This window comes from Diceros bicornis, chromosome 38, assembly GCF_020826845.1.
Source record: "Diceros bicornis minor isolate mBicDic1 chromosome 38, mDicBic1.mat.cur, whole genome shotgun sequence".
NCBI lineage: Eukaryota > Metazoa > Chordata > Mammalia > Perissodactyla > Rhinocerotidae > Diceros > Diceros bicornis.
The window spans coordinates 9,415,718-9,704,075 of NC_080777.1; the positions used below are offsets into that span (position 1 = coordinate 9,415,718).

The window sequence follows — 288,358 nt, forward strand, 5'->3', positions numbered from 1 at the left end:
AAATAAAACCACGTTCAAACAACAGCAACCAAAACCTAAGAGGAAAGTGTTACAGGGATCTCTGAGACTCCTCTTTCATCCTAATCCCTTGAGCTGTGGGTGGTGCCAAGAGGTAAGGTGACAGCAGTATAACTAAAAATGGCAAGCTGAGGAGGGAGTGGGAAAGGACGGGAAGAGAAGGAAAGGGAAAGGATGCAGCCAGGGAGGAAGGCAGCTACTCAAACCCACTACAGAGGTCGTCTAGCTCTCATTTAGCTGTAAAGAACCATCGGGCCAGCCCCGTGGCTTGGCGGTTGAGTGTTCGCGCTCTGCTGCTGGCGGCCTGGGTTCGGATCCCGGGGGCGCACCGACACACCGCTTGTCCGGCCATGCTGAGGCCGCGTCCCACATACAGCAACTAGAAGGATGTGCAACTGTGACATACAACTATCTACTGGGGCTTTGGGGGAAAAAATAAATAAACAAAAATTAAAAAAAAAAAAAAAAGAACCGTACCTTAACCCTGCCCCTAAATTGCTTCCTCATTCCTCCAGTCCCCAGTCTTCAGCCCATCGTCCCATTGCTTTAAATTCAACAACTGAGAGCTAAGACACTTGTGCATTTTCAAATCCTAAGACTTTGGGTCTATGTAGCGAGACACTCCTCCCAATCCTCCACTAACTCCTAAAAGGGTGCTACGCTGGCTCTACCCACAGCTGTCTCAAGAAGCTCATGTTATCGAGACCCAGGGAGTGTCCACTCTAGTCTGCCCTCCAACAGCATAAACCCTGGGGGGTGCGGAGGATGAAGAAAGGACACCCTTGCGTTAAGCTGATTCCAGCCTACTTTTTGTCTCTTCAGAAGCAGACAAATATAAGGGAACATATATGATAATAAAGATACCTTCATATTGTTTGACAAAAAAGTAATAAAAATGAGAATAGGTGTGTCTTAATACTAAATTTCTTTGCTCCTTAGTCTTCATCTTTAATACTGGGATTAAAAATGAAGCCCATTGGCAGTGAGGTACAGTATGAGAAGCAGAAACTGACACCAGTGTGCTTTTTCTATCCTAGTTTTTAAAATACAGAAAAGCAAATAAGATAAATTGTGACAAGGAAAGCCTCTAAACTCTAATTTCAATCTAGTCTATGCTAGTGGGTGGAATGAGTGCAGCAACAGGATTTTAGGAAGCCTGCTTTTTCAGGCAGAAGCTAAAATGGCTCCGACTTCTAAACTATTTCAGACATAATAGCAATTTTTTATACAGTTTCTAATTATTAGGAATCTTCTCAGTGACAGAAGTTTAGTTCAGTACAAGTTTTTCCTAATAGTCCTTATGCCTATGTGAAAAATTAAAATTTACCTGGGGAAAAAATAGGAATGGTCTAATTAAGCCTGGATACAAAAATTAAGCCTGACATCTAGATTCTTAAAGGTTTACTCAAATTGTCATCATATATGACAATTTTTTCTCTTCTTCGCCTATTCAATGGGTCTATGATAGGTAAAGGAAAAGGTGGCACGTTTATCTCTAAAACATAACATAATAAATTTAAGTTTAAAATAGGACTGCATAAAGCTTTCAGTGTCTGACAGCCAATCCTTCATATTAATTATTTCCAATCTGTTATAACTGGGAGACTGATACGATTTTACCAGAACAGGCCACTTAGCATGCTGGAGAATCGGCATCACACCTAAATTCCTTACTGCCAAGAAAGATCAGCCCAACTTGGATATAAGTTGTTGAGAGCTGCTGCCAGTGGTCGGATCCACGGGAGACCCGTGAGTGGGACAGTCTCTGGGGTACATGTATTAATACCTATAACAGGCAGTGAGACCTCACAGCTGGATACTAGGGCAGGAAAAGAATGGCAAAGACAGTTTTAAGTTCAATAGCTAAGGAACACCTACTACCATAGAGTAACTCTATTGTAGGTCAGACAGAATGCTGATTCAATGTCATACATTAAAAATCTACACAGCCACGAGAAATTCACATGATCCTCAAAAGCTCTGCAATGTCAATGCAATATCCTATAGTATAGTGATATCTCACCCACCAAAAGCAGGCGCGGCATCCAGGAAAACGCCAAGAGTGCTATAAACTCACCTATAAAGATACATGAAGAAACAGAGCAAATGGAACCCCAGCTTGATCATGGCTTCCTTCATGTGTGACTTCAGCTGCCCTCGATTGTGTATTTCTGTTGGGTCAAACACTCCCATGTTACCACTTGGCACCATAATGTACCTGATAAATTAAAGGATGCACACACATTAGAAGGAAAATCAAATCATCAGTATAAATATTCAAAAATAAGTAACCAATAATAATCAACCTTTAAAAGTGAACCAATCATAGCAGCCTTAAATTCAGACCAAATATGGACAGATTATTACAATGATGTCACCAGCCACCACTTAGTTTTCTTTGAAAGATATACTATTAATTCTTGGTGTAATCTTCTGCCTTCTGAAACAAATTCAGTAACACTCTAGAGAAGGATAATTTAGGCATTGAGACCCTTTCACCCATCTTCTGTAGAAAACTCCTGAACCAGTCATACCTACAGCCGTTTTCCATTAGAACAAGTGAAAGGGACTCCAAAACCAAACCAATTTTATCAAGTTCTTAGAAACTTCTTTATCTAAAATGTTCTAAATTAATTAATGCAATTCCCTTCACCTTCATAACATCTTTATAAGGAAGAGTAGTGTCAAACATAATTATTCCCATTTCACAGACGACAGTAAAAAGAGAGATTCTGTGCCCAGAACAGAACACTCATCTTTGGTGCTCCTGCTGATCAAGAGAGAATACATCTCAATTTCCACAGTTTATAAATGGTATCTACCTTAAAAGAGCAATTTAAAGAAGACAGAACAGAAATTATTTAGAATAAATGCTACTGTGGTAAAATACAACTCCTCTTCAGTTAAGACAGTAAATGGATAGTTCAGACTCAAAATGCAATGTCTAACTTTACATAACTCTTAAAAAATACAGATTAGGGCCAGCCCCGTGGCCTACTGGTCAAGTTTGGCTCGCTCCGCCTCGGCGGCCTGGGTTCATGGGTTCAGATCCCGGGCGCGGACCTACACGACTTGTCAGCCATGCTGTGGTGGCGACCCACATACAAAATAGAGGAAGAGTGGCAGAGATGCTGGCTCAGGGCAAATGTTCCTCACCAAAAAAAAAAAACAAAAACAAAACAGATTAATACTAATACTAAATATTATTAGTAATATTATTTTGACAAACAAGAAACAAACTTTTTATAATGGTGGGGGAATGACCACAGTGGAGAATAGGGAGAATAGGAATAGGGAGAGGGCTACAAGTCAATACGGAAGGTAATGGGCACCAGAAGATGCTCCTGGTTCCAAATCCAGACCAGTTCAACTCAGTGTTCCTGCAGATGCAGAATAGACTCAAACTTTAAAAAAAAATCTTGAAGACAGTGTTATGTTTAACACACTGTGGAATCCTGTGGGCTCTTCAGATAACATATAACATGTCATATTTATTTAATATCACTGGGTATATAACAGTTACACACGACAGTCTTCTTCTTCCCCAAATGATTTCTTTTACAAGTAAGGAAATTGGGTTACTTTGAGCAGATCAATGAGTTTAAGTGTCTGGGCTCCAACATCCAGACTGTACCATTTGTGCTACATATGTGTCCTAACCCAGCACTGCTCATGACCTCTTCCTGCTCTCATGTCCAAGCTTCTTCTAGTCCAACCTTGGGTTCCTCATTCTTGCTACACACTCAGTTTCTCAGCTATGACTTCTGTGAAACGTAAATGCCTCTCTGAGTTCCACAAATCTTAAATTCTCCCCCAAATCCTCGTGGCCCATCTATAGCTGCATAGAGGGTATTTACATTTGAATAACTGGATAACATCTCAACTCAAATAGTCTCAAAGAGTCTTATCCTTCTCTGACTTCCAGATTATCTAACAGTAGTGTCACTATTTTCTTGGTGGTCCTTAAAAACATTTTCTTACTCAGTTCTGACTTCTCTCTTCCTCATCTTTCATAGGCAGTATGTCAAACTCTTGTCCATTCTTCCTTCCTATCACCACTTATATAGCTCTATCTTTTTCATTCTCACTATCACAACACTGTTCCAGCACTATATTATCTCACTCCAGTGTCTAAACTGGTTTCCCTACCTCCCAGCTCTTCTCCATCCAATCAATCCTATAAAATGCTTCCAGAAAAATCTTCCCAAAGAAAAATTTATTTCAAGTCAACTTAGCTACTCAAAAACATGTAGAGCAAAGAAGATCTATGAGTGGCTAATAAACACATTAAGATACTCAATATTGAGCCAGCCCTGACGGCCTAGTGGTTAAAGTTCGGTGCGCTGTGCTTCAGCGGCCTGGGTTTGGTTCCCGGGTCCAGAACCACATCACTCGTCTGTCAGTAGTCATGTGAGGCAGCGGCTCACATAGAAGAACCAGCAGGACTTACAACTAGGATATACAATTATGTACTGGGGCTTTGGGGTGGGGGGAAAAAAAAAGAGGAAGATTTGGCCACAGATATTAGCTCAGCGTGAACCTTTCCCAGCAAAAAGAAAAAAAAAAGAATTAAGAAAAGAAAAGATACTCAATATCATTAGTCATTTGGGAAATGTAAATTGAAACCACAATGAGATACAACTTCACACTCAATAGGATGGCTAAAATGAAAAAGACACACAACAACAAGCGCTGGCAAGGACATGGAAAAATTGGAACCCTCATACAGTTTCTGGGAATGTAAAATAGTGCAGCTGCTTTTGAACACTCACGCAGTTCCTGAAAAGGTTAAACACAGAGTTACTGTATGACCCAGCAATTCCACTCCTAGGAGAAATGAAACCATATGTCCATACAAAAATGTGCACACGAATGTTCATAGGAGAATTATTTATAACAGCCAAAAAGTGGAAACAACTCAAATGCCCATCAATTGCAAATGGATAAACAAAATGTAGTACTTCCATACAATGGAGTTCAATAATAAAAAGGAATGGGGGCTGGCCCAGTGGCACAGTGGTTGAGTTCACGAGCTCCATTTCGGCGGCCCAGGGTTCACAGGTTCAGATCCTGGAGATGGACCTATGCACCACTCATCAAGCTACACTGTGGCGGCGTCCCACACACAAAATGGAGGAAGACTGGCAACAGACATTAGCTCAGAGCAAATACTCCTCCCCCAAAAAATAAAATTAATAATAAGAACCTTATATTCTCAGGCTTTTGATCATTCTTAAAGGAAAGATATTCAAGAAAATGGAAAAACTTTTCACAAGTCTTTAGACATCACAACTAAACACCACGTTTCTAAAATTTACACATGTAAACTTGTGTTTATACTACAAGACTGAGCCATGCAAATTGCTACTTGCCAAGAATACCAAAGCAAACAAAAATTTGTGCTGATTTAATGAAGCATTCTGCTGTCATTTATTTTATGACTGGCCCTTATTTTACTGGAGAAGAGAAAGCTGGTAAAATTTACAAAAAAAATTTTATTTAAACTGGCCTGACACAAAACAGTAAACAAACTATACCCACCGATATATATTCCAAGTGGCCACTGGCAGGTTGAGAAGGAAGATGAACCAGTGCAATGAAACGAGCATTAATACAGTGACAATGGCATGGCCAACCAACTCAGGAATGACCCACTGCAAGGGAAGAACAGAGTATTACATCTCACTGCTGCGTTCTTCCTGAATGTACATGTTATTTGAAGCTAAATCAACAAAGGTACAGAGAATGCCCAAACCAGTATTTCAAGATTAGTTTTAGACCCAGATGTCCCCGATCTGCACACTGCTGTAACTGTTTACCCCATGAAAATACATCAGGGCACAGCTTAAAAATAATGCACTTAAGGGGCCAGCCCCGTGGCTTAGCAGTTAAGGGCACGCGCTCCGCTACTGGCAGCCCAGGTTCGGATCCCAGGCGCGCACCGACGCACCGCTTGCCCAGCCATGCTGAGGCGGCGTCCCACATACAGCAACTAGAAGGATGTGCAACTATGACATACAACTATCTACTGGGGCTTTCAGGGACAAAAAGGAGGAGGATTGGCAATAGATGTTAGCTCAGAGCCGGTCTTCCTCAGCAAAAAGAGGAGGATTAGCACGGATGTTAGCTCAGGGCTGATCTTCCTCACACACACAAAAATATATATATATATTTATATTATTACAATGTAACAGTACATCATAATGATGTAAACACTGAATATCAATTTAATCCAAAAAGGAAAACAGAAAAATGGAAGAGGAGTGTTTAGGGAAAGGAGTACCTAAGAACTAAATCTATCATATTGATTTACAAGTCAACAGATAAAATGTAAAACTGATAAATCAAGAAATAGTAGTACAAGCATATAAAAGAGCAATACGGATATAAATACCAGAAAAAAATTAACAGCTCAAGTGTTGAAATCAGTTGCCCCTAAAAAGCAAGACATAATTTAAAGGGGTCAGGAAGGGACTGCTGTTTTTTACTCTAAGCTCTGTAGTACCTTTGACTTGAGTTGTGTACAAGTATAACTTTTCACAAAAATAAAAATTAACATTAAAAATACTACTTAACTTCAAGCTGAAAAAGTAACTTTCTCAGTAGAAGAATATAAGTAACATTTTCTTTGTTTTTAGATTTTTATTTTATAAAAGAAAACCCACAAAATACCCACCTAAAATATTGAGTAAGCAAGAAATATAAAAAGAAGTACAATCCATCCAATAAAACATATATATATATATATATATATCATTCTTCTAAAGATGAGGAGGCCTGAAACTAATATAATGTTATATGCCAATTATATGTCAAGAAAAGAAAAGAACTCTTAAGGCATAGCAGATAAACACAAAATCTTTTATTTAAATCTATCAATGTATTAAACCATGTTCTGGAAAATTCTAAATAAATAAATAAAGACGAGGAGGAATATAGTTCACTAGAAATTTTAACTTCCAAGGGTAACTTTATTTCCCTTGTAGGCCAGAGAAACTTAAGTAGAGAGAAGATGTGGAAAGACACGTGGTAATCATTTTTAAGTCAAGCCAAAAGCACCTCTCAGCGTCGTGATTTTATATGAACTTTTATCCAGAAAGCTGTCCTATCTGCTCATCTCACAAAATGAATCAGGTCCAACTCATTTCCCTGTATCTAGACAAGCTCTGCAATCCAGAGTATTCTTGCCAATATACTTAAGGTGAAACGGCCTTAACATAAATCAACTGATTAATGCCGATTCTCAGCAAGCCACGAAAAGAAGGTTGTCTTGCATTCCACAAAAGACAGACTGAGCTTTGCTCCGTGAGCAGGGAGGAGGGGGTTTGGACACAGAAGACAAAAACAACTACCCTCATGACGAACCCTCACCTAGTCTGAGGAATGATGGTGTCCACCGTGGACAAAGGGAGAAGGAAGAAGCCGAGTAAAGAAACAAAATTTCAAGTTAGGTCTTCTCTAGTTTCACGATCTTAAATATTGCAAAACACAGCACTTCTACCAACATTCCATGAATAAGAGACAATACGCACTCTGAAATCAAATATACCTATGTCGATTATCTATAATGATCTCTAAACAGAAAATGGAGAACTGCTTTCAATGCCAGAAAATGAGCAAATAAAAGTCTTACCTTGTTTAATTTCGAGCAGCATGATCTAGCATTAATGTAATCACATTCCAAATCAGACAATGTAATTATCTGACGGTCAAGATAAGGAATTATTAGACTTCTTTTATAACAATTAATTGTTTTCAAGTTTCAGAAAGCAATTCCAGTTGCAAGGCAGAATTACATCTGACTTAAAAAAAATTTAGTTATTTCCTTAAAGTTTGCTCAATAGACAACTCAACTTTCTCATTTATGTTCCTTCAACAAATGATTTGCACAAAATAATGCTCTTATTACGCTCAATTCTAATGTGATGCACACCAGAACATTCAATCTGAATTCCTCAAATGTCAACCAGTGGCTATAAGAAACGGAAAATAAGACCTATAAAAGCAATTTAAATGTTAAAAATCTGAATCCCCAATAGTAGAAAAATAGTGTTTATTTCTGATATATCCATAAAATGTGTTTGAAGACTTAAGATATGAATAAAGAAAACAGCATACGAAACTATAAATACAGCATGGTCATATGTTAGCAGTGGTTATATCTCAAAAGTTGGATTACAGATGATTTGTTTTCCTAATCCTTTCTCTATTTCCCAAACTTTCCACAGTAAACATATATTATACTGGAATTAAGCAAAAAATGGTTTTTAGTACAAAATATAAACTCACAAATAAAAATCTGAGAGACAGATAGCCATAATTAGAAAAGTCCTCAACTGAATGACACAGTGCCTGGGATTTACTTTAAAATGCTCTATGACCCCCCACAATAGTTGGGAAGGAGATAAAAAGAAAGGCAATATGTTGAAAACCACTGAAAGTGAGTGAAAGAAACATAGGGTTTATCACACTACCTCTCTACTTTTATGTTTGAAAATGTCCAATAAAACAAATAAAAAGAAATGTTCTCAACTAAATTCTAAACATTTTCATATGGATACTCCCCTTGTCACCTCAACATAGCTCAAGTCAAACTCACCACTCTCTCCACAGATTGTTTCACCTCCCATTTGTTTTTTCTTTCTGTCAGTGACACAAGCATCATTTACCCAGGCTCAAAATATGGAAAGTTATTTCTGCTTTCTGCTCAAATCCCATAATCATTCATTACCAGATCCTATCAATCATTTCTTCCTAATATCACTCACATTAATCTCTCCTTTCACCCTAGCACTATATTTCAAACCCAGATGAACCTATTCCCTAATGCTTTCTTACTTTCCAGTCTTTCCTGTTTCCAACCCACTCTGCAGATTCATCTTCCTAACATATCACTTTCTTGATGCCAAAAATTTTCTTTTTGGGGGCCCGTCTGGTGGTGTAATGGTTAAGTTCTCACGCTCCGCTTTGGCAGCCTGGGGTTCGGATCCTGGGCGCTGACCTACACCACTCATCAAGCCATGCTGTGGTGGCATCCCACATACAAAATAGAGGAAGACTGACACAGATGTTAGATCAGGCCCAATCTTCCACAACCAAAAAGAGGAAGATTGGCAGCGGATGTTAGCTCAGGGCCAAATCTTTTTTTTTCTATGAGGAAGATTTGGCCCTGAGCTAACATCCGCTGCCAATCTTCCTCTTTCTTGTATGTGAGCCGCCACTACAGCATGGCCACTGACAGACGAGCGGTGTAGATCCATGCCGGGAACCAAAGCAGGGTGCGCTGAACTTAACCACTAAGCCACTGGGGCTGGCCCTATGTCAAAAACTTTCGATGGCTCCCTATTGCTTAGGATAAAAGTGAGAGCCCTCCCCCTCACTTAACATTCAAACTCTCCAAAATCTGATCTAATCCAGCCTTTTCAACCTGACCTTCCAATACCCCCCAAATCAACCATGTGCTCCAGAGGATCTATTCCTCAACCTCATCACCTAGAAATGCTGTGAACATACCCAACTCTGCACCTTTGCTCTTGTCTGTGTCTGATTTCGAATATCCACCCCTTTCCTTCTCTGCAGGTTTTCCTCACAGTTCAAAGTCCAGGAAAACTCCTATCTCTACAGAACGTCTACCCCGACCATCTTCCATCTTTTGACTCAAGCTAGTGCAACTATCCAAAAACACAGTAACACAATACACCCAACCTCATCAAAACACATCCTGAATGTACCTTCATGTCTACCTACGTCAAATATTGCACCTAACATTTTTCTATGCACATAAATTGGTTTATATAAACCAGGCTATTTCAAATTATCCAGCCTAGTTTTCCAAACTGCAAAAAGAGAAATCCAAGTTTCATTTCTCTAAGCGTAAACTTCAGTTCCTTACACCACAAGAGGGACACAGGTCATCAAAACTTAGTGATGCTGCCCTTGCAGTCAGTTCACCAAACCTAATAAAACTCAGAGTTCTCCTCATTAGAAACCATCAGTTAGGTAAAAACTGCTGCTCAATGCGGGGGGGTAGGGGGCAGAGCAATATTTACTTAACATTTGCCATGGGGCAGGCTCTGTGCTAGCCACTTAATATGCCTTCTCACTGTACACACACACATCTGGGAAGTAAACATTTTCCCCCCATTTTAAAAAATAAGAAAACTGAGGCTTAGAAAGGTGATGTAAAGTGCATACCAAAAAGCAAAGCAAGGAATCCTGATTCCAGATTCTGTCCCCTTCCACTATAACAGGCTGCCCGCCCATAATAAAGTAAGAAGGCACACTGAAGACATACTCTGTACAACCATCCTAAAGCCAGGATGCTCTGGCAACCAAAAAGTTTAATTCGGTCAGACACTGGCACATGTGATTTCCAAGGAAAGACGAAAAAAGGCAGTGCTTCTCATGTGTTTTTTCCCAGCTTCTGTTTAACTACTTAAAACTGCATTGTGTATTACAACACGGGCGACACTAAAACTGGACGCTCCCTCAAATGTTGGGGAAATTCTAGTTTCAACAACCACTGATGGGCCTGGAAAATACCGTTGCATACTGTAACATGAACAGCTCTATAAAGTACTGACGTTTCAAACGTGCACCGACCCAGGAAAGAAAGTTTTGAAACGACTGGGAACTAAATCACGTGGAAAGTTCCTGCATGCACGGATCCGCGACCGCCAGAAGCAACCCCAATAAGCACTTGCAGATGGTTTTGAAAATACAGCCCTCCCGACGCTCCCTCCAAAGAGGCCTCGTGAAGGAAGCTCTTCCCCCGTTTGTGCAATGAGTCAACTCCCGGAGGCAAAAGGTCCCCCCAAGTTCCAACACCCGCGAGAACAAAGGGGCGGCGGGGGTGTCGCCCGGGGAATGACAAGAGGCGGCAAGTCGCCTCCGCTCGTCCCAGCGCCCGACTGTCCGCCCCCGGACCCCCGACCCCCGCGGGAGCGCCTAGAAAAACGGCCACCCTTGTCTCCCGAGGGCAAAGCGGGGGGAATCGGCGACCCCTGGCCACAAGGGAGGCCGAGAGCCTGCGCGCTCGGGGCAGGGCTGGCCGGGCCGGGCGCGCCGGGCCGGGCGCGCCAGGGGAAAGGCCCGCTCGGCCCCCGGTGAGGGGCGGCCAGCAGCCCGGGCGGGGCAGCGGGCTCTCCTCCCGCCCCTCGCCGACCCGACCAGCGCCCGGGGACGGCGCCGGCCCCCCGCCGCCTCCCTCGCTCCCCCGCACCTGCCCTGGGCCCCACCCGGGCCCACCCTCAGCCCCGGCCCTCGGGCGGCGGGCCCCAGGCCGGCCTCCGCCCGCCTCAGCAAGGATACGAAGTACACCGAGAGGAAGATGAGCGCGCAACAGTCGAGGAGCGAGAAGACGAACACCACCACCTCCATCCTTCTCCGCCTCCTCCCCCTCCTTCCCCGCCGCCGCTCCTTCCGTCAAACCGGCTCCGCGGCCACGACCCGCCCCTGATAGGCCCTTGCCCCCGCTGGCTGGGGCGCCTTGTCCACTCCGCCCGGGCGCGGCATGCCGGGAGTTGTAGTCCACTTTTAAAAACAAAAATCTACTGCCATAATTCTGATGCATGCTGGGAAATGTAGTGCATTAGTACGAATACCTATGAAAGAGGTGGACGGGGCCTCTAACCTAAATCGGACTGATTATTTCCAGAAATTGTGACCAGCAGTTAGTCAATGAGTATTTACTGAACTCTTGTAATCTGTAGGAAAAAAGTAAAATCTTTGCCATGTGCGAAATTTTTAGATTCCGCAGTGGAGCCACTGGATCCCCTGACTTAGGAATGGTAAGAGGTTTTCATCTCAAAACACAAATGTAACCTCAACATACCTGGCTTGACAGTTGAGACTTGCCCTTCCTACTCTCAGTTTCTCCAGAGATTTCACAATCTCTTGCTTATCCTCTGTTACAGCAGTGTTTCTCTCCACTCTAGATTTTGAGATCTTTGAAAAATTGAATACGTTGTCTTACTCATCCGTTAATTTAACAAATATTTACTGACTCCACCCCCACTATGTGCCAAGAACTGCTCTAGAGTCCAGAGATACAGAAGTGAACAAGGCGGACAAAATGCTGTTCTCGTCGGATGGGGAGGAACAGGAAAAAAAGTAGCAACTCAATACAGGAAAAAGATGATTTCAGAGGGTTATAAGCTCTATGAGCAAATTATGTCAAAGCCATACATTCATTCAACCAATATTTTCTGAACAGCTAGTATATGCCAGGTACTGGACCTTAGAGATACATGATGAACAAGAGAGAAAAGGTCCCCACATTCTAGTAGCTTACATTACAGTAGAGGAGACAGACACCAAAAAAAATCTATGCAGGACAGGCAGTTAGAAGTATCTTAAAGAGGTTAGGGGAGGGGAGGACACTTGAAGACTGAGTGATCAGAGAAGACCAGGCTGAGGAACTGATATTTAGGTTGAAATCTATACAAAAGCTACCAGAAGATCTGCAGACAGAGTGTTTCAGACAGTGGGAACAGTGATTGCAAAGGCCCAACTGCTCATAGCAACTTGGTGTGTTTAAAGAACAGAAAAACAGGCCAATTGGCTGAAGCACAATGAATAAGGGTGGGAGACTTTTGAGAGGGGGTCAGAAGTGGGCAGGGCAAGGTCACATGGGCCTTGCGGACCCCTGGCAAATAGTTTAACTTTTACTCTAATATTATGAAAAACCATTGGAGAGTTTTAAGTATGAAAGTACCTTGATCTGATATACACTTTTAAAATACTTACATTTTAAAAAAGAATGAAACTGGACCACTATTTTACACTATACACAAAAAGTAACTCGAAATGGATTAAAAACTTGAACGTAAGACCTGAAACCATAAAACACCTAGAAGAAAATATAGGCGGTAAGCTCCCTCACATAGGTCTTGGTCAGGATTTTTCAAATCTGACACCAAAAGCAAAAGCAAAAATAAACAAGTGGGACTACATCAAACTAAAAAGCTTCTGCACAGCAAAGGAAACAATCAACAGAATGAAAAGACAACCTAACTGCAAAATAAGCAAATAATTGCAAATCATATCTCTGATAAGGGGCTAATATCCAAAATATATAAAGAACTCAAATAACTCAGTAGCAAAAAACAAACAATCTAATTTAAAAATGGGCAGAAGATCTGAATAGATATTTTTCCAAAGAAGACATACAGAGGGCCAACAGGTACATGAAAATATGCTCAACATAATTATTCATCAGGGAGATGCAAACCAAAACCACAATGAGATATCACTTCAGACCTATTAGAATGGCTATCATCAAAAAAACAAGTGTTGGAGAGGATGTGGAGAAAAGGAAACCCCTGTGCACCGTTGGTGGGAATGTAAATTGGTGCAACTGCTATGGAAAACAGTGCAGAGATTCCTCAAAAAATTAAAAATAGAACTACCATATGATCAAGTCCACTTCTGGGTATTTATCTGAAGAAAACAAAAACATTAACTCAAAAAGATATATGCACCCCCATGTTCATTGCAGCATTATTTACAATAGCCAAGATATGGAAACAACCTAAGTGTCCATTGATGGGTGAATGGATAAAGAAATTGTGGTATATACAGTCAGCCTTCCATATCTGTGGTTTCCACATCCATGGATTCAACCGACCACAGATCGAAAGGCCTATGATGGTTGTGCCTGTACTGAACATGTGCAGACTTATTTTTCTTATCATTATTCCCTAAACAATATAGTATAACAACTATTTACATAGCATTTACATTGTACTAGATATTATAAGTAATCTAGAGATGATTTAAAGTACACGGGAGGATGTTTGTAGGTTATATGCAAATATTACACCATTTTATATAAGGGACTTGAGCATTCGCAGATTTTGGTATCCACAGGGGACCCTGGAACCAATCCCTCTTGGATACCAAGGGATGACTGTACATGCATTGCTTAATGAGGTTATGTTCTGAGAAATGCATCTTAGGGGATTTCATTGTTGTGCAAACATCATAGAGTGTACTTACACAAACTTAGATAATATAGCCTACACACACATAGGTTATATGGTACTAATCTTATGGAACCACTCTCGTATATGTGGTCCATCATTGACTGAAATGTCATTATGCGTGCATGACTGTATATACAATAGAATATTATTCAGCCATAAAAAAGAATGAAATCTTGCCATTTGCGACAACATGGATGGATCCCGAGGGATCCATGGTAAGTGAAATATCAGACAGAGAAAAATAAATACAAGATGATCTCTCTCATATGTTGAATCTTAAAAAAAACCCCAAGCTCTGGGCCGGACCCATGGCTTAGCGGTTAAGTGGGCACGCTCCGCTACTGGCGGCCTGGGTTCGCATCCCGGGCACCGATGCACCGCTTCTCCTGCCATGCTGAGGCCGCGTCCCACATACAGCAACTAGAAGGCTGTGCAACTATGACATACAACTACCTACTGGGGCTTTGGGAGGGGGGAAAAAAGGAGAAGGATTGGCAATAGATGTTAGCTCAGGGCCGGTCCTCCTCAGCAAAATGAGGAGGATTAGCATGGATGTTAGCTCAGGGCTGATCTTCCTCAAAAAAATAAATAAATAAATAAATAAAATGGCTCCACTGTAGTCAAAAAAAAAAAAAAACCCAAGCTCATAGATTCAGAAAACAGATTGGTTGTTGTAAGAGGTAGGGAGTGGGTATGGGAGAAATGGGTGAACTGTTTTTGTTTTTTGTTTGGTTTGGTTTAAATAAATTGAATTTAAAAATAAATAAACCCAGAAAAGAAATAAAAATAAAAATATCCTTCTGTTTGGTACACTGAATGTATGAGGGGGGAAGAGTTTGTCTTCATGGAGACCACTTAGGAGAGGAGAGGATGAACAGGGGAATTAGTATGAAGGCAAAACCAACTGGGTTTGCCTCACACGGCGTAGGTTCACAGGATCATAAAGGGTTCATAGGTTAAAGCTAGAGAGTTAACAGATTATTTATAAACCAGCCATCATTACACTCCCTCTGCACCTTGTACATACCTCTATCAGAGCTCTCATAACATTAACTGTCCTCCCTTACAGGCCTAGCCAGCCACACCTTAGATTATAATAAAAGTAACAGATTTTATTAGTTTTCTATCCTCAGTATCTTCTATTCTGTAAATCACAGGAGTTTAATGTTTGCCAAATGAATGACCCATGCTGAATACAAGGAGAGATTTTATTAAAATTAGTCCAGATTTTATTAACAACATAAACCTCGAGGCCAGCCCAGTGGCGTAGTGGTTAAGTTTGTGCACTCTGCTTTGGTGGCCTTGGGTTCACAGGTTCAGATCCCGGGTGCGGACCTATGCACCGCTTATCAAGCCATGCTGTGGCAGGCGTCCCAAATATAAAGTAGAGGAAGATGGGCACGGATGTTCGCGCAGGGCTAGTCTTCCTCAGCAAAAAGAGGAGGATTGGCATGGATGTCAGCTCAGGGCTGATCTTCCTCACCAAAAAAAAAAAATCCTCTCGTTCTTCCAGCAGAGGGAGGCAAAAAACGGCCATCTGAAAAATGCCAGAGCATTCTGTTCTTCTTAACTAGGCCTGCCCTCAGGAGAAACTATTTTATCAGAGCTTGAGGTTTGTCAGAGTCCAAAGGCCAAGGGAAGGGAAATACTCAACTCTAGCCCTCTCCAGTCATCTGTCCCACTGTAGTGGGAGGGGGCGTGGATTCAGAGCTACTTGTGAAGTTTATAGTAAGGCACAGCCTTGCTAAAAGTCTAAGACTTAATCATAAGACTGTAGAACGCTATCCTTCTCTTCACATCTTACCACCACATCACTAAAAGCCTATTTACTGGAGTTCCTTTCACCCAGTACGTAATGTTTGGCTTTCAAAAGAATCACAGGGCTGGCCCGGTGGCGTAGCGGTTGAGCTCACGCTCTGTGCTTCAGGGCCCGGGGTTCACTGGTTCGGCTCCTGGCCGTGGACCTAAGCACTGCTCATCAAGCCATGCTGTGGCAGCAACCCATATATAAAATAGAGGAAGATTGGCAACAGATGTTAGCTCAGGGTCCATCTTCCTCACCAAAAAAATAATAAATCAAAAAAAAAAAAAGAATTACAGGGCATACTTAAGGGCAGAAACACACAGTTTGAAGAGACAGAGCAAGCACTGGATCCAGACTCAGATATGGCAGGGATGTTAGAATTATCAGATCATGAATTTAAAACAAACTATGATTAATATGCTAAGGGCTCTACTGGAAAAAGTAGACTACATGCAAGAACAGATGAATAATGTAAGCAAAGAGATGGAAATTCTAAGAAACTATCAAAAACAAATGCTAGAGATCAAAAACACTGCAACAGAAATGAAGAATGCCTTTCAGGCCCATTCTGAGCCTGAAAGAATCTCTGAGCTTAAGAATAGGTCAATAGAAACTTTCAACACTGAAAAACAAAGAGAAAAAACACTGAAAAACCAATGGAACAGAATATTCAAGAATTGTGGGACAACTACAAAAGGTGTAACATATGCATAACGGGAATACCAGAAGGGGAAGAAAGAGAGAAAAAGACAAGAAATATTTAAAGCAATAATGACTGAGAATTTCCCCCAAATTAATATCAGACATCAAACCACAAATCCAGGAAGCTCAGAGAACACGAGGTATGATAAATGCCGAAGAACTACACATAGGTATAACATATTCAAACTTCATAAAATCAAACGTAAAAAACAAAATTACTGAAAGAAGCCACAGGAAAACAATACCTTATCTACAAAGGAAAAAGATAAGAATTACATCTGACTTCTCCTCAGAAACCACACAAACAAAAAGAGAGTGGAACGAAACAGTTAAAGTGTTGAGAGAAAAAAAAAAAACCCACCAACCTAGAATTCTGTGTCCTCCAAAATTATCCTTCAAAAGAGAAGGAGAAATAAATACAAAGAAAAACAGAGAATTTGTTGCCAGTAGACCTGCTTTGCAAGAAATGTTAAAAGAAATTCTTCAGAGAGAAGGAAATCGATAGAAGTCAGAAACTTGGATCTATATCAAAAAGAAAGAGCTTTAGAGAAGAAATAAGTGAAGGTAAATCAAAGCTTTTATTTTTCTGATTCTTAATTGATCTAACAGATCAGTTTATACACACACACACACACACACACACACACATGCTTATGTATAAGCGAAATGAATGACAGCAATGATACAAAGGATAGGAAGGAGGAATTAGGAATATTTTGCTATTATAAGGTACTTGCCTTAGCCACAAAGTGGTATAGTGTTATTTGAAAGTGGATTTGGATTAATTGTAAATGTATATTGCAAACTCTAGGGCAATTGCTAAAAAAAAAAAAAAAAGTAAAGAAAAGAAATATAATTGATATGCTAAGAAAGAAGAGAAAATGGAATCATATAAAATGCTCAATTAAAACCCCAAATGGTAGAAAAAGAGTGGAAGACAAAACTAGGAACAAAGAATAAGGCAACAAATAGGAAACAGTACAAATATGGTAGATGTTAATACAACTATATCAATAATTACTTTAAGTGTCAATGATCTAAATACATAAATTAAAAGACAGAGACTATCATATCAGATTAAAAAATAAGACCCAACTATATGTTGTCTACAAGAAACCCACTTTAAATATAAAGACATATATAGATTAAAAGTAAAGAGATGGTTGCTATGAGAGTAGAACTTTAATGTTCTCACCAGAACAGCAACAACAAAATGGTAATGATGTAAGGTAAAGGATGTGTTAACTAACCGTATTGTGGTAAACATTTTGCATCAAATCATCACATTGTACACCGTAAACTTACACAATGTTCTATGTCAATTATATCTCAATAAAGCTAGAGAAAAAAAAGTTAAGAGATAGAGATGAAGAAAGATATACCATGCTAACACTAATCAAAAAAAAGCAGGAGAAGCTATATTAGTTTCAGACTGAGCAGACTTCAGAGCAAGAAAAATTATCAGAGTTAAGGAGGAGCATTGCATAACGATAAAAGGTCAATTCTCCAAGAAGACACAACAATCCTTAATGTGTATGTGCCTAACAACAGAGCATCAAAATACATGAGGCAAAAATTGACAGAACAGCAAGGAGAAATAAATGAATCCACTATTATAGTTGGAGACCTCAACAACTCTCTAACAGAAATGGACAGATACAGCAGGCAGAAAAGCAGTAAGGACATAGCTGAACTGAACAACACCATCAATCAGCTGGATATGATTGACATTGATAGACTACTTCATCCAACAGCAGAATACACATTCTTCTCAAATTGAACTGTTTCCTCACTTGCTGGGTGACTTCCTTTAGTAGATTCCAGAGAAAGGATACATGGATGTAAATTTTTGAGACCTAGAATGTCTGAGATTAGCTTTGTTCTACTCCTACCTTGATTGATAGTTCGAAGTGGTATAGAATTATAGGTTGAAAGTTATTTTCTAGAATAATTTTGACAGCATTGCACCACTCTCTTCTAGCTTGTGTTAGTGCACAAGTTGAAAATGTTGTGCCATTCTGAAATTCTTGATCCTATGGATGTATCCTGTTTGTTTTCCCTGGAAGATTTAGGATCTTCCCTTATCCTGACATTCTGAAATTTCATGACATGTCTTCATTGTGCTAGGCACCCAGTGGTCTCCTTCAATATGGAAACTCATGCCTTCCAGTTCTGATAAATTTTCAAGGGTTGCTTCTTTGATTACTTTTTTACTTCTGTTTTCTCCCTTCTTGTTTCATAAAATTTCTTTTAGTTGTACATTAGGACCTCTAGATTGAGACTATTTCCTCTCCTGTTGTAATCCTTGTGTATTTTTTTTTTTAACCTTCTATGGGAATTTCTCAACTTTACCTTACAAACCTTCTAGAGAAGATTATTTACTATTAACTTTTTAATTTACGAGCTCCTTTGTGTCCTCTGATTGTTCTTTTATAGCATCTGATTCTTGTTTCAGGGATGCAGTATCTTCTCATTTCTATGAGGATATAAATTTTGGTATACTTGAAATATTCTTCTGCTCTGTGCATTGTCTCTGTTTCTGCTAATTTCATTTTTTTCCTTTTCTTTGTTTTGGTCTGTATTTCATGTTGGAGATTACCTGCAAACAAACTATGATCCTTGACAGTCTGTTCATACGTTAAATAAAAAAACACTAAAAAGGTAGTTGGGAGCTCGGTATAAACAGGCAGGGAAGGTTGATTAGTGAGTTTCATTATGTGTTGATCAGTAGTGACCTAGTTGATCAGTCTTTGACCTTCGCCTCTTCAAATGTGGATCTTTTCTCTGGGACCCTTCAGTTACTCCAGAAAAGAACCCAAGCTCTTATCTGAAAGAGTATAAACCAGGCTGCCAGTGTTCTGAGAGACAAAAGGGGAAGTGGAACTGGGGTTTCATGTTTGAAGACTTTCACTTAATCTTCCTGTTTTCAGCATTGTGCCTCCTTTTTGTTCTCTGCTATGTTTAGTCGGTAAAATAAGACAAGAAAAAACCATACAGATTGGAAAGGAGAAAATCAATTTTGTCTATGTAGTTTCTCTTAATTAAAAGGTTGGAGGACACGAAGTCAATACACAAAAATCAATTACATTTTTATATACTACCAATTAACAGTTAAAAATCAAAATGTTAAAACAACAGTACCACTTACAATATCATCAAAAAGCATAAAATCTTTAGAGATAAATCTAATAAACTATTTCTAGGATCTGTACGTGATAACTAAAAAACACTGATGAAATAAATCAAAGAAGAACTAAATTATAGAGAGATATACCATGTTCATGGAATAGAAGATTCAATATCATTAAAATGTCACTTCTTCCTAGGTTCAATACAATCGCAATCAAAATCATAACAGGATTTATTCTACAGAAATATCAAGCTTATTCTAAAATTTATATGAAAAGGCAAAGGAATTATAATAGCCAAGATAATCTTGAAAAAGAAAAATAAAGTTGAAGGACTCATACTACCTGATTTCAAGATATACTAAAAGCTACAGCAATCAAGACACTGTGATATTAGTTAAAGTAGAGACACATAGATAAATGGAACAAAATAGAAAGTCCAGAAATAGACCCACACATATATGGTCAATTTATTTTTTTTTATAAAGGTGCAAAGGCAATTCAATAATCTTTTTTTTTGGAGGAAGATTGGTCCTGCGCTAATATCTGTTGCCAATCTTCCTCTTTTTCTTTTTTTATCTCCCCAAAGCCCCAGCACACAGTTGTGTATTATAATTGTAGAGTTGTGGCTCTTCTATATGTGATGCCACCTCAGCGTGGCTTGATGAGTGGTGAGTAGGTCCATGCCCAGGATCTGAACTGATGAACCCTGGGCTGCCGAAGCAGAACATGCAAACTTAACTGCTATGCCACTCTGCCAGCCCCTCAATAATCTTTCCCAGAACAAATTATTCTGTAACTATTGGACATCCCTATGTAAAGAAATGAATCATAACCCACAATCCTAACCTTATTCACAAATTAACTCCAAACAGAGTCAGACCTAAATGTAAAACCTAAAAGTACACAAGGAAAAGACTGTGATCAAACTTTTCATTGGTGACCCTATATGCAGTAAAGCAGGAAAGCAATATCCTCAATATTCTAAGGGAGAAATTCAATCAATATTGATTGAATATTGTGTAAATGAACCAAACAGACACGTAAATTACCTGTCCTCCATCTAGTGTTAAACACAAAGAAATGCCACATAAAATGCAGCATTAAAAAATAAACACTAAGCTCATTAATTAAAAGGTGGGGTTACCTTAGTTTCATAAACCCAAATCAGAGTAGGACAGTGAAACAGGGCAGAAAAGCTCATGAGGGAATTGTAACTATGGATGGATCTCAACCATAGCAAGTTGCGACCTTATTGTCCAAGTAGCGATGTGAACCCATGACCACAACCTCATATGCAGGAGTGGTATGGCATAAATTACAGGAATTCTATGGAGCCTCCCAAATTTACAGCAAGTTTAAGATTAGTAGAGAGATATAATAAGCACATGGAAGTATCAAGGAAGCCTAACTTTGGGTAGAAAAAGAGTCACTCAAAAGAAATCAGAATCCCAAGTCAGAGCCATGCTTACATACATGATCTCACTCACACTCACATTTACACGACACATGTGGAATGGGCTTCTAAGGTCTGAAATTAATGGGAAAAAAACATGTTCTTGAGCAACAGAAACACTGACAGAAGCAAACTATCAATGGAACAAAATAAAGCATAAAGAAAAGAGACTCAGATATCTAAGGTAACATGAAAAAAGGTGCACTTAAAAATAATGGAGGGCTGGCCCCGTGGCTTAGTGGTTAAGTGCACGAGCTCCGCTACTGGCGGCCGGGGTTCAGATCCCAGGTGCACACCGATGCACCGCTTCTCCAGCCATGCTCAGGCCGCGTCCCACATACAGCAACCAGCAGGATGTGAAACTATGACATACAACTATCTACTGGGGCTTTGGGAAAAAAAAAGGAGGAGGATTGGCAATAGATGTTAGCTCAGAGCCGGTCTTCCTCAGCAAAAAGAGGAGGATTAACATGGATGTTAGCTCAGGGCTGATCTTCCTCACAAAAAAAAATAAAATAAAATAATGGAGAGAGCCCAAAACTGGAAATCACTCAACAATTCTGAATAGGCAAATGGGTGAAAAACATTGTGGTATAACCATTCAATGGAATATGACACAGCAATAAAAACAATGAACTACTGGTATATGCAAAACATGGATAAATTTCAAAGACATTACGTTGAACATAAGTCAGAAACAAAAGAGTACATACTATGTGATTCTATTATATAAAACTTGACTAATTAAAATCTAATATATAGTAGCAGAAAACATATCAGTGGTGGTCCTTATCTAGGGAATGGTGGATTTACTGGAAAGTGGCATAAGACAATATTTCAGGCTTGATGGAAATTATCTTTACCTTCGTATTGCTGACATGGGTCCATGTATTATTAAAAGCAATTGAATTGGAGTGACATCAGTGAAGCTGTTGGAGTAGAAACTCCAAAAGTCTCTCCCTCCACAAAAGCGGCAAATAAACTGGCAAAAACTGTCAGAATCAACTTTATCAGAACTTTGAAAACTAATTAAAAGTTTACAGCTCCCAGACATAGGATTAATCAAGAAAAAAAACAGCTGAATCTTGACATTTAAGGAAATCTCTGTTGAATCACTAGCTGATGACTAGGTAAAGGAACAGAGACTTCAGTGGCCACACACAACAAAGAATACAGACTTTATAAAATTAGTTTAGAAAAGTACTAAACAAGCAAATGACCACCACAATAATCAGCAACAATAAAACCAGGGAGGGAGTTGTCATATTACAACTTTCAAAATGTCCAGTTTTCAACAAGAACAACAGCCAAAATGAGGCATGCAAAGAAACAAGAAAGTATGGCCCATGCACAGGATGAAAAGAAATTAATAGAAACTGTCTCTGAGGAAGGCCAGACATTGGATTTACTAAACAAAGACTTTAAATCAACTATTTAAAATATGCTCAAAAACTATGTATAAAGAACTAAAGATGGGCCGACCTGGTGGCACAAGTGGTTAAGTGCACACGCTCCACTGCGGCGGCCCGGGGTTCACCGGTTCGGAGCCTGGGCGTGCACCGACGCACCACTTGGCAAGCCATACTGTGGTGGCATCCCATATAAGCCCAGGGCCAGTCTTCCTTAGCAAAAAAGAGGAGGATTGGCAGATGTTAGCACAGAGCTGATCTTCCTCACACACACACAAAAAAGAACTAAAGAACACTGTGAGAATGATGTCTCACCAAATAGAGAAATTAACAAAGAGAGAGAAATTATGAAAAGGAACCAAATAGAAATTAAGGCATAGAAAAGTAAAATAACTGAAATAAAAAATTCACTAGAGGGTTTCAACAGCAGATTTGAGCAGACAGAAAAAGAATCAGCAAACTTGAAGAAAGGTCAGTTGAAATTACCTAGTCTGAGAAGCAGAAAGAAAAAAGAATGAAGAAAAATGGTCAGACTACATGAAACCTGTGAGACACTATCAAAGGTAGCAACATATGTATAATGGGAGTTCCAGAAGAGGAGCGAGAGAAAGGTACAGGAATAATATTTGCAAAAATAATGACCAATAACTTCCCAAATTTGATGAAGACATGAATCTACACATCCAACAAGCTCAACGAATCCCAAGTAGAATAAGAGATCTACACCAAAACATATTATAATCAAACCATTTGAAGCCAAAGATGGAATTCTGAAAGCAGCAAGAGAGAAGTGACTGGTCATGTACGGGGATCCTCAATAAGACTAACAGCTGATTTCTTATCAGTAACTCTGGTGACCAGAAGACACTGGGATAACATAATCAAAGTGCTGAGAGAAGAAAACAAAACAAAACAAAACTCTAAACTAAGAATTCTATATCCAGCAAAACTATTCTTTAAAAGTAAAGGAAAACATAAAACCTAAAATTATAGAAGTCCTAGAAGAAAACATACAGGAAAGTTTCATGACACTGGATTCAGCAATGATTTCTTGGATACGACACCAAAAGCACAGGCAACAAAAGCAAAAATAGACAAATGGAACTACATCACACTTAAAAACTTTTGTGCCTCAAATGAAACAATCAACAGAGTGAAAAGGCAACCTATGGAATGGGAGAAAATATTTGAAATTATATATCTGATAAAGGATTAACACCAAGAATATATAAAGAACTACTACAACTCAACAACAACAAAAAAATCCAATTACAAAATGGTCAAGGACCGAATAGACATTTCTCCAAAGAAGATATACAAACAGCCAACAAGCATATGAAAGGATGCTCAACATCATTAATCATCAGAGAAAGGCAAATCAAAACCATAATGAGGTATTGCCTCACACCCATTGGGTTGGCAACTATCAAAAGAATAGAAAATAATAAGTGTTGGTGAGGACGTGGAGAAACTGAAACTCTTGTGCACTGTTGGTGGGAATGTAAAATGGTGCAGCCACTATGGAAGACGGCATAAAGGTTCCTCAAAAAATTAAAAATAGAGGGGCCAGCCCCGTGGCGTAGCAGTTAAGGGCCTGTGCTCTGCTTCGGCGGCCCGGGGTTCACAGGTTCAGATCCCAGGCGTGTACTGACGCACCATTTGTCAAGCCATGCTGTGGCGGCATCCCGCATAACATAGAGGAAGATGGGCATGGATGTTAGCCCAATCTTCCTTGGCAAAATGAGGAGGATGGGCATCCTCCTCAGGACTGATCTTCCTCACACACACAAAAATAAAAATAAAAAAATAGAATTATCATATGATCCAACAATCCCACTCCTGGATATATAACCAAAAGAATTGAAAGCAAGATCTCAAAGAGATTTTGCACACCTATGTTCACTGCAGTGTTATTTACAGTAGCAAAGTGGTGGTAGCAACCCAAATGTCCAATGATGGATAAATGGACAAAGAAAATGTGGTGTATAAATACAATGGAGATTCTGGAAATCAAGATGCGGGCGTAGGCAGACTCTGAACTCGCCTCCTCCCACGGACACAGCAAATTTACAACTACTCGTAGAAAAATTACCCCTGAGACAGAACTGAAAACTGGATAAGAGGAACTTCTGCAACAACGGACAATCCTAACTGAGGTAGAAGAGGCAGAAACTCCCTTCTGGAGAGGAAAAACGCCGCCTTCACAAGCCGCAGCGCGTCATGGCCGCCCAGGAGCAGCCCACAGGTACGCAGCCCTCCCTGGAGGCGCAGGGCCCTGAGCTGGGGAGTGCCCCCGCTGTGGGCATTTTGTGGACCCAGCACAATCGAGATGAGTGGCATAATATCTGACTTTGCCTGCTACTAAAACATTGGGGAGTACCCCCAGAAAAGCTGGTTCACAAAGACATTAAAACCGGCTCTTAAAGGGCCCACGCACAAACTCACCCGTTTCAGAAAGCAACCTAAAATCACCAGAAAGAAAGGTGCACAGTGCTGTGGTGAAAAGAGACTCACCTAATAGGCCCTGTGTGCATCTTGGTGAGAGGTGAGACCTCTCCAGGGACTAGGACATTGGCGGCGGCCATGGTTGTCGCCTGGTGTGGTCGTGCTGACACAGACACCATTGGAGTTCTCCCTGGGGCCTGCTAGCCCAGGTCTGCCCCACCCACTAGAGCACCCATTTAATCCAGCTCAGCCAGGGCCGGGCAGCCCACCCTAGAGACTGGCCCCACGCAACAACAAGCCCTCAGGCAACTTGTGGGCCTGCATAGATTGCTGACTGGATTCTCTGCAGCCTGGCAACTGAGTCGACTTCAGTGGGGCAGGGTGTGCACAAGGAGCGGGTGGAGAGTGGGGGGCAGTGGCAGAGTGTGTGGGGCTCCCGCCGTGGAGAGACTGGGTCTGCTTCGGGAGGTTGGGGCACGCACACGGGGCAGGACTGTGTTGACTGTGTGTGTGGACCTGTGGGCGGCAGGGCTTGTCAACTGCAGAAGACTTGTGCTTCTCAAAGACCCACATGAGGGTTTGCCCCACCTTCCAAAGCCTGAAACAATTGGGTGCTCCCGTGCCTGAGGCCAGCCCCACCCAGCTGCAATCCTCAGAGAACTGACAAGAGAAAGAGACTTAAAGGCTAGAGGCTTATAGCAATTGTAAGGCCCTGAGCCTAACAACCTGCCACGCTGGGAGCCTACACACTTAAAAGAAATACTGCAACACAAATGTGGTATTAGAACTTGCAGCCAACTGTGCTGGGGCTCCCCACACCTGATAAAGAGACTGAAGGGCCCACAACAACTACAAGCAGCTGAGCATTACAACAGCTGGCCAGGAGCATAACTCCGCCTCCCTGGGCGCCTACAGGGAGAGCAAACAGGCCACAACAGAGGGACACACGTAGCCCACATAGGGGTCACCCCTGGAACATTGAGAACTGAGGGACGCACACAGCAGGCCTCCTAAGCCACCGCTTACATAAGATCACCTATCCAAGAGCAGGAGACGTAGCTGACCTACCTAATACTTAGTCAGAAGCACTGGGTAAGAGGCAAAATGAGGAGGCAAAGGAATACATTCCAAGTAAGAGAACAGGACAAACCCCCAGAAAAGGAACTAAGTGAAACAGAAATGAGCAACCTACCTGACAGAGAGTTCAAACAAAGAGTGTTAAGGATGCTCACTGATGTGGGGAGAAGAATAGATGAACTCAGTGAGAATGTCAACAAAGAAATGGAATATATAAAAAAGAACCAATCAGAAATGAAGAATACAATAGTGGAAATGAAAAATTCACTAGAGGGACTCAAAAGCAGAGTAGAGGATACAGAAGAATGGATCTGTGAGCTGGACAAAAGACTAGAAGAAATTACCCAAGCTGAACAGGTAAAAGAGAAAAGAATTAAAAAGAGTGAGGACAGTCTAAGGGACCTCTGGGACAACATCAAGCGCACTAACATCCATGTTATAGGTGTCCCGGAAGGAGAAGAGCAAGACAAAGGGGCAAAGAATCTATTTCAAGAAATAATAGATGAAAACTTCCCTAACCTAAGGAAGGAAACAGACATCCAGATACAGGAATCACAGAGAGCTCCAAACAAGATAAACCCAAAGAGGCCCACATCAAGACACATCATAATCAAAATGTGCAGAATTAAAGATAAAGAGAGAATCCTAAAAGCCACAAGAGAAAGTCAAGTTACATACAAAGGAGACCCCATAAGGCTATCAGCTGACTTCTCAGCAGAAACCTTACAGGCTAGAAGAGAATGGCATGATATATTTAAAGTGCTAAAAGGAAAAAACTTACAGCCAAGAATACTCTACCCAGCAAGGTTATCATTCAAAATGGAAGGAGAGATCAAATATTTCTCAGACAGGCAAAAATTAAAGGAGTTTGTCACCAAGAAACCAGTGCTACAAGAAATGTTAAAGGGACTGATGTAAGGGGAAAAGAGAACACCACAAATAGGAAAAATTACCTATTTCCGTGATAAGAGGGTAATGGATACAAATGCACAAAAAAGAGGTTAGATATGATATCAAAAACATAAAAGGAGGGAGGAGGGGAGTTAAAGAGTAGAGCTTTCAGACAGAGGTCAAACTAAAGAGACCATCAATTCTGTATAGAAGAAGAAAGGAACAGAGGACTACTAAAACACTGAGGAAAAAAATGTTTAAAAATGGCGATAAGTACATACTTATCAATAGCTACTTTAAACGTCAATGGACTAAATGCTCCAATTAAAAGGCATAGGGTGGCTGATTGGATTAAAAAACAAGACCCATATATACGCTGCATACAAGAGACACACTTCAGACCTAAAGACACTCACAAGCTGAAAGTGAAGGGATGGAAAAAGATACTCCACGCAAATGGCAATGAAAAGAAAGCTGGGGTAGCAGTACTCATATCAGACGAAATACACTTTAAAACAAAAACTGTAAAAAGAGACAAAGAAGGGCATTACATAATGATCAAGGGAACAATCCAACAAGAGGATATAACACTTGTAAATATCTATGCACCCAATGTAGGTGCACCTAAATATATAAAGCAATTATTAACAGACATAAAAACAGAAATAGACAGTAACACAATAATAGTAGGGGACTTTAACACTCCACTTACACCAACGGATAGATCATCCAAACAGAAGATCAATAAGGAAACATTGGCCTTAAATGATACACTAGAACAGATGGACCTAGTAAATATATACAGAGCATTCCATCCAAAAACCGAAGAATACACGTTCTTTTCAAATGCACATGGAACATTCTCCAGGATTGATCACATATTAGGCCACAAAACAAGTCTCCATAAATTTAAGAAGATTGAAATAATACCAAGCATCTTTTCTGATCACAATGGTATGAAACTAGAAATCAACTATAGGAAGAAAATCAGAAAAGCCACAAATACGTGGAGATTAAACATAATGCTACTGAACAACGACTGGGTCAACGAAGAAATCAAAGAAGAAATAAAAAAATATCTGGAGACAAATGAAAATGAAAATACGACATGCCAGAATTTATGGGATACAGCAAAAGCAGTTCTAAGAGGGAAGTTTACAGCAATACAGGCCTATCTCAACAAACAAGAAAAATCTCAAATAAACAATCTAACAATGCACCTAAAGGAACTGGAAAAAGAAGAACAAACTAAGCCCAAAATCACTAGAAGAAGGGAAATAATAAAAATCAGAGCAGAAATAAATGAAATAGAAACCAAAAAAACAATAGAAAAAATTAATAAAACCAAGAGCTGGTTCTTTGAAAAGATAAAATTGACAAACCTTTAGCTAGACTCACCAAGAAAAAAAGAGAGAAGGCACAAATAAGTAAAATCAGAAATGGAAGAGGAGAAATTACAACAGACACCTCAGAAATACAAAAGATTATAAGAGAATACTATGAAAAGCTATATGCCAACCAATTCGACAATCTGGAAGAAATGGATAAATTCTTAGAAACATACAACCTTCCGAAACTGGATCAAGAAGAAGTACAGAATTTGAATAGACGAATCACCAGTAAGGAGATTGAAACAGTAATCAAAAACCTCCCCAAAAATAAAAGTCCAGGACCAGACAGCTTCCCTGGTGAATTCTACCAAACATTCAAAGAAGACTTAATACCTATCCTTCTCAAACTCTTCCAAAAAATTGAGGAGAAGGGGAAGCTCCCTAACTCATTCTATGAAGCCGACATTACCCTGATACCAAAACCAGACAAGGACAACACAAAAAAAAGAAAACTACAGGCCAGTATCACTGATGAACATTGATGCAAAAATCCTCAACAAAATACTAGCAAATCGCATACAACAATACGTTAAAAAGATTATAAACCGTGATCAAGTGGGATTTATTCCAGGTATGCAGGGATGGTTTAACATTTGCAAATAAATCAATGTGATACACCACATTAATAAAATGAAGAATAAAAATCACATGATCATCTCAATAGATGCAGAGAAAGCATTTGACAAGATACAGCATCCATTTATGATAAAAACTCTGAATAAAATGGGTATAGAAGGAAAGTACCTCAACATAATAAAGACCATATATGAGAAACCCACAGCTAATATCATCCTCAATGGTGAAAAACTGAAACCTATCCCTCTAAGAACAGGAACCAGACAAGGATGCCCACTCTCACCACTCCTATTTAACATAGTACTGGAAGTCCTAGCCAGAGCAATCAGGCAAGAAAAAGAAATAAAAGGGATTCAAATTGGAAAGGAAGAAGTGAAACTGTCACTATTTGCAGATGACATGATTTTATATATAGAAAACCCTAAAGAATCCACCAGAAAACTTTTAGAAGTAATAAACGAATATGATAAAGTTGCAGGATTCAAAATCAACATACAAAAATCAGTTGCATTTCTATACACTAACAACGAAGTAGCAGAAAGAGAAATTAAGAATACCATCCCATTTACAATTGCAACAAAAAGAATAAAATACCTAGGAATAAACTTAACCAAAGAGGTGAAAGATCTGTACAGCGAAAACTATAAAACATTGCTGAAAGAAATTGAAGAAGACACAAAGAAATGGAAAGATATTCCGTGCTCTTGGATTGGAAGAATTAACATAGTTAAGATGTCCATACTTCCTAAAGCCATCTATAGATTCAATGCAATCCCTATCAAAGTTCCAACAACATTTTTCACAGAAATAGAACAAAGAATCCTAAAATTTATATGGAACAACAAAAGACCCCGAATAGCTAAAGGAATCCTGAGAAAAAAGAACAAAGCTGGAGATATCACACTCCCTGATTTCAAAATATACTACAAAGCTATAGTCACCAAAACAGCATGGTACTGGCACAGAAACAGACACACAGATGAATGGAATAGAATCGAAAGCCCAGAAATAAACCCATCTATGGACAGCTAATCTTTGACAAAGGAGCCAAGAACATACAATGGAGAAAAGATAGTCTCTTCAACAAATGGTGTTGGGAAAACTGGATAGCCAAATGCAAAAAAGTGAAAGTAGACCCTTACCTTACACCATACACAAAAATTAACTCCAAATGGATTAAAGACTTGAATGTAAGACCTGAAACTATGAAACTTCTAGAAGAAAACATAGGCAGTACGCTCTTCGACATTGGTCTTAGCAACATATTTTCAAGCACCATGTCTGACCGGGCAAGAGAAACAAAAGAAAAAATAAACAAATGGGACTAAAGCAAAGGAAACCATCAACAAAATGAAAACACAACCTAACAATTGGAAGAAGATATTTGCAAACCATACATCTGATAAGGACTTAATCTCCAAAATATACAAAGAACTGATGCATCTCAACAACAAAAAAACTAACAACCCAATTAAAAAATGGGCAAAAGACCTGAACAGACATTTCTCCAAAGAAGATATACAGATGGCCAACAGGCACATGAAAAGATGTTCAAAATCTTTAACCATCAGGGAAATGCAAATCAAAACTACAATGAGATATCACCTCATGCCCGTCAGAATGGCTATAATTAACAAGACAGGAAAAAACATGTGTTGGAGAGGATGTGGAGAGAAGGGAGCTCTCATACACTGCTGGTGGGAGTGCAAACTGGTGCAGCCACTATGGAAAACAGTATGGAGATTCCTCAAAAAATCAAGGATAGAACTACCATAGGATCCAGTTATTCCACTGCGGGGTATTTATCCAAAGAACTTGAAAACACCAATGCGTAAAGATACATGCACCCCTGTGTTCATTGCAGCATTATTCACAATAGTCAAGACTTGGAAGCAACCTAAGTGCCCATCAAGGGACGAATGGATAAAGAAGATGTGGTATATATACACAATGGAATACTACTCAGCCATAAGAAACGATGAAATCCAGCCATTTGTGACAACATGGATGGACATTGAGGGTATTATGCAAAGTGAAATAAGTCAGATGGAGAAGGTCAAATACCGTATGATTTCCTTCATTAAGTAGTAGATAACAACAACAATAAACAAACACATAGAGACAGAGATTGGATTGGTGGTTACCAGAGGGGAAGAGGAGAGGCAGGAGGGTGAAAGGGATAATTCGGCACATGTGTGTGGTGATGGGTTGTAATTAGTATTTGGGTGGTGAACATGATGTAATCTATGCAGAAATAGAAGTATAATGATGTACACCTGAAATTTATACAATGTTATAAACCAATGTTACTGCAATAAACAAAAAATTAAAAAAAATACAATGAAATATTATTAAGCCTTTAAAAAGGCTGTTTTGTCACATGATGCAGGAGGCATCACGATTCCTGACTTCAAAACATACTACAAAGCAATAGTAATCAAAACAGCATGGTACTGGTACAAAAACAGACACACAGATCAATGGAACAGAATTGAAAGCCCAGAAATAAAACCACACATATATGGACAGCTAATTTTCGACAAAGGTGCTAAGAACATGCAATGGAGAAAGGAAAGTCTCTTCAATAAATGGTGTTGGGAAAACTGGACAGCCACACGCAAAAGAATGAAAGTGGACCATGTGCTATCGCCATTCACAAAAATTAACTCAAAATGGATCAAAGACCTGAAGGTGAGACCTGAAACTATAAAACTCATAGAAGAAAATATAGGCAACACACTATTTGACATTGGTTTTAAAGGAATCTTTTCAGATGACATGCCTACCCAGACTAGGGAAACTAAAGAAAAAATAAACAAGTGGGACTTTATCAGACTAAAGAGCTTTTATAAGACAAATGAAACCAGAATCGAGATGAACAAACAACCAACCAGCTGGGAGAGAATATTTGCAAAACATACATCTGACAAGGGGTTGATCTCCATAATATATAAAGAACTCACACAATTGAACAACAAGAAAACAAACAACCTGATCAAAAAATGGGCAGAGGAAATGAACAGACACTTCTCCAAGGAAGATATACAGATGGCCAATAGGCACATGAAAAGATGCTCAACATCACTAATCACCAGGGAAATGCAAATCAAAACAACACTAAGATACCACCTCACGCCCGTTAGAATGGCTATAATCACCAAGACAAAAAACAACAAATGTTGGAGAGGATGTGGAGAAACAGGAACCCTCATACACAGCTGGTGGGAATGCAAATTGGTGCAGCCTCTATGGAAAACGGTATGGAGATTCCTCAAAGAATTAAAAATAGAGATGCCCTATGATCCAGCCATCCCCCTACTGGGAATCTATCCAACGCACCTGAAATCAACAATCCAAAGAGGCTTATGCACCCCTATGTTCATTGCAGCATTATTCACCATAGCCAAGAAGTGGAAGCAACCTAAGTGTCCCTCGACTGATGATTGGATTAAGAAAATGTGGTATATATATACAATGGAATACTACTCAGCCATAAAAAAGACAAAATCGTCCCATTTGCAACAACATGGATGGGCCTGGAGCGTATTATGTTAAGTGAAATAAGCCAGAAAGAGAAAGACAAACACTGCATGATCTCACTCATATGTGGAATATAAACCAACACATGGACAGAGAAAACTGGACTGTGGTTACCAGGGCAGTGGGGGTGGGGGGTGGGCACAAGGGGTGAAGGGAGTCATATATGTGGTGATGGACAAAGAAAAATGTACAACCCAAAATTTCACAATGTTAGAAACCATTAAAACATCAATAAAAAAAAATAAATAAAAAAAGACTGTTTTGTCACATGCTACAACATAGATGAACCTTGAAGACATTATGCTAAATTGAAATAAGCCAGCCACAGGAGGCCAGCCCAGTGGCATAGCAGTTAAGGGCGCGTGCTCTGCTTCAGCAGCCGAGGGTTCACAGGTTCGGGTCCTGGGTGTGGACCGACGCACCACTTGTCAAGCCATGCTGTGGTAGTGTCCCATATAAATTAGAGGAAGATGGGCACAGGTGTTAGCCCAGGGCCAATCTTCCTCAGCAAAAAGAGGATTGGCAACAGTTGTTAGCTCAGGGCTAATCTTCCTCACACACACACACAAAAAAGAAGCCAGCCACAAAAAGACAAATACTGTATGATTCCACTTATATGAGGTATCTAGAGTAGTCAAATTCATAGAAACAGAAAGTAGAATGGTGGTTTCCAGGGGCTGAAGGGAGGGGGAACTGGGGACTTTTTCTTCAAAGGGTACAGAGTTTCAGTTTTACAAGATGAAAAAGTTCTAGAGATCTGTTGCCCAACAATGTTAATGTAGTTAACACTCCTGAACTGTACACTTAGAAATGGTTAAGATGGTAAACTCTGTTACACGTTTTTTTTACCACAATTAAAAAATTTTTTTAATGAAGGAAAAATGAAGACGTTCATACATAAAGAAAAATTGAGAGATTTCTTTGCCAGTAGACCTGTCCTACAAGAAAAGGTAAAGAGTGTCAGTTCTTTAGGCAGAAATGAAGGACATTAACTTGAAACCAAATGAGGAAATAAAGAATTCCAGTAAAAGTAACTACATAAGTAATATAAAAGTTAGCATTAATGTAATCTTGGTTTGTAATTCTTCTTTCTTTCCTATATGATTTAAAACACAATTACCTAAAACTATAATTATAAATCTGATGATGGGCACACAATATATAAAGATGTAACATGTGACAATAACAATATAAGGATGGAACAAAGCTATATATATAGTAGCAAAGTTTGTATGCTATTGAGACTAAGTTGCTATTAATTCAAACTAGATTGTTATAAATTAAGATGTTAATTGTACTTCCCAGGGAAACCATTAAGAAATTAACTTTAGGGAAATACAACTCAAAATCATGAGATACCACTTCACATCCATTAGGATGGCTGTAATTACAAAACAAAAAGACAGAAAATAAGTCTTGCGGAGGATATGGAGAAATCGGAAACTTCATACATTGCTGGTGGGAATGTAAGACAGTGCAGCTGCTGTGGAATAGTTTGGTTGTTCTTCAAAAAGTAAACACTGAGGGCCGGCCCGTGGCTTAGCGGTTAAGTGTGCGCGCTCTGCTGCCGGTGGCTCGGGTTCGGAATCCCAAGCGTGCACTGACGCACCGCTTCTCCGGCCATGTTGAGGCCGCGTCCCACGTACAGCAACTAGAAGGATGTGCAGCTATGACATACAACTATCTACTGGGGCTTTGGGGGAAAAATAAATAAATAAAATTATAAAAAAAAAAAAAGTAAACACTGAATTACCATAGGACCCAGCAAGCTTGCTCTTAGGTGTATACTCAAAAGAACTGAAATCAAGTATTCGTAGAAAAACTTGTACACAGATGTTCATAGCAGTGTTATTCTTAAGAGCTAAAAAGAGGAAATAATCCTAATGTCAATCAACTGATGAACTGATAAATAAAAGGTGATATATCTATACAATGAAATATTGTTCAACCATAAAAAGGAATGAAGTACCAATACTTGCTACAACCTGGATAAACCTTGGAAACTATGCTAAGTGAGAAAAGCCAGAAACAAAAACTTACATATCGGATGATTCCACTTATATGAAATATCCATAATAGGCAAATCGAAAGAGACAAAAAGGTAGCTTAGTGGTTTCCAGAGGCTAGGGAGAGGGAGGAATTGGGAGTGATTGCTTAATGGGCGTGAGGTTTCTTTTTGGGTTGATGAAAATGTTCTCGAACTATATAGTGGTGATACTTGCACAACACAGTAAATGTACTAAAAGCCACTGAATTTTATACTGCTAAATAGTTAAAATGGTGAATTTTATATTATGTGAATTTTGCCTCAATTTAAAAAAATAATTGAATTGTACGCTTAAAATGGATGCATTTTATTACAGATAAAAATGATACCTCAATAGATTTTTTTTTAAAAAAGAATAATGATACTGAGTTCTTACTCACTAATCTTTTGGCTTTTCTTGACCATTTGCTCTTTCTCATTTATCTTAGACTCAACTTCTGAAATTCCTCCAAATAACCTATATTCACTCAAGTTAATGTTGAATGTGAATGACAGAATGCTCAAATAATGGTGATTTAAACAAGAAACAAGTTATTCTTCTCTCTTTCTGTTCCTAGAACAGGTCAACTTTTCTGCTTTGGAACCTTTGCATACTCTTTCTACCTGAAACGCTTTTCCTTAGGGTCCTTATAGGTCACATTCTCAGAAAGTCTTCCCCTGATCGCTCAGACTGAGGTAGGCTCCCTTTGTTATTCTCCATCATAGTAGCCTGATTATTTTCTTCACAGTTTTCATTCATTTACTAACAATTATTCACTGAAAACCTTCTACATGAAAGGTACTGTTCCAAGGACTATGAAATCTGCATTATTTCTCATTATTGTAATTATATGTTTATGGTTTTGCCAGTCCCTCTCACTAGAACATAAGTTCCAAGACCACATCTGTTTGATCATCACTGTATCCTCTGACTTCAGCATAGTAACTAGCGTATAGTCAACAACAAACATTTGTAGACTGAATGCAGAAAATGCTAGCTCAAAATAGTATATTCATTCTCTTCAAGATGAGGGACATGAATGAGGCGATCATTTCAAAGGAGGACAAACTTGATTAGAAAACTGAATTATTAGCCTTCACCAAATTAAACAAATATATCAAAGAGTTTTTTAATTTTTCTTTTCTTTTTTTTGTGAGGAAGATTAGCCCTGAGCTAACATCCGTGCCCATCTTCCTCTACTGTATATGGGATGCCGCCACAGCATGGCTTGACAAGCAGTGCGTCAGTGTGTGCCCAGGATCTGAACCTGGGAACCCTGGGCTGCACAGTGGAGCGTGCGCACTTAACCGCTATGCATGGGGCCAGCCCCAAAGGGTTTTTTTTCTTAACCTCAGAAAACATGGATACAGACTCAGTCTGCAGCTCCCAGCAAGCAGACAACCTCCCTTTTGAACCTCCTTGGTAAGGAACCTCTGCCATGCACACTCTCACCTTTTTCTCCATGTTTCTGCTATACATAGGGTGACCATATAATTTATTGTGCAAATTAAAACCCCTTTGAGAGAAAAAGGTGAGAAATTGACCATATGAAGGAACGGCCAGACCATATATAAAAACAGAACTTTGGCTACCATCTGCAGCAACCAGCTCAGAAAGCCAGCCTACCATCTGCAGCCACCAACCCAGGAAGCCAGCCTGATATCTATAAGTCTGACTTGTACAAAGTTAGATCACTGTCTCTAGCAAACAATCCAGGAAGCCAAACAATAAATCCTGTAACAATTGGCCCCAAGTGGCCAAGACTCCATTAATAACTGACAGCTTCTCTGATTTTTCTCACTGCTTCCAACTTAGGACCAACTAGAGAAAGACAAATATGCTCCCTTAACTAGTCACAAAGGATGCCCTGCTTCTAGTTAGCCCACCTACAGCTTCCCCATGCTCATAGTCTTCAGTCAGGGCACATTTGAAGGCTTCCCTTTTTCAGCTATAAACTTTCCCATTCCTCTGCCTGCCTTTGAGTCTCTGCCAAAATGCCAGTGATGGTGACTGACTCCCTTTCTATTAGAAGTTCTGAATAGTCTTTGCCTGCTCTCATTTGGGTGATTTTCACTTATTTCCACAAAGGGAATACTATTAATAATTAAGCTGGATCAACAGGCAAAAATCAGGGTTGTTCTGAGTAAATCAGGACATAGGTCACCCGATTATAAAGCACAATTAGACAAGGGGCTGTTTGCTAGTGAGATACAAAGTTTTGGAGGGCGAAGGTGTGAACAACAGGTGAAATGTGCCACTACCGCTAGGGGGGGTTGCACCACTAAAGAACGGAGGACGGTTCAATTACCGCAGGAAGTTCTTGAGACGTTTATGCACTGAAGTTACTAGTATTCAGTAATCTTTTTGGTTTAGATGTATGCTACTGTGAAATTGTCTTCAGGGCAATAATTGTCGGATATAATCCCAAGGGAAAAGGTTCAAGCACACCATTATTGGTACCTATATTAACTGACTTTCATTTATTGACTACCGCACCTGATGCAGTAAAGAGGTAAAAAACACACTCCTTGCCTTTAAGAAGCTAGCATTCCAGAGTTCTTCAGGTCCATATGGGTCACCTAATTTGCATGGCCCAGTGCAAAATTAAAATAAGGGGCCACTTGTTCAATAAGTATTAACAATTTCAAGATGGCAACAGCAAGAGCATTAAACCATGTGTGGGCCCCTCCTGAGCACAAAGCCCTTCGTGACTGCACAGGTCACACATCCATGAAGCCAACCCTAAACACAGAATACTACTCTGTGACAAATTATAGACCAATAAACTATGCTGCTTGGTATGTGTTGTGCTGCTGCTGAGCTCTTCAGCCTGTTTTGATTCTCTGTGGTACACTTGGCATGCACAGAATTAAATTACTTTAAAAAGTTACTGGGCATTGACTATATTTGTGCTATTTGCTGTAGGGAATCTTTGCTAAAGTTTAATATAATCAAGCACATATTTTATTTTTTTTCTTTTTATTTTTTCCTTTTACTTTTTTGTGAGGAGATCAGCCTTGTGCTAACATCTGCCAATCCTCCTCTTTTTTTTTTGCTGAGGAAGACTGGCCCTGGGCTAACATCCGTGCCCATCTTCCTCCACTTTATATGGGACGCCGCCACAGCATGGCTTGCCAAGTATTGCGTCGGTGCACGCCCAGGATCCAAACTGCCAAACCCCGGGCCGCCACAGCGGAACGTGGGCACTTAACCACCTGCGCCACCAGGCCGGCCCCTAATCAAGCACATAAATACTTGATCTGATGAAAAGAGATGTTATAAAAAGTTACAATTAGGGGCCAGCCCGGTGGTGCAGTGGTTAAGTTTGGCACACTCCACTTCAGCGGCCCAGGATTTACAGATTCAGATCTCAGGTGTGGACCTACACCACTCAATAAGCCATGCTGTGGTGGCGTCCCACATATAAAATAGAGGAAGATAGGCACAGATGTTAGCTCAAGGCCACTCTTCCTCACCAAATAAAAAACAAAGTTAAAATTATAATTCTTTTGCTTTTCCCCACAAGAACTCAAGCGCAGGGCAGGGACTGAAACTGGTAGGCACTCAATAAACACTTGTTGAATGAATGAGAGGAAGGTTCAACGGGTGGAGCTTTTAACAAAGGGAAATATCAGGAAAGGTTGAAAGGGAGATTGTTACCTAGGATTCTGAAGGTCACAGGTTGGCCAGGAAGAGGGCATTGCAGACAGGAAAAAATGTCAAATAAGCAAAGTGCTGTGTATAATTTATTAATTTGTTTATTATCATTATCTTCCAATAGAACTGTAAGCCCCACAGAAGCAGGAATCTTTTGTTTCTTTACAGCTGTACCCAGTGCCTTTGACATAGTAGGCCTTCAACAAACATTCACTGACAATAAATATAGGCAATGGTACTTAGCTAAAAGCAGAGAACATATACAGTGAAAAACTGAAATGAAGTTGGAGCCAAGTTGACCAATGTATTGAACATCAGAGCGAGAATCTATATTTTATTCAGTGTACAGAAAAGAACCATTGAAAAGAGCAGTGATATGATCTGAACTCTTAACGGAAAATAAGTCAGCGGTATCCTGAGTAAGAAGATAAACGGAAAAGTCAGCGGTATCCTGAATAAGAAGAGAAAGTTATCTGTCAACATCTCACCATCTTATCTTAATTCCATCTCCTCTCCTCGCCTCTCCACACCTTCACACACTACTTAGGCTGCACTTAATATTGTCATAAACCAAATAAGACCTCAAATAAGAATACTGAAAACATTAAAACAAGCAAGCAAACAGAAACTAAAGCTGGCAACTTTCTTCTTTTTCGTCTTCTTTTTGGATTAATAATAATTGTCCCTTGATTTGTGTTTCCTTAACTGCACGATCAACTTCTTGGGGCAAATACATACGTTTAATAAAATCCCGGGCAGTTTCCAGACCAAGATGAAGTCTTGCACTGGATGTGCTCAACAAATTTTCTGGCGAAAATAGCATAAGATCAAAGGATTCCCAAATGGAGCTGATGGTTTAGTTATCGGGGTAAACCAGTCCTTCCTCTTCTGACACCCAGCCCCTTTCTCCCGCCTGATAATGTGGGTAATTAGGTGGAAAACCAAGTATCAGGGTGGCAGTGTGTTTTTATCCTGATTTAATCGTCCTGAAGTGGGGCCGCTGAGTCGCGAGCAGAATAAGAATTTTCAGACACAAGCCGCTCCTTCGTTTGCGCACTTTTATTTTGTGTTCAGCATGGGGACAGGACCCGTGGGCAGTAAGGAGCTGCAGCAAGTGTTCCAGCATGGGGACAGGACCCGTGGGCAGTAAGGAGCTGCAGTGCAAGACTCTGTGCAGGGCCTTTATATACCATTTTTACCTATTTTACTATTGTGGAGAAATGTCAAAAGAGAAAGTATTAGGTGGTCTGGTTAGCCTCAAAGATTAGGGCATGGGGACGGATGAATAAGATGTGTCCTCGCATTCCAAAGTAAAGTTTGCCTCAAGGGACACGTAGGCAGGTGATTAAAGTCACTGATCACCTCCTAAAGTAAATTTCTTCGCTCCTAGCCAGAGGCGATTCAGTAATGCAAGACTGAATGAAGTCTCAGGGAAAGAACTGGAAAGTGTAAAACGAGTCACAAACAAGGTTTCCACAACGTCAGTCCCAAATATCTAGCTTTTAATTTTGTTAGGATTCCAGGCCAAGACTAACTTTGTAACCCAACAGGGTGTGGCTGTTACAGCTGGAACACGACGAAGGAAACAAGTTTACCAACAGACACTGGCGACAGAGCCCAGGTGGGAACCTCCCGGCGGCCACCGCGCGCACGTGTCCGCACAGCCGGGAACAATAAAGTTGAGCTTGTTCAAACGGGGCCTTGTCATCCAGGACCTGTCGGACAAGCCTGCAAAATAAGACTCCTAGAAACTCCCTGATGTTTTCAAGACTTCTCCTCTTTCTCGGGTTTTTTTTTTCCTCACTCGCGGGACAAAAGTCCTGAGGGGAGCGGCGTGGGCTAGGCCGGGCGGGGCGCGTTTCGGGTGCAGCGGGCCCGGCGGTCGCCGCGGGCAGCCCCGGGAAGGTCCCCGGTTCACGTGGAGCCGGCCGCGGGGACAGTGTCCGCGATGAAGCCCAGACCTGCAAGGTTCGTGGATAATAAGCTGAAGCAGCGAGTCATCCAGGTGGGTATTCTGCACGGCTGGGGCTCACAGTGCTCCCTCTTCGTGCCCAAGGGCACCGCTGGCCCTTTCCCGGGCTGCTCCCAGGCCGAACTCCGCTAGCCCCTTGCCCCAGTCTGGGTTCGGGCGTGGGTCTGTTGACAGTTCCACTCCTCCGTGAGGCTTGCGCTCTTCACCGTGGGGCGGGGTTTCAAGGAGGAGCCCCGGACCGTGGGAGGGTGCAGCCTGGTGGGCTTGCTCGGCTCTGATCGACCTCAGCCCAGATCCGTAAGGAGGGTGGAGCTAGCCTTTGAGTTAAAATCTTCCTGTCTTGTGAAGTTAGGTCAGAAACGTTTTTCAGACGCCCACATTGTTACGAGGCGCTTTGGGGGCCACAAAGAATACATTAATTTCTGTTTTCAGGAAACTCGGGGTCAGGTTGCGACACAGTAAGAGTAAGTAACACGGATCTGACGTTATAATAGGCACTTTACCTATGGCTTTTTCGTTTTCTTAATTATCAGTAGAAAGCAATGTGTGTTAAATGTCTTGGAATGCCACAGTCAGCAGGCAGTCTTAGAAGGAGGGGGCGATTTTTCTTCACAATAGACTTTGGGAGCTATATACTCTCCTTTTTTTTTCCCCCCACCTCACTATACAGTCTCCTTTTTGCATCCCTTTCTTCCTACCAGTCTCTAAATGTTGGAAGTGCACGGAGCTCCTGTGCTCTTACCTCCTCTTTCTTCATCCTCGTAGCTCTCTCTTATCTATCCACACTTCCAGGTGATCTCATCCAGTCTAATATCTTTAAATACTGTCTATATATTCATGACTCCTAAATTTATATCTCCAGTGCAGATTTTATCTTGAATTCCAGATTGATATATCCAACTGCCTTCTCAACATCTCCTCTTGAACGTCTGACAGATATCTTCAACATAACATATCCGAAGTGAACTTGTGATATTCTCCTCCAAACCTGTCCTTTCTTAAGTGTTTTCTATTTCAGTAAATGACACCACCATCCATCCTGTTAAGGCCAAAAATCTTAAGAATCGTTCTGACTCCTTTCTTTTGCTTCCTATAACCAATTAATCAACAGTTATTTGGCTTTACCTTCAAAATATACTCCAAACCCAACCACTTTTTACCATCTCCTCCTCCAACCATCCTAGTTCAAACTACCATCTCTCTCTCTCTTTTTTTTTTTTTTGTGAGGAAGATCAGCCCTGAGCTAAAATCCATGCTAATCCTCCTCTTTTTGCGGAGGAAGACCGGCTCTGAGCTAACATCTGTTGCCAATCCTCCTCCTTTTTTTTTCCCCCAAAGCCCCAGTAGATAGTTGTATGTCATAGTTGCACATCCTCCTAGTTGCTGTATGTGGGACGCTGCCTCAGCATGGCTGGACAAGCAGTGTGTTGGTGCGTCCCCGGGATGTGAACCCAGGTCGCCAGTAGCGGAGCGCACGCAGTTAACTGCTAAGCCGCGGGGCCGGCCCACTACCATCTCTTTATTAGACTATTGCACTAACCTCCTAGCTGAGCTCTCTGGTTCTAGTTTTACCTAAAGTCTGTTCCCCAGAGAGTTGCCAAGGAGATCCTTTTCTTTTATTTATTTATTTATATATTTATTTATTTTAGAGCTGTAGAAAATATTTTTATTTATTTATTTTTGTTAAATTGTTTTTTTATTGAGGTCATATTGGCTTTGAACGTTGTGTATTTTTCAGGTGTACATTATTATATTTCAGTTTCTGTATAGATTGCATCGTGTTCACCACCGATAGTCTAGTTTTTGTCTGTCACCATACACATGTGCCCCTTTATGCCTTTTGCCCTCCCCCCACCCCCTTTTCCTCTGGTGACCACTAATCTTCTCCTTATCTATGTGTGTGTGTGTGTTTATCTTCCACATATGAGTAAAACCATACAGTATTTGTCTTTCTCTGTCTGACTTATTTCACTTGTTGCAAATGGCACAATTTTGTCTTTTTATGACTGAGTAGGTTTCCATCATTGTTGATGGGTACTTGGATTGCTTCCCTCACCTTGGCCATCGTGAATAATGCTGCAGTGAGCATAGGGGTACATATATCTTTTTGAATTGTTGATTTCATGTTTTTTGGATAAATAACCAGTAGTGGAATAGCTGGATCATATGGTGTTTCTATTTTTAGTTTTTTGAGAAATCTCCGTACGGTTTTCCATAGTGGCTGCACCAGTTTGCACTCCCACCAGCAGTGTATGAGAGTTCCCTTTTCTCCACATCCTCTTCAACACTTGTTATTTCTTGTCTTGGTGATTATAGCCATTCTGATGGGTGTGAGGTGATATCTCATTGTAGTTTTGATTTGCATTTCCCTAACAATTAGGGATGTTGAACATCTTTTCATGTGCCTGTTGGTTATCTGTGTATCTTCTTTGGAAAAATGTCTGTTCATATCCTCTGCCCATTTTTGATCAGGTTGTTCATCTTTTTGTTGTTGAGTTGTATGAGTTCTTTATATATTTTGGAAATAAACCCCTTGTTGGATGTATGATTGGCAGATATTTCAGGAAGATGCTTTTAAAGGGAAAATTGGAGTTTGCCAGGGCCCTGCTCAGCACCCTTCAGTGGACTCGCAGACATCTGGTGTAAAACCCACCCTACAAAGCCCTACATATTCTGACCATGTCTACTTTTTTGTCCTTTTGCTCTCCCCCTTGCTTACACTGTCCCAACCACATGGATCTTCTCAAACATGCCAAGTGCAGGGCTTGTGCTCTTGTATTTCGCTCACTGAATTACTTCTCCTCTGGATGTTCCCACAACTTGCTGCTTCACTTTATTCAGGTGTCTGAGCAGTGACTCCTAGTGGCTGAATCCAGCGGCCTCTTCTCAGTCCTGTCTGCACTTGACGGCGCTTCAGTGTTGGAGATTATCAGTTTCCCTCTATTGCTTTTACTCTGGTTCATTATAAAAGCAGTAGTTCTTATGGTTTAAAATAAAAGAGACAGAAGGGCATAAAATGAAAAGAAAGATTTCCTTTCATCTTTACTACACTTCTCCAGAGGTAACCGAGGGGTTTCTCTTGTATCTTTTTAAAAATTTTGTATGCATATAGGCACTTACGTATGTATTCATTTTTTAAAAAATCACACAAATGGCTCCTCTGCATCTGTTCTACTGCTTGCTTTTTTCACTTAGCTGTACATTTTAGACATCTTCCCACAAGTAGTACATTTGCCTACTTTTAACTAGCATATTAGTTATCTGTTGCTGCGTAACAAATTACCCCAAAACTTAGCAGATTAAAGTGGTTTTATTTCTCTTGCCATCAAGGAGGTTTTTGACTTGTAGTGGGTATGAGATGTACACGCCATGTGTAATTCCAAATTAACTGTAGTAAACGACAGCATGCTCTGGGAGTCCAGAGAAGGGGAGATTAACTAGAACAGTCTAGCTTTGCATACCTAGTCTCTTCTCATTGCAGGCGCTTATGCAGAGACTGTTATCATGTGTTAGGGAGTCTTGAGAAGAATTGCTATATAAGTGGGGGACCTGGACTGGATAACTAGCAAGTATTGAAACATGGAAGTTAATAGTTAGTCCAGGTTTGAAATCTTGCCCTGTAACTTAATGTGTTGCCCAGTAAGTATAGTCGTGCACTGCATAACGATGTTTCGGTCAGTGACGGACCGCATATATGACAGTGGTCCCATAAGATTAGTACCGTATAGTCTAGGTGTGTAGTGGGCTATTGCATCTAGGTTTGTGTAAGTACACTCTACAACGTTCACACAACCACGAAATCGCCTAACAACGCCTTTCTCAGATGTATCCCCATCGTCAAGCAACGCATGGCTGTAGTTAACCTTTTAAAGCCTCATTTAAACTTCCTTCTTATAAAATGGGGAAGACTAACATCTCCCTCATAGGATTGTGAGAACCAAAGGAGATAATGCATAAAAGTCCCCTAGAACAGGTGCATAGGGCCCTAGTTTCTGAATAGTGTTTTCATGGTGATCCTAGGCCAAAAGTAATATTTAATAGGTCTGCTTATTAAGTAGTTAGTTTCAAACAACTTAATAACTATTTAGTCCAAATAACTTAGTAGCTTTTTGAAAAAAATAATATATAAAATTGAAGGAAAATTAATATATTTGTATTTCATTCTTAAATAACCACAATCACTTAAAAGCCACAGTCACTGAGTGGTGGGGTTTGTGTGTCTCTTGGTCACGGTGCGCCTTCTCGCACCTTGCAGTCAGATTGACACTGCCGCTGTCGCTTCCTATTCCACCTTGATGTTTGCATGGTGTTTGTTTTTTATTACAGCAGCTGCTGAAAACCCAGTTTTGCAAAGATATGACGTCATCAGAAAGTGATTTAATATTGAAACCATGAATTGTCTCAGGCTAGTGGTTCCCGCAGTATGGGACACGTATCAAATATGGCTGTGTTCCCTCAAATTTAAAATAGCCTCGGTGCCCTTTTGAGTTTAATGCTTTGTTCTGGGGTGTTTGGGAACCTAGGATATAGGAAGCCTTCACTTACTACCTTAGTTATTGTTATTGCGTTGTCTTAGTGATTAATAATGTCAATTAAATTCTCCGATTCCAGATTTGACTGTTATTTTGTGATTTTTATTTATGTTTCTGATATGCTTTATTAATGAAGCATTTACATTATAGTATGTTTGAATAGCTCAATCTCTTATTCATCGATTAAAATCACTGAGTTTGAAACATTGTTTCATATTTATCCTATTTTCTGTTTTAGTACCTCACCAGTAACAGATGTGGCAAATATGTGGATACTGGTGTCTTAGCATCTGATTTACAAAGAATGTACAGGTAAAGAAATGTAGTCTTCAGATGCGTGCTTTTCTTTTCTGCCGCTTTTTAAAGTTTCCACCCTGCCTAAATTTCCAATTGATGTTAATAACTGGCCTTAGTTCACCAGCCCATAAGCTTGGAATTCAATTCAGTTATACAACCATTTATCAATCACCTGTGATATGCAGGGAGCTATTCTTGTTACCAAGGGGAAGTACTGCTTCTTATCTTTCAGCACTTGACAGTCTGGTCAGGAGGCAGAGATGTTATTATATTACTTCCTTTACTGTTATATTAAAAAATTAAACCCAGGGGGCTGGCCCCATGGCCGAGTGGTTTAAAGTTCCACGCACTCCACTTTGGTGGTCTGGGTTTGTGGGTTCGGATCCCAGGCACAGACCTACTTCACTCATCAGTTATGTTGTGGAGGCATCCCACGTGCAAAACAGAGGAAGATCGGCAAAATTGCTTCCTCAAGCAAAAAAAAGAGGAGGATTGGCAATGGATGTTAGCTCAGGGCGAATCTTCCTCACCAAAAAAAAACCAACAACATTAAAACCATCAAGCGTGATCTCTCTCAGCTTCCTGACTCTATCTAGAAATGTGTCCCTCATTTAGTCTTCCCACTAAACATTAAGTCCTTCTCTTGTGTCTCTAATCCCACCTCTTCTGGTGTCTTGTTCGTTAATTATCCCTGCTTTGTATGTTTCAGCGTCTCTCTTTTCTTCTCCTTGGTCTGTATATTAGTTTGCTGGGGCTGCCATAATCACAGACTGAGTGGCTTAACCAACAAAAATTTAATTCCTCACAGTTGTGGAGGCTAGAAGTCCAAGATCAAGGCATTGGCAGGGTTAGTTTCTGGTGAGGTCTGTCTCCTTGGCTTTCAGATGCTGTCTTCTTCCTGTGTCTGCATGTAGTCTTTCCTCTGTGGGTATGTCTGTATCCTAATCTGTTCCATAAAGACACCAGTCATACTGGATTAGGGCCCACCTATATCACCTCATTTACCTTAGTTACCTGTTTAAAGGCCCTATCTTCAAATGCACTCACATTCTGAGGTACTGAGAGTTAGGGCTTCAGCATATGAATTTTGGAGGAAGACAGTTCAGCTTATAATACTCTGCCCTCTTAACCCTCCAAAATTCATATCTTTCTCACTTGAAAATACAAATACAGTCATTCTATCCCAGCAGCCCCAGGAGTCTTAACCCGTTTCAGTATCAACTCTAAATCCAAAATCGCATCTAAATGTCATCTAAGTCAGGTATGGATGTGACTGGAGGCATGATTGATCTCGAAGCAAAATTCCTCTCCAGCGGTGAGCCTGTGAAACCAGACAACAAGCTGTCTGCTTCCAAAATACAGTGGTAGGACAGGCATGGGGGATAGACATTCTCATTCCAAAAGGGAGAAATAGAGAAGAAGAAAGGGATCATGGTCTCAAGAAGTCCGAAACCTAGCAGGGCAAATTCTACTCGATCTTAAGGATAATCCTCTTTGGCTGAGTTCTCCGTCCTGTGGGCTCATTAGGATGGCTCCCTGCCTTTGGAACCGAAGAGGAGACAGTGCTGCTCCCCAGGCCTGTGTCCCCTGGGCCGGCTGAGGCAGTGACAGCCCTGCCAACCTCAAGCCTCCTTCAGAGTCATTCTTTGCCTTTCTTGAAGGATAACGCATATTCACAGCTGGATAGCTCCTTTGGCCTGTCCTGTAGATTCCCAGAAGTCCAACAGCCTTCCTTCATTTCGTCCCTTCTCTGTCTTTTTCAGTATAAGTTGGCAGTATTCCTGATGCTATACACCATCTCTAATCAAGAAAAATTATAGTAGTAAAAATATAAACTAGAAGTTCTTTGAAAATAGGTTTATGACCAGTGTGAGTACAGTGACATAATTATATGTTAGTGCAAATTTAGGTGATTGATTTAGATTGGGCTTAATGGAATAATACTGATAGAGAACACTGCACTAAACTTCTTCTTACGTTTTTCAGTATAGACTATGGTCGAAGAAAAAGAAATGCTTTTAGGATACAGGTAGAAAAAGGTGAGTCTTTTAGTGTTAGAGCTGAATTATTAATAAAGTTATAGAAAGAAGTGTTTTAGCTCATGACATTTTTCTTTTTGTTTCAGTATTTAACATAATTAGTAGTGAGAAAGAACTTAAGGATATAACAGAATTAGAAGATGAACATCTGGCAAAAAGAGCAAGACAAGGGGAAGACGATAATGAGTAAGGATTGCAAAACGAAGGGTTTTTTCCTAAAACACGGACTTGATTACATTACATTCCTACTTGTAAAACTTTCCATAGCTATTCATTGCCAGTGAGGCAATGCATAAAACTTACCTAACCTCTCCAGGCCTTTACCTCAGACGTACTGAGTGCTCACCATTCCCCAAAGAGGTCAAATTCTTTCTTTGACCGTGCCTTTGTATGGGTGGTTTTCTGTAACTGGAATGTTCATCTCTCCTTCACGAACTCCCACTCAGCCTTCAGGAGTCAGCCTTCACAAGCCTATGTTACTGCCTTTGTCCGGCCTTCTTAGATTCCTTTCTTAGTGTTTCCTTAACTCCTCCTTGTAGATATTTGTTATGACACTTGGAGCATATAGCGTTGAGATTATTTGTTTGCTTGTTTGCATTACCAGCAGAGCTGTCTCGTTAGCTTTGTTTTTCTCTGCCCTAATACAATGCCAGATACATCAAAAGGTGCCAATTAATTTTGTTAAGAAATAATATTACTGAGGTTTTTTTTATAGCTTATTACAGTATAATTGATATACAATAAGCTGTACATTTTTAAAGTGTACATTTTATTGTTTTGACATGAATTTAGTCATTAAACCATCACCATAGGGGCTGGCCCCGGAGCGTAGTGTTTAAGTTTGGTGCGCTCCGCTTCAGTGGCCCAGGTTCATGGGTTCGGATCCCGGGCATGGACATACACCACTCCTCAAGCCATGCTGTGGTGGCGACCCACATAGAAAACATAGAGGAAGATTGGCACAGATGTTAGCTCAGGGCCAATCTTCCTCAAGCAAAAAGAGAGGAAGATTGGCAATGGATGTTATCTTAAGGCCAATCTTCCTCACAAAAAAACAAACAAACAAACAAAAACCCTGACAAAACAAATGAACTTTTAAAAAAAACCATCACCATAAGCAAGATACTGAACATTTGCATCAACCCCACAAGTTTTCTTGTGTGTCTTGGCAATTTATTTCTCCCTCCATCCCCATTCCCAGACAGCCATTGATTTGCTTTCTGTCACTACCTGCATTTTCTAGAATTTTATATAAATGGAATCATACAGTATATACTTTGTAAATCTGGATTCTTTCACTCAGCATAATGATTTTGAGATTTATCAGTGCTGTGTGTGTCAATAGTTCATTGCTTTTTATTGCTGAGTACGTAGGATATGCCAGGATTTTTTTATCTATCTATTGATGGACAGTTGGGTTGTTCCCTCTTTTTGGCTATTGAAAATAAAGCTCTATGAACACTTATGTCGAAGACTCTACGTGGAGAGTGTTTTCATTTCCCTTGGTAAATGCCGAGGAGTGGCATAGCTGAGTCAGATGGTAACTGCATATTTACCTTGATAAGAAACTGCCAGACTGTTTGTATCGTTTTACCTTTGCATCAGCAGTATGTGAGAGTTCCACCCTTTCCATTTTACCAACGCTTGGTATAGTCAGTCTTGAATTTTAAATAATCTCTTACCATAAGTGTGGTGTTAGCTATAGGTTTTTTATAGATGCCCTTTATCAGATTGAGGAAGTTTCCTAATGTTCCTAGTTTGCTGAGAGTTTTTATCATGAATAGGTATTACATTTGTCAAATGCTTTTTATGCCCTTACTGGAAGATTTTATTATGGCTTTCTCCCTTTATTCTATTAATTTGGTGAATTACATTGATTTTTGAGTGTTAAGCCAGTCTTGCATTCCTGGGATAAACCCCATTTGGTCCTGATATATTATCCTTTTTATGTATTGTTGAATTCTATTTGCTAATCTTTTTCTATAGATATTTGCAGCTATATTCATATTGGTCTGAATTTTAATATTAGTTGGAAGTTGTTTTTTTGTGTCTATTTTATGAAAAAGTTTGTGTAATGTTACTATTATTTCTTTCTTGAGTATTAATTAAAATTCACCCAGAATTCATCTAGGCCTCGAGTATTCTTTTTGGAAGGATTTTGGTAACATTTAATTTTGCCAGATATAGGGATATTCCCATTTTCTTTTTCTTCTTATGTCAGTGTTGGTAAATTGTACTTTTAAAGAAATTTGTAAATTTCATCTAAGGTGTGGAATTTGTTGGCATAAAGTTTCAAAATATTCTGTTTTCCTTCTAATGTTTATAGGATCTGTAGTGATAGTTCCTTTTCATTCATTATAGCTGCTTCTTTTTCATTTGGATTTACCATAATTTTCTTAACTAGTTACATATTTGTAGACGTTTGGTTGTTTCCAGTTTTACACTATTTTGTGTGTAATAAATAATCCTTTAGTGCATATCTCTGTACTTATTACTTTGGGGTATTTTTTATGTTAAATTCCTGAAGTGGTATTTCTGGGGTCAAAGAGATTTATATATATTTTTTTTTTTTTTTTTTTTTTTTTGTGAGGAGATCAGCCCTGAGCTAACATCCGCCAATCCTCCTCTTTTTTTTTTGCTGAGGAAGACGGCCCTGGGCTAACATCTGTGCCCATCTTCCTCCACTTTATATGGGACGCCGCCACAGCATGGCTTACCAAGCAGTGCGTCGGTGCGCGCCCGGGATCCGAACCAGCGAACCCCGGGCCGCCGCAGCGGAGCGCGCGCACTTAACCGCTTGCGCCACCGGGCCGGCCCCGAGATTTATATTTTTAAGATTTCTGGTACATTTGGAGTTTCCATCCAAAAAAAGTTGCCTCAGTTTATACTCCCAACAGCTTTGTGTGAAGAGTGCATTTCTCTCCACCCTTGCAATCCTAGTTATACTATTATTTAATCTTTGCTAGTTTTATAGGAAAAAAGTGATCATATTGCTTTTACTTATAATTTTTTTAATAACCAATGAGGTTAAATGTTTTTTTGACTGTTTCTTTTTTTTTTTTTTTTGCTGAGCAAGACCAGCCCTGAGCTAACAGCTATTGCCAATCCTCCTCCTTTTTTTTCCCCCTTTCTCCCCAAAGCCCCAGTAGATAGTTATATGTCATAGTTGCACATCCTTCTAGTTGCTGTATGTGGGATGCTGCCTCAGCATGGCCGGACAAGCAGTGCGTTGGTGCGCGCCCGGGATCTGAACCCTGGCCGCCAGTAGTGGAGTGCGCGCACTTAACCGCTAAGCCACAGGGCTGGCCCCTTTTTTGTTTCTTTTTTTTTGTGAGGAGATCAGCCCTCTGCTAACATCTGCCAATCCTCCTTTTTTTTTTTTTGCTGAGGAAGACTGGCCCTGGGCTAACATCCGTGCCCATCTTCCTCCACTTTATATGGGACGCCGCCACAGCATGGCTTGCCAAGCAGTGCGTCGGTGTGCGCCCGGGATCCGAACTGGCCAACCCTGTGCTGCTGCAGCGGAGTGTGCACACTTAACCGCTTGCGCTACTGGGCTGGCCCCTTTTTGACTGTTCCACATTTCCTTTGTGATTTGCTTGCTTATGGGTTTTGTCTTTCATTTGAGAGGTATTTGAACTTTCCTTAATAGTTGTCAGAGCTCTTTGTATAAAATAGCACTTCTTTTTATATGTTTTACAAATGCTTATCCCATTTTGCCATTTGCCTTTTTATTTTTGTTTATCGTGTCTTTTGATTAGAGAAGTTCAACATCTTTACCTAGTCAGATCTATTAGTCTTTTCCTTTATGGTTTATGCTGATATGCTTAGAAAGACCTCTATCACAAAAGCATATAGAATAATTACCTATACTTCTTACTTGTTCCTTTATGGCATCACACTTAACTCTTTAATCCATTTGTAAGTAATTTTGTTTGTAGGGCATGAATTGTAGGGCAAAACAGTATTTTTCCAGATAGTTAAAATAATCCACCTTCTTCACCTTGATTAGAAACGTCCTGCTATAATTAACAAGACAAGAAATAGCATGTGTTGGAGAGGATGTGGAGAGAAGGGAACTCTCATACACTGCTGGTGGGAATGCAAACTGGTGCAGCCACTATGGAAAACAGTATGGAGATTCCTCAAAAAATTAAGAATAGAACTACCATATGATCCAGCTATTATTGCACTTCTGGGTATTTATCCAAAGAACATGAAAACACGAATGTGAAAAGATTTGTGCACCCCTATGTTCACTGGAGCATTATTCACAACAGCCAAGACTTGGAAACAACCTAAATGCCCATCAATGGATAAATGGATAAAGAAGATGTGGTATATACACAGAATGGAATACTACTCAGCCATAAAAAAGGTGAAATCTTGCCATTTGCAACAACATGGATGAACCTTGAGGGTATTATGCTAAGCGAAATAAGTCAGACAGAGAAAGTCAAATACTGTATGATCTCACTCATAAGTGGAAGATAAAAACAACAATAACAACAACAACAAACAAACAGATAAAGAGACTTGTGGTTACCAGAGGGGAAGGCTGGGGGGAAGGAGGAGGGCAAAAGGAGTGATAGGGCACATGTGTATGGTGACGGATGGTAATTAGTCTTTGGGTGGTAAACGTGATGTAAGCCACACGGAAATCAAAACACAATGATGTAGACTTGAAATTTGTGTAATATTATAAAGCAGTATTACCTCAAGATAAAAAAAAATTTCTAAAAAGAAATGCCCCAAATTCTATTAATTGAATTTGATGAGTAACAAAGGAATTCATGTCTTAATTATGAAGGCCGGTTATACTATTCATGTAAACCTTTTTACTTAGGAACAGTCCTTTTCTCATCTAATTATTTTCTAAAGAAATTATATTATATAGTAGCAGAGTCCTGTAGTTACTTGATGCTATTAGGTATCAACTCAGTTATAATGAACTGAGACTACATTTTCAGTTTGTCCTTGTTAGGATTTATGCTTGTTTTTTTCTGTATTGTATGAAAGGTTCTTTTTACCTTCATTCCTCATGAACAGACTTGGAAAAGTTACATTTGGTCTCATGGCTTGGTCATATTAAACTTGTGAATTTGTTACTCGAAGTGCTTAATTATGGCTTGCTGGAATATTTCTTCTACTGGCATCTGATGTTCCTAAGTGAGACTCTTGGATCTGATGGAAATTTTGTCACTTTTTATTTATTGTCACTTTTATTTATTGCTAGGATAAAGATAACCACAATTTATTAAGCATTTACTGTGTGCTAAGGACTTTGCAGGCTTTCATTTAATCTTCTAATAACCTGGTGAGGTAGACATTATTTGTTATCTCCATTTTATAGATAAGAAAGCTGAGGCTGAGAGAGGTTAAGTGAACTAGTAACTGGTAAAGCTGGGTTTTAAATCCAGATTTCTCTGATTCCAAAGCCTGGACTCTTAATTAACCACCGTAATATTTTGCCTCACTATATTTTTTTGTTTTGGGTGTAGTTTTTTTATGTTGTGGGATAAAAGCCTTTAAAATATTTCTTTTCCTCTTTTCCCTGAGATATACTGAAAGCTATTCTGATGATGATTCAAATATGGAAGATTACCCAGATCTACAGGTAAGCCACATATTTATTGGACCCGCTTTGATTTTTTTTTTAAATCATTATGAACACTTCTTAGAAAAAAATAAAGAATAGAGTAAGAGACTTTGAACATCTTCATCAATAAATAATTGAATAATTCCTGTGTTAATGAACTCTTGGATTAACCATCTGCCCAGTATTTGTCTGTATAGCCTGTTATACAGGCAAAAGGAAGGGGAGAGAATAGCCAGAAATAAGGGCAGACAGGATTAGAAAGGGGAATTAATAGTAAAAGTGGAGAAAAGGATACATTTTCTTCCAGAGAGCTGGCATTGCCAATAAATAGGCTTGGATTAAAGGGAAGTGTGGGACTAATATGTCAAATTATTTATACATTACTCTCTATTTTTTTTCCCATCAGTAATTCAGTTCTTGAATTTAATAACAAAGTCATGATGATACTCAGTTATGTTTGACCCGGTTTTGAATTAATGGGATGGTAATGACTCTCATTGACTACCAGCTCATTTTCATAATTGCTTCTGTTATATGTTTTTATTTAAAGATTTTTATTTATTTATTTTTTTCCCCCAAAGCCCCAATAGATAGTTGTATGTCATAGTTGCACATCCTTCTAGTTGCTGTATGTGGGACACGGCCTCAGCATGGCCGGGGAAGCGGTGCGTTGATGTGCGCCCGGGATCCGAACTCTGCCAGCAGCAGAGGGCGCGCACTTAACCGCTAAGCCACAGGGCGGGCCCTGTTATATGTTTTTAAAGCGACCATACTCATTTGGTTTTATTTGACTGCCAATTATGAATTAGTCCGTTAAGTTGGAGTGGAGGGGGGATACATCTTTTTGAATAGTAAATGTTTGTGAGTCATCTTAGAGTGGATGCCTATATTTTCTGACTGTAAATGTGAGAGAAGTTGTTGAAAGGAGAACGTAGAAAATGCATGACTATAGGTAATCAAACTTCCGTGAGTACCTATTAATTTATGCTAAAATCATGTTTCTGCCAGTCAGCAAATCATATGAACAGTTCCCTGCTCTCCTTATATCGGAAGGGAAATCCTGCTTCTGTTTCAAGTGCTCCTGAGGTGGAGCAAAGAGAAACTACTGTTTCAACACCACGGATAACTTCCAAAACAGGCTCCGTTCCTTCGAAGACCCCTGCCAGTGGTTCTGAAGGAGAATGGTTTATCGACAAAACCCCAAGTGGAGAGAAAGACAGTTTTTTCCTGGACCTGTCAGATGAGAAAAGTAATCGTAAGAAGCCAATATTTGAGATAGAGGTATTTTTATAGTGAGATTTTAGTCCCATGTCGTTGGAGTACATTACAACCTTGTCGTATATCATATCATTTATAATATACCTTGAATATAATATCAAGCAGATTCTTGTGTTTTACGAAAGACAGGAACTTGGAAATAGATCTAGAATTTGATCACTTCCCACTATTGCCATCATTTCCGTCCTAGTCCAAGCCTCTGCTCTTGCTTGCCTTATCTATTGAAAGAACCTTCCAACTGGAGTCTGCTTCCATTCTTGTTCCCCTAGTTTATTCTTCACACACAGTTGTCTTTTTCACAAGTCAAGTCAGATCATTGTCATTCTTGTATTAAAAACCCTAAAATGGTCCAAAATCAAAGATCTTGCAATGGCGGATAAAGCCCCATATGATGTGGCTGTCCTGCTGCCTCTTTCATCTCACCTGCTCCTACCCTCGTCCCCCGTCTGCCGGCTTTGCTTCAGCCAATGCTGAGTTTCTTGCTGTCTCTAGAACACACAAAGCCCTCTCTCACTCGAGGCATTTGCACTTGGACTTTCTCTGGAACACTCTTTCCCCAGGTTTCTGTGGTTCACTCTGTCATCTCTCTTCCCATCTCTTTTCACATGTAATCCTCGCAGAGAGGCCCTTCCTAACGTGTGACACAGTACATCATTGGTAGCTCTGTTTTCTAACCCTGCTTTATTTCTCTAAGTACTTAGAATCACCTGACTTGTGTAATTGTTTAGTTGGGTTTTTTCTTTGTCTCCATCCACTAGAATGTCAGCTCCAGGAGAGCACGGACTTTGTTTTATTTAACAGTGTGTCCCTGGCTACAATATATCTAGCACGAGGTAGTCAGTTTGTTGAGTTAGTGCTTAATGAACTTCTGGACATGCACTTACTAGTGAGCATTAAAGAATAACTGCTTTGGGTATGTGTTATAGAAAGTTGGTACTTGTGGGAAGAAGGGAGGAGAGTTGCTAGAACAGCAGTGTGGTTTATTTTCAGTTTGGGATAATACCTTGAAGGATCTTACATAAGTGGATACACTATGAAAATGGATAGAATGAGTAGACACCCCCTTTTTTTTTCACCTTTTTGAAATGAAGCATACCATACATAAAGGAAAGTAAAGCTTGATGAATTATCACAAAGTGAACACATTGGGCATCATTTTTAGCTGATTCTTTTAATGCCTGCCAGAGGGGAGTTTAAAGTAATTTATCCCATGAACGAGTGGCTGAATGCGCTCCAGGGCTGACTGTCCAGTGTGGTAAGTGCTAGCCACCCGGGGCTGTTGAGCACTTGAAATATGGCTAGTGCGAATGAGGAACTGAATTTTTAATGTTTTTTTTGTTGTTTTTTTGTTGTGAGGAAGATCAGCCCTGAGCTAACATCCATGCCAATCCTCCTCTTTTTTTTTTTTTTTTTTGCTGAGGAAGACTGGCCCTGGGCTAACATCTGTGCCTATCTTCTTCCACTTTATATGGAACACCACCACAGTGTGGCCTGACAAGTGGTGCGTCGGTGTGCACCCGGGATCCGAACCCAGGCTACCAGCAGCGGAGCGCGTGCACTTAACTGCTACGCTACGGGGCTGGCCCCTGAATTTTTAATTTAAATTTATGTTTAAAAACTAATAGTCAATTCATTTATTAGAAAATTTCTAAGTATGTTTGGAACAACTTGGGTGTGTGAATCTCCTTTTTCAGCTGTAAATTTTATGAAATCGAAATACAAATCAAATATTTCCCATGAGAATTTAGTGTTCAAATTGAGATGTGCTGTAAGCATAAAGTACATGTTGGACTTTGAAGACTTACTACAAAACAATATAAAACATCTCAATAATAATTTTTTATACTGACTATATGTTGAAATGATAATGTTTTGAATATATCTGGTTAAATAAAATAGATTATTAAATTAATTTCACTTGTTTCTTTTTTCCTTTTTTAAATGGGGCTACTAGAAAAGTAAAATAACATAAGTGGCTCACATTACATTTTTCTTGGACATTGCTGCCCTAAGTGGTTTCCAAGAACTAAGCCTTTCTATTTGGCAAAACCCTTCCCCTTTTGAATTGTTAATGGGTCTTTTCTAAATCTCTTTAGTTTAATCATTTGTCATTAGAAAACATTGTTATGGTTGGCAGGGAAGGAAAGAACTTGACTCTTGTGTTGAAGTATACTTTTTTGTGGCTGTCTGAGCAGCTCTGTAGTCATAGTTAATTTAGTGATTCATCAGACATCAAATGAACACCAGCTATGTAGGAGGCTCAGTGAGAAATAGAAGATGAACGTTAGTGTCCTAACTCTAGAAGCTCACAATTCAGTGAGAGAGACATAGACAAATAAATCATTCAAATACGAGGCAGACTATGGTAGGCTATAATACAGTTGCAAATTCAGTATTCTGGGAATGTGAGGAAGAGATTAATTCTAACTAGAAGAATCTGAAGAGGAAGTTTTCAAATGTTAGGCTTTAAACTGAGCCTGAAGGCTGTGGAGAAGAAGGACATGCCCAGCAGAGGCCATCCTTGAGCAGAGAGGTTGGGAATAGCTAACGGGGCTGAAAGTGCTAGGGCAGGAGTGGATTTTTTTAATAGTGCCCATCTTTAGAAAAACATTAATGGCATTATAATTTCAAGCATGGCGTATTTAAATTGCCTTTCTTTCCAGGATTCAAAAGATTCTTCTCTTCTGGAGAGTAATAAAAAAAGGAAAGGCAGGCTAAAGAACAAAGGAAGCAAAAGGAAGCAGGAAGATCTTCAGGAAGTAGATGGACAAATAGAAGCTGTCCTGCAAAAGAAAGGTGAGACTGGAGTCTCGTGGGGGGCGCTGGCTGTGTCTGTGTTGAGAGAGGCTTCACTGTTCCAGGCTGTTAGGCTAGGGGGCCTTCCGTGTGCAGACACGTTTATGAGAAAATATTCCAGTATCTAATGGGCCTTTGTTTACTTAAAGATTAATAAGTATAATTCTGAGTTACTACTAAGTCACTAATCTTTTCATCTCCTCCTTTTTTGTTTACCAGCTAATACCAGGGGGCTAGACTTGCAGATCTCCAGCGTGAAGTTTGAAGATGTTGGAGGCAATGATACAACATTAAAAGTTAGTTCAAATTCAGAATTTGACCTTAAATGGGTGTATTGCTAATCAGTTATACAAGCAAAGCCCACCTATTTGTTTCCACTAGGAACTGGGTGTAGAAAAGGAGACTGGGAAGGTGAGACGGGCAGACCTGACTTGTACCCTTCAGGGTATTGAGGAATAAAAGACGCATCCTCTCTTCAGCTTTGTCACTGTTTTAATTAGAGTGTACATGTGTAAGATACATGCTTGATAGGTAATTTTTTTTTTTTTCTGGTGAGGAGTATTGGCACTGAGCTAACATCTGTTGCCAATCTTCCTCTTTTCGCTTGAGGAAGATTGGCCCGGGGCTAACATCCGTGCGCATCTTCCTCTACTTTATATGTGGGAGGCCACAGCATGGCTTGATGAGCCGGGCGTAGGTCCGCACCTGGGATCCGAACCCAGGAACCCTGGGCTGCGGAAGTGGAGCACATGAACTTAACCACTACGCTACTGGGCCAGCCTCTATAAGTAATCATTTTTGTTTTTTTTGTGAGGAAGATTGGCTCTGAGCTAACATCTGCTAGTCCTCCTCTTTTTTTTTGCTGAGGAAGACCGGCCGTGGGCTAACATCCATTCCCATCTTCCTCCACTTTATATGGGACGCCGCCACAGCATGACTTAACAAGTGGTGTGTTGGTGTGCGCCAGGGATCCGAACCGGCGAACCCCGGACCACCGCAGCGGAGTGCGCGCACTTAACCGCTTTCGCCACCAGGCCGGTCCCATAAGTAATATTTTAACTGTAGTAATAATAATGGTTACTATTTATTTTTTAGTATCTGCTCAGTTCCAGTTACCACACTAGTTACTTGTCGTTATATCTGCAGGGTAGATGTTATTGCAGCTTAGGAAATGGAAGCTCAGAGAGATTATTCTGAAGTCACACAATAGATACCAGAGCTGGGATTCAAACTCAGGTGTAACTCTAAAGCCGGTACTCTATCTACTGTATTTTGCTGCTCCAAAGAATACAGTGTTTCATTCCACATTGATTCTTTCTCTCTTGGGCTATGGGGCTATGAAAGACGTCTTTCCTGTTTATTCTCTGCCAGGAAGTCTGCAAGATGCTCATACACATGCGTCACCCGGAGGTGTACCACCACCTGGGCGTTGTACCCCCCCGTGGAGTTCTCCTTCACGGACCGCCAGGCTGTGGGAAGACATTGCTGGCACAGGCAATTGCTGGGGTGAGGTTTGCTGACGTTGTTTCTGCTTTTGTTATTTGTTTGTTTTTGTTTTTTCTCTTTGGTCAACTTGAACCAGACTTGGCATATTCTCAGGAGGACTGATCCCTTCTTCATTGTTTACCTTTTTCGTGCTGCTGTTTTATTTTTAATGTATCCAATTATTTACATGGCGAGGACTGGGTGGGAAGCAAAATAACGTAGCTGGAAAGAACCCTTTTTTTAGCATGTGGTTTATAATTTAGTTACTTCTCTTTCCCTTTAAGCCAGTGGTTCTCAAGAGCAGTATAATAAGAAAACTAAGGATTGTATTGTTTTTCATAGAGCTAAATTTATTCAAATTTCCATTTCCTCATGTTCTTCTACTTTTTAGTGTTAAAATATGCTTTCTAAAGTCATGGAGATGTAATGTACAGCATGGTGACCATAGTTAACGCTGTACTGCGTATTTGAAAGTTGCTGAGAGGGCCGGCCCCGTGGCTTAGCGGTTAAGTGCGCGCGCTCCGCTGCTGACGGCCCGGATTCGGATCCCGGGCGTGCACCGATGCACCGCTTCTCCGGCCATGCTGAGGCCGCGTCCCACATACAGCAACTATAAGGATGTGCAACTATGACATACAACTATCTACTGGGGCTTTGGGGGAAAAATAAATAAATTAAAAAAAAATAATAAAATAAAAAAAAAAGAAAGTTGCTGAGAGAGTAAATCTTAAAAGTTCTCATCACAAGTAAAAAAAATTCTGTAACTATGTACGGTGACAGTTGTTAATTAGACTTACTGTGTTGATCATTTTGCAATATATATAAATATCAAATCATTATGTAGTACACTTGAAACTAATACAGTGTTGTGTGTTGATTATACTTCAATAAAAAAATAAACAAACAAAAAATATATCCTTTCTAAAATTGTGATAATAGATACTTGGCAAAATAAAAAGTTAGCAATCTTATTTTAGTCCCATCAGATTTTTCAGAAACTGTAAAGTATTGGGAGGTAAAATGTAAAATGTCTGAGTAACTTTACTTTGAAGAATAGCATACTATACCAGTCACTAACAGATTAGTGCTCTATGAAAGAAAATCATTCTTATTGGAGAACTTGATTGATTTGCCTCATTTATTCATTTGTTGACTAAATCTGTTGTGTGACTGCCGTATGGTAGACATTGAAATATAGTGATAAATACAGCAAACCCAGTGTTTATCTTTAAGGAGTTTTACAGTCTAATATGAGAGACAGACAGTAAACAGTCATTCATACAAATAAATGTTGTACATAGTTTCAATTGTAATAAGTGGGAGACAGAAGAAGTACAAAATACTGTGTGGTATGTTGTTGGGATACCCAAGTTAAGAGCTGGAGTCAAAGAAAATATGATTGAGGAAGTGAACTTTCAAGGTAGCTGGAAGAGTGAGTAGGACTTAGGCAGGCTTGTTGCCATTCGCATCGGTGGGACGGCCGTGGTTTCTTTTCCTGGACTTAAAGAGCCTGCCTCCTCTGACAGTAACTGGCTACTTCTCTGGGTTTAGGGGTGGAGAAGTGCTAGTGGGGTGTGTGGGAGACAACTAACTATTTCACAACCCCTGCTATTTTGTTTCCCACAGATAAATAACAGATAAAATGGTTTTGGCTCAGCTCTAAGTGGGGGGAAACATATCTCTTGAGATTCAAGACCCTTTATCACAAGAGATAATAGCAGAGTCTTATAGTGATATCCATAAAGTAAAAACAAGTAGAAGGTATCCAGTCGATGTGTTTGAATAAAACCGTAGATTTTTAAAAAATCTTTTTCATTGGACCAACACAAAAAGATGACGTTCCTCAGAAAATTAGTCATTTAAAAAATGTAATTTTGAGAGAGGGACTGAATAAGGAAAAAGGAGGGAAGTTACAATGTGAAAACTTGGTCATTCTTTTATGTATTTGTGCACAGGAACTCGAGATGCCGATTCTGAAAGTAGCTGCTACGGAGATTGTATCGGGAGTATCTGGAGAATCTGAACAGAAGCTGAGAGAACTATTCGATCAAGCTGTGGTGGGTTGGCTAATAACTAATGTCAGGTGGTCAGATGGTATAAGGCTGTATTGAAGATCCTGTTTTCTCTAATGTTAGTATTTGTGTAGCCGAGCGAAAAGGGGCTCATTCTGCTCGCCGCAGTCTGGTGCCAATCAATTGCAAAGAAGCCAGTGGTTGAGAAAGGAAAGTTTATACGATTAGCTAGCATAATCAGAAGATGGCGGACTAGTGTCCTGAAGAACCATCTTAAAAACGTACAGAATCTTGAGGCAGTTATGTAGGGAAGGAGGGGGTTTAGCAATGTCAGCCATCTGGTGTGATAGACTACAAGGCTCCTCATTCTCTCTTTCTTCTGTCATTTGTGACGGGCACCAACGCAGAGTTTTTCTCTCTGGAGGTCATCATGGTCCTGGGGGACTCAGAGAACAAAGACATCATCTTATCACAGCTGGGAGATATACGTAAGCAAGAGTCATAGAACTAGCAGATCGTGTATTTTGCAAAAGTGATAAGTGCTTAATCATCTAGGCTCTGCGCAGGCTAGAGTGCATTCTCAGAGACTAGTGAGTCAGGACCACAGTTACGGTATTGCCTCCTTTCCCTAAGATGGCTTCCCTCAGGCTAACCTAAGATCTAGCTGTTACATTTGTCAACCCACTCACTGGACATTCTGTTGTAAACTTGGTAATTTGCTGCCCTTGATGGCTAAATATTTAAAGTAGATTTACTGATGTGGACTGTTGGCTGAAATAATCTGTTTAATCTGAAATCAAACATAAATATAAGTGGTGAGAAGTTCTGGGCTGTCATCCCCAGTAGTCATATGTTGAAAATAGATTATCCTTGTGATATTTTCTTTGACTTTTACTTTCCTCCTTTTAGGTTTGACCAAGCAACTTGTAGGCAGTGTGAAAATTTTTAGCATTTAGGATTATCACATTATAAAAACAACCATAGGAATGCCAGGATAAACTCTTCCCTATTTGCATAATTGAAGCTGTGCAAAGAAAATTCTGCCACCAGAGAAATTACAGATTGGATTTTATCCTAATTGTAATTCATGTCGTTAAAATTTGAGTGTTTAAGAACTGAGGAAGATGACTTCTGTGTCCAATTAAATTTTTATCTTCATTATAGTGTAATGGTTAAATGCCTGTACTTTCAAGTCAGAAACACGGGTTCAAATCCCTGAACCACCACGTACTGATTATTACTAATTGTTACTAATTGTGTAATCTTGGACAAGAGATTTAACCACTCTAACCCTTAGTTTCCTTACTAGTAAACTGGGTTAATACTACTACTCAAATCTCATGGGGTTGTTGAAAGTATTACGTGAGAGGATTCTTTTTTTTTTTGGTGAGGAGATCAGCCCTGTGCTAACATCTGCCAATCCTCCTCTTTTTTTGCTGAGGAAGACTGGCCCTGGGCTAACATCCGTGCCCATCTTCCTCCACTTTGTATGGGACGCCGCCACAGCATGGCCTGCCAAGCAGTGCATCAGTGTGCGCCTGGGATCTGAACCGGCAAACCCCGGGCCGCCTCCATGGAGTGCGCACACTTAACCGCTTGCGCCACCGGGCCAGCCCCGAGGATTCTTATAAAACCTTTAATGCAGTGCCCAGCGCACAGCAAAAGCCCTGTAAATATTAGCTGTGACATGCACATTTGAGCAGTTGCTAGTCATCACTGTGGTTCAAAACTAAAAAGTGGTGAAAAGTTTAATTTTATGTTATTATTTGCACCCAGAATATATTGGGACTGGTGAACATGGCCAATGCCACTGCTAGAAGCCGATGTGAAATTAGAAGAGAAATTGTATTTTAGCAGTAATTGAGACAATATTCTTAAAAATAGCAAGAATGTAGAAGGCATCTACTTGATTTGATGTATAGACTGACATTGAAAAGGTGTGGATGGTACAGGCAGATGCAGAGAAAGGATGCGAAGGGTACTGTGCAGAGCGAAGCTGAACTCTTTCGGGTGTTACCCGTCTTCCAAAATGAGCTCGAGTTAATTGTTAAATTGGCATGCACAGCCAGAGGACAAGTCGTAAATTTTGTGTTTATGGGAAACACAATGCTGAATGAGGGTAAAAGAGATGAAGGGCATCTTCAGATTGTTACTTCTGTGTTTCTGTCTCTCTCTGGACCAGTTCTGAGCTGGTACGATGCCCAACAGCAGATGCTCAATGAATATATGGTCCAGCACCCCTCTTTCCCAGACCTCCTGTTCCCTAATGAAATTGAGTACAATAAGTATATGGATCAGAGAACAAAAAGGTCAAATCAAGTCAAGTGGTTCTTTGTTGAAAACTGTATGCTTTCTTTAGGCCGAATTCTGATGACCACCACTTAATCTTTCTTCCCTCCCTTGTTTTTGTGAGGAAGGTTAGCCCTGAGCTAACATCTGCCAATCCTCCTCTTTTTGCTGAGGAAGACTGGCCCTGGGCTAACATCCGTGCCCATCTTCCTCTATTTTTTTATGTGGGACACCTGCCACAGCATGGCTCGACAAGCGGTGCATCTGTGCGCGCCCGGGATCCAAACCTGCGAACCCCGAGCCACCAAAGCAGAGCACGCGCACTTAACCGCTACGCCACCGGGCCGGTCCCCGCCTTTTTCTTACTCAGTTTTCCGGGTCAGTGACAAATACTGTCGTGCTTGCTTTCTGAGACCTTCGCTCTCTGTGACTTGACTCTTTTGTAATTGGGTGATTTATCCAGCAGTCACAGGTGCTCCTTTGTGAACGTTGTCATGAGAAGGATTGAGAAGAGAGCCAGCTAGTGATGGGCCAATTTTCTTTCCCTTTAAAATGCAGTGGTCTCCATGGTTTTGAGATGTCTTGGCCAGGCTCAGAGTCTCTTAGCATAATCAGTGTCACTCCTAACCACTGAATAATTAAGAATGAGCTGTGCTTTAGATTGTATATTTAGATGTTTTTATTTAAATTTTTCATTTTAACTGATCCTTATCTCTTTTTGTTTGTTTTTATTGTGATTATGTTTAACTTAAGTTTACTATTTTAAACATTTTTAAGTGTACAGTTCTGTGGCATTAAGTACGCTCATATTGTTCTGTAACCATCACCCCCATCCATCTCCAAAATTGTTCATCTTCCCAAACTGAAGCTCTGTACCCATTAACAACTAACTCCCCCTTTTTCCCCTCCCTCCAGCCCCTACCAACCACTATTCTACTGTCTGCCTCTGTGAATTTGACTACTCCAGGTAGTTGATGCTTATATCTTAATTTATTCTGTCTTAACTCTTATCTAGTTTATGTTTAAAAACAGACTGAAGATGATCATTATCCACACTGATGTAGTCGAACTTTACCATCTTTCCTTATTCAGTGTAGTCTTCAAAATAAGCCTCTGGTTGTTTCAGTATGGGCTGATGAAAAAGTTCTGGAGATGGATAGTGGTGATGGTTGCACAACAATGTGAACATACTTAATACCGCCAAACTGTCCACTTAAAATGGTTAAAATGGTAAATTTTATATATGTTTTATCACAATAAAAAAAAGCAAAGCCTCTGGTGCTGTTGCTTCTTTTTTTGGTGAGGAAGATTGGCCCTGAGCTGACATCTGTTGCCAGTCTTCCTCTTTTTGCTTGAGGAAGATTGACCCTGAGCTAACATCTGTGCCCATCTTCCTCTATTTTGTATGTGGGACGCCGCCACAGCATGGCTTGATGAGTGGTGCGTAGGTCTGTGCCCACGAACCTCGAGCTGCTGAAGTGGAGCGTGCGAACTTAACGACTACGCCACTGGGCCTGCCCCTCTGGTGCTTCTTCAGTTCCTCTTATAGCAGATTCTAGGGAAAAGCTTAGATGTTTTTATGTCGCTAGGAAAACTAGTACAACATTTGTAGTAAACTTAGGTTTTCTAGTTTAATATGCCTAATTTACAAAAGAATTTCACTAGATGTATCATCACAAAACATGGATTGATGAGGAGACTGTGAATGTGTTGTCCTCTGTGCAGTCTCTTACTGTCCTCTTAAGCATCTGGCTTCTCTTAAGTCAGGTAAAAATCAGAAGTAGTCCGCTGTGAACTGCTTTCTTTAGGGTTATTCTTTTGGTGAATGATCCTTGAACTTTAAGATTTTTAAAAATGTATATGCTTAACTATGCTGCAATATAGGGAATATCTTTATGATTGTCTTTTTGTGTTATTCTTATTTCTAGTCAAATGCACCCTGTATCCTTTTTATTGATGAAATAGATGCTATTACCCCCAAAAGAGAAGTTGCTTCAAAAGATATGGAACGAAGAATTGTAGCCCAGCTCCTAACCTGCATGGATGGTCAGTTTAAAATAATGAATTCACTTTAAGATAATAAATTGTTTTTTTTTTAATAGTATAAGTAATATGTGAAGATATGAAACATTCAAATAAAATAAAACTCAGAGTAAAAAAACAAATATTTTTAATTTCATAAAAGATTACATCATTAATTTTTTTGAGTATATCTTACAGTTATCTTTAATGCCTTTGCACACACGAACATATATATATGTACACATTGTTCTGTGACTTGCTGTTTCTATCTTAACAATATGTCTTGGAAATGTTGCCATTTTAATCCGTTTATATTTACCTCTTTATAACTGCTACATAGTATTCTTTAGGATAGATTTATCATATTGTACTTAAGCATTCCCATTTTGATGGATATTTAAGTTTTGTTTTTTGCTTTACAACAAGCTGTAGAGAATATCCTTGAATGAGCCTTTTTTGTGCACACATATTTTTCTAGGATAAATACTAAAAATTGAAGTGATGTTTGTTAAAGATCATACATTTTAAATTTTCATAGGAAATGGCAAATTGCCTTCCAGGAAGACTTTGCAGTTTACATTTCCACCAATACTATATGAGTCACCCTTTTTCCAGATCCTTCACTACACTGAATGTTATCAGTTATTTTAATTTTTGCCAGTCTGATGGGTAAAAATTGATATCTTAGTTTGTTTTATTTATTTATTTTTTTTGTGAGGAAGATCAACCCTGAGCGAACATCCATGCCAATCCTCATCTTTTTGCTGAGGAAGACTGGCCCTGAGCTAACATCCGTGCCGATCCAATCTTCCTTCACTTTACGTGGGCGGCGGCCACACCATGGCCTGACAAGCGGTGTATCAGTGCACGCCCGGCGTCTGGGCCCGGGCCGCCAGCACTGGAGCTCACACACTGAACCGCTACGCCATGGGGCTGCCCTCTCTCGGTTTGTTTTAATTTGCATTTCCCTGCTTACCATTGAGAATGATCTTCTTTCCATATGTTTTTGGCTATTTGTATCATTTCCAAAGTCCCTTTTCTCATCCTTTGCCCATTGTTCTATTGGTTTATTTTTCAAGAATTGATTTGAAGGAATAATATACTTGAATATATTATGGAAACAAACTCTGTGTTAAATATATTGCAGTTATTTCCTCCCGATCTGTAACTTGTTTTTCCATTTTGTTTAATGGTCTTTAGATACAAATTTGGAGGGAAGGATCAGCACAAGTAGAACTTTTGGAATTGGATCTACTTACTGTGAAATAGCATGTATTTTGTGTTCCTTGTGGTGCTAGGTTGTAGGTTGCTTATTCTGCTGTTTTATTTTATTGTTTTTGTGTGAGGAAGATCAGCCCTGAGCTAATATCCTTGCCAATCCTCCTCTTTTCGCTGAGGAAGACCGGCTCTGAGCTAACATCTATTGCCAATCCTCCTCCTTTTTTTTTCCCCAAAGCCCCAGTAGATAGTTGTATCTCATAGTTGCACATCCTTCTAGTTGCTGTATGTGGGACGCGGCCTCAGCATGGCCTGAGAAGCAGTGCGTTGGTGCGCACCCGGGATCCAAACCCGGGCAGCCAGTAGTGGAGCGTGCGCACTTAACCGCTAAGCCACGGGGCCGGGCCCTGCTGTTTTATTTTTATGTAAAATTTTCTTGCTGTGTTTTGAGGCCTATGTTCTAAATTAACATATTTTATTGAACCTAAATTGTTATCAGTTATAAGACACCATTATTTTATGTACCGCTAAGAAGGAAAATGACACCAGCAATCAAACTATGACACAGTGCTTTCTGATCACACTGATAGTAGAAGCATTCTGATTTCAGAGGTATTAAAATATGGAAAAAATGGGGGCCGGCCCGGTGGCGCAAGCAGTTGGGTGCGCGCGCTCCGCTGCGGCGGCCCGGGGTTCGCTGGTTCGGATCCCGGGCGCGCACCGACGCACTGCTTGGTAAGCCATGCTGTGGCGGCGTCCCATATAAAGTGGAGGAAGATAGGCACCGATGTTAGCCCAGGGCCGTCTTCCTCAGCAAAAAAAAAAAAGAGGAGGATTGGCGGATGTTAGCTCAGGGCTGATCTCCTCACAAAAAAAAAAAAAAAAAAAAATATGGAAAAAATGAACAAGCACAAGGATTAAGCAGATTACCCATTCATAGAACGTTACTGAAAGCCCTATTAGTTGGGGTTTTTGATGTGTATCTCTGTGTTGTGGTTTAAGGTTCCCCTTTATAAACCAGACTAGGGAAAACAGTCCCACTTGCACAGTTATCCTACCAAATAGTCTGTGCCGTGTGGTTGTTTTTCCCCACAGTTTGAGAATTTTGTAAAATCTTATTAATTCAGAGTTTACAGATTTGAAATTTTAATAATATGAGACTTTTTAAGTAAGTGAATATGAACAAGATAATGAGATCACTTAACAGAACTGATTGTATCTAATTTCAAAAACTTAAACTCAGATATAATTCTAATTATTAAGAGCTGGAAAGTATCTTAAAATATCATCATCTTGTATATGAGGAAACTGATACGCAGAGAGCTAAGGGCTAAGTTCATTAGGTGAGTCATTGGCAGAGCGTAGGCTAGACTGCAGATGTTTATTTACATGTACACAATTAATGAGCTATCCACAAATGCGTTCATTCTTTATGAGAGCTTTATGCCAGAAACACGTTAATTGTTTCCTTTTACTCTGTGTAGAAAGAAATAAAACTTCATTCCTTTTATGATGTTCTGAGATTGAAATGTTGGCTAACGTAACTTCAGTTTAACATGATCAAATCATACTCTAGAAGAGGGAGAGAAAGAGTGGTATTTGTCTTTTTTTTAAATAATTTTATTTATGTATTTATTTTTCCCCCAAAGCCCCAGTAGATAGTTGTATGTCATAGCTGCACATCCTTCTAGTTGCTGTATGTGGGACGCGGCCTCAGCATGGCCAGAGAAGCAGTGCATCAGTGCGCGCCCGGGATCCGAACCCAGGCCACCAGCAGCGGAGCGCATGCACTTAACCGCTAAGCCACAGGGCTGGCCCGAGTGGTATTTGTCTTGAAGTTACTGGTAGTAGTGAGTGGGTTGCCAATCCTAGCCCAGGTCTGATTTTTATCTTTCAAATGACTCCATTTAGAACAAAGAAGGAAAAAAACAGCATTTGAAATGGCACCCATGTTGCTAAGTATTGTTTTCCTGTGGAAAGATTTTTTCGTTACTGAAGATCTAACAGATTTCTATGATAGTTCTTGTTCAGTTCTGCGTATCAACCCTTGATATGCTCAGCGCATATCGCCAAGACTGTAGTGTCTGAGCGACACGAACTAGAAAAAAGAAGCAAATCCCTACCCTTGGTCATTCTTTTAGCTGTGGAAATTAAAACATACGTGAATCAGCAGTAGAACAACTTGGGCTCTACACCAGCTTTAGCGCAGAGAGGATTCAGAGGAAGAACATCTTCATGTGAATGCAAGTTTGTAGTTCATCATGCTCCCTAAATTATGAGATGTGACCGCGTTTCTTTTTTTTTATTATTTTATTTTCTATTATATTTAATTTAATTTTGATTTAATTTAATTTAATGTAATTTAGTTTAATTTTTTGAGGAAGATCAGCCCTGAGCTAACATCCATTGTCAATCCTCCTCTTTTTGCTGAGGAAGATTGACCCTGGGCTAATATCCCTGCCCATCTTCCCCTACTTTATATGTGGGACGCCTGCCACAGCATGGCTGGACAAGTGGTGCATAGGTCTGCACCCTGGATCTGAACCTGCGAACCTCAGGCCACCAAAGCGGAGCATGCGAACCCAACCACCACGCCACTTGGCGGGCCCCAGGTGTCACCTCATTTCCTGTAGTTTCTTTTGCTTATTGCTTATTCAGTGATCTCCTCGTAGAGTAAGTCTCTTCCTTGGGCTGATTTCTTTTGTTCAGTTTTCAAAAAGTGTTAAAGAGCTTTCCCGTCTCCCTCAAACCTGCCGCCTTATGCCTCTCTTCAGTCCACAGTTTATCAGAAGAATAGTTGCTGTCAACTAAGGATGTTTCTATTTCCATTCTGTTCTGTACCCTCATCCCCTTAGTTGTATACCTGCCTCTACCATTTTACTGAAAATGGCCACAGAAAAGTCGTTGATGATCATCTGTTTGCCACCTCTTTTGGCGTGCTTTTGCCCCTCGTCCCTCTGAACCTCTGTTCTTCAGTGTCTCATCTGAAAACCCGTTTGTCACAGTTGCTGTGAGGGCTGACTGAGGTAGAGGCTGTGACCCAGCGCGGGTGGAGCCTGGCACGTAGTGAGCACTCCCTGCTGGTTGTTGTTGAGGGCCTTCCATAACGTTGACCCCTTGTCCTTGTCCTCGTCAGCACTCTTGTGGAGTCACACGCCCTCTTTCTGTCCTTCTCCTGGGTCTTGGGCAGCTCTTCACCAAGGTCCTTCACTTACTTGCCACCTTTTACCCATCCCTTAAGGCTCTGCACTGGGTCTGCTTTTCTTCTTGCCTCTTACCCATTTCCCAGCCATTCCTGTTCAACTCCTCATTGAACACTCTCCAGTTACATCTCTAACCTGGACCTCTGATGAGCTTCAAACCCACATTCCCAACTGCCTGTCACATACTTGCGTGTGACTGTCGCACAGACACCTCACACTCTGTGTCCAGAGCTAACCTTGCTTTCCCGTTCAGCCTTCGCTGCCTCTGTCGAACCTCCCTCCTGTATTCCTTATTTGAATTAAAAACATCACCTCCCACCTTATCAGGCAAACCTAAGTCGTCTTTGTCTCTTCCTTTTCCCTCACCCTTTACATGGAATCACCTGTTTAGTGCTTTTGATTCTATCTACAACATTGTACTTAAATTGGGCTTTTCCTTTTGTTCTTTTTTTGGAGGAAGATTGGCCCTGTGCTGACATCTGTTGCCAGTCTTCAGGTTATCTGTTCCTTTTTTCTCCCCAGAGCCCCAGTACATAGTTGTGTATCATAGTTGTAGAGTTGTAGCTCTTCTATATGGGACGCCACCTCAGCATGGCTTGATGAGCAGTGAGCACATCCCCACCTAGGATCTGAACCAGTGAACCAAGGGGCCCCAAAGCAAAATGTACGAACTTACCCACTGTGCCACTGGGCCGGCCCCAGGCTTTTCCTTTTTATTTAGTATGTTCCTGCCTTATTTCACCCATCTCTCACCTGCTTATTGTAATCAAATCACCACAAACTCTTTTCACTTTTATTCCTCTTTACTCTCTTCAAAATTATTATTAGAATTCCCTTTCCAAAACACAAATCTCGTCAGAAAAACCTTTCATGGCTTTCCGTTGGCTAAAGAACATATTATAAATTCCTCATGACTTGGCTGTCAGAGTACTTAATTAGCATCTTACTCCCTTCTTATTCCCTGTGAGGGAGTGTAACTCAGATTTGCTGTTTGTTCAACCCTGGTTCTGTTGAGAGAAATCGTACTTATGAGAGATATGCTTTAGGCCCTGCCTTCCATCCATTCCTAAAAATCTGTCTCTAGATGAAGCCAGAGCAACTGAAGACTGTATTGTATCCCCCATCTCACATTAATGCCGTGAGTCTGTTTCAACACATACGTACTCTGTCTTGCCCAGGCTCCCTGCTGTTGGACTGCTCGCCTTGTCTAAACATGTCACACTGTTTGTACCTCTCTGCTCTCACTCATACCATTTCTTCCCTGTAGAATTTCATGAACCTATATCTCTGCTTATTAACGTCCTCTTCACAGGGCTTTCCCGGAATGTTACATCCTCCCTGAACTCTCCCTTATTCCTCAATCAGAATTCATAATATCTTCCATTGTATTGCTGTGGTGCTTTGTTTACACTTATTATTATGCTTCACAAAATTTGTCTTATTTGTTTCTTGGGGCCAGCTCAGTGGCGTTGTGGTTAAGTTCGCACGCTCCACTTCGGCGGCCTGGGGTTCACAGGTTCGGATCCTGGGCTCGGACCTACGTATCACTTATCAAGCCATGCTGTGGCAGGAAGTCACATACAGTGGAGGAAGATGGGCGCGGATGTTAGCCCAGGGCCAATCCTCCTCAGCAAAAAGAGGAGGATTGGCAATGGATGTTAGCTTAGGGCTAATCTTCCTCACACACAAAAAATGGTCTTATCTGTTTCTCACTAGGTTGCAAGCTGCCTGAGGACAAAGTTTGTATTTATCTTCCTGACATCTTTCATGTATTAGACATTTAGTAATTGTAGTTTTATATATATATTGCTGTCAAAATGTGTAATACTTTCCCTCTAACCACTGAAATGACTTGTGTAAGCATTATTGTCCTCGATGTCACATATCTTGTTCACCACTCATCCTGTGTCTGGTTCTTACTAGATCTGAATAACGTGGCAGCTACAGCTCGGGTCCTAGTCATTGGAGCTACTAACCGACCAGACTCGTTAGACCCTGCTCTGAGACGTGCAGGAAGGTTCGACCGAGAAATATGCCTGGGTATCCCAGATGAAGCGTCCAGAGAAAGGTATCCTCTTATAGAATGAAGTTTATGTGCCACCACGTCATCTGAACTGAGTGCTTTGAAAATGAGGGGTGAGAGTACATGTAGCCTTTTCTTTCTCTCGTTCTTTCTTCTTCAGCTGTTGTATTCATAGTGATCTATAGTATGCTAATTGCAATTCCACATATATAGTCTTTATTTTATTTCTTTATTTTTTTATTTTTTGTGAGGATGATTAGCCTTGAGCTAACACCTGTTCCCAATCCTCCTCTTTTTGCTGAGGAAGACTGGCCCTGAGCTAACGTCCATGCCCATCTTCCTCTACTTTATATGTGGGACGCCTGCCACAGCATGGCTTGATTAGTGGTGTGTAGGTCCTCACATCTGGAATCCAAGCCTGTGAACCCGGGGCTGCCAAAGCAGAGTGCGAAAACTTAACCACTGTGCCACTGGGACGGCCCTTGCATTTCCACATGTGTAGTCTTTAAGTAGTTACTCAGCCATTCAGGTTTGTTTACTAACGTGTTTGTGCCTGCAGCAAAATAATATTATTTAATATTTAAGTTGTTTGTGTTTATTCAGCAAATATGTATTGAGCATATAGTATGTGTCTATACCACTGTGGTAGGTAATATGAGGAATACAAAGAATAATAAGTCCTTGCTTTGAAGATGCTTGCAATATAGGTAAAGAGAAATAAGGCATGTATCCTTTATCAAGCCTTGTTTTGATTAAGTGCCAAAGCTGATGGTAGAGACATGGACACAGTAGAGCCCATCATCCCTACTGGATGAAATCCTGCGTCCATACATCCAGTATTCCATCATCAACAAAGTCTTTAAAGGGCTTTTGTAGATGGCCATATGTTTTTTTTTTTTTCTTTTTTTTTGTGAGGTAGATCAGCCCTGAGCTAACATCCATGCCAAGCCTCCTCTTTTTGCTGAGGAAGACTAGCCCTGAGCTAACATCTATTGCCAATCCTCCTCCTTTTTTTCCGTTTTTTCTCCCCAAAGCCCCAGGAGATAGTTGTATGTCGTAGTTGCACATCATGCTAGTTGCTGTATGTGGGACGCGGCCTCAGCATGGCCGGACAAGTGGTGCGTCGGTGCATGCCTGGGATCCGAACCCAGGCCGCCAGTAGCGGAGCGTGCGCACTCAACCGCTAAGCCACCAGGCCGGCCCCTGTAGATGGCCATATTTTGAAAAATTTCATGCCTGCAGAAAAGTTGAAAGAATAACACAATAAATACCTGTATTTAGCCCTGCAGTTAAATTTACCACTTGTTAACATTTTGCCATGTTTACTTTCTTTTTTTTTATAATTTTTTTTTTTTAACTCATTTATTTATTTTTTTTTTGTGAGCAAGATCAGCCCTGAGCTAACATCCATGCTAATCCTCCTCTTTTTGCTGAGGAAGACCGGCTCTGAGCTAACATCTATTGCCAATCCTCCTCCTTTTTTTTTTTCCCCCCAAAGCCCCAGTAGATAGTTGTATATCATAGTTGCACATCCTTCTAGTTGCTGTATGGGGGACGTGGCCTCAGCATGGCCTGACAAGCGGTGCGTCGGTGCGCGCCAGAGATCCAAACCCGGGCTGCCAGTAGCGGAGCACATGCACTTAACCACTAAGCCATGGGGCCAGCCCGACATGGACATTTTTGAAGTGTCTGGGTAAGTCTTTTGTAGAATACTGCACAATTTAAATTTATCTGATTGTTTCCTCATGATTAGGTTCAGGTTAAACATTTTGGGCAAGAATACTACATAGGTGGTGAGGCGTCCTTCTCAGAACATCATTTCAAGAGGTTCATAGTGTCAGTGTGTATCATTATTGGTGATGTTAAGTTTGATCACTTGGTTAAGAAATTTGTCCGAGTTCTCTCCTTTCAAGGTACCCTTCTGGGGCTGGCCCAGTGGCGCAGCGGTTAAGTGCACACACTCTGCTTTGGCAGCCCGGGATTCACAGGTTTGGATCCCGGGCGCGCACCAACGCACCGCTTGTCAAGCCATGCTGTGGCGGCATCCCATATAAAGTGGAGGAAGATGGGCACAGATGTTAGCCCCAGGCCGATCTTCCTCGGCAGAAAGAGGAGGATTGGCGTTGGATGTTAGCTCAGGGCTGATCTTCCTGATAAAAAAAAAAAAAAAAGGCACCTTTCTCTTTTGTACTTAATAAATACAATCTAGATATTTCTGTGTCTACAGTTATTTATGACTGCTTTTTGTCAGTTTGTTCAAACTCCATTTTAGATTCAGAGAGTAAGTTCTATAAGGCATTCACGTTGGTGTTTTTATGTAGGCCGTAATGGTTAGCTAAGCCAAGGATAGCTAGGGCCAGAATTCCATCTGAGGCTAAAGAGGGGTATTAAATGTTAACTGTGTTTGGGCCGGCCCCATGGCTTAGTGGTTAAGTGCTTGCGCTCCACTACTGGCGGCCCCGGTTCAGATCCCGGGCGCACACCGACGCGCCGCTTCTCCGGCCATGCTGAGGCAGCATCCCACATACAGTAACTAGAAGGATGTGCAACTATGACATACAGCTATCTACTGGGGCTTTGGGGGAAAAAAAGGAGGAGGATTGGCAATAGATGTTAGCTAGAGCTGGTCTTCCTCAGCAAAAAGAGGAGGATTGGCATGGATGTTAGCTTAGGGCTGATCTTCCTCACAAAAAAAAATAAATAAAATAAATTATAAAAAAGAAAAATGTTAACTATGTTTAAGGCCAGTTGAGAAGAGCAGAATCAAAGCCTGAAAGAAGATAGTTCTTGAAGATAATTGAGTGAGAATTTTTTAAGGAAGAGTATTTGTGTTTTTTTTTATCATGGTAAAAAATACGTATAAAATTTACCATCTTAACCATTTTTAAGAGCGCAGTTCAGTAGTGTTAAGTATGTTCACATTGCAGCAAATCTCTAGAACGTTTTCATCTTACAAAACTGAAACTCTATACCTATTAAACACTAATTCCCCCTCCTGAGGAAGAGTGATGGTGATCAAGTCTATGACAAAGGCAGGACGCAGTTTTCTTATTTTTATACTTTTGTCTAGCTCTGAATGCAGAAGCAAAATAGTTATATTATTGTATGCAAATGTTAATGAGTTAAATTCTAAGATGGGGAAATTATATAAATAGATTTAAGGTACATTGAAGTTTGTTCCAGATCAGTAATTCTTAGAAAGTCATGCATTAACTGAGGAAACACTTATATATATACTTATATATATATATATATAAACACTTATATACTGTTGTACACCAAGGAGACACAGTGACTGGCACTTCAGTCACTACCTTGAGTCATCAGAATTGCGATGAGTAGACCGAGATGGAGTCTTAGGGAAGATATATCAGCTATGGGGGTTCTTAAAAGCCTCTCTGAGAAAGCTGAGACTTGAAGAATAAATAGCAATTAACTGATCACATGATGGTGAGAGTATTCCAGGTAGGAATGGCGTGTGTGAGGGCCCTGAGGTGAGTGAGCGCTCAGTGTGTCCAGGGAATCTGGAAGAACAGCGTGGTTATTGAAGAAGAGATGGGACGTGGAAAGGCTGGGGAGGTGTGAGAAGCCAGTTCATATCCACCTTGCTAAGGATTTTGGACTTCTGTGAGTGGTGGGAAGGAATTAAAGCAATTAAGTTCAGCAGGATGGTGATGGAAACCTTTTTTGAAAAGATCAGTGTAGCTGCCCTTGAAGAGTGAATGACAGGAGAGCAGGGAAGGGTTCTGTTATCCCGGTGAGGGGGCTCTTGTGATGGGCAGAGGTGATGGCAGCTGGGTTGAAGGAGGTGGGAGTGTGGATAGAAATAACTGGAGTAGCTGGAGACATTTAGGAAGTAGAATCAATAAGCTGTGCTTATCCATAGAATGTGTGTGTGGAGAGGTGGGGGCTGTGAGCAAGAAGCAACTACTCCCAGGTTTCTGACGTCAGCATCTGTGCAGATGGTTTTCTGTTGAGGGGATGGGAAATACTGGAGGATAAGCAGATGTTTAGAGGAGGACTTGGGGATGGATGGGAAGATAAGGTCAGTGGAGTTAGGGGGACTTGCAGGAGGTCCAGGTGGAGAGGTCACGTTGGTTATTGGACAAGTGAGTCTGGAGCTCTGAGGAAGTAAAAATTTGAGAATCATCAATCTATTGATGGCAGTTGAAATTATGAAGATAGATGCGATTGTCCAGAGAGAGTATGAAGAGCGAATGACAGAGGTCCTGGGACAGGCCCAAAGAGGTTAACAGGCTAAGGATAGGAAAAGAGCAGCCAGAAGTATTGGGAAAATGAAAAGAATGTGTAGTGGAAGCCAAGGGAAGTGGATGTTTCCGGAAGGAGGAATGAGAGGTCATGCAAGGGAGGGCTGAAAATTTGTTTTTTGAATTGAGCAACCTAGAGGTCACTAGTGAACATAACCAAAAGCTGTTTGAGTTGAACGATAGGGGCAAAATCCAGGTTGGAATGGCTGGGGAGCAAATGGAAAGTGAAGACATGGGAGCAGCAGACTTCCACAGTCCGTTTAGGGGAAGTTTGGCTGTGCAGGAGAAGAAGGAAGGTGGTAGCTACGTGAGGCGGATAATGAGGTGTCAAAAGAGAAGGTTTTTTTAGCATGGGAGAAACTTGAGTATCTTTAAATGCTGATGGGAAGGAGCAAATGGGAGGAATGGGGGATCAGAGCTTATGTGTAGGTATTGGCCTTAGAATGAGGGATGCTTCCATTGAAACGACAGTAAACAGGAAGAAAGAGTATGAAGGCGAGGAGGCCCATCTGTGGGGTGCTGGCAAATTGAGGGCGTTTCCTCTGTGAATTCAAAGTGAGATCGTCTGATGAAAGTGAGGCACACGGTGGATAGGTTAGAGGACTGAGGAGGATGAAAGCCTGAAATTGCTTTCTTGTATAACCTTAGTTGAGCTGGCTGGGATAACAGGAGGATTTTCAGGCAATGTTAAAGATTGGGATATAGAGCCAGTAGGCTGGTTTTATGATTTTTTCCCCCGAGTTTAAAGGCTTCCTGTAAGGATTGAATTACTGTACCCAGCACGATGTCTGACACATAGGAAGAAACATTTTTTTCGAGGTAGCTCTTGCTGTTTTTCTGAGCTTTAAAAGCATTTTATAATGGAAAATTCCAGTGTACACAAAAGGAGTCTAATATAATTTTTCCAGTTTCTATTGCTGCAGAACAAACCACCCCAAATTTAGTGGCTCACAACAACAACAGTCGTTGTATTGTCTCTCACGGTTTCTGTGGGTCAAGAGTCCAGAAAGGCCTTCGCTAGCTGGTGCCGTCTCAGGCTCTCGTGTGGTTGCCAGGATGGTGGTTGGAGCTGGAACCTTGTGGGGGCTTAGAGCAGCCCAGCTGTCTTATCTGTCTGCCTGCCTGTCGATCTGATCTGGCTTATCTGTCTCTCTTCTATCTGTCATCTGATCTGGTCTGTCCCCTCCTCCTTTTTCTTCTTGTCACCTAAAGGCCTCTCCACGTGGCACCCCTTACGGGATAGTCTGGGCGTCCTCAGAGCTGGGCAGCCCTGGGGTGGTAGGATTCAGACATGGCAGCCTGGGGCTGCAGCATGAGGATTGCAGGGAATGGGCTGAAGTGGCCTTGCCTTTTTGACCTAGCCTTGGAAGTCACATGGTTCCAATTCCACTGTACTGTATCAGTTGATGGGTCACTAGGCTCAGGCCAGATTTAAGGGGAGGAGTCATAGACCCTACCTTCCAGTGAGAGGAGGGTCAGGAATTTGTAGATGTGCTCTAAAACTGTCACAATAATGAACTCCATGTCTTATCACCCAGTTTCAACAGTTATCAACATTTTCAGTCTTGTTTTATTTACCCTTTACTTTTTTTTCCTGGAGTGTTTGAAAGCAAATCCCAGGCATTATATCATTTCAACTATAAGTACTTCAGTATCTAATGGATAAAGACTTTATTAAACATATATGCAATGCCATTGTATAGCTAACAAATAATCTTTAATATATCTAGTATCGAACCATATTCATATATGTAGTATATAGTTGTAGTATGAATTTTGACTATATCCATATTTAGCATTTTCATTTCTCATCTAGATAAATATTGTTCACTGCTGACCCAAGTCATATATTATGATCGCATTTCCTTTCTTCACCTTTTTAACTTTTCTGAAATTCACAGTTGCCATATTTTTTTCATTTGCTAACCCTCTCACAACTTTTTCTGCGTTCTCTGTTTTCTCCACGTCTTTTTTTCCTATGTGTGCGTATTTGTGTTTGTTTGGGCCTGTCTTATACCTTACATTACAGTGAGAGGCAGTGAGAAATAATATGTAAAGTCAGAACAACAGTACCTGGTCTGCAGTAAGTCTTGATAATTGAGAACTGTTATTATTATTTCATGTTGACAGCTTTCCTCAAGCGGCAGTCCTTGGCTGTCCATTCATCTTTTACGAGTGAGACTGGTTAGCTGTCTGCAGTACAGGCTACTTTGTTGAAACATGAGTGCCATGATGAAGCAGGCAGATGACCAGCTAACTTTTTAGCTAGAAAACTCCCAATGTCGCTTTGTGTAGATTGTTTTTGTTGAGTCAGTTCAGATTATTCAGCAAATCTTCAGACAACGCCATGGGGCTCTGCGTGTAGCTGCTGGTCTTCTGACCTGGGCAGGGAAAGGAGCTGAGGGATTGCACATGCTGTACACAGACTTTGGCCCATTTTTCTGACGGAGTTGATCTTAACAGTTGTCCACAAACAGGAGCTTCCCTCCCCTGATTCCGTTTCACCAGAGAGCACATTCCTGGCATCCTGCTGGTTGAGAGGGTGGAGAATACGTGGGGTCTTAAAACTTCTTAGGCAGAGTTTCAGATAATTTCTGTGTTTTCGGCTCCCTGCCGTGGCCCTGATTTCTGTAGTCAGACACTTTGATGCCTCTGGTTCCTGGTGTGTGGAGTTCCACCAGACAAATGTACTTCCTTCTCATTAGTATGCCTCTCTGCAAAGGTTAATTTTGACTTTGTCCCCTCTGCTAGATCATTTACCATTCTCCATCCACTTTCCTCATGAATTGTGGTTTAAGATTACAGATAATCAAATATCTATTAGTCTATACTGATATAAATGATAGAAGAAATAAATAAACGGGTGAGAATAGGTGCAGCAGAATTCCAAATAATTTATGTAGATACACTGCGCTTAAGGAGGTGGCGTATCACTCCCTACTCCTTAAGTGAGAGCTGGGCGTAGCAACTTATTTCCAAAGAGTACAGTACGGGAAGGGAGGGAAGAGTAACTTCAAGCACAAGCCCTTTCAAACACTGTCTCAAACCTGGTGATACATCTACAGTGATAAGTTATGTCGATAGTAGTTATCTTTGATGTGATGTGAAGAGAATGACACTTGACTTCTTTGATCTTCTTCCCAAAAACACGTTACCCTAGTCTAATCATGGTAACAATATCAGACCAATCCCAGTTGAGGGATATTCTACAAAATATTGGGCCAGTAATCCTGCAAATTGTCTTTAATAATAGGAGAGGGGTGTGGGGTATATAGAACTCTGTACTGTCTTTGTAATAATTCTGTAAATCTAAAACTGTTCTAAAATAAAAGTTTTATTTTTTAAAAATGAGTTAACTCATCCTCTTTATAGTCAAATATATCATTAAACCTGGATCGTTTATTCTGGGAACCCCATAATATTTGAATCTTTGTAGGGACTTACAGCCCTTAGGGCGCCAGCTAGAGCTGACGCAAAGAGACCCATGTTGGGTCGCCTTTCTCTTCTTTGGTAGTACAATATGCATCCATCATAACCCCCAGCTATCTGTTTCCTTCAATATCTCATATCAGCATGAATACCTCTCTTTATATAGAGCCACCCTAAAGCCTATAGCCTAAGCCTATTCTGTTCACTTACATGACCCCAAATGAATTTTCTATAACTTATTCTCCATCAGCTTGACATTTGAAAATATTAGTCTCCCTTACAAATTTGGAAATTTCAAAATATATTTCCTTGTCCAAGTTAATTAATATGTCACAATCTGTAAATAACAACAGCTAACACTTCTTGGGCGCTTATGACGGATCAACCACTGTTCTAAGGGCTTTGCATGTATCCATTTACAACAACGTCCCTATGAGTCAGTGCTATACTTACTATACTATATTTTTAACAGATGAGAAAACTGAAGCCCAGAGGAGAAGTAACTGGTCCGGGTTACTCAAAGAGTAGAAGAGCTGGTACCAAACTCAAGGGGTCTAGCTTCAGACCTTCTGTCCTGAATATCTTTACAGCTTTTATTCAATAGGTCTTTACAGAAATTGTTGAAGGTGTGCCTTTAATAATAATAATCTAGGTAGTGTAGTGGTTAAGTTCGCATGCTCTGCTTCAGCAGCCTGGGGTTTGCGGGTTCAGATTCCAGGCGTGGACCTACACACCGCTCATCAAGCCATACTGTGGTGGCGTCCCATGTACAAAATAGAGGAAGACTGGCACAGATGTTAGCTCAGTGACAATCTTCCTCAAGCAAAAAGAGGAAGATTGGCAACAGATGTTAGCTCAGTGACAATCTTCCTCACACAAAAAAAATTATCTAGAAATCCACATTTCATTGACACGTACCACGTTGCCAGTTTAGCTGAGCAGAATTTGTCACACATGCAATATAGGGATAAACAATAGGTAGAGATGAAGATGGGGAAGTAACTGTCCTTATATAAAATTGGATATGAAAGTGTGTATCACCATTACTTTTTGCGATGAATAGAATTAATGTTTTATTTGAGTTTGGAGGCTTTTATTTCTGGTACCTGTCCATTTAGTCTACACTAAAAGTAGAACTTATCTTATATCCTCATAAATTATTTGTCTTATTTCCTCTCTGATATTGTAAAATTCTTAAAGACAGATTATTTTTAAAAAATCTATTTTGTATTCTTCACAGCATTTAATATAGTTCCTAACAAAGCGGATATTTGTACCTTTATCTTTAATGGGATAAGGTGGATTATGCAATAGTGATTCAGCGTTTGTTGAATGAATGAACGATTTGCTCTTATATTGTACCCATTATAATACCATTGACAGAGAAGAAGGATTTCAAATAAATATATTTAGTGACTTATTTTTACTGGTAGGTTAGGAACCTGAATTTTTTTCCCTGTCTTTTCTGCAGAATACTTCAAACTTTGTGCAGAAAACTACGACTTCCCGACAGTTTTCATTTTCGCCATTTAGCACACCTAACGCCAGGCTTTGTTGGCGCTGACCTGATGGCACTCTGCCGTGAGGCAGCTGTGTGTGCAGTCAACAGGGTCTTAAGGAAGCTGGAGGAGTGGCAGAAGAAAGATCCTGAGGTTGGAGGTTTGCCGTCTGAGGGAGGCCGGGAAGAAAGGATTGGAACTGAGCCCACCTCCAAAACACAGGTGCTTTCTGTACAGGGGCCTTAAACTGTCCTCTGAATGTTTTTAGTTTGTGTTACCTTAATGCAAGCAAGTGTTGATATAGTTGAGCTTTATGATTTTCTGTTTTATTGGCATTTTATCTTCAGAATAATTATCAGTTACACCCAGAATGTCTATAATTTCAAGAGTACAATTTGTTTTACTTTTTTAGTTGATTCTGAGTAAATTCATTTTATAGTAGTGATTGTGAAGTTCTAGAGCAGGAGTTGGCAAACTATGGCCCATCTGCCCACTGTCTGTTTTTGTAAATTAAAGTTATATTGGAACACAGCTGTGCTCATTTATTACATATTGTCTATTTCTGCTTTTGCTCTTCACAGCAGAATTCACATAGGAATCCTTATAGCAGAGACCATATGGTCCACAAAGCCTGCAGTGTTTACTGTCTAGCCCTTTACGGAAGAAGTTTGCCAACTCCTGTTAGAGCATTGGACATTTAGTTATATTTCCTGGTTATTTGATTACGGGGACTCGGATAGTCTGCTGACGTAATAACCACGTCCTTGTCCCTAGCTACAGATGGCTCTGGAGAATAGTCCTGTGAATGTGAAAGGGATGTTTATCCATCTAAGATCAGGGTTAAAAATTTAAGTTTTGTGAGTTATGAAAACTCAATATGAATTTATACAGCATTTTATAGTTTGCACAGGGAGCTTCTATAATATAATTTGATCTATATAACTTTGTTAAGTAAATATCATTACTTTCCCCATTTTATAATCAAAGAAACTAAGCTTAAGAGATTATGACTTGACCGAGGCCACACAGCCCCTGCTTTCCAGAGCAGGGACTTAGATCCAAGTCTTTTGTTTTCAAATCATTTCTTTTATAATATTGCATATAAATTAGGATTTTATAAATTGAGTTATAACGTTACTTTTTACACCTGTCCTCTCATATTCTTCACAAAGCAAGAAACCTGCCTTTGAAGTTCCAGATTTCAGTAGGACTAGGAAAATTGCCTGTGTTCTGTTTAGGTGGAGAAACCATCAAGGAACCATATAACTTTTTTTTTTTTTTTTTTTTTTTTAATTGTATTTATTTAATTTTTTCCCCCAAAGCCCCAGTAGATAGTTGTAGGTCATAGCTGCACATCCTTCTAGTTGCTGTATGTGGGACGCGGCCTCAGCATGGCCGGAGAAGTGGTGTGTTGGTGTGCGCCCGGGATCTGAACCCCGGCCACCAGCAGCGGAGCTCGCGATCTTAACCGCTAAGCCACGGGGCTGGCCCAGAGTAACTTTGTTTTAATTTCATGAAAATTCAGCTGCTTCTTGAATATCTATAAATGAAAAATGGAAATATGTGGTTGTTGAAATGGATATTTGCCAACTGCTTTGTTTGCTATGGCTAGCCCTCATATAGCATACAGAAACCAAAATCAGTCCTCTGTGCCTGATTGTAGTCGGTGTATGTTTCCTTGACCAAATCAAATGATCCATTTAGAGTAAAATAAATGACTTAACGTTAATGGAGAAAATTATTAAAATACTTAGAAGTTCACGATAGCTTACAGAAATATTGCAGTAATAATTTTTAAAAGTATAAAAAAGTAACGTTTTCAGCAAACTTTGTGGTTTTTCATTTTTTCCCTCAACTGCTTCCTTTAAGGATGAATTGCAGAGGCTGCTGGGGTTGCTAAGAAACCAAGATCCCCTCTCAGAGGAGCAGCTGCAAGGGCTGTGCATTGAATTGAATGATTTCATTGTTGCTCTCTCCTCGGTCCAACCCTCTGCCAAAAGGGAAGGCTTTGTCACTGTCCCTAACGTGACATGGGCAGATATTGGTGCCCTGGAAGATATTAGAGAGGAGCTCACCATGGCAATATTGGTAGGTGTCTCTGCTGCTAAATATTGTTGGCATATGTGATGGGTAAACAACCATGGGTGTGTACCAGGTTATGTGTCTAAATTGACTGTGTTTTCTTTTATATGTTCTATTGTATTATTATTAAGCCCCCAACAATGGTTTTTCATTCTTTTGAGATCTGTTTTTGATTTATTCTTTTGGTTGTGCTTGATTCTATGAGTTAAAAAAAAAAAATGTAGGTTTCACCAAGACCAAATTGTTTGAGAAATACTTTCTGAACTCAGTCACGCTTGTAAGGGTCAAAGCAGTTTTAATGCCCATGAAACTTTGGATTAATTTTCATTTACTCTTACTTTTCCACTTTACTGATCATTCCATGGTTCATGAATGAAGTGTGATCCATTTAGAGGTCTGGAACTATTGGAAGAGAAAATACATGGAGGTTACAGTGAACGGGTATCTCTGGCTTTGGACTGTGTAGACTACTGCTGCTTCTGATTTCTTAAAGGAGAGCATTGCCTAACATTTTTAAAGCCTAGAAATTTAGAGCAGGGATTTTAAATTTATTACCATACACCTCATGCTTGGAACAGAGGTAAGCACTCTGTGCCAGGCACTGTTCTCGTCTTCCGGCCTCAGGATTGGTGTTGCAAATATGCATCTGGGGGTAATTTGAATATGCAGTATAAGCTGGACATGTGTAATGGGCCGCTGCTGGGGTTGTTCTTCCAGGCACCTGTCCGTAACCCAGAACAGTTCAAAGCTCTTGGATTGGTGACGCCAGCTGGAGTCCTTCTCGCTGGTCCTCCTGGCTGTGGGAAAACTCTGCTGGCAAAGGTATGTATAAGTTCAGCTGCAGGTGTTTATTTCTTACTATCAGGTAGGATAATGTGAATTTAAATTTTACAGTGAGGGGCCGGCCCCGTGGCTTAGCGGTTAAGTGCGCGTGCTCCACTACTGGCGGCCCGGGTTTGGATCCCGGGGACGCACCGATGCACCGCTTCTCTGGCTTTGCTGAGGCCGCGTCCCACATATAGCAACTAGAAGGATGTGCAGCTATGACATACAACTGTCTACTAGGGCTTTGGGGAGAAAAAAGAGGAGGATTGGCAATAGATGTTAGCTCAGAGCCCGTCTCCCTCAGCAAAAAAAAAGAAGAGGATTAGCATGGATGTTACCTCAGGGCTGATCTTCCTCAGGAAAAAAAAAAAATTTACAGTGAGGGATTTTTGCATAATTTCTGTTAGAAGTTCATTTTAGCAAGACTGACAGTTTTCTTTAGGAAAGTTTCCCCCTTTTATTTTAATGACAAAAAGTACCTCATTGAACATTTGGAAAAGAAAAAAGTTTTAAATCAGCCATAACCTCGTCAGTTTCAACACAGCAGTTACCATATTTTCTGTTTATCATGTTTTGGCTTTTTAATGAGTGTTACTGCATAGTTGTGGTTTGTAGCTGACCTTATTTCCTGCTGTGGTTTAGTTATTATTTATAACATAAGTATTTTCCTCTATGTTCCTTACAGTTGTTATTTTAAAAAATTGTTTTTTGGGTTTTTTTTTGTTGCTGTTGAGGAAGATCGGCCCTGAGCTAACATCTGTTGCCAGTCCTCCTCTATCTTGTATGTGGGACGCTGCCACCAGGTGTAGGTCCGCACCTGTGAGCCGAACCCGCGAACCCCGGGCCGCCGAGAGCGGAGTGCACAAGCTTAACCACTACGCCACCAGGCCGGCCCCCAAAAAATTGTTTTTTCGCATTAGATAATATAGATAAGTGAAAGAGAAAAGCATTATTTATAATCCCCTGACTACTACCTACTACTAATCACTGTTTCATTTTGTTGTCAGTCCTTCCGGATATTCTTTTGTACATAGATATCAAGATGATATATATAACTTTTACACATAGTTTTACAAATGGAAGGTTTTTAAACATGCTTTTCTCACTTAGCAATATTTCTTGAACATCTTCACGTCAATATTGTGTATATACATGTCAATATTTTTAATGCCTCCATAGTATTATACCATAAAGATGTTCTATAATTTAGGGAAATGATCCCCTATTAAAACGGCACTGCATTAAATAACCCTGTACTTACATTTTTGTGTTTCAACTGATCATTTTATTAGACTGCATTCCTAAATAATTTTTCAATAAAAGGAATGCATGTTTTTAAAGCTTTTGGTCCATTACCATTTGATCAAAATGATCCATTACCAAATTACATTTGATCTGCTACCAAAGTAACAAGGAAGTGGCAAGTTACCAAGTAACGAGGAAGGCACCAAAGTGCCTTCCAAAAAGTTTGTACCGATTTTGATCCCTATCAATAGGGTACAAGTATCCATTTCTTCACACCCTAAATTAGCAGTAGCCCATTAACCTGGTTTTTAATATTTGACAATCTGATAGGTAAAAGTGGTATCTTATTGTTTTTAAGTTGCATTTTAAAAATTACTAGTGGACTTTTTTTCATATGTATATGTTTATTGGCTATTTTTCTTTATGAATTGTCCCTATCCTTTGCCTGTTTTTCTATTGACATGCGTGTGATTTTCTTTTTTATTTATAATCACTATTCATATGTTAAGCTGTTACATTTGTAAATATGTTTATCAGTTTATTTGGGCCATTTTAATTTTATTGATCATATTTTTGACACATTGCTTTTTTTGTTTTTTTCATATTTATGTGGACACATTTCCCAGTCTTTTTTTGTTTTCCTTTGGAGTCATGGTTATTAGAATCATCTTTGCTATCTGTAAGTTATATTAGTCATCATTTTTAATGTCTTTATAATATCCCATATATAATTAATCCTTACCAACTTTTTAAAATATTTAAATTACCTGTGAATAAGAAATTAAAATTAGTAGCATTTTTAGTAAGTACCACAGCAGCCAAATAATTTGTGACTCCTCGCTAAGTATCAGATATCCAGTGTCATTTGTTCATGTATATATACATATGTACCTGTATATATATACTATATATCTAAATTTTTTAAAACTTATTTTTGCATATATTACTAAATTTCCTTGCTTAACGCTTCCAGTACTCTTACGAGGCATTGCTGTAAAGGAGTTTGGAAACAAAGGAGAGAGAGGAGAACACCACAGTTATTGGTCTACATTTTTCATAACAGTTTTAGAAAGACATAGCCAGAAAGAAGGTCCTGCATGCTAATATGTGAATTCACCAGGTGGATGCAGTTCCCTCAGCTGGGTGCCTTGTAATATTTGTTCTTAATTAGTTATATCTGTTTTTGATTAGTCCTGTTCACAGCACCAAGGAAGTAGTTTGGATAATTTGAAATTCACAGATAATGTTAAAACATCATAGATCAAATTTTTCCTCTTCTCCTCCCACCCTCCAAATTGCCAACAATTTGGTGCCTCTCTGTTCAGTCAGATTTCTGGTATCTGACCATTTGGAGCAGGGAATCTTGCCTAGGACCCCATGGATGACTTCACAGCTCACTGGACCCATGAGCCTAGGCAATATATTATGTATACAGTTACGCATTGCTTACGACAGGGATGCGTTCTGAGAAATGGATCACTAGGTGATTTCGTCATTGTGCGAACATCATAGAGTGTACTTACACAAACCTAGATGATATAGCCTACTACACACCTAGGCTGTGTAGTACTAATCCTATGAGACCACCGTCGTGTATGCTGTCCGTCGTTGACCAAAACATCATTATGCAGCGCATGACTGAATATGTATTTTTTCCAGGGAGGATGTTCACCACTTTCATCAGATTCTCCAAGAGGTGCATGACTACATGCCCAAGAATCTAGAAATAATAGAAAACATCTTTGAATGGCAGAAGCAAAGTGTTACTGTAGTAAAGTCGTGGAACCACTTATCAGTCAGAACCTGGCAACCTAGAATTGGATATAAAATTAAGATTTTGGCTGATCTTGGTTGTTTTGTTTACTCATGGTAACGATAAAATAATACAATTGTCCTAAACACTAGCACATAGTATGTAAATAGCATAAAGTAAAAGCACGCGATTACTGGAGCCAACACACTGAAAATTGACGCCTAATAAGAAGGAAACTGAAAAGAGAATAGTAAAATTCATTTAGTTGTCCAAAACTGTACAACATGGAAGCACACAGCTCCTGATACTGAGTACAAGATTCATGGTGATATTGGTGATATCCATGAAAAAAATTAAATTATCTTCACCGTATTTCATTTAGAAGTCAAGACTTGCAACAATTTCAGAAACTATCCGGGGTTTTAATGGGTTAAATTTAATTTATCTGGCATATGGATGTTGAAAACCTAATGTGGATGGGTCATACTTTATTAGATGTGTATCCTGACTCTCCTTTACTTATCATGTTGAGTGAGAGGTAGGAAATTATGAAAGTGGCGGCAGGAAAGACAGATTGAGAGATTTGGATAATCCACATTTTGAGCAATTTTTGCATCGCAAAGCATGCGTGTTTCCATTTGTTCAGCAAGTATTTACTGAGCTACTTATTTCTTGCCAGATTTTGTTTGAGGTGCTAGGGATAAACTAGTGAACAGGGTACCTACTCTAATGGAATTTATTGTCTGTTTGGAAGAGGCAGGCAGTGAAGAAGTAAAACAGTAAAATTGCAGATCCAGCCAAGTTATGATGGAAATAAACAGATTGTTGTGATAGACTGCTTGGGAGGTGGCTATTTTAGATATGGTGTTTGAGGGATAGTGACATTTAACAGAGTCACATTTAGCTAGCTATGTGAAGAATCTTCCAGACAGTGAGCAGCAAGCAGATGCAGAACCCCTGAAGTGGGAAGGGGCTTGGTGAGTTTGAGAAGCAGAGCCAGAGCCAGTGGCTGGCCTAAGGAGAAACTGTCATGTCCAATTGTCCTTGAAGATAAATAGGAAACCTAGTAAAATGATATGATCCGATTTACATTTTTAAATGAGTGCTCTGACTGCTGCATGGAGAATGAAACGGAGCGGGGCCGGCCCAGTGGCACAAGTGGTTAAGTGCATGTGCTCCGCTTTGGCGGCCCTGGGTTCGCAGGCCCCAATCCCAGGTACACGCTGATGCACCGCTTGTCAAGCCATGCTGTGGCGGCCTCCCATTTAAGTAGAGGAAGATGGGCACAGATGTTAGCCCAGGGCCAGTCTTCCTCAGCAAAAAGAGGAGGATTGGCATGGATGTTAGCTGAGGGCTGATCTTCCTCACAAAAAAAAAAAAAGAATGGAATAGAGCAAAGCAGGAGTGAAAGGAAACCAGTTAGGGTTTTTTTCTTTTGGTTTGGTTTGGTTTTTTTTGCCTGTCCAGGCAGGAAATGATGGTGGTGTGGACGAGGGTGGTGGTATAGTGGAGAAGTAGCATGGCACACTCACCTGTATTTCAGCATTAGAGCTGATAGGACTCGTGCATGGACTGGATGACAAGACAACGGGTCAAGGGAGACACCAAGGGTTTCCCCTAGAAACTCAAAGAGTTTGGGGTGTGGGGTTTGCAGGGAGTTGGGAGAGAATCAGGAGTCCTGCTTTGGAAATGATAGATTTGAAATACCTATAAGAGATGCTGAGGAGTATGTTGAATATGGATCTGGAGCTCAGACATCAGATGCTAAGAATAGGAGCAAACTATCTCTGATCATTTTGAAGTTCTGAGTGATTTTATTCAGGTTTATCTTTGCACTTAGATTCTAATTCTTGGACTCTTCTACACATATAACCGTATGTTTCTCCTTTGTTATTCTCTTTGGCTTTGAACCATGCTGTTTAATCTTTATTTATTAAAAATAATCTGTAAACACTGACCCTTGGTAAAGACTGATACTGATGTTTTTGAATTTTGGTTTATGAAAGAATGATTGCTTTCATTGGACAAGGCAATTTTTGATAAGAGATGATTTCACTAGAATTCCAAGCTAGGGCTACATAAATAAGCATGTTTATGTAAACAAAACATTTTCCTTAATGTTTTGTGCTCTTTCCATCTGATTTCAGTCTGAGTAATTCTTAGAAAGTTTTAGGTTAACATTTGCTTCCTTTGATTTTTTTTTTTAATCCATTTCCCTTTTCCCGTTTGTCTCCTCTCCTTCTAATAGGAAAGAAGCAACTATAAAAGGGGAAATAGAATATAAACCACAAAAAGTCCTTGTGTTGTCACAAATTATTGTTATTATTTCACTGTATGTTCATCTTATTTGTATCTTTTTGTTTCCTCTTACTAGGCTGTTGCAAATGAGTCTGGACTAAATTTTATATCGGTCAAGGGCCCCGAATTACTAAATATGGTAAGTTCTTGTGGCATTTGCCATTATTTTAGATTAGGAAAAGTAATGGTCGTTCAAATCACAGGGTACCTGTTCTCAGATCTGTAAAACAGGCCTGCTACTTTGGTCGGATCACTGCCGTAGGAGTGAAGAGGTTGGGCTCTGCTCTGCTGGACTACTCAGTGTGTGTAAATGCTGCCTTAATGACATCTCTTTACCTCCGAGCCTCAGCTTTCTCACCTGCAAAATGGAAATAATCACAATAGTTAATGTTTAAAAGTATTTACTCCCTGCCATGTGTTTGTCAAGCACTTTACATATCTTATTCTTCACCAACCCTGTGAGATACGAAGTATTGTTTCCTCTGATTCACAGAGAAGAACACTTCAGTTTGAAGGGGTCTTAGAACGTGGCCAGTCTGGATGGCTAGGAAGTCATATAGCTGGGATTTGAATGTGGGTTGTCTGACTTCTTATCTGCTTGCCTTGTCTTGTTGCTCTGTAGCTCAAATGAGTTAAGTATTAGTAAACAATAATGCTGTGGGGTAAAGAAATCCCTGAAGTACTATATAATAACTTCTTTCAGCACTTAAGCAGTTTCTGTCTCACATTTAAGAAACTTTGAATTTCTTTTTTTTGGTTTCATTTTATTGGTTTGGTTTTATTAGATTGGTTTTTTTTTGGTGAGGAAGATTGGCCCTGAGCTAACAACTGTTGCCAATCTTCCTCTTTTTGCTTGAGGAAGATTGTTGCTGAGCTAATGTCTATGCCAGTCCTCCTCCATTTTGTATGTGGGGTGCCACCACAGCCTGGCGTGATGAGTGGTGGGTAGGTCTGCACCCGGTATCCGCATCTGCAAACCAAAGCGGAGCATGCGAACTTAACCACTGTGCCACCAGGCCAGCCCCGAGACTTCGAATTTCTTGTTTCCTGTCCATCCCTGTGGAAAGTAAAAATGCCATTCTGTAATATAAGAGAAGAAATGAAAGCAGTATCATTCGTCCCTTCTCCCATTTTTTATATATTACTTTCCTCCTAAAATAAGAATTTATACGTACTTCCTGTGGCCTTTCTATGTACCTCTTTACTTTTTCTTGTACTTTGTTTTGGCTTTTTCGTGGAGGGGGAATTAGAAGTGAGCCTTGAAGGGGTGGAGGTTGATGGGGGATGAGGCTGGAGAAGGAGATTATAGCCGGACAGAGAAGGGCCTTCATACCAAGCTAGAGTTGGAAGGTTATCTTCAGAATATCATAGAGCTAACGAGGCTTTTAAAGCAAGAATGTACCACTTTTTTAAGACTGTAATATTTTTTATTAACTCATCGGGAAGGTTCCTGAAATCCCATCCTCCTGGCCTCTCACCCTAATGACTAGAGTAGCAGAGGATGGTCCTAGCCACATTTCCATCTATCTTATCGTTATCTCTAATGTCTTGAATAAGGTAGGAGAATCTAACCAACTGTGTGCATTTATTGTGCTCTAACATCATATTGAAAACAAGAAACTATTTTTTTTTTTTTTTGTGAGAAAGATCAGCACTGAGCTAACATCCGTGCTAATCATCCTCTTTTTGCTGAGGAAGACCAGCTCTGAGCTAACATCTATTGCCAATCCTCCTCCTTTTTTCCCCTTTTTCTCCCCAAAGCCCCAGTAGATAGTTGTAGGTCATAGTTGCGCATCCTTCTAGTTGCCGTACGTGGGATGCGGCCTCAGCATGGCTGGAGAAGCCGTGCGTCGGTGCGCGCCCGGGATCCAAACCCAGGCCACCAGTAGCGGAGCACGTGCACTTAACCACTAAGCCATGGGGCCAGCCCAAGAAACTATTTTCTTACACAGAAGCTCTCTCTAGAGGAAGGGAAAATGGAGGACTGACTTGTTGAACATCTGCTGAGAGCAAGTGCTTTTCATATCTAATCTCATGTAATTGTCACAAACACGCTGCGAATTGCAGCTCACGAGCCTCCTTTCACAGATGAGGAAACCGAGGAGGTTAAGCAAGGGCACACAGCCGGTATCGGAGAAGTGGCGTGTGACCCACTGTGAGCCAGTATACTGCCCCAGCCACCAGCTTACCTCTGATGATATGCCCCAGATCTGACATGACGTTTGTTCAGAAATAAAACAGTATTGTGGCAAAAAAAAGAGTGTGATATTTTTAAAATTTTTATTATGAAATATTTCAAGCATATAAGAAGTTATGAATGGGCCGGCCCCGTGGCTTAGCGGTTAAGTGCACGCGCTCTGCTACTGGCGGCCCGGGTTCAGATCCCAGGTGTGCACTAACGCACCACTTGTCCGGCCATGCTGAGGCCGTGTCCCACATACAGCAACTAGAAAGATGTGCAACTATGACATACAACTATCTACTGGGGCTTTGGGGGGCAAAAAAAGGAGGAGGATTGGCAATAGATGTTAGCTCAGAGCCGGTGCTCCTCAGCAAAAAAAGAGGAGGATTAGCACAGATGTTAGCTTAGGGCTGATCTTCCCCACACACACACAAAAAAAAGAAGTTATGAAGAGTAATGTAATGAACCCCATATATCTGTCACCTAGCTTTAAAAAAAAAAAAAACAATATACTTAAGGCCCCTGGCAGACCTTCCCTAATCCCGGCCTCCGTTCTTCTCTCTCTCATAGAATTTGCCATAATCCTGAATTTCGTGTTTATTAATTCTGTGTACTTCTTTCTACATTTACTATGTATTTATCCCTAAACAACATATAGTATTATTTTACGTGTCTCAAATATGTTTATGAGACATTTGGAAATTTGAACAGTTACTGGATATTTGATATTAAGAAAATAACTTTTAAGTGTGATAATGATGTAGTTATGTTAAAATCATTATCTTTTAGAGGTAGTGAAATATTTACAAGTAAAATACGATGTCTGGGCTTTCCTTCAAAATAACAAGGAGAAAGAAAAGTGGATGGGGTAAAGATGCAAAGTTGGTCATGAATTGAGTCGATAATAATTGAAGCTGGGTGATGGGTCTATTTGGGGTTCAGTATACTATTATGTCTACTTTCATTATATGTTTGGAACTCTTTATAAACAGTAAAGCAAAACCAGAAAATATATATATATATAAATGATATGTGTGTTTTGGTAACGTGGTTTTGTTGTTATTTTTGTTCAACATTATGTTTATAATATTTATCTTTGTTAATATGTTTACCTCTAGCTCATTATTTTTTGTGTGGTATTCCATTGAATGAATACAACCACATGTTTAAAAATCAGTTTTTTTCTTGGTGGATGTTTAGGTGGAACATATATATACACATATATCTTTATGCCTATTGGTTATATATATTCCCCCAAGGGTATACACTCAGAAGTAGAATTGCTGTGTCTTACGTAGTATGTGCACTTTCAAAAATATTAAGTATTGCCAACTTTTTTCCCAAAGTGGTTGTTATGGAGTTATACTTTCACCAGCAGTGAATGAGGGTTCCCATTGTTCCCTGTCCTTCCCAGCACAGGTGGTATCAGATTGTTACGTTTTTTGCCAGTCTAATGAGGATGAGGTTTTGTCTCATTCTGATTTATTTTTTAGGGATAGATGTGGAAAGAGAATGACTCTGAGGGATTAGGTAATCTAACAAGGAAGGTAGACATCTTGAGATAAGAAAATGAGTTTGCTCCAGGACATTTAGATTGAAATAACCATTTGGAGATACCGAGCAGACAGGAAGAAATGTGAGTCTGGAGCTCTGAAGAGATTTGAGAGTCAGTGGCACCTCAAACCTCGAGAATGGACGAGGTCTGCTAGTAGGAGTATATTAAGTGAGGGCCACTGACGGAACCTTGGAAGACACCAGCAATTACAAGGGCAAGGAAGGAAATGCTGGCAAAGGAGACTGGTCCAAAGGTGGAGGACGCCCAGGACTTCCTAACCCTGAAAACCAAGGGAAGATAATTTCTTCAACCTTGTCAGCGTAACCAAACAATATAAAAGAAACCGAAAATAGGACTTTGGATTTGGCAATCAGAAGGTCATTAGTGACTTTAGGGAGAGTGTTTTCAATCATTTCGTCTGAAAACCGAAATTTTAGTGATTGAAAACTGAATAACAAGTAAGGAATTAGAAATAATAAGTATAGGATCCTTATTTGAACTATTTCGTAAAGGCCAAGATAGTGGGATTTTCTTTTGTTTGCTTATTTTGAATCATTGTAGCCTTTGTTAAGATTAAGGGATTTTAATCTGTCCTTTTGAAACTTTAGATTTACCTTCTCCTAAATCAAATTTCCTTTTACGTAGTCATTTTGGTTTGCAATATCCCAAGTCCCTTTGCCAGCTAGATTGGTTGTTTTCTTCCCTCCCTGTTTGAAACGTTCTCTCTCCCAACCCACCAATATCTTTTCTATTAAAATATCCACTGAAGATTTTGGTTCAGCATCCCAAATACAATTTTTGCTGAGTTGGATTTTTCAGGAAACTACATCAGTCTACTATATTTGTACACAGGCAGGATGTTATGATCAAAGAAAAACTTGAAATGGTCATGACTTCTGCTTTCCAAAGACTTTATGATATAATATAGTTAAGGTAGAATAGCTCAAAAGTTACAATAGTTGGGCCGGCCCTGTGGCTTAGCGGTTAAGTGTGCGTGCTCCGCTGCTGGCGGCCCGGGTTCGGTTACCTGGCGTGCACCAATGCACCGCTTCTCCGGCCATGCTGAGGCCGCGTCCCACATACAGCAACTAGAAGGATGTGCAGCTATGACATACAACTATCTACTGGGGCTTTGGGGGAAAAAAATAAATAATAAACTTAAAAAAAAAAGGTTATAATAGTAGAAAGTGCTATAAAAGCAAAGAAGAGAGAGTAATGGGAAGAAAGATGAATGGGGATCATTTAGGATGCAAGAGAACTGTCTGGAGGTAGGTTTGAAAAGCAGTTCAAGTGAGGAAAGCAGGATGAGCAAAAGTACAGGACAGGTGTGAGGGAAAGAAAGTTCTATTCAAATGAGAAAATAAAAATACTGTCATTGCTGTCATCTGTGATGTATTCTATGCCTTAATTACTTTATTATGGCCATTTAGTCATAAAGTAACATAAAAAGTATCTTATGATATAATCAGCACTGGAAAGATGTTTTCGGATTCTGTCTTATTTAGTAGTTTTATTACAAAAAAACTGCTTTTCTTAGTTAACTAGTTTGAAATTTTACGAGAACAGTTTCTTAGGCCGAGGTGAAAAGTGAAACCATATTCTTACGTACAACTTTTTATATTAATTAGTCCTAATGTTATAGCTGCTTGTGAGTTGCTGTATTTCTGAACTGATCTTAATGTTTTATATTTTGGTTTGGATTTTGACATACAGTGTGCTGTTAGGAAACCTGTTAGATGCCGAGCTGGCTCAGTTTGCCCCTTCTGATGCTATATGACAAAATAGCTCTTCCTTTTTAGCAAGATGACCTGTGTAGAAATGACAGTGGAACAGTAAATTGTTTGCATTTAAAATACTGTTAAATTAATGAAAATTACTGCTGAGTATTTTATAGGCATAAAGCTTAGGAAATCAGTTCTAAAATGCAATAGAATTATGGGATTTTTTTTTGATCTAGAGAAGACCTTACATTCCATTTAAGTCTTCATTTCATAAATGAGGAAATTGATAAGCTTAAATAATAGCTAATTTTTTTAAGTTGAACCACATACAGTTGGCTCTTTTTACAGGTCAAAAATGGTTACATATCAGCGATTGCATATGGTTCAACCTAATACTTTTTGGATTCTGACATATAAATGTCATTTAAAGCTATTTTTACTATAATTTGGTCCAAACCCCGAAGCTGAACTGTGTCTACACTTTATTTCCTTTCTGTGTATGTTTAGTACGTTGGTGAGAGTGAGCGTGCTGTGCGGCAGGTTTTTCAGCGAGCCAAGAACTCAGCCCCCTGTGTGATATTCTTTGATGAAGTGGATGCCTTATGCCCTCGAAGATCAGATCGAGAGGTAGGTATCATAGATTAGTAATAGACAGATTTTTTTAAGCAACATAAACCTTTTGTAAGTTCTTATAAAATTGTATAAAGTTCAAGTTATTCTTATAAAGTCATTCCTTGAGAGCATTGAGACTCTTTAAGTGAAGAAACCTAGTAATTTGAAGTAAGCACCTAGGGATAACAGTTGTATTTTTATTAGCCTCTGTATCCATTTTTTCTTTTATATGTTATTTTGGTTGCACGTATCTGATTCACACAAACAAATACTTGGGAATGGAATCGATATTCGTTTTGAATAGCCCACCTTGTTATCTTATGATTCTTTTCAGTTACATGGGTTCTTGAGACAAGAAAAAAGGTAATTTAAGACCTCATGCACTCAAAATAGGGTCAGGTATTATGCTTTAAGACTCGGCACCATTACTACTTAGGGAAGATATAAAATTGGTCTGCACTAAATACCACTTGCATTGCTACACTGAGTCACAGTTCTTAGAAATTTCAGCACAGTGAGTGCCTGGAAAGTTGTTATCAGGAGTACCGTTATGTAAGAGTTTGAAGCATAGTTATCGCATAATACTATAAAGAATACCTAACTTTTTTGAAGTAGATAGCAAAGACTATTTAATAAGTACATTTATCACAAGATGACTAAGGAAGTGAGTCTTTTGTGAGTTTTTTTCAAATAGTTATTCTGTGTGTGTGCTGTTAGGTTGTGAAACATTTATTAAATGCTTCATTTCGCTTAAAATCTCCAGAAACATTCAAAAGTTGCAAAAACAAAACCTGACTAATATAAGTGTGCTTCACACCATAGCACTGTTGTTTCCTCATCCGGTAGTCACCAAGAAAGTCCTTCTCACAGTCTTGTCTCTGATAGTGATGTCGTGGCCAGGGCAAAATCCTTCCCAGGTCCCCCTGCTGGCTGTCATATTCCAAATTCTAACGTGGGATCCAGAGCGAAACACTCCACTTTATATTCAGCTGGCTGGGGTGTGGGATGCTCTGGATTGCTCGTTTTTATTCCCTTCTCTTTTGCTGTGAATAAACCCTTCATTTGTCCACAGCCCCTTTCATTGGTTTGCAGCTGTCTGTTATCAACGGGTAATTTAAAGTTGGGGGGCTTCCTTGAGATATATCCAGTCAACTACTTGCCCTCAGAGAAGTTTACAGCCGTATGAACTACATTTCCAGCTTCTAGATTCTTTCTCTCTTGGATATCTACTACCACACATTTCTGTATTCCGATGTATGTGTTTACTGAAGGGGATTCTGAAAATATTTTAAATTTGAATGTATTCTTTTTTTTTATTATACAAGTTACACATGAATATGTACTTGTGAAAAATTCAAATAAATACAAGTTTAAAGAGAGTGAAAGTCTTTCTTCCCACTCTCCCTGTTACTCTTCTTGGAGGTTGCTGCTACTAACAGTTTAGTGTTTAGTATTTGTCATTCTAGAACATTTTCCATAAACTTAAAACATGTGTGATGTAGACTTTTTAAATATATAAATGTGGTCATTCTATCTTGATGATTTTTCCATGTACTTAATACTTCTTTTTTTTTGCTTGAGGAAGGTTAGCCCTGAGCTCACATCTGTGCCAGTCTTCCTCTATTTTGTGTGTGGGTCACCACCACAGCATGCCTGCCAATGAGTGGTAGGTCCACGCCCAGGATCCAAACCCACAAACCTGGGCCGCCGAAGCAGCATGCACGGAACCCAACCACTACTCCACAGGGCCCGCCCCAATAACTTTATCTCTTACAAATAGAACTGTAGTAAACATTCTTACCACATATTTTTGTGCACGTGTGAGAGTTTTAGAAGTAGAATTTGAGGGTAGAAGATGTATGCCTATTATACTTTGCAAGATAATACTAAATCATGCTTCATAAAACTACAAGTTACGTACACCCACCAACAGCGTGTAAAAATAACCATTTCCTACACCTTTGTCAACAATGGACATCTTTTTATTTTTGTCAATTTTATTGGCAAAACATACTAAGTGTTAATATTCATGTCCCTGATTATCAGTGAAGTTAATCGTCTTCGATGAATTTGTATATCATCTATAAATTGCCTGATCATATACTTTGACCCTTTTGCTATTGAAATGTTTTTCTTTTTTTTTTTTATTGATGTATAGGAGCTTTTTATATGTGATGGAAACTAGTCCATTCTCCAGTTACGTGTGTTGGTACTATTTTTCCCAGTCTTATCACTTATCTTTAATTTTTTAAATTATATACAGTGTTATAACTTTAATATAGTAAAATCTGTTAACCTTTTCGTATATTGATTCTGAGGTTTTTGTCTTACTTAGGTAAGACAATGTTTGTTTGTTTTTTACCCAATACTTCTTTATTTTTTTGAGTCTGGATTATAATTCTGTTAGTCTACTAGTCTTATGTCTCCAAGGAATGATAATAAGGTATACCAGATTTTTTTTCTGGAGAAATCAGCAGGTTAAACGCATTACCACATAAAATTTATGTTGAAGAATGGCAATTAATAACAAAAAGAAACACAGCACCACTTTTCTCATTTCCCCCATTATGCATTTTAAAAATTTCGATATCTAAGTGCTTTATCCTTCTATTCACCTACTTCCTGAACCTTTCTCTTGGGTATTTCCCTCAGGTAGCTATACTTTGTACTATATTCTTCAGGGAAAAGAGAAAAAGCATCCCAGCTGAAAGATCTGGAACATCTGATCTCCCAGGGACTCTGAGCTGACATTTAAAAGCCGAGTCTAGATGTGCCCAAAGGGAAATTTATTGTGGCTGTTAGATCTTTGAATAACTTGGAGGCATAAGAGTTAGGAATCATCTGGGCCTGAGATTGAGTGTCATCTCTACCCTGTCTTGCTGTGAGGCCTTGGACAAATAACCTCTCTCAGCCCCAGTTTCCTCATCTGAACTTTGGATAATAACAGGATTGCGGGGAAGCACGCTAGGACTGGATGTAGTGACTCCTCAGAAAATGATAATTGTTATCCCTTTTGACAAAAGCTTTCATTCGTGTTACCAAATGTATTATTTTGTATGGAAAGAAAATTGGTGATGTATGTTCCTTTTTATTGGGAGCTAATGGCACCGTCTGTCTTTCTTTTTAGACAGGGGCAAGTGTCCGGGTGGTGAATCAGCTACTTACAGAGATGGATGGTCTAGAAACACGTCAGCAGGTTTTTATCATGGCAGCCACTAACAGGCCAGGTAAGGAGGAAAAATATAAACCAGATGAGTCTAAAAACTTGCAGCATTTAAAAATAATATAATTTACATACATCCTAGTAAAGGAAGATTAAGTTTGGGTAATCCCTTTTTGGTTCATGAGTTGAAATAAAACCTTAGAAAGCTTGTATGTCAGCTATAGTAAAAAAATGTAGTGTTATTGCCTGGATTCCATGAGATTTTTTTCTGTGTTGCTTCTCAGGAAGTTGTCTTGTTGGCAGAGAACGCTTGCCACGTACACTTTTGACCACAAAAGTATTATCAGAATTTATGTCCTGTGGTTTCTTCAAGCTTATAGGAAACAAGAACCAGACTCTCTTCACTGTATCTGAAAGTTGAAGATCAGTTTTTAAGGATTTGTACTGGACCCGTGTCCCAGACCTGCACTCGACTATTATCTAAAGTTGTTTGGCAGCTCAAGCGCTCTGTGAGGGACTGAGAAAAAGGCCGAAAACGTCACAAGTGCTGACGACGGCGTTTGCTTTGGATCCTAAACTCTCTTCATGCTGTTTCATGCTTTGCCGTCTGCCTGAGCCACTCTAGCTTAGCTGGTCCTGCATCAGTGTTTGTGTTAACTGTGTCTGCTGGCAATGATACGCTCCTTTAATTGCTTAGGTGGATTTGTCAGCTGTCAAGCCGATGTCCGTTTTCATTTCTTGTAAGTTCCTATGGACACTAAAACCCTCATGAACTATATACCATTTCATTTTAAAATGAAAAACTGAAGGTTGTTACGGTTTATACTTTGCCTCTGATGATAATGAAATACTGTCTTGGGAATTAGACAGAACTGGGGGTTTAAGTCCTGACTACAGCACTTCATATCTTAGTAACTGTTCTGTTTCAACCCCAGCTGTTCTCGCACCGACTGAGTAGATTGTAATTCACTTCTGACACCAGCCACCTGGAGTTAGTGTTGGGTCTTGCAAGTTAAGGGGTCAGTCCTCTGCAAGACTGCCCCCACTTCAGAGGCCAGCTGCAAGTGGTATCTCCAGGACAACCCCACTTCTGACCAGCTTGCTACAAATGGGGGGATTCCCATGACCCCCTCAGGTTCAGTAATTCGCTAGAACAACTAGTAGAATGCAGGAAAGCACTATACTTACAATTACAGTTCAAAGGATACCCATAGGGCAGGTCTCGGAGGGGTGCAGAGCTTCCATGCCCTCTCCCCATGGAGTCAGGGCACATGGCCCTCCTGGCCGGTCAGGGTGTTCATCTATCAGGAAGTTCCCTTGGGCTTTGAGTTTTTATTGGAGTTTCGTTATCTAGCCATGATTGATTGAGTCATTAGCCATGGTATTGAACTCAATCCCCAGCCTCCCTCCCCTCCCCAGAGGTCTGGCTCCAAATTCCAACCCTCTAATCACATGGTCTTTCTGGTAACCAGCCTTGTCCTGAAGTTATCTTGGGGCCAACCATGAGTCATCTCATCAGCATAACAAAGATACTGTATCTTGTCACTCAGACAAGGATGTTTAAAGCTCTAAGTCAGGAACCAGGGGCAAAGACCAAATGTATTCCTTTTTTTGTTTTTAATAAGTTTCAGGAGTACAACATTATAATTTGACATCTGTATACACTATAAGGTGATCACCCTCAAAAGTCTAGTTACCATCAATCACTGTATAACTGACTCGCTTCCCCCACCCCCCACCCCTTCCCTCTGGTAACCATGATCTATTCTCTGTATCTATGAGTTTGTTTTTTTATTTCAATTCCACGTATGAGTGAAATCATGTGGTATTTGTCGTTCTCTTTCTCATTTATTTCACTTGGTATAATACCCGCAAGGTCTATCCATGTTGTTGTGAATGGCAAGATGTCATTCTTTTTCATGGCGGAGTAGTATTCCGTTGTATGTATGTGTCACATTTTCTTCATCCATTCATCTGTTGATGGACACTTAGGTTTTTTCCATGTCTTGCCTGTTGTAAATAATGCTGTAATGAACAGGAGGGTGCAGAAATCTTTCAAGTTAGTGTTTTCATTTATTCGGGTAAATACCCAGAAGTGGGAATCCTGGATCATATGGTAGTTCTATTTTTAATTTTTTTGAGGAATCTGCATACTGTTTTCCATAGTGGCTGCACCACCTTATAGTTCCACCAGCAGTGTACAGGGTTCCCTTTTCTCCACATCCTTGCCAACACTTGTTATTTCTTGTCTTTTTTATGATAGCCATTCTAACAGATGTGAGGTGATATCTCATTGTGGTTTTGATTTGCATTTCCCTGATCATTAGTGATGTTGAGCATCTTTTCATCTGCCTGTTGGCCATCTGTATATCTTCTTTGGAAAAATTCTATTCAGATCCTCTGCCCTTTTTTTTTTGTTGTTTTTTTTTTGTGAGGAAGATCAGCCCTGAGCTAACATCTGCCAATCCTCCTCTTTTTGCTGAGGAAGACTGGCCCTGAGCTAACATCCATGCCTATCTTCCTCCACTTTATATGGGATGCCGCCACAGCATGGTTTGCCAAGCGGTGCGTCGGTGTGCGCCCGGGATCCAAACCCAGGCCGCCAGCAGCGGAGTGCGTGCACTTAACCACCAAGCCACAGGGCCAGCCCTAGGTTGCCTTTTTGTTTTGATGATTGTTTCCTTTGCTGTGCAGAAGCTTTTCAGTTTGATGTAGTCCTGTTTGTTTATTTTTGCTTTTGTTTCCCTTGCCTTTGGAGTCAGCCAGATATATTCTTTATTATAGCACATTAACCTTGGGTGTATATTACTTCATCTTACTAACCATCATTTCTTCATCTATAAAATGAGGATACTAATGCCTTGTTGGCAGGGTTGTCACAAAGGTTAAGTCATGTTGCCATTATTATCTACCGTAGTGTGTGGAAAGTAACTGTTTAGTAAATATCACCGTCATGAGCACTTTTTTGGTAATAGCAGTCGGAGCAGTTGTTAGGTCATAAAATCACAGTCATCCTAGAAGAAACCTGGGAAGTGTCTCAAATTTGGACAGAATTACACCCTACCTTTCCTAAGCAGATACAGATCTTTTCTAACAGATTTCAAGAAGACAGTCCTTGGTCTACTATAATAACCTCTTCTATCCTTTAACCGCAGTCACCATTTTTCATGTTTGTTTATTGTAAACACTCTTATCTTTTCGTTTAATCTCTTTAGATTAGAAAATAATAGGTCCTTCAAGTGTCACTAGGTTTGACTTAAATTCTCTGCTTCAGCAACAGTCCAGACGTCTTTCTTTGTGGGATTTTTATTTCCCTGTTCTCTTTATTCATCTTTGAATTCTTTGGATTCTCCAGATTCCCCTTAGCTATAAAACCCAGAACTGAACATAATGGTCTGTGTTGAGTTTAGCCAGCGACAAGGACGACAGGTGCATCCTCGCAGGGTACCTGGGCTTTGCCTTCTCCAGTGTGCTTGGATATTGTTTTCCTCTCACTGCACCCCAGCCGCCTCCTCCCACCATTACAAACCCCATTGCATTAATGGTTACGTAAACTTAAAAATAGATGTTCTAGGGGCCAGCCCAGTGGCATAGCAGTTAAGTTTGCGCACTCCACTTCAGTGGCCCAGGGTTTGCAGGTTCGGAACCCTGGGCTCGGACCTACTCACTGCTTACCAAGCTGTGCTGTGGCAGTGTCCCACATACAAAACAGAGGGAGATGGGCATGGATTTAGCTCAGGGCCAGTCTTCCTCAGCGAAAAGAGGAGGATTGGCAACAGATGTTAGCTCAGGGCTAGTCTTCCTCACCAAAAAAAGGAAAAAAAAATAGATGTTCTAGATCTTTGTCTCTTGTACTCTTGCTTATTTGGCAGTTCTGTTCTGTTGATACTTTGCTGTGACCATCTGGTTTGATTGTTTATACCTTGTTTATAATTTCTTTCCTGTTCCACTTTAAGAAATCCCTTCCTGCCTGATGTTCTGGTTAGCCGTTGTTACATAACAAACTACTGCAATACTTCCTGTCTTAAAATCACCATTTTTGCTTTGCTTGCAATTTTGTAGGTCAGGAATCCAGGAAGGGCTTGTCTGGGTGGTTCATCTCTGATCCACAGGCCATCAGCTGGAGTGGCTGGGCCAGAGGACCCCATTGCAAGGCGGCTTTCCTCACATGTCTGGAGCCTCGGTGCTCCCTGGCGCCGCTCTCTCTCCCATGCTAGCTGTCATTTTCTAAGGCCTCTCCGTGTGGCTTGGGCTTCCATTAGTGTGGTTCTCTGAGCCCTCACGGTTCTTACATGACAGCTGGATGTCAAGAGACGAAGGTGGAAGCCTCTGACAGGCAAGGCCCAGAACAGGCAAACTGTGGATCAGGGCAGTGACAGGAAGGGCCAGATTCAAAAGGAGAGGAAGTAGGAATGTAAAAAAATTTGTGGTTATCTTTAGTAACATATTTTTCTTTCGTCACGTTCTCTGTTTTATTGTGCAAGCTGTACATTTACCTTATGGTTTGGTGTTGTGGATCAGTCACATCAATATAATTTTCTTTAATCTCTCAGAAGATTTACTCCTTCATTCATCAAATATTCGTGGAGTTTTTACTATATGCCTGGTCCTGTTGAGCTTTGGGAATGCAAAGGTTGGCGATTCAGAAAAATTCTTTGCCTGCATATATTCTGATTTGGGGCTGGGGCACAGGGAGTAAATAATAGACAAACAAATAAATAAAACAGGGTAAGAGAATAGAGGCGGACTGGTGGTTGGGAGGCTAATTTAGATATCGTCATCCAGGAAGGCTCCTTCAGAAGAAGTGACATGTGAGCGTGAACCCAAAGGATGTGAAGTGTCAAGCCATGCAGAATCTGGGAGAAGGGCATTCCAGGTAGAGAGCAAAGCATAAGTGCACAGGCCCTGAGGGGAGAACAAGTTTGGCATGTTGGAGAGCTACAAAGCTGTAGTAATCAAAACAGCATGGTACTGACACAAAAACAGACACACAGATCAATGGCACAGAATTGAGAGCCCAAAAACAAACTTTCCCGTCTGTGGACAGCTAATCTTTGACAAAGGAGCCAAGAACATGCAATGGAAAAAGGAAAGTCTCTTCAATAAATGGTGTTGGGAAAACTGGACAGCCACATGCAAAAGAATGAAAGTAGACCCTTACCTTACACCATACACAGAAATTAACTCAAAATGGATTAAAGACTTGAATGTAAGACCTGAAACCATAAAACTCCTAGAAGAAAATATAGGCAGGACAGTCGTTCACGTGGGTCTTAGCAGCATCTTTTCGAATACCATGTCTACTCAGGCAAGGTAAACAAGAAAAAATAAACAAATGGGACTACATCAGAATAAAAAGCATCTGCAAGGCAGAGGAAATCGTGAACAAACAAAAAGACAACCCACCAACTGGGATAAAATATTTGCAAATCTTATATCCGACAAGGCGTTTAATTTCCAAAATGTATAAAGAACTCATACAACTCAACAACAAAAAGACAAACAACTTGGTCAAAAAATGGGCAGAGGATATGAACAGACACTTTTCCAAAGAAGATATACAAATGGCCAACAGGCACATGAAAAGATGTTCAACATCGCTAATCATCAGGAAAAGGCAAAACTATAATGAGATATCACCTCACACCCATCAGAATGACTATAATTAACAAGACGAAATAATAAGTATTGCAAAGGATGTGGAGAAAAAGGACCCCTCATACACTACTGGTGGGAATGCAAACTGGTGCAGCCACTATGGAAAACAGTATGGGGATTTCTCAAAAAATTAAAAATAGAAATACCATATGATCCAGCTGTCCCTCTACTGGGTATTTATCCAAAGAATGTGAAATCAACAATACAAAAAGGTCTGTGCACCTCTATGTTCATTGCAGCGTTATTCACAATAGCCAAAATTTAGAAGTAACCTAAGTGCCCGTCAATGGATGAATGGATAAAGAGGATGTGGTATATATACGCAATGGAATACTACTCAGGCATAAAAAAGAGAAAATCTTGCTATTTGCAACAACATGGATGGTCCTTGGGGGTGTTATGCTAAGGGCGGTAAGTCAGATGGAGAAAGACAATTACTGTATAACTTCACTCATGTGAAAGGTCAACAAACAAACACATAGATACAGAGAACAGATTGGTGGTTACCAGAGGGAAAGGAGTGGTGAGAGGGTGAAAGAGGTAAAGGAGCACATGTGTATGGTGACAGATGTCAACTAGACTTTGGTGGTGAACATGGTGCAGTCTGTACAGAAATCAAAATATAATATGTTATAAACCAATGAGTCCTCGATTAAAAAATTAACTCAGAATAGATCAAAGACCAATGAAGACTCAAAGCTATAAAACAACTAGAAGAAAACAGGATAAAATTTTTTCTGCCTTGGATTCAGCAAAGATCTTAGATATGACACCAAAAGTACAATCTTTTAGAGCCAGTGGATAATTTGAACTGTGCTTCAAAAGATACCACTAAGAGAATACAAAGACAAACCACAGACTGGGAGAAGATATTGGCAAAGTATATATCTGATAAAGGATTTATATCCAGAATATGTAATGAACTCTCAAAGCTCAACAATAACAACAAAAAACATTAAAAACAGGCAAAAGAATGGTACAGACGCTTCACCATAGAAGGTATACAGGTGGCAAATAAACACATGAAAAGGAGCTCAGCATCATTAGTCATTGGGGAAATGCAAATTAAAGCCACAGTGAGATATTACTACAAACCTTGGAGTGAGTGACTAAAATTTAAAAGGCTAACTGTACCAAAATATTGGCAGGGATATAGAGGAACTGGAACTCTCTTACACTGCTGATGGGAATGTACAACTAGTTTGGAAAACAATTTGTCGATTTTTTAATGAGAGAGGTTTTTGCTGAGGAAGATTGGCCCTGAGCTAACATCTGTTGCCAATCTTCCTCCTTTTTTCCCTTTTTCTCCCCAGAGCCCCAGTAGATAGTTGTGTGTCATAATTGCACATCCTTCTGGTTGCTCCATGTGGGACGCCGCCTCAGCATGGCTTGATGAACGGTGCATAGGTCTGCGCCCAGGATCTGAAGCAGCAAACTCCGGGCCGCTGAAGTGGAGCACGCAGACTTAACCACTATGCCAAATTTTTGAAAGTTAAGCATATACCTGCCATGTGATACAGCCATACTGCTTTGCATCCCACACTTAGGTATTTACCAAAGCAAACGAAAGCATATACAAAGACTTTTCTTCATGAGTGTTCATAGCAGCTTTATTTGTAGTAGTCCAAAATTGGAAACAAACCAAATGTTTATCCACAGAAGAATGGAGAAACAAATTGTGGCATATCCATACAGTGTAATACTACTCAGCAATAAGAATGGATTAAGTACTAATACACGTAACAACTCAGATGAATCTCAAAATAATTATGTTGAGTAAAAGTAAGCAGAGTACATATTGTATGGTTCCACTTACTTAAAATTCTAGAAAATACAAAATAATCTATACTGACAGAACAGATCAGTGGCAGCCTAGGGATAAAGCGGGTCAGGAAAGGGCAAGAAAGGTTCCAAAGGGCTCCTCAAGAATTTTTTAAAGTGCGAAGGTTTCCTGAGAGCGGAATGTTTGAGAACATTCGCCCTGTGGAGCCAGAAGATCCTGAGATGGGCTTGTCAGACAGTGCTCTAGCATGATGGTGCAAAGTGTTACACTTGCTTCTGCAGTGCGGAGCGGGAGTTGGGAGAACTGGATGTGTACTTTAGGAAGATAACCCTGGCAGCATTGTAAGGGGCCCCAGAGAGGGGATGTCTAGAAGCAGGTTAGGAGGACATTGTTGGCCTTGACTGAGGCTCCAGGTGATGGGAGACAGACTTGATAGAATTGGTAGGACGTGTCTCTGGTTAGAGGGAAGGGAGAAACCTGCCTGGTATTTGAGGGGCTGCAGGGGTCATTATCTGAGATAGAGAATCCTGGAGGAAAGCAGGTTTGGGGCAGGAAGATAGGGGTGGACTTTCACTTTCTTAAGGACATATTTTGGTGATAAGAAGCTTTTAATTTTAATAAAGTCCAATTTATCAACTTTTTTCTTTAAGAAAAAGTACTCTTCCCATCTCTCATGTTAATTATATTTTTTAAAAGATTCTATTTTAAGGGGATGGGGGAGAGGGTGAAAGGGGTAAAGGGGCACATATGTATGGTGATAGGGATAAAAACTAGACTATTGGTGGTGAACACAATGCAGTCTATACAGAAATTGGTATATAATAATGTACACCTGAAATTAAACAATATTTTAGCCCATATGACCTCAATAAAATAATTAGGTAAATAAATGAAGATTCTATTTTATTTATTTAAGACTTTTTCCTCCCTTCTTCTCTAGATATCATTGACCCTGCAATCCTGCGCCCAGGCCGCTTGGACAAAACACTCTTTGTGGGTTTGCCACCCCCATCAGATCGTCTTGCCATCTTAAAAACTATCACAAGGGTGAGTAAAGGAAATGGTACATTTTTTTGTATGTTTCTCTCATTTTAAATACAGACAAGTATTCATTTAGGATGCCTAATCACTTTTTTCTGTAACTTTAAATATTTGCCACGCCTATATCCCCAAAGAAGAAGGTGAACTGTTTTTTATAATTGAAGAGACCATCCATTCTTTTTTGTTTGCTTAAAAATAGAAGGGATATTTAGAGTTAAATGCTCAACTGATATATTTGAGATGTGACTCTGATCACATTTTCTGTTCTGTTAGATCTTTGATTCTTACTTTAGAGGAATGGTCTTCAGAACATATTTGAAATGGAGTAGAAACTTTTAGAGATGAAAAGTAAATAGATATAGGCTCATTATAAATATCCAAAGAAAAATTGAGTTTTGAAACCACAGTGTTGAATTCTATCCTCCACGTTGGTGTATGCCAACTTCTAAGATGCCTGTACAGTATTGACTTGGCTATTTTTATAAAAATGATAAGCAGTGTATACAGAATACAAAGAAGAAGGCATATCACCCTGAATTGTACCAGCGCAGAATAATCTGCATTGGTGCGGACATCATTCCAAACATCTTTGTGCAGCTTGGGGAGGTGGATGGGTGGATGGTTGAGTGGGTGAGAAGGAGGAGGGGGAATAAACTTAACACATTACTTAAATAAAGTTAAATTTGTTTGAAATTTAAAAGAAAACAAAGCTAAAGGAATTATTAAAGTTCCAGTAAATGTTTCTTTTCCATAAAAGATATTATTTTCTAAAGTATCACTGTAAGAGTTGAGAAAAAAAGATTGGGAAAACCAGTAAGTAGCCTGGTCATTATTTTTCTAAAGTACACATTTTGTTTTAGACGGCATCAGTTTAGTCTCTGCTCTGAAGGTTAGATAATTAGCATCCTTGTCTTCCCCTCCTCCCGCTTCCCAGTTTTTGTTCCCTGTATATTTTCTCTTTGTCCAGTGTCCTCACATTTACATTCTGCTCTGAAGTCACATTCTTAGTTTCATATTTAAATAGATACAATACTCACAACCGGCACGTTGCCACAGCTTTTATATGTTTTCTAGTTTCTTTATTTTGATTCGTCTTTTGGTTAACCATATTTCATCCTCAGGTTTATTCCATTTACTAACGGTTTGTTTATTCAGCTCTATTCCTTGAGTTCTTTTCATGATTAAGAATGTCTGCCTGTTGTCTTTATACTTGAATGACATATTAGCTGGGAATCACTTTTCCTTGGTTGCACAGTCTTTCTTTCTGGTCTTTGTAGAAATTACAACATGATTTTTGGACACTGAATGTGCTGTAAAGATGTGTGAGGCCCGTCTGGTCTTTGTTTTCCCTTTGGTGGGTGACTTGCTTTTTCTGCTTGGATCCCTGAAAAATTCTTTATCTGTGAAGTTTAATAACTGAACTAAGATACATCATTGTCTGTTACTTTTTGTTGTTGTTCCTGCTGGTGGTGGTAATGGGGGTTTGTTTTGAGTGGAGAGGAACTAAAATCTGGTGTACCTTTTTATTCTGTGGGTGCAATTCTTCCTTCATTCCAGGGAAATTTTTCTGTGTTGTATGTCTGAATACTTTTTCTGATTCATTTATTGGATGTACTTCTCCAAGGTCACCAATTATTCTTATATTAGATCCTCTTTTGTCTTCCATATCTTTTGTCTAATTCCTTTAATTTTTGCATTCGCTGTGATTAACTTAAAGTCTTCTTTTTTTTTTTTCTTTTCCCCTTTTCTTTCTTCTTTCCATCCTTCCTTCCTTCCATTTGCCATGCTTCTTTCTCTGCATCTTAATGGTTACTCCATCAGCCCCTCCTCTGGGTCCTAATGTAGAGTGGATGCACTCTCTCATCTGCCTCTCACTCTGCCTGGACCAGTCTTCCTACCCCTCACACGTTAGAATTTGAGGTCTAGTTAATTGCTTTGTATCCCCATTTTTACAGCCTACAGGGAGGAAAGGGAGCTAAGCTTGTACTAAGTTAACCCCTATGGGGAAGCCTGAGCTTATTCTCTTCTGAAAGATGCCCTACGAAGTGTCTTATACCCGGACCTGCTCTGTCCGTGCAGAGCACATCTCATTCCCGTGGGGTTGTGCCCCAGTGCTGCACACCCTGGAGACTGGCATACTGGGCAGGTCTTCCTGATGCTGCTCAGATCCCTTGATGGTATATCTGAGGGTTTCTCTTTAACTTTTCCTAGGGATATCTTCTCCTTAGGCTGCTTCCCTCCAGATTAGAATATTAATGGCCATTCACAAGATTTTGTCAACTTCTTTCCTCAGTGCTGCTTCCAAGGAATGGAGGCCTAATTACTAGCTACTCCAGAATTTTCTTTCCTTGGCACCTGCTTTTCAATGTTTACAATGTGAGAGTTTACTCTTTTCTTTATTTGATTGCCACTGGTAAATTTTTAAACTTTACATTTTTTTAGTATTTTCTTTCTATGTTGGCAAAGGAAGATTCTGTGATCCTACTTCACTGGGCCATCATTACTTAAAACTGCATGTAGCGGTGCTCATAACTGTCTCCCAAAGAGGGAAGAACAGAATGATGATCAGCTTTGTGGGTTAAAAAGACCCCTGACAGCAGTATGGACGATAGTTTGGAGGAAGATGAAACTAAAGGTGGGAAAATTAAGCATGCCAGAACAAAGGCAGTATCAGGGCACTAGCAAAGAGGACATAGATATGGGAACTGTTTTAAGGTTTTAATTAACAGGACATTGGATTAACTGTAGAGTTGAGGGGTAAAGAAAAAGGAAGATGAATTCTCAGCTTGGGCAGCTGAATAGAGAGTGGTATACACCAAGGTAAGGGGTTTGGGAATGAGGAAATGGTGTTATCTGAGTTTCAGGTCCCTGGGCATTATCCAAGCAGAGACGTCCAGCAGGAAGTTGGTTCTGTGGTTGAGAGTTCAGAAGAGTCCTCTAGCTAGGTTATAGTTTTGCCTGTCATCAGCACATAGCTGGTGGTCAAAGCCATGAAAACACATTGCTGTAGTTCAGTGGCTCTTAACTTAGGGCCATTTTACCAACAACAACAACCTACCCCACCCCCACCGCCCAGGGCAGTGTCTGGGACATTTGTTTATCACGAGGCAGGGGAGTAATGGTGTTACTAAACATCCTGCGATGCACAGAACAGCCCCACAATAAAGAATTATCCGACCCAAAATACCAGTAATGCCGAAGTTAAGAAACTCTCCTTTAGTAGTATGTACTTGCTTCTTTGTATCAAGCAAGTTTGATGATGAATTAAACACCGTAGCATTTTTGTTGGCTTTGTCATTAGGAACTATGACAGTGAGACTTGGTTTGCTTTGGTTAATGTATGTGTGTATGTAGGTGTACACAACACAAGCACATACTCATACGTGCAACCCTAATTTGTGTCTTTAAATTTCTTGTAGTCTTGATGACAATGATAATACTTTTACACTTGCCCCTGGGATATCACTGATTAAAGGCAAAGATCAGAGCGATATTCGTTTCTAGACATACATGCCTGACATGAGGTATGTGGTGTTCAGGGCCTTGCAGATCTGGACCCAGAAGAATGATGGGCTCATTCTTCAGACATGTTTCCTCCACTTACGGTACTCAACACCATGGAACAACTTGAGACTTCCTTCATCTAGAATTTCAGCACTATTTGCCAGAATTATTAGCCCTCAGACTAAGGGGCAAATGCTTGAAGTACCCCACTTCAAAGATAAAATTATTAAGAAAATAAGATAATAGAATATTAACCTAAATGAATGATCTTTTTGTCAGTCAACCAGTATTTATTGTAAACTAAATATATCTCTGATTGTGTGTATACTGTGGGGAAACTAAGAAACGTAAGACATAGTCCTCACCTGTGAGGAGCTTGTCTTCCAGATGAAAAGATAATATGCGTGTTTATAAAACAACAACAAGCATGTTAATTATCCCTGAGGATGAGAGAAAAATGAGGGCAACTGAATAGCCTAGAGATTTCAACTGCGTAAAGAAACGGAGAAAAAAAGTCAAGAAGTATATTAAGATATTAATAGTGCTTGCCTCTGGGGGATGGAATTATAGGTTATTTCTTCTGCTTTGTCAATGCCCTCCAGTTGGAGACCACCAGGAACACACCCGTAGTTGAACAAGTTGGGTTATTACTCTTGCGAGGAGGAACCAACAGAATGGAGATCTGTGGGCGTCTCAGTAAGTGGGTGTTAGAAGGACTTCAGTGATTTGTGTTCGTGTTAGATTTGGAAAGAGTTTAAGAGGCTTTGCTCTAAATTGCTTTCAAAAAGCCGCTGTAATTTTGTGCTTGAGTTTCAATAAATCTCATCTGGAAGGAAGGAAATTAGACGCAGGCTACAGCCATGACGGCTCAAGAAGCAGCAGTCACTCACATTAGCCAGGATGGGGGATGTTTAATGGTTTCTGTGGCGTAGACAGTGTTCACATTTTGTCCATGTTCAGATGTGATTATGCAGAGGTCTTGTTTTGGTCTTGATCCATCTGCTCAGAGAGTGGCCTTGTCTGATGTCGATGTTCTGTGAAATTGTTGGTGTTCCGGCAGGGAACACCACCGCCCGGCTGTGTGTCCAGACATCCTGGCCACACCGAGGCCCGCCTGATAGGTATCAGGCCAGTTCCTGCATGCCAGGGGCTGCTTTTCTCTGTCTGAGTTGCCTTATCTTTCCAGATTTTCTGTCGTGAGCATATATGTATATATTTGGGGGGTTTTGTTTTGTTTTTTTTAAAGAATAATTATCTGGCATAAATGCGGAGATTTGGGAGGAAGAATTAGATAGAAAGGCCCTAGAATTAGATAGAAAGACCCTTTGGGCAGCCTCCATGCACAAAGTTGTGAATATGGAAAGAAGGAAAAAACAGAAAAAGACCTTTTGATGGAAAAATCAATTTGATTTTAAAAGCAACTTTGTGTAGGATTGTGGTGTAGACTGTTACATAGTCAGTGCTCAGCATCTGTCCGTGCCAAAGGCAAAGAAGGTCTTTGGGTGGTTTATTCTCTTTGACCTTGGAGTGTTTTTGCTCCGGTTTTGGGTGTGTGGTGTTCTCAGGCGTGGGGTCTCAGGGGAAGAGACCCGCACGGGCCTGGTGACAGGCGCACTTCTTGGTGCCCCGTGAGGAGAGCTGCTTGTGCTGCATTTCACATCCTCATCTTCCCTCTCCCCTCCCAAGGCCTTGACTGTTTTTGTTTCAGGATCTTTGTTGATGGCTAAAGCTAAAGCTGGACAGAGGGAGAGGAAGCAGAATCTCTAATTTCAGGGGAGAGTCCACTAGTCAGACCTCCTGCCCCCATACATTCTCTGTAAATCAGCCCAAACTGAGAACAGTTGGCATTTTAACGTTGACCCTTTCTGTTTCAAAGTTTGCTGGCTTTTTCCTTTAATTCCCCAGATTGTTTTATATACAATTTCCTCTTTTTCCTATTAACACCTGAAATATTATGGGGCGATTACAGTAAAATTCTTTAGTCCTGATCCTAAAAGTCTGAAAAGATTTGTGGGTCAGAGCAACGTCTCAGTATCTTTGGAGTCTAAGTTTCTTCAAAGAAGAATGAGCGATGACAAACTGCTTTTTTATATATCCTATTTGGTATTTCTGGTAATGATGTGGTAACAAGAGGCTTAACACCAAAAAGATCCTTGGACAAGTGGAATTTTTTTTTTCTTGACTTCATTTTCTTCTCTATAAACGTTATTAAAACTTACCCTTGTCTCAGAAAGCCAGAAAGACTGTTTGATGTCTGCCACGTGCTTTGAGATAGTATATAGTCTTTAAAATAGCGACAAAAATCCCACTAAAAGACCCAAACTTCCAATTTATTTTTTAAATGTGTCCCATAAGACTAAAACCTATATTAACTTCTCACCTAGAAATGTTATCTGTTAAAGTTTCATAGACTAAGAATATTGGACCTAATAATAGGTAATATTTATTAAGCATTTACTGTGTTCCGGGTACTTTACATGTATGAATATGCTTCATCTGTGCAACTGCCTTTAGAAATGTTTGAAATTAAATGTTTAAATATTCAAATGAATATTACTTCCATTTTACTGATGAGCAAACCTGTATCTCATAAAAGCAGGATACAGAGATGTGTGTTTCTCTGTATATGTTCAAAGACTGGCAAGAAATTGCCAAATAACAATTGCCGTGTTACGGTGGTATCATTATGTTAATTTTCCTTTCTTTATTTTTTCCAATCAGCTATGAATAAAAATCATTGTTGATTCCAGACTCTGTTCTATGACAAATAGATTTCTGTGACTAAATATAGATATAATTATTGAAATTTTAAAAAGCAATGGTACATCTTAAATTAATTTTTGAACCTGAGTATTCTATAACATATAATGCTTAATCAGAATTATAGGAAATAATGGCGTATATGGGTCATAACTTCCTTTTTAAAAAATTGTCTGTTATTTCAGTCATATGCGGAAGATAAACAGATAAGGAGAATAGATTGGTGGTTACCAGAGGGGAAGGGGGCAGAGGGAGGGAAAAACCGTTAAAGGGGCACATGTGCACAGTGACAGATCGCAACTAGACTTTTGGTGGTGAACACGACACAATCTATACAGAAGCTAAAATATAATAATGTCCACCTGAAATTTACACAATGTTATAAACCAATGTGACCTCGATAAAATAATTTTTAAAAAATTGTCACACTATTGAGTTTAAAACTAACTAAAAACAGTAGCTGCAAAGATAGTTAAGCCAATAACCAAATGTTCTTGTTGCTTTGAAGTTTAATTTGTTTAAATGAATTTTAATTTTTTTTTTTCCGTGAGGAAGATCACCCCTGAGCTAACATCCATGCTAATCCTCCTCTTTTTGCTGAGGAAGACTGGCTCTGAGCTAACATCTATTGCCAATCCTCCTCCTTTTTTTCCCCCAAAGCCCCAGTAGATAGTTGTACGTCATAGTTGCATATCCTTCTAGTTGCTGTATGTGGGACACGGCCTCAGCATGGCCAGAGAAGCGGTGCATAGGTGTGTGCCCGGGATCCGAACCCGGGCTGCCAGTAGCGGAGTGCACGCGCACTTAACCACTAAGCCACGGGGCCAGCCCTGAATTTTAATTTTCTAAATCCACAACTCAGTAAAAAAGTCTTTAAAAAATAAAACGCTGACACTTAGTTGTTTTATATGCAGCTTTGAAGAACCAAAAGTGTCATAAAAACAATTTTTATATTTTGCTTAACTGTATTTTCTCATTTTTTTACAATGTGGTATTACTTGAGGAACTTAAAAAGTTCTAAAATAAAAACAAAAGCAAGTAAAAAAAAATTATGGTAAAACATGTTTAACTTAAATTTACCATTTTACCCATTTGTAAGTGTACAGTTCTTTGGCATTAGTATGTTCACATTGTTGTGCAGCCATCACCACTGCCCATCCCCAGAACTCTTTCATTTTGCAACCTGAAAATCTGTACCCGTTAAACAAGAGCTCCCCATGCTACCCTCCTTCCCGCTCCTGGCAACCACCATTCTACTCTCTATCTCCATGAATTGGACTGCTCTAGGGACCTCATAAAAGTAGGGTCACATAATACTTGTGGGCCGTAACTTCTTAGTCACCAAATTACTTGAGATTTCCCTTAGAGCTAATATATTGAGAGAAAACCAGTAGTGAAGAAAAACCAAGTTAGTATAACAAGCTCTAAATATTTTCTATATTAGTATCATTTCAGTAACTGATTCTCTAAAATATGTATAAATTTTGTTTTATAAGCTTTCTTTTTTTTTGTTTTGTTTTGTTTTGTTTGTGAGGAAGACCAGCCCTGAGTTAACGTCCGACGCCAATCCTCCTCTTTTTTTTGCTGAGGAAGACTGGCCCTGGGCTAACATCCGTGCCCATCTTCCTCTGCATTATATGGGACACCGCCACAGCATGGCTTAACAAGCGGTGCGTCGGTGCGCGCCCAGGATCCGAACTGGCGAACGCTGGGCTGCCGCAGCGGAGCACATGCACTTAACCGCTTGCACCACTGGGCTGGACCCAATAAGCTGTCTAATATGCCAGTAAAAAGTTTCTAATTGCTCCCGCTTGAGAGTACATAGAATTCACCTTTCATTTTACTTCTTACTATGGGTCAGAAACATTGCTGCATTTCAGTTAAGAATAGTTAGATTGTAATGATCCAAAGATTCTTCAGGCCTTTTTTCTAATTGGGAAGTACTGTTGCTGTTGACATTTTTGGACATAGCCTGTGTAGACCACACCCCACGCTCTCAAAAAAAGGCAGTTTGTTACTTTCTTTCAGGTGAGGTTATTTGGGGGATGATTTATTTTTTCTAAAAAATTAATTTCCTAAGAATTAGAAAATTTCTGAGAATCTAAATTTCTAAGAATTAATTATTTTTCTAAAATATTATTTTCAGATAATTATTTATTGTGTTCCTGTATATACTCAGCTTTCACAAGAGATCTCACCTAAACAAAGGGTGCCCTACATGTAGAAAGCCGACAGTTTCTCCCCGGATTGCACATGTGAGAAAACTTTCTCCTCTGGGTCCTCATAAAGAGAATGTTAAGATGTGACGGATCATGTTTTTAACAATATCCATGTCATAAACACAATAATGAGTCTTTCAGGACTGAGGCTGATGGTCTCTTAATGTAAGCCGAGGATGTAACTCAAAGCCAGTGCATTAAAAACAACTTGATAGTTGATAGTTTCTTATAAACATTAAAGAAACTAATAAGGGTTCAGGCCTAATGAGGAGCCCTCCCTCTCCCCTCCCCTCCCTACCTCCTCTAATGATGGGTTGAGAGCCTCAACAAGGCTGTGCTACCAGAGGTATGAGGTGTCCCCCCTCCTCCTCCCAAATATAGCACAAAATTATATCTCCTCATCTGGAGACACAGTGATGATGTTTTTTTTTATTATTGTTATTACCAAAATAAATAATGAAGATTTAGGAACTTCCCAAAGGTCCATTCAGTTGCAGATTTGAATGTTAGAGCTCAGGTTTTCTCATTCCTGGAGGTTTTTTCCACGTTTTAGACCTTTTTATTGAAGTATAATGCACGTACAGAAAAATGGACATATCATTAAATGTCCAGCTTCATGAGTTTTTATAAACAAAACCCAAAACCTCCAGATCAAACTCCATTACCAGTTAAATTCACAGAGACAGAAAGTAGAATGGTGGTTGCCAGGGGCTAGGGGCAGGAGGGAATGGGAGGGTTAATGGTTAATGCAGATAAAGTTTCATTTTGGGAAAATGAAAAAGGTTCTAGAGATGGATGGTTGCATAATAGTGTGAATGTGCTTAATGCCACTAAAATATACACTGAAAAAGGGTTAAAATGATAAATTTTGTTAAGTAAATTGTACTACAATGAAAGAGAGCGAGAGAACTTCCAGAACCACAGAGGCTGCTCTCCTGCTGCCTTCCATCACTACCCACCCCTACCCCGCAAGGTTAACTGACTAAATTGAAAACCTTAACATTAAAAGGATCCTTAGGGATCATGCAGTCTGACCATCTAGGTTTACACACAGCTGGAGGGAAAAAAGAAAACAAGTGCAAAGATTGTTTGCTTGAAGTCACACAGCGTTTATTTTCCCATGATTATGTCCCAGGTCAAAGTGGATTGAATGGGAAACACAACTGCTTCTTGAACCTGTGTTAGATGAACACTTGCACCTTATCAAATAATAGCAGCTAGCAGATGTACAGTTTATTAAGTTTTTGAACATGCCCAGCTGGGAGGAAATGAGAGGACACTGTCTGAGTGTGGGCCAAGAGGCGGGTGACTACGCAGGTGCCAGGTCTTCTGACCCAGCTCTGCTTGGAGCACTTGCTGTGCTAATATTTACACTTACCTTGAAGCTTAATGGCATATGCTTATTCACTTTTGTCTGTGTATTTCTTCTTAAACTATTTCCTAATGTAATATTTGCTACAAAAGAAAGACTATATGCAATGTATATGTAAGTTATGAGTCAGAATAAGAAAGCAAATACTCACGAACCTACCGTCTAACTATCATACATTTTAAATCACTAAAACTGTTTTGTTTGCCTCTGCAGTTTAAATCACTAAAAATGTCATTAAATACGTAGTGTATGCATGCAAGGTACTGTGTTAAGTGTTATTGGGATTCTAAGACTGTTCTGTTACTTGTCCTTTCTCGCATCTCTTGGCATGAGCTGAAGGGGAATTGGCACCAGAGTCAGGGTTGAGTTTTAGATAAAGGGTTAAGAAAGAAGGCAATGAGCACGGGGGGCTTTTGGCTTTTATTGTAGAGGAGTTTACTGCTCTTCTCTCCTGGCCAGGCTCAATATTATTTCTCCCTTCTTAGCCAAGCTCACGTCAACACTGAGCACATACGCACAGCAGAACTAAGCACTACGTATGTATTTGCCATATTTAATCAGGCAAAGGAAATAGGTTTCTTCCACTTTTGGGTTGCAGTGGTGATTTTTCTTGTTGGTGGTATTTTTGCTGCAGTGCACACAAATTCTTCAAACTTCGCCAGCATATATTGTTTGCCTTTAGCTTTGCCGAGTTTGGAATCTGCTTATTAACCTCAGTTCTCAAAATTGAAATTTGTAAAAATCTTATAACACTGGTCTGGGAGTCAATTATATTCATTTAGTCAAGCAGCCATTACTATATATTAAGAACCTATTATGTGGAAGAGTATTGGTCGTTAAAGCCTCGGTGAAAAATAGTTTTTCTCTCTTATTTAGAATGGCACCAAACCCCCACTGGATACAGATGTAAATTTGGAAGCAATTGCTGGTGACCTTCGCTGTGATTGCTATTCGTAAGTATCTCAATCTCAAGTCAGTTAATTCTCTGAGGCTCAGTTCCTCACGTGTAAAATGAGGGAGAATGAGGGGTTGGCCCCGTGGCATAGTTCTGCTTTGGCAGCCCGGGGTTCGTGGGTTCAGATCCTGGGCGCAGCCTACACACTGTTCATCAAGCCATGCTGTGGCAGCAGCCCACACACAAAATAGAGGAAGATGGGCACAGATGTTAGCTCAGGGCCAATCGTCCTCACCAAAAAAAAAAATGAGGGAGAATGATTTCTGACAGGTTGTTGTGAGGATTAGGTATCTGTAAACCATCTAAATGTTTGGTTCTTCCTTCTTAGAGAAGAGACTACCCACTTTGAGGCTCTGAGGAGTTCCTGGGAACGGGAGGAATCCTCTCATATGTTGACTCTTGGTGCTGAGCTACCCTGACCACCACTGCTGCCCTTCACAAACTGTCTCTATTCTTCCAGACATTTGAGCAGAAGTTTCATCACTGGCTGCAAAATTATCCAGGAGCTTCAGCATTTAAAAGACAATAATCTATCAGTGCCACATTTTCCAAGCCTCAGAAGGCATTTTTCACAACACACCTATTAACACCCACACAGCCTATAGTGAAATCAGACATTTCTGTCTTCAGCTTTCATATGTTTGTAGTGGTTGTAGTTTTTGTTGTTTTCTTCCTATGTTTTTAAGTAAATTTGTTTGTTAACTTTCCCAATTTTGGTGCACAGAGAGGAAAATGAGACTCATTTAACAAGAGGGGACATCTTCCCTCTGGCTCATTTTAAAGCCCTCTTGATTGTCCACAATGTACTTGGTGCTCATGATATTCCTCTAGGGCGAGGCCACATAATGTGCTTTCTGAAGCTAAGTCAGTCCAGTGAGGCGATGTTTCACCTCTGGGGTCTTCAGGAGTCTATTATTCAGCAATGTGAACTTATATCCAAAGAACACAGCCACTGGTAGTAATGCAGGCACTTAGTTATTTGCAGTTCTGGTTGAAGAATTTCACGTAACCATCCCTTATCAAGACGATTCTACTTGAAACCACGTGGATCATTTTTAGGGAATGTAGTGAGGATGCAGTTTTATCTCCAGTTTTTTCTTATATGGACATCTAGGGTGGTGAATCTCCATCTCTCTTCTGCCACCCCTATGCACCTGGTCACACTTTGGTCAGTAATCTTGGCTCACTTAAGAAAGCAGTGGATGGGGCCGGCCTGGTGACATAGTGGCTGAGTCTACGCACTCTGCTTCGGTGGCCCGCGGTTCTCGGGTGTGGACCTACACACCACTCATCAAGCCATACTGTGGTGGTATCCCACATACAAAATAGAGGAAGATTGGCACAGCTCTTAGCTCAGGGCCAATCTTCCTCAGCAAAAGGAAAAAAAGCAGTGGTTGTCTCAATGAAGAGGAAGTGATCAGAGTCCCAGACAGTGGTGGTGCGGGGCTTATGTAAAAGCCCCTCCTTCCATTTAAGGAGAATGTCTCTCTCACCCTAGTTCAAAATCAAATCCATACCAGTCTGTAAGTAAACTTACTACTAAGGAAAAGGAGAAAGACTGAAGTGAGTAGTTTACAGCTTTGAGTGCTCAAATCTGAAAAAATTTTCAGTGAGTAACAGAGATGGTTTTGATGGCCGAATTTACCCTGGGCCAAACCTTTTGGATTACCACGTAGGGTGTCAGTTTATAAAGGGGTTAGGGTTAAAGTTGAATGCTGTGCATTTTGGGTTTTAATGCCACTGTCGTAGAGACACTATAATACTGTGGTCTTCCACTATCTGTTTACCGTAGTTAATGGTGTCTCCATGTCAGTGTTAGATTTAACCTTAAGGGAAGGAATGAACACCCCAGCATGTACGTGATTATTAAATAGTGTTATAAACCTAACACTTTACCAACAGAAACATTAGATTCAGTTATTAGTTTAAGCTTTGTGTCTTTATATGTTATATGGATTGTAAGCATTATATATTAAATAAGTTTAATGTCTAGAAATGAGATTTTTATCCCCAAATTCCCCATCAGACTTCTTTCTGGGCTTTTGCAGCATCTAAGAATAAATACATAAGAACACTTCTTGTATCATAGGGGCGCAGATCTCTCTGCCTTGGTACGGGAAGCTTCTCTCTGTGCCCTGAGACAGGAAATGGCAAGACAGAAGAGTGGAAGTGAAAAAGGTATGATCTCTCCAGAATCTCTCAGTTCTAATTAATTATCACTCTGGATACCTAAAACCACTGTGGACCTGGGAAATGACCATTTTCTAACATCTATTATCTGTGATAGTAAAACTGACGTTTTTCTCGTAAGACCTTGAGAAACTGTTCTGGAATATTATGTAACCTCTATGGCCAACAACTGTAATAATAGCAAAGTTATTTGGTGCCTGTCTAACAGGAAGTATTATACCTTTCCTTATCTTTATATCCAAATGCTGAGATTTAAGCAAGTGAGTCCATTCACTGTCTTCATCATGAGTTTGGTCTATTTATCCGTTCTGAGAAACCTTCTCATTCTTTTGCTAAGGTGATATCTACTTTTCTGTTAAAACAGAAAAAAAAGTTGAAGTTATTTCTTAATTGGAGAGCTTAGAATGCACACACACATGAGAAGTGAAAATTGAAGTAACTTTCCATGTACTTAGACTTCCCTTTCAAAATACTACAAAATCATATGTTATTATGTGATGATTTGGGGCCATCTCGGCAGCTTTGCACCATTCTTCACATTTGATAATATCTTTGATTGTACTATTTGAGTGTGTGTGGCCAGAAAAGATTCATTTGTGACTGCTTTCCAACCAAGCCAAGTACAGAAATAGCCTTTACTTTGCTTGGATCCTGTGATGATTGTGTGATCAGTTACAGTTCATGGCCGTCCTCTCCCGTACTGTAGAAAACCTTCTCCAAAAAGAACTGCCTTGGCCCCTAAACTTGTACTTTCATCTGAAGTTCAAGTCTGTATTGATCTTTTATTCACTAGATTTCCAAAAGCGGTCTTTTTTTATTTGTCTTGGTTTTCTTTTTTCCTTTTTTAGTTACCAAGAATCTTAGAGCTAAATTTTGTTTGCAGTTACAGCAGCATATGCTCAGCTTAGATTTGTCAACACACATACATATCTTCACTATGAAGTCCCTGGGTTTTTTTTGTTGTTTAATTTTAAGATTCAGTTATCTGAACTTCTTTTATGGTAAGCTATTTTAAATTTCTTTTGCAAGTAAGTGGGATATAATTAGCAAAATTAGAATATCTTGTAAAAAACATCATGTGGTAGATAGTATGCCACCTGAGAGGTGAATCTGATGACTATCTTGGGATTTGTTTTGTCACTAAAAATTAGCAGGCCTCTGTACATGCACTGGCTGCTACTGATAATTTTATTTGCATGTTATCTTGTGAACATGTATGAAAAATTCTGACATCCCTGCTTTGCTGCAGTTTGCATTTCTAGCTATCTGTCCTTTAGGGATTTTGCATTAATGTGAAACTGAAGTCAGTAATGCCATTCCACTTGCAGTTGATAGATTCAGCTACACATTATAGTTAATTTTTGGGTATATATGCTATCCTAATATCTGTCTAGAAAGTTGACTATTTTAAGTATAAATTGTCATCATGTAAGTCATATTAACATTCTAAACCAAGCTTTGTTTAACATTTAATTACTTGATTTCTCTTGCTTATGTAATGGCAAAACCTCATAAAGAATCAGAACCCCCTTTTTAATATAAAAAGTCTAATCCAGTATTGTGATATTATCTATATATGTTGTATTATGCTATTATAACTCCATAACGTCTAGTTATATGTATGCACACTTAACTACTGTGGAATTCTACTCTCCATTCTCAGTTAAATATATTTGAGTCATCTTAAAAGAGAAGAATTCTGGTTCTTCTTCATAAACATCACCATTAAGTTAAGGTAAACAGGCAAAGAGGGCTTTGGGTTTTTCTGGATTAAAATCTGATGAGCAGAGAGTAGGGGAAATGGGGAGATGTTGGTCAAAGGGTACAAACTTCCAGCCAAAAGATGAATAAGGTGTGGGGATCTAATGTACAGCATGATGACTATAATTAACAGTGTTATATTATATACTTGAAAGCTGTTAACAGAGTAGATCTTAAAAGTTATCACCACACACACGAAAAAGGTACTTAGGTGAGGGGATGGAGATGTTAACTAACCTTATTGTGGTATTCATTTAGCAATATATACATGCATCAAATCATCACATTGTACACCTTAAACGTGCATACGTTATGTGTCAATAATGTCTCAATAAAATGGGAGGAGGGAATAAATAAATAAAACATCATGGACTGGTTTAAAAAAAGATAAGAATTTCTCTATAATTAAAGACAAAGTACCTTTTTTTAAACTGAGATGTAATTGATGTATATACCATTATACTGGTTTCAGATGTACAACATATTGATTTGATATGTGTATATATTGCAAAATGATCACCACAGTAAGTCCAGTTAACATCCATCACCACACATAGTTACAAAAATTTTTTTTCTTATGATGCAAACTTTTAAGATCTACTCTCTGAGTAACTTTCAAGTATACAATACAGTATTATTAACTGTAGTCACCATACTGCACATTACATCCCCAGGACTTATGTATTTTATAGCTGGAAGTTTGTACCTTTTGACCCCCTTCACCCTTTCCACCCACCCACCCCTAACCCCCCACCTCTGGCAACAAGCAGTCTGTTCTCTATCTATGAGTTTGGGTTTTTTGTTTTGTTTAGATTCCACATATAAGTGAGACCATACAGTATGTGTCTTTCTCTATCTGACTTATTTCACTCAGCATAATGCCCTGAAGATGCATCCATTTTGTCTCAAATGGCAGGATTTCCTTCTTTTTTATGGCTGAATAATATTCCATTGTACTTTTTTTTACCGCATTTTCTTTATCCATTCATCCATCCATGGACACTTAGGTTGTTTCCATATCTTGGCTATTGTAAATAATGCTGCAATGAACATAGGGGTGCAGATATCTTTTCAAGTTAGTGATTTCATTTCCTTCAGATAAATACCCAGAAGTGGGACTGCTAGATCGTATAGTAGTTCTGTTTTTAATTTTTTGAAGAACTTGCATACTGTTTTCCATAGTGGCTGCACCAATTTACGTTCCTACCAACAGTGCACGAGAGTTCCTTTTTCTCCACATCCTTGCTGACACTTGTCATTTCTTGTCTTTTTGATAATAGCCATTCTGACAGGTGTGAGGTGATTTGGTGAGGTGATTGTGGTTTTGGTTTGCATTTTCCTGGTGATTAGTGATGTTGAGTGTCTTTTCTTGTACCTGTTGACCATCTGTATGTCGTCTTGGGAAAAATGTCTATTCAGACCCTCTGCACATTTTTTAAGTTTGTTGTTTTTGCTATTGAGTTGTATGAGTTCTTTATACATTTTGGATATTAACCCCTTATCGGATAGATGATTTGCAAATATTTTCTCCCATTCTGTAGGTTGCCTTTTCATTTTGTTGATGGTTTCCTTTGCTGTGCAGAAGCTTTTTAGTTCTATGTAGTCCCACTTGTTTATTTTTGCTTTTGTTGCCTTGCTTTTGGTGTCAAATCCAAAAAATCATTGCCAACACCAATGTCAAGGAGCTTACCGCCTATGTTTTCTTCTAGGAGTTTTATGGTTTTAGGAAAAAGTACTTTTTTATATAAGTTGTCCCAAAATAAACTGTTTTGATTGCTGAAAAAAAAATGCACTAAAATGTGTGATATTATAAAACTTATGCATTTATGTAGAATTAAATATGGTCAGATATATGTAAATTAAATAAAAATGTAAAATTGTCTAAGAAAAATGTGATGAGGAGAATATATCTGGCATGAACACTGTTCTGAAAAAGAATAGAACCAGTGTCATTGCTAATTTTCTTATTGTTCCCCTTGAAGGCTTGGAAGTCTCTTAAGAGAAACTAAGTTATAAATCACAATTAGTCTACTGTACTGAAATATGTGTATTTATGCATTTGCTCCACAGGTGAACTCAAGATTAGTCAGAAGCACTTTGAAGAAGCTTTCAAGAAAGTAAAATCATCTATATCAAAAAAGGTAAGTAATGCTCTTAACGGTTAGAGAAAAGAAACTAGAATTGAGACCAGTAGATATGAATTCATGAAAACAAGCAAAATAATTGCCTTTGTAAGAGTATTCTTGAGAGAGATTAATTTTGCCTGTTCCTAAGAGACAGAAGCACAGTTACTCCTAACTAGATTCTTGAGTAACTTTTATTCAGAGAGAGTATGACCTCTTGTGTCTGTTTCCACAATCTCAGAATTTTTCATCAGTCTCATTTGAGTGTTTGACCTGCTCAACCCTTTTCAACAAATGGTTTCTCGTCTTGTTGGAGCTAGACTGCCCAAACTGAGCCCTAGGGACTCAGTCATATGTTTCAGGAAAGTGAAAACGTCTTCCCCATAAGGTTGGAGAAGCGTGAGAAAAATCACTACGGCTTTTCAGATGTTACACGTTTATTTCTTACTATTTAGAGGTTTTCTGTTTGTAATAAGTTAAAATGGTTGCTATTAAGTGAAGTTGGGTTACTGTGACACAGAGAGGGTTGGTGGGGAAGTATCCAACCCTAAGAAATGTCTGAATTGGGCCGGCCCCGTGGCTTAGCGGTTAAGTGCACGCGCTCCGCTGCTGGCGGCCCGGGTTCGGATCCCGGGCGCACACCGACGCATCGCTTCTCCAGCCATGCTGAGGCCGCGTCCCACATACAGCAACTAGAAGGATGTGCAACTATGACATACAACTATCTACTGGGGCTTTGGGGGAAAATAAATAAATAAATAAATAAATAAATAAATAAATAAATAAATAAAAGAAATGTCTGAATTGGATACTGCTGTAATAAGTTTTGTTCACTTGGATATCTTTTGTTTCCAGACTTGTAGAAGTATAATATGCCTTAGTCACGAGGACCTGTTTATCGACAATACTTATTCCTTTAAATCATTAGCCAGTTATTACCCCAGGCTCAGCCTTTCTCACTATGATTACTGATTGAAAACTCTTAAGTCAGAATCCAAACAGTTGTATGTTCTAAGTTTGTTGACCATCTTATCACTTTTACCTAAAATAACCAGTTAAGGGATTTGGGCTGGCGGTGTATCTTTTAGGCACATGACTGACTTCTTGTTCAGCTAGGGTTATAAAGTAAGAGTCCACTGAACCTGGACTGTCTTTTACCATACTTGGAGAAACAATAGTCTGCCTTGACCTCTCAGGCATTTTTGTGTACTAGAGAAAATGTTCGTATTTTATTGAACATGTTTGAATAAAACACAGTCTTATCAATTAAAATCAGAAACAGTTTTGCAGTTAATATTACTGGCGTTTTTCATTCTGATCAACAAGAGCCTGTGATATAAGTGTCCTCGAAAGACTTAGTCATTAAAAGCATGTTTTAACTGAAATTGTTTCTGACCTACAGTCCGAGTTTGGAGGCTTTGCAAGAATCGGGACATGTTGGCATAGCTCCACATTTGCCACTTTCCTTCTCTAATCTTACTTTTTTAAATAGAAATTTAGTGTACATGCAGTAATGCACAAGCTTACGTGTGCAGTTCTGTGGGGATTTGACAGCTGTAACCAGCACTGCGGTCAAGATGGAGAATGTGTTCATCAGTTCAGAAAGGTCCTATGTCCTTTGTAGTCAGTCCCTTTCCAAACCCCGTCTGCCTTCTGCCACCGTGCTCTAACGTTGCCTGTTTTAGAAGTTGCTGTAAATGGAAACATACGATATATAATCATCTGGGTCTGGCTTCTGTTGCTCAGCGTGGTGTTTTTGAGATTCATCTGTGTTGTGTGTTTCAGTGGTTTGGTCTTTTCTCTTGCTGAGCAGTTTTCATTATATGAGTATACCACAATTTGCTTGTCTTTTCACCTGTTGGTGGACACTTGGGTTGTTTCCAGTTTGGGGCTTTTATGAATAAAGGTGCTCTGAACACAGGTGTGAACATGCGTTTTGATTTGTGTGAACATGTGTTTTGATTTCTCTTGAGTAAATAACCAAAAGAGGAATTGCCGGGTCATATAGTAAGTGTATGTTTAACTTGATGGGAAACTGCCAGCCTTTTTTCCACAGTGGCTGTACCATTTTGCATTTGCACCAACACTTGGGTATTGTCAGTCTTTTAATTTTAGCTGTTCTGCTGGATGAGTATTGTGGTTTAAATTTGCATTTCCCTTATGACTAAAATGTCGAGCATATTTCATATGCTTATTGGTCATTTGGATATCTTGTTTTGTGTCATCTTTTGCTCTTAAAAAATTGAGTTGTTTCTCTCATTATTAAGTTGTACAGATTCTTAGTTTATCTTGGATTGAAGTTTTTTTATCAGATATACATATTGAGGATATTTTCTCGTAATCCGTTTGTAAATTTTTTTTTTAAATTTTGTTTTCTAATTGTTACTAGTATATAGAAGTTCAGTTGGTTTTTACATATTGACCTCGAGTAGCTTCTCACTTGTTACTCTTTTACTTTCTTTATCTCTAAAAAGATCAATTTTCTAGAAACTTGTTTGTTTATATTTGCTCGCTGTAATTTTTAAAAGCTTCCGTGTTTATTGCTGCAGTCATTTTATTACAGATAGCTACAAATGTGACATGCGAAGTTTGAAAATTGCTTAACCTGATTCTTAAATGTGGCCATGTTGTCATCCTTGTAGTTATGATAAGTAAGGATTAAATCTTTATTTTATCACCTTTGCTTCCTTTTTGCATGTAAATTTGAAACGAATGTATGTTATGTTTATGTGGGACTCAGTTCCTTCTTTCTGGTTCTGGTTCTGTTTTGGGGCCTTCACAGTTCAAGACTGCGCTAAAGAACCTCTTCCTTCTGATTTAGGAGAATTCAGTTGAAATTAGAGGAGTTGGCATAGTCAGACAGAATCCATTTCAGAAGTCAAACCAAAAGAAGAAAATATCTAACCAAAAGAAAAGTGTAGCATTTGTTGAGATGCTTTCCTGAATGTAAAATTGACGAGCTTATTTACAAGCCACCTCTTTCTACTTTTACTGTTAGGGTTCTTGTAGTTGTAAATGACAGAAACTCAACTCAAACTAATATAAGTGGGCAAAAGGAGGAATTCATCAGTCCATGTAACAAGGATGTTGAGAGCACGGCTGGCACTAGGCATCGAGATCCAGAAACATTATTGCTTCCTCTCTTGTGGGGAGATGGCTGCCTGCAAGGCCCAGATATACAGGCTGCTTGTTAACCCCCATGGCAAGAGACCTTCTGATAGCTCTGGCAGGAGAGTCTCAGGGAAGCCTGTGATTGGTCCAGATCAGGTTAGGATCCCATCCAGAAACCAATCACTGCGGCCGACTAGGAAATAAGATACTCTGGCCAGGCTGGGTCTCGGGGCGGGGGGGCAGCATAGTTTTATATAGATGATGACTTCAAGCCATAGAATGAAAACCTGTATCTAAGATGTTGGTACTCAAGTTAATTGACTTCTCAGTGTCAGGGTTGGGATTTTGAGTCTTCTTTTTACGCTAAAAGAGAATCACTAGATTTTGTTAAATGTGAAAGGAATACTTATTACATTTTAGCCTTTCACACATTCTTACAGAAATAGCTATTGCTTTGAAGTGAGTTAACAGTAAATGAATGATCAGGAGATGCCTAAAAAAGAAAAAGAAAGAAGAAGGGTGTTGTGCTAGTTCTGTCCCAGGGTCTGCAGAGCTGGTCTTGATAGTTGTGAAATGTTCAGCGTGTTCTTAAGCCATGTAAATCTGTCACACTAGCTGGTACCTTCTCTTTCCTGGGAGCGGTTGCCTCCCTGGTGCCACATGATCCTTAATTTGGGGTTGGACAGTTAGAGCATGTAAAGTGGATTCAGTGTCCAGCAATTGGTTGACATAACTAAAGAGTTTAGTTTAGGGGCCAAATGCAGAAATTTGTCATCTGACCCAGTAAATCCTCCGTCACTAGTGGAGGGTGGGAAGTGGGGACAATGAGCAAACATCCCTTCTCTGGGTCTCTGCCTGTACTCCTCATTCACTGCCACTCTGCTGGTACCAAGCTGTTCGTTAGGCTCCACCTGAAGATTCCGGACCCCTCCTAATTTCCAGCGAGAGGCTATGTCCTATGGTGGTTCCAAGAAGACTTAATAGGCTAGCAATTTGTTGTGACAGATATGCCGGCAATAAGATTGGACTCTTTCTGCCGGTTGCTTCTCAGAATCCAGAGATGTTCATCTCAGCTGTGTCATCCTTTTATTTTATCCCCACAAAGAAGCCAGATTTTCTTGCCCAGTATGTGTCGCTTCACAGGCCACTAAAGCATACCTTATTTTGCTGGTCTGGTTTTTTCAGTATTAACTGCTCACCGGGGACCTGAGGCTAGGTTAGCTATTAATGAATGTTGAGACCCTAAGGTTATGATCTCAAGTTCCAGTCTTTTCACTCTGCGTACTGTGGCATCGTTCCACTGTCAGGAAGGAAACCTCACACAAACATAAATTATAACTTTTTTTTTCTTTCTTCCTCTGTTAAAGCCACGCCATAGAAACTTGTGTTTTAGTAACTTGTTGGTTTCGTGTTTTCCACACCCTCTGGCCGTAGCACTTTGATTCTCTTCTTCACACTCCGGATTATGCAGTTCATCCATTTGTCTGTTTCTGTCACACTGACATTTATGAGAGAAGAACTTCCTAAGTCAGAGTGCCCCTTACCCCTGCTGTGTATTAATGGGCTACCTAAGACCTCATCCTTCCATCCCTGCAGAAACATTGATCGTGCACCTGCTGTGCGTAGGCCAGGCACCGTGCTAGACCACAAGATGCAAAATCACACAAGACATCGTTCCTAATCCTTGTGGGCAATTAAGAGTTGTGCACCGTGGATGCACGCACAGACTGTGTATTAACCTGGTCCCTCACGTCCATTGACGTGAGAAAATGGTTTGCGGGTATCTTTTGCTTAGACGGTATCAACTACATGGCAAAGGCACTGTGACTGATTTTAGTGAAAACATATCTGAACCTGTAATTCCAGACACCATAGAATTTTTTTTATCCTCTTAGGAACATCCCTTGGAAGGCTACGTGTATGTCCTAGTGATGCTCTTTGATTCTAGTATATTCATTTTAATATCTTTGGTGGTCATAATCTTTCAACTCTAAATATTTGATTTCTGGAAACTACCCTAGTGAATAAGAAGCTACAACTTCTCTTTTGGAAATAGGCTTAGTATGAATTTTGAATAAATAAAGCAATTGACCAAGCTGATTATTACTTTGATCTTTTAAAAAATAAGACATCTGGGCTGGCCAGGTGGTGTAGCGGTTAAGTGCGTGTGCTCCGCTTCAGTGGCCAGGGGTTCGCAGGTTCGGATCCCGGGCGCAGACCTACGCACCGCTTGTCAGGCCATGCTGTGGCGGCATCCCATATAAAGTAGAGGAAGATGGGCACGGATGTTAGCTCAGGGCCAGTCTTCCTCAGCAAAGAGAGGAGGATTGGCCACAGATGTTAGCTCAGGCTGGTCTTCCTTGCCAAAAAAAAAAAAGGGCATAACATCAAGGTAAAGAGACTACTTTCCTTGTCTGGCATGTTAACTGGCCCTTAGGAAATAATTACATATGAAACTAATAACATTCATGTGTGGGGAGAGAAGCTGGGTGACCAGAGGACAGAGATGTGACTGGAGAATCGTTTATTCCATTTGAGATTTGAATTGTGAATTATTACCTATTCAAAAAAATTAAATATTTAAAAAACAGTAATTTAAAAGGTCCTGGAAGACCAAAATAGTAACAATAGTTATCCCTGGAAATTAAGGATTAATTTTTATTTTTTTCTGCTGATTTGTATTTTCTAGTATTTCTACAATGTTGTTTTATAATTTTAAAAGTTATTTTATTGTAAAAAAGGAATTGCTTTAATCTGGTAATAAACTGAGCACGCTTAAAATGTCTTTATTTAGCAGTGATGTCAAGATACAGAGACCCTTCTATCCTGTTTCAGAGTGAATTCAGTATTTCACTAATACCTACTTTATGTTTAGCTTTGAAACCATTTGAGAGGTACTTGAAAAATCACTGAAATAAGTATATAGAGTTTTTTTTTTAATCCATCTTCCAAATCAGAGGTAAACATTAAATGCAGTCCAGGAAATGGTTTTCCCTGTTGAATGGTGTATTTGCCCTTCCTCTCTGTTTCAGTGTTCTGATTTGTTAGAGATAACATCTCTTCTGCCTTTATCTGTCCCTGGATTATCGTCAGAGTAAAATACCATGGTGGTAAACTCATTTTTTGAAAGTCAAAAACATTATACATACACTGGTTTTAAACAGTCCACTTCTCCATACCTTCCATCGAGTCTTACTTCCGTCATGCTAGAAGCTGAGAACTCTGTGGTCCGGCTTGTTGGCTGTTCCTTTTGGCAGTACAAGGCAATCTTGTTTATTTGACTTTCCCCAGTCCAGTAGGCAAAGAACTTTCAGTGCTAAGGCCACTTAGTATTGTTCAGAATTGTTATAATGGCTCTCTACTCTTTGGGTGTTTTTTTTTTTTTTTTTTTTTTTTTGGTGAGGAAGATCAGCCCTGAGCTAACATCTGTTGCCAATCCTCCTCTTTTTGCTGAGGAAGATTGGCCCTGGGCTAACATCCGTGCCCATCTTCCTCCACTTTATATGGGACGCCGCCGCAGCATGGCTTGACGAGCAGTACTTAGGTCCACGCCTGGGATCCGAACCTGCGAAACCAGGGCCGTGAAGCGGCACGCGTGAACTTGACCGCTACGCCACCAGGCCAGCCTCTACTCTTTGGTTTCTTATTTTAATTTTTGCTTGTTTTTGGGACCAGACAGGGGTGATCCAAAGTTTATATTGAAAAATAAGCAAACCGGAAGAGCCAGGAAAACGGCAAGAAGCAGGTCAAGCTAGGGGTGGGGCCTAAAACCCAGAAATTAGCCTCGATAGTTAAAGGATTGAGGTAGTGGCACATGAACTGACTGACAGACAAATGGAACAGAAGAGAAAGTTCAGGAATGGACCCTAATAGAACATGTAATTTATAGGAACAATGTTGTAATATATCATTTTCCCCACACCAGTGACAGAAGTGGACTATTCACTGATTAATATTGGGACAACTGGGAACCATCTCAGAAAATTAAAGTCAGACTCATATTTCATACTGTACACCAGGATAAATTCCAAATGATTCAAAGATTTAAATGTAAAAACTAGGGGCCGGCTCGGTAGTGTAGTGGTTAAGTTCACGCACTCTGCTTTGGCAGCCAGGGGTTCATGGGTTCAGATCCCGGGCACGGACCCGCACAGCGCTTGTCAGGCCATGCTGTGGCAGGCGTCCCATATAAAGTGGAGGAAGATGGGCACGGGTGTCAGCCCAGGGCCAATCTGTCTCAGCAAAAAGAGGAGGATTAGCAGCAGATGTTAGCTCAGGGCTGATCTTCCTCACCAAAAAAAATAATAATAAAATAAAATTTAAATAAATAAATGTAAAAACTAAAACCATAAAAGTACTGGAAGAAAATAGGGAGATCTTTCTATAACCTCAAATAGGGAGTGCCTTTTTTACTTTAACACAAAACCCAGCAACCATAAATGAAAAGACTGAAGAATCTAATACATAAGAATGAAAATTTCTGCATTAACAAAAGTTGTCAAAGGACAAATGACCAAGTAGGAAAAATATTTGCAGTTCATATCACAAAGGACCAATCTACTGCACACATAACGAATGACTAGAAATTGCTAAGAAAAAGACCAAAATCCTAGTAGAATGGACAAAGAATATGAACCGACCCTTCACAGAAAGGAAATTAGCTTGTTAAACACATAGAAAAATTCTCAACTTACTGATAATAAACGAAAAGCAGCAGAATACTACTTTTTATCTATCGGTTGGCAAAAATCTCAAAACTTGATCACACGGCTCTGGCCAGGCTCTGAGGAAACAGTTGCTCTCATACACAGCTGCTGGGCTGTCCATCAGTAGAGCCCCTGTCCTGTGATAGGCTACATCATAATCACAATAAAAGTTGACCCAGCAACTCTTGTCTATGAATTTATCCTCAGAAATACACATGTCAGTATAAAGTTATGTATTCTTTTGTGTGTGTGTGTATGTGCGAGGAAGATCAGCCCTGAGCTAACATCCATGCCAATCCTCCTCTTTTTTTTTTTTTCCCTGAGGAAGACTGGCCCTGGGCTAACATCTGTGCCCGTCTTCCTCCACTTTATGTGGGACGCCGCCACAGCATGGCTTTGACAAGCGGTGCGCCAGTGCGCACCCAGGATCCGAACCTGGGCCGCCAACAGCAGAGCGGGCGTGCTTAACCACTACACTACGGGGCCGGCCTCTAAAGTTATTTATTCTTTGGGGCATTGTGTATAATAATAGCTAAAGATTGAAATTCTAAATAATCGTATAATGAATTCTGATGTAACCACTCTAAAAAGACTGAAGAATATTTCCTAAATATATAGTTAAATAAAAAGAGTAGGAATCATGCATAGGATATGCCACCACTTATATAAAAAGAGGGAAAAATAATGAATATTAGTATTTGCTTGTATATGCAGAAGGAAAATCCAAAAGGATATGTTGACATGGGGGCGAGGTAGGACAGAGCCTTTTTTCACCTTATAACTGTTCATATATTTTTGAACCTTGTGAGCATTTTACCTATCCAAAAGAGTAATTTAACAAAATCAGATTTTAAAAAAGATTTTAAAGGACTAGAAAAATAAAAACATGCTTCAAGTATTTCTTTTGGATTTCATTGGAGTGGAATTGCCTCCCAACACTTAAAATGTTAGTGTGACCCCAGTGAGATTCCACTACACTTCCGCCAGAATGACTCGCATTTAAAAGACGGACAGCACCAAATGGTGGCGAGGATGTGAAGCAGCTATAACTCGGATACGCTGTTGAGATGTAAACAGATAGAAATGTAAGGTGATAGAACCGCAATGGAAAGCACCTGGCAGTTTCTCACAAACGTTAATATAGTGCCGGAAGCCTCTGCTTTTGCCTCCCCCTCCCACGTGGACTCAGAATAGTTTAGAATTTTGCTTTCTTCGCTGATTAGATATAGACATAAGGATCTTTGACCCGATTTTTAGGGCAAGCTTGAGTCAACAAGTATGAGAGTCGTGGGCATTCCCTGTAGAAAGGAGTGTGGCTGGAATTCAGATGGAATCTAGGGGATGAGGTCAGCTCTCTTTGTGTATTGGTTTGCTAGGGCGGCCGTAACAGTAGCACAGGCTGGGTGGGTGGCTAAACAACAGAAATGTATTTTCTCACAGTTCTGGAAATTAGAAGTCCAAGATCAGGGTGTTGGCAGGGTTGGTTTCTTCCAAGGCCTCTCTCCTTACAGATGACTGTGTTCTCCCATGTCTTCACACGGTCTTCCCTCTGTGTATGTCTGTGTCTTGATCTCCTCTTCTTGTAAGAACACCAGTCATATTGGACTAGAGCCCACCCCAGTGACCTCGTTTTAACCTAATGCCTCTTTAAAGGCCCCATCTCCAAATACAGGCACTCACTGAGGTACTGGGGATTAGGACTTCAACAGACGAATTTTAGGGGGACACCATTCAGCCTGTAACAAACAGTGATCAGCTCTGTGTTCTGTCTTCTCCCTCCTCCCAGGATCAAATGATGTATGAAGCTCTGCAGCGGTCGCTTAGCCGGTGACTTCTCCAGCCGCGGCCGTGGAGGAGCCCAGTGCCTCGAGCTGCCCGAGAAGCCCAGGCGCTCTGAGTGCCCACTTTCAGCTTGACGCGGACATGGTCTCTGGAAGCCTTTTATTCTCAAGTTAAGGAGGCCAAGTCGGAGCTGAAGAATCTTCCCGTCTGGCCAACCTTGTGTGGAAACACCCTACCTCCTCTTTAAGAAAAAGAAAAATTTCTACCTGCCAAAATAAAATAACTGATACTTTTTTAAAATAAAGTGGTTATTTTGAAACAATCTCGACTGTACTATGGAAAGGTTGCAATTACAGTAAAAAGAAATTCTTTTCCCCTTATCATCTGAGAGTAAGCTGCCAACCTGAATCCCCATCACCCCCCAAATTTTAATGTGTATTTCCTCCACACCAGGATCTTCCCCTACATAACCAACCCTCAGAATCAGGAAGTTAACATGGGTACGTTGCTGCTATCCATTCCTCAGGTTCCGTTCAGGTTTCTCCAGGTGTCCCAATGATGTCCTTTAGAGCAAAAGGATACAGGTTAGAACTAGCTGTTGCCATTCGTTGTTGTGTCTTGAGCTTCGTTAAAGTCGAAAACAGCTCCTCCGTCTTCACTTGGGGCACTTCTGAGGTTACAGCCAGTCGCTGTAGAATGCCCTCTGGATTCGTCTGTGTTTCCTTCTGGTTTGCTGTAGGTTCTGCGTCTTTGGCAGCATCATCACCAAGTGATGCTGTGTCTTTCTCACTGCCTCCTGTCAGGCGGCGTCAACTCCAATTCGCCCGCTTACTGATGATGCTCGCTGTGATCCCTTGACTAAGGTGGTTCTGCCAAGCTTCTTCTAAAGTTACTCTTTTTTCCTTTCTAATTTATATGTATTTTGTGGAGAGGTGCTTGGAAACTATGTAAATATTCCGTTCCTCGTCAGACTCAGGTATTACTGTTTTTTCAGTGTGTTATCCATTACTATCGTTATATGATGTTCAAATTGTCCCAGATCTGGCCAGTTGGGAACCCTTCTCGCCGGCCTCTGTGTACCTTTGACACGTCCCCAACTGATCCTTTCTGAAGGGTTTAATGTGAGTCATGTTTCGTCTCATTCCTCATTTACAGTGATGCTCACAGTGTTTTCTGAGGCTGTATAGGTGGGTTTCATTACCTACTTTTTTTTTTTCTTCCAAAATTTCTACTCCACCTCACTCTACAAAAATTTTTATGCTGCTTTTAAGAATGTAATTGATACAATGGAGAAAATATTAATAGATAAAAGCAGTAAATAAGGTAAATAAAAAAGGTGAAAAAGACACAGTCTGTTTTTTTCGAGGAGTTCACAGAAGGGTACAGACATCTAAACAGAGTCTCGCGGAGCCCAGGAAGGGCCATGAAGAGGAAGGTGCTATAGGACCCCAGAGGAAGGAACACGCACACACACAAGCAAATCAGGGTCATGTCCTGAGACAGATGGTTAAGGGTGAAGGGAAAATTAAATTAGAAGTGTGGGCCAGAAGGTCTTAAACAGTCGTTAAATTTGAGTAGTAGCTTTGACTGTGCTTAAAACAGCCAAATCAAAAGAGAATCACCATCTGGTTTATCATATACGTAGGTTATGAGAAAAAGCAAAGATTTTCTTGACAATCGAATGTTAGGTTAAGTCCCCAGCTTTCTGGCAGTATAGCTTAGCCTAAACATAAAATGTAGAGCGCGTGAGAGATAGACAGAGCTGTGTGTCCATCAGCTCTGCAAATGAGCTCTGTTAGAGGTTGGACCAGGCAGTTATGGGACAGAAAACTAACCAACCAGTGTCACGGCAGATGTTGCCCGTACTTGTCCAAAAGGAGGGAAGGATGATGTGTTCTGAGCACAATCTCTGTGCTAAACACAGTCATACATGCTCTTGAATCCTCCCAACGGGTACTGGGAGCAGACAGCATCCCCATTTTATCAAAAAGGATAAGGGTCAGAGCTTGTTCGGAGTCATCTGCTAATAGAGAACAGTGAATTCTAGTCTACAGCTGTCTGCCTTTTCCTTCTGTTGTGAAAAAGATCCAGTCCTGTGTTCAGAAACATCTGGAATTAATGTCCTCTGTCCTAGCACTTTGGAGGATTCAGCAATTTCATTAAACACTTTGTGCTGAGCACTGATAACATAGTGGTGAACCAACTCAGAACTTACTGCCTAATTTGGTATATGCAGCAGAAATAGCTAGTTGTCCCACAGTATCCATTCCCCCCTTCTTCGGTTTAGTAAGAAGGGCTCTTGCTGCTGGGACAGTGACTAAGTTGTGGCTGGTGTCACACGAACAAAAGTGAAGAGAGCAGCTTCTGGTCACGTCCTTAAAAGGAAGCCACGTGGACTGCATGACCACCATCACCTCTAAGAACTCGTGCATCTTAGCCCACAAGCGAAGACTGGGAGTGTCCTCAAAAAACCACAGCTGGTTTAAAAAAGAAGAAAATGCTGCTTGCCCTCTTAACTCCACTTTTCCCTTCCCAGGGCTGGAATCTGATGAGGTGACGATGAAGCGACTTCGACCGTGTCGATGGAGACAGCATTCTAGCGGGTGACAGAGCAATAAGACCTAAGAAACCAAGGTCCCTGGGCACCTCAGACCCAGTCAGGCCTGGACTTTTCTATGTGGCCTTTATGTTGCTTAAGCCATTTATATTTTGGTCTCTGTTAAAGCAGCCAAACTAATATCCTAATTAACACAGCATTCAGGTAAGTAAAGAGGCAGTTACAAAACAGCATGAGAAGGGCTATGACAGCATAAGAACAGACGCCGTGCGAGGAGCACAGGGGAGGGGCGGCTAGTCCATAATGGGGTCAGGAAAGTTCTCCAGAGAAAACGATGTCTCAGCTGAGTCCTGAAGGTGGGAAGGGAATGAACGATCTGAGCAGAGAACAGAGCCCTGGAGATGAGAGGGGCTGGTGGCTCTGTTCTAACTAACAACCTCAGGTGGCCTCTCACTTTTATACGTAGGTTATTGCTGAAAACACGTCCAAGTAGTGTTTACAGGAGCATCTTCCTTCTGAAAGCTAAAGTAGTTTAGAAAGCACCTCATTACCCTGTACATTCTAGATAAAATCTTAACCATTTACAGGTCTCTCTCTGTTCTCATTGCCTGAACTCAGGAACTGAGTAGATTTGGAATCATTTTTGGGGATGAATCCCTCTCTATTTGAAATTGCACTGCTCACCGTCCAAAGCTGAGAAGCTAAATAGACTTGGGATAAAATGGTTTCCCTCATTATTCAAACTCTATCCTTAACTCCACTGCTTCAGATCTATGAGACCTATGCTTATCACTAGTATCAGCGTTTGTTTTTTTATTTTCAACTTATTTTTACAAAATAAGGACAAACAAAAATATTCATTAAATATGCAAGCATTGCAGTTGTCTGACTTCTACTTGAGGTCTCCTGCCATGTTTCATGAGGACAGGGATCCTGTCATTCTTGTCTCCAAGGCACCTAGCCCAGTGCCTGGCACACAGAAAGCATTAGATAAATGTGAAATGAATTTTCTACTCTTAGACAACAGGCTGTCAAAAGGAGACTGCTGAGAACTTAAAAAGTGTTGATTCATCCGATAATAGAAATCTGACTTTGTCATGTGAAAAATGATAAAGGGACAGGTGAACAGCTTTTTAACCCAACAGTTCCACTCCTACATATCTGTCCAAAGGAAATGCATATGTATGTTCACCAGAATAGCAACAAAATTCAGAACAGACCAAAACTGGAAACAACCCAAATATCCATCAAGAGCAGAGTGGATAAATGTGGTGTTTTCACACACTAGAATACTGCACAGCAGTGGCTAACTATATGCAACCACACAGGTGGTTGTCATAAATACCGAGTGAAAGCAGCCAGACCCGAAATCATCCATGATTCTACTTATTAAAATATAAAGTTCAAGAAGGCAACACTCATCGATGCCGTTAGAAGTCAGGTTGGTGGTCACTATTGGAAGGTAGTGCTCGGAAGGAGCTCAAAGTGAGGCGGCCTTTGGGATGTAGCCACTCTCTCCTTGGTCTGGTGATGGCCACACGGGCGTGTTTTCTTGATGAAGAGTCATCGTGCCATATGCTTCTTTGCTCTTTTCCGTAAGTATGTTCACTTCAGTTAAAAAGTTAAAAAAAAGGTGAAAATATTACCTATAATTCGCGATTCTTCATCTGATTTTATTTATAATAAACATTTTGAAAATCAAAAACAATAGGAGTATCAATATTGAAAATGTGGGTTACGTGAAAGTAAAGACCCACATATAGTTGAGTATGCCGGAGGATGAGTTAGCCACCCTTTCCTCCCTCTTTTTCCCTGAAAACACCACGTACTTTGCTCATACTGTCCTCCCGTCTGGTTAGTGGTGAGATAAATGAGGTAGACGAGGTGGGCAGAGGCTGAATTTGTTGATTCAATTAGCCCGGCACTAATGCCCTTCTCTGCTCCCGGGAGAATACAAGCTTCAAAGATGTACGCAACCGTCAAGGTTATCTGGATAACCGTTGCCTTCTGGAATGTTTCCATGGAGAGCATGTTGACAGTGCAATCTGGTTCCACTGCCAGGTGAGCCTTGCCCGTGAGAGGAGGAGGGAGAGCCTCGACAGAGATTGTTCCCAGGAACTCTTTCTTAGAAGTGGAGGTAAAAAGTCCACATTCTGTCACAGCCAGGGACATTCTGTCTTCCAAGACCACAATAAGTCTCAAGATGGAAAAAGTCAAAGCAGAATCATTAGCTTCCCTTCCCCCCTCCATCCTAACACCTGCTCCTCCTCCCTCAGTCCTCGTCACCCAAGCTAGGCGTCTTGAAGTCATCTTCAGTTCTTCTGATGGGTCATCAGTTATTATTATTTAGAAATGTTCCTGAAATCTGCCCCTTCCATTGTTCTCACCGACACTGACCTAGTTCTGGCCGTCATCACCACCCTTCCTAACATTTACTGTGGCCTCCTAATTAATCTCCTGTTCCAATCTCTTAGACACTAAAACCCGGTTGCCTTTCCAAAATACTAATTAATCTTGTCACTTCTCAGCGTAACATCCTTCCTCGGCCTAAACTCAGCAGTCTTAATTACACTTGGATCTTTGTCATCTGACGTCAACCCACCTTTGGCACCTGTTCCACACCCTTCCCCCGACTGGATTTATTGCCATTCCAGGAAAATGCCATGTTCTTTCACATCTCTCAGCCTTTGCTGACAATGTTCCCGCTACCCGGAAGGCCTCCCCCTACCTAACACAGGGCCCACTACAGGGCTTGGAATACTTTGAGAAGCTTTGCCCAATCTGTCCCTCCACCTTCTGCTCAAACCGCATTTTGTGCTGTCCTGGACTGTGGCTCTTATATTAGATCACCTCTGTAAGTCCCAGACTGAGATCGTCAATGGCAGAGTCTCTACCCCTTTTTGCATCTATAGCACTTGGCACATAATAGGCACAAAGTAACTTTTTTTTTTTTTACTGAGGAAGATTAGCCCTGAGCTAACATCTGGGCCAATCTTCCTCTACTTTATATGTGGGATGCTGCCACGGCATGGCTGAAGAGTGGTGTGTGAGTCCACGCCCAGGATCTGAACCTGAGAACCCCGGGCTGCCAAAGTGGAGCACTCTGAACTTAACCACTACGCCACTGGGCCAGCCCCCAAAGTAACTTTTCTTTTTTTACATTTTTTTATTGATGTCATAATAGTTTATAACATTGTGAAATTTCAGTTGTACATTATTCGTCAGTCACCATATATATGCGCCTTTTACCCCTTATGCTTACCCCCCAACCCCCTCCCCCTCTAGTAACCACTAATCTGTTCTCTTTATCCATATATTTGTTTATCTTACACATATGAGTTAAATCATTACAGTGTTTGTCTTTCTCTGTCTGGCTTATATTACTTAACATAATACCCTCAAGTTCCATCCATGTTGTTGCAAATGGGACGATTTTGTCTTTTTTTATGGCTGAGTAGTATTCCATTGTATATATACCACATCTTCTTTTTCTATTCATCAGTCGATGGGCACTTGGGTTGCTTCCACATCTTGGCTGTTGTGAACAATGCTGCGGTGAACATAGGGGTGCATAAGTCTCCAAAAGTAACTTTTTGTGTGTGTGTGTGAGGAAGACCAGCCCTGAGCTAACATCCAATGCCAATCCTCCTCCTCCTCTTGCAGAAAAAGACCAGCCCCAGGCCAACGTCCGTGCCCATCTTCCTGTACTTTATATGGGACGCCACCACAGCATGGCTTGACAAGCGATGCGTCGGTGCACGCCTGGGATCCGAACCTTCGAACCCCAGGCACCCACAGCGGAGCGCACGCACCCAATCGCCATGCTGCCAGGCCGGCCCCCTCCAAAAGTAGCTTTTTAATTGCACAATTGAATCACTTTATGGCGCAAAGCACAGTTAACCTTGGGGAGATTTGATGGAGATTTTTATGTGGTTTCCACCCCAGGTATCTACCACACTGGGACCTCATGGCTCTCCAAAGAGAAACTAGCAAAGCTTGGCGATGGGGCTCCCTCTGGGGTTTACTTACTGCTGGTCAGAAGCTCTTTAGCCACCCTTCTCTGGCTGAGGAGCCCCGAGTATGGTCGGGCATTCCAGAGAAACGGTTTCTAAGCGCTGGGCCTATCCAAGCATTCTCTGAAACAGAAAGCTTTGAGGAGGAGATTATATATATTTGTTACAACCAAAATTCTACTTACCTTCTTCTTTTACACAGACAGGGAAACCTGCTCTCCCACTCTGGCCACCCACTGACGGAGCCTGCTCAGCGGACAATGGCTCTTCTTTCAAACTCCAGGAAGTTTTGCTGGCTTGAACTTTCTCAAAATTAATATTGTGGAAAGCTAAATGAGTTTGACAATAACTGAGGACTTCAGAAGTGGAGATACTGGGTGAGGGCAATAGCTTAGCTTGGGGAGCTATTTGCAGCGTACAAGGAAATCCATTTTTCAAACAAAAAACCCTGTCTGAAAAGAGGATCAAAAGCAAATTAATTAATTCAGCAGACACCTTTTGAGCACCTCCTTCATGTCTGCTTTTTTCTGTTGCCTCCTTTATTATTCTCAGCTCACTAAGAATTTGGCTTTTTTCTTTTCTTTTTTTTCTTTTTTCTTTTTTTTTGCTGAGGAAGATTGGCCCTGAGCTAACATCTGTTGCCAATCTTCCTCTTTTTGCTCGAGGAAGATTTGCCTTGAGCTAACATCTGTGTCAGTCTTCCTCTATTCTGTATATGTGTTGCCATCACAGCATGGCCGCCGACGAGTAAGTCCATGCCCGGGAACTGAACCCAGGCCGCCAAAGCTGAATGTGCCAAACTTAACCATTAGGCTGCAGGGCCGGCCCAAGAACTTGGAAGTGGAAGTAACAGATTCTCCAACCACTTATTGCCAAACTCAGTTTGTAGTCCAGCTTAGGTGCATTTCCTGAAAATGAAATTATTTGCACCTACTTTAATTTTACATCTTGCATGGCACAGGTTTGGAGCATCTGTGCTTTAACACGAAATGACAGAGTCTTTGTCATTATTTCCTGGTGGCATGAGATGGGGGAAGAAGAGGGAGGTGGGCTTATAAACATTATCTTACTAATGCATCAAAACTGAGACATATAGGGCCAGCCCCGTGGCTTAACGGTTAAGTGCGCGCGCTCCGCTGCTGGCGGCCCGGGTTCGGATCCTGGGCGCGCACCGACGCACCGCTTCTCCAGCCATGCTGAGGCCGCGTCCCACATACAGCAACTAGAAGGATGTGCAGCTATGACATACAACTATCTACTGGGGCTTTGGGGGAAAAAATAAATAAATAAATAAAATTATTAAAAAAAAACTAAGACATATAGTTTCTTCATTTTATATTTGAGGAAATGGAGGAGGCTCAGAGAGGTTAAGCAACTTGCCCTTGATCACACAGCTAATAAGTGGCATCTGGGAATTCTAATTCGAGACTTTCTTAACTCGAAAGCCTTTATACTTCTCCTACATCCTGCTGGCTTCTTTGGCAGGAGGTCGACTTCTGTGTCACGTCTCCTGGGGAGCTACTAAAATGTTCTGCCTTCATTAACTAGCATGACTTGTAATAATAATAATCTTTGTTAAATAGTGGAGAACATTTCTTTGAACTCAAGCAACTATTATCAGAAACCTTTGCACAGTAACCACCCAGTAAACTCTCAAGTTGTGAAAAACAAACAAGCTTTTAAATGGCTCTAGGGTCTTTCTGAGGAGTTAATTGTTGGTCAAGCTCCATATTGTAAGATATAACCACAAAGATAAAAACAAGAACAGTGGGGACATAGCTAAATGCGTGATTTAACTATTTATTACGGAAATTTTCAAATGTATCTTAAAGAAAACAGCATTTGGTTAAACCATATGAAATTACCATTTTTGTAGGTCGAAAACATCAAATAGAGAATGTCATATAACTCACCCAAATGTAATGTGCCCCATCACCCAACTTCACCAATCTATTCCTCCCCTCCCTACTGCCCACCCCGGATTATTTTGAAGCAAATCCAAGACGAAGTATCATTTAATCCATATGTATTTTAAATAAGTGATTTTTAAATGGATTGGATAGAGGCGAAGGAATAGCTATCTTATTGTCCAGTCTTTGGAGTAAACGATTAAGAAAATGGGCAAATGTTTAACTGAGGGACGTTGAAGAATGCTCACATCTCTCCTGGGGCATAATCAGAAGCCAGAGCTTGCATTGTGTTTTTAAATCCTACTGGATTCTAGAGAACAATGGATATTTTCAACACCGCAGCACAGAAGGTCTGAGGTTACCCAACAGCATTGCCATTTGGATTTTATTTTGCAAATTATCACCTGCCATTTAGTCATCTCCTTTTCAGAACTATCGAATCGTGATGCTACAAAAGGCCTTTGAATCATCCGTCAGTGTTTCTCAACTCTGGATGACACAAGAACCAATTGAAGCTTGTCAAAAATGTGCTAGCCGGGCCTCACTGAGACTGTTGAATCAGAGTCCCCGGGTGGGGCTTGGGAGCTGCAGCTCGGTGAATCTCCCAGGTGATTCTGATGCCCCTTGAGCAGGCAGGGTCCTAAGAGCCCCACTCTTGCAGTTTAAGATGGGGAAGGCAGGGCCCGGTAATGAGCTGCCCAGGAGAACACACTAGAGGTGCCAGGGGTGGGCCCAGGTCCCTGCTCCAGGCCAGTGTACTTTTACTAAGACCGCCAAGGCTCGTCCGGGTTTGAGATGAGAGGGAGAATGGTGACCTGGACTCAATGGACGATTGCTTTCGCTTTGGTTTACTCCCAGCAGCAAATGGGCAGCGCCAGGGATGGAAACCAGACGCATCCGACGTGGCTCCCAACGCCTCCCCTAAATCCCACAGAGAAACCAGTCAGCCCTGGAGAGGGAGAGGAAGAGGATGTGGGGGGTGCAGCGATGTGGACTCGCTGCTTCTTGTGCCCCCAGCCTCCCCAGCACCTAGAAACAACTTACATCCCCTTTAAGGCTAAATGCTGCTGCCAGGAGAGCCCCTTCGCCCAGGCCTTATGTCCACATCACAGGCCTTGAAGTTCTGGCTGCACCAGCACAGACACGCCCTCTCTTATCTGTGCCTGCGATGCAGGGCCTGCAAGTTTTCCCCTTACTTCTTCCTGGGGACTTTCCAAGGGCACTCCAGTGCTAGTCTTTCTTCCAGCCTCCATTCTTGACCCTCCTGGTTTTCTGCGACTCCATCCACTTTGATAGTTTCTACTGAGTCCAGGTCAGAACATCCCAGCTGGTGGGCCATCTTCCAGAAGGCCCTCCGAGATGAGTGGTGAGTCTGGGCAAGCTGGACCTCCCAGCTGATTGGCTTCAAGCAGTCTTGTCTATTTCCACGAGGATGCGCTCCACCAAAAATGAGGGAGTAGACCAAGGAAAAAGGAAGACATGGATTGAGGGGCTCTGCACGGGAAGGGGGATGAGGGAGCCCTCAGGAGGATGGCTTTGCTGCAGACCGAGAGGGCAGATATCCAGACTGCAGCAGTGACTCAGAAGACAGACACATTAAGGGTAATGATCACAGAGCAGCCAACCACGCTTTTACAGTCTACTGAACACGAAAACAGAATGCCCAAGCTGGGTCTGCCCCGCTGCCTACTTGTACTTGACTAGCTCTGTCCGTTCGCTGAAGAAGTGAACACTTCGCTTCCCCGAGCTCCGGGGGACGCTGATCTCACCTCAGACACGTCTGCCTCAACTTCCTGCAGCCAGAGTGAGTCTGGAGGCAGAAGAGCCAGAGCAGCCCACTCCCTGCTGCCCATGTCTCTGCTGGACCAGTAGAACCTCATTCACACTGCACCTGCCACACGCCCTCGGAGGGGCCCTGGAGAAACCCAAGGGAAGCTGAATCTCTAATGGGCATTATTGTCCTTGCCCTACAAAGCAAGGTTTGGACTTGCTGCTCAGCATCCAAAACGGAACAATAGGTTTTTTTAGAGATCCACACATAGGTAAGACAAAGAGCAATGCAACGGAGTGATTCACACAGGAGTCAGGAAAATGGGCACCACCAGAAAGGGAGGGGATGTGATGCAGAGGGCTGCCTGGGAGTCCTCTGTGCTGCTTGTTCGGTTGCTTTTTTTTTTTAACCACTTTACTGAATATGATTGACATACAAAAAGCTGTATAATGTATACAACTTGATGCGTCTGGAGATACGTACACACCCGTGAGACGATGACACAATCTGTGCCACAAACTTATCCATCACCTCCAAAAGTTGCCCGCAGCCCTCTTAGTTAATTAATTTTTTATTCATGATAAGAACACTTGACATAGGATCTACCCTCTTAGCAGATTTCTAAGTTTACAGTGCAGTCGTATTGATGATGAGAGGGGAGCGGTAGGACTTACGCTGTACAACCAAGACTTCGCAGCCCTTGACTAAGACCTCCCGGTTCCCCTCCCTTGTTCTGTGTCTACAATGATTCTTTCAACTGTACGTATACATTTTCTGTAGTTATGATATATTTCACAATAAAACATTTTTAAAGAGTCAAGGATTACTTGGGAGAGAAACAACTTTCAGCTGAGATAATTGGCTGAGGTAGACATGACCGGGTTCTGAATGATCAAGATAATTTTATGACTGGGTAAAAAGCCTCAATTAAACAGAAGCAAAAGCATGATCTGTGCACTCTGGCGCCCTGCCACGCCCGGCTCACCGAGCAAATGAATTCGCCGCCGAGAGTACGCGCGGTCCAGGCACGCGCTGGTGCCTACCGCGTTCTCAAGATGAAATCTGCGGCGAGAGTTGTTTCAGATAAACAGACAAAACGACGCGTTTTGTTTTCTACCTCTCCTTTTCCTTCCCCTGCGGCCAGGTCCAATCAGCTGGCTGTTTGGTGAGTTGACACATTAAAATTAAACTTTGCTCCAGCAGAACTTCCCGGGGTCTTTTTTTTTTTTTTCACCAGCAGGAAAGCTGGAGAGAGGCATTTTGAAGTCGAGAGGCAGTCCTGATTGGCCTGGGCAGGGAGCATTGTGTGATCAGTGCAAAGGGGCAAGGGACAGATACCAGGAACCCTTCTTCCCACTGCTTGGCATGGAAGAAGGCTGAAAACGACGGGAGACTTTTGGAATGGCTTTAGGTCTCGAATCTTGAAGGATTCTAAATTTGTTTTCGCTTGGGACCTGTAACGGGTTCAGATGGCAGATTAAAATCAAGCCAAGTTCATTTCTGGTGAATCTAATGATTTTTTAAATGAGCCTGGGGCACAATAGATATAGTAATCTGCAGTCCATAGTCCACTGGTAACTTGAAATTAGAAACCGAAGGGCGGGAATGTAAGTGGGAGGAGAGATTTCATTCATTCTCTTCAACAAATATTTAATGACTGGCAGCGGTGAGCCAGGTTCAGAGCTAGTTGCTGGCAACAGAGCTCTGAGCAAAACCAAAGGGCCCTGCCCCGATGGGCCTTTCCTTCTGTGGGGGCAGGTGGGGTTGGAGAAGACGGGCAGAGTCAGTAAGTCCAAGCACATGTATGCGTATGTACACACACACAGAGCAAATGTGACAAGTGCTAAGTGCTGGGCACAAAAGTAGAGTAAGGGGCTGGGGAGGGCAGGGTGTGTGGTCTGTGGGTCGGGGGTTCTTTTACAGACTGGTCAGGAAAGGAAGTGAGAGTGAGCCCCAAAGCTTTTGGTGGGGAGGGCGTGCTGGGCAGCGGGCACAGCAGGGCTAATTCTGCACGTTCCACAAAGTCAGAGAGTGGGGCACATGAGCCTGCCCGTCCTCAGCAGCTCCTTCCTGTGACCCACATGGGCCACATAACTTAAATGACCTTCAGTCGAAGGAGGAAAAGCACTGGCATTTCCTCCCAGCTTTGCCTCTGTCCCTTAACATTCGTCCCAGCTTCTGCATCAGAACCATAGAAAAAAGAATACCACCTGGCCAGCCTCTGACGTGCAGCTCACTAAAATACTTCCTCGTAACAGGCCAGGGGGTGGTCTTATAATTGCACATCTGCCCTCCTCACTCTACCAGAAGGCTCTGCAGGGCAGGGCATCTCTGTATTGCGCCTGTCACAAGCTCTATACCTGGTAGCGGTGGTCCAGGACCTCTGCGGGGTGGGTGGGGCGTGCAGAGCAGTCAGTGGATCCACACACCTGCTGGTCTCACAGATCATTGCCACAAGGCTGAGGGACAGTGGCTGTGAGCTGCCCGCCATCACGCGTTTTAACTCATTCAATTCTCACAATAACCCTGGAGGGAGGTGTCACAATTATCCTTGGTTTACAGATGAAGAAAGCGACCACAGAGAGTGAAAGGGACTTACCCACAGCTAGAGAGGCAGAGTTGGGCAAGTCTTTTCCACTGAAAATCCCATTCTTTGAGGAAACAAAGCACGATTGTGAAAAGGTTAAAGGTCTAGGGTTTAAATAAAGCCCCAGTGCAGTCATGAGGCAAAGGCGGGTGACTCATGAAAGGGGAAAGGAGTTAAGTAGTCTTAAGTACTGGCTGTGGGTTTGCACAATCAGAAGTACAAGGAGCCAAGGATAGAATGGCCGGCTTAGGTATGGGAGAGCAGTTGGTTAATACACCTGTGGATAATTTTGTTCAATTTGTCTTTCTGTTGCTATAGTCATTCACAGAAATTCACAGAAGGGTAGACGAGTCATACACAATCCCGCTTCTCAGAGACCAGCACTATTAACATTTTTCAAATCTTCACTTCTGAGTCTTTGTCTGGTGGGTGAGTTGGAGTGATTTTTTTCCCTGATCAAATATTAACGTTACTTCCCCATGAAGCAGGTCTTAGGATCTTCCTGTCCTGTCCTTCCAGTCACCCACTTCTTTCCTACAATCAGAGACTAATTCCGAGAGATGAAAGGGCCCTGAGGGGACAGCTGACCCCAAGGCCCTGGGGCCAGAATCCACTTGCCTTATCTCTTTCTTTCCTGTAAGAAACACCTGCTGACAGAGACGCTGGGGGGAAGTTCTCACAGCTTGGAAGGCTAGCTCATGCCTTTCTCAGGCCATTCCGACTGTTGGAAAGCTTGTCCCTCTTAGAGCTTGACCCAAGACTCTAGGTGAGGTCTGATCATTAACAGAGCACGCTGAGCAGGTAACTCAAGCTGCATTGTTTCTTTTTTATTTTTTAAATCATCTTCTTTGCCATCAGTAAAAATATCCAGAACTTTTCCTACCTGGACTGCTTGATATCATTTGTCTTAGTCAGCTCCGCTGCCGTTAAAAAAATAGCACAGACTGGGTGGCTTAAACAATAGAAATTTATTTTTCACACTTCTGGAAGCTGGGAAGTCCAAGATCAAGGTGCCGGCAACGTAGGTTTCATTCTGAGGCCCCTACTGTTGGCTTGCAGTGGCTACCTTGCCCTGTGCTCACCTGACCTCTTCTCTGTGTGGAGAGAGGAAGCTCTGGTGTCTCTTCTTACAAGGGCACTAATCCCATCACGAGGGCCCCACCTTCAGGACCTCATCTAAACTTAATGCCTCCCAAAGGCCCCACCTCCTAATACCATCACATTGCGGGTTATGGCTTCAACACATGAATATTGGGGGGACACAGATATTCAGTCCATAACACCATTCCAGGTCCCCCAACCCTGAATGATTATGTGAAACAACCCTCTTCATCAAGAAAGGTCTATAAAGTGAGGGCTACCAACCAGCTTCTCTGGACTGTATTTTAGGATTGTCTGCCTCATGCCGTGCTCCGCGTATCCCAAAGCCCCTTGGGAGCCAGTTAAAAGTAAAAAAGCATAGGTCTGACCAGGCAATTTATTTATTATTCAGCAAAAGTTTAGTAAACACTGACTATGTGCCAGGCTCTATTGGAGAGCTGGGGACACTGTGGCAAACAGACCAATAAGGTCCCTGCTTGCAGGGATGAATTCATACCTGAACCGAACAAATGTCTGAATAGGATGGTTTCAGATAGAGACATGTGCTATGAAGAAAATAAATCAGGGGAATAGGCAGGGGCAGATCCAAGTTTTGTGGGGCCTGAAGCCTATTTGGGGACCCTGTTTTAGCAAAAGAACACATACAACCACAGGAATACATGGTGTGTTTGTTTCCCAGGGCTGCCATAACAAAGTATCACAAACCGGGCGGCTTAAACAATTCTCTCACGGTTCTGGAGGCCAGACGTCCAGGATCAAGGTGTCAACAGGGTTGGGCCCTTCTGAAGGCTCTGAGGGAGAATCTGTCCCATTCCTCTCTCCCAGCTTCCAGTAGCCCCAGGCACTCCTTGGCTTGTAGATGTATCACTCCAATCCTCTGCCTTCATATGGTGCTCCCAGTGTCTCTGTCTTCCTGTGTCCGTCTTCTTATAAGGACACCAGTCATGTTGGATTAGGGGTCCACTCTACTCTAGCATGACCTTGTCTTCACCAATTACATTCACAATGCTATATGTCCAATAAGGTCCCGTTTGATGTACTGGGGGTTAGGACTTCAATATGTCTTTTTGAGGACTACAATTCAACCCACAGCACATGGCTAGGGCTCCTCCCATGGCCTTGGACGGGGCTGTGCCGGTGAGGGGCTCTGAAACTTAAGCTTCCTGAGCATCATAGAAGCTCAACCCCTGGGATTAGGATAGAGAATGGTCTGGTGAAGGTGAGTGTACCATCCCTAGGGGGCACAGCAGACCTGTCAGTGCCCCTCCCGCCCTCTGCCCACTCTGGAGGTCCCAGTTCCCCTGTGTGCAGAAGCCTTCCTGGGTCTCTTTGCCTAAGGGCTCCCTCTGTCCCCCACCCCCAGCAGACTAGAAGTGTCCCCAGGAGAAACCGTCAACCAAAGTGGGACAGGAGTTGGTGAATGGGCACCTCAGCTTCCTCACCCCTCAGAGGGACTTAAAAAAAAAATCTTTCATTGTAAATGGAGATACAGAGAAAGATGCAGAACAAATGTAGGGCTTCGTGAATTACTCTAAGGCCAATGCCCCTGTGACCATTGGCTGAACTCTTCTGAGGCGTGGTCCACCTGGTCTCTCGGGAGCCACAGTGGCACCCAGTGGTTACCTCTGACTTCTTTCTGCTCTTTCCTTCACCGTGGATCACCTTCCAAATGAGCTACTTGGCCCTAAATTCTTGTCAAAGGGTCAGTTTTTGGTAAAACTCAAAATCAGGCCGTTGGTGAGGAAAGGCTCCTTTAGAGATGGCACTTGAGTTGAGACCCGAGTGCGGAGAAGGAACTGGCCTTGAGGAGATCTGGTCTAGTGTTCCAGACAGAGGGAATGGAGGAGGCCCTGAGGCAGAGTGGTCCCCACTGTGGCTGGAACACAGTGAGCAAGAGGGGGAGCCCTGAGAAATGGCATGGGACAGGCAAGCAGAAGCCAGATCACAGAGGGCCATAGTCCAGTGTACGTGTGCCCGGGCGCACGTCTGTGAGTCGTGTGGGAGGTGAGGGCCACTGAGGGAGAAGACGAGAGGCCTCTCCTTCTTTCTTCACTTTTCACCCACCACCCCCACACACACCTGACACATCCATGCTCTCACACACATTCACAGGAGGCTGAGTTTTGAAAACCTAGTTTCATGTGGCCATTCCAGTTACCACAGGTATCTATTCAAGTCAGGTAGTTAGAAAGCCAAATCATCTCAACATGAGCTACACTAAGGTCGAAGATATGTGAATCACCCGGCTCCAGCTTTAAGATCTTGCAGTGTTGGCTAATAAAGGAAGCACAACTTTGACTGCCCAACTGCGGCCCGGAAGCTCAGATGATGGAGCAGAAAGATAAGGAGACAAGGGCCAGCCCCTTCAGCAGGGTGAGCAACTGTCCCACCCGTCTCTCCAGCTGTGAGCACGGCATGAAACAGGATGTTGAAAATTGTCCCAACCTAAGGCCGGGGAGGGTGTGCTCCTCCCTTACTAAACGTGCCCCTGCTCCTCTAGCATCAACAGGCCTTCTGTAGAATGTTCTTTGTGTGTATTGCAAAGTTAAGAGTTTTGCTGATTTAAAAAAAGAAACACTTGGGCCGGCCCCGTGGCTTAGCGGTTAAGTGTGCGCACTCCGCTGCTGGCGGCCCTGTTTCGGATCCCTAGCGTGCACCCACGCACCGCTTCTCCGGCCATGCTGAGGCCGCGTCCCACATGCAGCAGCTAGAAGGATGTGCAGCAGTGACATACAACTGTCTACTGGGGCTTTGGGGGGAAAAAATAAATTAAAAAAAAATATTTAAAAAAAGAAACGCTCAAGTCAAATTCATGGAAATAGAAAGTAGAACGGTGGTTGCCAGAGGTGGGGGGAGGGGAAATGGGGAATTGTTTAATGGGTATAGACTTTCTGTTTCATAAGATGAAAAGGTTCTAGAGATTGGTTCCAACAACAATGTGAATGTACTTAATGTACACTGAACTGTACACTTAGAATTGGTCAAGAGGGTAAATTTCATTATGTATATTTTACTACAATTTTTTAAAAATTCTAAAAGCAGAAAGACTCAGACAATAGTTTGGGTAGCAGACATTAACAGGGTTGGGAACAATTGTGACATATCCTTTTGTGTCTAGCACTGCCCCAAATGACGATTCCCACACCTTGATGTTCCTGGCGGCAGTAGTAACCATCCCAACCAAAACTCACGCAGTGACAGTGCCTTTAATATACCATCTCCACAAACCATCCCAGCAGCCCGGGGAGGTAGATTGATGGATAAGGTGATCAACTCAGAGAAATTGATTCATTTGCTGCAGGCACGCAGGCACTCAAGATCCTGTTTTTCTTCCCTGTTGCTGTTCTGAGATGCGACGTGGCTTCCTCCAAATGCCACAGAACATTGGTGACCCAGCTGGAATCCCTTCCCAGTGCTTCACTCACAGGCCCAGGCTCTGTCCTGGGCCCTGGAGACTGGATTTTACACCTGAGGCTTATTAAACATCTGCCAATCGTCCTCCTGATCAAGGCGGGGGGTCGGCGAGGTGAGGAGCTCACAGCATCCGGATGTCCACCTGCCTCTCTTGTTGGCAAACGGGGCCTGGGTGTTGCCTGCTTTTCCTAGAATGGAATTGGATTATCTAAACTGGGCTTTGCAGAGTTGAGTTGTTTGGAAAACTGGACGTTTCTGAGTCAGCTCTTAAAAATGTTTGGTTAAATGTGAGCTGCAGGCCACAGGCTCCTGTTCTGACTTTCACTTAAGCACTTTCTGGACCAGTCGAACGTGGAGACAACTTAGGGAGTTTCCAGGCTGTAGACACTCCCCCAAGCCACACTCCCACCCTGCTGGGAGCCATAGCTGGGCCTGCTGCCCAAGCTCCCGAGAGTGGTAGAGCCAATATCATCTTTAGAAAAACTTCACATATAAGGCTAATTAGGAAGAGGGTGCTGAATTCAAGAATAATTTTCATTGTAAAATCCCTTTTAAGAAGTGCAGGGGCCGGCCCCATGGCGTGGCGGTTAAGTGCGTGTGCTCCGCTGCTGGCGGCCCGGGTTCGGATCCCAGGCGCGCACCACGCACCGCTTGTCAGGCCATGCCGTGGTGGCGTCCCATATAAAGTAGAGGAAGATGGGCAGGGATGTTAGCCCAGGGCCAGTCTTCCTCAGCAAAAAGAGGAGGATTGGCATCGGATGCTAGCTCAGAGCTGATCTTCCTCACAAAAAGAAAAAGAAATGCAGATGCCGTGGACTTCGATTTAGACACTGGATTTGAGTTTTGGCTGTGACTTTAGACACGTTTCTTATTCTTTCCTATTGGTTTGTTTCCTTGGCTGCAAAACGAGGATGATACCAATGCGAGGACTAATAGCACGTGAAGAGACTAGCCCACGTGGTAGGAGCCCCATCAATATCGTCAGCGCCCCAGTTAGGATTCCCTGGGAATAAGCAGGCTCATTTGTATACATCGTCCTTTAGTCCTCAGAAATAATTTGGCTTCTTAACATATTATTCTGTGAAGTCGATTAAAGTCCTTCCTACAGCCTTACTTACATTATTAATTTACTCCGCAAACTTTTCCAGAGCCAGAGTAACCTTCAGGACAGCCAGGTCCAAACGGGTCTGGAGCAATGTCACCCTTTTCCCTAGAGGGGCAGCCATGAGCCTGAGCTGGCTGCAGACAGCTCATCGCATCAGTAGCTGCTTCCCCCTGGAACGAGGAAGATGACTGGGGAGGGGATGGGCCCAGCCCTCACCGCAGAACATCCTCCCAATTACTGCCGTCTGTGGCGGAGCGTTCAGAGACCCCAGGATTCCAGACTGACGGCAGTGTAGCCCAACGCACTCATTTCAAACATGGACAAACAGAAGTAATTGAAGGGAGGCGTCCTGGTGGGTGGCAAGGGCTTGGGCTTAGAATGAAGCCCGAGTTCTGGCTCTGCCACTTCTCAGAAACGAAGCTGGCCGCAACCCCAGGCAAGTTGCCTAACTCTGATTCTTGGCTTCCTCCTGCTTTCAGTGAGAAGATTTGCCTACTTTACACTGTGTGATATAAAAGGAGATGATGCTGCACTGCAATAGGACGGTTATTTTCCCAGTACGGGATCGCACTTGTCTCTGATCCTTCAAGGAGACAACAAAGCGATCAGAGGAATGCACGAGGCCACCTGAGCCCACCTGGGAAGTGCCCAGCCTGAGAGCTCCGGAGGGCATCTTGCCCACAGTTGGAGAAATCTCCCCACTCTATAAAGGAAGAGAATTAGGACCCGAGATCAGTTAGCTAAAAGCCAACTCAGTTCCCAAAGGACTAAGGAGGTTTTCAGAATGTGACTTGAGTTCTTTTCTCTGCCCCACCCCTTCCCTCTGGTGGAAACAGACAGTTCCGGTCAAACTGCTTAGACCCGGGAAGGGCTTGTCGAGTGGCATGGGGGCCAGCCCAAGGCCAAGCAAGGCCTCACCCCGGAGAGAATCAAGTGCTCTTAAGGGAGAGAGAAACCTTCAGGAGTTTGTTGAATTCATCACTCAGACTTGATTTTTGGTGAATTCTCTTGCTTTTATTTATCTATTTATTTTTGAGAAGGTAGCAGGAGATGAAAAAATTGCTTTTACAAAATTGAGGGATGGCAGAGTTTGAACTAGAATCCACAGCTGTTCAACTCCAAAAGAGGCCCAGAAGTGGGGTGCAGTGGCGTGAGCTACCAGATTTATTTAGGGTCATGTCTCCGTGAAGTGAAACTATTTCAATGAAGCGTGCTTTTACTGGGATCCTGACCAGGGAGACAGCCTCTGGTTGGGCCTAGAGGAGATTCCCTTGGGAAAGCAAAGGTGTAGGGAAGCCTGCACGGGCGCTGTCCCACGGTGACCCCAATCCAGGAGGCAAAGATAGACATGGCGTGGTGAGAAGGAAGCCGACCCTAGAGGTGGGCATTCTGAGTTCAGTTGGTGCGGCCAGAATGAAGTGGACCACTCAGAGCCCTGAAGCACAGCATGGTGGGCTGGCGCCTTTTTATTGTCAGTGCGGAAGCAGACGTCTGCTCAGAAAATGGAAAGGTGACATGAAAGTGCTTTTACTAAAGATAGCAACAGAAAAGAACCTGCTTTCTAGCATATCTAAGGCCCAGCCTGGAGGGGAAAGCAGATGTCTAGACGTTGGTTATGGTGAAGATGGGAGATGGCCGTTCAGGCTGGGAAGGGAATGGGACTCCCCTTGTACTCCAAAAAATCTCAGCTACTAAATTCGAGGAAAATTTGAGGCTTAAAGCACTAACTGGACAAATGACTGTCTCTTTCCCTTTTTGACAAATGAAGGGTTCCTCTGGGCCTTATTTGACCCTTTCTGAGGGCCTGTTCCAGCAGCCTTCTGTAATAACCTAACAGGGGAGGGAGATTGTACAGGCTGTCCTTGGATTAGCAAATTGCTCGTCTGCAAGGATTCAGAACCCAACACTGAGGCAATTCAGTTCCTCCAGGCCTTTTTCACAAAGCATCTATTCTCTTCCTTTCCCAAGGATTACGAATACAGGGATGTGTACCTGGTAACACATAATCCACTCTTGAGCCTATAAAAATGCTACTTGGTGTTTCTTTGGGTTCTGTCTTTAGAAGAAAATTCTAGGTGCTCCAGATCCAAGAAGGGTACTGTCTGTTCACACTCCCCCATGCAGTCAGGTTACAAGCACCCCCTAGGACATGGTCCTGGACCCCTTGCTGTTGGTCTTGGGTGCCAATTCATACTTGCCTGGGAGAGCAACTACCTTCTGAACCTTGGTGACTCATCTACTTGCCTGCATCTGAAAGCTTCCCCTCAGCTGGGTCCAATTATTACCTTCATGAGCCAGCTGCCAACTCAGACTCAACTTGGCAAACACAAAGCTGTCGTTTTCCACGTGCTGCTCCCCGTTCTTCTTTGTCCTCTACCATGTCATTAACTTTCCAGCCCCGAATACCTGCATGATCTGACCTGCATATCCCTCTGTTGTCAAATCCTGCTCCCTTTCCCAAGTAGGACTCCCCCTGGGTTGTTACCACACCCCTTCTTGCTAACGCCCCAACGCAGATGTGGCCCACAGCCATGCGGATCTCTGGCTTTGATCAGCTCTGCAGGTGACCGCTCCAGATGGCTGCTGACCTCTCTTCCCACCCCCACCCTGCTCTGAGCCTCCCTCACCAGGAGTGCGCGTGCTCATCCTTGTGCTATCTCAGAATTGCATATACCGAGAGAGTCTTAGGGGTTTAGGGCTCTTGGATTTCTGAGGGTACAGTTTCTTCAAGGCTTTCCCAGCCCTAGGTCATCAGACTATCCTTGTCCATTCCAAATGACTAAGGCACCTGGAAGATTTGCATAACAAGAAACAACACATTTCCACGTCCAAACAGAGCTTCCAAGTCAGCCGGGCGAGCGGGATAGCAGAAAGAGCACAGGCTTGGACAGACCCAGCTTCGGGTGCTGGCTCTGCTGCTCACAGTGCACGCCCGCAGGCTAACCTCTCTGAAGCTCCATTTCTTCCCGTGAAAGTGTGGGGGACGTTATCTCCCTCACCAGGCAGATGTGGATTAAATGTAATCTGCATGTACAGTCGGTCTGAGCGCTGACACCCGATCAACGGTAGTTGCTGTGCTCCTTCCACCCGGTTCCAGCCACGTCGTGCCCCTCCTGTGTCCTTCATTACTGAATTCGGACTCCACGCACGTACGCCAGCACGGGAGCATAAGCTTCTTCATTTGGGACCATATTTTGCCTTTGTATCCTCACTGCCTAATCCAATGCCTGGCAAAGTACCTGTAGAATGAATGAATGAATGAATGCATGTTTGTTATGGATTGAAACATTCATGTTTCACATCAGAATTTTAGATTAGTCCTTTCTTCAGCTTCTGCTAAGGTGCTCCGTCCTTCCAAGGAAACTGAGGCCGCACTGGGGTGGGGCCCTCACTTCACATGGTGCCCACCGTGCCCAGCAGCCGCCCACCAGCACTTGCTGGCTCCACAGCCTCCATCTCTGAGCTCGTCTGCATCTCCTTGGCTCTCATCCTGCACGACGACGACGACGAGGTGACAGTCGTGTAGGACAAGAGCAATGCCCTCATTGAAGCAGCTGGTGGAAGTGTTGAACCTTTCTGGCCAGGCTTGTTTGCAAAGGCCCAGGCCAACATCCACATGGGAGCCTCGTCTGTAGCGTCCGGGCTGGTGGCCCTGCCCCCGAAGGAGGTACGGCCCCTCCAGCACTGCTGCCCCAGCCGAGAGGAAAGTGGAAGCAAGAAAAGGAGAATCTGAGTCGTCAGATGATGACATGGGCTTTGGTCTTTTTGACTAAACCTCTTTCGTAACACGTTCAATAAAAAGCTGAACGCTTAAAAAATATATGAAGAATTTTAGATTAAATCAAAAAACCCTGGGGCCGACCCCGTGGCTTAGCGGTTAAGTGCGCGCGCTCCGCTACTGGCCGCCTGGGTTTGGACCCCGGGCGTGCACCGTCGCACCGCTTCTCCGGCCATGCTGAGGCCGCGTCCCACATACAGCAACTAGAAGGATGTGCAGCTGTGACATACAACTATCTACTGGGGCTTTGGGGGGAAAAATAAATAAATAAAGTTAAAAAAAAACAACAAAAAAAACCCCTGAGATCTAGCCAGAACTGCTGGCACACAGCAAGTGGTCGACAAGGCAGTGGAATGAACACATATTTGTAACGCACAGGGACGTGTTTTTTCTTTCCTGTTCTTGTTCCAGGACCAGGCTCCTCGGACAAGCCATGTGGAGCACGGTCAAGAGTTTTGGTTCTGGAGTCACACAGTCTGAATTTCAGATCCTGTCTCTGTAACTGACTGTGACCTTGGGCCAGTCACTCAATCTCTCTCAGTCTGTCTCCTCATCTACAAAATGAAGATATTCCTAGTACTACCTCCATCATAGAAGTGTTGAGAATCAAGTAAGATAATCAATGTAAAAACCTTGGTACATGGCTCAGTGAAAAGTAAGGATTCTCAATAAATGCCCACTGTTTTCAGTACACCACACTTAAAGGTTGTCCACGGTCTGGCCCGGTGGCATAGCGGTTAAGTTCACACGCTCCACTTTGGCGGCCCAGGGTTCACAGGTTCTGCTCCTGGGCGCGGACCTATGCACCACTCATCAAGCCATGCTGTGGTGGCGTCCCACATACAAACTAGAGGAAGAGGGACACAGATGGTAGCTCAGGGACAATCTTCCTCCCAAAAGAAAAAAAAAAAAGGTTATCCAGATGCCCTCCATATTTTGCTTTGTTTCTGTTTTAGATGACAAGCTTCTCAAATTCAAGGATTAGCTCTTGGGGCTTCTCTCCATTTATTAAGCACTTATTTCAGGCCAGGCACTGACTCCACTAGGTTTGGGGAACAGAGAAATAAAAGATCCTTCCCGTCCTTACGGAGTTACAGCCTCAAGGGGAAACAAACTGTGCTTATTTACAACACAGCCTGTGAGGCCAGGAATGAGGTCATCACCGCTGGGGGGCCAAAAAAGTGGAACTTGACCTGCTGGGAGTGGGGATGGGCCAGAGAGGCTGGTGTGAGCCTCGAAGGATGAGCTAACGAGATCAGAAACGGGGAGAGGGTAATCTAGGCAGGAGGAAGTTGTGCAAAGCCATGAGTGATTTCTCAGGATTTCCTTGTGCTTGAAATGCTCTGGGGCTCAGGCTTCCTCCTGCCCTCAGTCGTAGATTTCTTTGGAAAAGTCACTGCCAGTGACGGAGAGAACAGACCGGTTCGGAGACATGCTAGGAGGCAGGAACCTCCATCCAGGCAAGAAGTGGTAATGTCACCGGAAACAGCAGGTACGGGGAAGGACAGGAATGCACAGCTGGCAGGTAATGGAATTCAGAGGGCTGCGCTGACAGCAGACGCGGAGTGTTCAGCACGTGCGTGTTCCACAGGGAAGGGGAGTGGAGGGCTTGGTGAGCGCACACAATCGATTGAACGTCTGGCATCAAATCCACGGTATGCTTCAGATACACTTTCACTGGCTGACCGAGCGTATTTGAGCGTCAAGTTGGTTCTATCATCACTCTGAACTTGAAAGCAATGGTTCTTTGAGCAACAGTTCAAAGATACTAGGAATCTTCCCAGGCAAGAGGATCAGGAAGGGACAGCAATGTGCTTTGGGGATGACATTAGGTCTGTAATGCAGGTTGCCAGTCCTTCTGAGGATGAGGATTCTACTCTTCGCCCTCAGCAGGGTCAAACTGCAGGATAGCTGGTAACTACAACAATGGGAATTTTATTATAACATCTCGTATCAGGGATGCTTGCCTGAGGGTTGGTGTTGTGTATGAACTGCAGGCTATTTGATTTTTCACGCCACATAATATTTTTTAAACAGTTCCCCATGTTACACTAAATTTACTGAAGTGACACATTTCAGGTAACCAGGACTGCCAGCCTAACAGCCCACGATACTGGCTACTTGAGACCAACTCTACCGTCGGACCACAGCCAGTTTCCACTGCCATGAAATGACGGGAAACTCTTTTATCAGCTGAGCTGCTTCCGATTTGGGAGTCAATGCATCTGAAAAAGAAAGCTGAATGTTGGACACGATTAAATTCAATAAGTACTTTATTCATGAATAAGGCTGTGTAGGATTCAGCAGTGTCTAACTTAGGTCCTATGTACAATAGCAAAAATGAAAAATGAGTAATTCAGCTTGCAGTAAAAGATACTTCCAGGCTTTTTTTTTGTTTTGTTTTGTTTTCAAGTCAGCTCACCCCAATACAGGTTTCCCCCACTATCTGAAAGTAGAGGGTCCCTATGAGACCTTTCGTAAACCAAGACGGCGTAAAGCAAAGAAGCACTTACCACTAATCTATACAGGAAAGACTTCTGAGTGTTCCAGACCCCTAAAATAACCTACCGAAATAAATCGAGACAAAGCACAGATGCTCAGAGATGCAGTTCAAAGCTATGGTGGCTGGACGCAGAGATGCTGAGTGTAGTTCCTGATAAAGGAGCTTGGCAGTGCCACCCTGGCTGCTCAGGGTGCTGCTGCCTCGACAACGGCTTGCTGCAAAACAAACGCTGAACACTATTTTCACCTTTTTTCATAAATGCAAAAATCCCCTTTGGATTTCTCTGGGTTAGCGGAAACAGGTACTAACGTAGGTCTTTCATACAGGTCAAGTGGCGTAGAATGAACTTTCGGATAGCCAGGGAAACCTGCACCCTGGTCACCACAGTACATAGCGTAGTCAGTAAAATACAAACATGTGATAAATACTATTTGTTGTGATTAATAGCTCAGTTTATTAACTTTTAATAAAGTAAAACTTGATAGTGAAAATAATGTACTAGAAACAGCTTTTTAAAAGCTTTTTTATGATATGCTTACAAACGGTCAGACACGGGCGAAAACATCCTCCACAATGACAACACAACAAACCCGTCTCCTGTGAGTAAAGCTCAACACTGCGGATAAGCTGTTAAAGCCACGTTAGCTTCTTGACACCACGGGGATCAGACTTGGAAACTGGATGAGGTACTTCTACACCTCCCGGGTCTTGGTTTAATAATGCAGGGACTCCACTTCTCGGCTACTTCGACGCTGCAGAGAGGAGGTCCTCTGACTATAGCGACACTCACTCCAGTTCCACCTTGCCTTTCTGATGCCTCTTCATTCTCGAATAGGGACTTACTGTGTCGTCCATCACAAAGTCATAGAGCACTTTTACCCAGGAATGGTAGTGTGGGAGACTGTCATAGTACTCGGCTGCGATTTTCCTCACCTAGAAGGGAACAAACACAGCAAGATGAATGATGAGTATTCACTGAGTCCTGGGAAAGATGACAGACGAAGGTCTGACACCAACTCGGAGAAGAGAAACCAGGAGACCTTCCTTCCTCCTCCCTCTCCAAAAACAAACTAATAAATAAAAGCAGCAGTTTGGGGACTTCTAAAGAGAAAGCAGTTTGCATTTCAACAGTAAAATATGCTTGATCCTCTAGGACTACTGACTCGTTCCTATCAAGCTCTGAGGCACTAAATATCTGCTGTATTTGTAGAACTTGGCACTTGGATTCTAATGACACATACAACCCAATTGACTTGGTACCTTTCAAGCAAGTACTGCACGGCCAGCATTGTAGGATATTGTAGGATATAAAGATAACAGCTGACCCTTGCCATTAAGGCACCTGCAAATACTAATAAATTGTTGTGGCACGTCAATTAGATAGAGTTAAGCACTTATCGAGTGTGCAATTCTGCTGTCTCAAGTTGAAAACGTCTTTTAAAAAATGACTACTGCGAGTGTGATTAGCAAGCAAAACAAGTTAGTGCTGAGTAATAAGTTCTGCGGTTTCATCAAAATGTACAAAAACTATCCTAAAAAATCCCAAAGGAGGGCCAGCCCAGTGGCTTAGTGGTTAAAGTGCGCGCACTCCGCTGCTGGCGGCCCGGGTTCGGATCCTGGGCGCACCGACGCACTGCTTCTCTGGCCATGCTGAGGCCGCGTCCCACATACAGCAACTAGAAGGACGTGCAGCTATGACATACAACTATCTACTGGGGCTTTGGGGAGAAGAAAATAAATAAATAAAATCTTTAAAACAAAACAAAAAAATCCCAAAGGAAAACAAAAAAGCAGAATCCAACATGGTGAAAACAGACAGCAAGAAAAAGAAAGAAAAGAATGTTCAAGTTTGAATTAGTCCTTGAATTTGGGAAATGTACTATTTTCTAGCTGTGGAGCAGATTAGTATCCAACTCGCAAGGAAGAATTAATGCCAAACAGAGCTTTTCACGTGGGTGTTCACAGTCAGAAAAAACACTGCGTGATGTGATACTTTTGATCAAAACTTCCCCAAATTCTCTCATGAATAAGGATGATCTACAGACCACATACATGCAAATAAACCTGGATCCTAATCCACATTGAACTTATGTCAAAGCCAGTAGCAACCAAGTTATTTTAACAGCTAGAATACAAGACACTACCTTCTGAAAAAATAACATGACAGAGCCAGTTTAGATCCCAAATAAGCATTCTGAGTCAAGACACTCTTTAACACTAAAAACACATTAAAAATCATAAAATGAAAAAGTTTATAATTTGTACATTTTAAAAAATATATAAAGTCAAAAATCAATAAATTCCTTAATACTAGGATTAGAGGGCCGGCCCCGTGGCTTAGCGGTTAAGTGCGTGCGTTCTGCTACTGGCGGCCCGGGTTCGGATCCTGGGCGTGCACCGACGCACCACTTCTCCAGCCATGTGAGGCTGCGTCCCACATACAGCAACTAAACGGATGTGCAACTATGACATACAACTATCTACTGGGGCTTTGAGGGAAAAAAAAAGGAGGATTGGCAATAGATGTTAGCTCAGAGCCGGTCTTCCTCAGCAAAAAGAGGAGGATTAGCACAGATGTTAGCTCAGGGCTGATCTTCCTCCCCCCCGCAAAAAAAAAAAAAAAATTAAAAAATCAAAACCCTGTTATTGTGCTAAAAATGTTCTAAGATTGATTATAGTGATGGTTGCACAACTCCGTAAACAATCTAAAAACCGTTGAATTGTACATTTTAAATGGGTGAATTGTTTATATGAGTTATATCTCCATAAAGCTGTTCAAAAGAACCTTGTTCTACATACCTATTCACAATGTGATAGTTATATGTAAAGTGACTCCTTAATGTAACTACTCAATAAATACCAGGTATTTATTAAGGCAAACAGAACAAGATAGTCCTTGACATACACCACAGAAAAAGCAGGAAAGGGATGACTAGAGACTTTGAGGACATCTGTTAGTTTAGCTAAGGAGTCAAGACAGCATGAAACGGAGGCGAAAATGAACAGTCACTGACGAACCACAGCCTTAAGTCATGTCTGAACTGAACTAAGTTTTCAGTTCGGGGACTGCCCAAGAAAATTACAAGTAATAGCATGTGGTTTATGTTGGAAAAAATTCTTTTGTTCAAAGGGCAACCAGCTTTCTCCATAACCTCTTGAAAAAAATAAGTAAAAATTCACTTTCCTAGTTCGAGAAGAGACAAAGGAAGGCCACATACTGTTCGGGCCAGCACATGGACAGGTGACATAAAACAGCTGTGCTGGCATCATGTTACACTGGTGTCAAAGCTGTCTGCAGACACTGGTGTGGTGTGTTTTTGCCCAAAATTTTATTTTGAAAAATGTAAAACCTACAGAAAAATTGGAAGACTAGGAAAACAAATACCCATATGCCCTTTACCTAGGTCCACCAATTAACACTATGTCACAGTCACCTTCTTTCTCTGTACATAACGTACACCACATACTTTGCTTTCTTTGCTGAATCTTTTGAGAGTAAGCTGCAGACAATATGTGACAACTGACCCCTAATAATTCACCCCTAAATATTCAACATGTATCTTCTGAGAACAGGGACGGACATTCTCCTCAAAATCATTAATACCATTATCACACCCAAGAAATTCAACACTGACACAATATTATCTATTACACGGTCCAGACTCAGAATTTCCCCACTGACCCAATGTCCTCTCTAGATTTTTCTTTCCTCTACTGGGAATCCAATCAATAATCAAATGTTTGGGCCGGCCCCGCGGCTTAGTGGTTAGGTGACGTGCTCCGCTGCTGGCGGCCTGGGTTCGGATCCCGGGTGTGCACCAACGCACCGCTTCTCCGGCCATGCTGAGGCCGCCTCCCACATACAGCAACTAGAAGGATGTGCAGCTAGGACATACAACTATCTACTGGGGCTTTGGGGGGAAAAATAAATAAATAAATAAAATTATTAAAAAAAAATCAAATGTTACATTTAGTATCATGTTGTGTGTGAGTTTTTAAACGGTCAACATTTAAAAACTTAAGAGGAAATCTATAAAATTTGATTGCGTGGATGAGATACATAAAATATCTGGCTAGGGTTCCCTTATAGCTTAAAAAAATCAAGAAAAACTATTATTACACTTCATACTTATTACCGTTTTTAGAATCATGGAAACATTTTTTTGATAAAAGAACTGTAAAAGCTACCCATTTTGAAGATGGGAAGTCTAATAAGAGAATTCACCAGAAAGAAAAGTGAAGTTAGGAAGGTGGTCCCGTTCTGGAAAGGAAGAAAGGATGAGGGTGAAAATGTCTTCTTTCATTTACTCCACAAACAATACACTAAAAGTCTACCGTGAAGGGACACTGACGGTCCCTGCCTGCAGCAAGTCTGTAGTACTGGAAATCGATGTGCCTTTTTTTGCAGATCAATTACACAGGCTATGTGCATTGATTTTGCAGATCAGTTATGTAGGACATCTGTTCTTCACAATAAGCCAATGCATAACTTTTAGCTCAACCTATTCAGTTTAACAGTGATGACAGTTAACATGAACTTCCGCTTACTTCACAGAGGGATTTCGTTTTCCTTTTCTGAATCACTTTCTTTTTTTTTAATTTCAGTTTTTCATTTGTATTACTTTTTTAAAAATTTTTTTTTCACTTTTTTCATTTATTTTTTTTTGGCGAGGAAGATTGGCCCTGAGCTAACATCCGTTGCCAATCTTCCTCTTTTTGATTGAGGAAGATTGTTGCTGAGCTAACATGTATGCCAACCTCCTCCTATTCTGTATGTGGGATGCTGCCACAGCATGGCTTGATGAGTAGTGTAGGTCCATGCCTGGGATCTGAACCCATGAACCCTGGGCCACCAAAGCAGAGCACATGAACTTAACCAATACGCTACCAGGCTGGCCCTGAATCACTTTCTAAGTTAGCAGATTTTGCAGATCCAACACTTCCAAACCCTAGGCTGAGGGATCCAGGAGCGTGAACTCTGTAAAATTAGGCTGGAGGACTCAGGACTTACACTCTTGTTTTCTCTGATGAGTGGCCTAGATGGGCAAAATATACTTGATTCCTTTTTAAATGAGCAAGTCAAGACTAATTTTGATCAGATAACCATCAGAAGTTAGAACACGTATCAAATCCTTTACTTACCAGTGGAAGGCTTTTGCCGGGAATGTTGGGGAAGTCGTGGTGTTCATTATGGTAACCTACATTGAAGGTAAGTAAATTCAGAGGCCCATAATATGAGTAAGTTTCATGTCCCTTTAAGAACATGTAATGTTCAGCTATAAAATGTCCAGAAATTGGGTGCAAACCTAGACCGAGTAAGGATGCTGCCAACATGTAGACTAATGATTTAATTCCAAAAACGTAGTAAATTATAATGTTGAAAGTGATCTGGATCACAGTATTGATAATTTCCAGATAAGAAATTGGTTTGGGGTTGATGAAGAGAGGTCGAAACGCATAAAAGAGAGGTTGAAGAATGACCCATATAAACTTTCTGAAAGTGGTACAGAAGAACCAGCCTTCAAAATCAGTTGGAATATCCACATCGATGCCGTCACCTCCAAGGTACCGATGATGATCCATGTGATACCTCTTAAAGGAAATTGAATATGGAACACCAATAGGAAGATTAGCAAACATTCCAAACCAACGATTCCACATAGCTTTGTAGTGGCCAAAGGCGCTATTGTGGGAAACTTCATGAATAGCCAGAGTCATTGAATGGTTAATGCAACTGCCAAAGGCATACGCCCAAAATATGACCCATTTCCAGTCCAAGTCCTTTACTAAATAAAACGCCACCAACTGAGTGAGAACCATCAAAATTACAATCCATATCAAGTTGGGATCAGGTTTCATCAAGGATTTTATCTCTGGATACTTTGCTGTAAAGAAAAAACAAACAAAAAAATCAGGAACTGAGAAAAGTACATAATAGTTCTGTAACTATAATTAAATTAACACTCACTAAATTAAAATAACACATTAATTCTTTTTCCAAATCATTACATGCCCTCTATTGGAGACTTTATCAAATATTTATCTACTACGGGAAGAAGTATATTCTAATAGTAAACTTACTAAATACCAGGTCACAACAAATTGAGAATAAATTAGCCTCAAAATCTAGACTCTCCACATTAACAGAAACATAGTCACAAATGAGTAAAGATTTCATGTTAGGGGCCAGCCCGGTGGCGCAGTGGTTAAATTCGAGAGCTCCGCTTTGGCGGCCCAGGGTTTGCAGGTTCGGATCCCGGGCATGCACCGATGCACTGCTTGTCAAGCCATGCTGTGGTGACGTCCCATATAAAGTAGAGGAAGATGGGCACGGATGTTAGCTCAGGGCCAATTTTCCTCGGCAAAAAGAGGAGGATTGGCGTCGGATGTTAGCTCAGGGCTGATCTTCCTCACACACACAAAAAAATTCATGTTAGCCAATTCCCTTTTCACCCCTAACAATTCTTTGTATATTAAATTTATAAGTTTTACAAAGTTTCAATCAAAGTCTGGTAAATCCATGTGTCTGACAGAATATATGATATACATACTTATTACCATATACTTATACATACCATATACATGCAATATATTTACATACTTATTATATACAATATATTACACACTTAGAGTCCATAATTTCCTTTATAATGACTAAATCACTTCTAGTTGCTGGTTGTAATTTCCAAGCATTTCCCTATTTTTAGACATTTAGATATATCTAAAATTTTTGCCAGTGTAGACTTTTTCTAGTCATCTGGAAATTAGGATAATTTCCAAAGAATTCTATGGATTTACAATGACACTTTCCCTGTTTATTTTTGTATTCGAATTGTACGGTGCTAATTTGTGTTAGATTCTTATTTTCTTTGTTGAATCTACATGCAAATATCCAAGTATTATGAAAAAGGCCAAGAACAAAAACTTGGTGTTTCAGGCAAGTGTCCCCTAAGAGCAAATGGAGGTTCTTCTCCGTATCCTACCAACCCAGACATCAAAAGCCAGATATAATGAATGCCTCTGGCTTTACGTGTTGTCAGGTACGTTTGACCCAGGATGGCAAAAGGAACAAGGACCTTTTTCTCGGGACAGCTCATTCAGAATGTTCTTGAGGAGACAAAGAATGCCAAAGAGCAGCTTCTTCATCCTCTTTTCTCTAAATGTGAAATGAGGAATACAATAACAGCTTAAAACGTGAGACAGGAAGTTATTTCAGTCCCGTTTTATACATAAGAAATAAGGGTAGCATTAACCCCAGGTGAATAACTCTCTAGTTTCTTTCCCTTCCCCTTTTCTCTCTCTACTCCTGAACATCTAATCTTTGTTAGGATGAGTTCATTTTATCAAATGTTAGGAATTTTCTAGGCAACAGACGAAAAAAAGTAATCCTACAGGCCTAGAAGTGAATTCGTCTAAAATTAATTTTCCTGTTGTAAATGAAAAGTTCAAATAAGTCATTCATGAAAGTATGAGCATTTTTGAACAATTCTCCAACAACCGAATAACAGCTGTTCAGTTTATCGGTGGATAAGTAGTAATTCTTTTGTATAAGAAAACTATAAAACTTGTAAGAAAACAGAAGTAAATCTTTGTGATCTTCGTGGTTTCTTAGTAAAATGACTAAAGAAAAAGTGACAAAAAATAGATAAACTGGACTGAATCAAAAACTTTTATGTTGCAAGGTGTAGCAGTTAGGTCTGCGTGTTCCACTTCAGCGGCCCAGGGTTGGCCAGCTCAGATCCTGGGCACGGACCTACTCATGGCTCATCAAGCCACGCTGAGGCGCTGTCCCACATAGAAGGACCTACAACTACGATATACAACTATGTACTGGGGCTTTGGGGAGGAAAAAAGAAAAAGAGGAAGACTGGCAACAGATGTTAGCTCAGGACCAATCTTCCTCAAAAAAAAAAAGGCCAACTCTGAGGCTTTAAAAAAGCAAAAAACTTTTATGTTGCAAATGATATCATCAAGAAAGTGAAAAGACAATCCACCGAATGGGAGGAAATATTTGCAAATCATACATCTCATAGGTGACTTGTATCTAGAGTACATAAGGAACTCTCACGATTTAAAATTAATAATCTAATTAAAAAGTAAGGCAAGAATCTGAATAGATATTTCTCCAAAACAGATATACAAGCAGCCAATAAGCACATGAAAGATGCTCAACATTATTAGCCTTTAGGAAAATGCAAACTGAAACCAAAATGAGACACCACTCCACACCCACTAGAATGGCTGTAATAAAAAAGACAGGCAATAACAAGGATGTGGAGAAATTGGAACCTGCACACATTGCTGGTGACAACGGAAAATGGTACAGCTGGTGTGGAAAAGTTTGGCAGTTCCTCAAAATGTTAAACATACAGTTACCAACGACCCAGCAATTCTACTCCTACGTTGCTACCCAAGAGAAATGAAAACAGACATCCATACAATAACTTGTTTATGAATGTTCACAGCAGCATTATTCGTAAGAGTCAGTCAAAACGTGAAAACAACCCAAAGTCTACCAACTGATGAGTGGATAGATGAAATGTGGTATATTCATGCAGTGGAAAATTATTCAGCCACAAAAAGAAATGAAGTACTGATATATGTTACAACATGGATGAACCTTGAAACTATGCTAAGTGAAAGAAGCCAGTCACAAAAGACCAAGTATTGTATGATTTCATTTATAAGAAATGTCCAGAACAGACAAATCTATAGAGACAGAAAGTAGATCAGTAGTTGCCTAGGACTGGGTGGGGGTGGGGAGGAGACACAGGGACTGCTAATGAGCACAGGTTTCTCTTTGGGGTGACCAAAATGTTCTAAAAATTAGATTGTAGTGATAGTTACACTACTCTGTGAATACATTAAAAAACACTGAGTTGTACACTTTAAATGGGTGAATTTTATAGTTTGTAAATTATATCTTAATAAAGCTGTTAAAAAATACTGTTTCCCTGTGTAAGCATAGTAGTAAAGGGAGCATTTCTTTTGATTTATTATTTGACCCACTAATAATGGTCTAGTCTAGATATTTATTATTTGGCCTACTAATAATAGTCATTAATTTCAAATAGATGCCTTTTAAATGAACTTTTAATGTAACTCTGAATGTAAACTTAGTGTATAGATATTGCTTATTAAACATTATATCCATGTTCTCTCATGCCTCTCTCCACCAAAAACTTGACAAATTTCGGTATATTTCATTTAAGTATAATTTAAACAAATCTCCAGATTCTTATCTTCCCGGAGGTTATTCCATCTCCGCCTCTGAAATGGAACACTGAGCAGTATTTACACCTGCAGGAAAAATGATTATATTTTCATTGAGAAATATGCAGTCCTTTTCCTTTCCATGTGAAATGGTTCAGTGATAATAAGTTTGTGGAAAAAAAGCTCACTGTTGAGATAAGCATCAATAAGCACCTTCTTACTTCCTTAAATTTGTGAATTTTAAATAGACAACTAAGTGCCAGGATTCAGGAGCCCGGTTTTACAGGGCAGACACCACATTATTCTTATGCAGTATGTTGATAAGACATCGATAAAATGTACCATATGCTATCTCCTATATGTTAAGTGATCTGCAAAATACACATTTTAATTAAAAATAAAAAGAAAGAAAGCATCCGAGAACACAAAGTCTTTTCTTAAAAGGCTACCCTTAATAGCCACCGTAAAGGTTCAAGCTCCCAATTTAAAATCCATTTTAATAGGATCAACTAACTCCTTTTTGTAAAAACATAAAATTTCTAACTTGAGATACTCCAGCAAAAATCAGGGGCCTGCTCTTTCTTTTTACAGGGCAAATGGATGCTGAGAAGAAAAACTAGGGAAATACTGTGTATGAGAAAGAATTCTTCCTACTCAATTTAGCACCCATTCGTTTCCTGGTTTTTGAGGCAACAGCAAAGAGGGTAAGAGCTTCTGCGTTGGAGGCACTCTAACTCAGATTAGAATTTCCCTCTAATATTTGCTTATTCACTCTTACCTCATACTTAAAACAGAGAAAACATCGACGTGGTTACTGGGAGGGGTAAATTGGGTAATGTCTGTAAAGCACTCAACACGTATGCCTAACATATCATCAAGACAACCTGGGAGAGAGGAGAGAATTCTCCACGTAATACACCAGCTCCAAATAGCTGAGCGCCTTACACCTCCAGGGAGTTGCATCAGGCCTAGTCAGCCTGCTGTAAAGGGCCCTAAATTAGCAGTCAGAGGACCAGCAGGCTCATCTTGGCAAGTCTTCCATACTCGGTCTTTTCATCCACCAAACCTGGATGGATGAAAAATACACAGAAATCCGCCCTTCTTGCGCCCCAGCCTCGCTGTGAGAATCAACGCGACACGTGAGCGCCCCAGGACCCATGAAAGCTCCCCCACCCCGTCCGAGGAGCCCCCGCGGTCACCCGCCCCGGGGCCCAGGGCGGCAGGCGGCCTCGCCAGGGTGGCTGGAGGGCGTCTGCGCGAGCGTGGCAGGCGTGCGGCCCCCAGATGCTCGGGGACCACGCCCTGCCTCCACACCCGGGCGCCCGGGAGGAGGGGGAGGAGGAACCGACGCCCAGCCGGGCACGGGGCTCTCCACGCGGGAGCATCTGCCCCAGGGTGGCCTCGCCGGGGGGGGGGGACACCGGGGTCTGCGACCCCCGCCCCAACCGGACGCCCGCGCTCGGGGCCGCGCCCGCGTCTCCGCGGAAGAGCCGGGGCCCCGTCCCTCCCCCCGGGCCTGAGCCCGGGACCGCCCGCCCCGCGCCTCGCCGGGCCTTCCCCGCGCGGCTGGGTGGCCGGGAGCCGGCCTGTAACGGGCCTCGGGCGCCCACGGGCGCGCAGGGCCCGGCGAGGAGAGCGCGCCCCGGCGGCGGGAGGCCGCGCGCACATAACGGGGCGCGGGCCCGGCCCTCACCCAGGATCTCCTGGCGCCGGCTGGCGTGGGGCTGGTCGGTGTAGACCCACTCGAAGTCTTCCCGCGACACGCGGCTCCCCATGGCGGCGGCGGCGGCGGCGCGCGGGCCCGCTCTCGCCTCTCGCTGCGGCCCGGCAGCTCCGACGCTGCGGCGGCGGCGGCTCCCCGCTCGAGTCAGCGGCGGCGGGCGCAGCGGCCGAGCAGGCAGAGGCGGAGGCGGGGCCTCGAGGCTCCGCCCCCCGCTCCGGCCCCGCCCCCGGCCGCCGGCGGGCAACGTGACCCGAAGGCCGCCGCGGGCCGTGGGTGCGCGGCGCTGCGGGTGCCGTGCGGGGCCCCGGGATGCTGCGACCGGGCCGCCGCCTGGGATGCGGGGGCCCTCCCGCCTGTTCTGCCCGGGGCCCGCGCCCGAGCCGGGGAGAAAGGCGAGAAAGGAAGGAAAGGTCTCAAGTTCAGTAAGGCGCCCTTTAGCGCCTCCTGGGAAGGCTGGAGCTGGGTCACGAGGCTCCCTGGTCATTAGTACCTGGCGAGTGGCCCAAGTTTTGTTTGCCTTCGGAAAGCAGATTATTCACTGAGGCATTTTTTTGGCTGCCTCCTTGAAATAACACCCCAGGAAACAATGTGGAGTGTGTGGCAATTAAAAGCTAATTGAGAAAAAAGAAAACACTGTTGTTGAGAGGGAAAAATAAGGAATTTGTGGTTTTGCCTGAATAATTCTAGTGTGACCATTTCTCTCACGACGTGATTGCTCCACCTTATGTCTGTCACAGAACCTCTTCCCGAAAAAGTGGGTGTTTTTTGTTTCAAAATGAGTTACCACTTCTCCATTCAAAAAGAAACTTTGACTAAGATTAGGAAAAGGAAGATAACCAGACATGGTGTGCCTCAAAATAACACTCCGCGTGCGCGCACGCACATGCGCGCGCGTGCACACACACAACCAAATCTGATCAAGTTCCTAGATCCAACTGCTAATGTACGGAAAAATAGAAAGGACAGAGGAACATGTTAAACTACATCACAGAGATGCAATCAGCAAGCTCCCAACTGTGGGAAACTATAGAACAACGTCCTGGGTTCTTAATAAGTAAAATGCAAGGGGAAAAAAAGAAGAGGGGACACCTATAGATTAAAAGGGGCTTAAAAGACATAACCGATTGCAATGTGTTGAGTTTATTTAGATTCTGATTCAAATTGTCAACGTTTTAAAAATTGACGTGAGATAATTCAAATATTGATTGACTATGTGATGATATTAAGAAATTATTGTTCATTTCTTAAGTGTGATAATAGTATTATATTATGTATAGATTTTTATTAAGTCCATATCTTTTAGAGATTCATATTACAAAAAAGAAACCTCCCTAAACAAAAACAAACCAATAAATTACAGAACGTGCAATTAACCATACAATGTTATACTATACTACTGCTAAAAAAAAAATGAGGAAGTTCTTTGTTAATATGAATTGATCTCCAAAATGTACTGGTAAATGCAAAACATGAGGAGTGTATGCATAATACATGTATAATCTATGTTTGCTTGGATGTGCATAAAATATGTTTAGAAAGACACCCAAGAAATGATTACATCGCAGGAGACTAAGTGGGAATCTAGAGGAAAGGGTTGGGAGAGAATGTTTTCACTTAACCCTTTTTTATCTTTTACATTTGAATTGAATGTGGGTTTTGACAATCTAAAGAAAAGGAAAAGAATCTGGCCAAGGGTTGTTGTGGGTATTGGCAAATATTTTAATTACACATAGGCATGTCTTTTTAGTTTGTACTTTTGAAAGTTCCTAATGTGTTATCTAGCTTTCACATCTTTTCCTTACTCTTTCCAGGTGATTTGTCTTAAGGCAATCATACCAGTTATTCTAGAAGGACACTATCCAGTGTGCTGTTAAAAGCCATGGTGACTCCTAATAGTTCCTGATGACATTAGGAAGTTTCAGATGAAGGCCGCCATACTTTTGAAATCAGGGTGTTCTTCCATGTAGATTTTTCATTCTTCCATTCGTTTGATTTTTAAAAAATATTTTATTTATTTATTTATTTATTTATTTATGAGGAAGATTAACCCTGAGCTAACATCCAATGCCAATCCTCCTCTTTTTGCCGAGGAATATTGGCCCTGGGCTAACATCTGTGCCCATCTTCCTCTACTTTACATGGGATGCTGCCACGGCATGGCTTGACAAGCGGTGCGTCAGTGTGTGCCAGGGATATGAACCTGCAAACCCTCGGCCCGAAGCGGAGCGAGCGCACTTAACCGCTGCGCCACTGGGCTGGTTTGTTCGGTTTTTGAATGGGCAATTCATTTGTAAGAGTATTTTGATAATTTCACAGTTGAGATCTAATAATGGTATTAAAAGATACTAGCCTGTGGGTAGCTTTGCCAACTTGAATTCATAGGAGAGTGATTACGGAAGACATTCTTTATTCACTTTGAACGAACCTTAATCATCATAATAACTTTATGTCATCTATTCCTTGACACCAAATAACAAAAACAACTCTTCCGGTCAGTAGTTAATTGCCAATAAATATCTTTTCTTACTTATTTTAAAATGTGTTATTTAATTCGAAAACTAGCACATACAAATGGACGGTTACAACAGTTCACACATCTGTCTATAGCTAAAGCTGACTTAGTGTGGAGGGGACAATGCCACACCTTGCCTCTTCCCTCGTCTGCTCTGTTGGCCTCGCTCAGTGTATCTGGTCCAGTTTGGGGGCATCATGTGCCCCTATTTACTGCTGATATCTTTAGTCCCACAGTGGTCTCTAGTCTCAGAATCTACACACTGGATCTCTCTCCCCTGAACCCCAAGTTTCTTCCAGTCACAGCCTTCTCAAAGCTTCTTGACCTGGCTTCTTTGGAGGGAGGATCTTGCTCAGCTGGTTTCCTCATCCCTGAGGCGTTGGTTGTACAGGATTGTGTTTGTCCTCAAGCCCATCAGATTTAGGCACTTCCCTTAATGATTGCTAATCTGTTTAAGCATCATACTGAAAGCAGGGCCCCTGTGAGACTTCAGTCTCTTTGGTTATGCCAAGAAAGCTAGGCAATCATGCCTTTTGCTCGTCTGCCTCTCAACTTAACTGGAATGTAAGACTGGTAGAAAAGCACATTAAAGAAGGAAATTATATGATCATCTCAAAAGCAGAAAAAAGTTTAATACAATTCAATATCTATTGGCAGTATCTATATAGAAAAACCAATCAAATTGAGTTATTCAAATAAAATAAGAGAATTTAGCAAGGTTGCTAGATGGAAAATCAATGTACAAAAATTTTTTGTATTTTTTTATTGAGGCATAATTGACATATAACATTATGTTAGTTTCAGGCGTACAACATAATGATTCAATATTTGTATACATTGCAAAATGATCACCACAATAAATCTTGTTAACATCCATCACCATACATACATAGTTACAGAATTTTTTTCTTGTGATGAGAACTTTTAAGATTTACTCTCTTAGCAGCTTTCAAGTTTGCAATACAGTGTTATTAACTATAGTTGCCATGCTGTACATTACATCCCCATGACTTATTTATTATAGAACTGGAAGTTTGTACTTTTTGAATCCGTTCAATCTTTTGTATTTTTTTTTTTTTTTTTTTTTTTGTGAGGAGATCAGCCCTGAGCTAACATCCGCCAATCCTCCTCTTTTTTTTTTTTTTTTGCTGAGGAAGACGGCCCTGGGCTAACATCTGTGCCTATCTTCCTCCACTTTATATGGGACGCCGCCACAGCATGGCTTACCAAGCAGTGCGTCGGTGCGCGCCCGGGATCCGAACCAGCGAACCCCGGGCCGCCGCAGCGGAGCGCGCGCACTTAACCGCTTGTGCCACCGGGCCGGCCCCTCAATCTTTTGTATTTTTATACACCAGTAACAACCAGTTACATAATGCATTCAAATACAAAGACAGCATTTATGATAACACAAAAAAGTATGTAGAAACAAATCTAACAAAAGATGAGTAAGATCTGCAAAAGAAAATATTAACACTTTATTGAAAGACATTAAAGACAAATAAATCGTGAAATAGACCATGTTCATAGATTGGAAGACAACATAGCATGAAGATGTCAATTCTCCCCACTCCCCCAATTGATCTTCAAATTCAATGCAATTTTAATCAAAATTCAAATGGCTTTTTGGTGGAAATTGATAAACTGATTTTTAAATTTATATGGAAGAGAGAAAGGATCAAGAATAGCCAAGACATACTTAGAGAGGAACAAGGTAAGGGGGCTTAGTTTGCCAGATAGTAAAAATTCTTAAAAAGCTTTAATATATAATTTAAGATAGCATATTAATAATATTGTATAGTATAATATAGATGGCATAGTGTTAATTCGAGAATAAATAATATAATAATGGGACAGAATAGTGGGTCTAGAAATAAATCCTATCAGTAGGTAGAAGTATAAGATCAGTGAGGAAAAGGAAGATTTTCAATAAAAATGGTGCTGAGACAATTGGTTATCAATATAAGAAAACATGAAATTGAACCTATGTCATATTTTACACTAAAATTAGTTCAAAGTATCTTGTAGACTTAAATGTGGGAGGTTAAACTAAGAAAGTTTTGAATTTAGAAGAATATATTATTTAGGAAAGTTTAGGAAAGGATTTCTAAAAATAAGATACAAAAAGCACAAACCATCAAGAAAATATATATGTGTGTATATATATATATATACATATATATATATATATATATATACTCTTTTTGTGTGAGGAAGATCGGCCCTGGACTAACATCCATGCCAATCCTCCTCTTTTTGACCTGACATCTATTGCCAATCCTCCTCCTTTTTTTCCCCCTTTTTCTCCCCAAAGCCCCAGTAGATAGCTGTATGTCATAGTTGCACCTCCTGCTAGTTGCTGTATGTGGGATGCCGCCTCAGCATGGCCAGACAAGTGGTGCGTCGGTGCGCGCCCAGGATCCGAACCCGGGCCACCAGTAGCGGAGCATGCACACTTAACCGCTAAGCCATGGGGCCGGCCCCCAAGAAAATATATTTTAAAAGTAGACTACTTCATTGACTTTAAGCACTTGTTCATCAAAAGACATCATAAAGAATAGTGAAAAGATGAACCATAAATTGAGAGAGGAGATTTCCAGCACACACAATTAATAAAGGATTAGTATTAAAGTATATGAAGAACTCTTAAGAATCGATAAGAAAAAAGGGGGGAAAACAATAGAAAAAAATGAACAAATGAAATAAAGAATTTAACAGAAGAAGAACCACTAATGGTGTGTCAGTCCGAGTCTAACCTGAAAAACAGACATCATTTCAAATATTTAGAGCAGAGGGAATTTAATGCAGGGCACTAGTTATATAGGTGATGGAGAAGTTGACAGGCAGTGAGGGGGATAGTAAGGACAATGTGGGAAGCCACTCCCATTCCCTCAGCTGGGAGGAGAAAGGTAGGAGAAAGTGTTCTAAGACCCCAAGAGCCAGCATTACCCAAGAAAAGCTGGAACCACAGTGGGTGTGTCTGGCAAGAGCTCAACCCACAACCACAGCAGGCAAAGCCCAGGGTAGAGAAGGGAGGGGAGAAATCCCAGGCTTCACCCTCCTGCCTTCCAGTGTCCCCCCATTGTCTCCTGTTAGCTGCACTTAGCTAGAATACAGCTGACATGGGAGTCTGGGAAACACAGCCTGTAGAGGTGAGTCCCTCTGCAGTGCAGTGCAGGAAAATATGAGGAACGGATCTGAGGGCAAAGAGGCATAAACTGGCACAAATGACCCAGGATGATGTGAAAAATGTTCAATGTTATTACTTATCAAGGACATGCAATTAAAATCCACAATAAGATACAATTTTAGAAGCTCTCACTTCCAGCAAAACAAACATAACTGGTAAAAATTTTAGAAAACAACAGTAACTACTTAAAATCTCTGGAAATTGTTGTAAGGGCATACAGCAAATGAAGAAATACTTATTCAAGAAAATCTTTTTTTTTTTTTTTGTGAGGAAGATCAGCCCTGAGCTAACATCTGCCAATCCTCCTCTTTTTGCTAAGGAAGACCGGCCCTGGGCCAACATCCTTGCCCATCTTCCTCCACTTTATATGGGACGCTGCCACAGCATGGCATGACAAGTGCTGCGTCAGTGCACGCCCGGGATCCGAACTGGCAAACCCCAGGCCACCGCAGCAGAGCGCACACACTTAACCACTTGCGCCACCAGGCCGGCCCCCATATTCAAGAAAATCTACGAGGCCAGCCCAGTGGCACAGCAGTTAAGTTTGTGTGTTCCACTTTGGCTGCCCGGAGTTCACCGGTTGGGATCCTGGGCGTGGACATACTCGCCGCTCATCAAGCCATGCTGAGGCAGTTTCCCATATAGAAGAGCTACAACTCTACAACTGTGATACACAACTATGTACTGGGGCTTTAGGGGGAAAAAAAAGAAAAAGAGGAAGATTGGCAACAGATGTTAGCGTAGGTCCAATCTTCCTCAAAAAAAAAAAAAGAAAATCTACTAAATCTTAGTAAGAACAGGAAATGTCTATGGCACTTGAGCCATGACCTGCCATTTCTCCCCTCAACCCCAGCTCAGCATAACAGATGCTCCGCTTCAGGCAGGTGTGGCCAAGAAGATAAGAAGATATTCCCCCAGCTCCCAGTCAAGGGCTATGGTGTCTTCCTAGGAGGGGCAGGTTGCCAGCATTTCTCATTTGCCTGCCTCACCTGTCTCTCCTCAGCTGTGTGTTGCAGAGGCTAAATTCTGGGATAGTGTAGCCAAGAAGTCAAAGGCTCCACATTCGTCCACTCAGTCCTGACTCATTGAGTGGAGGCCCTACAACAGTCGTGGCAGACTGAGAATACTGGGCCCCTAATCACCCTCATCCAACTTGCTTGGGGCTCAAACTTAATTGGATCAGATTGTGGAGCAGTTTATGCTCCAGGGCATTGCCAAAAACAGTAGAGCAATCAGCTAGCAATTAGAGGAACCTAACAGCTGGGTGTAATACCAACAGAAGGAGACAAGGAAAGGCATAATCATAGAGTGCCCTGCTAAAACCACTGTTATCCCAGAGTGATTGTGCACATGCCCAAGGCTATGCCCCCTGGTGAGCAACATCAAAACCTTCACATTGAGGGGGAAATAGAATTCACTAAAATAGTCCAGCCAAGTCACTTAACAAAGAAGTAAACAGCTACCACAACAAACCCTGGGGAAGAGGGGAGGAGGAATCAGTATTGAGAGTTGCTACAATATATTATCTAAACTTCATTTTTCCAAAAAAAAAAAAAAAAAAATAGAAGACATGCAAAGAAACAGGAAAATGTGATCCATACATAGAGAAAAAAATCAGGTGACAGAAACTGTCTGGGCCCAGGTGTTAGACTTTTAAATTTTAAATTTAAATTTAAAGATTTTAAAGCAGTCAAAATAAATATGTGCACAGAACTAAAGAAAACCATGCTTAAAGAAGTAAAGGGAGGCACCAGCCCAGTGGCTTAGCGGTTAAGTGTGCACGCTTCTCTACTGGCAGCCCGGGTTCAGATTCTGGGCGTGCACCAACGCACTGCTTGTCCGGCCATGCTGAGGTGGCATCCCACGTACAGCAACTAGAAGAATGTGCAACTATGATGTACAACTATCTACTGGGGCTTTGGGGAGAAAAAGCAGAAAAAAGGAGGAGGATTGGCAATAGATGTTAGCTCAGGGCCGGTCTTCCTCAGCAAAAAGAGGAGGATTGGCATGGATGTTAGCTCAGGGCTGATCTTCCTCACAAAAAAAAGAAAAAAAAAAAGAAGTAAAGGAAAGTGTGGTGACAGTGTCTCATCAAATAGAGAACAGAAATGAAGAGACAGAAATTATAAAACAGAATCAAAGGGAAATTCTGGAGTTGAAAGTACAGTAACTAAGATTAAAAACTCACTAGAGAGTCTCAACAGTAGATTTCAATTGGCAGAAGAAAAAATTGTTGGACTTATAGCTAGATCAATAGAGATGATACAATCCAAAGAACAGAGGTTTTTTTAAAAAGGAAAAAAAGGTAACAGATACAGGGAGAATGCTATGTGAACATGAAGACAGCCATCTGCAAGCCAAGGAAAGAGTTCTGGAACAGATCCTTCCCTCACAGCCCTCACAAGGAACCAACCCTGCCAACACCTTGATTTCAGACTTCTAGCCTCTAGAACTGTGAGACAGTAAATTTCTGTTGTTTAAGCCACCCAGTTGGTGGGTTTGCCCTAGAAGCTAATATAGGCACCAATCTATCATCTGCTGCTAATCGTTCCAAATTAAGTCTGAAAAATTTTAGCATAAACTTTGATTCAGCAATAAGCATGCATTTCCAACTAAGAAAAGAGTACAACCAATTCAGGTGGGTCTTAGAAGTGATGTCACAGTGAGCAAAAAATGCCGACCCACGATGGGCCCATGCACATGATAGAAGATGCGGAACATATTTGTTTGCATCTCCTTTCACCTATGTCACTATTTGGAAAATAGGGGTAAAGTGACACTTTTCGGTAGGAAAACACTTTAGAGGAAGCTACTTTTGCAGCAAAATTTCCTCGAGCAGACTAGTGGAAAAGGCATTTCCCAAATGTATTTCTTTCTGTTGCTCCTAGAGGTATTGAAGAGACACAGACTACAAGCTAAAGTAAAAAAAAAAAAATCAGTATCTCAGGAGGCAATCTTATGAGAAAGCCCCTCAGGTCTGACTCTACCTCCTGCTCTAGTGGGCTTTCACTTACTTCTGAAAGGAGCCAGACACCTTTACTTCCTTATGGTCTGGTATCACAGAATACTATATGTCCATTTTTAGTGTATGCAGGAAGCAAACAATGTTACATCTATCTGCTCATTTGCAGACATGAAATCAGAGAGGGGGAATCCAAACTTGTGGAATTTGTGATAGATTTTGTGAGAACATTTTCGAGTGGCAAATTTAAAACATAACCCTAAATTTATTACAGTTGGATACAAATTCGTCTTTTCCTTTTGCTTTGGAGTTGTATCAGAGGCCCCAGAAACTATGAACAGAAGGGTCTAGATGCTCTACGTAGGAGATACTCAAAGATGACAAAATAGGTTTTGCTGTTGTTAGCTTATCACCTCCCTTGAAGTGTCCATAAGAAGAAGCAAAGAGAATGATCAAGAAAGGTAATAGAATTTCTTTAGCGAGAGTTGGTGGTGGGCTATGCTTTCCTTCCGTGTTGCACACGCCAGCTGCATACTCTGGTGGAAGGAAGGCTGCTGCTTTATTCCTCCCAGCCAAGTAAAGAGAGTTTCCCAGGATCCCTCATAGAGCTTGTTTTTTGTGTTTGGGAATACACAGGTACTGGTACCTGACTCGGGCTTGATAATGCCTAAAGTGAGAGGTGATGGGGAGCTGTCTGTGGTGGCTGAGTGTGGACAGAAGGTCTCCGCGGGTAGTGGATTTGCTGGCAGGCTAAGGTGGCAGGCAGGTGAAATGGGCCAGATTATGACCATTGACAGGGGCTGGATTTGCACCTTCATGGATTCTGCCTATTGCCACACAGGCCACGCAGCCTAATGACTCTTCTTGAAAATGACATTGATCACCAGACATCTGGTGCTAAGGAGGGATTCCCATGGACCACCTGTAAGAGGTGTAGCTCTCCAAAGGAAGATTCATGGTGGAGGCACCCAGTGGGGAGAGAGGTTAAGAACCAACAGAAAGTGCCTCAGGGAAAACAAGCCTGAAGTGTAATGGCTGCCTCACCCAAGGGACGTGCATGACAGATGAAAACCATGCCAGTAATGTGGGACTTTGTCCTTTCTCTTTAATCTGCCTATCACTCTCCCCGCCCCCGAGTTAGATGCCAGAGAGTCGTGCAAATAGAGATGGAGGAAGAGCCAGGAAGAGAGAAGAAACAGAAGACGTCTTCCTCCTGGCCCTGCTCCATAGTAGACATCTAAGCCCAAGGCGGCCTGCCTGGTAGAGGGAAGAAGCTTTTCATCAAAGGAGACAATAACGTGTTTATTTGGATCACCTAGATAAAGGTGTTTAATTTCTTAGTGACCAAGAAAGGTTAAAAGGCTCTGGGATCAGCATGAGATTTAATCTGGGGTCAGGGTAGAACAATTCAACACAACGGGTTAAAGGGGCAGTTGTCGAGGAAAAGTTAATCTGCTCCTATTCGCACCCTTCCAAGACCAGCTCATCCAAAAGCAGTTATGCTCTGAAGACCCTTTTATTCTCTAGCAGCTACAGCCCATGAAGAAGGAAATCTATCATTTGGAAGAGGGGCAAGGGGCAGAGGCTAGAGGAAAAGTCTTGGACTTGTGAGCACTGAAGTCAAAACTTCAGGAAGATGATTAGAGATATGTCCCATATTTTCCCCATTTTATGTGGAAGCTAACGGTTTCAGAGGGTAAGTGACATATCTTAGATCGCATAGCTTTCAAAGTGGCAGAGGCTACAGAGGAAGCAAGGCTGTCTGGCTCCAATTCTCAGATGGAAGAGGGAATCGATCCAGAGGGACTCACACTGTGGGGGGTGGTGCTCAGACCCAGTGAATGCCATGAACCAGTGGTAGAGCATTTCTGCAGGGTGAAGTAGTTGTACCCATCTGTGTGAAGCCAACCATATGAATGATGGAGGAAATGGTGTGTAGCTCTCACTTTTCCGGTCTGAGTTTTGCAGGGTGAATGACTGGAATTGATAATAAATTTACAAGAGACTTTGGGCTTTTCCAGGCTTTGGGTTTTCTAGAAAACAGAGGCTGTTTTCCAGGTTTTTATAATACATATCAAAAATAAAACCATCAAAGTTGTCTTCCTAAATGTCTTCCTAAAAATACTGTTTCTGATCCATTGATGCCTGCAGTGGGAGTAGAATTGCGACACGGCCATTCAGGAAAAAAAAAATACAAAGAAAGAAAAAAATGGAAAGATTTTCAACATTATTGCCCATAGAATGCATAGAGCCTGAAAAAGAAAATAAATTATTTATCTTTCTGGAAAATGTTTAAAGGAGTTTCTGTGCTGTTTTTATACAAGACTTCTGACACCAAATGAGAGGTTTTTTCCTCCTGACACAAAATATGTGGTGTCTTTTCCAACACAACTTCTCCAACTCTCTTTACCTGGATTTAGCTTCAGATTCCATGGATTTAAGGGTTAAGTCCCACAAGACTGTCTCCCACTTCAGATGCGTCAGTCACAAGTCCTAGGCCTCCTGTACTTTTGACCAACCCCAGTTATAAATCACGGGTTCCCATGACTCCCTCCTCTGGTTCAATAATTTTCTAAAATTACTGACTCAAAGAACTCAGGAGAGCACTTTACTTATGATTACTCATTTACTATAGAGGATACAACTCAGGAACAGCCAGATGGAAGAGATACATAGGGCAGGAGGGTGGTGTATGGAGTTTCCATGTCCACTCTGGACATGCCACCATCTCAATGTCTGTGTCATCCCAGCACCTCGCTATGTTCACTAACTTGGAAGCTCTCTGAATCCCATCCATTAAGGGTTTTTATGAAGGTTTCATTACACAGGCATGGTTGATGAAATCATTGGCCATTGTTGATTGACTCAACATCCAGCCCCTCTCCCCCTCCCAGATGTCAGGGTGTAGGGCTGAAAATTCCTACCTTCTAATCATGCCTTGGCCTTTGGTGACAAGAAGCCCATCCTGAAGCTGTCCTGGGGTCTTCCAAGAGTTGCTTCATTAGGAAAAGAAGACACTCCTATCACTCAAGAAATTCCAAGGCATTTAGGAGCTCTGTGTCAGGAACCAGGGATCAAGATCAAATATATATACATTTCTTATTGTATCACAGGAGCAGATACAGTTTAGCTACTCTCACTAAAAAAGATTCTCCACACTGGACATTCAGAGGGACATATACCCTCAGTCCTGAAAAGGATGCTATTTAGCAAGACTGTCAGGCTCAGGAGTTACAAGTGCTCTAATAATTTTTGAATGCACTTCCAGTGACATTTTTTGAAATGCTTTTGATTATAATAGCTTCTCTCCGTGGCTGACCAGCCTATTATTTGAAGAATATGTTAAATCCTGTACAAAGAACTGTTTTAACCATCTTACAGCAAGCCATTGATATAAATAGTAGTTCCTTAAAACTCCAAATTTTGAGGTCCATAATCTTCAAGAATACAGCAAACAATATATTCAGGCAACTTTCCCTTCTCCAGGCTTGTCCTTGCAACCATCTATCTATGTTGTCTGGTCGGATTAGGGCATCAACTAATCTCATACATTTTGCTTTTCTTATTTAAGCTGAGCTTTGTCCTACTGATAAATATGTGAAAGCCAATGGGCATTCTGGAGTCTCTGGGGTTGTTTCAGGGTGGAAAATGTGATAAATCATCACCATTCCCACCCCACCTGTGGCCAATGGGTTATAGATTTCTGTTTTTTCCCTAGGCAGTTATTTTCTTCAAATTATATTTTTAAGCCAAAGAATTGCTACTCCTTCCCTCCATGAAAGCCTGATAAAAAGTGAGCTGCTGTAGTTAAAGTATAAAAGTTGACCAGACATAGAGACAAAAAAATAACAGAGGTTAACAGAGGCTAGAGGAGGGGGACAGTGGGGGGGCTATTATTTAATGGGTACAGAGTTTCTGTTTAGGATGATAAAAAATGTTCTGGAAAAGTGATGGTTGTACAACATTGTGAATATACTTAATGCCACTGAATTGTACACTTAAAGATGATTAAAATTGTAGGTTTTGTTATGAATATTTTACCACACATAAAAAAAAATAAGGGAGCCGGCTGGTGGCATAGCAGTTAAGTGCGTGTGCTCCGCTGCGGTGGCCCGGGGTTCAGATCCCTGTTGTGCACAGATGCACCGCTTGCCAAGCCATGCTGTAGTGGCATCCCATATAAAGGGGAGGAAGATGAGCACGGATGTTAGCTCAGGGCAAGTCTGCCTCAGCAAAAAGAGGAGGATTGGTGACAGATGTTAGCTCAGGGCAAATGTTCCTCACACACACAAATGAATAGAGCCTCAGAGAAATGTGGAACACCATTAAGCTCATCAACATACTTGTAATGGGAATACCAGAAGGAGAGGAGAGAAAGAAGTAGGAAAACATTTCAAAGAAAACAAATAGTTGAAAACTACGTAAATTTGATGAAAAATCTTATTCTACACTTCCAAGAAGCTCAATGGACTATGAGCAGGTCGAACACAAAACAGAGATCCATACCCAGTCATAACATAGTGAAAATGCTGAAGACAAAGAAAAAATCTTGAAAGAGCAAGAGAAAATAGCTCACCACATACAAAGGGACCCCAAAGAATTAACAGCTGACTCCTCATCAGAAACAATGAAGGCCAGAAGGCAGAGGGATGACATACTCAAAGTGCTAGAGGGAAAAAAACCCTGTCAACCAAGAATCTTATATACAGCAAAACTATCTTTCAAAAATCAAGGCAAAGTGAAGTCATTTCCAGATAAACAAAAACTGAGAGAATTTGTTGCTCAAAGAGCCACTTGTTAAGAAATACTAAAGGAAGTTCTTCAGGCTGAGAGCAAGTGACCTCAGAATGTAAGTTGAGTCCACAGGAAAAAATAAAGGGCTGCAGTAAAGGTAATTAAGTAATTATAAAAGCATAAATGCTTATTTCTTCTACTTTCTTCTCTTAACTGATTTAAAAAGCAACTGTATAAAGAAATAAATATGTGATTGTGTTATTGGGCCTGTAGCATATAGAAACGTAAAATATTTGATAGTGATAGCCCAAAAGATGTGATGAGAGCAAAGCTGCCTTGGAGTAAGGAAATCACACCAGATGGTAGCTCAAATCCACAGGAACAAATGAAGAGAACTATACATGGTAAATAAGAAGGCTAGTATAACAAACTCTGTATATACTTTCTTTCCTCTCAGTTTCTTTATGAGGCATACAATTATGTAAAGTAGCAATTATAGCAGTGTAGTTCTAGATTTGTAACATATATAGAAGTAATATGTTTAACAATAATATCACAAAATGGAGGAAAAGGAAATAGATCTATATAGGAGTAACATTTCTCTATCTCACTGGAATTAAGTTAGAATAAATTTGAAATATTCTGAGAAGTTAAGATGTATATGGAAAACCTTAGAGCAACCACTTATGAACATAACAAAAATATATAGTGAAAAAAATCATTAAAGGCATTAAAATTTTACACAAGAATATATTCACTTAATGCAAAAGAAAGCAGTAAAAGAGGAATAGAGGGAAGAAAGACATGAGACATATGGAAAACAAAAAGTAAAATAGCAAATGTTAATGCAACTATATCAATAATAACACTAAATGTGAATGGATTAAACAATCCAATCAAAAGGCAGTGATCAACAGACTAGATACAAACATAAGATCCAACTATATGGTAACTACAGGAAAAATACTTCAGATCCAGAGATACAAATAGCTTGAAATAAAAGAATGGGAAAAGATATGACATGCAAACAGCAACCATAAGAAAGCTGGAGTGGCTTTCCTAATATCAGACACAATAGACTTTAAAACAATAAGAATGTTTCTAGAGATAAAAAGGGACATTTTATAATGATAAAGGGTTATTCCATTAGGATATGCACCTAAGAACAGAGGCCCAAAATACATGAAACAAAACTAACAGAATTGAAGGGACAAATAGACAATTTAACAATAACAGCTGGAGACTTCAATACCCTACTTCCAGTAATGGATAGAACAACCAGACAGATGATCCACAAGGAAACCGAAGACTTGAAAAACACTGTAAACCCACTAGACCTAAAAAATATCTATAGAACTCTTTATGCATAAACAGCAGAATACACATTCTTCTCAAGTACACGTGGAATATCCTCTAGGATACACTACATTTTAGGCCATAAAACAAGCCACAAATAGTTTAAAAGGATTGTAATCATACAAAGTATGTTTTCTGAGCACAATGGGATGAAATTAAAAGTCAAAAATAGAAAGAAATTTGGAAAATTCACATGTTCTAAATATTAGTCTTTTATCAGATATGTGATTTGCAAATATATAATCCTATTCTGTGAGTTAACTTTTTTGCTCTGTTGATAGTGTCTCATGATCCACAAACTTTTTTCACTTTCATGAAGTCCAATTTGTCTATATTTTCTTTTGTTACCTGTGCCTTTGGTGTCATATCTAAGAAATCATTGCCAAGTCCGAGGTCATGAAGCTTTCGTCCTATGTTTTCTCTTAAGAGTTTTATAATTTTAGGTCTTACATTAAGGTCATGGATCCATTTTGAGTTAATTGTTGTGTACGGTATTATGTAAGGGTCCAATTTTGTTTTTTTGGCATGTGGATATCCAACTTTCCCAGCACCATTTGTTAAAAAGGCTGTTTTCCACATTAAATGGTTTTGGCCCCTCTGTCAAAAATCATTGACCATATAGGCAAGAGTTTGTTTCTGGGCTCTCTTTATGCCTGTACCACACTGTTCTGTTTATTGTAGCTTTGTAGTAAGATTTGAAATCACAAAGTGTGAGTCCTCCAGCTTTGTTCTTCTTTTTCAGGTTTGTTTTTGGCTATTTGGGCTCCTTTGAGAATCTGTATAAACTTTAGGAGGGCTTAACCATGGTAATTAGGCAAGCAAATGAAATAAAAGGCATCCAGATTAGGAGAAGAAAAGGTAAAACTATCTCATCCACAGATGACATGATCTTGTATATAGAAAATCCTAAAGAACCCACTAAAAAAGTTAGAACAAATAAATGAGTTTAGCAAGGTCACAGGAGGCAAGGTCAATATACAGAAATCAATTGTGTTCCTGCCTTAGCAGGGAACCATCTAAAAATTAAATTGAGTACCAATTCCATACACAATAGCATAAAAAAGAATAAAATATTTAGAAATAAAGTTAATAAAAGAAATGTAGGAGCCGGCCCGGTGGCGCAAGCAGTTAAGCACATGCGCTCTGTTGCGGCCGCCCGGGGTTCCCTGGTTCGGATCCCGGCACGCACCGATGCACCGCTTCGCAAGCCGTGCTGTGGCGGCGTCCCATATAAAGTAGAGGAAGATGGGCATGGATGTTAGCCCAGGGCCAGTCTTCCTCAGCAAAAAAAAGAGGAGGATTGGCAGATGTTAGCACAGGACTGATCTCCTCACACACACACACAAAAGTGTAAAACTTATACTCTGAAAACTATAAAATATTGTTGAAAGAAATTTGAGAACATCTAAATAAATGAGAAGACATCCCATGTTCATGGATAGGAAGATTTAATATTGTCAGATGTCAATACTCTCCAAATTGATCTACAGTTTCAATGAAATTGCTTTGGGATCCACTCAGTGGGGAGGGCTGTGAGTTCACAACTAAACACACTTCAGAAGACCAGTATATTTGGGAACACATCCATTTTGAAAACAAAGGAAGTCACACTATTCACTCAGTAGAATGAAAGGGTAAAGAGGTCATGATGGTTGTGGAAGGCAAAAGAACGTTAAGTATTTTTGTTGTTAGCTGTGTTTTTAACTCTTAAAATATGTAACAGTTCTGTTGATTAGGAAGGGGCTGATTTTTTCTTTTGTACGTGGTGATTTTTGTTGTTGTTCTTTATACAGTGAATATTCATTATCATACACTACTATTCTATGCTATATTTCACAATTAAACGTAAAGTAGTACAAGGAAAACTAATTTTATTTATGCTATATTTCACAATAAATTGAAAAATTAGTAGGAAATAAACTTTTTCAAATTAAAAACTTTTTTTGTATAGCTAATATCTGCATTATTGGCTCATTACAGAATCCCTAGACTGAAATTAGAGAGTCAAATCGTCTTGCAGCTAAGGCCTTAATCTGTGAGAGAAACTGTGCAGACAGGCTCTCTGAAGTTTCTGCTGATTTTAAAGCAGTGGGTTTCCAGGACATAAAACTAACTTTGCAAGGGTACTATAGAATGCTCTGAATTTCCTGGGCAGATATACAGGATGAAGGCAAGAGGTTGAGAGGGAAACACCACATTGTTCACATTTGTTGATGAGAATGTCTAAAAGAATGAAACTTCTTCCTAGAGGGGGTGGGGTGGTTCTGGTAGTACCAACTCAAGGGCTGAAGTGTCTGCCAGAACTGTGACTGGCTTGGGGAAAATGGGCAAATTGCTATGTAGAAATTGCTGTGTATTTTAACTCTACAATCCAGGTGGAAAGAATTGCCCTTACATGGGAATATTTTCATGACAATTGCTAAGAGTTCAGAGTAGCACGTGTATCCTTCTTTCTCTTTTAATTGTAGGAAAATGTTTACTTTTTACACTACCCGTAAAGAACCTTTAGCTGACTAGAAGGATGTGCAACTATGACATACAACTATCTACTGGGGCTTTGGGGAAAAAAAGGAGGAGGATTGGCAATAGATGTTAGCTCAGAGCCGGCCTTCCTCAGCAAAAAGAGGAGGATTAGCATGGATGTTAGCTCAGGGCTGATCTTCCTCACACACACACACAAAAAGAACCTTTAGCTGAAAATGTGAAAGCTAAAGGGAGTTTTAGAGACTTGAGCAGACAGAAAGAGACCATAAAATGGAAGCTGGCTGATCCCCAAACCTTGACTCAGCTTGTACCACTTCCAGGGGAGACAGCCTGCCGAGGATCAGCACACAGAAGGTGGTGACTCCTTGAAATAGGAAGGCATGGTGGCAGGTTGGGGTTGGGGTTCTGGTCTATATTTTCTGCTGGTCTGAAATAAATACTAATCCCCATATATGGAAAGCTCACCTGAAACTTCTGTTTATTTTTATATTTTGTTTTTATAAATGGGATATTTTCCTCTAATATATCTTCTAACTGTTGATTATTTTTGAGAATTCCCTTTCAATATCCAGAGCTAGAGGCTGATTTACTTGGAGATCAGAGTTTATAAAATAAACCATGAAAAAGGGAAGAAGGTATGCTTTACCAAATTGCTATAAGTTATAACTATCTTTAAAAAAAGAGAAAAACTTTTCCTTAAATCTGAAAGAGAAAACATTAAAGAGCCAGCAATATTTCAAACAAAAAGTCATCAAAGAATTTATAATCATCCTCATCAGTTCATCCAGTCCCATGTAATTAATTCTTGTTCTGCTTAATCTTGGGTTAGCAGTTTTATGAATCCATTGTCTTCTTCATTTGTTCTGGAAATTCTTACTCAGTCCAGTAGCATGGTCTCAAAGTTATTCAAGTGATGCCCTCTTGGAGCATTCTCACAGTAGCTGATTGTAAACACTTTCAGAGAAGAATCAGAGTAAATCAATAACTGTCTGTGAATGACAAAGACTTAAAAATGGCCATGGTTAAAGATCTGATGAGAGTTCATTTCATAAGGAAATTTAGTTATTTCTTTGGCATACAATATCTTACGATAATAACTAGACAACAAGGGCATTGGCAAGTTTCTACGAACTTCACACAACTTCTGGAATACTTAAATTACTAACATATCCATACACATATAACCTAAGAGGGTTTATCGTCACATTATTTTACAGTGATTCCCATGTAATTTAATATACAAATAAATCTAATCAGTTTAACATCTCTCTATTACAAGGTGAGAGAGAAATCCTTTGCAATCTTGCAGAGGCCCTCTGGGAAATCTCAAAGTTAGTTCAAGGTCAAAAGGACTATTTAGAATTTGATTTTTGAAAGTTGTCGAAAATGTCGAAAGGTTTGAACACTTGATTAAATAGAATCACAGATCCTTATGAGACAATACCTGATGATCTATTTAACCAAAGTGATAATAAAAGATTTTAAAGGCAAATACAGAAGGTTGCACAGTTGTAAACAAAACTTAACTCTTTGAATATTGAGAAGACTCGGTTTTCTTAAGTAATCAAAGACCTGATAAAGACAGTGTGAAGCACAGGAAATTATTCCATAAAATCTTGGTTTCCCAGGTAGATTACTTAAAAGGTAAAGATCCCGCCACCTTTTTTTTTTTTTCTTCACCATTTCTTGTTAAGAGCAGACCAATAATCTAAGAAAACTAGGAACCAGGCAGTTGTGAACTGTTTGCCACATATTATCATTCTGTAGCGAATTTATGAATATATCATTTTATAGTTTTCTAGAGGTATATGTCTTTTTCATAGTACAGCTTCTCATGTTTATTAAGAGACCCAAATATATGTAGCTTCTCTATACTGTATAAAAACAAGATGCCAAAAGTAGATAAACTTATGTTCAACAGTTAATATTTCAGTATTGTATCTTATTTGAAAATGATCTAGATATTCAATAAATACCCTCATTTGACTTAACTTAGTATAGCTTTAAGGTTTCAAGTTATCAAAAAGGGTTTTGAAACTATTTTTAAGTAGATATATTAGAGAACATAATTATTGTTGAAAAGTTCATTTATAAACTTTTATCCCACTTACCTCTTTTTAATTCACTTGTTCTTAATAATTATGCTTAGATTACTCAGGAAAACTTCATGAGACATTAAACGAAGCTAGCCGTCATCTTAAGCTATTTTTCTTGTTGACAAATCAAGCAAGTATCAAAAATATCACAAAAGCAAAGAACCTAAGAAGCTAAAATTATGGTTCTTCTCTCTCTCTCTCTTTTTACTGCTGTGCTTGACATCCATCAAGCAATTCATTTTTATTGTGCATTTTGTTTATAGGTTGGATTTATAGTTTTATAATCTTAAACAGCTAGTAGAGATAATATAAGCTTGTTTGACTAGTAAACCCAGGTAGAAAAAAATTATACATCTGCATTATATTTAATGCTGATAACTCTGAAGACATACCTATTTTTATTTTACCAACACTTTAAAAACTAAGTTTATTTATCAAAGATTATCCCAGATCATATGAATTACAAAAAAAAAATTGTGTTAGTTTCTATACTTTTGAGAGCTTTAGGAATACTTAATTTATATGAGCACTCATTTATCTCTAAGCCAATTTGAATAGAAACTCCTTTAAGGGATTTTATAAGTTAATTTGATAATACCATTTGGAGGTAGAAAAATATCACATATACATAACATACATATACACACACATACATAAACATACACAAATGTACAGGCAGACAAAAACAAAGATCTTATAGCTTTCATTTTAAAATTTTAGCCACGTGTCAGGTACAGTACTACAAAACTCATTAGTTCATAGAGGAACAGTTGGATCCAAATTGTGTTTCTGGCAGATGGAATAAGTTAAGGTTACCCACTCAGACGGCTAAAGCTTTTTACTAAGATTTGTGGAGAAGACCTTTAAGATTTTTTATTTACCCAGTTTCCAAATAGCTCCTTTATTTTTTTAAACCAAAGGTATCCCTGTCAAGTGACTTGAAACCAAAACCAATAAGCCTTTTATGACTTAACGATGGATGCAAGAGGCATCCCAAAGAGAATGTAAAAGATGCAGCCCTTCCAAGAGCCAGAACCACTCCCAAAGACGCACAAATGATAGAAAGACTTAGACAGACCCCTACCCCAGAGCTGGCAACAGTCAGCAGAACACTAGCCGCAGAAAGGTGCAACCCACATTTCTGTCCCACCATATTTTAGGGGTCCCCAATCTGACAATTGGCCACCTGCCCACACAGAACCTGCATGTGCCCACAGGGAAAGCCAAGCCAAGTCATTAGGGCTCAAAATGAGAGACAGACAGGAAAGCAATAGCTGCCCCTGGGAGAAAAAGGATCAATAACCAATGGGTGCCACCAAACCAAATTTTAACCAGAGTCATAATCCAAAGAACTAATTTTTACCAATGTTTCTCTCCTGCTAATCTGAATTTGGAAAGGAAAAGACTCTTACCACCTTCACGCCACAGGTCCCCACAGACAGAGATCTGAGAGACTGATGGGTAAGAATTCTAACCTCTGTTGGCTTTTGTCTGAGGTCCAGGATCTCTTTAGCGCAGCTTCCAGACCCAGCAAGGGGTCCCCAGCCTAAGGTGTCCCTGTTTGAGCACCAGAAACTCTGGAGGAGGAAAAAGTTTTCCTCAGCCCTCTTAGAGTCTGAAAATTAAATTGACAAAGACTGATTAACAGGAGCCAGATATATAAATTTATTTAATATAAGTTTTAGTGATATGGGAGCCTTCATAAGGAACTGAAGACCCAAAGAAATAGTTAAACGTGAGTATTTTTATGCTTGGTTTGATGAAGGATGGACAGTCGCAGAGGAATATGATAGGTTAAGGAACGTGAAACAAGGGCAGTAAACTGGAGGAAACTTAGCAAGGGCTAGTTGTTAGGATTCCTCTCTGCACCCCTTTCTCTTCAGAGATAAGGATGCTCCCTCCCTCTGAGTATAGGGAGGGCACCTCTCACACAAGGGTTTCATGACTGTTCCAGGGGAGAAGGGTGTGGCAAGGTCAGGGCAACCTTCCTGCTTCTGCTGTTTTATCAAACTCCTTCAGCTTAAAATATTCAATGTACTAAGGTGCCATGTTTTGGGGTAGCGTGTTAAGATATCAAATCCCCCGTAGATTCAGTGCAGTCCCAATCAAAATCCCATCAGCTGTCAAATTGATCCTAAAATTTGTCAAGAAATACAAGAGATCTAGAATAATCAGAACAATTTTGAAAAACAGTAACAACATTGGAAGACTTACACTACTGAATTTCAAAATTACACCCAAAAGGCTGCTATAATCAAGACAGTGTTGTATGAGTGTAAATATAGACACATAGATAAGTTGAACAGAGTAGAGTCTGTATATGGCCCATTGATTTTTAACAAAGGGGTCACAGTAATTCATTGGGGGAAAGGGCAGTTTTTTTCCAACATTTGTTGCTGGAAAAATTGGATATTTATATGTAAAAACAATAGAATTCCACCCTTATCTCACACCATCCACAAAAAAATTAAATCAAAATAGATTTTAGGCCTTAACAATGAAATTTAAAACTCTAAAATTATCAGCAGAAAACATAAGAGAAAATCTTGGTGACCTTGGGGTAGGTAAAAATTTCTTAGGATGCAAAAAGTACAAACTATAAAAGAAAAAGTTGATAAGATTAACTTCATCAAAATTAAATACTTCTGCTCTTTAAAAATACTGTCAAGAAAATAAAGGAAGCCATATGTTGGGAGAAACTATTCACGATGCATGTATCTAACGAAGGACTTGCATGCAGAATCCGTAAGGAACTCTTATTCAATCTTAACAAGACAAGCAATCCCCCTAAGTGGGCAAAAGACTGTTACGGTGCCAGGTCCATTTTTGCCCGCTGCCCAGAAAGCCAAACACCGAGATGACGAGATTGCAGAGAGAGCGGGTTTAATCACAGGGCAACCAAGTGTGGAAAGGGGGGAATGAATCTCAAATCTGCTTCCCTGAAAATAGGGACTCAGAGATATTTATGGCGAAGGGGGCAAGGTGGTCTGAAATGATTGGATGTGAGGAGAGATGAGGAAATTGATGGTCTGTGCAAGCATAGTCAGGCTTCATGCCTCTTCATAGGACACATGTTCACAGAATGGCGGCATTAGCATGCCCTGAGGGTGGAGTTCCAACATCCTGCCATCAAAATGTCACTTATCGGACACATGTCTGTGTGGGCCCAGTTGATGGGTTGGTGGTCTCAATCTGGCCTGAAGTGGACAAGGGGCTCAGTTCCTGAAAAAAATAGAGCAAACACCCCTTACCATGGTGACCCTGGTTCCAGGGGGGTGTTACCTATAGGAACCTAGTGGGAGTCAGATAGCATATTGCCTAAACAGCACAGTTAAACAATGGGTAAGTTTATCATGCAGATTTAAGTCCTCGCCTTCTGTTCTGATAAGTTTCTAGGTAAGGCCATCTCTCCCTTCTTCCTGGTGCAGGGAAGAAGATACCTTTACAAATGGAGATTTTCTTTACAAATGTATATGTCTCTTATAAAGGGCAACCAGAACTAAGAATGGGCTTAGCATGGACCCACTCAGGTACCCGGAGATGTCTATGGTGATGGCCTGTTCTAGGGGCAGGACTCCCATCCCAAATTCCTTTGGTTAGTTAGTGGGGGTGGGGAAAGGTGTCTTTCAGGCAGAGACATATTTTGAGGTGGCCAATTCCGATCCTCCATAGTTACTAGCTGCTTAATCATCAATGGCTAACCATTTGCTGGTTTCAAGACTTGAGGACATTTCACTAAAGAAGATATGTAAGTGTCTAATAAGCACATGAAAAGATGCTTAACATCATTAGTCATCAGAGATATGCAAATTTAAACCACAATGAAATACCACCACACATCCACTATAATGGCTAAAATTTTTTAAACTGATAATACCAAATGTTGATGAGGATGTGAAAAAACTGGAATGCTCATACACTCCTGATGGGAATGTAAAATGCATGATAATGTTGGAAAACATTTTGGTGTTTCTTATAAAGTTAAACATACGCTTGCCATATGACTCAGACATTTCACTCCCTAGGTATCTACCCTAGAGAAATGAAAACATTTACACATGCCTGTGACTGTTCATAGCACACTTATTTATAATAGCTGGAAGCTGGAAACAATCCACATATCTATCATCAGTAGATGACAGGATAAACAAGTCTGGTATATTCATATGATAGGATACTACCTAGAGATAAAAAGAAACAAATTATTGATACATGCATCAACATATCCAGATCTCAAAAACATTATGTTGAGTGAAAGGAGCTTTACTCAAAAGAATATATGAATATAATTCCTTTTATATGAAACTCTAGAAAAGACAAATCCAATGTATAGTAATAGAAAGTAGATCAGTGGTTGTCTGGGGCTGGTATTGGAATGGGAATTGACTGGGAAGGATCAAAGCAAATGTTTTGGGGTGGTGAAAATGTTCTGTATCTCAATTGTGGTGGCGGTTACATGGCTATATACATTTGTCAAAACTTAAAGAACTGTGCACTTAACATGGGTGCATTTCATTGCATTTAATGTATTCTTCAATAAAATTGATTAAGAAAAAGATGATGGATAACACAATCATCAGTTCCTTGAAGTCTTTATCTTTCTCTCCACCTCGTTCCCCATCATCACTGACATCATATGTGCCAAAATTCAGTTATAGCAAATGTATACTATTTTCAAAGGAAGAAACATAATTTTTAAGTTTTTTGTTAATTTAATTTTTGAATAGGTAATACATTTCCATGGTTCAAAAATAGAAAAATATACAAAAGTTATGTAGTGGTAAGCTCACCTGGACTCCTGTTCCCTGTTGCCACATTGCTCAGCACCAATATATAACCACTGTTATTAATTCCTTGTCTATTTTTCTAGTTTCTTTATGCATACACATGCAATAAGTTGGCAGTATGTTATTTTCCTATTTTTTTTTACACAAAAGTTAGTATATTATAACACTATTCTGCATATTGTTTTTTCCTTAGCAATCAGTCTTGTAGATGTTTCCATATTAGTATATAAAGAATTTTTTTCAATATTTTTATTGTGGTAAAACACACGTAACATGAAATTTACCACCTTAACATTTTTAACTGTACAATTCAGTGGTATTAAATACATTCATAATGTGCAGCCATCACCACCATCCATTTTCAGAATTTTTTTTCCAATTATTTTATTGAGGTCATAATGGTTTATAATGTGTAATTTTGGGTGTACATTATTATATACCACTTTCTGTATAGACTGCATTGTGCTCACCACCAATAATCTAATTTTTATCTGGCACCATATCTATGTGCCCCTTTTGCCCACCCCTCAATCCCCTTCCCCTCTGGTAGCCACTTATCTGTTCTCTTTCTCCTGTGTTTGTTTATCTTCCACATATGAGTGAAATCATGTGGTGTTTATCTTTGGCTTATTTCACTTGACATCATACTCTCAAAGTCCATCCATGTTGTTACAAATGGGATGATTTTCTCTTTTTTTATGGCTGAGTAGTATTCCATTGTATATATATACCACATCTTCTTTATCCAATCATCAGTCGAGGGACACTTGGGTTGCTTCCACTTCTTGGCTATAGTGAATAATGCTGCAATGAACGTAGGGGCGCATAAGCCTCTTTGGATTGTTGATTTCAGGTTCATTGGATAGATTCCCAGTAGTGGGATGGCTGGATCATAAGGTATTGCTATTTTTAATTTTTTGACAAATCCCCATGCTGTTTTCCATAGAGGCTGCACCAGTTTGCATTCCCACCAGCAGTGAATGAGGGTTCCTGTTTCTCCCCAATCTCTCCAACATTTGTTGTTTTTTGTCTTGGTGATTATAGCCATTCTACTGGGTGTGAAGTGATATCTTAGAGTAGTTTTGATTTGCATTTCCCTGATGATTAGTGATGTTGAACCTCTTTTCATGTGCCTATTGGCCATCTGTATATCTTCCTTGGAAAAATGTCTGTTCATCTTGTCTGCCCTTTTTTGATCGGGTTGTTTGTTTTTTTGTTGTTCAGTCATTTGAGTTCTTTATATATTATGGAGATTAACTCCTTGCTGGATATATGATTTGCAAATATTTTCTCCCAGTTGGTGGGTTGTCTTTTTGTTTTGTTCCTGGTTTCCCTTGCCTTGCAGAAGCTCTTTAGTCTGGTGTAGACCCATTTGTTTATTTTTTCTTTTCTTTCCCTTGCCTGAGTAGACATGGTATTCAAAAAGATGCTGCTAAGACTGATGTGAAAGAGTGCACTGCCTATATTTTCTTCTAGGAATTTTATGGTTTCAGGTCTTACATTCAAGTCTTTAATCCATTTTGAGTTAATTTTTGTGTATGGTGTAAGATAATGGTCTACTTTCATTCTTTTGCATGTGGCTGTCCAGTTTTCCCAACACCATTTATTGAAGAGAATTTCCTTTCTCCATTGCATGTTCTTGGCTCCTTTGTCAAATATTAGCTGTCCATAGATGTGTGGTTTTATTTCTGAGCTTTCAATTGTGTTCCATTGTTCTGTGTGTCTGTTTTTGTATCAGTACCATGCTGTTTTTTGTTTTTGTTTTTTTTTTGGTGGGAAGATCAGCCCTGAGCTAACATTCGATGCCAATCCTCCTCCTTTTTGCTGAGGAAGACTGGCTCTGGGCTAACATCCATGCCCATCTCCCTCCACTTTGTATGGGACACCACCACAGCATGGCTTGACAAGCGGTGTGTCAGTGCATACCCGGGATCCGAAACTGTGAACCCTGGGCCGCCGCAGCAGAGTGTGCGCACTTAACTGCTGTGCCACCGGGCCGGCCCCTGCACCATGCTGTTTTGATTACTATAGCTTTGTAGTGTATTTTGAAGTCAGGGATTTTGATGCCTCCAGCTTTGTTCTTTTTTATCAGACTTGCTTTAACTAGTCAGGGTCTTTTCTTGTTCCATATAAATTTGAGGATTCTTCTATTTCTGTGAAGAATGTCATTGGGATTCTGACTGAGATTGCATTGAATCTGTAGTTTGCTTTAGGTAATATGGATATTTTAACTGTCTTTATTCTTCCAGTCCATGTGCATGGAATATCTTTCCATTTTCTTATGTCATCTTCAATTTCTTTCAATAATGACTTATATTTTTCAGTATATAGGTCTTTCACCTTCTTGCTTAAATTTATTCCTTGGGGCCGGCCTGGTGGCATAGTGGTTAAGTTCATGTGCTCCATTTCAGCGGCCCAGGGTCCGCAGGTTTGGATCCTGGGTGCAGACCTACACACCACTTATCAAGCCATGCTGTGGCAAGTGTCTCACATATAAAGTGGAGGAAGATGGGCATGGATGTTAGCTCAGGGCCAGTCTTCCTCAGCAAAAAGAGGGAGATTGGCAACAGATGTTAGCTCAGGGTTAATCTTCCTCACACATAAAAAATTTTATTCCTAGATATTTTATTCTTTTTGTTGTGATTGTAAATGAGATTGTATTCTTGACTTCTCTTTCTGCTAGTTCGTTATTAGTGTATAGAAATGCAACTGATTTTTGTAAGTTGATTTTGTACCCTGCAACTTTGCTGTAGTTGTTGATTATTTCTAATAGTTTTCTGATGGATTCTTTAGGGTTTTCTATATATAGGATCACGTCGTCTGCAAACAGCAGGAGTTTCACTTCTTCCTTTCCAATTTGGATCCCTTTTATTTCTTTTTCTTGCTTAATTGCTTTGCCCCAAACCTCCAGTACTGTGCTGAATAGGTGTGGTGAGAGTGGGCACCCTTGTCTTGTTCCTATTCTCAGAGGGATGTTTTCAGTTTTTCACTATTGAGTATGATGGCTGTGGGTTTATCATATATGGTCTTTATTATGCTGAGGTACTTTCCTTCAGAATTCTTTACATCCTGTAAAACTGAAACTCTATACCCATTAAACCATAACTCCCCATTCCCTGCTCCTCTAGCCCCTGGCAACCACCATTCAACTTTTTGTGCCTATGATTTTGACTATTCTAAGTAACTCATAAAAGTGGAATCATACAGTATTTGTCTTTTTGTGACTAGCTTATTTCACTTAGCATCATGTCCTCAAAGGTCATCCATGTTGTATGATATGTCAGAATATGCTTCCTTTTTAAGGCTAATGTATTCCATTGTATGTATATACCATATTTTGCTTATGCATTCATCTGTCAATGGACAGATTGCTTCCACATTTTAGCTACTGTACAAAATGCTGGTATAAACAGGGTGTACAAATAACATCTTCGAGACCCTGCTTTCAATGCTTTTGGGTATACACCCAGAAGTGGAATTGCTGGATCATATGGTAATTAATTTTTTGCTAAACCACGTACTGTTTTCCAGAGGTGCTGTACCATTTTACATTCCCACCAATGGTTCCTATTTCTCCACATCCTTGCCAATACTTGTTATTTTCTGTTAAAATAAATTTTTTTTTTCATATATAGGAGCCATCCTAATGGGTGTAAGTTGATATCTCATTGTAGTTTTGATTTACACTTCTCTGATGATTAGCGATATTGAGCATTTTTTTCCTGTGTTTCTTGGCCATTTGTATATCTTCTTTGGAGAAATGTCTATTCAAGTCTTTTGCTCATATTTGAATAGGGTTGTTTGGTTTTTTTTTATTGCTGAGTTTTAGGAGTTCCCTCATATGTTTTGGATGTTATTCCCTTATCAGTTATATGATTTGCAAATATTTACTCCCATTTTGTGAGTTGCCTTTCTACTCTATTGATAGTGTCTTTTAATCCATAATATTTTTTTATTTTTATGAAGTCCAGTTTGTCTATTTTTTCTTTTCTCACCTGTGCCTTTGGCGTCACATCCAAGTAATCATTGCCGGGTCCAAAGTCATGAAGCTTTTGTCTCATGTTTTCTACTAAGAGTTTCATAGTTTTAGGTCTTGGATTTAGGTCATGCATCCATTTTGAGTGAGTTTTCGTATATGTTGTAAGATGTAAGTGTCAAATTTCGTTCTTTTGCGTGTGGATATCTAGTTTTCCCAGCACCATTTGTTCAAAAGACTGTGTTTTCCCCCACTGAATGGTCTTGGCACCCTTGTCAAAAATCACTTGACCCTATTTGCAAGAGTTTATTTCTGGGCTCTCTATTCTATTCCATTGGTCTATACATCTGTCTTTATTGCCAGTACCACACTGTTTTGACTACTGTAGCTTTGTAGTAAGATTTGAAACTAGAAAGTGTGAGTCCTCCAGTTTTGTTCTTCTTTCACAAGATTGTTTTGGTTATTCAGGGTCCCTTGAAAGTCCATATGAATTTTAGGATGGGTTTTTCTATTTCAGCAAAAAAAAGTCATTGGGCTTTTTATAGGGATCGCATTAAATCTGTAAATCACTTTTAGGATTATTGACATGTTAACACTATTAAGTCTTCCAATCCATGAACTCAGGATGAGTTTCTATTTACTTATGTCTTCTTTAATTTCTTTCATCAATGTCTTGTAGTTTTCATTATATAAGTCTTTTGCCTCCTGGGTTAAGTTAATTCCTAAGTATTTTATTCATTTTGCTGCTATTGTAAATGGAATTGTTTTTGTAATTTCCTTTTCACTTTGTTCATTGTTAGTGTATAGAAAGGCAACTGATTTTTCTGTGTTGACTTTGAATCCTGCTACTTTGCTAAATTTGTTTATTAGTTCTAATGGTTTGTGTGTGTGTGTGTAATCATTATGGGTTTCTACACATAAGATCAGATCATCTGTGAAGAGATAATTTTACTTTTTGCTTTCCAATTTGGATGCCTTTTATTTGTTTTTCTAGCCTAAGTTCTCTGGCTAGGACTTCCAGTACTATGTTGAATAGAAGTGGTGAAAAGTGGGCATCCTTGCCTTGTTCCTAATCTTAGATGAAAAGCTTTCAGTCTTTCACTATTGCATATGACATTTGCTCTGGGTTTTTCTGACATGATTTTGATTATGATGAGGTAGTTTCCTTCTATTCCTAGTTTGTTCAGTGTTTTATCATGAAAGGGTGTTGAATTTTGTCAAATGCTTTTTCTGCATCAAGTGAGATTATTGTGTGTTTTTTCCCCTTCATTCTGTTAATGTAGTGTATTACTTGCTTGATTTCCACATGTTGAACCATCCTTGCATTCCAGGAATAAATCCCACTTGGTCATAATGTATAATCCTTTAATATGTTGCTGAATTCAGCTTGTTAGTATTTTGTTGAGGATTTTTGCATCAATGTTCATAAGGAATATTGGTCTGCAATTTTCTTTTCTTCTTGTGTCTTTATCTGGCTTTGGTATCAGAGTAATGCTGGCCTCAGAGAATGAGTTAGGGAGTGTTCCCTATTCAATTTTTTGCAAAAGTTTGACAAGAATTGGTATTAGTTCTTCTTTAAATGTTGGTAGAATTCGCTGGTGAAGCCATCATATTTAGGGCCTTCCTTTTTGGGGGATATTTTTTTTCCTCTGAGGAAGATTTGCCCTGAGCTAACATCTGTTGCCAATCTTCCCCTATTTTGTATGTGAACCACTGTCACAGCGTGACCACTGATGGATGAGTGGATAGGTCTGTGCCTGGGAACCCAACCCAGGTCACCAAAGAAGAATGTGCTGAACTTAACCACTAGGCCACTGGGACGGCCCCTAGGGAGATTTTTGATTGCTGATTCAATCTCCTTACTAGTTATAACTCGATCCAGATTATCTATTTGTTTGTGATTTAGTCTTGCTAGGTTTTGTGTTTCTAGGAATTTGTCCACTTCATCTATGTTATCCAATTTGTTGGCATACAGTTGCTCATAGCACTCTCTTATAATCCTCTTTATTTCTGTAGATCCATAGTAATGTCCCTACTTTCTGATTTTAGTAATTTGAGTCTTCTCTCTTTTCTTCTTAGTCCATCTAATGAAAGGTTTTTCAATTTTATTGATCTTTTCCTAGTACCAACTTTTGGTTTCATTGATTTTCTCTATTGTATTTCTATTCTCTATATTGTTTGTCTCTATTCTAATCTTTATTTCCTTCCTTCTGTTAGATTTGGGTTTAGTTTGTTCTTCTTTTTCTAGTTCCTTAAGTTGTAAAATTAGGTTATTGATTTTGGATCTTTCTTATTTTTTAATGTAAGCATTTATAGCTATAAATATTCCCCTTAGCACTGCTTTCACTGTTTCCCATAAATTTTGATATGTTTTGTTTGCATTTTTGTAGTCTCTAAGTATTTTCTAATTTCTCTTGTGATTTATTCTTTGATCCATCGGTGATTTCAGAGTGTGTTGTTTAATTTCTAGAATTTTGTGAATTTTCCAGTTTCCTTCTGTTGATGATTTCTAACTTCATCCTGTTGTAGTTGGAGAAAACACTTTGCATAATCTATCTCTTAAAAATCTGTTGACAGGCTAGCCAGGTGGCATAGTGGTTAAGTTCACATGCCCTGCTTTGGTGGCCCAGGGTTCATGGGTTCAGATCCCAGGCACAGACCTACACACCTCTCATTAAGCCATGCTGTGGCGGCATCCCATATACAAAAAATAGAGGGAGATTGGCACAGATGTTAGCTTAGGGACAATCTTCTGCACCAAAAAAAAAAAAAAAGTTCTTTTTAGACTTAATTTGTGGCTTAACATATGGTCTATCCTGGAAAATGTCCCATGTGCAATTGAGAAGAATGTGTATGCTGTTATTGTTGGGTAGAGTGTTCTGTACATGCCTGTTAGATCTAGCTGGCCTATAGTGTTGTTTAAGGCCTCTATTGCTTTACTTATATTCTGTCTTGTTGTTCTATCCATTATTGTGAGTGGAGTATTGTTGCTTCCAATTTTTCTCGTAGAAGTATCTATTTCTCCCTTTAATTCTATCAATTTTTGCTTCATATATTTTGATGGTCTGTCATTAGATGTGTAAATGTTTATAATTGTTATATCTTCTTGCTGTATTGAACCTTTTGTTAATATATAATGTTCTTTATGTATTGTAACCTTTTTAGATTTAAAGTCTATTTTTTCTGATATTAGTATAGCCACCCCTGCTCTCTTTTGGTTACTATTTACATGAAATATCCTTTTCCATCCTTTCACTTTCTGTCTATTTGTGTCTTTGATCTAAAGTGTGTGTCTTACAGACAGCATACAGTTGGATCATGTGTTTTTAACCATTCTGCCAATCTCTGTCTTTTGGTTGGAAAGTTTAATCCATTTACATATAAAATGATTATTGATAAGGAGGGACTTCTGTCATTTTTCTATTTGTTTTCTATATATCTTATAGCCTTTTATCCTTACATTTCCTGCATTACTGTATTCTTCTGTGTTTAGTCGACTTTTTGGTAGTGAAATATTTAAATTCCTTTTTCATTTCCTTTTGTGTATATTCTATAGTTGTTTTTTTGTTGTTGTTTACCATGATTACATTTAACATCCTAAGGTTGTAGGACTCTAATTTGAATTTATACCAAATTAACATCAATAACATATGAAAATTCTGCTTTTTACAGCTCTGTCCCCACCCCTGTCAGTTGTTGATGTTGCAAAATTATGTCTTTATACATTGTGTGCCCAAGAATATAAACTAATAATTCTTTTAAATGCATTAGTCTCTTAAATTATGTAGAAAACAAGATTTAGAGTTATAAACCAAAGCTACAATAATACTTGCTTTTAGACTAGTAATTTTTTTCTTAATTGTATTAATCTCTTAATTCATGTGGAAAATAGTACAGTTACAAACCAATGTTACAATAACACTAGCTTTCATAATTGCTCATCTATTTAACTCTATTGAGATCTTTACTTCTCCATGTAGGTTTGAGTCACTATCCAGTGTCCTGTCATTGCATCTTGCAGGACTCTCTTCAGCATTTCTTGCAGGGCAGGTTTAGTGGAAATGAAATCCATCAGCTTTCGTTTGTCTGGCAGTGTCTTAATTCCTCCCTCACTTTTGCAGGACAGTTTTGCCAGTATAGGATTTTTGGTTGGTACAGTTTTTTTCTTTTAGCACTTTGAATACATTGACCCATTGCCTTCTGGCCTCCAAAGTTTCTGGTGAGAAATTTGCTTATAATCTTATTGAAGATCCCCTGTGTGTGATGATTTGCTTCTCTCTTGCTGATTTCAATGGTCTCTCTTTGTGTTTGGTTTTTGAAAGTTTGATTATAATGTGGATATATATACTCTAGATATAATATGTGGATATATATAATGTATATATATATATATATAATGGATATATATAATATATATACTGTGGACATATATAATGTGGATATATATAATGTGGATCTCTTTGAGTTCATCTCACTTAGAGTTTGTTGAGCTTCTTGGATATTTACGTTCATGTCTTTCATCAAATTTAGGAAGTTTGCAGCCATTATTTCTTCAAATATCCTCTCTGCTCTGTTCTCTCTTCTTCTGGGACTCCCACAGTGTGTTTGTTGGCCTATTGATGGTGTCACATAAGCCCATTAGGCTCTGCTCATTTTTCCTCAATCTTTTTCTTTCTGTTCCTCAGACTCAATAATTTCTATTGTCCTATCTTTAAGTTTGCTGATTCTTTTTTCTGCCTGCTCAAATCTGCCTTTGAGTCCCTCTAATGAATTTTTCATTTCAGTTATTTTACTTCTCAGCTCCAGAATTTCTTTTTGATTTCTTTTCAAGTTTTCTATCTCTTTGTTGACATTTCCATTTTGTTCATACATCATTTTCTTGACTTTTTCCACATTTTCCTTTCATTCTTTGAGCATCTTTAAAACACTTGTTTTAAAGTCTTTGTCTCAGGCTGGCCCCATGGCTTAGCAGTTAAGTGCGCGCACTCCACTACTGGCGGCCCGGGTTCGGCTCCTGGGTGCGCACTGACGCACCGCTTCTCCAGCCATGCTGAGGCCGCGTCCCACGTACAGCAACTAGAAGGATGTGCAACTATGACATACAACTATCTACTGGGGCTTTGGGGGGGAAAAAAAAGGAGGAGGATTGGCAATAGATGTTAGCTCAGAGCCGGTCTTCCTCAGCAAAAAGAGGAGGATTAGCATGGATGTTAGCTCAGGGCTGATCTTCCTCACACACACAAAAAAAAATTAAAAAAAAAATAAAGTCTTTGTCTAGTACATCTGCCATTAGATCTTTGTCAAGGACAGTTTCTCTTGATTTATTTTGTTTTCCCTTGAATGAGCCATACTTTCCTGTTTCTTTGTGTGCCTTGTGATTTTTTGTTGAAGACTAGACATTTGAATCTAATAATGTGGTAACTCTGGAAATCATGTTCTCCCCCATCCCCAGGATTTGCTGGGTTTTGTTATTGTTTTGATTTATTTATTTATTTTTACCGTTGTAGGCTGTCTCTGTGCTGAGGGTCCCCTTGAAGTATAAACTAAATGTCCTCTCAGGCCTTTTCTGAGCCTTTCTCTCAGCATGCCCAGTCATTTTGTAATTTTCCCCATATATACAGTTGTTTTTGAATGTCCTAGGCTAATGTCTGGCTGCCAAAAAGGAAAAAAGGGAAAAATGAAGTGGGGGTGGGTGTGGGGAAGGGTGCTGGCCCTTTAACACCCCTAGAAAGCATTTCAGCTGGTGGGGAAGGGGCCTTGCACAATGGGACGAGGTGCAACAACGGCTTCCTGCCTCTCTGTCTGCACCTCTGTGATGAGAAGCAGCAGTCAGTGATCACAGCACAGATCCCAAATATTTGGAGGACAGGGTCCTTTTTGCCCACCTTGGCTCCTGCAGGCTGTGTACAGGCTGCTCCAGGAACATGTGCTCAGCTGCCTGCCAAGTGGCTGTGAGTAGGGGATGGGTGGCTGCTACTGTGCTAAGAGCTGAAATTGACCAAAATTAACAAGTCTTTCCCTAGAAGTGCAAACCTTTAATAGACCTCAGAGTTCCAAAATAGTTGCATCTGTCAGATTCTCCCAGTACAGTTGTTGTCTAGGTGGGGAGATAGATTCCTGGTGCTTCCTACACCACCATCTTCACAGAATCTTCTTTTTGTACCAACTCTGTGAAGTAGGAAATATTTTACAGATGATGGAACTGGGCCTCAGAGATATTAAGTACCCAAGCTGGTATTACATAGCTGATAACTGGTAGAGCTGGGACTAGGAGCCCATTTGTTCTGATTCTACAGCATGTATGCTTGACCTTTACTCTAGGTTGTGTCTTAAGGTGCAGGGGGTTCTGAAGAGGCTCCTCTCTTCGTTCTACCTGGTGCAGACCAAGGTCCACCTTCCTCTGTCAGTCCTCTCAGCCCAAGGTGGAGAGGGATGAGCAGTTCAAGACTGGTTTCTCTCCTGTGGCTCTCAAGGGGGCAGCGTCGGGCAGTGCAAAAAGTCCTGTGAAGTTAGGAGAGACTTAAGTGACCCTGAGTTGCCATTCTCAAGGCGTGTGACCTGTGCAAATCACTCAGTTACCTCAGCGATGAAAAAGGCACTAATTATCTTAAATCATCTCCAAGGTCTCTTTTTATTCTAGGATTCTAGGAGATGCCAACACTAAGACTGATCAAAAATAAACAGGAAGCTAGAAAGCCTGTATGAGTAGACAAAGTGTTTCACATGTATATATCTATATCTATCTATATCTATCTATCTATCTATCATCTATCTATCTATCTATCTATCTATCTATCTATCTATCTATCTATCTACGCTTAAAGCAGGGACTAAAGGAAACACATGCAGTCAATGAATCATGTACATATAATCTGTATCTCTGTTTCCTTCGTGTCTTATCTATATCTCTATACAGCACCACTATTTATTTATTACCTGCTTACTATGTGCTGGACACTGTGTTAACTCCTTGACATTTATTCCTTTATTGTCCTCTTACAAGGATGACACAAGCTGCATTTCACAGTTGCTTTGGGGATGGAAGGCAGCTGCTATGGCAGCACCCAGGGTTCTAGAAACTGGTTATCTAAGAGCTAAAGCCCTTATTGTAAGGTTGCTCCAACCCTCCAAAGGAGGAGCAAGCATTTTAGCTCCCCTTTCCTACCCTCCCCACACACCCAAATCGTCTTCTTTTGCTTAGCCTTGAGAAGGCAGAGGTTTTCCCTTTGTCTTAAGGTAGAAGGGCACACCTTAGGTTTGCATTCCCAGAACCAATTTTACTATTTACACTGCTGTTTCAGATTCTAATTAGAAAGGAATTTTTGTGCAATCCAAAGAGAAGGGGGAAAATAGAATTTAAAGAAAACACAAAAGTTGAGAACGTTGAAAGCTATGTAGTTGATTGTACTTCTATGAACAGAATTTATTGAATTTTGGGAAGTTCATCCTTGATTTGTATTTCCTTTCTAGTCATTTGTACTTGTTGCTCAAACATCCACCACTCCAGCTTTTTTTTCCTCCTCAAAATTTCCTATAATTGTGCTTTGAGGCAATGACTCACCAAAACCAGAGGAATGTATGCAAGCAAGTTGAAACACAATTTTCTGGACAAGAGAATCATCTTTAATGGATGCTGTAAGAATTGTTTCAGGAATTAAGACGAGGAGTTCATAAATAAAGGAAACATACTTTTATTTTTAACGAAAAGCAATAATATTGGTAAAGATCCTTGGTCTTCTAGCAATGTGAAATTATCATGCAGCAGCTGAGCCACCTGAAGGATATAGAAATAGATTTCCACCGTGATCTACCTTCTGAAGACTGGGAGATATGGTTCTGTGACATCTGGACAACTAGAATGCAGGGATGGTGTGGAACAATTGGTACCACTGCCGTCCCTTCACCCTCCAGCATGGTTCTCTGTGATCTCTTTTCCGAACATCTAAGTTGTAGACGAAGTGGGTAAAGTACATATCATCAAGGAGTTTGTTCTTTCTCAGGGAATTTTGTTTTCAGTAATCCCCTATCATGGTTACATCTTTACAAAACAGAGGTGAAATTGATTTGTAGGATTTTATTTCATTGACATGCTGAATATTTAGTTTTGGAATGGGAAGGGATTTTGAAAAGAGAACCAGTATTCTTCCCCGGCAGAGCAGAAGAATCGGAGGTCACTACTTCTGTATCGATCAGCATCCTATATTATAGTAAGGCCACTATGGGCCTGTTAGTGGCCTTGGGTCACATCTACTGCTAGGACTGCCTCCTATTTAAGATCACAGGTTCTAGAGGCTGCTTTCTTTTACCTGTATGTCTCGGGTGAATCCACTGCCAAAAAACTTTAAGACAAAAGTTGCCTCCTCCAAGCCCAGCCTTCTCCTGATTTTCAGTTCTATATGTTACTCTTCACATTAGTGATCTGGGCACTGTCTAGTGGATGTATGGAATGTTCATCTACACATTTATTAAGTTTAGAACCAATGTAATCTAGAGTGTCATAGCTCCCAGCTGTTTCAGAATGTAGTACACTATAGCAGGAAGTATGTAAGCTTTGGAGGCAGGGAGGTCTGGGTTCAAATCCCACATAGGCGTTTACTTGCCTAACACTGTGGATGTGTTTTTTAATCTGAGTTTAAATCTGAGTTATACTTCTTCCCTGTATAGAATAAAACTTGCTTTATAATATAAGGCAGCCGGGAGGACTAAAATAACATATGTAAACCCCACACAGTATAGTGCTTCAAGAGGTGGTGAATATTAATACGGTATTTGTTAGAAGCAGAGCTCCATAATCTTTTGTGCATGAAATACAAAGAAAACAAGTAGCACTGGTAACAACACATTTATTTCCGTACCCTGTTGTGTGACCGGGAGGTGGTTTTCACTTTCCAATGATTGAATTAGGTTATAACAATTAAAATTCCAGAAGGTAAACTAATAATTTATTGTTGCTCATGAGCATAAGTAAACAGACAAGGTACCACATAAACGAATTTTCAACACTTCTAAACTTTTGGTATAGCTTTGAATATGGACGAGTAGACTTTGGTAATGGACCTGACAAATTACCAATATGCTTCTAAATCCCATGGTTCTCTTGACACCCAACAGGAAAAATCTGGATTTAATTTCTGAATTTCAGAAATTTGACAAAGATTCTTAGGAAGCTGGAAAAGGCCAACATTACTTAAGCCTATCATATTTATCACGCATCTAAACGTATTGCTATTAAAAATAAAATCATGGTAGGCAGCAGTCAACCAATTGCTAGTTTCATTTTGTAGATTACTTCAGCATTTCTTGAAAATAACTCACTTCAGATGGCAGGTTATAGAAGTTTCTTATTTTTAGGTAGTTTTAACTTATTAACCTTTTGTGGACTAAAGGAATCCAGATAGATCCCAAGTCAAATAATTGGTTGGTGTATCAAATTGGATTTTATATTAGAAACAGCCATGTCCAAGAGACTGAATCATACAAGACATTTCTTTTCAGAATGCCTTTTATTCCTGGCTTCAAATCTTAACTTACAGCATATGCTATTTATAGAGGGTTTGTTAACTGTTAACAAATGGGTAGTCATTGCCAGAGCAGGATATAAGAATGTGCTGATCACCAAGTATGACATTTTACTTTACATTAAATTAAAATTATATATTGTTGGAAATAGACAAGATAGGGAGTTCCTAGATCCTAGAAAATATTATGGCTAAGGAAATAGAGAACTCAAAAAAGAACTCCACCTCCAAGAAACTAATTCAGTATAGTAAAATAGAATTAAGTGCCCTGTCTTAGGAAAAAGTTTATTAATAATAAGGAAGAACCGGGACATCATACATCGTTTCTTTGGAGATTAAAGTGCAGGCTATGAAATGGCATATAAAATAATGCATAAAATAGTGCAATCTTAAGGTGCCATTATTTTTATTACACATAGCCTATGTTCATATGTCCATTTCCTCTTAAAAATCCCACTGTAGTGACACCTTTTAGCTTATTTATTTAGGCATTACTTATACTGTTTTACCCACCTTTGGGGCTACATAGAATATTTTAACATTTTAACAAGTAGAATAATAGCGCATACATCTTGAAACTACTAAGTAGAGATTAAGGCAAGCCCCGGTAAAGTTCAGTACTCCAAAAAACACGTTTTACAAAACAAAAGTTGCTTCCAAAACCAGTGGCTTTAGACCTGATGGCACCCCAATTGTTTTCAAAATAGTATGATTACTCTCAATACATTTGTGTTTGCCCCATTATTTCCAGGCTCTGTACATCAAGAGGAGCTTGAAAAACAATAGGTCCTATAACCTCATGTTCTGAAGTAATTCATATTTATCAAAGCCAAGCCAAGTCCATGTGGGAGATAAGCAGAGGATCCTGTTGGGGTGAGGGGGGGCAGTCCTCTTCATTTCTTATATATGCCTTTTCACATTTTTATCTATGTCTGTAGTGTTGTACCATAATCAATTTATAAGTGTGGGAATGACCCATTAAAACAGAGAAGTCTCCTCTGAAATTCAAAGAGTCAAGGAAGATGACGAGAATACTTGATGTTCTAGGACACACAATATTACCATACAGCACTTAAATTACTGACGTATAATCCAGGGCCAGATGGTTCTCTCTCAGGAGGCTAGTTTACAATTTTCCTGTAACATACGCCAGTTTTATCAAAATAATTCGTGATTTGTTGAGCCTTAAATACCATTATACTATCCAAAAGCAGGTATAACAGCTATCAAATTGGTCAAGGCAATATCCTACCATGTTTCACCTAGACAGTCTAAGTAATATTTAAGACTGAAAACAAACCACTGACCTGTAGTGCTTTATTCTCCTACTGTTACGGAACAGTCATGCATTAACAAGTGCAACTCATTAACCTTATGGACAGGTGATTCCATGTGTATAATGTATTAACTCGGATTTTGAAACAGAAAATCTACCTTCTAATAGTGTGAATGCTTATTATGAAAGCCAAATACTCATGTTTACTAATGGAAGACTACAGATACATTTAGAGTATCTAGATGTAATTTAAAAAGAAACCCAGGAAACTAAATAATTCATTAACAATTACTGAAGAAATCATCTGAGGTTACATCCCTTTGATGCATAAGGATCATACTTTGTAAACCTGTAAACATGTCCTTTGTTACCTAAGAAAGTCTTCCTCTTCCCAGGAAAGCAGACTCTGAAAGGCCATGAGCACTCCAGCAGGCCTCCTCCAGAGGATGACAATATGGCTAAATCCTATGATCACAAAAATGAGACCTGCTGAGAACATGAGTTCCAGACGGGGACTTTTATGGAGGACCTTGACTGACAAATGGTTTTTGGAAATTGTTTATTTTAAAATTACCTTCCCGACAAACCATGAAACACTTGGATGTTATTTTATGGTTTTTCACTGAAAACATACTACATTGTAAATGGAGTTTCCAAGTTAGACATAGAATTGATCAAAATCTAAGGATAGTATTATGTAAGGACAATATTAAAAATGGAGAAGAAAAAGTTTCATTTGGTGAGGTTAATCAAAAGGATCCATAACCATGTCATTTTGGACGGATAAAAAAGGTGGCAACCTTGTGCTTTTATTCAGCTAAGGTACTTACCCAAACCTTAGGTTTATACAGGTGTCAGACTCCCACCTGGAAAGGGATAGTTTTCTGTATTACACCTACATTTATTTTAAATAACTGATGCCCAAGGCAACAGTTGTTTAAAAGAACTTAACAGTCAAATAATAACTACATAATTTAGTACATTAAAATAAAACTAGGACAGTAATAGTTCAATGTCTCAAAAATATACAGCTGGGGAAAATAACCACTGTACACAATTTGGAGGTTGTTAAAGTGACCACTTTGAAGACTGAACAGTGCAAGACATGCTTTTCCAGTTACAAGCTCAAAACAGGAGTGCAAACGAAATTAAAGCTTTAAGTTGTAGGATAAGGAAAGCTTGAAATTAATCTTAAAAAGCTTCCCTCGGGTCATCCCCCAGAAACGAAATGATCAAAATGCTTTTTCATAATACAGTTTTCTTCAATGAACCTTCTTTCAATGGTAAAACTGCACCCCACGAGTTGGGTCCCCTACTCACACCACTGGTAATGACCACATTTGATCAGTGAACACAGTGTCGTGAGTAAGGAATAGTACTGGTTACCAGAGGGCCGATATCGATAAAGAGACTTGGAATTTGGGGTTCTGCCTTAGCCAGTGTACCTGAACCCTACAGAGAAGAGATAAAGCAATGGGCTTTAACAGTCTCTCGTTCCTGTAAAGCTGGAGGACAAATGGACTAACAACCCCCGGCCCCGGCATGCTGTTGTGGTGGAAGATGTTAAGCACTTAAACTAAGACGCTGCTCTAAAACGTGAAGTATAGAGGTTCAAGATCAATACAGTGCAAGAGCTTTTTAAGTGAGTTGACTAGGCAATGCATGCATCCATCCATGCAATGTAGGACATGGCCCCAAAAGAGAACTGAAAACGTGTATATAACAACTGGATACGTCCCTTGCCAGTAGTTTATAAAAATATATAGTCAATACTGTAGAGGCCCCTTCTACAGTCAATACTATGGAAGTCCGCTGTAGTTACCCATTACTTCAATACCAAAGAGCATTTACTACTTTTCAGACATTCCAGACAAAGGTCACTTATAACAAAAAGTCAACATTTTTTTTTTAAAACAAGATACTGTCCATTTAAAAAGTAGGTCTTTTCTTTCAAGTGAACAGGACATTTTCTGTATTCAACTTAACTTCTAGTCTGTCAAGACTGCTTTAAGATCCTTATGTAATGTGCATATATGCAGAAACAAATAAACTTACTTTCAACATTATCTGCACAGAAAAAAAGTTAACTCCTCGAAACATGATAGAACAGGTCTGGTTAGTACAAATCTATTGCAAAGTAAAAAGATTCTGTGCATGAGTTCAACCAGGAGAAGCAGGAAGAGAATGTCCCGACCACGAGAGTTCAAGTGGAAGCTGTGTGCTGAGAGCCTAGAAGCCTAAGGGACGCCGTGTTGCTCACCGGATCCTGATACGCATAACTGCTTAAGACACTAAGCCATGTCTTCCTCGGGAGCTAGGACCACATTCCAATTTACTTTCTGTTCCGGAGGCGTTTAGATTTCCTAGGCGAGTCTCTGGCTTCTGCCGCCTTTTTTCGCTTCCGAGGAGACTCTTCATTCTGCCCAGACCCTGAGGAGGTTCCTACTGCACTTTCCATGACTTCTCGCAGTTTGCGTTCCAGCTCCGCCAACCGTGCGTTCTGTTCGCCTATGATCTGGGTCTGCTCGAGCAGTTTCTGGTCCTGGTCTTGCAGCTGTTTCTGCTGTTCTTGCACTTTGGTGCGAAGCTCAGAAATCTCCCGCCTGAGAACAGTCACACCGGCACCATTTGTCTTAACCTGTTGCTGGAGTTTGGTAACCTCTTGTCTTGAAGGGTTTTGCTTGGAGAAGAGCTGCATTGTTGTTAGGGCTGCCGAAGGTCCTGGAACTGTGGAGAAATAGTTAAAAATGGTCAATTAATCACTCAAAATGTCTCGCTAGCAGTAATACTTCATTAAATTTATTTTGAAACGGAATATCCTTATAATATCACTTCTAATAATTTCTTCTTTGCAATCTACTTGGTCTAATGGATTAATCAGACACCTTGTTTTAACTGTAAATGAGTTTGAATTCTGAAGCTGATGTTCATGTGGCAGTATGTGGATTGCCAGCAAATGGAGAAGGGAATTTAATGGCATAAACTTGGATTTAAAATATTATAAAACATTTTTAGGACCTAATAAGAAAATATAAGCAGTAAAATTAGAATAAAATTATTTTCTACCTCATTGCACACAAGCAAACATAAACATTCGAGTTAGAACTACAGACCTATCATGTTCTTAAGTTCTCTCTGCACTTAGTTATAAGCAAAAGCTTCAACTCTGGCCAAATAATAAGAATGGCATCAAAAAAGTGGATCACATCCCACGTGACGATCATGAAGAATTTCTGACGTGGTACAGGAAGGCTTTGGAACTATTCTGTTTTAGGAATAGTAGAATGTAACATGGGCATAAAAATCACTATTTTAAACTAATAATCTCCTTTTCCTTTAAACCTTATCTCCTGAAGGTTTTCTAAAAGGATCGGGTGGATCAGTTCATACCCTGAACCCATCATGCTAATTTTCTCCTTGTACATCTAAATAACCAGAATTTTCCCTTGATTGATATATTCTTCCTTCTTTCTCTGCTTATCTTTATCCAACTTCCACTGATGCATCAAAGCTCAGAACAATTCTGTCCTCCTGTGAAGTTTCAGTCAGACCAGCCAACAATGATCTTATCTCCCTTAAGATTCTGTCTCTGCTACTCATTTGGCATTTACATGGACACTCCTTTCAAATATTTCTCTTGCCTATGATAATCTAACTTTGAGTCTGGCTATGTCTCACCTTTTGAAATAGAAAGACCCTTCAGAGCAGACACCATGTATTACACTTCTTTGTAGTCTCCACAGGACATAGCACAGTGCTGGGCGCATAATAGGTACTTAATAAATAACAGATACGTTAATGCTGAGATGCTGCAGGCTTTATTATTAACTTACAGAGTGCCACTCAGTGATCCCACTGAGTATTCCAGGCAGCTAACTAATCGGAACAAAACAAAACATTTTACTAAAATTTTTTTCCTGATTTAAAATATTTGCAAGGGTTGAAGACATTGAACAATTTAGTCTTTCAGTAGATAAGGGCACAAATCTCTAGGATCCAATACTTTTACAACATAGCTACCACAGAAGAACTGACAATGTTCACAATAGCCTTACGCACCCTGTCTTTTAAAGTAGCAGCCAGACACTCTGGAGGCTGAAATAATTAACTGGATTTTCCCATGAAGAATTTTTGGGGTTTTATCTGGTATATTTAATTCTGCTTTAGGATAATGAATATTAACTAGTCATAAACATCAAAAAACATATATATAGCTTTTCACCCAACAAGTCTACTCTAATAAATTTACTGTAAGTCAATAATAGTGGATACGTACAAAGATTTAGCTACAAGTCTGTTCTTCAGAGTGTTGTTTAAATACTGAAAAACTAGAGACAAATGTGCTTAACAGGAGTGGATAAGTTATATTAAGTTATGGTCTATAATCCAATCTGTCATTAAAGACAATGTTCTAGATACATATTTACAGACACGGAAAAGTTCAAGATATATAGTTAAGTGGAAAAAAAAGCAAGCTACAAAACTATGCATGAATGTTATTATAAAATGAACATATTATTAACAAACACGAGATACCTGGAGGAGAGCCCATGAGTCTTCCAGAGACATCTGATCCTGGTAATTTCCTCTTTAGAATGGGAACAATCTTTTCATCAAAGTATTCCATTGCCATGGAGGAAATATCCCTTAACTCTTGAAGTACTTCATGAGCTCGCTGAGGGGCTCTGGTAGAATTGACATATCTCAACACACGATAAATCTCATCAATCACCTAAAATAATGAGCTCTCATTAGCACTTTTAATTTTTTTTAAAAGAAAATAGCTAATAGGGAGAGAAGTGGCTGCTTGTTTTGTAATTCCTGTAAAGACCTAGAGGGTGATTTAACTGATGTACTGGCCACTGATAACATTACCCTCTGTAACGCACGGCTTTAAGGGGCTTGTTATAATACCTTACACATTTCATACTTCTACTCATTAAGCATCTTTTCTGTACCAGGTACTACGCTGGGGCTAAGGAATCAGGATAAATAAAATACAGCTCCTGCCCTGAAGGAAATCACAGCGTAATTGGGGAGACAGATGTATAAATACGTGATACAAAGAGGGCTATATAAAGAAACTAGAGGACTAAACTAAGAAATTAAATCCTGAATTCGAGCAGGGGTAGGGGTAGGGGAATTACCCAAACCCACTTCCCTCTAGCCCGAATCTGTCTCCCACAGCCCAGGGACTCAGCCTGATGTCCTGCTCTTTAACACGCCACCACAGGCTCTATCCCTTGAAGTTCTCTTTCTCTGTACTTGCTATGGATTGAAATGAGGTCTCCTCAGACTCCGCTTTCTTGCTATCACCAAAGGGTGGCAAGAGATCCTTTTTCATTTTAATGGTAACTGCAATGGGGAAACGCATAACATACGTAGAGAAGAAACTAAGTTCTGACAATTAGGAACAGAGTTCTTAATTCTCTTGCTGGAATGGTAACTGAACATTCCGTAGGCATTTCTGCCCTCAGCTTTAATCCCTGTGAGGTTATCCTTAATACTTCCCACGGCTTCAGCATAGACCTAAAGATAATAATTCACATCTCTGAAGACCTCCAGTCTGGATGACATCTATTCCAATGGGCCTTCATTTCACAAGAATTGTGGGTTAATTAACCAAACCATTCCGTCCCCAAAATATCTCCATCACCTTGAATCCCACTCATTCCTCCTGCTGCATTTACCTAGCCAATACCCATCTCTGGAACAATTTTACAATCTTCTCTTCCCCTTTACTCAGGCTGCTGAGTACTACCAGACAAACATACGATCTTACAGAACAGTACCAGGACAAACTACAGTCCTTCACGCTTTCTAGACTCTCAGAGCAATGAGACGATCCTTCTCACGCCAGCACCACGGGCGCCTAATGAATGTCGGCAAAATTAAACAGTCAGGATGCGTCCCTATCGTGAATCCCAGAGGATTTCATGAAGAGGCCACGTCTGAGCCTGGAGAGATGAACAGGAACTGGCTTGGGCTGAGGTGCTGTACATGTGGGCCAGTGTGATGGGAGATGAGACATGCTAGTCTTGAATTACATGGGGCATGCAGGTGATACCAGCCAGCAGGCAGCTGGAGACACAGGCTAGGAGCTCAGGAGAGAAACTGCGCATGACGGTGAGGCCCAGGAGCCAATGGCGTAAGAGGGACTGACCGCCCAGTGAGAAGATGAGAACAAGACAGTCAGAGGTGGAATCCTGAGGCACTATGGTTAAGTAATACATTTATTTTTGCCATTACTACTAGATTATGAACCCATTTTAGAAGAAGAAAACATTTTTTCAATAATAACTTACTGAACTACCATGTTAGTAACAATTATATATATTAAAAAAAATTTAAAAAAAGAGTACTTTCCCTTGGGCTTATAATTTAACTATATAAGCATATCCTAACTTGTAAGATAGACATTATTTAAGCATTTACTGCGTTCTTACTATGTACGTGTCACTTTTCAAAGCACTGGAGTAAAAACAGCGAATGTGGCTGGCAAGATTCTTATTCTTGTGAAGCTAAAGTAAACAAATAATAAAATAATCTAAAATAGTGCCAAGAGGAAAAAAGAGGAGGGGCCGGCCCCACGGCTTAGTGGTTAAGTGCGTGCGCTCTGCTACTGGTGGCCCGGGTTCGGATCCCGGGCGCACTCCGACCCACTGCTTGTCGGGCCATGCTGAGGCCGCGTCCCACATACAGCAACTAGAAGGATGTGTAACTATGACGTACAACTATCTACTGGGGCTTTGGGGAGAAAAAGGGAAAAAAAGGAGGAGGATTGGCAACAGATGTTAGCTCAGGGCCGGGGTCTTCCTCAGCAAAAAGAGGAGGATTGGCATGGATGTTAGCTCAGGGCTGATCTTCCTCACAAAAAAAAAAAAAAAAGAAAAAAGAGGAAACTGTGATAGTTACTATTGGAGGGACAGGGAATAACTTTAGACAAGGTGGTCAGGAAAGGCTTCTTGGACATAATTAAGCTAAGACTGAATGATGAGGAGGAACTAGTCACTTGAAGATCTGGGGAGAAGAGCATTCCAGGTAGTAATAATGGCAATGGCTCCAAGTTCAGAGTCAGCTTGACTTGTTTAAGGAGTTCAAGGGCTAGAAATATGCTATCTATAGCTATATCTCCAAATAGGAAATATTTATGGAAGCTCAAAGCTTTGAAAAAAATTATGTAATATTTACACACCATTAAGAAATGATTAATAAAAATTAAAAATATAAGCCAAAGTAGGAATATAGTATTTTTTCTTAAAAGGTCCTTCATACTGACTGGATTCTATGCACTAGTGCTAGGATATTAATTGATCCATGGTAGTTTTGTGTTTATCAAAGTTTTACTGTATATTATAAATAAGAAAAGCACTGCAGTGCTCCAGTATTATTTTATGTTGTCCTCAAAGCTAGCATGTTACATCTTTGAGTACAAAGCAACTATTAGCTCTTTAAACTAAATCGAACCCTCTCTCCCTTTTTAGCCCCAGGGCTTTTGCACATTATGGTCCCTTTTCTGGAACATTCTCCCTGCATACCTCCCCTACCTTCTCTAACCTCAAATTCCTTACTCATACTTCAGGTCTCAGTAACATTTCATTTTCTGAGAGTGGTCTTTTCTGATCCCCCTTCTAGTTTAAATCATGTTCATAACTTCATCGAATGCTTTATTTTCTCTTCAGAATACACATTACAAGTTGCAAGTATATCTTTCTGTTAATTTCTGTCTTCTCCATGATATAGTAGGCTCACTGAGAGAAGAGGTCATAGCTCGTTTCACTGTCAGATCCCCAAAGCCTTAGCAGTGTCTGGCACATAGCAGATAGTCAATAAATGTTTGTTAAATGAATATGATATAAGGATGGTCAAATGTTATACTGACATATCTAAATAAAACTGTTTAGGAGCAAGCCATAGGGTTAAATTCAATACAAGATTATGATTTTTAGAGGGTAGATTTTGTTTTGAACATAAAGGTCACAGTTAATGGAATTTCTATTGAAAGGGATTTTTAAAAATACCTAACACTTGAAAGAGTACTTATATGTTTAATGTAATATCCACAGCTTTACTAATGGATCTATTTATATTATGTTTATGTACATAAATACTGGTAGACAGAAGATTATTTACAGTATGTTTGAGCTAGCCCAGAAACGACTGTTGTCATGATTCAAGCATGAATAAGACACAGATCCCATCCAACGCAAGACAACTCAGCGCAAGACCCACAAACAGAAAAGCAGAGCTCAACGGTAATAAGTTCAATGTATAAGCAAAGTGCCGTGTGAAAAAAAGAAAGTAGAGAGACAAGATCTGTTTGAGAGAATCAGGTAGACCTAATGAAGGACTTGGCAATGAGAAATAAGCAGGATTTCAAGGGGTAAGGGAAGTTAGAGCAGGAGGAGGGCACACCTGGCTAAAGAGACAGTGGAGCGGAGTGGACAGATGATGGAGATGGACAGGTGACAGCATAGGAAATCAACATTTATGTAGTGCTATTACATACCATGCATTTATTTTAGGTTTTTTTTTTTTGAGGAAGACCACCCCTGAGCTAACATCTGATGCCAATCCTCCTCTTTTTGCTGAGGAAGACTGACCCTGGGCTAACATCCATGCCCATCTTCCTCTACTTTATATGGGACACCACCACAGCAAGGCTTGACAAGCGGTGCGTCAGTGAGCACCCGGGATCCGAACCTGCAAACCCCGGGCTGCCAAGGCGGAGCGCGTGCACTTAACCGCTGCGCCACCGGGCCAGCCCCTATTCTAGGTTTTTAAAAAACATACATTATGCAATTAATCCTCTTCCATAACCCTTATTCTTCAGAATGAATTTCCTATCAAAATACCCCACAGGGAATACTAATTGATACTAAATTACATCCATAAACTAATTTGTGAAGTATTCTTATCTTCACTGTTATTTAGTCTTTTAAACATAGTGTGAAAGCACGATATCTCTTTCCATTTGCTCTGGTCTTCCACTGGGGAAAGTAATGTCTTCAAATCTTACTATCTAGGGATTAGTCAAGTGGGAAAATCCATGTTTTCAATAAAATTAAAAATATTCTCTTTCCTCTGTCCAAAAGTTACAAGCAAAGGACAAGATGAAGGAGAAAAAGGTCATGGGGTGTTAGAACCACACTGCTTCTACCATTCAGAGTTATCAGTGGCTGCAATGGCTTTAGAGGCACATATTAAGAAAGCATAGTATTTACTCAATTTTCAAAATATTTCATATTCTGAGTAAGTTTAATGACTTTCTGAAAATTACTTTAGCAGCAAGAATGTATCGGTATGAGTTTTGAGTCCAGTGGAAAGATCATAGGCCTTAGCCTGGTCACTTTTAATGGCTGTTTCTACAACTTTTAAATAATATGCCACATGCCGAATCCTACCTGGGCTTGAGATAATACAACAATAGTTATGAAAAATATTTTTAAGTTTTAAAAAAAGTATGGTACAAACAAATGTGAACCACCATCACATTTCTAACACATGGAGTTCACTCTAGAGAGAATTTCTATTTTGTTTAACCTACTGTTTAGCAAATAAAATAAAGCTCCTGTTAGAATACTGAACCTCATGTTCTCATCTTCCATCTTTGTCTTTTTGTTCTACTGGAGATTTCCTTCCCTTTCCCTTTCACCTCTTTTAATTTAAAAATTAAAGGATATTCCTCAAAATAACTGACCTACGCTCTTCAAAAATGTGAAGATCGAGAAATACAAAGAAAGCATAGGGAACTATTCCACATTAAGGAAGATTAAAAAGTCCATGGATAATCCCAGATTGGATTCTGGACTAGTTAGCAAGAGTATATTATTGGGATAAGTGATGAAATTTGCATATGGATTATCGATTAGTTAAGTGCATTGTATCAATGTTAAATTTCCTGATTTTGATATCTGTACTGTGGTTAAGAGAATGTCCTAGTTCTTAGGGAATACACTGAAATATTTAAGGATAAAGGGTCAGAACATCTCCAACTTATTTTCAAATGTTTCAGAAAAAAATAAAATGCACATATACAGAATAAAAGCAAACGGGACAAAAGTAAATAATTGCTGGACTGGGATAAAAAACATATGGGCGTTCCTTGTACTATTCTTGCAATTTGTGTGTAAATATGAAATTGCATCAAAAAGAAGCCCCCTCACCCCAAAAAATGCAACACCATCAGTTTTTTCCCCTCAAAATGTTAAAAGCAAACCAACACCACCTAATATATAGATTTTAAGTTTGTTCATGGAAATCTAGCTTCATGACTGTGTACAACCATTTACACTGTGAAAACCATGACTTTTGGTGACCACTGCGTTTCAATAAGCACAAAAGGGTGACCAGGGCGACCGGTAACGATTAGGAGCAGGGACTATCCACGTCTTTTCTTCATTATTATTTCTCCCAGGATGGCTGGTTGGCCTCTGCTCACGTGTGCTTCAGTATGTGTGAATTGCTGATAATGACCATGAACTGACTGTGAAAAGTCTGACTTCTCTATGTCATAAGATTCGAGAAACGTATACAGGAGCAAGCCAACAATCTATAACCTCTTAGTTCTGGGAGATGAGTGGAGTATCAATATAGCGGTCAGAGTGGGCAACTATGGCCCCATCTGACCTGTGCCTGTTTTTGTAAATAAGGTTTTATTGGAACACAAGCACACCCATTCATTTACCACGTTGTCCATGGCTGTTTCTCAGAGTTGAGGAGTTGTGACAGAGCCCATGTCACGCGCAAAGCCAAAAATATTTACTACTTGGCTCTTTACAGAAAATGTTTGCTGATCCCTGCCATAGATAATAGTGCAAACTCCCAACCAGTCCGAATTCTTTAGACAGACTTGCTTTTACTGCCCTCATTATCAGTATGGTCTCCCCGTCAAGAGACCTCATTTTAAACCCCTCCAGTGAGTAAGACCTAGGTTTTTGCTAGTAGAAGGGCAATGATTTAGCTTGTCTGGAGTTGGAGGGGGATCTTTAGGTTTAAATCATTCTTAAATATAGACTCTCAACCAAGCCTCCCGTCTTAGCCCCACTTTCAGAGGTGCTTGGAGCTTTCAACTCTAGAGCTTTCTAAAGGTTCAGTTGTATAGACTGGGTGCCTCCCAGCTTTCCCCACTGCCAGTTTAGGATTTAACTTTCTCAGTTCTGCTAAGTCAGTTACCACTCGTTATTCTACGTTCCAGCTTTCAAAATTTTGTTGTTGCTGTCTCCTCTCCCAATCCCATTCTCATGGATCTTTTTTTCCTTTTTAAAATTAGCACATTTACTGTATAGGTGGAGTTTTGGGAGGAATTAGAGGTAAACATGTATTCAATTTGCCATCTTTAACCTACCATTTAATTTTAAGAGTAAATTTGATTGCTCTTTCAGAGAATAATTTTAAAAATGTTTTTTTTTTCCAACTATTAACGGCCCAAAATTCTGGTATATACCAGGCAATCTAATTTAAACTATGATGCTGATATTAACCAGATTCACTTAAGTAACTTGTGAAAAGTAATTTAGGAAATGAAATGATTACTGTAGACCCGAATTTTAACAAAATGGATATATTCTATACAAAACCACAAAAAAGTATAAAAGCTCCTAAAATTTTAAGTATAACACAGGAGCAAGATCTTGGGGAAAACAAGATAACCTACTGCATAGACCATGTACCAGATCAAGATTATATGTTAAATTGAAAGAAAATTATTTTATAGGATGTCCTCACTTAACCATGGAAATTAAATGCCACATCCTTATGTTCTGAAAGTAGAATGTGAAAAGTTAAAGGATGAGAAGCACAAAAAGTGAGCAATCATAAAACAACCCAAATACTGCAAACTGTGTTAAGTTAGCAGTTTAGTTTTAGGCTAAGTAAGCTAAAAAGTACCAGCTACATAAAAATAAAAAGTAACATTCTGAGCATACACAGTGTTGCTTTAGGCAAAATATAAGCTATAAAGATGGCACTTTTAAGAAACAAAATAATCCAAGTTGGGGGCTGGCCCAGTGGCATAGTGGGTTAGGCTTGCCTGCTCCACTCCGGTGGCCGGGAGTTTGTGGGTTCAGATCCTGGGAGCAAACCTATGCACCGCTCTTCAGGTCATGCTGTGGAGGCATCCCACATACAAAATAGAGGAAGACTGGCACAGATGTTAGCTTAGGGACAATCTTCCTTAGGCAAAAAGAGGAGGATTGGCAACAGATGTTAGCTCAGGGCCAATCTTCCTCACCAAAAAAACAAACAAAATAAACAAGCTGAATTAAGTGTGATAATAAAAACAAAAATTATTTCTGTTTTTTCAGGGTTGTTTTCCCAGTCAAGTTCAGGTTTGTAAGAGAAAAAGAACTTAGGATCAATTCTTGTGAAGAAATGGGTACTATTAAGGAAAAATGGAAGAAAACAATAAAGAAAATTGAGAAATCAGAAGACTTGAGAAATGTAGCTTTTGTCAAATCACTTAAGGTCTCTAGGCCTCAGTTTTCTTATCAATGAAATAGGAATAATAATACTTGTTCTGTCTACCTCACAGGCTGTGATGGAAAGGAAATGAGATAGTGTATATGAAAATGCTCTGAGAATGAGAAAGTTATTTCATAAGTATAAGATGAGAGCAATAACAAGAGGAAGGGATACGCAGACATCTGTATTATAAAGGAAAGGCAGAGTAGGTACAAAATTCCTTTCCAACTGCTCTCCTATTGTGGGCAAGGTAAAGGCTCCAGTTAAGGAGCTGTCCAGAGCAAAGGCCCAAGGGGACCTACTGCATCTTGAAAACTGAAGACATTCTCCATTACGGCCACCTTGGTTTTGTTCTTTTATTTTGGTACTAGAAATTCAAGTGAAAAGTCAACAGGTGGTTTCCAAAATAAGAGCAAGACTCAGATGGATTTGACCTCATTTGTTTAGACAGTAAAGATCATCATTCCAATCACGTGATCCTGATCAACTAGAATAAAGGCTGGCGACTTCTGTAAAGGCCAGACACTAAACGTCTTGGGCTTTGCAGGCCACACGGACTCTGCTGCACACTTCTCAACTCCTGTTAGTAACAACTGACTGAACTGTCTCTGGGGTTATGAAAACTGTAAGATGTTTCTTAAATATTCATATTCTTAACAACGAGATATGCAATAAAAACGATGAGGCTATAGGGGACAATCTTTATTAGTTCAATGAACTTCTCAGGAAAATAAGAATTCAGGCCTATAAATCAGACCTGGATAAATTTGGCATAGGAATCAGAATCTGAAGTTTCTAACTGCTCACCCTTTTATAGTTAGTACCCTACAAAAGCTTTTGTAGCTAATATGAAGAAAGTGAGATATACCAAAGAATATTTCAAATAAGAAACAGGATTCCTCCCCAAAATAAACATCAAAGAAAACTGAAAATGGAGAACGTCCATACAAAATATTGCCAATGTTAATTATCTATGGAAGTAACAAAAAAAGGACATTCAAATTTTACTAGTTATTAATTAGCTCCGTGTTAAGGGAACCTTTTTTTAGTTATCAACTAGGTAACAAAATCATGTTTAATTCCATTTCCACCCCTTCTATATAAAAAGATACAGACATATTTCATCTGAATTTACAAATTCAAGCAGCAAGATACTACTGAAGGTATGAGTCGCATGTTAAATGATGAGGTCTTTATTAATTTAGTAATAGTCAATATGCCACGATATACTTATTTCTGTGTTAAATAGCGCTGTGGCTTAGCTCTGAGTATACTGCTATACAGTAATTATTTATTCCTGTCAAATCTGGAAGTTTATAAGTTGTCTTCATGAAACATTTCTCAAACAAAACAAAAACCAGCTTGTTCCTCCTACTCCACCTCCCCCAAATTATAACAATCCTGAAGGCAGGGACAATACCTATCTTGTTCACTGCTGTATGTCTGGCATCTTAACAAAAAGTAAAAGCTAAAAATTTTTTCTTGAGTATGAACTCTTAATAAGCTTCTCTAAAGAATAGTAGGGCTTCCAATGCATATTTCATAATTAGAATTTTAAATATAAAGATCACATAAATGATACACATTTATGTCAGTTACTGTACAGAAGCTAAACAAATTTACCCATAGAAACTCATTTCAAGTAGCCATGCTGTGGTGGCGGCTCACATAGAAGAACTAGTAGGAATCACAACTAAAATATACAACTATGTACTGGGGCTTTGGGGAGGGAAAAAAAAAAGAAACTCATTTCAGAGAAGGAGGAACAATTCTGACATTTAAAAAATCACTTTGTAACTTTATAATAATTTAAAGTTTACACGGTGCAATCCAGCTGCTCTAGGTAAGCAATTCTATTTTACCTTTCCTGGGATGAAGCAACAGAGATTGGAATCCACATACTTCATGAAAGTCATATTTAATAGTGATAGCCTTGTTTCAACAGCAGCAAGGATGTCTGCATGGCGAGCTAATGAATGGTTTCTCCTTTCTGACTCTCTCCTATGATTAAAAAAAAGTAACCATTAAAGAATTGCAGACTAAAATGTTAAGCAATCAAAATGCCTTAAGAAAACAGTCTAACAATTAAACGTTAATTTAGAAATCTATAATTGGGTCATAATTGAACTGCAATGATAAATGAATGACTATGTCCAGAAATCCTTGCCAAGGACTAGTACTCACTGAAAAAATATTTTTAAAAAAATCAGTTTTTTGTTTGTGTTTTGGCTATATCAAGCCTAATGGCTATCTGAATCAGAGAAATTAGATAAATGAAAGAATTACACATGGATATTAAGACAAGAGACTGTACGTTTTTGCCCATAAGATCAGCTCACTTAAACTTTGCAAACAGTTTTATTGAGAAATAATTCACATATAATAAAATTCACTTTTAAAGCATACAATCTAGTGGTTTTCAGTATATTCCCAGAGTTGTGTATCTATCCCCACTATCTAATTTCAGAACATTTTCATTACCACAAAAGAAAGCCTGTAACCATTATCAGTCACTCCCATTCTGCAGCCCCTGGCAACCACTAATATACTTTCTGTTTCTATGGACTTTCCTATTCTGGACATTCAGGTAACTGAAATCACACAGTACGTGGCATTTTGTGTCATCATTCACTTAGCATAGTTCTTCAGGTTCATCCATGTTGCACCATGTATCAGTACTTCATTCCTTTCTATTGAGCAACAATATTCTATTATATGGACACACCATCATTTTGATTATCCATTCATTAGCTGATGGACTTATGCCTTGTTTCCACCTTTTGGCTATTACAAATAATGCTATGAACATTCATGTACAAATTTTTGTGTGGATATATTTTCATTTCTCTTGGGTATATACCTAGAAGCGAAACTGCTGGATCATCATATGACTCTATGCCTAACTTTCTGAGGAACAAACTGTTTTCTAAATTGGCTGCACTGTTTTATAATCCCACCAGTAATTTATGAAGGTTCCAATTTGTTCACATCGTTCCCAACATTTTTTGTCTTTTTTATTTCAGCCATCCTAGTGGGTGTAAAGTGGTATCTCATAGTGTTTTGATTTGCAATGCCCTGATGACTAATGATGCTGAGCATCTTTCATGTGCTTGTTGGCCCTTAGTATACTATCTTTGGAGAAATGTCTATTAAAATCCTCCGCCTACTTTTAAATTGGGTTGTCTTTTTTTTTTTTTTTGTGAGGAAGACTGGCTCTGAGCTAACATCCATTGCCAATCCTCCTCTGTTTGCAGAGGAAGATTAGCCCTGAGCTAACATCTGTGCCCATTTTCCTTCACTCTGTACATGGGATGCTGCCACAGCATGGCTTGATGAGTGGTGCGTTGGTCCACGCCTGGGATCCGAACCTGCAAACCCCGGGCCGCAGAAGTAGAGCATGTGAACTTAACCACTACGCCACCCAGCCAGCCCCCTGTTGTCTTTTTATTGTTTTGTTGAAAGAGTTCCTCATATAATCTGGATACAAGTCCCTTATTGACATATGAGCTGCAAATATTTTCTCCCATTCTGTGAGTTTTCTTTTCACTTTCTTGATGCTGTCTTTTGAGGCACAGAAGTTTTCTATTTTGAAGGAAGTCCCATTTGCCTACCTTTTTCTTTTGTTATTTGTGCTTTTGGTGTCTTACCTAAGAAACCATTGCCTGATTCAAGTTCATGAAAGTTAGCAGTATGCTTTTGTTTAAAGGTTTTATAGTATAGCACTGACCTTTACACTTAGGTCAATGATCTATTTTGAGTTAACTTTTGTATATGGTGTGAGGAAGGGGTCCAACTTCATTCTTTTGCAGGTAGATACCCAGCTGTCCCAGCATCATTTGTTGAAAACATTAGTCTTTCTCCATTGAATTGTCTAGGCATCCTTGAAAATCAATTGACCAAAAATGTCAGAGTTCATTTTCTGGACTCTCAATTCTACTCCATTGATCTCTGTGCCTGTCCTTATGTCAACCACACTGTTGTGATTACTGTAGCTTTGTAGTAAGTGTTGAAACTGGGAAGTGGTAGTCCTCTACCAACTTTGTTCTTCGTTTTCAAGATTGTTTTGATTATTCTGAGTCTTGTGTATTTCCATAGGAAGTTGTAGGATCAGCCTGTCAATTTCTGCGAAAAAGACAGCTAAGATTTTGGTACAGACTGCACTGAATGTATAGATCAATTTGGGGAGTACTGCCATCTTAAGAATACAAAGTCTTCCAATCTGTGAACATGGAATGTCTTTCCATTTAAGTCTTCTTTAATTTCTTCTAACGTTTTGTAGTTTTCAGTGCACAAGTCTCATACTTAGTTTGTTAAGTATTTCATTCTTTTAGATGCTATTGTAAATGAAATTGTCGTCTTTATTTTTGCATCGTTTATTGTTAGTGTATACAATTATACAATTGATTTTTGTATACTGATCTTGTATCCTGTATCCCTGCTGAACTTGTTTATTAGTTCTAATAATTAATTAGCATATTCCTTATATACAAGATCATGTATATGTAAGATCATGTCATCTGTGAATAGAGAGAGTTTTACTTCTTCCTTTCCAATCCAGATGTTTTTTATTTCATTTCCTGTCTAACTGCCCAGGCTAGAACCTCCAGTAAAATGTCAAACATAAATGGTGAGTGTGGACAAACCATAGTAAAAATCACTTACTGTGATCTGTGTACCCTTTGCGACAAAAACTTGGAAACCATTTAACATGTAAACTCTTATTGAGACTAAAAAAAAAAAATCACGAAACAAACAAGCAAAACCAAAACCCCCAACTGTAAATTCTTGCCATTGCTAGCCATAACATACCTTGGGAGTTGTGCTTTAACTTGTTTCTGACATAGATTATGGTACCTCTCCACTTTTAGAAATCCCTGATTCAACATTCTCTGGCAAACCAAGTCCATTCTTTTACAAACCTATGGGGAGAGAGGAACAGAAAGAAGGTTTTTAAAAAGTAATAACCTAATTAATAAAAGACAGTTAACTTAGACTCAAAACTGATGGCTGGAAGTTCTCTGTGCTAGTATAGTTCCTCAGTTTGCCATCTGAATCTGTGACTCAGTATACATGGGTGAATCCCTCATACTTCGCAACTCTTGCAATATTGCATTATGAAATTAATATTAGGTGTGGGCAGAGAATACTTTACTTCTTTACTTTAGGTATTTAATGTTCTCAATGTATCCCCACTATTATGGTCAGAAACTGTAGTCCTCAAGATCAGTAACACAACATTTTCAAAGGTGTTTTGTTTTGTTTTGTTTTGTTTTTGTTTTTTGTGTGTGTGAGTAAGATTTGCTCTGAGCTAACATTTGTTGGCAATCTTCCTCTTTTTGCTTGAGGAAGATCAGCCCTAGGCTAACATCTGTGCCCATTTTCCTCTATTTAGTATGTGGGACGCCTCCACAGCATGGCTAATGAGTGGAGTAGGTCTGCGCCCGGGATCCGAACCTTACGAACCTGGGCCACCGAAGCAGAGCGTGCAGAACTTTAACGTCTTGGCCATGGGGCTGGTCCCTCAAAGGTTTTTAATGGTATGAAATAAGGAAAATTCTCCTTTAGCCAAAAATGTATATTCAAACTTGAGTCCAACCTCGCACAAAGTTTATATGATCTATAACCAGAATGAGAATTCTAATTTAGTTCTACTAGTGATTTGGGTTAACTATAGAAAGTTACTCTATACTAGATACTGTCACATCCTCCAAAATATCTTAACACGTGTAGCAGAACCTCAACTATTTTGAATCCTTAAGGAACACGGTATTTTTATACGGTGAAAGTACAGGATCAAAAGTCAGAACACCTAGGGGCCGGCCCTGGGGCTTAGCGGTTAAGCAGGCGCACTCCGCTGCTGGCGGCCCAGGGTTTGGATCCTGGGCGCGCACAGACGCACTGCTTGTCCAGCCATGCTGAGGCCGCGTCCCACATACAGCAACTAGAAGGATGTGCAACTACAACATACAATTATCTACTGGGGCTTTGGGGAGAAAAAGGGGAAAAAAAATGGAGGAGGATTGGCAATAGATGTTAGCTCAGGGCTGGTCTTCCTCAGCAAAAAGAGGAGGATTGGCATGGATGTTAGCCCAGGGCTGATCTTCCTCACAAAAAAAAAAAAAAAAAAAAGTCAGAACACCTACATTTGAGTCCAACCTTTATGCATTCTTGAGCAAGTCAGCTACCATTTGAAAGCCTGAGTCAGCCATCTGTAAAATGTGGATAGTATCTAACTCATAGGAATATCATTAGGTTTAAATGAAACAATACACGCTAAATCACTTGGTAAAAATTATGTTAAATAAATTTTGTTTAAATTAGTACTAATTTGAAAACTTTGCTCTATATACTTAGTTGTTATATTTCTGAGATACCCCAGCATCTTTCTTTTTTTTTTTGGTGAGGAAGATTAGCCCCGAGCTATCTGTTGCCAATCCTCTTCTTTTTGCTGAGGAAGATTGGCCCGGGGCTAACATCCGTGCCCATCCTCCTCTACTTTATATGGGACGCCTGCCACAGCATGGCTTAATGAGTGGTGAGTAGGTCCACGCCCGGGATCCAAACACATGAACCCTGGGCCGCCGAAGTGGAGCACACGAACTTAACCACTATGCCACTGGGCCGGCCCCGCACCTTTCTTATCTTAACGAAACCTAGTACACAAAATCTGTTTGTTCTTTGATCCCTGAGATTGTGCAGTGACTGAGAATCATCAACCTGAACCAGTTAATTCTCATCGTACAGGTGTGGATGTTGAAAGGGCAAAGAACTGAGATAAATCTGTATCAAAGCCAAGTTAATCAGGTAGGGGCTGTCTTGTGCCTCTATCTCTCCTGGCAAGCCCCCATGCACAAATGCTTGACAAATACCTGTTGAAATGAAATGCTGATGAAACTTTTTACATAAGTTTGCTTTCTCCTGAGACTAGAGGGACAAAAATTCTTGCAAACTAGGTTGAAGCTTATGAAGGCTTTAATACTCTAATATTAAACGCTAGATACTTCCTAAATCACAGCATGCCAAATGAAAGTATTAAGAAAAACAGGTCTTTTCAATTTCAAAAGAAATTAAAACAATATATTTTAAATACTAATACTAATTCCCAATAAGTGGTATTTTAAAATATGGTGGAATCTATTTCTAACTAAACTAAATCAGTTATCAACATCTGTTCAGTGTCTACTGAAAAAATAACAATAATAAAACCAATACATATTAACATAAATAACTTTTTAAGAAAAAGTAACTCTTCTCTAAAACAAAATATTTAGTGAGTTACATTTTTACAAATCTCTTTGATGTGTTGCTTCAGAGAACAGAAGCAAATCCTCTTTTCTGCTTCTGCATTCAATCTACCGAGGTATTCTCACCTTAGAAAATTCTAGAAAACACGATACACAAGCACACATTTCATTAGCTATCAGTATGATGACATCATCACATCAAATAGCCACTGGAAAGCTCTACTGTATTCTTGTGAAAGAATGAAAATGAAAAATGCAAATAACATTTTAATACTGTAATGAAAACATTTCAGATCTTACAGACTCCCTGAAAGGGTCTTGGGAATCCTTTTGGGATCCCTGGACCACACTTTCAGAAGCAGTACCCCAATCCTGAATAATCACATTGCCACAAACCCCAGTACTGAATTTTATGTGAGGAAAAAAGAAACTCATTGGAGGAAGAAAAAAAGTGTGTCTATGTATATGTGTGATGAGGGAGAAAAGAGCAGGCTAAATTTTCATCTTTCGTAGTAGAAAGTCAACAGATAATAACAAATAAAAGAAAAACAGCCCAAAGACTTGAAAGTGGTACCTTTGGGGAATCAAATTCAGGGTTGTAAAAACTATTTTTTGTTGTTAAAACTATTTGATGTGAGGTACAATCTTATAGAAAAATGCTTCTTGTCTTTGTGGACTCTATAATCTCTCTGATAATTTCTGAGATGAAACAATGGAAATAATTTTTTAGCAGCAATAAACTTACAAAGAAAAAAACTAAGGTTAATTATTTCTGTAATAATTTCCAAGGTACTATCTAAATTCTTTTATTATACAAGAATTTTGCTGCACTGAATCTAGCTAACTACTAGGATTTAGATATCTTTTAATAATCTAGAAACTCAACCAAATATATGAGTACTGACCGGGTGATGAGAAGATGAATAACTATTAAGGTCAACCCAGGAAGACTTCACACGATACAAGATTTGAATTCGGCTTTCAGGAAGGGCAGGGACTGCTAGGTTAGAGGTGGTGGCATATGAAAAGGCAGCAAGTGCGGAATGAATAAGCCATTAGCAAGCAAACTACTTCTGAAGTTAGAGCACATGTGTAGGCAAAGCTGAGAGGAATAAAACCTCCCACGTTTTGAGCAGGGAAATCAGATAGGATTGAGAAATAACTTTACAAAGACCATCCATTTTTTGAAAGATCTCGTACTGGGGAAGTTAACTGATCATTTTTCTGTAAGGTACTGTTTTAAGACTAAAGATACGGTTCTGGAAATTTCACATGGGGATAGGCGAAATCATTGTAGATGAACCCCCAAATGAAGAAGTGTGAGATAAGAAAATAAAGCTTATAAACAGAGCCTCAACTGACATTTATAATTAAAAGCTGGTAAAAAGACCAGAAAATAGTCTTTAATGTGGTACTCTTCCTTTCATGGATTGTCAATAAGCACCGACTGACCAACAGCACAAAAACAAAGCCACAACAGATCATATATCTTCTGTTTAGGATTCAGAAAGAAGCAAGGTGACCTCTAGAAAACAGAAATATTCTAATTTTCCCAAAAGTAAGCAGTTTAATGACAACTGCTGACAACGTATGCTAACCTGCAATGCAAAATTATCTCATTTAAAGTCTAGTTCTATATTTATGGGTATTTTAATAATTTCCCAAGGCTAGTGGGAAAATGTTTTTATTTCCCTGATCATGACAACTAAACAAAAATCCTAACAATTTGGCAATTTACCCAAGACAGTAAAATAAAATTCTGGAGTCCAATAAACAAAGATGATGACTATGTCAAAAATTATCAGTGCATTTAGAGATTAGCAAAAATATACACTATAAAAACAGAAGGGAACTAATGGAATAAACCAGTCTACAATGAAGACATTTAGCTTGGGCCTCTCTGTTACTTGCTCTTCTAGTATGAGAATATACATGTGGTTTTTCTTTGTTAATTACTTAAGGATTTAAAATGCCATGTTTATCCTTTTCATCATTTCTAACTTAAGTGGTCAGTAATAAAAAATTTTCTTCACTTGTGTTTCTTCAGAAATAGTTTTCGATTTCTTGTGCCACCATGGCCCTTAACAATGCCCAAAAGCATTGTTAACGATGCCCAATGGCCATACATATGCCACACATTTGGGAAACCCAGTTTTCCTTTTAAATCTAACCTTTAATGTCAAATCTTAGTTGATTCTAAGATGCACATTTTTTTCATATTTTAACATTTGACGTTGGAATGGTCTTACAATATATGATGTCTTACAATTATAATTGGCAACATTTCTTTCTCAGATGTCTTAGATGCCTTGAAATATAGTATGCTGGACTTCTTTGGTTTTGTTTAAGATGCTGTAGAGACTTTAAGATGTGTTATCAATTCAATCAAAGCTCTTCTGGAAAAAAAAAAGCACTGCCACAATAATATACATACAAGCTGATCACGATGCATTCTGATATCAAAAACGTTAAAATATGAAACTATTTATATCTTAGAATCAAGGAAATATTGTAATGTAACTATATATTTTTGTGTGTGTGTGTGAGGAAGATCAGCCCTGTGCTAACATCTGCCAATCCTCCTCTTTTTCTGCTGAGGAAGACTGGCCCTGGGCTAACATCCGTGCCCATCTTCCTCCACTTTACATGGGACGCTGCCACAGCATGGCCTGCCAAGCGGTGCGTCGGTGCGCGCCCGGGATCCAAACCGGCAAACCCCGGGCCACTCCCGCGGAGCGCGCACACTTAACCGCTTGCGCCACCAGGCCGGCTCCTGGAACTATGTTTTTTATGGGCTCATTTATGCTCTATAGTTCTCAAATGAATTGAACACTCAATGTTTTTCTCCAATTAATCCAGAAGCTATCACCAAAGATTAGGCTGCTTATTAATGACTCTTGAACTGAAAGGAACTTAAACACCAGAACCTATCTTTTCTTTTCCCAGTGAGAAAACTAAGGCCTTCAATTATGTGATTTGTCCAAGGTCATCTAGCTATTCAGTGGCAAAAGTGAAATTAAGAATCCAGGTCTTAGAATTAGTGTCTTAAATTTAGTGATTATCTTAATTATCTCAACGGATTAGGGTCTCAATTAATACTCTGCTGCTACAGGGTAGCAACTGTTGGCACCAGTTTAGAAAGTAGGACTTCTCGAGGCAACATGGGATTTTAAGGACATTAATGGGAGTTCTCATCATGCTGTTAAAGTATACAGAGATAGAGCTAGACCAAGATGTTCCTATCAAAGTTCAAAAACCAGAAGTCAATCACCAGGAAACAATCAGACAAGCTGCACTGTAGAACATCTTACAAGCCATCTGGCCTGGATTCTTCAAAAAGTCAACTGCATGAAAGAATGAAAAAAGTGGAGGGAATGTTCTAGATTAAACAGACTAATGTTTTATTAGATTCAAGACTCTTACTCCCCTCCCCCAAAACTATAAAGGACATTTTGGGGACAACTGAGAAATCTGAATATAAAATGTAATGTTAAATCCATTGGAAGGGATAACATTGTGATTATATAAGAGAAGTATTTGGGGCAAAATGTCATTATATTTGCACCTTAATTTCAAATGGTTTAGTAAAATAAATAATATGTATAAATAATCACACACACACATTTAGAGGGACAGAGAATGAGCATACAAGTGAAAGAGGTAAAGCAAATGTGGCAAAAAGTTAATGATAGGTGATACAATCATTTAAAAAATGAACAACAGGGCTGGCCCCCGGGTGTAGCGGTTAAGTGCGTGCGCTCCGCTGCTGGAGGCCCAGGTTCGGATCCCTGGCGCGCACCGATGCACCACTTGTCAGGCCATGCTGTGGCAGCATCCCATATAAAGTGGAGGAAGATGGGCACAGATATTAGCTCAGGGCCAGTCTTCCTCAGCAAAAGAGGAGGATTGGCATGGATGTTAGCTCAGGGCTGATCTTCCTCACAAAAAACAAAAAGAACAACAAATGAGCCACAACCATTTTCGTTCTTCTCTTGTCCTATTTGGCTTTTCAATGAACTTGTCTTAATTTCCCTCACCTATTAAAAATACGGATTCAGGGGGCTAGCCCCATGGCGTATCAGTTAAGTGCACTCGCTCTGCTGCCGGTGGCCTGGGTTGGGATCCCGGGCGCGCAACGATGCACTGCTCGTCAGGCCATGCTGTGGCAGCGTCACGCATAAAGTGGAGGAAGATGGGCACGGATGTTAGCCCAGGGCCAGTTTTCCTCAGCAAAAAGAGGAGGATTGGTGCGGATGCTAGCTCAGGACTGATCTTCCTCACAAAAAAAAAGAAAAAAAAAATATGGATTCAGGGGGCTGGCCCAGTGGCATAGCAGCTAAGTTTGCTCGCTCTGCTTTGGCAGCCTGGAGTTTCCAGGTTCGGATCCCAGGCGCGCAGACAGACACACCGCTTGTCAAGCCATGCTGTGGCAGCGTCCCATATAAAGTAGAGGAAGATGGGCATGGATGTTAGCCCAGGACCAGTCTTCCTCAGCAAAAAGAGGAGGATTGGCAACGGATATTAGCTCAAGACTAAACTTCCTTAAAAAAAAAAAAAAAAAATGGATTCAACTTGCCACCTCTTTCATAAAAATGTTTTATAAAAAAATTCTATTTACCTGATGTGGATTGTCTAAGATACAATGCTATACAGAGAGAGAAACAAAGAGTTAACTATCTGCAGGTAGAAGGCCAACAAATTTTTAATTCTCTAGGCATCCCCCCTAGATATTCACTTGGAAAGAAAATACAATTTTATTATTAGCCTGAGCAAAACAATTAGGAAGCCTGTTCCAAGGATTTCTATAATGTTTCCTAAAAGCCAAATAGAAAAGCCTTTCCGATTACTATCAGTTTCTGATTATCTGTACCTTTAGTCTCCTCATAAATATAGGAACTGAGTGTTGATTATAATGAAGGAGCCTTGATGCACTACTGTAAATGGCTATTCTTATTAATTACATACTAGCTTCAGATTATCTTATCAATTTTTTCTCTGATTAAGAGTAGTTTTCTAGGGGCCGGCCCGGTGGCATAGAGGTTAAGTTCACACACTCCACTTTGGCAGGTTCGCAGGTTCGGATCCCGGGCGCGTACCTACGCACCACTCACTAAGCCATGCTGTGGTGGCATCCCATATAAAGTAGAGGAAGATGGCCAGGGATGTTAGCCCAGGGCCAATCTTCCTCAGCAAAAAAGAGGAGGATTGACAACAAATGTTAGCTCAGGGCTAATCTTCCTCACATACACACAAAAAAGTAAAAAAGAAAGATTATTAAAAAAAACACAAATAAAAAACTATTTCAAAAAAAGTACTTTTTTTAAGTCACTCAAGTTTCTTAAAATGGTCTTGTAAAATGTTAAAGACATTCTGAGTGAACGAAAAACTTTAAATTTTTAAAAATTTTCTAATCTCCTGTCAAATGTAAATATTAGGTAAATGATTTCTCAACACTATTATAATTTATATAGAAAACACCTTTATTTCACAATGACATATTTTCTGTTGTTTACTCAGAGCAGTGCAATGTTTTAAGAATTATTTCATTTATTCAACAAATACTGAGTACTTATATGTATCATAGATTATCTAAGGCCATCAGGATTCATGATGAAAGCACATGTGGAGGTTAAATTTAGTGGGGAACAGGCCCTTCCAAAGATAATTCCAATATCATATATAAGCACAATAATGATGTAATGGGAAATTAGAAATACTGCCTGAGTAAAGTTCAAAGAATCACAGAAGGCTTTACTGAGGTACTAACACTTGAGGTGTATCTTGAAGGTACCAATATTTTCTAGCAGAGGGAAACAGGAGAGGCTGTAGGCAGAAGAAAAAGCAAGTGCTTGGAGAGGCCTAAGATGTTTGGGAAACTAAACAGCTTGATGTCTGTTTTAATCAATCTTAAGTGCAAGATGCTAAGTAGTTGGCAGAAACCTACCCAAGGTTATCTTTTGCTCCTACTCTCAAAAATCATGAAATTGGATTTATATGCTTTTAAGATAGCACCTTCTTCAATTTCGTAAGAACCTGTACCACTCCGTTTACCAGGGTACACAGGTACATCTGGTCTCTTTTACGAAATAACGATGATGATAAGAGACAGAACTTTTGTTTTGTTAACATCCTTACTTGCTCCCCGCACCAAAAGTTGTCAACCCTGGAGGTTCTCAAAAACGATTTCTTAAATCTGACTGGTCTGTGAAATAAAAGGTGGAAAGTAGGGGGAGTGTGACCACTGATCTAGGACATCTAAAACTTCACACATCCAAATTCAGTCTCATCTTAACCCCTCTACTGAGTCACCCTTCTCCAATTACTTCATTACATTATACATCATCTTTTTCTGCTGGGAATGTTCTTCCACCTTCACTAACTGGATAGAAACTCCTTATCTTGAGGAAGCCTCTCCTGATTAACCTCTCCATTCTTGCATTTACTATCTTTGCGTTTGTTATCCGGGTGCTTTGTAAGTGTGCTCAAGGGAGGTGTGTACATTCTGTCTCAATGATGGCATTGTGAACAGCGTTACTGATTGAACTCCTTCACTTTGAGACTAGAATCTGCAGGAAGAATGAACTGTCGAGATATTCTAGTTTCTTACCTGTACTTAAGTACCTGTTAACAAAATCAATAACCTGATGAGATGATGGGAGAAAACAAAAATCAGCAATAATACAGCAATACAGAGCAGTGGTTCTCAAAGTGAGTCTAGAGACCCCTGAGGTTCCCAAGATGCTTTCCAGGGTCTGCTAGGCCAAACTATTTTCATAATACTACGATGTTATTTGCCATTTTCACTCTCATTCTCTCATAACATACAGTGGAGTTTTCCAGAGGCAACATGATATGTGATGACATTATTATTCTTTTTTTTGTGTGAGGAAGAGTAGCCCTGAGCTAACATCTGTGCCCAGTTTCCTCTATTTTATGTGAGATGCCACCACAGTGTGGCTTGATAAGTGGGGCGTAGGTCCGCACCTGGGATTCGAACCTGCAAACCCTGGGCCGCCAAAGCGGAGTGCACCAAACTCAACCACTGTGCCACTGGGCTGGCCTCGACATTATTGTTCTAACAGCTGATGGAATAGGTACTGTGTATTCTTGTGTTTTCTAGAATTTTCTAAGGTAAGCTCTTAGGGTCCTCAATAACTTTTTTTTTTAAGATTTTATTTATTTTTATTCCCCACCCCCCCAAGCCCCAGTAGATAGTTGTATGTCATAGTTGCACATCCTTCTAGTTGCTGTATGTAGGACGCGGCCTCAGCATGCCCGGAGAAGTGGTGCATCTGTGCGCACCTCGGATTCGAACCCGGGCCGCCGGCAGCGGAGCGCGCGCACTTAACTGCTAAGCCACGGGCCGGCCCCTCAATAACTTTTAAGAGTGCAAAGATGCCCCGAGACAAAAAATATTTGAGAACCACTCATATAGAGCAAGGGATATGAGGAAGACAGTTTTCCTATTAAAAAAAAAAAAGAAAAAAGTAATGGTTTCTCATTTTCCTTCATATTTCCTACCAATCAACCCTCTCTAAAACTAAAATTTTCTAATACATTTGAAGAAAAGATGTGAAAGGAACCATAAATGGGTAACAGATTTAACTAGCTAGAGTGCTCTAGAGAAATATCTTGGGATGAAAGCATGTATGTTATGTATTCTGTTACTGACTAGAAAATTTCATTCCAAATAAGCAAGACTTCTGAATTTAACCTTTAGTCAAATTTATGTCCTGAACCACTAACAGGATTCCATTAAATTTATAGGTGCTCCACTCAAACTACACAGGAAAAAAAATTGATAGGCTCTCTCTAAAACACCTTTTAAAAAGCCTTCCATACTCATTCTTCAGTGAGTGAACACTGCACTCATGAGTCACAGTTATACGATCAAAGCCGGCTTTGATCTGCTCCTAACTAGGGGTAGCACCTCTCTGCTTAACCTTTGCCACTTGGTTTAAAAACCCGAATACCTACCTGTCAAGGGGGCCTAGGTAAACAGTCTAATGCCACATCAGCACAAATTGTCTGATTTGCTGGAAAAACAACTCAAAGTACATGTTTTGTCATTTCAAAAGTTGTGTTCAGCTAAATAATTTTAAGTACATCGGAGTTAAATATTTAAAGAACTCTTTCTGTGCAACCAGGATTTCCAGGCTCTGGGTACATTTTTGGAGCAATAGACAATGGCAGGAAAAAAAGGCATTTGGCCAGTCTCTTGGAAATAACTGGACTGGAGAGTCAAATTTCAATTATTCGTGGCAAGAGGAAGCAAAGACTATCATCAACTAAACTGCACGAATAATTGAAAACCGGTATTTTAGCAATTTCAACTTGGAGCAAATCTTAATAAGTACATGGATTATGTACCTGTCCTCTAATTTAGGTGCTAACAATAGTCATGACTAGGTCCTAATAAGGCAAGCTGGGAAGGAAGAAAAAAACCAAACATCTGAACAATACATAAACTAGATCATCGGCCACCGAATAGTTGACACTTAGATTCATGGAAACGAACTCTGTTCTTAATTAGTATCACTCTCTTCCAAGCATATCCAGCCTTAATTCCACTCAAAAAAATATTTACAATAAAAGGAACTATGTAATTTATACACCAGATAGCAGCATACATACTAAAGTTCCTTGATTTTTTTGGCAAACAATTCTTTAAGTATAAATGGCCACTTAAATAGAAAAGGCATAAAGCACCTACCAGGCACTGCCTCTAGACTGCCTAGTTCATAAAAAGATCATAATTAAATTAATGCTGACATCTAGTGGCAAGAAAGAATATCTTTCCTTTATAACGTTATCGGAATTGTAACTTATGATCCCGAACCAATGAATCTAAAACCAAAGATATTTCCAAATCCCCACAAAAGATTATCCATTTAATCTAAAAATTATCCATTAACCTTAAGCAAAGACAAGACTAAGAGAATAGTTACTAAAGCAGAGAAAAAACCTGTCTTTGAGATAGCAAACTGGCTGCAGAATCTTTGGGGGGGGGGGTGCTTAGAGGGTTGCTAAGGTCTCCTTATGAAAAATCTTTGCAACTACAAATTTGTATCCTTAAAAGTCTAGAAGAGATAAATGCTTAAAAATTAAGCATGCAGCTGAATATTCCGCTTGAAGGAGATGTCATTTATTAAACTGTGGGATGTGTTTTAACTCTGTCTCCTAGGATAGGCTGGTTCTCCCCCTTTAAAAATGTTTTTAATTTTTAAAAAAGTAAAACGACTAACAAATGAACAAAAAACCAGTTTTCCTCAAAACATACAAGAGAACTGTGAACATTTCAAGCTTTACAAAGCCATTGTCTGGCTGAAAGGCTCAATTCAATCAAACGTTATGCCCAGTTGCCAGACATAACGAATGTATAGCATAAATCTTGATCAAACACCATCCTGTATAAAAATTTGAGGGAATATGTAAGATTCTACATGAAATTCTAGGATGACGTGTCTTGGCAATTCAGGGACAATTTAGAAACATCACTTTTCAAATGAACCGTTTTCCATCCCTGCAGACTGGCATGGTTGAACTGCATGTTGACTAGATAAAATATCTGTTATCAGTTTGAATTAATATTAATAAGCTTTCTTTAAAAAATAAGTGTGATTTCCTTTCAAAAATGCAATTATAATAAATTTTAAACTGAAGGTGCAAACCTAAAATATGGTATAGTAATAAGAAAACGCTATACACAGCACACTCATATGTCTTTGTCCGCTTACAAACAATTCTGAGCACAGAATCAGCTTCTGCACAGAATCGGTTTGCAATCATTTCAAAATGTCCACCTCCTTCAATTTCCTTACCACTTATAAATTCACTGAACGGAAGCAAAAATAACTGAGTGAACTAAGACATCAAACCTTCAGGCAAACCTCTGGGGTGAAGTAATACCCCAATGGCAATTTTTAAAAAATAAATCGTTGACTCCACTACTGATTTTAGGGTCTAAAACCTCTCCTAAAGCTGGCGGGTGGGCGTAAACCATTGGAGTAGTTCGAAAATGAACTGCAAGAGAGCAAACCACCGTGTCAAGGGGCAAGTTGCTCCACTCGGGGTGGGAAGTGTCATGGGCCAGGCAAGGCCGGAACGGTCATTTCTCAGGGCTCGACTTTATGGGTCAACTGGGGCGCTGGGGTTGAGGCTACGCAGACGCGTTCCGAATTCTCAGAACCCTACCGGGTTTGGGGGGAACGGACCAACCCTACTTTATCCTCTCCAACAAGGAAACTTGGGTGGTTGGGGAACAATGCGTTAATCGGGCAGACAACCCAAAGCCGGCTGGGATCATTTCGCCTACTTGGGAGTTTTCTCCCCCAGCCGGCCGGGGGCTGGAAGGTGATATCTACAAAAGGCAGGCGACCAGCCCCTCGGGTGTCCCCGCTCAGCCTGGGCGGAGGTGGGGAGCCCAACTCCCGCCACCTCCCCGCCCACGGCCCCGCATCCAGGCGGGGGGCACGGAGCCCCCCCAGGGCGAAGTTCCCTCGGGCCGTCGCCCCAGCCCCGCCTGGAAGGGCGCGATCGGGACAAGCCCCGCGGACGGGCGCCGAGAGACTGGGGCGGGAGGGACGTGCCCCGTGCTCCGGCTGGGGCTCGCGGGGGGCTCCCTCCCCGGGGAACGCGCCCCCCTCTCCGGCCCTCCCCAGACCTCGGCCCGGCGGAGAGGGCGGCGGGGTCCCGCGGGGGCCTCACCAGGCGGAGCTGGCTAATTTCGTCGTAGGACATAAAGCTGAGGATGTTCTCGATGGCTACGATGGGCAGCGCCACCAGCGTGTTGTTTTGAGGCAGCTGGTCCGGAGCCAGCGCCGGGGCTGGGGGCGCCTGCGAGCCCGGCTGCGGGGGCTGGGGCGGGGGCGGTGGAGGCAGTCGCTGGGCAGAGCCGATGGCCGAAGAGGAGCCGCCGTCGCCGTGGCCGCCGCCTCCTTCCTCAGCCATCCGCTCCTCCGACGCCGCCGCCATCTTGGGGCTTTGATTCCTTCCCCCCGCTGCAAGGGGAACAGGGACACTTCCGGTCCGTCACTTCCTCCTCTTGAGCCTCCGGGGAGGGGGCACCTGGAGGAGGGGGCGGAGCCAATGGGATGACAGGCGGAGAGAGATGGACACATTACTGTTTGTTCAAGTGGAAATGAATGAAGATCATGTAAAGCCCTGGAAAGGTGATCTCCGTAGGCCCTTTCGTCTAAGATTGGAAACGACTTGAGGGCAAGAGAACCCTTGTCTTTTAAAGTTCACCTGTGCCGTTTTCTTAAAGTGCTTCCTGACAAAATAGGATAAATGATAAAATAAATGATAAACATAATGTTGCCTAATAAGTGTAGATGGAACGATGTAGTTAGAATATCATCTGTTTCAAGAATCATAGTAATCATTTATTTAGGCAAATAAAAAAGAATGAAGTATTGACTAAAACTACTTTCTGGATGCACCTTGAAAACATTATGTGAAATGAAAGAAACCAGACACAAAGGACCACATATTGCCTGATTCCATTTATATGAGATGTCCGAAGGAGCCAGATCCATAGAGACAGAAAGTAGATTAATGGTTTCCAGAGGCTGGAGGGAGTGGAGGAAAGAGGAATAATGCTAAAGGATGCAGGGATTTCTTTTTGAGGTGATGATATGTTTTGCAACTAGATAGTGGTGATGGCTGCACAACCCTGTGAATATACTAAAAACCACTGAATTGTACAGTTTACAGTAGTGAATTTTATAATATATGAATTATATCTCAATACAAAATTAATTTAGGCAAGAATCATCAAAAGATGCTAAAACTAGAAAGTAAAGGTGTGGTGTGGAATATAATATTTGCATAGCCTCAAAATAACTCCCCAGAATTACATATTAATTACAAAGATAAGAAAGAAGTTTACAGTAGAGAAATTTGGTGCACATCCCTGTAACCAAACGATCAAAATTAACATCATGAGTTATGGGAGGAATGAACATCAGATGCCTCCTGATAAAATATCTTGAAAAAGACATAACATGATGTAGTATTCCTGCAAAGAGAAATGCATAACCTGTATTTGAGGTCAACAAATCTGGATAACTGCCCTATACTCTTCAAAAATATTAATATCATAGAAGACAAAGACTAAGGATTTGTGCCAATTAAAAGAGTAAATTAAAGCCTAAGAAAGAAAGAAAGAAAAAAGAAACAAAAAAAAACCAAAGAAAAAAGGAGACCAAAAAAAGGATTAAAGAGACAAGAGATCTAAATCCTTAGGTGATCCTGGATTAGGAAAAATAGCTATAAAGAACCTTAATGTGACAATTGGCAAAATTTGAATATGGACTGTATATTAGAAGATAATACTGTAATCATATTAAATTTCCCCATTTGGATAATTTTATTGTGGTCTTGTAAGAGAATGTCCTTGTTCTTAGGAAATACACATTGAAGTATTTAGTGGTAAAAGGGCATGATGTCTCAATTTGCTCTCAAATGATTCAATAGATAGATAAAGAATGAGATTAATAAAGCAAATATGATAAATGTTAACAATTGGTGGATCTGGATGAAGGGTATATGAGAGTCCCTTGTACTATCTTGCAATTATTTCAAAATAAAAAGTGTTTAAATTTTGCTTAATATTTCCATATTTTTGTATCCTCATAATGTCTTATGACAGAGAAAGGTGCACACATCACTAAATTTTGAAACTTTCTGTTCTGTAGTTCTAGGTCTTAATCTTAAAGTTTCCAAAATGTCCTTTCCTTTGCCACTTTGGTTTGGACTCCAATTGTTGCACGGTAGTATGGAAACTGCAGAAAAAGCACTAAGCATGACTAAGGCTAAGGGAAAGAGTGTCAACTAAAGCAAGGAGATTAATTGGAGGTGGTGGTGGTGGTTGGCTTGTCAGAACTAGCATCCTTTCCCCATTCAGGGGCATGTAAATCATTGGTCATTTTTACCCATCATTGTTGCAGATTGTAAAATCCTCTGAAGTTGTTGCTTTAGTCCTTCTACCCCGGGGGTTGTTTAGCATTCAATAGATGCTTTATGCCTAAATGTGTCTGACACATTTGCATATTTATAATACGTTAGTTTTATCTTTACTAATAGGTTGTAATTTCACTCTTCTATTTAGGGTATTGCTATCTTTTCATAGACTCTATTTCAATTTGATCTGAAATGAATTTCATTTTCTATCTTGTTTCATTAAAGTTAGATACTTTTTTGGAAGGCTGGATTGAAATAGAACTTCTGTAAATGAAATCATGCTTTAAATACATTATGGGAGCTCATTATAAAGGAAAGCCATAGAAAATCCTTTACAAAAGGAATCGTTACTCCCTAACTTAATTTGTCTATTCTGTAAATCCATTAGGTTACATGCAGTTTTGTTTTGCTTGAAATGGCCTATGAAAGCCTTCCTACTTCCTTATCTCTCCACATGTGGTCAACTAGTTAACATCTAGAGCAGGCTGACTGCTGATCTAAACAACAGAATACAACTTTGGAAACAATTTAAGCCACTTCCTGCCGGTAAGCCTATTCAAATTGTCTTTTGTTTATGTATATTGGATCTGTGCCACTCTATTCCCTACACATTTTTTTTTTAATAGGGAAAACTTCAAAACAAATGGTTGCTTTGTTTCAATTACTGAAACCAATGCTCATTTTGGAGATGCTTTCCAATCAAATCAAATACTTGTAACTAAAACAAATATTTGAACTTTTAGGAGTAGTTCTGGGTTCTAAATGTGGTTTTATGCCAGCAAAGTATCATAGGACCTTTGCAAAACAGTGATCTCAAGTACAGGATGGACACGTGCACCTGAAGATCTATGTGTTTCTAGTTTCATATTTATACAAGGGAATAGTATTACCTTCCTTCTATTATCTCACAAAATTAATATGAGGATGAGCTGAGACAGCAAGTGGATGGTTTTGAATTCCTCAGATTACAGATGTTCAAGTCATTTTACTGTAGTGCAGACACTGTACGTTAACCTGGTCCCCCTTATCCATCTGCCTTCCTGGTCAGAGTGTGTGTTGGGGGGTGTGGATATTAACAAAAGTAACCTTAATTAAATTGGAATTGGGAAGGCCTGTAGAGGGAACTCTCACGCCCTAGCACACAACGTCAGTTACACTAAACAAGAAGAGAGGGACACTTGCATCTTTACCTTCCTTTACTACTGAAGGAAGATTTCTCTCCCCACTTGGCAACAGCCCAGCCAATAAGAAACACCGCAGCTCAGCCAATGAGAAGTGGTTACTGCCCTGAACTGTTACTTGCCCCCAATGGACTGTCTGTTAGAACAGCCCCTTCTTCTTCCTTTTTCTGTATAAAGGTAGCTTCCCTCCTTTGTTTTCTGAATTTGCCTATGGTTTGCCATAACATGCACAACCCCAATTGCAATTCTTGTGCCTATTCCCCAATAAACTCTTGTTGAGGGTAACATAACCTGTGAATTTGCCTTTTAAGTTGTCAGGGGATAGGTTGGGTTGGGTGCAGTGAGGTATGGTGGGAGGTGCTTTAAGCTGTTTAATGGCACCTCCGCAGGAAGATGGGCTTTATATGTGAAAAAGAGGAAACTAAAACCAGACACTGTTTTTCCTGTTTGTTAGCAGATTTGTAACATATATAGGAAGAAGGATGAGCTCAGAGACTAAAAAGAGTTTTGAGAGTTTCTATGGATTGTAATTAACTATGTTGTTTTTCTTTTAAATTGTAGTAAAAAAAAAAACCATAAAATTTACCATCTTAACTATTTCTAAGTGTACGGTTCAGTAGTGTTATGTATATTCACATTGTTGTCCAACCAATCTCTAGCACTCTTTCATCTTGCAAAACTGAAACTCTGTGCCCACTAAACAACAACTCCCCATTCGCCACTACTCCCAGCCCTTGGCAACCACCATCCTACTTTCTGTTTCCATGAATTTGACTACTCTAGGTACCTCATATAAATGGAATCACAGCATATTTGTCTTTTTGTGACTGGCTTATTTCACTTAGAACAATGTCCTCAAGGTTCATCCATGTTGTGGCCTGTGTCAGAATTTCCTTCCTTTTTAAGGATGTATAATATTCTACTGTATGCATATATGCCACATTTTGTTTATTCATTCATCCATCAGTGGACATTTGGGTTGCTTCCACCTCTCAGCTATTACAAATAATGCTGCTATAAACATGGGTATGTAAATATTTCTTCAAGGTCTTGCTTTCAGTTCTTTTGGATATATTGCCTGAGATGGGATTGCTGAATCATGTGGTAGTTCCAGTTTTAATTTTTTGTGGAACCACTATACCGTTTTCTGTAATAGCTATGCTGTTTTACATTCCCAACAGTGCGCAAGGGTTCCAGTTTCTCCACAGTCTTGGCAACACTTGTAATTATCTGTTTTTTGGATAGCAGCTATCCTAATGGATGTGAAGTGATATCTCCTTGTGGTTTTGATTTGCATTTCCATAATTATTAGTGATGCTAAGTATCTTTTCATATGCTTATTGACCACTTGCATATCATCTCTGGAGAAATGTCTGTTTAAGCCCTTTGCCCAATTTGTAATTGGGTTATTTGTTTTTTGTTGTTATTGAATTGTAGTTCTTTATATATTCTGGCTATTAACTCCTTATCAGATATATGATTTGCAAATAGTTTCTCCCATTTTGCAGGTTGCCTTTTCACTCTATTGATTGCATCCTTAGATGCACAGAAGTTTTTAAGTTTGATGTAATCCCGTTTATCTATTTTTTTCTTTTGTCACCTGTGCTCTTGGTGTCATATCCAAGAAATCATTGCCAAATCCAATGTCATGAAGCTTTCCTCCTATGTTTTTTTTCTAGGAGAGTTATAGTTTTAGATCTTACATTTAGGTCTTTGATCTATTTTGAGTTAATTTTTGTATGTGGTGTTAGAGGAGGGTCCAACTTCATTCTTTTGCATGTGGATATCCAGTTTTCCCAGGACCATTTGTTAAAGAGCCTGTCCTTTCTCCATTGAATGGTCTTTGTGCCCTTGTTGAAAATCATTTGACCATATATGAGAGGGTTTATTTTTGGGCTCTCCAGTCCATTCCTTTGGTCTACATGTCTGCCTTCATGCTGGTACCACACTGTTTTAATTACTGTAACTTTGTAATAAATTTTGAAATCAAGGTGTATGAGACCTCCAACTTTGTTCTTCAACTGTTTTTTAAGCCCCATCTTTTGACTAGATGAGAAGGTTCCTGTCATGGCCAATATCGGAAATTCTATCATTGGATGCATTCTTTTTAATGTAAAGCATTGACTCTAGGGAAAAAGAGCTCACTAAACTTGCCATTCAGCAAGTGTTTATTGGTTGCTAAATGGTTAAAGCACTGGTAAGACACTAAGATGTGTTTCCCACACCCGAGAGGATGTGAATCTGGCTGCAACATTGCTCACCACATGGATCCACTGAATTGATTCCATTGACCTGGCTGGCCGGACTGGTGTCTCCTTATTTCCTCAAATACCATCTTGCTAAAGTTGTATATTCAGTAAGGAAAGTTGAATTTCCTGGACTATTCATCAGACAAAGTGATTCAGCTGTGCTCTCCTGCCATTAGAAAAATGTGTAAACAAAAATGATGGGAACACGTAAGTAGGAGTAGTTAATTCTGACTTGAAGGATCAGAGGAAGCTTCACAGAGGAGGTTACACTTCAGCTTGACCTAGAGGGACGATGGTGTTGGGATGCTTACAGAGGCTTTCTTAATTAAAAAGTGAAGGAGGGTGTGAGGATACTTCAAATAAAAGGAACAGTAAGAGCAAATAACATGAACTATGTAAAACATCCAGAAGATGAGGGAAGTACGTGTGTGCACAGGATTTAACTCTGTAGACTAATGGTGATTGTTTTTGTTTTTAATTCTTTTAAAATGCTTGTGCCAGTTTTCAATTGATTGTCTTTGAACTCCAAAGTCACCCTTTTGGCCTGCTTTGTGAGAAAAGATACAGACCTTTTAAATCTTTTTCCTTTCTTGGGAGGCACTGCAAAAGGAAAGGGATTTGCTTACTTGTTCCAGGGTGCCAGCTTGGCAGCTCCTGCAGCATGTGGGCGGCTTCTCCAGCACCAGCTCCCGCAATGCATGGTAGTGTAGGGGAGAATGACTATCCTCTACCCACTCTGGGTCCTTTCTGGCTGGGCTACAAATTAAATTGATGTGAGACCGAATAGCAGGAGAAAATCAAACAAAGCTTTATAACATGTATACATAGGAGAAACCCAGGAAAGACGGGGTAACTTGACAAAATGGCAGAGGTTCTCATCTTAACTAGCATATTCAGGTAAAGACACAGGAGGATGTTGAGGGTAGGGAGAGTCAGCTATGGGAGATTACCAGAAAAGTACAGTAAACAAGAGTAAGGTTATTATGTAGATTTAAGTCCTTGCCTACTGCACTGACAAGTTTCTAGAGATGAGGTTATCCCTCCTTCTTCCTGGTACAGAGAGGGAGATTTCCCTTACAAATGTAAATGTTTGTATAAACAGAACTTTGATAAGAATGGGCTTAGCAAGGACTCTTCCAGTCTATTGATACCCAGAGTTATCTACGGTGATGGTCTATCCTGGGGACATGCCTCTTGTCTTAAATTCTTTTAGACAGTTAGTGGGGGAGGAGGGAGAGGTCAAAGTGTCTTTCAGAAAATAATCAAGGTAAAGAGACATATTTTGAGGTGGCCAATTCTGATCCCCCACAGTAGTCAGCAGCACCCAGTGGCCAGCAGCTTCCTCTGGCATCTTCTGCTCCTTTGGATGGTTTTGTAGTGAAGTGCCTCGTGAGACACCTCCCCGGAAACAGCTTTCCCTTGCATCCTAGAGAATAGACTTCTTGTAAGTTCCAGAGGGAGGATTTCCAGCAAGTTCTGCCAACACAGCACCATAGCAACTTCTCTGCCATCCTGTGAGTCACAGCTGTGCCCTCCAATAAGGTCTGGGTCTCAGTCCTGGGAGAACCTCTTCCTTGGATGCTGTATGTCAGCTCAAAGGATATGGCTGCTCCTTATGTTTCCTGCTCCTATATTCTTTAGAGTTCTCTCTACTGCTTACTAGCCAATCTCTTATTGTTCCAATCCACTGCTATAGTTATTAAATGTTGATATTAAACTTTCTCTATTCAAATTGCTGTATGGTTTCTCTCTCCTGATTGGACCCAGACTGACAGAGTAGAGAAATCCCTTTTTTACAATGAAAATCTTTTAAGAACCCTAATGCATAGAACAGATAAAAGCAAATCTTTTCTAGTTAAAGCCAGGTGCAAGGCCCAAGACTTACCCCCTTCAATCTTTCTCTTGTTCCCTGAGGTAGCTTCTCAAAAACCTACCACTCTGCCAACACTTGAAATCTATTGCTATGGGCAATTGGGAGCCATTTTGAGGTAGAGGAATGACTTGATCTGTTGTGTGTTTTGAGAAAATAATTCTGGTGATAATGGGAAGACTAGAGTGGAAGGCAGAGAGCTGGTAGGTTGGGATACCAGTTAGGAGGACAGTGTAGTAGTTAAGGAAAAATATGATTTTGGACCTGATTAGAGCAGTGACTTTTAGGATGGAAAAAAAAGATTCACAGAGAGTTAAAAATTGTTAAAATTGACAGGACTGAAAAAAAATTGACAGTATTCAATGGCTGGATGTTGGAAATAAGGTATTGGGAGAAGATAAGATGACACTGTTATATAAACTCAGCAATGAGATGAGTGGGTGTGCCATTAATGGTGATGAGGATTGCAGGCAAAGGCTCAGGTTGGGGGTGGGAGGAGAGAAAATGAGTTTGATTCGGGGCATGTTGAGATTAAGTGCCTGTGAGGCATCCAGAGAATTATAACAACAGCTCTAATTTATTTATTACTTCCTATGTGCCAATGATTGTTTCAGGTGCCCTAATTCTCTCTTTATTTTCTGTTTTTAAATGTACCTGGGATTTTCCTTTAATCGGGTACGGGAAGATAACAGGCACAGAGACAACTACCTACTTACAGTTCCAGAGAGGAAGGGGCACACCACGCCACCCCGTGCAAAGTCACGTGAGGAAGCACCATGATCAGTCAGGAGGCAGAAGGAACAGAAGGGAAAGTATGGCCCAGAGCCTTTATTGTGGTTTTTATGGGAAGGAGTGGGTGAAGCGCGGTAGGCAAGCTGAGCACGTTCAGGTTTGGATAGCTTGAATAATTTCAGCGGGGTCTGGGCTACAGGGGTTGTCTCCAGTTGTCTGGTACCTGGCCCTGGGTGATTTGAGGCAAGAGGATTGTGTTCTGGACCGCCAGAGGCTGATAAAAAGGAGGTGGATGGACTCTGCATTGATTGGTTTGCATATCAAAGATGTATTCAAAGGCAAGTTGTTTGCTGTCTCTAGGAATATGCTAACTCTGGGAGGGGGAGTCCCTCCCCACGTCCCAAAATCCCAAGATGTGAAAGCATCATAAAATATAGAAAATAAAAAACACGATTAATACATCCTCTGTAACCTCCCCTCTGCTGCCAATGATCTTCTCCTCCATTCTATTTCAGCTGCTCACTCTCATAGTCTTGTAATAGTCCTTGTCATTATCAGTAACTGCAACTTTTTGTATCTGTTACAAACATCCCAAACTCTGGCCGTCTCTTCCATCTTTCCAGCTCACTCTTTCTAATACATCAACATTGATAATCCTCTGAACCCACTGGGACCTACATCCACTGGTCACTAGCTTTATACTCACCCTCATCCTTCTCATAACATCCCTTCCCACCTAACTTTGCTTAAATTCCATTGATAGTCATTTTTGTTACTCCCTTGTAGAAGCCCTTTCCTGCTTTGTCATGCCTCCAGCTAAAATATGGTTGAAATGTGGTTAGCTCCAACTCTCTACTTACTCCTGCCTGCATTAGAGAGCTGAACATGATTGCCAAAAAATATGCAACTGTGCTGACTGTTCTCACTTTAAATTCATGATCATGACCCTTAGGTAGGCCTTACTGCTGCTCTGCAATCACTGTCTGTTTCCCAAGTTCACTTCTAAATGATTATTCTAAATGATTATTTCACACCTTCTCCTCTCTTCTCAAAACTTCAATACTCCGCCACCTCTCCACCCACATTCAGTTATTGACCTGGCTTCTTACTTCAATGACAAAATAGAAGCAATCAGAAGAGAACTTCCACAAGCTCCCATCCCACATCTACCCATCGACCTGCACCTACCCCTATATTCTGCCTTCTCTTTTGTTACTTTGGATGAACTTTTCTCATTCTCAGCCAAGGCTAACCTTTCTGTTTGCTTCTAGATTCCATCTTCTCTCCTCAACTCAAGGAATCACTCTAGCAATTTTCCTTTCTCTCCATTAAAATTTCTCTCTTTACCTACTATTCCTCCTTAACATACACACATGCCATTAATTTTCCCATCTGAAAAAAAATCTCTTGACCTCACATAGCTTTCCAACTCCTGCCCATTTCTCTCCTTCCTTTCACAGCAAAACTTCTTAAAAGAGTTGGCCAAGCTTGCTACCTCTAATTTCTTTTCTCATATTCTCTCTTGATCCCACTCCAGTCAGGCTTTTACCCTGACCATACCTTCAAAATTGCTCTTATTGAGGCCTCCAGGACCTACACATTGCAAAATCCAATGGCCAATTTTTAGTTCTCTTCTTACTTGACTTGTCAGGAGCATTTGACACAGTTGATTGCTCTACCTTCTTTGAAACACTTTCTGCACTTGACTATCAGGTCATATGTCACCCTGATTCTCCTTCTACCCCACGAGCCTGAGGAACATCTCCATTTGGATGTCAAGCAACCCCAAATAATCATCTCAGACATCTCCAAGTTACCATATCCCCGACTGAGCTCCATCAAACCTGGTCTTGCCATAGTGTTCCTCATCTCAATTAATGGTGACTTCACTCTTCTGCTCAGACTCAAAATCTTGAAGTCATTCTTTTTTTAAAAAACAATTTTATTGAGATATAATTCAAATATCATACAATTCACTCATTTAAAATATACAATTCAATGGTTTTTAGTATATTCAGACTTGTGCAACTATTACTATGGTTAATTTTAGAACATTTTCGTTACTCCAAAAAGAAGCCCTGCACCCCTTAGTTGAAATCATTCTCAACTCTTCTCTTTCACAGCCCACATCCAATCAGTAGGCTCTACTTCCAGAATGTATTCTGAATGTTCCACTTCTCACCACCTCCACTGATTGTCCAAGCTGCCATCACCTCTTGCCTGGGTTATTGTGACAGTCTCTTAACTAGTCTCCCTGCACCTTCCCTGGCCCTCTTTCAGTCTATTCTCAACCCAGCAGCCAGAGCGATCCTATTGTAACATAAGTCAGATCACATCTCTCTGCTTAATTGTTTCCATTGCACTCAGTAAAAGCCAAAGTTCTTACAAAGGCCCACAAGTCCTGACAAACTCTGGCCTCCATGACAGCTCTGACCTCATCATTTACTGCTCTCCTCATCCCTCCTGTGCTTCAGTCACACCAGCCCCTTATCCTCCTCACACCCAACATTCTCCCTCCTCAGGTTCATTCTTTCTGCCTGGAAAGTCCTTTACCTAGATGTTTCCATGGTTCACTTCTTTACATAAATAGATTTACCATAAAGCAAATATAGCTTAAGCTTCGAGATCCTTCACTTGCTGTGGTTCCCTTCTCTCACTTTCAGAGAACGTTCTAATGGACAATGGTGAGGGATGATGGGTTGATAGCGAGCAGCTAGATATTTGAATGTCAATATTCCAATTAAGTTTGGGGGCAGCTAGGCATGAAAAGCCTGTTGCATGTCTCCTGTTGCAATAGGTCAGTATTTCTCAAAATTGTGGTCAGAAACTTGCATCAGAAGCATCTGGAACATTTGTTAAAAATAAAGTTTCCAAGACCCTACCCAAGATCTGCCAAATCAGAAACTCTGAGAATTTTCATTGTAAATAATCTCCTTGCCTATTTCTCAGGCATGCTACAGGGTTTGATTTTTCTGTATTTATGCCCCACCCAGTCTGTGAGGAAGTTGCTGTTTTTAGTTTACATAATTGTGTACTCAAGTTCATAGTACTGTTAGAACTCAGATTTTCTGGTCAGTTAACTATTTAAGAACCCTTTTTTGCCATTTTTTCATACTTTCGGGTGCTGGCCTCTACTTTAGTGATTTTCATAAAGCTTTGTGAATAGGTCATCTAACATTTTTTGATAAATAAATACATTTGCTTTTTTTTCTTTCTAAATTTGGATTTGCAATTCTCAAGACAAACTGTGTCTCATTTATCTTTGTATGCCTCCAGTACTTGGCATGGTGCATTGGCATAGTAGACGCTAACAAAATATCTAATGAGTTAGATTAAATGATAGTGATGCAGAGTGGGGAGTGTTTACAGTTATTAGTCATTGGAATGGAAAGGGAGGGTCAGCTTTTTAACAATAGAGGGTTCAGCATTACCTCCTGCCATCTACAGGTGTTGGGCAGTGGTAAATAGAGGAGTTGTCAGCAGTGTAAGCCACAGCCCATCTGCAGTCTGAAGAAAATTATTCCCCAAGTCAAATCCTGATCTACATGGCTTCAGGATCAAAAGTGGTTCTGATTCAAGACTAGCTAGAGACTCTGCCTACAGAGTCATTAACAGAAATTATGGTCCTGGAGATGACATGACTCATCAATAACTGCTTCATATTTTTCCAGGCTTCATCTAAATGTGACGCCATGGTTTGGAGTCCTAAGCCATAAACAACAAGCCAGAACGATTCTCCAGCTTTAAAAAGAAGAAAATCCTGCCAACTTTGAATGGAAATACCAACACACAGCATTTCTAATGTCTTTATGGTCCCCTGGTCCTTGTCCTGTACCCAGCGGAGGGGGCGTGTTTTAGGGCATCAGTATTGGAAGCCGGTGCAGCAGGAATGCATCAGAGCCAGATTAGGAAGTGAGGGCAGAGTCAGAGAGCTAAGTCAATTTATCTCGTGTCAGAACAGAAGATGCCGAGAGCTGAAAGGGTAGATTGCAGAATTGGAGGCATGGAATGGGAGCCAAGAGTCAAAAACTGATAGAAGAAAATGAAATGGCAAGAGCTATAGACTTGGGGTGCCTGGCGTATTTCTGAATCTAACTAACAATTGCGGTCCAGACCCCATCTGCTAGATTCAAATGCATGTCAGAAAGTGGAGGCCAGTGAGAAGAGGTTTTAAAGAGCTAGATGCCAGTCTTCCTGCTCAGATTCTTCTTGAGGCTTTGTTGCCCCTGAAGGAATAAGAAATTGTTCCCTCTTTAAAGGTGTCTTTATCCTTGGCCCTGTTACAGAATGTCAGGTGCATGCAAGTAGCTAAGGTCTTTGAGCATCACTCAGATATCCTTTATGTATTGGTCATCTCTTATGCTGACTTGAGTATAGTGTCAAGGGCTGGGATGAAGGACACTAGGTGGAACCAGAACAGGAGAAACTGCCCCCTAGGATGGGAGCCAGCAGTCCATTATACCAAGGGGCTTGGCAAGCTGGGCCATGACATTCTTATCACAAGTGAGTCGGGGCAATATTTGGCAGAACTGTGGTTCTAAGAAATCATCTCAGAGAGCAAGAGGCGAGGGGAGTGGGGCTGCTGAGAGGAAGGCATGTGTGAGAATCTCTAGCTGAGCAAATAATGTTCTGGCTGGACTCTGACACTAAGTGTGGACTGGCAGAGTTAAATGGGAAACCAGGGCAGGCAGGGACCTAATCTTGTGGGCTGGGTCAGCACTATGAACAGTAGAGGAGGCTCTTGTCCAGTACAGTGGACATTAAGGAACTCTGCTGCCCTCACCATCAAAGTTGAGCTGTCGCCTAAGAAAGAGAGTATGCTCCACTCAAGGACCTAGCTACTGAGCCATTTGACCTGTTTTGTCCTCTGTTCTTTTTCTTGAATCCCCTGTTGTATATCCTCACAGCTCATTTGACAGGCTCTTGAAACACCGTTCCATGTCATCACACATTGGGAATGAATATGTGAACACCACCTCCTCCTTGGGAAATTCTTCACAGCACTTAGCCTAGTAGAACTTGAGCTGGGTCCCTGGATAGGGTCTGCACCACCTGGGCCCCTCACCCTTACCCTGGGCTGAGGGTGGGGAGGACATGAAGAAACAGGGGCACCTTACCCTCTGACCATAGGAAGCTCTACTTTGTGTTTCTATCTACTTTATCTGCTATTACCCTCTCCCTCACTTTAATGCCACTTAAAAAAAGAGCTTCCGGGCCGGCCCCGTGGCTTAGCGGTTAAGTGCTCACTCCGCTACTGGCGGCCCGGGTTCGGATCCCGGGCGCGCACTGACGCACTGCTTCTCCGGCCATGCTGAGGCCGCGTCCCACATACAGCAACTAGAGGGATGTGCAACTATGACATACAACTATCTACTGGGGCTTTGGGGGGAAAAAAAAAGGAGGAGGGCTGGCAATAGATGTTAGCTCAGAGTCGGTCTTCCTCAGCAAAAAGAGGAGGATTAGCATGGATGTTAGCTCAGGGCTGATCTTTCTCACAAAAAAAAAAAAAAGCTTCCTTCTCTCTGTCTGCAGATCTCATAAACAACGTCCTGGTCTATTCTCTACTTGTAATTCGTTGAGTAGGCCAAGTCAGGCTCCACGTTTCTTTTCTGTTTCCATGTATTACTTGAGAACATCGCTACCTCATGAGCTCATGGAAAAGGCAGGTTGAGAGGCTTATTAAGATGGTTCACTAAGGTTCTTTAATAAGAGGGCATGTGGAAGAACGAGAAACATATACTTATGGGAGCAAATTGATTGGTGGACTGAAAAGTACATCGAATCTTTCAAGTCACAATGACGTCATTTGCTGCCCTAAATTAGTGGTTGCCAAATCATCAGTGCTTGATAAAAATAGATTCCTGGGTACCTCCCCTGGAGATTTGGATTCAGTGGGTCTGGAAGGGGTCCAGGATACCTTCATTAACAAGAACTGTAAGAAATTCTTAGGTCCCCCAAGTTTGGAAAATTCTGTCTTCAGACATATGTTGCTGAATAGGGCCCACAGGATCTGAGGGTATACATCATTTTGTTTTATATAAAATTTTTCTTATAAAAATTTATTGAATCAGCATTAAAAAAATAATTAAGACGTAAACTACCTCTCTTTCTGCCATTCTTTTTTTTTTATATAATTTTATTTATTTTTTCCCCCAAAGCCCCAGTAGATAGTTGTATGTCATAGCTGCACTTCCTTCTAGTTGCTGTATGTGGGACATGGCCTCAGCATGGCCTGAGAAGCAGTGCATCGGTGCGCATCTGGAATCTGAACCCGGGCCGCCAGCAGCGGAGTGCACGCACTTAACCACTAAGCCATGGGGCCGGCCCTCTTTCTGCCATTCTAATATAGTAGTTTCACAACTTTGCAATTCCTTGTACACCTTGCTCACACTTTACTTGTAAACAAAAAATACAAAAAGTTTTATTCTGCTTTTTTTTTTACAAAACATTTCAGAAACATTTTTCCTTGATGTTATATAAGATTGGTAATTATAATGTTAAATGTCTATAATTTACCTATCCATTTACCAAGTATTAGACATTTTGGTTAATAAAAAAACATTTTATCTTTTAAAAAATTTTAGAATAGTGTCTCAGGAATGATATTAGTCAATTAAAGAATTTGAATATATTAAGGTCCAAGTGACTAATATTGGAACATAAAATATTTCCTCATTGGTAGAAATCAGTTAACTAGTTTCATATTTAAAATGCTTGCAAACCTATAATACACCTCTTCCACTTCTTTATATTTAAAAGTGTATTTTCCTTTACTTGTATAACTGTTTGGTGGGCACCTCCTAGATGCCAGTTACTGGTTTAGTCACCACGCCATGGGAGCAAAAGAGAAAAGTTCCTTATGGAGCTCACAGTGGAGTAAGACAGCCAGTAAATGATTATACAAATAAGGAGACAAGTTAATTTTAGATGGCAGTGACATAGAATGTGACAGGAGGCATGTGAAGTTTAATTCAGATTGAGTAATCTAGGAGGGTGATAATGAGGAGGTGAGGTTGAGCTCTGACATGAATGACCAGAAGGGGCTAACCAAGTGAAGGACTCAAGCAAGAGAACGCCAGGCAGAGAGAGCTGCAAATGCAAAGGCCCGGGGGCCAGAATGAACTTGGTGTTTCTGAAAGAAAGGCAGGTAGCTGGGTGATAGTGAGAGAGAGAATGACAGGTAGGGTAAACATCACCTAAGGTCTTCTAGGCCATGGGAAGGAGATTGGATTTTATTCAAAGGGCTCCAGGGAGCTACTGTAGTCTTTCCAGCAGGAAGTAACATGTTCTAATTTGCAAAGGTCACTGGCTGCTGTGTGAGATTGAATTGGGAGAGGAAGGTAGTAAGAAGAGATCAGATTTTAGATATCCTTCAAATGTAAAAAAAAAAAAAAAGAAAAGATAGATGAAATAAGGAGAGGAGTCAAAGATGACTGTAAGATCTGAACAAATGAAAGAATGGAGTAGACGTTTCCTGAGATGAAGAAGCCTGGGAGGGACAGGTTTGGGGTGAGGGGCATCAAGAGTTTTGTTTTGAATATTTAAGTTACCTTTTAAAATCTGCTTTATAGAGAGATAGTTTGCATGCGGTAAAGTGTACACATTTTAATTGTACAGTTTGATGAGTTATGTTGAATGTATGTAGTCATACCACCACCACCAATCAAGAAATAGGACGTTTTCATCACCCCAAAAGGTTCCCTGGTGCCCCTTCTCAGTTAATCCCCACCCCCCTCACTCCTTGCTCCAGGTAACCGCTGATCATCACAGATTGGATTTTTTTGTCCCAGAGTTTTGTGTAAATGGAATCATAAGCACTGGGGAGAGGAAGATGAATCAGACATGGTCCACTGTCTGGAACAATGTTTCTCAACTTTTAAGTCCACGTCCTCTTTGATAATGATAGAAATCTCTGGTCCTAACCTGAGATGCTGGGTATGTTCATAGAGAGACATGCTGCCATGTCCCCTACTTTCTTATGACTTTGAGAATCACTCGCTACTTTTCCGTTTTCTCTACAGCCAAGAAGATCTTGTTGAGCATTACTTTCAGAAGTTTTTACAATGAAAATATTCATTTCCTTTTTCCCAGTGTAAAGTAATATTATAACATTATAATGTGATTTTGACTTACATAGTTCACTTCTCCAGATTCAGAGAAGTCCCTTCATGGTGGGGATGGTCCTTACCCTTGAGAGTCATTTGTCTATTCCAATAATCACATGGAAACTAGATGGCTAACTATTGGCATTGATCTGCTAAAGGACATTCTGGGAAGAAGTTGTACAGTGTTTTGCCTCATCCTGCCTCATTTTAAGTCTTTGGCCTTTTATACTAAGCATTTAACGATCACAGACCAAAGCAATTACTCATGTTTTTGTTCTATGTCCCTTGGCTTCCTGATATTATTTTTAATAGTTCTTCCATAATCATATAATAGCTTCATTTATAAGGTCATTGGGATCCAGGAAATAATGAGCGTTCAAATAGGTAAGCCAGAGACTTCAAATGAGGCAGGACATTCCCCAGCTGGGCTGTTGAGGGTAGTGTTGTAGAATTTAGATTTCACCGCAAAGAAATTAAATAGTATCATATTGCAACTGCAAAAGGAGAAAATATAAATGTTGGAGTCAAATGTGTCCTACTAGCACATATAAAATTTGACTAGTGGGATAGCAGAATGTGGGGCACACATCTATGGACGAGGATTAATTTGTCAAAGTGAAGGAAGCAGTTGATTTATTTAGGGAACTATACCCTCCTTTTCCTCCCCCTCCTCCTCCTCTTTATGATAATGGTAGTTGTCATTAGTGATTTTGTACTTGGTCTTCCTTTTCAGCCCAAGATTTCAGAGTGTTTTCACTAATACTCAAATCACCAAAGAGCAGATATCAGAAAGTAGGAGGAATAAAAAATTGTTGAGAAAGAAAACATTTAAAAGAGAGAGAGAGAGAGAGAGAGAGAAGCTAAGCATTGCATCCATTTTCCTAGTTGCTCTAAAATCTGTGCCTCTGTTGAGCCATCCATCAGCAGGAAGCTGGTAACGTTGTTTCAGTCCCCTATAGATGTTTTTGTGGCTGTTGATGACTATATTACACAGTATTTCCTTTGTGAGACCCTGCAGGAAAAAATTTTCTCTGGTTTCAACCAGAACAATTGTTCTTTTCCTGTGCAACTAATTGCTTCCATCTTCTGAGAGCACTGTGCATCATGTAATTGACCATATTTTTTTCCCTCTGTCCTAGAATCTTGAGCATTCAGAGTTCAGAGTTTGTGGCTCCCATCTCTACCCAGTGAATAAGCCCTCTTAGCTTCCTTCTATTTTTTCTACCCTTATCTTCTCTTCATTCTGATTTCCTCTATTGATTTAATTTTAATTTTATTATAGTGTATTATACAATTATTGAGATACTTTATATCCTCTTTGGAAACGATGGCATAGAAATAAATAATAGTTAAAAACTTGAGGGGGGTGCCGGCCCGATGGTGTAGTGGTTAAGTTCCCAAGGTTCGCAGGCTTGGATCCGGGGCAGAGACCTGTGCACTGCTTATCAAGCCATGCTGTGGCAGGCATCCCACATATAAAGTAGAGGAAGATGGGCGTGGATGTTAGCCCAGGGCCAATCTTCCTCAGCAAAAAGAGGAGGATTGGCAACAGATACTAGCTAAGGTCTAGTCTTCCTCACCAAAAACAAAAACAAAAACAAAAACAAAAACAAAAACAAAAACTTGAGGGAGAGAGAAACTCTTTGATAATGAGTGTGGGCAATTATCCTGTGGTTTCGCAGTTTGAGTTTTATTGGAGGCAGTGTAATGTAGTGTTTTAATGCACAAGTTCTGGAGTCTGGCCACTGGGGGTTCAAATTTCACTCTGTACTTACGTCCTGTTTGGTCTAAGATAGGTCACTTAATCTCTCTGTGCTGGTAGTTTTCTGCTTGAGCAGATCCATCTCATTTTTTCATTTACTTAGCATTACTATAGGAAGTCCATTTGATTTAATCTTCTAGAGTCTCTGTGTTCAGGACATCACAGTCTTTTATTCCCAATATAGTCAGTGTATTAGGTATTTGTATTTCTGTGTAACAAATTATCCCCAAATTTAGCAAATTAAAACAACATCCATTTATTATTTCATAGATACTGTGAGTCAGGAATCTGGGAAGGGCTTAGCTGGGTCCTCTGCTTTGGGATTTCTCACAAGGCAGCAATCAAGGGTGTTATCCGAAGGCTCAACCGGGGAAGGATCAGCTTCCAACCTCACTCATATGGTTGTTGGCAGAATTCAGCTCTTCAAGGGCCTCCCTCAGTGCCTTGCTATTTGCATCAAAACCAGTAAGAGAGACATTCTACTAGCAAGATGAAAGTTACAATCTTTTGTAACCTAGTGTTGTATAGTAATGAAGTTGTCTGGTCTTTGCTCCTGGTTCCTGGGAGATAACCTCTAAATCCTTGGAATTTCCTGAGTTATAGGAGTGTCTTTTTTATTTGTAGTGGACCCCTTGACCACACCTGAGTTTATGCTGATGAGATGCCTCAGGATGGGAAGTCAGAAAGACCAGCTATGTGATTAGAGGGTTGGGACTTTTAGGTCAACCTTCAGGGAGAGAAAGGGTTTGGAGATTGAGTTCAACCACATCACATGACCAACAATTAGATCAATTAAGCATAGTGATGAAACTCCAATAAAAACTTTGGAAACTGAGGCTCAGGTGACCTTCCTGGCTGGTGAACACATTGATGTGCCAGGAGGTTGATGTGTCCTGATTCCACAGGGAAAGGACACAGAAACTCTGCATTTGGGACCCTCCCCAGCTTTGCTCAGTGTGTCTCTTCATCTGGCTGGTCCTAATTTGTATCCTTTACAATAAAACTCTAATTGTAAGTATAGCACTTTCCTGAGTTCCGTGAGTTGTTCTAGTGGATTAATGAACCTGAGAGGGTAGTAAGAATTCCCTGGATCTGTAGCCAGTTGCTCAGAAGCACCAGTGCTGGGGACCCCCAAACTTGTGGCTGGCATCTGAAGTGCGGGCAATCTTGTTGGGGACTTAAATCTGCGGAATCTGCACTCACCCCAGGTGGTTAGTGTTAGATTGCATTATTGCACCTAATCACGAAGTGACATCCCATTACCTTTGCTGCATTCTATTGGTTAGAAGCAAGTCATGAGGTTCAGCCCACACTGGAAGGGAGAGGATTACATGAGGGCGTGAACACCAGGAGGCAGGGAACGCTGGGAGCATTGTTAGAAGACTTGGATCACAGTCAGTGTAGCCCACAGAGTACGGTGACTTTTCTTAGAACATCTTGATGGATTAGATGCCCATGAGATCATAGATTATGGAATTTTAATGCTGGAAAGGACCTTAGGCATTGTCTAGTCTAGTTCAACACTCTTGTTTTACAGATAAGAAAAGTCAGGCTTGGTGAGCATAGGTGTCTTGTTTGAGACCACGCAATGAGCTAGTGTTAAGTTCAGGACAAGGACTCAATGCTCTTTTCCCAATACCATGCTGACTAAATGATTTAATCTAGCCAACAAGTAAATTGGAACTGCTATAGATAAATAGTTACCTTCCTTAAAGCACATCCACAAAGCTTATGGACTTCTTTGCAGAGACAGAAAAACGCTAAGGATGAGAAGATTCAGGTAGGGTCAAGGATTTTGGAAGGCAAAGATTTTAACTGGCAGAAAATTGTAAAAGCTCTTTGTTTCCAGCACATGATGCAGTGATTTTTTTGAAAATTAGAAAATCAAGTTAAGAAGGAAGTGTAGAATTTCAGAGGCTGGAAAACAAAGTGCAGAAGCCTAAAGGAATTAAGCTTCAGACTAATAGTTCACAGAGTATTGGTAATGTTCTCTAGGCTGGTCCACAAATGAATTCATCTCCTTGATCATGGTCAGTGGCTGAGGAGTTCTAGAGCTAGTTCTGAAATGAATGTTGCACAGCCTGCAATATGCTAGCAGAAATTGTATGACGAGCTGGAGTGGTTTGACCTCAAAATAGAAGGGCAGAAAAAAATGCTATTAGGACATACTACAGAAGCAAATTGTGGCTTCTCTAATTGGTGTATGAAATAGCTTCAATGGTGACCTCTGAGCAGATTGCCAGGAAATGGCAGCCATTGACATTATGGGGGTTGGAGGGAAGGCAGGAAGCAATAGGGTGCTTCATTTTCAGCAAAGGCGGCAGACAGCTTGCAAAGTAAAGTTAAGCTTCAAACAGTGATTCAGGACTAACAAGGGTTCTGGCTTCTAAAGGCATTTTTGGAAGAAGAGACTTCTTAGAGCACAATTGTGGTCAAGTCATGCCCCAGACCACAAACATGTCCCTAACTCTCTATTATCATCACCAACGAGACCATGCCTTTCCGTGCGTAATTCAACAGTGAAACTCCCAGCAATGTTATCTCTCTTTCCACACTCAAAGTGAATCCTTTATTCCGTTCCGAGGAGGTTACTCAGTGTTCTTCAGTCACTCTGTTCCTCACACCATTCCCTATTCCATCCAAGTCTTATTCATTTTTCCAGACCAGGTCAAGTCTGCTCTTCTTTGGGAAGCCTTCTCACACTCCACTTTATCATTTAGCAAAAGCCTAGCACTGTGCTAAGAGTTTTATAAATATTAACCCAATTTAATCCTTACAATAGCTTTGGGAGGTAGGTACCATTGTTACTGTCTAAGGAAGACCCAGAGACAGAAGCATGTAGAAAAGGAGAGGAAAAGTTTACTTGCAAAGAATGCTGGAGAGTCAGACTTCAGAAGGTCTGGCTCAGCAAATGCAAACACAAGGATTTAAAGAGAGAAAACCCACAAAGTTACCAAGGTTACAAAGTTTACATACCTGTTTGTGGTAGAAGAGCAACAACTTTCTCATCTGATTGTCATAGTCTCAAAAGTTGTGACATATCTTCAGACAACAGCATAGCAGAAATAAGAAGATAAAATTGTGTCTTTTCAGAGAGTTTATGGGAAATATTCAAGATTTTATTTGGGGAACAGAATCAGTCAAGGCAACTGTTATTTTCGATTTATCTCAGATTCAAAGTATTTTTTCCCCTGACTATGGAATGTAAGGTGTGTAATTATATTGAACACAAGGCAAAGTATCAGGTTTTTTTTTTAAAGATTTTTTTTTTAAATTTTTATTTATTTATTTTTTCCCCCAAAGCCCCGGCAGATAGTTGTATGTCATAGCTGCACATCCCAGTTGCTGTATGTGGGACGCGGCCTCAGCACGGCCGGAGAAGCGGTGCGTCGGTGCGTGCCCGGGATCCGAACCCGGGCCGCCAGCAGCGGAGCGCGCGCACTTAACCGCTAAGCCACGGGGCCGGCCCAAAGTATCAGTTTTTGCTTCTACATTATCTCTCACCTCCACCTTGGCTCCTTATAGATCAGGAAACTGAGGCAAAGAGAAGTAAAGTAACTTGCTTCAGGTCCTAGGGCTGACAAGTGGCGGAGCAAAGATTTGAACACAGGCAGTTGAGCTCCACGGTGTAATACTGCCTCTCCATTCCCAAATCCTCTCTCTTCTCAGAAAGTTAGTAGCTACTTAATTACTAAATTCAGTGGCTACTGAAAGTTAATACACAGAAACCTCATTTAAAATGGAGTTGGGAAGCCAGAAGGGGGAGCTCTCACGCCCTATGGTGATTGCAGAGCCCAAAAGAGAGAAGACGTTCTTTTCTTGCCCGGCAACAGCTCAGCCAATAAAAGACTGTCACAATTCAGCCGACGAAAAGCCACTGCACGTCCAACTCCCAGTCTCCTCCAACGGACTCTTGGTGTACAATAGTCCTCCCATTTTCCTCTTCCCCTCTATAGAAGAGTTTCTTCTCCCCTTGTCGCTCAGAGCTTGCAAGTGGTTCACCATGTTTGCAGATCCCAAATTGCACTTCTTTGTTGATCCTAAATAAACCTATTTCTGCTGGAGAAATCACTGGCTGTCTATTTGTTTAAGGTCAACATTTTGGTGGCCCATACAGGGATCCAGAGGAGACCCCCAATGACTCTGAGGCTGGCGAGCAAACAAGTGTGGTCCCCACAAAAGAGCCCATTGAGCTTGCCACTTTTCTCGCCAACCCTGGGGTTTGAGGGTAAGTCTTTCTTCTTGATTCCAGCTTCCATTCTCTTTGCATTTTGAAGCTCTCCAGGCTCTGTTTGAGATCTATTTTAAGGCTTTGTCCTTTTCTGGTTAAGGCCTTGTTAATCTGTGAGTACTGAGTTGGCACTTCTGCCTGATCTCCTGAATTAGGTGGTTCCTTTGGACCTGGCTACTCAGCCTGTGGTCTGATTCCTCTCTGGAATCAGACTGTTTTCATTGGAACTGTGCTGTCAGCCTTCAGCCCAATTCCTTTGAAACCGGGCTGTTCTATTAGAACTGTGCTGTTTAACCTTTGGCCTAACTCCTTCGGAATTAGGCTGTTCCCTTAGAACGATTCTGATATTAAGCCTACAGGCTGTGTGAGCTGTTCAAGCTATTTCAGCTGCAAGCTGCTTAAGCTGTTTGAGAATTATTCCTTTGCACTGGAGAAGAAGCTGTAAAAAACGGGATCCCAGTTATCTAAATATTTTGAAGATGTCCCCTCCCACCCCTGGGACCCCAGCCAATTTTGTGTTTAAAACTGAGGTCATTCCTCATGCACATTTCTAATTAAACGGACTGACTTAACCAAAAGTAATTTAGAATACCAATGGCCATTACAGGGAACTTTTGAACTCCCCAAACTTACTTTCCTTAAAACAAAATTGAACAATCATAGCCCTGTAATTTCCAAAACTGAATGGAACGCCTATTTTGATTGGTGTTTTGAGGCTTCCAAATCTTATCAGGAGTCTAAAATTGCCTCTTTGCAAAATATAATTTTAAGATTAACTGAGGCAAACAAAAGATTAAGATAAATGACTTTAAAGCCTCATGTTCCTCTCCCCCAATTCCTTGTGCTCTAGCCCCACCTCTGGTGCCATCTTCCTCCTTCCATTCTATACCATCTACACCTCTTCTGTACCCTCAGTTCCCCCAAACTAACTCTCTCGCCAAACTTCCTCTTTTCCCTGAACCTCTCCCCACTCCCTCTTCCTCTGAATCTATCAAAACCTGTCTCTTATGGGGCTGGCCCCGTGGCTTATCAGTTAAGTGTGCATGCTTTGCTACTGGCGGCCCGGGTTCGGATCCCGGGCGTGCACCGACGCACCGCTTCTCCGGCCGTGCTGAGGCCGCGTCCCACATACAGCAACTGGAAGGATGTGCAACTATGACATACAACTATCTACTGGGGCTTTGGGGAAAAAAAAAAAGGAGGAGGATTGGCAATAGATGTTAGCTCAGAGCCGGTCTTCCTCAGCAAAAAGAGGAGGATTAGCATGGATGTTAGCTCAGGGCTGATCTTCCTCACACACACACATATAAATAAATAAATAAATAAATAAATAAATAAATAAATGCAAAGAACCTGTCTCTTAAAATTAAGCCTCTGAGGCTCTAAAGGCTAAACCTTAATTTCTTAAATTCCATGGACTAAAGCTGAACTTCAAGCCATAGTCAAAGATTTCCCCAAAGTAACTGAAGGTCCTCACAGATTTGCTGAGGAATTTAATATAGTCATTCAAACTTATCAACCCGGTTTCTCTGACTTTATCAGCTAGTTCGTATGCTTGTTAGTGAAAGACAGGCCCAGCATTGGGTGGAAATCGCTAATTGGGAAAATCCTGCAAGTCTCTAGAATTACAACCAGGAGACCAACCTGCTGACCTGTTGCATGATCGGGCTCAAGCAATCGCTAGACGACTTCATCAGACAATTTTTCCCAAAGCCTGTTCATTGGAACGATATTTAGGCTTGTGCACAAAACCCTGATGAATCTGTTTATAACTTCTATAATTGACTTCAGATTGTTTTTAAAGAAAATTAGGGTCTTCCTTCAGATGTTGGTTCCACCCAGGTAGCTTTTAACTCTATGTTTATTAATAGGCTGAACTGAGACCTTTCCCTTCTAGTAAAAAGGACCAGGATGCAATGCGCAGCTATGTCCACTCCAGATTTGGTTAATCTGGTAAAGCAGCTCTCTTGCACCCTAGGTGAGTCACCTAAAAGAAAGACTGCTAAAATTCTCTTTTTGTTGTTTTGCTTCGTGAGGCAGATTGGCCATGAGCTAACATCTGTGCCCATCTTCCTCTACTTTGTATGTGGGATGCTGCCACAGCATGGCTTGGTGAGCAGTGTGCAGGTCCATGCGTGGGATCCAAACCCGCTAACCCCGGGCCGCGGAAGTGGAGTACACGAATGTAACCACTACGCCACTGGGCCACCCCAGGACTGATAAAATTCTTAATCTTCAACTCCAGCAGATGAAAGCCCTATACAAAACCCAAATTCTCCTGTTTCTGTTATTACTGCAAAGAGCCAGGACATTGGCAAAGAGACTTACAAATTTAAGTGCTTCAGGTGACTTCAGCCCTCTAACCAGCCTTTCCAACGTCCTCCAAATTCCCAATGGTGGAGCTCCGGGGAACTACAGGGGCTCTTCCCAGCCATCCTCTTAATCAGCTTGGAGAAGCATTTCTCTGGATTGGCGATAAATCTCTTTTTGTCCTAATTGACACCAGAGCCACATTCTTGGTGCTCAACACCACTACTATAAAGCAGCCTCTGCCTCAGAGAACTTAAACGGGTCAAATAGCTGAAATTTCTAATGAACCTCAATAGGTTCCTGTCTCTGAGCCTATTCCCTTTTGTTTAGGCCATTTGAGAGACACATGTCGTTTTTCTCCTTAGTTCCTCCATCCCTATTCATTTATTATGCTGAGACTTCTTGGAAAAATACCATGCTGAATTTAAAGGGGGAGGTAATTCTAGAATTTTACAGTAGTCATCAAATCAGCCAACCAAATGAATTAGATGACCCTCTGACATCTTTTATTTGCTCCATCTCTGACTGTGCTAGAGCTGATTCTGGAAATATTGATCATTTGTCCCTATTGAATCAGCTACCACCTTCCTTATGGGCAAAATCTTCAACCGATATAGGTAAAATTCACAGCGTACCTCCCATCAAGATTCAAATAGATCCCTCCAAACCTCTCCCCAGAATTAATCAATACCCTATACGTAAAGAAGCCCTTCAAGGTGTAAATCCCATAATAGAGGATTACAAGGCTCAAGGCCTCATTATCCCTTGTACTAGTCCCTGTAACGCTCCTATTTCACCCGTGAGAAAACCCAAGGGCCGAGGGAGGAGGTTTGTCCAGGACCCCCATGTGATAAACCACGTTGTTATCCCTCGACACCCTGTAGTTCCTAATTCTCAAACACGACTAGCATCCATTTCCACTGGAAGTAAATTCTTTACAGTAATTGATTTACGCAGTGCTCTTTTTAAGATTCCAGTGGATGAAGCTAGTGTCAATACCTTCTTGCCTTCACTTTGGGAAGGAAAACAATTCCCTTGGACAGTTAATGCTTCAGGGTTTTACTGAGAGTCCTTCTTATTTCTCACAAGTCTTGAAGGCTGATCTGGATGATTTAAAGTTCCCTGGGGGTTCTACTTTCTTGCAATATGTGGATGATTTGCTTCTTTGCTCTCCCTCCCAAGTCTCCTCACAGGAAAACAGCATCCACTTGCTAAAGCTTTTAGCCTTAAAGGGACATAAGGTCACCAAGGAAAAATCACAGTTTGCCCAAACTCAGGTTCGATATTTAGGGCATCTGATATCAGAACAAGGGCTACACCTAGATTCAGGTGGGCTTCATAGTGTCCTAAGTTTCCCCAAACACAAAACTAAATGTCAGCTATGACGTTTTCTTGGGCTGGTTGGTTATTGCCAAAATTGGATCCTCAATTTTTCTCTAATGGCCAAATCTCTGTATGTTTTGCTAAAGAACAACAGCCCCAACTCAGTTTTATGGGAAGAACTGAATGACATAGCCTTTAAAGCCTTAGGGAGAGTTGGATCAACCCACCTACCCTTGGACATCCCAATTATCAGATTCTCTTTATTCTTTTTGTATATAAAAAGGAAGGGAATGCCTTTGGGGTGCTCACTCGAAAACATGGGACCAACATCAACCCATAGGGTATTATAGCCAGCAACTGAACCCCATGGCATGGAGATACCCCCCTTTGCCTTAGAGCCATTATAGCCACTGCCTTTTTGATTAAGGCCATCGAGAAAACCATTGTGAGATTCCCTTTAACCATTTTTGTACCTCGTACAGTAGAAGTGCTCCTGAATTCTCATCACATTCAATATATTTCAGCGAGCTGCCTCACCTCCTATGAAATCCTTTTAACTCTTTCACATTGTACTAACCACAGCCCTGCTACTCTCCTCCCCTCTGTTACCAACAAAGTCCCTCACAACTGCAGTAAGCTGAGGGATCACTTCCTGACTCCTTGTGATGATCTGCAGGAAACTTTTTTGGGTAACACCAACTTCTCATAGTTCACTGAAGGTTCTTATTTAAAAGGTGACGATGGCAAGTATCGTGCTGGATATGCTATTGCAAGTCTTTTCGATACTGTTGAGGCAGCACCTTTACCTGTGGCTACTTCGGCCCAACAGGCTGAATTCCATGCTCTTACGCCGGCTTGTACTTTAGCCAGGGGCAAAACTGACAACATTTATACTGATAGTAGATATACTTTTGGAGTAGCTCATGATTTTGGAATGTTGTGGAAGTAAGATGGTTTCCTTACTTCCAGTGGAAATAGAATAAAAAATGGCCCCTATGTTCAGGAATTACTGGATGCTATACTTTTACCTGCTGCTTTAGCTGTTATTAAGATCCCAGGGCATTCTAAACTTGACTCTCAGGAAGATAGGGGAAATCACCTTGCTGATATTTCCACAAGGAATGCTGCCCTTAAAGGAACCGACAGCAGCCAAGCCTCTGTCATGGTCCAAAGGGATATTTCCTCAAAGGATAACTTAGAAAAAGTAACTACAGCAGCTTAACAATTGACCTCAGAAAAGGAAAAACAAGATTGGAAATTCAGTAATTGTTGGTTTGATAAAAAGAGAAAGCTCTATCATACTGGAGACTCGAAAGTTCCCACTCCTAACCACTGTGCATGCATTAAACCGTTGGTCTACTCACAAAATAGTGGCAATTATGAATCAATATTGGTGGAGAAATATTAATAAGACCACAAAGAGTGCCTACCTCACTTGTCCCACCTGTCCAAAATACAATCCAGGGAAGCCTGTCTGTACCGCTCCCAGACATTTTAAACTGCCTAACGGACCACTCGAGGTTTGGCAAATGGATTTCACACAGCTTCCCCCGTCTCATGGATATAAATGTGTTTTAGTCATGGTCTGTATGTGTTCTCACTGGATAGACGCTTTCATTTGCAGACAGGCTACTTCCTCTTCTGTGGCTGAAGTCCTTTCGGAAAAGATTACCCCTACCTGGGGAACTCTTCTCGAATTTCTTAGTGATCGAGGAACCCATTTTACTGGTCAGGTACATCAACGAGTCTGTGCTGTTTGGCTGGTTTTACCCTTTCACTGTGCTTACCACCCTCAATCCTCTGGTTTAGTCAAACACACTAATGGCATTATTAAGACTCAATTCACAAAATTTGTAGAGACCCTCCAAATACCTTGGCCAAAAGCATTGCCGTTAGTCCTTCTAAATCTCAGATCCACTCCCTTTGGAACTCATAAACTCTCATCCTTTGAGACAGTCACAGGGCCCCCAAAGCCCTTGGATCCTGCCTCTTTCAACCCACAGCTGATAAAAGGAGATACACTCCAATATTGCAAAGGCCTAATTGCTTCTATTAAAAATAACCATGTTTTGGGGCTGAGCCAGTGGCGCAGTGGTTAAGTGTGCGCGCTCCGCTGCAGCGGCCTGGGGTTTGCAAGTTCGGATCCCTGACGTGCGCCAACGCACTGCTTGCTAAGCCATGCTGTGGTGGCGTCCCATATAAAGTAGAGGAGGATGGGCATGGATGTTAGCCCAGGGCCAATCTTCCTCAAGAAAAAAGGGGAGGATTGGCATTGGATGTTAGCTCAGGGCTAGTCCTCCTCACAAAAAAAATTAAAAAAAAAAAAAAACATGTTTTGGTAAAGCGTCTTTTCACAGAATGCTCTCAGGAGACAGAGGCCTTAACACATCACACTTTGCACCTGGAGATTTCATCCATTGGCAAAGACACTTTCAGAAGGATGCTCTTCAATGTCTCTGGAAAGGCCCCTATCAAGTATTATTAACTAAACCTTGTGCCACAAAACTCCAGGGAATAGACTCTTGGATTTCATGTGACACACCTAAAGAAAGCACCCAACCCTGCCTGGACCTACACCTCAACTGGTGACCAAAAGTAAAGATTTCCTGGAATTGGAGCAAATGACATCTGATAAGACAGCTTTCCCAAGGTGTCCAGACCAGGCCTGTTAGAAGTTTGTCTGCCAGACCTTTGATGATGATATAACCCTTCAGATGATCTCCAATGCCTCTGATCTTGATAACACATGGACTTTAGAAAAGAGCCTGAGAGTTCTCTCTCTTACCTCACCTTGTTACTCGAATGTGACCTCAATAGGTTTCCAGGGCCGGTCCCGTGGCTTAGTGGTTAAGTGCGCGCTCTCTGCTGCCGGAGGCCCGGGGTTCGGATCCCAGGTGTGCACCGACGCACTGCTCCTCCGGCCATGCTGAGGCCGCGTCCCATATACAGCAACTAGAAGGATGTGCAGCTATGACAGACAACTATCTACTGGGGCTTTAGGGGAAAAATAAATAAATAAAATCTTAAAAAAAAAAAATAGGTTTCCAATGTGCACTTTCCCTCTGACGTGAGACATGGCACCCAGGAAAGGTCCTTCCTAGCATTGAGGGACAAAAGGCCAATGAAACCAGAAAAATCTGACTCTTGATCAGCAATGCTTTCAGAGAAAGATCTCAATCAAAAGGGGAAAATGTGAAAATTAGTAAACAGAAACCTCATTTAAAATGGAGTCAAGAGGCCAGAAGGGGGAGCTCTCATGCCCTATGACATTGCAGAGCTCAAAAGAGAGAAGAAAGATCTCCTCTTCTTTCCCAGCAACAGTTCAGCCTATGAGAGACTATCACAACTCAGCCAATGAAAAGCCACTACACTTGGAACTCCCAGTCTCCTCCAATGGACTCTTTGTTTACAATAGCCCTCCCAACTTCCTCTTCCCCTCTATAAGAGAATTTCTCCTCCCCTTGTTGCTAAGAACTTGCACATGGCCTACCACGGTTGCAGATCCCCAGTTGGAATTCTTTGTTCATCCTGAATAAAGCCATTTTTACTGGAGAAATAACCAGTTGTCTATTTGTTTAAGGTCAATTGTAGCTATGTAATGCCTTCTCCATTCATTTAGCATTTAATGGCCCTATACTATTATTTCATTTTGCATATGTGATTATCTTATTTCCCTATTGGCCTGAAGGATCCTTAAGAGCTGGGACTTTGTTACACTGGCATTCAGTTGTTGCTCTAAATATTCATGGAATGGATGAATGACCTTCAGATCCATTTCCACCTGTACAAGTTGGTGAGGGACTGCTAGTTATTCATTAATCCTTACTCATACTCATGGTTAGAGGAAATATCTGCAACATTTTCTTTGAACAAAAGTGAAATATTGAAAATTGAAATTGAGGTTTCTAGGATCCAGAAAGACCTGCTATAGGCTCGGGAATGCCAAAACTTAAATTGTTTTTCTTCTCATTTACATTTGAACACTTTCTAGGCCTTCTGAAATGTCATTGAAGGTCAAAATTTGAAGTTGCAGCAAAGGGATGCTGCCATCCAGGGATGGTTCCTAGCCTGTCCCCATAGCAGTGACCAAGGAAAAATGGCTTAATCCTCCTAGGCTTTCATTCTCTATAAAACAAGCTTAAGAATCCATTAGTATAATGATCTCCCCAAAGAGCTGAGGTGACAAATGTCAGAAATAAGCTTTTCAAGTGAAAGAGATCCACAATAATAAAGTTCTGCTAAAAAGCCATCAATATACTTAACAGGCTAGAAAAGGAATTACCTTTTCTTTTCTAGTGAAAAATTATCTGGAGCCAATTGCTGGTCAGGCATTCACTATTAGTGGGTTATTTTATGACCACATTTTAAACTCTTGTAAGAAATAGTTTCTGTCACAAAGCTTGACCTGTCATTAAACCACAGAAGTATCTCCATCAGTATCACCTTTATCTCTGTAGCTTAAAGAAATGATCTCACTTCCTCTAAGTATTTACATAGTGCATAGTATTCGTTCCTCTGCAAAATGTTGGCTCCAAAATGCATTCTTTAGATGTCATTCTTTTGACGCAGAGAATTTCTTAATGTTATTTTAACACACCAGCATATTGTACTCCTTTCCCACTTGGATAATTTTTTTCTCCAGTTAGTAGAAATCCCTTTTTATAAGAAGTAAAGAAAACCACACAGATTGTTCAATTTCTCTCTGAAGATATTATAGCAGCATACTACCTTAAATCTTTTTTTGGAATAAGGAGTTTCCAGACAACGCACGAACAAACAAATTTTAAAAAACTAATTATGGTACAAGGATGAACTCTCCAAGGAATCCACAGGAACACGTCATTGTTCTATTTTGGTGTAAGCCAAGAGCTGTGGCATTATAAACCAATAAAAGATTTGGTTCTAGCTTTATTATTGAAACTGTTATGTTTCCCCACTGACTTTTGGTTTTAGGCTCTTATTTTTTCTTTATTTTTTCTCTTTCTCTTCAGGAATGATTTCATGTTCCCTTAAGATGACCAAGAATTCTCCCAAATATTCTTGGAACTAGGGTCTCTTAAGGTTGTGTTTTTTGGCTACCCTCAGTCCTAGCTTGTTGAGTTTCTATTCTCTAATAAATTTTATCACTGGCCATTTGATTATGGATCAAGCTGCTCCGTGGAGAAGGTCTGATGTGTCAAGAGACTATAGGATACACAGTGTGAGCCGCCTAGGGCAAAGTTCAGTGGAACCGTGTCACCCAGCAGAATACTGTGGCCATTTTGACATCTTATCCTGCACCCATCTCCTTGTCCCCACTTCTAAGGGCCGTATTCTGAAGAAGTATGCAATGAAGTAGGCAGACTGCCAACAGATTGGGCTTACTGAGGGTAGGGACTGTTTTGGCATTGTTATTTCACCAGTGCCTGTTACAGTGCCTGCGCACGGTGGAAGCTGAATAAATATTTGTTAAATGAATGAATAGTTTTAAGTGGTGTCTATTAATCATAATGATAAATTGAATGTAATTATTTCATTCCCATTCACTATCCTTTTCAATCTCTCTCTCTCTGTCTGTCTGTCTGTCTCTCCCTTTTCTATGACCTTGGTTAGAAGGATAGAGAGGGGATCAGCATGAGGGACCCTCATTTGCAGCTCTTCTGTAACCTGGAGGAAAATATTTGTCAAGACAGGGAAGAATAGGCGTGCAATAAGAATATGGTCCTTCAAGGAGGCCCTGTCTGTGCGACAGGGACGTGGTTCCTAGGAGGCAAGCCCCTGCTATGACACGGCCATGGTCTTAGTAGTTATTGTCCGCTTAGAATTTCTCCAGGAGAGTCTGGCCACTCAAGAGGCCTGCAGCATCTTCTGGACACGGACAGTCTAGTTCTTTGGTGGGACCTAGTCTTGGCATCAACAGTTATCTGCTCCTCTGATCTTCACAACCTCTAAATTACCAAGTAGTGTCTGTTATTGTTGCTGATGCCTCCAGATTGCTGTAGATATCATCCCAATTTCAACAACATTAATAATAGTATCTATCGTATCTACCTCACAGAAGTGTTTTTTGTTTTTTGTTTTTTGTATTTTTGCTGAGCAAGATTTGCCCTGAGCTAACATCTGTGCCAATCTTCCCCTATTTTGTATGTGGGTTGCTGCCACAATGTGGCCACCAACAAGTGGTGTAGGTTTGTGCCCAGGAAACAAACCCAGGCTGCCAAAGCAGAGCACACCAAACTTAACCACTAGGCCATGGGGCTGGCCTCTAGAGTTTTGTTTTTTGGGGTTTTTTAAAGATTAAATGAGTTAATATACATAAAGCTTTTAGAACAGTGCCTGGTGCATAAAAAGAGTTATGTAAGTGTTTGCTATTATTGTCATCATTTTCTTCCAACTAACTGGTTACAGAAATCACATGCTTTTACTAAATTATTCCCAGAAAACAGAACAGGTATAATATCATGCACTCAGGGCAGAAGTGTGTCTATTCAATGAATATTCATTGAACATCTACTATGTGTCTACTGGACACTGAGTACATAAGGTGAGTGTGGCAGGTGTTGTTCTGAGAACATCCTTATCCTTTCCATCTTCTGGAACAGATCCAGACCTGGCCAATCAGAAAGCACAACTCTTTTGGCCAAAATAACTGAGGTTTGGCCAGAGTACTCTGCTCCTTTGCTCAGGGATTGGCATTTGCCTCAAGCAAGGAGATTCAGAGTCTTTCCTAGGACTCTTCTCTGGAGCCAGTAGGAAAGACTGCCTCCTTATTTTGAATCCCAAAGTTGGAAGGATATGAACTGGTGGTCTCTGCCATGTGGAGAAAGCCCATCTGTGGTAGGAGAGAATGAGACCAACTCACAGAGAGAATCTGAGCTGATCAGAGATAGAGAAAGAGAGCTGAGGACTCCAGCTGAGGTTGAGACCTACTCCACTCCTGGACACATATGAGCCAATAAATTCCCATTTGTGTTAGCTGGTTTGAGTTGGAGAGCCATCATTCGTAACCAGTTGAGTCAGGACTGATAGGGGAATTAAGACAGATTTTGTCTCAGCTTTAGTAGAGCTTGCTGTCTAGTGGGAGACTTCTAGAAACTGGAATAAGAGCTCCCAGTAGGGGAAACCACCTTCGTTTAGGAGATCATGGAATGTTTTGCAGAGCCACATCCTGAAGGATAGGTAGGAATTAGGCAGGAGAAAAGGGGCAAGAGTGTGAAGCCTTAGTGGAGAGGGAGCAGCGTAAAGTAGAGAGAAGATCCCATTTTCATATGGTTGAGTAGTGTGGAGACATGAGCCTGGAGAGGCCATTCAAAAATATATAGTCCCTGTCAAATTACTTGGTCTTATGCTATAAATAATGAAAAGCCATTAAAGCATTTTATTAGGAGGGTGATACGATCAGACTTCTATTTTAGAAGGGGCCATCTGACTGCTACGTGGGGAGTGGATTGGAAGGGATCAGAGCTGGAGGCAGGGAGGCTGTTGCAGTCTCCTAGGAGAGTGATGCTAGTTGCCTTGACTGAGATAGCCAGAATGGAACTGAGTAGAAGTGAGTAAAATCAAGAAACATCCAGAAGGTGAAATTGACAGTCCCTGGTGGTTGACCTATGTTTCTCCTTTCCCACAAATGCAATTATTTGTTCAAGTGGTGGTCTTTACTCCTTCACTTCACTTTTGGTAACTTTCCCACCTGGCTTTGAAATGTTGGATGAGTTCTGTTCTCTCTTTACTCATCATCAATTTATTGATTCATTTATTCATTCTTGTTTCAGATTAGTTTTTATTTTTATTACAATTTTTGTACACATAGTTTAAAGAGTCAAATAATTCTACAAGGCTTGTTATAAAAAATATGGCTTTCCCCTGTATCCTACTTCTTTTCTCAGAGGGAACAACTTTCAGATCTTTAGGCTGCTTCTTTTGGTATTTATCTTCCTATCTCTAAATAACATGCTTATATTGTTATTTCTTGGTATTTCTGTTTTAGACATTATCTATTGACTTCCTACCATGGAAGATAAAGATCTAATTCTCTTTCAACACTGCCCTCCACCACACCGTATGTATGCACATTTCCTGTCACCCCATCCCATCCTGGTTAGAGTGTGATTCCGTGTTTTCATTATTATAACTGTGCAAACACTAGTCATAGATGAACCAGATAGCATATTATGATGATTTACCCTTTCTTGAACAACTTTTTATTTTCCCTGAGGTTAATAATTGTCTTTTTTTTTAATTGTTGTTGTTCCTTGGTTTTCTCTATACTAATAATCAATCAACCACAAACTCTCCACAATTGTCTAAATCTCTTCTCAATGCTTTCAACCTTATCGTGTATTCTATCACGTTCATCTTCTTGAAGAAATCTTTCCCTGAGCTTTCCAACTTGCTCTAATTTGACATGTCTGCTCTCTGTGCCTGGTGAACAGCTGTCTTCCCAGGATATCTCTTCACCATCGTTGTAGGGAAACCCTTTGCTTTTCTCTTAAGTTGGAACTTCTGTTTCTTGTATCTTCCTCTTCCTTTGTTGACTCCTTGTTTTGACAGTACACATCCTTCAGTAGCTTTCTGAGAAACTATACATAGGAGGGAAATTTTTGAGACTATCTATATCTGAAAATGTCTTCATTTTAACCTTTACACTTAATTCATATATAAGCTAGAATTTTGGGCTGAAAATCATTTTCCCTCAGAACTTTGAAAGCAATGCTCCATTTTCTTCTGTCTTTTAGACATTCTGATTCCTGATTCTTTGTATACGAGCGGTTTTCTTTTCTGAAATCTTTTATGATCTTTTCTTTGCCCCCAGTCTTCTGAAATGTCAGTGTTTTTCTGTGGTTCTATTTTCAGATATTGTGCTGCACATTAGATGGGTCCTTCCATCTGCAAATTTATGCCTTTCAGTTCTGGGAAATTTTCTTGAATTATTTCTTCAATGATTTCCTTCTCTCCATTTTTTTCCTATTCTTTCTTTATAGAACTTTTGTTACTCAAATGTTAGACATTCTTGAATTATCTTTTTATTTTCTTATTTCCACACTCTTATTTTCTGCTTTTTTTTGTCATTTTGCTCAACTTTGGGGGAAATTTCTTCAACTCTACCTTCCAAATCTTTTACTGAGATTTTCATTTCTACTAATGGTTTCTAAATATTCTTATTTCATGAATGCAATATCTTCTTATCTTTCTGAGGTTGTTCATTATAGTTTTGTGACGTCTTACTATCTCTGCAGTCTCTGTTTCCTCCAAGTTTTTTGCCTGTTTGTTTTTTGTGATCAGTTTTTCATGCTGGAGATTTTCCTCAGATGCATGGTGAGCCTCAGATATCTACTTACGTTTAAGAGAGGCACTCTTGCACGTGTCTTGAAGCTCTGAGTGTGTGGGTGGGGCTTCACCTTCTGATGATCTGATTGAGGCATGTCATTGAGGAACCTTTAAAGTCTGAATTCTTGGGTCTTTCCTCTTGGACTGTCTGGATTCTGTACCAAAAGATCCTCTAATATTTTGTCTGTAGGAAAGTGGCTGAGCTGAAAATATTCCCTTTAATCCCCTGAAAACAGAATCCCAACACCCCACAGTGCTCTTATGGTCCAGATAATACACCTCCTACTAATGGGGTGGGGAAGGGGCATCAGGGATCTGATAGCTTCTTCAAGCAGCCTTCATCCAGTCAATCTGGCGTTAGCCTTCCCCTTCACTTCCAGTGGAACCTGAAGTCCTCGATTCCTGAGCCTTTCAGGACTTTGAGGGTGCCCATCAAATTGTTTCTTGGCTTTCCCTACTGCTGGCTTAGGAACTGCTTTCTCAGAGTTGCTAAGTTAGTTACCACTTGTCCATCAGCTTTTCAGATTCCAAAATTTTATTGCTGTTACGGCCTCTCCATTCTTTTTATCTTTATGAGTTTGTGCCTTAAAAAAAAAAAAATCCCTGTTATATTGATTTATTGGGGGTTTTAGGAGAAAGCAAATGAAAATGCAGAGTTCAATCTGCCCTCTTAATCTAGAAGCCCCTCAGTGAGGTTTCCTAGTTAATGCTGCTTCTCCGGGTCTATTTCTCATTCCCTTTTCCTTGAGGTCCATCACTGATCCCCTTTTGCCTTGGGCTTTTCTTATAGGATCTGTCAACACTAACAAGATGAAATCCAACGGTGGTAAACTTCAAGGTTCTACACGTGGAATAAAAATCCCAATTAAACATCAGAATATAAGAAGTGTTGCTTAATGCCCATGTGACAAAAGGCTATAAGATCAATGTAATTCGGTGATGCGATATGACTGTCCTTCAAATGCTAATTCATATGTGGGCTGCTTTAATAAAAGTAGAAAGCTCAGAACGGGCCTGGGGGGGGGGGAGGTGATACTCTCTCTCTCCTTGTTAGAAAATACAGATTGGAGGGTGGGAATTCAAGACACAGAAGACCTTCCCCTGATAAGAGCTGTTTGGAAAGGGCATGGGCTGGCCAGGGAGAGGCTGTCCTCTCTGTCTCTGAAGGGTTAGTGGTTGAATTAAGTTACTTCTAAGATCCTTTCCAGCCTTGTGATTCTATCTCAAGGTCAAAGAATCATTCAGACCTGGAAGGGCTATAAATGTGATTTAGAATCACCTTCCTCACTTTTTACAGAGGAATTGAGAGCCAATCAATTGGTGCCTGAGCAAGTTCTCCAACCAAGCTTCTCACCCCGCTCCTAGAATTCCTTCTGGTTTTCCACAGCAGCCAGTTATTGTTCAAACTACTCTTGTTATTTTAAATACCCCAACATATTTGAACATTTAGAATAATAGTTTCCCCATGAAATGGAAGTAATTTGACATACTATGCCTTTGTGTTTGTGAATGATAAAGACTTTCCCAGAATGTACACACCTCGTGTAGCACTCGGTGCTCAGGTCTTAAATGAACACCCAGCTTGCTGGCCTTGGGGCATGAGTGACAGGTCAGACCAGCAATTCCCTGACAGTATATCTTTTGCCACGTGACCCAGGGTGCATTTTGAGGACTGCGCTCGGTGTTCTGTGACCCAGGTTCGAAAAGTCTGTCTCTCCTGAGTGTCCTGAACCTAGCTGTAATATATGAACCTCATATATATAGTATATGATATTATGGAATCTAAGGCCTTACAGCAAGTCATATGCCCTCTATGTGGACATTTGTATGGTCACTGAGTCCTTGAGTTGTCTGCCCTCATTAATCATGAGCTCTAGTCTTGGCCATTTTAGTCTAAGAACATCTCCATCCTCCCCAGACTGTGGGGATTGGTCTGGTCCAGGAGCCCAATAATCAGAATTAAGAATTGGGTAGAAGGCAGGTAGAACAAATGTTAAGGAGCATGCTGTTATCAGAGGTCAAGAATGGGTCAGGGATCCTGGGGGCAAGTCACAAGGTAAGGGGCAGGCAAGAAATCCCAAATCCAGGCAGACAGGGCAGTCAGGCCCAGAGACCAGCGTTCACAGCGCTGTGATGGGAACCTCCTTCTGGAGCAAATCAGAAATCTAGGAGTGTGTAGGCATAAGCTTGAATGTCACTTGTTGCTGTGGTTACACCTGGTCAGAGAGGAGATCAGATTCTTGGCATGTTCTGCTGACCTAATTAGAGAATAGCTTTGGGAATGTCACACTTCCTCCTAATTGACCATCGAAAGAAAAAACTATATGGTGATACCCAGAATACTCTGCAATTATAGAGCACTGCTGAAAAGCACCAATTAATTCTTTCCCTTAAACTTCTGTTGGAGAAAACAATTTTATTCTTAGGAGATCTACAGGGCAGTTATTATCAGTTCCTGTGCTGAAGTTTTAGGAACGGATGGGGCAAAATTCAAAACAGCTTTTCGTGTCTGACCTTCAGCAAGGAGCCACAACCCGCAGTATCAAGGTCTATTTTATCTTCCCTTTGCTCTTTCTCTGTAGGTAAAAGCAGAATAGCACCAATCTTTTTGACTGAGCAAGGGTCAGGAGGTTTCGGTGGAGAATAATATTCAGTGAGTAACATGTCTCTGTAGTGACCAAACATGAATTTCTTCGTGGGCAGGACGGGTGACCATAGATGAAATGCTCTGTAACCCATGACCAGGCCCCTGAGTCATCTAGTTTGAAACGGCAGGCTACTATTAACGTGAAGAACGCAGTGATGGAAGGAGACCAGAAAAGAAGTACTGAACTTCTTCTTTATAAACCTTTTCATTTTCTTAGCTTAGGCTCGTCTTATTTTTAGAAAGCGTAATTGTTCCTCTTGAAAATCAAACGGGAGTTTCTTTTCTTACATTTTTTGGCAAGACTTGAATATAATAACCTTATCCGAGGAGGCTTCCTGATTATCTTTGACATGAGAAAGGGGGAAAAGCATAAGAGAATTTAAAAAACAAAAATCCCATGGTTGGGAAAAACTTTTAGAGGTTATTTAATTTAACTCTCCTGAGTAGTAGCTCTGCTTGAAGCCTGAATTATTCCAGGAAACTGAATTTCTTTTCTTAAAGACTCTCGGGGAAGAACTTCTTATAACCATTTTAGACACTTAGGCAAGTACTTAAGGATTGGATTTCAGCTAAACTCATCCTGCTGTTTCTTGCTTCTAGCGAGGATTAAACCCATGGTAATTTGCAGAGCCCTTTTGATTTTAAACGATTCCATAGAGAAACTAATTCTTAAAGGAGGCAGCTATGGCTTGGACTATTCAAACTCTACTCAAATGTTCGTTTGAAGCTCATCTTAATATTTGTCATACACTTTTAAAACCAGCACTAGGACATTTGTACAACCGTGTATGGCAGGTGCAGATAAGGAAACCGAGGTTCAGAAAGCTCTGGAACATTATTAGACAATCTGACTTTTGTCCCAAAGATGATGCTTTCTCTCCGGGGAAAGACTTGTCCAGACAGTGGCGTTTGCACATGGGAGGTGAGTTCCAGGAGAGCCCTCAGCCTTTCATCTCCATGTGATCAGATCCTAAGATGGACAGCTGGCAGGTTTGGTGTATGCTGTTGCTGGAAATATATTTTTACATTTCAGGGACTTTGTTATGAGAAAAGTTAATAACTGACTTTGAAAAAATGAAGTTAAAAAGAAAAAAAGAAAAGAAAATTACTTTAAAAATGGTCAGATAGGGGCCGGCCCTGTGGCGTAGCGGTTACGTGTGTGCGCTCTGATGCTGGCGGCCCGGGTTTGGATCCCGGGTGCGCACCACGCACCGCTTGTCAGGCCATGCTGTGGCGGCGTCCCATATAAAGTGGAGGAAGATGGGCACAGATGTTAGCCCAGGGCCAGTCTTCCTCAGCAAAAAGAGGAGGATTGGCATGGATGTTAGCTCAGGGCTGATCTTCCTTGTGAAAAAAAAAAAAATGATCAGACAACAATGGAATTTTCACATCCCAACTGCCTGCAATTGGGATGGTTTAGTGGTTTGCTCAGGTTGTAACTTTCTTCTGCTCTTTCGTCTTTTTCTTCCCTTCAATATCCTGCCAGAAAGGTAGCATGTGGGGGTTTCTGGGAAGTGAGAACATACTCATTGTTTACTTTTGGTGATCTGTCTCTTCCAGAAGACGATTAGATTCCCTTTTAGACTTCTGAAGTAATGGCCACAAGTTATCTTTTTATATCTTGACCAAAGGCTTCTGCTTGACCAATATCATTTTGTATTTTATGAGTCAAAAGCTTAAAAAATAGATTTACTGAAATGTCTCTCTCCTATGCGTCTTAGTCTGTATTCTGCACAGCACATTATTGGAGGTCAAAAAAATCATGATTGTTATTGTTGTCATAAAAGTAATAATAATAATATTATTAAACAGACTTACTAGTCACTGTTCAAAGATAAATTTAGTATACTTTTACCAATAAACAGTCAAAGAAGCCACCTTTGTTGTTGTGGTAAATTGCTTAGCAAATGCTCTGTGTCATTGGGTGATTTGGAATGAGGTGTCCGCCTTGCTAATCATCATTCAAATCCTGTGCCAAACCTCATTTTACATCTCATTTTTTCCAAACCTCTTTCCTCGGATCGTTGGTATCTGAGCTTACTGAAAAACAGGGTTGGTTTTGAAATCCTTCAGGGTTCTCTTCCCTTGGTAAAAGTGCCAAATGATATGACTATAACAACTCTTGCAAAAACTCAACTAAACTAAAAAACAAATCTGCCTTTTTAAAAAAGAAAAGATTTAAATCCATACTGCTCACGAGGAAGAAAGGCTAAAGAGCTGTGGGAAAAGTTATGTAACAGCCAACGAATATTAGTGGACATAAGTCCATAAATTCACCATGAATGTCAACGCATTTGTCTCTTGGATCAATGACCTAACACTTTAGATTAGATTGTTTGAAAAAGAAAAGCCTCAAATAACACAAAACGGGAGCCCAGGAAAACAGTGTCTCCATCCTCATCTCTAACACAGGCAGATACTCAGGTTGTGCTTGAGTAGCTCATCTGTGCCCAGGGAGGTGGGAACGTGGTCCGCCCTCTTCTCCTCTTCTGTTTTCATCCATCTTTTGTTTCCCAGCTGTTATGGGCTCTCCACAGAGCGCCTCTTTTATTTTTTATTTTATTTTTTTTGTGAGGAAGATCAGCCCTGAGCTAACATCCATGCCAATCCTCCTCTTTTTGCTGAGGAAGACTGGCCCTGGGCTAACATCTGTGCCCATCTTCCTCCACTTTATATGGGATGCCGCCTTAGCATGGCCTGATAAGTGGTGTATCTGTGCGCGCCCGGGATCTGAACCCGGTCTGCCAGCCGTGGAGTGTGCGCATTTAACGGCTACGCCACCAGGCCGGCCCCCAGAGCTCCTCTTTTAAACAGATTTAGCTTCGAATTCATTGTCTTAACTTGGTTTCCTTATGCTGTTTTGTCCTAGGGTTGTCTGTTTATGTTTACATAGACTCTTTGACTCTCAAGTCCTGATAAGATTTTTCTATTCTCTTTCTCATATCACTGGATTTAGAAGAGATATCCTCTGTGATTCTTTTCTTCTTTTCCCCCACTGAGGAAGAATAGCCCTGAGCTAACATCCGTGCCAATCTTTCTCTACTTTAAATGTGGGTCACCAGCACAGCATGGATGATGAGTGGTGTAGGTCCGTGCCCAGGATCCAAACCTGCAAACCCAGGCCACCGAAGTAGAGCACACTGATCTTGAACCACTAGGTCATCAGGGCTGGCTCTCTTCTACATTTTTTAATTGAAATATATTCAACACATAACACTGTGTAAGTTTAAGATGTGCAATCTGTTGATTTGATACATTTATAAATTGCTATATGATTGCCATTGTAGCATTAGCTAGCCCCTCTATCCCGTCACAGAATTATCATTTCTTTTTGTGGTGGGAATAATTAAGATCTAGTCTCTTAGCAAGTTTGATGTTTATCTACTTTCTTCCTCATATTTGACTGGCCTCTTCTGCAGTGCTACTATATAACAGGTGCTTCATAAATATTTGTTAAAATTTGAATGGAGTTAAGTCAGAAAGCTGTAATAATGTGAATTTATTCCCTGTGAGCTGTTGACAGCTCTAATACAACAGATGAAAGCAGACATGTGAGAGGAGCACAAATGAGCTGTTATCTGGCTCACAGGCTGGTCCATTTGATTTTGCACAGTTTTTAGATTTTGTTCCCCCTCAGTAATCAGATGTCCCACCTATAAAGCCCACACATTTCAGAAATCTGAAAGTCAGAACTTTGGCTCGTTTAAAAACATCTCAAAGCTCAACCACTGACGAAATTCAATAAAAATGTTGTATTAGTAATCATTTCTCTTAAACTGCAGAATAAAAGGGCTTTATAAAAATACCAAGAATAATGATGCTGATGATAATGCAGCCTTCTGTCATGTTTGTCTGATAATTACCCTACAGGTGGGTTAGATGTTTAATAAATATCCAGTTTGTATTTGTGGACTTGCAAGGCCTCTGTAGGCGAGAAAGTTGGAGAGTGGTAAAGAGCTCTTGTCTTGAAGATGGAAGCAAAACTTCACAGAACACTCGAGTAAAGGAAAAAGTTTGCAAATCAGAATTGCTTAGAGAGCTCATTGCAGCTACCTGAGTTTCTTTGCTTCTTGGAAGGCCCTTGAGGGAGCAGCATCTAACACTTACTGTGTTCACCTCTTCTAAACGGGAGGAGGCGGTGGTAGAAATAACAGCACTCGGGGCCCCAGCGCCTTTAGAATTGGAGCCCGCAGTGGCTGTTTCTGCTAAGGGCCACACACTGTTCTGCCCAAATGTGTTTTAAGTGTTCAGAGGGAGAAAGGTACAGCCCCATTAAAAGGGAAATTCTCGAAGGGATGAATGACTAGTAGCCCCCTGCTGCCCAATGTAATTCCTTCCCTGGTTCTTGTCATCCAAGTTCTTCATTCTCTGCCAAGATCTGGATCCTTTTTCTACATCTGCAACATTGTTTGTCCCCTCAGCCTATAAATATGTTCAAATTTTCTCCCATCTGAAGAAGCAGCTTTCCCCATATTGCATTTCTCTGTTTTCTCCTTTACGTCATTACTCAAAAGAGTAGTCTACACAGAGTTGGACACAGAGTAGGGTGCATTGTATTTTTAGAATATTGAATGGATACAAGTTTTATAAAGACTTGTTTTGTAAAGAAAAATATTCTCTCCTTGAAGAGTAGGCATTGATAAGGAGGGGAGGGGAGTTATGAGCTGTGGCAGTTTTAAAACATGGCCCCTCAAATCTTTGACACTCTTCCCGTGAGAGGTAGTGTTCACATCCCCTCTCTTTGAATCTGGGCTCTGTGACTGCTTGACCAATAAAATATAGAGGAAGTGAATGGTGCCAGGATCTGGCACCAGGCCTTAAGAACTTGGCAGCTTTCACTTCCTGTCTCTTGGTGGCTTGCTTGCTCTTGGAACCAGGCCACCACGCAGTGAGGGAGCCCAGGCCACGCAGAGAGACCATGTTAGATATTCCAGCTGGAGGTCCCAGCCAAGAGCTAGCATCAGCTGCCACACGTGTGAGTAAAGATGACTCCAGAAAACGCAAGCCTGGGCCATTGAATCTTTTCAGCTGAGGACCCTTGCATTATAGAGTAGAAACAAGCCCTCCTCCCTGTGCCCTGTCGGGGTTTCTGTCCCACGAAGTTAGTGAGTATAATACAACGGTTATTTTACGACATGTTGGTTCTGAGGTGGTTTGTAATGAAGTCCTAGATGACTGGAATTTAGCCAATCTGTTTCTTTCCTAATCTCCCTTCCCTTTAATCCTGGTTGGCAGGTATAACTTTAACTGGCCTGTTGTCTCCCACACACTTCACATCTTTGGTCCTATCTTGCCTCTAGGCAGGAGTCAAAACTAAATGACTACTAGGGTGTGTAGAGTAGAGTACAGGAAGGATCTAGACCATAGAATTTTCTGCGATGATGGAAATGTTCTATATCTATGCTGCTTAATACGCACTCTCTGGCACAGGAAATGTGGCTAGTGCAACTGAGGGATTGGATTTTAAATTAATTTTAATTTAAAATGTAAAAGCCACATGTAGGGGCTGGCCCGGCGGCAAAAGCAGTTAAGTGCGCGCGCTCTGCTGTGGTGACCCAGGGTTCGCCTGTTCGGATCCCAGGCGCATACCAACACACGGCTTGGTAAGCCATGCTGTGGCAGCGTCCCATATAAAGTGGAGGAAGATGGGCAGGGATGTTAGCCCAGGGCCAGTCTTCCTCAGCAAAAAAAAAAAAAAAAGAGAGAAGGATTGGCAGATGTTACCACAGGGCTGATCCGCCTCACCAAAAAAAGTAAATAAATAATAAAATAAAATAAAATAAAATGTAAAAGCCACATATAGCTGGTGGCTACACCAGTACGGCTCTAGACATTAGGTAGTAAGCTGCTTGTACCAAGAATAAAACCTGCCTAATTACATTGCCTTAGCAATTTTTTTGTGTGTGTGTGAGGGGATCAGCCCCGTGGTAGCATCTGCCAATCCTCCTCTTTTTTTGCTGAGGCAGACTGGCCCTGGGCTAACATCCATGCCCGCCTTCCTCCACTTTATATGGGACGCCGCCACAGCATGGCTTGACAATCCGTGCGTTGGTGCGCGCCCAGGATCCGAACTGGCAAACCCCGGGCCGCCGCCGCAGAGTGCACGCACTTAACCGCTTGCCCCACTGGGCGGCCCCTGCCTTAACATTTTTTTTAAATCAAACTTTTATTGTGCTTAGATTTTTAAAAATAGCACTAATGGTACTAAAAACAGCAGACCCCTGCCTATCTTCTTGTCTCACTTCCCAGAGGCACCCCTTTTCACTTCATTTAGGTATCTCTTCTGGTATTTATCTCCATATATAAAGAATATGCTAAATTGTTGTTTTTTGATTTATTCACTTTGGACATTATCTATTGATTTCCTGGTATGACAGATGAAGAGTTAGCAAATATTAAGGAACAGAAATAGAAAGATAGTATCCAATCTTTTTAGCTTCATAATATGTGGCACCCTCTCCCACTGTATTTGATTCCTATTGCTACTGTAACAAATGACCACAAACTTAGTGGCTTAAAACAACAAAAATGTATTATCTTACAGTTCTGTTAGGTCAGCAGTCTGAGGAAAGTCTGACTGGGCTAAAATCAAGGTGTCAGCAGGGCTGGGTCCTTTCTGGAGGCTCTAAGGCAGAATCTGCTTCCTTGCCTTTTTCAGCTTCTAGAGGCTGCTAGAATTCCTTGGCTGGCTCCTTCCTCCATCTATTTTTTTGTTTGTTTTGTTTTGTTTGTTTTTTTGTGAGGAAGATCAGCCCTGAGCTAACATCTGCCAATCCTCTTTTTTTGCTGAGGAAGACTGGCCCTGGGCTAACATCCCTGCCCATCTTCCTCCACTTTATATGGGACACCGCCACAATATGGCCTGACAAGCGGTGCGTCGGTGCGCGCCCGGGATCCGAACTCGGGCCGCCAGCAGTGGAGCACGCGCACTTAACTGCTATGCCACAGGGCTGGCCCCTTCCTCCATCTTTATAGCCAACAATGTCGCATCTCTCTAACCGTTCACCTGTAGTCACTCTCCCTCAGACTTTGAACTTGGTTGAGAAAGATTCTCTGATTTTAAGGACTATGTGATTGGATCAGGGCCACCCAGATAATCCAGGTCATTCCCCATCTCAAGGTCCTTAACTTAATCACAACTACAAAGTCCCTTTTGCCACGTAGGGTTTACATATTTATTCACAGGTTCTGGATCAGGACGTGGACATCTTTGGGGGACTATTATTCTGCCTCCCAAACTCGTCTTTCCTCCTCTCTATATTCAGGGTGGATGTTATGACGCCTCACCTTTTAAAACAGTGTGTTGACGGGTTTACAAAGTCATCAAGATGTTCCCTTAACACTTGTGCACTTTACTGCCTATGTATTTTGCTGTGCAGGGCATAACAAAGTGTGTCTGCAGGTCCTGTGTGGAGGCTGGTCTCCAGCCTGAGAGGATTGCGCCAGAGGTACTGTGAAGAATCCTACGTCCATGGTTCCTCCTGAGGGTCAGATGAGTCTTGTTCCTCAGGGCTCCTTGAGGGCAGGGACTATTCTCCATTGTGACTCAGTGTCTGACACATTCTGAGTGCTCGGAAGATGTTTGCCACATGAATGAAGAATCTCTTCCTGACAGTGGAGAGCCCAGATTGAAGCCACCTCCCTGGTTTGGGGCTTTTGTCACGTGTGACCTGAAACTTCGATCTCTAGGACCAACCATTGACCTTGTAGAGGGGCATTTGACCTTGTAGATCAACATTCAAGGACTGCTCCCAACACACTCTTTCTTCTAGGCTACAGGAGCCTGTGAGCTTGTTCGGATGACTTGTTTGATGTGATCTCTGATGTGCTTATGTCTGCCTGGTTCCCTCTCCATCCAAACCCGGGTATTTGCTTCTTCTCACCAGAACCGTCCTACCCCCAAGGACCAGAGTCTGCACAAGAGCTATGGTCTAGTGATTGGTGCCTTGCAACCAGCTGATGGTTACCTGATGCTAATTCTCCGAATTTCTGAGTATTACAGGTAGGGGGCTCCCCCTGCCTCGCAGGGCACCCTGAGACATCGTGTTAGTCCCTGGATACTTCCTGTGACCTTGTATACAACATGAGTCATGGCTCCGCCCTTCCTGGAGACTGTCTTTTCTTAGTCAGACCAGATGCTGTGCTGCTACTTGTTGCTGGTCATTCTTCAAGCACCTGCCACTCTCCAGCTGACAGATCTGACCTAGACCTGGGCCTCCCGATCTGCCCACCCTGCTGCTGTGCCGAGCCCAGATCTCCAAAGGATAGAAACGTGAATACGCTCAAAATACATGCAGCCCTGAGCATGGACAGAGCATGACTCAGGTGTACGAGAACAAAGATGACCAAATGGGGCAGTGGTGAGTTTAAATTTTCTATTTTGGTGAATTATTTGTGGGTTCTACATAATTTCAGAAAAAAGAACTGTGTCTTAAGGAAGGGTGAACCTTCTGTAAGACCTGATTTTAATTTCTGGCTCCTCCACAGAGTAGTTTTGTGACCTTGTGAAATTTACTTACCCTCTCTGCGCCTCAGTTTCTTCATTTGTAAAAATGAGTGTAATAATAGTACGTATAGGATTGTTATGAGAATTACATGTCTTAATACTATTAAAAGGTTAGCACAGTGCTTCGCACATAGGCACTTACTACTCATCGATTCTTATCATTTGTGAATACAGAGCAGCCTCTCTTGGACTGAATGGGCAGAGTGATTCAGGATCAATTAGGAGAACCCTTGAGGCAAATCGATGCCTTCTTTCTGCTAAGAGAATAACCTTGCTAGGTTCACGTAGACAAATAATCTAATCCCAATGACCAGTATTACTATTCAACTTAAAAATGCGATTGAGGGCTGGCCCCGTGGCTTAGCAGTTAAGTGCATGCGCTCTGCTGCTGGTGGCCCGGGTTCAGATCCCGGGCGGGCACCCACACACCGCTTGTCCGGCCATGCTGAAGCCGCGTCCCACTTACAGCAACTAGAAGGATGTGCAGCTATGACATACAACTGTCTACTGGGGCTTTGGGGGAAAAAAGGAGGAGGATTGGCAATAGATATTAGCACAGAGCCGGTCTTCCTCAGCAAAAAGAGGAGGATTAGCACGGATGTTAGCTCAGGGCTGATCTTCCTCACACACACACAAAAAATAATAAAGAAGAAAAATGCAATTGATATAAGAGCCACAGGAAACTCTTTCCCTTTCTTACTCGCATGAAAAATCTATCAAAAGATAGAAGTGGAAGACCTGATTCTTGGATGTTCGTCTATTTTTGTGTTTTCTCTTTTTCTTTTTTTAGAAAAAACTTCAAATTTACAGAAGAGTTATAAGAATAGCACAAAGAACTCCCACATTCTCTTTACCCCAATTTTTAACATTTTGCCACATTTGCTTTAAAACTCCCTTTCTTTCTCTGTATCATATTATTTTTTCCCTAAACTATTTGTGCCCTTTTACTTCAAAATACTTTCGCAGATATCTCCTAAGAACAAGGACATTCTCTTGTAAAACAATAGTTCAATTATAAAAATTCAGGAAATTTAACCTTGATATAAGATTATTATCTAATATATAATCCATGTTTAAATTTTGCCACTTGTCTCAATAATGTCCTTGACATGACTCTTTAGTCTCCATGAATCTGGAACAATTCCTCAGCCTTTGCTTATTTTTCATGACCTTGTCATTTTTTAATGATTTTTTTTTTTTTTGTGAGAAAGATCAGCCCTGTGCTAACATCTGCCAATCCTCTTATTTTGCTGAGGAAGACTGGCCCTGGGCTAACATCCATGCCCATCTTCCTCCACTTTATATGGGATGCCGCCACAGCATGGCTTGCCAAGCGGTGCGTCGGTACAAGCCCGGGATCTGAACCCGCGAACCCCAGGCTGCCACAGCGGAGTGCGCGCACTTAACTGCTTGTGCCACTGGACCGGCCCCACCTTGTCATTTTTTTGAGTATAGGCCAGTAGTTTTGTAGAATATCTCTCAATTTGGGTTTGTTTCATATTTTCTTTTGATTAGATTCATATTGTGCATTTTAGGCAAGAGCAGCACGGAAGTGGTGGTTCATCCTTCCTGGTGCATTACATCGGGAAATTCATACTGTCAGTTTGTCCCACTATTGGTGAGGTTAACTATTCTCTGATGTTTTGATCATTGATAAGTGGAGTAAGACCTGGAGGAACAAAGAATAGTCAATATGTTGGAAGCCGGTTAAGTGAAGGACTTAGACTGATGCCATTCATTTTCTGAAGTGTTTTGTCTCTGTTCTCAAGTTTCTTTTTGTGCACACCTTCTAATTTTCAATGCGTTTGGAAAAAGCAAACAATCGTTGTGCTATGGCAAGAGGGATTTCAGGAAAGAAAATTTAGAACATTTACTGACTAGGCCCGGACAGGCCCAGGCTGGGAGAAGATGGACTGAAGGACTGATGAGGAGAAGACAGACTGCAGGACTGACAGGTGCCCCACCTTTGAGTGGACAGGTGTTTAGATGGATGGGGTGACAGAGGGCGTGCTCTGGTCCTGGGACTTATCAAAGCTGTAGGTGGACCTAAAGATTGGAAGCAGGGGCCCAACACCTGCTCCCATCCCCCTGCTGCACATCCTGTATGACTGGCACTTGCCGTCCTATTTCATCCTTCTGGCCTTTACGAAAGTACACTGGTCCAAATGGATGGATGGGAAGGGACTGATGTTAATGAGCTCCTGCTATGATCCACGAACTTTGATGACAAATAGATGAGGAACGGTCAGCTGAGTAATCAGGAAGTAGAGGTCAGCAGAAAGGGTAATCAAACAAAAGCTAAGGGAGTCGGGTGTCAGCATTCAGAAGTTCCTTTCCAGAGAGAGTTTCCTCACCTTTCTAATGACTTTTAAATGTCATATCAGCACTTGTCACCTGGGGGACCGTCCTTTCAGACAGATAGGTCTCTCTTTGGAGGGTACTAATAATAACACCAACAAAAATAGACCTGAAATTAAATGCTGCTGTTTTACTTACCCAAACTGTCCCAAAGGGTAGTCAGGAGTTAACTGAATGATGGGAATAGTGTTCTATAATGAATGAGCCATTTAAAAAAGGGTAGTGAAACATAATGTGTATTTATCTTTGTGAATCAAGCACTACTTTGTTATTTTTATTGTTTAATGGTAAAATACATTGCTATGTTTCTAGAGAAAAATGAGAGAATGTGCTGGGGGGAAGATATGGTTTTCCGGTCATTAAGTACCGAATCTTGATCACTCACATGCAATAGTAATATATCCTGCACGTGGCATTTTTAGAGGAAAGATCATAAAGAGAAATGTATTGATTGGGGTGAGAGAAGGCACGACTGAGAACCCTGGCAAAGATGGAGAGGAAGTAACAGGACTTCTAGGAAATAGTGATGATAAAGTAGGAGCCAGTGAAGATGCTTTTGTGTGCATGTAAAGCTGACCAATAAATGGTGGTCAGTCCAAGTCCTACTTAGTTTTTCTTGCTGCATCTGACCTCCGGGAATCAACTGAGCTGTAATTTTCTATACAGCCACGAGGTGGCCTTTGATTCCCTTGGGTGTGCATGGGCCAAGTCTATTGGCCAGTTGGACTGCCCTGGATGCCGAAGGTGGGACAGCAGTAATCCTACCCTAGGTATTCTTTCCTCTGCCAGTCCTGACCTCCTCCTGTGCCCATCTGCTCCTCCTCGTTCTGTTGTAATGCCTACCAGATGGATAGGCTCTTTTCTGAGAAGTTAAGCAACCATTCACCCACAACTAATGAACATTTCCTTATAAACTGTTTCCAATTCTCCAAATTCATTTGCTACCTTTGATAATGTCTTTACCTAGACTTTGTATAATTGTAACAAGTGTTTATCTGCTGTTTTGTGTTCTGCTTTTAATTCAATGTTATTCCGCATGTTAGAATTAGTATAGTCTACATAGTGGTTCTCATGTTTCCATTATTATAAATAGCATTGATATGAACATGGGAGTTTTAAACCCCAAAGTAGAAGTAAAGGATCAAAGAAAGATTTTACAATTCTGGTTATATATTTCCAGGTTGCTTTTTAGGGAAAAATAACAATTTTTTTAATTGCCATTTTCCCTAAAGCCTCGAACTCCCAATAAAACATAAGTTGCTGCTGCTGGTATCCTGATAAGTTGAAAAACGTTTCCTCGCCCTCCTCCTTCATGTGCCACTTGCCCCTTTCTCTATTCAATTCACGTGTAAACTTGCTCCTTCTGAAAGAGTAGGTAGGATGGGAACTTAACGCATTTCAGCAGATATGTATTACCATTGGCTGGAGAAAAGTGTTCAGACACTATTCGAATGAGTAGCACCATTTCAAACGCTCCAGTTCTATTGTTTTTCATCTTTGATAGTATAATGTTTTATGATGTCACCTGAATCTATATTTCTTTCATTAGTAACAAGGCTGGGCTCTCCCCTGCAGTGAGTATCTATCTGTATTTACTTGTCTGAGAACTACTCAACAGCTCTGACCACTCATCAAGGCACTCATCTGAGCACCAACTGTCTCTGTTTTGAAATATTTCTTTGGTTAGTTGTGTTTTTCACACTTATTTTCCCCATTTTTAATTTTCATTAAAATTAAGTTGCATTTTTCTTGTGAATAAGCCATTTTGAAATTAAATAATTACTTTTCAACAAGTTAATAAAATCCAAGAGGTTCAAGAGACCATAAATGACAAGTAAGTGTCCACCCCCTACCAAGTCTCCTAGTTTCCTTTTCCAGAAGCAACCACTGTTAACGTTTTTTAATATAGTCCCTAGATATATTCAATGTATAAACAATGTATATATATTTATATATGCACTTTTGTGTTTAATCGCTGAGAATAACTACATACATACCATTTTAGTACCTTGCCTACTTTTTTTTTTTTTAAAGCCAGCATGTTTGCTGGGAAAGATTCACCCTGAGCTAGCTCACAT

At 40.6% G+C, this 288,358-nt stretch overlaps 4 protein-coding genes and 1 pseudogene across 8 annotated transcripts in view; 2 read left to right on the forward strand and 3 right to left on the reverse strand.

The window, feature by feature from the left end:
* Window positions 1–11,468, reverse strand: part of CNIH4 (cornichon family AMPA receptor auxiliary protein 4) — a 12,885-nt gene extending 1,417 nt beyond the window's left edge. The window contains exons 1-4 of one of the 2 annotated variants that reach the window (XM_058533633.1): window positions 11,329–11,449; window positions 7,652–7,720; window positions 5,560–5,672; window positions 2,096–2,236 (exon numbers count right to left, since the gene is read on the reverse strand). In XM_058533633.1, the coding sequence (XP_058389616.1) occupies window positions 2,096–2,236; window positions 5,560–5,672; window positions 7,652–7,720; window positions 11,329–11,397 (392 nt within the window). In that variant the 5' untranslated portion in view covers window positions 11,398–11,449. Of the gene's footprint in view, window positions 1–2,095; window positions 2,237–5,559; window positions 5,673–7,651; window positions 7,721–11,328 lie in introns of those variants that run through there. The other variant, XM_058533634.1, reaches the window with a different exon arrangement.
* A 28,376-nt stretch (window positions 11,469–39,844) lies between these two features.
* Window positions 39,845–156,888, forward strand: NVL (nuclear VCP like). 4 transcript variants are annotated; one of them, XR_009217127.1, is made up of 24 exons: window positions 39,846–40,111; window positions 44,849–44,922; window positions 46,894–46,946; window positions 47,033–47,132; window positions 52,506–52,563; window positions 53,554–53,826; window positions 56,487–56,619; window positions 56,839–56,915; window positions 57,991–58,125; window positions 60,060–60,161; window positions 64,334–64,451; window positions 70,772–70,916; window positions 80,040–80,289; window positions 81,937–82,155; window positions 82,867–82,971; window positions 88,347–88,409; window positions 94,236–94,355; window positions 97,468–97,567; window positions 105,885–105,991; window positions 116,717–116,793; window positions 118,885–118,973; window positions 122,817–122,887; window positions 125,433–125,520; window positions 132,473–132,508. XR_009217127.1 is itself a non-coding variant. In XM_058533636.1 (23 exons), the coding sequence occupies exons 1-23, from the start codon at window positions 40,055–40,057 to the stop codon at window positions 156,871–156,873; spliced, it is 2,616 nt and encodes an 871-aa protein (XP_058389619.1). In that variant the 5' UTR covers window positions 39,845–40,054; the 3' UTR covers window positions 156,874–156,888. The 4 variants fall into 4 exon arrangements, 3 of the variants coding, with proteins under 3 accessions (XP_058389619.1, XP_058389618.1, XP_058389620.1); XM_058533636.1 differs by lacking the exons at window positions 125,433–125,520; window positions 132,473–132,508 and adding an exon at window positions 156,784–156,888 and having other exon boundaries at window positions 39,845–40,111; XM_058533635.1 differs by lacking the exons at window positions 125,433–125,520; window positions 132,473–132,508 and adding an exon at window positions 139,241–139,618 and having other exon boundaries at window positions 39,845–40,111.
* Window positions 154,177–154,780, forward strand: LOC131399418 (large ribosomal subunit protein P1-like; annotated as a pseudogene).
* A 749-nt stretch (window positions 156,889–157,637) lies between the features above and the next one.
* Window positions 157,638–168,250, reverse strand: DEGS1 (delta 4-desaturase, sphingolipid 1). Its single transcript, XM_058533638.1, has 3 exons — window positions 168,114–168,250; window positions 162,350–163,092; window positions 157,638–158,140 (listed from the first exon to the last, which is right to left on the reverse strand). Exons 1-3 carry the CDS (start codon window positions 168,193–168,195, stop codon window positions 157,994–157,996), a joined length of 972 nt encoding a protein of 323 aa, XP_058389621.1. The 5' UTR covers window positions 168,196–168,250; the 3' UTR covers window positions 157,638–157,993.
* Window positions 168,251–207,573: 39,323 nt separating this feature from the next.
* On the reverse strand, window positions 207,574–237,724 carry FBXO28 (F-box protein 28). Its single transcript, XM_058533640.1, has 5 exons — window positions 237,445–237,724; window positions 224,303–224,412; window positions 221,356–221,494; window positions 211,568–211,763; window positions 207,574–209,758 (listed from the first exon to the last, which is right to left on the reverse strand). Exons 1-5 carry the CDS (start codon window positions 237,709–237,711, stop codon window positions 209,364–209,366), a joined length of 1,107 nt encoding a protein of 368 aa, XP_058389623.1. The 5' UTR covers window positions 237,712–237,724; the 3' UTR covers window positions 207,574–209,363.
* Between the last annotated feature and the right edge of the window lie 50,634 nt (window positions 237,725–288,358).

What these genes read in the sequence shown, in the direction of transcription:
- FBXO28 (XM_058533640.1), bottom strand. Translation starts at nt 237,711, where the DNA reads ATGGCGGCGGCGTCGGAGGAGCGGATGGCTGAGGAAGGAGGCGGCGGC. An exon ending in AAATTAGCCAGCTCCGCCTG is followed by an intron (nt 224,413 to 237,444) that starts GTGAGGCCCCCG and finishes CTCTCCCCATAG; the next exon opens with GTTTGTAAAAGAATGGACTT. An exon ending in ACTCATGGGCTCTCCTCCAG is followed by an intron (nt 209,759 to 211,567) that starts GTATCTCGTGTT and finishes ATTTCTCCACAG; the next exon opens with TTCCAGGACCTTCGGCAGCC.
- NVL (XM_058533635.1), top strand. Translation starts at nt 40,055, where the DNA reads ATGAAGCCCAGACCTGCAAGGTTCGTGGATAATAAGCTGAAGCAGCGA. An exon ending in AAGATTACCCAGATCTACAG is followed by an intron (nt 52,564 to 53,553) that starts GTAAGCCACATA and finishes TGTTTCTGCCAG; the next exon opens with TCAGCAAATCATATGAACAG. An exon ending in GCTCCTAACCTGCATGGATG is followed by an intron (nt 64,452 to 70,771) that starts GTCAGTTTAAAA and finishes GGTTCTTACTAG; the next exon opens with ATCTGAATAACGTGGCAGCT.
- DEGS1 (XM_058533638.1), bottom strand. Translation starts at nt 168,195, where the DNA reads ATGGGGAGCCGCGTGTCGCGGGAAGACTTCGAGTGGGTCTACACCGAC. An exon ending in CCGGCGCCAGGAGATCCTGG is followed by an intron (nt 163,093 to 168,113) that starts GTGAGGGCCGGG and finishes TTTTCTTTACAG; the next exon opens with CAAAGTATCCAGAGATAAAA. An exon ending in CCGGCAAAAGCCTTCCACTG is followed by an intron (nt 158,141 to 162,349) that starts GTAAGTAAAGGA and finishes GTTCCCTTCTAG; the next exon opens with GTGAGGAAAATCGCAGCCGA.